We start from the raw sequence: 288358 nt of genomic DNA, 5'->3' as shown, positions 1-288358 counted from the left end.
ATTCATTGTTGAATTATTAGGCAAACGTGACAGTGAATTGCTAGATAAATGGATAGATTAAAAATTAAGCCATGACCCATTGACCATCATTAGTTAGATAAATATCGGCACATTTAACATTATAAAAGTGAAATCAACTATAAAACTAAAGCAACACTAATCTGCCCCATTAGTCACAAGTCTTGAACTCATATCAACAATGCCCGCAAAACCACTACAATATCTTCCATTTCTCCATTAGTATTAACATTAGCACCAGCAGCCATCATCTATAGAAGAAAAAAAGAAAGACATGTCACATTTCTCAACATTTTTAAAAGCATATTCAACCTGAAGAAAAATTAAAAATGGCACTATCGACGTTGCAGACATGAGTGACCAGAAATTAGTTTAGACGCTGATCACAAAACTACAAAGAATAAGCTTCAATACATGAAAGAAAAAAACTTGTTACCTCGGGAACTTGTAAAGACTCTCTGATTCAAAGTTTTGGAGTTTAAAAAAGCTAGGACAATAACTTATTGCATCCGCATATAAAAATTTTGTCTCTTCAATTGTACTTGTATCTGGATGATATAATAACAGTTGTCCTAGTTTATTTTTCATCAAAATACTTCCATCCTTCAAACTCCTCATTGAGCAAAACACAGTTTTAAGTGTACGATTTATAACCAGGCAAATACTTGTATTGATCGAAACTTGCTTTTGCCAAGTTCCTGATACCATATTCCTTCATCATCCATACTGAAACTTCGTGGGAAGTATGAAAATAACATGAAAAACATAAACAACCCTTTAAAACTCCCAACGCTAGATTTTGGTTCTTATATTCCTTTAATTTTACTGGAGGGGATTGAAATGATTGAAATGTCTCATTATCAATATCAAATGTGCAATTCATTTCAAGTGGATTTTCATAGTCAATAAGATGCCAATGAACATGGTTATTCAAGAAAGTTCCTCTACCCCCATATGTAGTATAAGTAACAAGACCAAGACTTCTCCATTGACCAGTGCCAAGAGTGTAAATCTCGGCTCGTGACATATGTAAGTATCCGAAATCTCGAAAAACACAGACAACTTTGTATTCCCCGGTTAACGAACTGACTCCAAAACTAAAATTATAAAGGATAGAAGAAGTGTGTATCTGCCTAGGACGAAGGATCATATATTCGCGAGCAATTAGATTACATATGTAAGTCTCATCGCCTCTGAAGTCACTACCAGACAAACATATCAAACCATTAACTGATCCCACTGCATATAGTGGATTTGGATCAAGACTCGTGAATGGGTCGTGGGGTAAACGACCGCGCTCCTGAATCTCTAGCAACCTTATAGATTTGGTTTTAGCTTTAGGGTCCTTGGTATACAGTTTAATTATAGAGGGGCAATGAAGAATGAAACATTCAGGTGATTTGGTGAGGTGAAGATTGATAAAATGAGAGTCGGTAATCAGATTTAGCCTGTCATGGCAAACACATTTGCAGTGGATGATTGTTTTAACAGGAAGTCTAATAAGAATCTCAAGGATTTCATTAGTGGAAATTGACCTAACACTTTACTACCAACAGCAATAACTACTAAAACCTAAATTTGAATCAAACGAAATCAAAAGGAAATTAGAATGAAAATAAACATGAAGTTGACATGTCTGGGAGAAGGATGGTTGTATGCAATGATTGGTACTTGATAGTCTTCATGTTGATCCTCCTTAAACACCAGCTGCAAGGCATTGTTTGCATTCTATCAACACAACTCTATAGGCCAAGGACAAAGCACTAGGCCGACTCGAACTTTATGACTTGTGCAGATCGAAGACTATCGTGTTTGGCCAATATGATTTAAATTTTACCCGAAGCCATTATGAACCAAACCCAATCCGACCCAATTTCAAGGTATAGTTATACCTGATAAATTATTCGGTTAGCCTTTTATTGAAAATCAAACGATAAATTCCAGATGTGAATATGGAAAGTTGCAAAAATCTTAAAGTATGCAAAAAAGAATACTCCTTACAATTAAGTGTATTGCCATTTAAGTGTGGCAACGGGTCGGGTTGGTTGAGACTCAAACGGATTTAAGTTAAAACAGGTCATGCGTCAAACGGGTCTCAAATTTTAAACGTGTTGAACGGGTCGGGTCTAAACAGGTCAGGTCGGTCGAATCCCATTTTCCTTATAAAATTTTAGAATGATATATTTTTTGTTTTTTTCCGTTTTTTATTTTTTTATTACTTTATTTTATATTACTTTTTTCAAGTTTTTCAAATTATTTTTTTATGTTTTTATTATATATATATATATATATATATATATATATATATATATATATATATATATATATATATATATATATATATATATATATATAGGGGCAGGATCAATGGGGAAGTAACCAAGCGGGGGAAGCAAAATATTTTTTTTTTTCGGTTTTTTTGAAATTTTTTTTTCCGGCATCAAGATCACACGAAAATATGAACATTTAGAAGAGACACTTCGTGATGAATGTTATTATTTAGGCGGGAAAACGATTGACAAAAATAACATTCAAGATAATATTGTTCGTGAAGAATATGAACTTTTTTTTCCATGTTTTGTGAAGTAAAATTTAGCCCGATTTGGAGTTTAGGGTTTAGGGTTTGGTGTTTTGGGTTTATTCCATAAACCCAAAACACCAAACCCTAAACCCTAAACCCTAAACTTTAAACCGTTCGTGTTAAAAACTCAATCTAAATCCTAAATCTAAACCCTAAATCTAAACTCTAAACCCTAAATTTCTAAACCCTAATATCTAAACCCTATAAACCCTAATATCTAAACCCTAATATCTAAACCCCAATAGCTAAAACCTCAAAATACGCTCGAAAAACACGATAATTGTTATATATTACTTCTTCGAGCGTTTTCCCGCCAAAATAAAAACATTTATCACAAAGTGTCTCTACTAAATGTTCATATTTTCATCTCATCTATAATGTTCGTGAACAAAGTTTTTTCAAAAAACGAAAAAAAAAAGTTTTTGCTTCCCCCCGCTTCCCCCCGAATGGTTACTTCCCTCTTGATCCTACCACTATATATATATATATATATATATATATATATATATATATATATATATATATATATATATATATATTGTATTTTTTTAACTTTTTATTTTTCTAATCTTTTAACATTATTCTTTTTTCAATTTATTAATTATTTTTTCATTATGAAATGAGTAGGAAATGTATTTCAATAGGTTTAAATGGATCATCTAATACATTAATGGACATGGCCGGTTCTGATAATTTAGATGCCCAGTGCGAGAATATTAATGTATGCCCTCTTTAAATTATAAACGATAAACTTTGAACTATACATTCATTATCGATTATTTAAAATGACATTTTTGTGCACTTCTAAGAAAAAGAGTAAATAAATAAACCTTAAACTTAATGTTTTAAATAAATTATTTATAATATGTTTATTGTGTTAACTTTTGAATATGAATTCACTTTGATTTTATTTATTTTTCATTAGTAAACTTAGAATATATATCTTGTAACTTATCTAATATCAATAAATATATTTGAAAGTTAAAATTGACTTACTAAATATTCAAAATGATCGATTCAAAAATAACTACAGAATATAACATATACAACTATAATATGTAGTAGTTAAAAAATGGCTTCAAAATAAAATTTATTAAAAAATATTAGGCAATGCAATGTTATACGGAGTGTATTAGATAGGGAGTTGATCCGTACACCACATTGTTTTTGCCATACACCACCAAAATAATTATTTGGATATTTCTACCCTTCCTTTGAGAAGTTAAGGGGAGTTGGTGGTGAATAAAAGGAAGGGTAAAAATGTCCAAATACGAGTAATTATTTTGGTGGTGTATGTCAAAAATAAGGTGGTGTACGGATCAACTCCCTATTAGATATTGACAAAACTTTTGAGAAAAATAAAAGCTTTCTACAGAGTATTATATACGTGGAACATGTGAATTTGTGGCCCACCTACATAGTCTCCGTAGCATTTCTAAATATCAAATGAAAAGGTAATTTGAGGGACTCACAATTGTGTCATCCCGTCACTTTCACTTTTCTTATAGCTTATCATCTTCCTTACCTTGACTTGCAACTTCCAATTATTAATTTTACTCTAAAATTTCAAAAAATTCGAAAACTGATTTTAAATTTGATGCCCCTGTTTTTGTGTTGCCCAGTGTGGTCGCACGTCCAGCCTACCCCAAATGCGGCCCTGTTAATGGACTAAAGATAAGTTCATATTTGATCCCTCCTCTTTATTTTCTCAAGACCCAATGAACCCAAATGATTGACCCGGACTCTAACTTTTAGATTGTGGATCTTGATTGTCAGTCATAGTGCCATCATTCATCGACCTATCTTTTTGGTATGAAAGTAAGCCCCCAAATATGATGATACAAAATGTGACATATGTTATATTCCGAAAGTGATGTATCGCATTATAAGAACATGGACTTATAAATTTCACAATAAATACCATCATTTCATAATGCCCCAAAATGTTACAATTAATATTATCTACAAGAACACTGTTTGACAGATGATCAACCTGCATTTCTTAATTATATACTAGAAAACAAAAGGCCCTTCAGAAATTGTTGGTGCAGGAAGAAAATAATTTAAGCTTATATGGTGTTCATTTGTATGTAGACATAATAATTCCAACAGGAAACAAAAAGCCAAATACTGGACAAATAATTCAGAAATTTTGATAAAACAAAGCCATGTTTTAGCTGGCATTCATGTACCCAAATTTTTGCATCACATTTTTGGTTGCAAGGGCTGCAGCCTCACTCGGGCCTATTGTTCCTTTGGCCCCAGTGGTGGAACCAGGAATTTTTTTCACCAGGAGATGGAAAAAAAATTAATAGCGTATCAACTTTTTTTGGCAAAATAGGCAAAATATGTAGGCTTTTGGGCAAAATATGGAGCCTTTAGATCAAAATACATAGACTTTTAGGCAAAATATGGAGCCTTTGGGGGCAAAATACGGAGACATTTGGGCAAAATACGAAGACTTTTGGGCAAAATACGGAGGCATTTGGGCAATATACGAAGACTTTTGGGCAAAATACGGAGGCTTTGGGAACAAAATTTGGAGACTTTGGAGAAAAAAATCCACTGGGGCTAAATGAAAGATCCAAAATTTTTGCATTGAAAATTACAAATTTATTGGGGGCGGGTGCCACCCCTGCCCCTTAGTAGTTTCGCATGTGTTTGTGTGATATCTTCTTGCACCAGGCTCCTAGCTTTTCCGAGAGGATAATCGAACAGTCGCATAATCTTAGCCTTAGGAGGTTGTCGTTGGCCTTTGCTGGTTCCTGATGACCCGTTTGCAAGCTGAACGTATTGTGGGACTTCGCCTTCCCTTTAATGTGGCCTATAGATTTTGAATCCTTGGCACTGTAAAATCGGGTTTGCAGGATTTAACCTGTTATATAAATTTGAATAGAATAGAATGTTGTGTTAGATACTACGCTAATGTATTTAAAGGTGGCTATTTAAACCCATTGGTTTATAAATTAGTCAACACGGCCATGTTTATCTCCAAGGTCAAATTGTTGTGGTTGAAAATAGCCCATAGTGTACATTGAATGTCTAAAACCTCCTTAAGTTCGTGTTGAGATTATTATTGAAATTATCCATAATGTAACTTCTGCAGTCATTCTTTGACATACTAAATGCTTAATAACTATAATTAAAATGTTAAAAACCAAGTGAACTTTAAAGTCACTCGATCCCGAATAATCCTGACCCGTTCCAATCAACATGACTTTGATATTAATACTGCACCTGTTGGGGGTGGAAAACGCACAATACGCATTTTGAAGATAAAGATATAACCTTAAACTTTTTTTATGTCACATCCAAATTTGATATGGTTTTTGTTTCACAACCCACACCGACAATTTTTGATTTGGAGTATGCATTATCACAGAAGTTAATATAGCAATTAAATTTTCAAATAGTTATACAGAGTCCACATCAAGTTGTACACAAATACTGACACATGACCTACAAACTCATATTGTCTCTTTTGTTCAAAAAGACATGCTGACATAGCAATAACTAAATAGATAAGAATTTTCACTCTTTCAAGCTACCCAGTTAAAGGAGTAATTTTTCATTAAATCCTTGTTTCGCCCCTAACATGCAAAGCAATTAAACACAAAAGAACCGTGACTCGTACCGGAAAATGATCAAACCGTAGTGATTAATGTTTGTAGATGGACAAGCCTTCAGGCTTCAGTCTTCATGTTCGGGTGAGACACAGTGGCGACTTTATATATGAGCCCGTGGGATCACGGTACACCACTAGTTTGAAAATTCTTAGTTGAGAATACCCTCTAAATTGTATAGGACACCACTAAATTAGTAAATTTAACTGTATGACCCCATATATTTTTTAAGTTATTATAGTTTTTCTTTTAATTTGTATAGTATACCACTAAATTACACTACTCGGACCCATAAATTTTTCGAATTCATAGTTTTTTTTTAAGTTAAATTATCATTAAAATAGCAATGAAATATAATTAGTGCTGGAAAAAATTTCGGGACCTCGTTGAGTTATAATCCTAGAATCGTCACTGGACTGAGACATGAATATAGTTTCTTAACTAAGCGTCACATACAGTGACAGTTAAAATAATATAGCTAATTATCTCTAACACAATCCTTAATTATTTGATTATCGTTAAAAAAATAGCCCTCTAAAACTTTATTTGGATACATTCATAGACACTTGGACCACATGACTTAAATGCATCAAAGGTTGAACAGTGTGTTAAAATACCTCTAATCCCTAAATGATAAGTTGGGAGGTTCAATTCATAAATTACTGTAATAAACTACTTTTAGGAGCTGAAATTTAGATTAATGTAAAGCATTTATTGAAGCATTTAAACATTTAAACTTTCTATGCATCAATTTCCATTTAATTTTTGTAGTCCGTTGTTTCATACAGTAAATAAATTAAATAAGTTAACAGGTAAATATTTAGTCATCCAATGTAATATCTTCAGAAATAGTTCTTGAAATTGCTAACTTTCTAAAGTTCTAGTTCTTTTATAGATTAATAAATCATTACTTAATTATTAATGGATGTTCTCTCATTTAACCTTTTTACAGGAATTTTAAAAACTTTTTGGAGCGTAAGAAATTAGTTGATTAAATTTTACTACGTACAAGTGATTGTCTTATTTTTTGTATTAAGAAGCTTATATGATTTTTGTATATTAGTAATACACGAGGTAAAAAGCACGTACATAACAGCGAAAAGTTTTTTATACAACAACAACAAAACTTAATTCCACAAAAATGAGGTATGAAAAGGTAATATATAGATAATCCTTCTCATATTCTAGAATAAAGAGAACTCATTTTTCCACTCAGATTGAAACGTACAAGCCAAGAGTATACAAAGTCCTCCCTCACAATGTTATATGAATAGAAAGATTGCTTCCGAAAAGACCCCCGACTAATAATTAGATTAAAAATATGAAAATAAAAATAAAAATAGAAAAAAAAGTAAGAGATGTCATGAAAAATAGTAAGAGTTTTTTTATGTGCTAAATTAATCGTCATAAAAATTAAATAATAAATAGCTTAAATACAACTGTATTTAAAAACAATTTTAAAAATCACCTTATTTGTATTACATTATTAAGCAAGTGTTTGTTAAATTTGATAGACAAAATGGAGAGGATAAATATGAGCAAATAATACATAAATAAAGGCAAATAATACATGTTCACTTTTGTTAAATAAAAGTGTTATTGTTTCACTTGCCTTAGACTACAAATAACCCTAGAGGTAACATGGTGGAGGCAAATGTTTTGAGTGATGTGACAATATCATAAAATAAAGGTAAACAGTGGTAAGTGAAATGAAGCGTTCATATCACTATAAACGCAGTACGTTATTCATTGGTCCCATAGCGAGGTATTTGACCTCTATATGATACGTTTTAGAAAATATTGCATTCGTTTCATAAAAAGCACACCATTATTATACATAATGCATGTTTTAAACAAGTGGGCGATTATTTAAGAAATAATTCCCATAATACATCGGTTTTCAAATACTACACACGTGACATAAAAGTCGAATATAATACATGACAAAGGTTTTATTGAATGCAACACTTCATTTAAACAAAAACATGAGACTCCATGCACAGCTTGCTCAGATAATGCAACAGCGGAAGACTTTCTTAAGGACCTGAGAATAAACATGCTTAAACAGTCAACACAAAGGTTGGTGAGATATATAGGTTTAGCATCGATATAAATATAGACCACAAGATTTTCATAGTTATAAATATATGTACACTCGCAAGTGTATAAAAGTATTCTATAAGTTGTTGAGCGCTTCGGTAACCATACTTAACCATTAATGTGGCATATTTCCTTTATTATGAAATCTCCCTACACTGTACCAAGTGTAGTAAAAACGAAGTACTGTGCAACCGTTTACGATATTAGAGCGACTAGCCCGGTTGGGGTTGTCAAACCCGATAGATCTATCAATAGGATTCGCGTATACATGTTCTTACAACATGTAAATATTAGTTACCAAGCTATTAGGGAAGATATGCAAAGTGGTACAACTCAACGTAGAATATATTTTAAGTACTTGTGTCTATGGCATAAAACATAAAATGCATGTATTCTCATCCCAAAATATTTGTAGAGTTTAAAAATGGGACTATATACTCACGGTAGTAAAAGTATATTAATAATAAGTTTTTAACTTATTAAAAATATGGCCGTCGTCCTTGGATTCACGAACCTATAATAATAATAACAACGATTCAGATAATAATACATGTGAACAAAATTAATATAGCAAGTTCATATCATATATTCAATCACATGTGATTGTTTAAGTTTATATTTTCAATCACATGTGATTATTTATATTTTCAATCACATGTGATTATTTAAGTTTATATTTTCAATCACATTTGATTATTTAAGTTGTCAAGTTTAGTAGTCCAAAATAGTCCGAAAAGTCCAACAGTCCAACAGTCCAATAATCGGTATATATATATATATATATATATATATATATATATATATATATATATATATATATATATATATATATAATCTTAGAATTACCCCACGGCGTATTGTGTACGTATTGTCTTGCATCAATCCAGAGACGTATTGTATACGTATTGTCTTAGAATTAACTAAGACGTATTGTGTACATATTGTCTTAGGATTTATCAAAACGTATTGTGCACGTATTGTCATGGAACGTACCAAGATTATTATATATATAAAATCTCGAAATTAATCAAGATTATAATATTTTGTTATACTAATGATAACATGTCCAAATATATATAGGATATAGGAAAAGTTAACAAGGATATGGTTAATATAGTTTTTATAATATAAATTTCGTCAATACCACGTTAATTTTAGCAGATTTTGTTTTGCTCGCCAAATATTCATTACAACTCCGTTTAAAGTGAATCAAATTGCTATGGATTCCTTAAGAAGTCAATTTTACAAAACTAATTCGAAAAGTTCATCCAAAGTAGTAATTTTTAAAGCTTTACCCTCTTTTTGTGTTGGTGGACAGATTTGGAAAAATCCCGGCATCCACCCAATATATGATTTTTGATAAAATACTTCCACTTTGTCTAAAATCATGAAAAAAATACTGGAAGTCTTATTTACATATATTAACAGATTTCCAAAGTCTTAGCCTCGAACTCAAAGTCAAAGATAGGTTTTTAATTCCCAACCCAAAACAGCCCGCTTTTTACTGAATGGAGATTAAAGGATATATGTTAAGTTTCAAGGTGTTCTTCATATGTACAAGTTATAAGTTCTTATATTAACTTAATATAACATCATAATACATATACATAAGTGTTATTAGAGTTAAGTTAGAAAGATTAGATTAGTTTTTTAAACAAGTTTAGAATCAACTAAACTATGTTCTAGTTTATAAACTCTTATATAGATAGCTATAAACATATGAATTGAACAAGAGTTGAAGTAGAGTTTTTACCTCAAGTTTAGAATGTAAAGTTGCTGGAAAGAAGTAGTAGAACAAAACTTGAGAGAGTTCTTGCAAGTGTGTGTGAAAATTGGAAGTAAAATTTGGAAAATGAATGTATAAAAATGAGTTAAAAATGGTGCTTATTTATAGGCTTGAAAATTTGGCTTTTAGTGAAAATATCTAAGATAAGTTAAAATGTATTAAGTCATGGATGACATATTAAATTGATTAGGTCATGTGACATATTACACAAATAATTGCAGATTTCTATTGGTATATACTAATAGTAAATACTTCTAGAAGCTGTGTAAAATACGGGTAAAAATACCGTATGAATGCGAGTAGAATTCTTGAGAAAATTGAACAGAAATACGAGTATAGCTATCCTTTATATGTATTGGTATATTATAAAGTGTATTCAATACTTGTAAGGATGTATTTACGCTCGTAATACATTATATGTAAATACATTTTAACATAAGTTAATTACATCGTTTAAATAGTAACATATATATTGTTCAAAAACTCTTTAAATTAGTAGTATGAAAATATATATACAATACTTTGTTAATATACTTAATGAGATATTTAATTATCATATTTTCAAGTTAAATATATATAAATCCATATATATACACAATAATTGTCATACCCCGTCCTAATCCATCTGGACGAAGTCACCAACATCTGGTTCCATTGCGATGATCGACTCCAAATAATGTCTCTAAAATGAGTAAATGCAAAGCGAAAGATTTCTTTCATACCTGAGAATAAACATGCTTTAAAGTGTCAACCAAAAGGTTGGTGAGTTCATAAGTTTATTGTAAACAATAAAATTCATTATTTTGATAGACCACAAGATTTAAATCCTGCATGGTATAAATGGGCCCGAATCCTACACCCACCTGTAATGTACATACGATATCTTTTAAATACAGTACACCTTTCTCGTGTACGAAATCATCTTTTATAAATCTTTGTAACCGTACACATATCTCGTGCACAAAAATACCATATACATAACCTGTGTATAAAAATCATTCTCTCGATACATAACATTCACTTCAATTGGTGGCAATTATCATGTCCACATAATTCAATGGTGGCAATTATCATGTCCACATAATTCAATGGTGGCAATTATCATGTCCACATAATTCAATGGTAGCAATTATCATGTCCACATAATTCAATGGTGTCAATTATCATGTCCACATAATTCAATAATAATCCGCAGAACTTCTGTCTGCATAATAATTCATTCGAGGAATGTTTTGCTTGTGTCTATCTCGTCAAACATTTATAAAAGCATTTCATGTATTCTGATGTGTTCTAGAGGGTGAGTATGAAACGGCTATCAGTTTTATATTTATTTACTACAGGAAATCACCTAAATTAAACTAAAACACAAAAGGCAAGTATACCTATCGTGTAATAATATAGCTAAGGTAAAGTTCGGGAGGTCGATCCGTGGACACTATTATTGGGTGTCTTACTAGGTCAAATTAGTTAATTAAGTAGTTAAACTAGATATAGTAATTATAGGTAACTTTGGGGGGATTTACCGTTTAATGACCGGTTTGTCGATTTTATATTTTAAGCGTACAGATAAATGACGATAATTAAAGTGCGTAAAATAAATAACAATATTAAAATGACAATAAATAAAATTGCGAGTAAATGAAAGTACGATGAGAAATACAATAAAAGAATTATGCTTATTTAAACTTCCGTAATCATGATGTTTGACGTTTTGATTTTAATTTATTATGCTGGGTTAAATGTCCTTTGTCCTGGATTTAGTTGATACCTATCTGGTTTTTGCCCATAATAGTTCATCGGTCATAATTATAAAATGATCGTCAAATTAACCTTATACCCGAAGTCAAATATTCCAACTAATTGGGGATTCGAACTGTAACAAGGTGTTATTACTTTGTTAATAATTACACCAGGTTATCGACTGTGTGTAATCCAAGGTCTTAATACTTTGTTAACAATTACACCAATTACCCTTGTATGTAATCCACCCCTGTTTTAATTAGTCCATGATTATTAATTTACCCACTTGGCCAGAATGAATAATAAATTACCCAACCCAATTGATTAATTAAATGATTGTAAAAGATGTCGTATAAACGTCACTAAATAGGACATGCATAATCATTTAATAATTATTAGATTAACTAATTTGAAGATAGGTTCGACAGACTCCAAAGAGTTGTCATTCGATTAGACAATACCCCCCATCTATTAATGGTCCATGGTCCAATGTCCACAAGTGTCGGTCTTTTGTCCATACCCTAATTATGGTACAAAATCCAATAACCCAATCTTTAATATTTAGTCCAACATCATGATTACTTCGGCTCAAATAAGCATAATAATAACTTAGTTACGAGACATTAATTTAAAAAGGAAGAACATAGTGGTGAATAATCGCGTAGCGTTACACGGACAGAGTTCCGACTTTAAAACCCGTAAAACATTTCTTACAATAACTCAATTATTATTAAACTTAAATTTATAATTATAAATATATATAAATTACATATATAGAGAAAGAAGATTGGAAAAAGGTGTGTCTTTCTTCATTCTCCGTAGTCTCGTTTTATAGGCAAATGTTGATTTGAAATTTTCACTTATGACCCCTTAACTATGCTCAATTAACAACTTTTTATTATTTATTATTATTCTTATTATGAATTATTTAAATATTATATTATATTCTTGTGCATAGTTGACTTGTACTTTCAGCTCCGTTGCGTCGAGCGTTGAAAGTTGGTTCATGTCTCGGTTCCGAATTTTCGAACGCCTTTTCGTATAATTTAATATCTTGTACTTTACGTTTTGCGGCTTGTACGTTTGTAATTTTTAGACGTTTCTCATCAATATATTGAACCACTTGGATTGTACTTTGTACTTTTTAGCTTTTTGGTCATTTGCGTCTTCAAATCGTCGAATCTGCCTTTTGTCTTCACCTTTTATTATTTAAACGAATATCACTTGTAAATAGAACAATTGCAACTAAAATCTTGTCTTTCTTGAGGGATAATGCTATGAAATATGTGTTCTCCCACACTTGAGCGTTGCTTGTCCTCAAGCAATATAGTCTTGAAATAAAAACATACTTGAATCACTTCTTTATTCTTCACACTTTGTACATCAGTGATTTTAATACGGCGGTAATGAACAGTGATAGTAACGATGTGGTTTACAGTCTCACATGACTATAAAAATTTAGATCCGTTAGGAAATTGGATCTTTATGAAAACATTTGATCTTTTGAAAATTCAATCTAGTTTTTATCCTAGATAAGTTTTCCGGAATAACCCTTCACCAGTGTTGCAAAATGTTATTGTGGGTTTTGTGGGTTTCGGATTTTAAAATTTTAGCTCAAAACTTTACGGTTTTGTGTCACCCACTTGCTAACCTTGTATTAGGAAAGCAACACGTCCAGTTTACTTGTCCCGTATATTACCTTTCGGTAAACTACCGTCCGGTTGTAAAGGAAAGCGATGAACAAGAAACTGTTAAGGCAATGTCTAATGACATGCATTTGTTCATGGTCTAAAACGTGTCGGATGCTATTACTATCCTTTGTAGGAGCAATAGTAAAGATCATCCTATAATTTTTCTGGTCTGGCACAAGGTCCTGTCTTCAACCATGCTATGCAACCACCGTTCTTACGGTTGACACCCGATTTGGTTCAGGTGACCTAATGAATTCTGATGAATTCTCAGGATTTTACGTTCAATGGTAATGAACGCATTGAAAATAGGTTTTCAGAAAACAAATTAGTTTGTAATTTGATCAAAATATTTTCTCGTTCAAGTTCGAGTTTAGATATCATCGAATTTCATGAGTTTGTAATTCTCAATCTTTAAAGTCAATCTCAAGGATTGAGTAATATCAGGCTTAAAAGCTGATTTTTAATCTTTAAGGAGATTATCCTTACTGGGGGTCTGATTCATTAGTCTTATCAAGCTAATTTGCACGGCGCCCTCCCTATTTTACGAGACAGATCCTCTCATGGTTAGGATAAGTCTGACCACATGGCGACCCTGTTTGATGCTAAGGTCCGTGGATTTCCTGCTGATTTTAGAGATGACTTTTCTAGATTTTTCGTCAACCTACAGTTGGTCTGGACGACAACTTCTTGACCTAAATCAAGAAGCGCGTGTCTTTTTCGGAAGACTTTACTTCCTTTTAATGATGGAATTGATTCATCGTGTAGATCCATCTTTCTTTCGAATATATTAAAGTAAATCGGGTAAAACTGATTAGTTTAGTCCAAAACAAAAGTACCTGCAATAAGCTTGTACAAATATGTGATATATGTTTTAAAGAACTTGGTGAATTCTTCCCACACTCAGCTTTTATTTATTTCTTTCTTTGCCTTTTTATTTCCCTCTATTCCATTTTAAATGAATTCAAGCGTTTTGGGTTGTTTCTCAATTTATGTCCTTTCCAAGGTAACAATAATTTCGGTAGTATCACCTAGTTTTATCGTTCATAAATATGTATAAACATGATTTTGAATTCATTTAGTTGAAATTTTTTCAAATTTTCACAAAATTTGGCAATTAAACCAAGTGTAAACCCAAGAGAATTTATAACCCTTTGTGATGACCCGGAAATTTCTAACCAAATTTAAACTTAATCTTTGTATGATTAACATTTCTGACACGATAAGCAAAGTCTGTAAAACTGAATCTCAAAATTTTTTGAACTACTTTCATATATTCAAATACCTTTCGGTTGTTCTTGACAATTCGCGAACAATTATATGTATGTATGTATATATATATATATATATATATACTATAACTTGAAAACGTAACAATGTATTAATTGTTTGATACCGTACATTAAACTTATTGGTTTAAATATTTATTTGAATATATATGTTAAGTTGGAATATTAATTGTATGAATAACTTACGACGTATATTTTAAAACGTGTTTAAAAATATTGAGAATAGATATTAACTTGGTTATGAAACGTTTGATAAATACTATTATATTAATAAATAACGAGACAATGATTTATAGAAGTAAATGACCAAAACACTAGAAAGATTAAGATATACTTTGAGTGATATAGTTTATGGATAATTTAAGGCTATATTTTGACAAAGGATCGTGTCACGAAACGTAAAATGCAAGTTTTCTAAGTGTACGAAAATGCGTTCGAGAAACCGAAACCGGGACATAAGTCGAGTAACAACGTACGAGTCATCTGAACGAAAATTACAGGTCAACTATGCACATGAATTTAATATAATATATAATTAATTATATAAATTAAATATATTATATATATATATATATATATATATATATATATATATATATATATATATATATATATATATATATATATATATATATATATATATATATATATATATATATATATATATATATATATATATATATATTTAAATAATATGTCGACAAACAAGAAAACAAAAGTTTGTGAGCTGGATCAGAGGGCCATGCGATCGCATGGCCTTGAAGCACAAATCTCATGCGATCGCATGGGGTGCTTTTTCAGAAAAAGTTCTATAAATTGCACGATTTCAGTTCTAACTTTCACACAATCTTAATATTACTCCGTAAGTATTTATTTATATTATTTATATTTATATTATTATTATTATTATTATTATTATTATTATTATTATTATTATTAAGATTAATATTATTATTATTATTAATCTTATTATTATTAGTATTATTAATTAGTATTATACATAAAATACTACGACGAGGTTATGAGCGTGTCACCTTCAAAATGGGTTTTCGAGCGGGATAGAGCTAAGGAAATTATGGGTAATGTTCGGAGGAATATTTATGAATCAAACCTAGTGTTTATCATCTCCGTTACATCTACGTACTTTTCTGAAATATTGAATCACAATATTGATATGTAAGCATTTATATTTTATCTTTTATATACTAATAGTGTATCCATGTCTAGTGCTCGAGTATATATATTTATACAAGCTTGTATGCTAAATTTCGTCGTTAAACAGTTTATAATGAATCACGAATTAAATACATATATTACTGGTAAAAGGTATATGATATACATGTTTTTGGAAAGCTGGCGAAAAATCAATAACTTTTCATTTAGAAATCGTGTAATTTCGATGAACAAGTCAAAAGTTATGGTCAACTGAATTATAATTGACGTTAATTGGAATTGCTTTTGAATCTGCAATTAGTATTTAAACAACTTGTTTGTAAGATTGATAAATTGGATTTTTGAATATTATCAACCGAGTAAAAGAATCCTTAAATAAGGTACGTCTCGTTTTGTTGAACTATTATCAAAATTGACTTTTTGAAACGACTTTGGATAACTTTTGTATGTCGATCTCGAGCATTAGGATTGTGATACACTATGACCTGACCTAGCTTGATAAACATTTATTGACCAACATATGTTCTCTAGGTTGAGATCTATGGTTATTTGGTAATCCGAGTTTCGGTCACATTTTGGTGAACGACTTTATATGCTGCTAAAGTGAGTTTCATTTGCTCCCTTTTTAATTGCTTTTGCAATCTATATTTTTGGGCTGAGAATACATGCACTTTATTTTAAACACAATGGATACAAGTACATACTAAATTCTACACCGAGTTTGAACCGAAAATCCCTTAGCTTTGGTAACTAGTAACTGCCGGTTATAAGAACTGGTGGGCGCAAGTAGTAGTATATGGATCCATAGGGCTTGATATCCCCGTCCGAGCTAGAGCACTAGCCTTTTAACGGACGTATGCTATTTGAGAAGCGTACACATTGGTTTGCGTGTATTATTAAGATGATTATACAAAGGGTATAAATTATAGATACGTTAAGTTTAGTTACCAGGGTGCTCAATCTTGTAGAATATTTTGATAAACGTTTCTGGATGAAACAACTGAAATCTTGTGATCCACTTTTATATACAGATTATGCGAAACACTAAAACTATGAACTCACCAACCTTTGTGTTGACACTTGTTAGCATGTTTATTCTCAGGTTTCCTAGAAGTCTTCCGCTGTTTGCTTATATGATAGACAAGCTATGTGCATGGAGTCTTACATGGCATATTTTTCAAGAAAACGTTGCATTCACCAAATCATCACCATGTATCTTATTTTGACTGCATTGTCAACGGAAGTACTGTTGTAAACTATTATTTACAGTGATTGTCTATATGTAGAAATCATCAGATGTCGAAAACCTTTGATTTAAATATTCATATTTGGTTTGCCTTTTCAAAAGAATGCAATGTTTATAAAACGTATCATATAGAGGTCAAATACCTCGCAATGAAATCGATGAATGACGTGTTCGTCCATATGGATTTGGAGCGATCGTCACTGTTGGTATCAGAGCGTTGGTCCTAGTGAACCAGGTCTTGCATGAGTGTGTCTAACTGATAGTTGTTAGGATGCATTAGTAAGTCTGGACTTCGACCGTGTCTGCATGTCTAAAGTTTTGCTTATCATTTCTTGTCAGAAATTACCTTCTTATCATTCCTAGTCTAGACATGTTTTACTGCATTGATTGCATGAATAGTGTATTGACAAAATTCATATCTTAGCGTATCTATTACTGTAAACTTTTCCTGACATCTTCCGAAAATTTCTCCGTGATTTATGGAATTTGGTATTATATATACATATGTAAATTATGTATTGAAGAATACCAAACTAAATTCTATAATCTAATTCATATCAAAAATCATCTCCCTAATTATACAAGATGGATTCCGTATCTAGTTCAAATTCCTTAAAATCTGACAGCTATTCCGATATGGATATTCACCTGAATTCCGAAGACAGTGTAACCGGAATGGATCAACCAATTAGCCATCATCTATTCTGGATGAATTGGGGATGGGTTCGTAGCCTACTTAATTATTGGAGACAAGAAGAAGGCGATCCCTTCCATCCACCACATTGCCCTCTTGGCGAAGAACCTGAAGCACTTACCGGCGAACCTGTTCGTAATACCATTTTTTCTCTCATCTCCAGAATATCTTGTCATGATCATATACTCTCTCAAATTCTGGATCTTATTCATCCGCTCGTCCGAACCGCCAATCATCCCGGTGTAATAGAAGAAGTCAACGAGCTTCGCGCTCGGGTAGTGGCTTTGGAGAATATGGTGTAAAGGTTACAAGCACCAGCAGAATCACCGGCATCAACAGTACCACCGACAACAACACCAACAGTACCATTACCACCACCAACAACATCCGCACCGCAAGCCTCAACATCACAATATGTACCTTGAACATCAACGTCATACGCATCGTAGTTACCAAGAAATACCAGCAACAATAACCGATGAAGTATTAACTCATTTTTTCCCTAAAGAAATTTTATGTATATTTAATATATATGAATTTTGAAATCAAAATAAATCTTTTCGTACTAAGCTATTACGTGTGAATCTTAACTTGTAGGTACTACTCGGTTAGTTCATATTACTAATATGCAATGATGTACATCCTTCCTTAACAATTTAACCATTGTTAACTACAATCTCTGTTTCAACCCAATGAATTCCATTTCATAATAAACCAAGTGTATTAATCAATTACATAATTGATTTTACATTTTCAATTTCGATATACTCGAAACTTTTCAGAAAACATCATCTGTGCCTTGTAAGGTTCACAAAAATTCCACGAGCACCAACATCCTTCACCGAGGAATATCAATAAGAATAAATAATGAAGTGTTGATTTCATTAGTGAAAAACTCCGCAAAGATTATGTAATCTTTAATGTTTTAGAGTTTAATCATTTCCAAGTCAAGCCGAAAATCAAATGAGCTTAATATGATATTAACTCATTAAATCTGTATTAGATCTGAAGAAAATATACATACATATATTTTCATAAAGACGGTAATAAAAATTCTTTTATACAAAGTATTAATTGTGAAATCTTTAACGGGTAGGTACTACTCGAGAATATTTAAGTTCACAATTAATATGTTACACTGTACATTCTTCAATTTTTATTCAAAAATCATTAACTATACTCACTATCTTCACAATGATACACAATCATTTCATACAAATTCAATCACATATTCTGATATCGACGTATCAGAATCCAAGCCATAACTCTGAACCGGTGACATCATTCTTAGATCTCTACATCTTTCAAAGCTATACTTTGACTTCAAAACTATGCAAGATCCTTTAGCATTGTTTTTACCGAAAATAACCTTGCAATTCCTTTTCAAAGTATCCAGTATTATCAACCATTCAACCAGTCAACGACGACCTTTCAGACTTGTAACTTTGGCATATACATTTTTGTTACTGGGGAACCTTTTATGTTCCACCACATTAACAGTAAATTACCAACAACTTCATTGATCCTTGACCTTCCGAAAAATCTCTATACTTATTGAAACCGTATCATGTACTCATCCACATCTTGTAACGGCAATTGCCATTACAACTACCGGGAATTAACAATCAGTATTTTGAACCTCGCAGCATTTTCTACGACAACAGTTATATATAGATAACATCTATCTTCTAGACTTACATACTTCGAATGTGAAGTTTCTGAAAAACACCCTAAACTACGAAACTAGTTCTCCGAATTTTGGAAAAAATGCTGATGAAGCAGCAAAAACTGTAAACGACCTTAACAGTCAAAAGTTTAATAATAAAGAATATTATGGTGGTAAAGCTGAGAAAAAGAGAAGGTTTGGAACTGGAAAACGGATTGAGCAGACCATGAAGGAGGCTGTGGACAAATCACAAAAACGAAATCTACCTTCAAAGAATACAAATGATTTAGTGTCTGCTGAAATCCTTAGCAAATACCTTGCTTCCGAATCTAAACCCTTGTGGACAATATTCTTCATCATCCTCTGATATAAGAAATTCTAAGATATCATCGTATCTTTCATTATAAATATCCTCCATATTTCTGAAGATATTTTCATAACTATTCTTATCTGAAATCATTTATCTCTTCACGCTATCTGTGTTACATCATAAAAGAAACTATTTTAGTTTCTAATTTCTGAAAATTTCGAAAAATGAATGTTTTTGAAGTAGTGTTGGGAATTGAAGCATGAGTTAGTATAATATAATGACACTTGATCAACGTGATTATATTACAGTAAGTCATGCTGAGTTTCTAATGGAACGTGATAAAGGTTCACAGATCATACCCTCATCATGAACCATGTTACATAACTCTTTCATTCTATTTAACCTCTAAACATATCAAGAAAATATTTTTCTTGATGATTCGGTCTTTTTCGGATATTCTGGTAATTTGACATGTCAGATTGTGCCATTACCATTTCTTTCTTAGAACATTAACTATGTTCATTTCAAAATCCATACCTACGAATTTTGGACCATTATTCGCATGACTTAAAATCAGGAAGAGAAAACGAAAGCATGAAGCTCCGAAATATAATGGAAAATATAAAGCCCGAAAACAACCCCGAAATTACAAACCGTGTATATCAATGCGTATAGCAATATAAAGACACGGGAGAATGAAAAACAATATAACTCCAAGGTAATAGTAGAAGAAAATAACTTCCTCTGGTGGTAGATGAAAAAGAAGAATGACAGATATGAAAGTTAAGAGTATATCAATAATCAGAACTGGATGAAGCATTTTACAATCTTTTGAAGTATGAAATGAGGAAGAAGATGTAGGAGTGGTGAAAATAATGAAACGGAAGTAGTTAGTTTATAGTGAAATATCAGACATAACAATCGAGGCAGATTACGCATTTAATCAAAGGAAATCGTAATTTCCTTAAATTTCGAAGAATCAAATCTTATTATGAAGATTTTCTATTCCTTAAATTTCGGAAACCAATCGTTACTACATCAAAAGATAAGACGAATCTCCATTTTACTCTATTATGATAACTTCTCTCATATGCTTCGAGTAATCGGATTGTTTTGTCTATATTATTCAACAGTGATAAAATTCTATTTATCAACTCATATTCGTCATGAAAACATTTTTATTGTTAGCCATGCGACCTCACTCAAATTTCGGGACGAAATTTCTTTAACGGGGAGGTACTGTGATGACCCGGAAATTTCTAACCAAATTTAAACTTAATCTTTGTATGATTAACATTTCTGACACGATAAGCAAAGTCTGTAAAACTGAATCTCAAAATTTTTGAACTACTTTCATATATTCAAATACCTTTCGGTTGTTCTTGACAATTCGCGAACAATTATATGTATATATATATATATATATATATATATATATATATATATATATATATATATATATATATATATATATATATATACTATAACTTGAAAACGTAACAATGTATTAATTGTTTGATACCGTACATTAAACTTATTGGTTTAAATATTTATTTGAATATATATGTTAAGTTGGAATATTAATTGTATGAATAACTTACGACGTATATTTTAAAACGTGTTTAAAAATATTGAGAATAGATATTAACTTGGTTATGAAACGTTTGATAAATACTATTATATTAATAAATAACGAGACAATGATTTATAGAAGTAAATGACCAAAATACTAGAAAGATTAAGATATACTTTGAGTGATATAGTTTATGGATAATTTAAGGCTATATTTTGACAAAGGATCTTGTCACGAAACGTAAAATGCAAGTTTTCTAAGTGTACAAAAATGCGTTCGAGAAACCGAAACCGGGACAAAAGTCGAGTAACAACGTACGAGTCATCTGAACGAAAATTACAGGTCAACTATGCACATGAATTTAATATAATATATAATTAATTATATAAATTAAATATATTATATATATATATATATATATATATATATATATATATATATATATATATATTTAAATAATATGTCGACAAACAAGAAAACAAAAGTTTGTGAGCTGGATCAGAGGGCCATGCGATCGCATGGCCTTGAAGCACAAATCTCATGCGATCGCATGGGGTGCTTTTTCAGAAAAGGTTCTATAAATTGCACGATTTCAGTTCTAACTTTCACACAATCTTAATATTACTCCGTAAGTATTTATTTATATTATTTATATTTATATTATTATTATTATTATTATTATTATTATTATTATTATTATTATTATTATTATTATTAAGATTAATATTATTATTATTATTAATCTTATTATTATTAGTATTATTAATTAGTATTATACATAAAATACTACGACGAGGTTATGAGCGTGTCACCTTCAAAATGGGTTTTCGAGCGGGATAGAGCTAAGGAAATTATGGGTAATGTTCGGGGGTATATTTATGAATCAAACCTAGTGTTTATCATCTCCGTTACATCTACGTACTTTTCTGAAATATTGAATCACAATATTGTTATGTAAGCATTTATATTTTATCTTTTATATACTAATAGTGTATCCATGTCTAGTGCTCGAGTATATATATTTATACAAGCTTGTATGCTAAATTTCGTCGTTAAACAGTTTATAATGAATCACGAATTAAATACATATATTACTGGTAAAAGGTATATGATATACATGTTTTTGGAAAGCTGGCGAAAAATCAATAACTTTTCATTTAGAAATCGTGTAATTTCGATGAACGAGTCAAAAGTTATGGTCAACTGAATTATAATTGACGTTAATTGGAATTGCTTTTGAATCTGCAATTAGTATTTAAACAACTTGTTTGTAAGATTGATAAATTGGATTTTTGAATATTATCAACCGAGTAAATGAATCCTTAAATAAGGTACGTCTCGTTTTGTTGAACTATTATCAAAATTGACTTTTTGAAACGACTTTGGATAACTTTTGTATGTCGATCTCGAGCATTACGATTGTGATACACTATGACCTAACCTAGCTTGATAAACATTTATTGACCAACATATGTTCTCTAGGTTGAGATCTATGGTTATTTGGTAATCTGAGTTTCGGTCACATTTTGGTGAACGACTTTATATGCTGCTAAAGTGAGTTTCATTTGCTCCCTTTTTAATTGCTTTTGCAATCTATATTTTTGGGCTGAGAATACATGCACTTTATTTTAAACACAATGGATACAAGTACATACTAAATTCTACACCGAGTTTGAACCGAAAATCCCTTAGCTTTGGTAACTAGTAACTGCAGGTTATAAGAACTGGTGGGCGCGAGTAGTAGTATATGGATCCATAGGGCTTGATATCCCCGTCCGAGCTAGAGCACTAGCCTTTTAACGGACGTATGCTATTTGAGAAGCGTACACATTGGTTTGCGTGTATTATTAAGATGATTATACAAAGGGTATAAATTATAGATACGTTAAGTTTAGTTACCAGGGTGCTCAATCTTGTAGAATATTTTGATAAATGTTTCTGGATGAAACAACTGAAATCTTGTGATCCACTTTTATATACAGATTATGCGAAACACTAAAACTATGAACTCACCAACCTTTGTGTTGACACTTGTTAGCATGTTTATTCTCAGGTTTCCTAGAAGTCTTCCGCTGTTTGCTTATATGATAGACAAGCTATGTGCATGGAGTCTTACATGGCATATTTTTCAAGAAAACGTTGCATTCACCAAATCATCACCATGTATCTTATTTTGACTGCATTGTCAACGGAAGTACTGTTGTAAACTATTATTTACAGTGATTGTCTATATGTAGAAATCATCAGATGTCGAAAACCTTTGATTTAAATATTCATATTTGGTTTGCCTTTTTAAAAGAATGCAATGTTTATAAAACGTATCATATAGAGGTCAAATACCTCGCAATGAAATTGATGAATGACGTGTTCGTCCATATGGATTTGGAGCGATCGTCACACCCTTCCCCACACTTGAGATCTTGCAATGCCATCATTTGCAAGAAATCAGTAAAAATTTAAATTCACTAGGGTGATTAGTGTAGAAAAATGATTAAAATTACCGAGTTTGCAAACATATTGTTGTTATTTCACATTTGATATTTTGCGTCTTGTCGTCAAAATTAGTAGCTGTGATGACCCGAAAATTTCGACTAAATTTAAACTTAATCTTTGTATGATTAACATTTCTGACACGATAAGCAAAGTCTGTAAAACTGAATCTCAAAATTTTTGAATTACTTTTATATATTTAAATACCCTTCGGTTGTTTTCGACGATTCGCGAACAATTATATGTAAATAGATACATATATACTATAACATGAAAAGGTAACAATGTATTAATTGTTTGATACCGTACATTAAACTTATTGGTTTAAATATCTATTTGAATGTATATGATAAGTTGAAATATTTATTATTAAAATTTATTTATAAATAACTTCCAATGTGTATTTAAAAACTGATTTATGTATATTAAAAAGATATATACATATATATAATAAACGATAGTAACATTCGTTTATTGATTCAATTGATATTTAGATAAGTTAACTAAAGCGTTTAAGATGAACCAGTTAAACACTAATTTGTTACAGTGTTTTCAAATTGCCACATTACTCAAAATGCTACAGTGTTTTCGAAAATCACTATTTGCTACAGTGAAATTGACTTTGCTACAGTGAATTGCTACAGTAAAATTTGACTTTGCTACAGTAACTTTGCTACAGTAAAACACTATTTTAAAATGTATTTTTAAATAACGAGACGATGATTTATAGAAGTAAATGACCAAAATACTCGAAAGTTTAAGATATACTATGAGTGGTATAGTTTATGGATAACTTAAGGCTATATCTTGACAAAGGTACGTGTCACGAAACGTAAAATGCAAGTTTTCTCAGCGTACGAAAGGACATTCGAAAAACCAGAACCGGGACATAAGTCGAGTGATGACGTACGACTTATCGGAACAAAAATTACAAGTCAACTATGCACGTGAATTTAATATAATATATAATTAATTATTTAAATTATATATATTATATTAATATTTAATTATGTCGACGAGCTAAATTACAAAGCATATGTGAGCTGTCCCTGGTCCTCATGCGAGTCGCATGGCCAGAAGGCCATTTCCATGCGAGTCGCATGACTCCAGATTCCAGGCCAGGTACTATAAATTCAGGTGTTTTGCTCGAATGAAAAATCAAATATATATTACTCCGTATAATATTTATTATTATTATTATTATTATTATTATTATTATTATTATTATTATTAAGATTATTATTAATCTTATTAATCTTATTATTAGTATTATTATTTTTGCGATACAAAAATAATAATGTACATCAAATATTACGACGGAGTGCTGTCCAAGTAATTTTCAAAATGAGTTTTCGAGCAAGCTAGAGCTAAGGAAATTATGGGTTATTGCCAAGGAGGTTATGGGTAATGTTCGGGGGTATTTTTTTTTTCTGAATCAAACCTCGTGTTTATCATCTCCGATGCGTCTACGTGCTTTCCTGCAATATTGTATATCAATATTAAACAGTGAGTTCATTTGATTCCCTTTTACTCTTTATATTTTTGGGACTGAGAATACATGCAAATGCTTTATTAACCGATATACAATATTTATATGCGTGAGTTTCATATGATCCCTTTTACTCTTTACATTTTTGGGCTGAGAATACATGCAATGCTTTTATATCTGTTTTACTAAATGGATACAAATACTAAAACTGATTTTGTGTGAGTTTCATTTGCTCCCTTTTTAATTGCTTTTGAAATCTATATTTTTGGGCTGAGAATACATGCACTTTATTTTAAACGCAATGGATACAAGTACATACTAAATTCTACACTGAGTTTGAACCGAAAATCCCTTAACTTTGGTAACTAGTAACTGCCAGTTATAAGAACTGGTGGGCGCGAGTAGTAGTATATGGATCCATAGGGCTTGACATCCCCGTTCGAGCTAGAGCGCTAGCCTTTTAACGGACGTATGCTATTTGAGAAGCGTACACATTGGTTTGCGTGTATTATTAAGATGATTATACAGAGGGTACAAATTATATAAACGTTAAAGTTTAGTTACCAGGGTGCTCAATTTTATAGAACCGATTGATAAACGTTTCGGATGAAACAACTGAAATCTTGTGGTCCACCTTTTATTTAAAACATAATGATAAACGTTTTGAATGAAACAACTGAACTTTTGTAATCCACATTGATATACGGATTATGTGTAATATTAAAACTATGAACTCACCAACCTTTGTGTTGACACTTGAAGCATGTTTATTCTCAGGTTTCTAGAAGTCTTCCGCTGTTTGCTTACATGATATACAAGCTATGTGCATGGAGTCTTGCATGCTTTATTCAAGAAAACGTTGCATTCACAAAACCATCATCATGTATCTATTTTGACTGCATTGTCAACGGAAGTATTATTATTGTAAACTATTATTTACGGTGATTGTCTATATGTAGAAATCATCAGATGTCGAAAACCTTGGAATTAAATATTCATTTATGGTATGCCTTTTCAAAAGAATGCAATGTTTACAAAACGTATCATATAGAGGTCAAATACCTCGCAATGAAATCAATGAATGACGTGTTCGTCCATATGGATTTGGAGCGATCGTCACAGTAGCTTTTGCTGAACTTAATGACAGTCTTTGAAAGTGCGTTGTTTTACCCTGTTTTGTACATAAGATAAACTACAAACATATATACATATTTTTGAAGTTTGGTATATTACCCCACTTTCAAAAATTTATAAAATCTAATATTTTTTTTGGCATACTTTAAATCAATAAAATTAAAAATAATGATACGGGTAAAGCAATTTCGGTTCAATGACCTAGTGTTTAACTCACGACGAATTTTAGAAATAATTTTTTTTAAACTTAATTAAATAAAGTAAATTTTTGTTTTTAAAATCACACAAAACTTAAATTTAAAAAGCATATTAATTTCATATAAAACCTACAAAACAAAAAAAAATTCAGAATGGGGGGAGAAAACTAGTTCTTTAGTGTCTGCTAGTGGAAAAGACCAATCGGATTCCATTCTCAGAACTACACGAGAACAGAACAACTAACTCTAGACAGCATTTTCTTTTTAGAACATTTTGAATCTCCCCACACTTAGGTAGATGTGGTGTCAAAATTGTGATTAACTTCATCGTCAATTTTTCTTGGACCATAATCAACTTGCATATCTGTGACTTTTGCTTTAAGCCATTGGTCGGATTCTTGTGTAATATCCACAAATTCAACTAATTTCGTCTTTTCTTTAGGCGACAGATTGGATACTAACCGGTTACATAACTTAAAGTTTCCCTTGGTTCTAGCATCGCGAATTCGTTTAATAAGTTTCTTCATTGAACTATTAATAACGGGATCATTTAATTTCGTATCAACAACGGGGTTCTTTGTTATCAGGTCATTATTAGGTGTTACTTCATTTTCCCCACACTTAGGCGTTTTATTATTGTTGAGCACTACCATTGAAGTTGGTAAAACAACATGGTTCTTACCAATCGTTTTTGCTGGTTCAACGGTTTTGGTTGGTGGAGATTTAGACTTTCGAATCATAAAGGTGATCGATTTCTCATCATTACTAAGTGTCATTCTACCCTTTCTTACATCAAATAATGCCCCGGTGGACGCTAAGAATGGTCGACCTAAAATTAGAGGAATGTTTGGGTCCTCTTCTATGTTAATGACAATGAATTCGACTAGAAAGGTTAAATTACCTACTTGAACGGGTAGGTTGTCAGCAATTCCAACTGGGTGCTTAATGGTTTGATCAAGGAGTCGAACACTCATATTCGTTGGACTTAACTCACCTACTCCTAATCTCTTATATAATGAAAGAGGCATAACACTCACACTTGCACCTAAATCTGCTAGTGCATCATACATGACACAGTCACTTAGTAGACAAGGAACAATAAATTCACCAGGATCACCTACCCTAGTTGGAGGTTTTGGTGGAACTGTCTTCACCGGGTTTACTTCTACGGTTTTTGTTTCTTGCACTTTCTTATTCTTCTTCTTCTTCTTTTTTCCAAAGGTATCACAAACTTTATTACTTATCACTTGCTCATACTCAACTCCTTTTCTTGGAAACGGGATGGGTGTTTTGTATGGTGCCACCACCGGCTTTACATACTCGGGTGGTGGTGGTGTTGTAACTTCTTCATTGTTACTCACATCTAAAACTTTCCCATCTTCTGGTGTTGGTTTTTCAGAATTTGTTGATACCATGTTAACATTTTCATTCCGAGAATTTACTTCATTATTACTCAGTAGCTTTCCTTGTTCCCTTTCTCTCATCAATCTAACAAGAGTACCTACTTGTTTTTCTAGATTCAAAATGGAAGCTTGTTGAGTTCTAAATGACTGATCAAACCTCTCATTCGTTTGGGTTTGAGTTTCAATAAATTGTGTTTGAGATTCAATTAGCTTAAATACCACTTCTTCCAGATTTGAATTTTTCTCTTCGGTTTGTTGTGGTAGTTTATACAAGCCAGGTCTTTGTTGATTGAAAGTGTTGTTTTGAGTTGGTTGGTTATTCGGACCTTGTTGGTTGTATGAGTTATTATTGGGTCCATTTGGATTGTAAAGAATGTTTTGATTTCGATTAAAGTTTGGCCTTGGCGGTTGATAATCATTTTGATAATTATTTCCCGGCCTTTGGTTTATGTAGGAAACATTCTCTCGTTGTTCCATCGTTTGCTCAACATTACAATCTTTCGTTAAGTGTGGTCCACCGCATTGCTCACAACTGATTCGTACTGCGTGAATATCTTTAGTCATCTTTTCCATTCGTCTCTTGAAAGCATCTATTTTTGCGGAAACGGAATCAAAGTTATGGCTAGAATCGGCTCTAGCCGCTTTAGATGAATGAAAAATATCTTTTTCCTGATGCCACTCATGAGAGTGGGATGCTGTGTTATCAATGATCTTGTGAGCTTCGGTTGTAGTTTTCTTCATAATGGAACCACCAGCTGCTGTGTCGATGTCTTTTCGTGTGGCGATGTCGATGCCTTTATAGAAAATTTGCACTATTTGAAAAGTATCTAAACCGTGTTGAGGACATTCTCTCAACATCCTTCCGAATCTTGTCCATGCCTCATATAACGTTTCATTTAGCTTTTGCATGAACGTGGCAATTTCTCCTTGAAGTCTCACGGCTTTAAATGCCGGAAAGAATCTTTGAAGAAATTTCTCAACTAAAATATCCCATGAGTCAATCGTTCCTTCAGGTAACGATTTTAACCAATCTTTGGCTTCTCCTTTTAAAGTCCATGGGAACAACATAAGATAAATAGTTTCATCCTCAACTTCTCGAATTTTAAATAGATTACAAATCCTATTAAAAGTTCGAAGATGTTCGTTTGGATATTCTTTTGTTGTACCACTAAATTGGCACTGATTGGTGATCATGTGTAGGATTTGTCCTTTGATTTCAAAATCTGATGCTCTAACATCTGGCTGATTAATGGCGTGACCTTGGCCCGTGCGTGTGGCTCTCATTCGGTCTTCCATACTTTGAGGTTCCGTTACTTCCATAATTAAATTTGTTGAATCCAAATCACTAGAAGATTCTGATATAACTATTTGTGGTTTAGGATGAATGATTAGTGGTTCAGGATCTTGGAATTGTCCTTGAATATCCTCCGGATTCTCAGTTGTGAAGTCGGGTTCAAAAAATGGATTATCCGAAATTTGAGTTGGAGAACTTGTTCGACTAGATGATGATTCTAAAGAAAAATCAACGGCAACAATATTGGCTAGATGCCTTGATCGAGTTACAGGTGGTGAACGTATAAAAGGTGGTGAACGTTTTGCTCGGTGCATTCACTGAATATCCTATTAGTTATATAAATAAAAATTATATAAGTTATCAAATTAATAGACTTTTCTGATTTTGCCCACATTTCGAATAGCCAATAGATGCAGCAGGTAGCCAGGACCCTTTAAATCGGAAGCCCATAACTCGCCACTAACAAATCCAACTATTACTACGAACCAGAAAATTTGGATGTCTATCAATTTAATCGCTTAAAATAATTTTTCATTTGAAATTTTATAGAAGAAATAGAAAATTCTATGTCCTAAAAACTAGAGCGTCGAGAAATAAGAAAGAAAAAGATTGCGTCGAAAAACGTCAAAAAAATAAAAGGTCGAAAAATAAGAAAGTATCGCGTCGAAACTTAAAAGGGATTCTAAACGAAAAACGGCAATTACTTAAAATGATACTAAAATTTTAACACGACGTCGCAAAATTTTAATCCACCTAAATCTTAGTCTAAAGAAAAAGCGCTTAAGAGATTTTACGGCAAAACCTAAAAATCTAAAAGTATAAAAATAACTATGGCAAAACTAAACTTAATACTAAAAGTTGTAACTAGAGTCTAAAAATCTAAAGGTAATAAAACTTAAAATAAATATATATATTTTTTTAATTTTATAGACAAAATCTTAAAAATATATATATATATTTTTTTAAATTTTTTTTTAAAAAATTTTATTTTTATATTTTATTTTTTAATTTTTTTAACAATTTTAATATTATTTTTTTAAGGATTTTAATTTTTTTTTCTTTTTTTCACGAAATTATTAATTTTTTTATTATTTTTTTAAAAAACTTTTTTTTAACTCATTTACTATTCATGAATAGTAAATGAAACGAAATTAATTAATTTACTATTCACATGAAAGCGACATGATAGAAATTATTAATTATAAGTTACATAATATACCCCTGAAGTATTTAATAAATACGACTTTTTAAAACTTTACGATTCAAATTTGATTCAAAATTATTATTATATTATTATATTTTATTTCAATATTATTATATTATTATATTTTATTTCAATATTATTATATTATTATATTTATTAAATTATTATATTTAAATTAATATATCTTTAATCAATCAAAAACTAAAAAAAACTTAAATACCCCGTGAAGACACAAAAATTGTCCCCGGCAGCGGCGCCAAAAACTTGATGTGTTCTAGAGGGTGTGTATGAAACGGCTATCAGTTTTATATTTATTTACTACAGGAAATCACCTAAATTAAACTAAAACACAAAAGGCAAGTATACCTATCGTGTAATAATATAGCTAAGGTAAAGTCCGGGAGGTCGATCCGTGGACACTATTATTGGGTGTCTTACTAGGTCAAATTAGTTAATTAAGTAGTTAAACTAGATATAGTAATTATAGGTAACTTTGGGGGGATTTACCGTTTAATGACCGGTTTGTCGATTTTATATTTTAAGCGTACAGATAAATGACGATAATTAAAGTGCGTAAAATAAATAACAATATTAAAATGACAATAAATAAAATTGCGAGTAAATGAAAGTACGATGAGAAATACAATAAAAGAATTATGCTTATTTAAACTTCCGTAATCATGATGTTTGACGTTTTGATTTTAATTTATTATGCTGGGTTAATTGTCCTTTGTCCTGGATTTATTTGATACCTATCTGGTTTTTGCCCATAATAGTTCATCGGTCATAATTATAAAATGATAGTCAAATTAACCTTATACCCGAAGTTAAATATTCCAACTAATTGGGGATTCGAACTGTAACAAGGTGTTAATACTTTGTTAATAATTACACCAGGTTATCGACTGTGTGTAATCCAAGGTCTTAATACTTTGTTAACAATTACACCAATTACCCTTGTATGTAATCCACCCCTGTTTTAATTAGTCCATGATTATTAATTTTCCCACTTGGCCAGAATGAATAATAAATTACCCAACCCAATTGATTAATTAAATGATTGTAAAAGATGTCATATAAACGTCACTAAATAGGACATGCATAATCATTTAATAATTATTAGATTAACTAATTTGAAGATAGGTTCGACAGACTCCAAAGAGTTGTCATTCGATTAGACAATACCCCCATCTATTAATGGTCCATGGTCCAATGTCTACAAGTGTCGGTCTTTTGTCCATACCCTAATTATGGTACAAAATCCAATAACCTAATCTTTAATATTTAGTCCAACATCATGATTACTGAAATGTCCCGTTCTTATTGATTAAAAACGTTCCATATTAATTGATTTCGTTGCGAGGTTTTGACCTCTATATGAGACATTTTTCAAAGACTGCATTCATTTTTAAAACAAACCATAACCTTTATTTCATAGATAAAGGTTTTAAAAAGCTTTACGTAGATTATCAAATAATGATAATCTAAAATATCCTGTTTACACACGACCATTACATAATGGTTTACAATACAAATATGTTACAACAAAATAAGTTTCTTGAATGCAGTTTTTACACAATATCATACAAGCATGGACTCCAAATCTCGTCCTTATTTAAGTATGCGACAGCGGAAGCTCTTAATAATCACCTGAGAATAAACATGCTTAAAACGTCAACAAAAATGTTGGTGAGTTATAGGTTTAACCTATATATATCAAATCGTAACAATAGACCACAAGATTTCATATTTCAATACACATCCCATACATAGAGATAAAAATCATTCATATGGTGAACACCTGGTAACCGACAATAACAAGATGCATATATAAGAATATCCCCATCATTCCGGGACACCCTTCGGATATGATATAAATTTCAAAGTACTAAAGCATCCGGTACTTTGGATGGGGTTTGTTAGGCCCAATAGATCTATCTTTAGGATTCGCGTCAATTAGGGTGTCTGTTCCCTAATTCTTAGATTACCAGACTTAATAAAAAGGGGCATATTCGATTTCGATAATTCAACCATAGAATGTAGTTTCACGTACTTGTGTCTATTTTGTAAATCATTTATAAAACCTGCATGTATTCTCATCCCAAAATATTAGATTTTAAAAGTGGGACTATAACTCACTTTCACAGATTTTTTTTTTTACTTCGTCGGGAAGTAAGACTTGGCCACTGGTTGATTCACGAACCTATAACAATATATACATATATATCAAAGTATGTTCAAAATATATTTACAACACTTTTAATATATTTTGATGTTTTAAGTTTATTAAGTCAGCTGTCCTCGTTAGTAACCTACAACTAGTTGTCCACAGTTAGATGTACAGAAATAAATCGATAAATATTATCTTGAATCAATCCACGACCCAGTGTATACGTATCTCAGTATTGATCACAACTCAAACTATATATATTTTGGAATCAACCTCAACCCTGTATAGCTAACTCCAACATTCACATATAGAGTGTCTATGGTTGTTCCGAAATATATATAGATGTGTCGACATGATAGGTCGAAACATTGTATACGTGTCTATGGTATCTCAAGATTACATAATATACAATACAAGTTGATTAAGTTATGGTTGGAATATATTTGTTACCAATTTTCACGTAGCTAAAATGAGAAAAATTATCCAATCTTGTTTTACCCATAACTTCTTCATTTTAAATCCGTTTTGAGTGAATCAAATTGCTATGGTTTCATATTGAACTCTATTTTATGAATCTAAACAGAAAAGTATAGGTTTATAGTCGGAAAAATAAGTTACAAGTCGTTTTTGTAAAGGTATTCATTTCAGTCGAAAGAACGACGTCTAGATGACCATTTTAGAAAACATACTTCCACTTTGAGTTTAATCATAATTTTTAGATATAGTTTCATGTTCATAATAAAAATCATTTTTCTCAGAATAACAACTTTTAAATCAAAGTTTATCATAGTTTTTAATTAACTAACCCAAAACAGCCCGTGGTGTTACTACGACGGCGTAAATCCGATTTTACGGTGTTTTTCGTGTTTCCAGGTTTTAAATCATTAAGTTAGCATATCATATAGATATAGAACATGTGTTTAGTTGATTTTAAAAGTCAAGTTAGAAGGATTAACTTTTGTTTGCGAACAAGTTTAGAATTAACTAAACTATGTTCTAGTGATTACAAGTTTAAACCTTCGAATAAGATAGCTTTATATGTATGAATCGAATGATGTTATGAACATCATTACTACCTTAATTTCCTTGGATAAACCTACTGGAAAAGAGAAAAATGGATCTATCTTCAATGGATCCTTGGATGGCTCGAAGTTCTTGAAGCAGAATCATGACACGAAAACAAGTTCAAGTAAGATCATCACTTGAAATAAGATTGTTATAGTTATAGAAATTGAACCAAAGTTTGAATATGATTATTACCTTGTATTAGAATGATAACCTACTGTAATAAACAAAGATTTCTTGAGGTTGGATGATCACCTTACAAGATTGGAAGTGAGCTAGCAAACTTGAAAGTATTCTTGATTTTATGAAACTAGAACTTTTGGAATTTATGAAGAACACTTAGAACTTGAAGATAGAACTTGAGAGAGATCAATTAGATGAATAAAATTGAAGAATGAAAGTGTTTGTAGGTGTTTTTGGTCGTTGGTGTATGGATTAGATATAAAGGATATGTAATTTTGTTTTCATGTAAATAAGTCATGAATGATTACTCATATTTTTGTAATTTTATGAGATATTTCATGCTAGTTGCCAAATTATGGTTCCCAAATGTGTTAGGTGACTCACATGGGCTGCTAAGAGCTGATCATTGGAGTGTATATACCAATAGTACATACATCTAAAAGCTGTGTATTGTACGAGTACGAATACGGGTGCATACGAGTAGAATTGTTGATGAAACTGAACGAGGATGTAATTGTAAGCATTTTTGTTAAGTAGAAGTATTTTGATAAGTGTATTGAAGTCTTTCAAAAGTGTATAAATACATATTAAAACACTACATGTATATACATTTTAACTGAGTCGTTAAGTCATCGTTAGTCGTTACATGTAAGTGTTGTTTTGAAACCTTTAGGTTAACGATCTTGTTAAATGTTGTTAACCCAATGTTTATAATATCAAATGAGATTTTAAATTATTATATTATCATGATATTATCATGTATGAATATCTCTTAATATGATATATATACATTAAATGTCTTTACAACGATAATCGTTACATATATGTCTCGTTTAAAAATCATTAAGTTAGTAGTCTTGTTTTTACATATGTAGTTCATTGTTAATATACTTTATGATATGTTTTCTTATCATAGTATCATGTTAACTATATATATATCCATTTATATGTCATCATATAGTTTTTTTACAAGTTTTAACGTTCGTGAATCACCGATCAACTTGGGTGGTCAATTGTCTATATGAAACATATTTCAATTAATCAAGTCTTAACAAGTTTGATTTCTTAACATGTTGGAAACATTTAATCATATAAATATCAATCTCAATTAATATATATAAATATGAAAAAGTTCGGGTCACTACAGTACCTACCGGTTAAATAAATTTCGTCCCGAAATTTTAAGCTGTTGAAGGTGTTGACGAATCTTCTGGAAATAGATGCGGGTATTTCTTCTTCATCTGATCTTCACGCTCCCAGGTGAACTCGGGTCCTCTACGAGCATTCCATCGAACCTTAACAATTGGTATCTTGTTTTGCTTAAGTCTTTTAGCCTCACGATCCATTATTTCGACGGGTTCTTCGATGAATTGAAGTTTTTCGTTGATTTGGATTTCATCTAACGGAATAGTGAGATCTTCTTTAGCAAAACATTTCTTTAAATTCGAGACGTGGAAAGTGTTATGTACAGCCGCGAGTTGTTGAGGTAACTCTATTCGGTAAGCTACTGGTCCGACACGATCAATAATCTTGAATGGTCCAATATACCTTGGATTTAATTTCCCTCGTTTACCAAATCGAACAACGCCTTTCCAAGGTGCAACTTTAAGCATGACCATCTCTCCAATTTCAAATTCTATATCTTTTCTTTTAATGTCAGCGTAGCTCTTTTGTCGACTTTGGGCGGTTTTCAACCGTTGTTGAATTTGGATGATCTTCTCGGTAGTTTCTTGTATAATCTCCGGACCCGTAATCTGTCTATCCCCCACTTCACTCCAACAAATCGGAGACCTGCACTTTCTACCATAAAGTGCTTCAAACGGCGCCATCTCAATGCTTGAATGGTAGCTGTTGTTGTAGGAAAATTCTGCTAACGGTAGATGTCGATCCCAACTGTTTCCGAAATCAATAACACATGCTCGTAGCATGTCTTCAAGCGTTTGTATCGTCCTTTCGCTCTGCCCATCAGTTTGTGGATGATAGGCAGTACTCATGTCTAGACGAGTTCCTAATGCTTGCTGTAATGTCTGCCAGAATCTTGAAATAAATCTGCCATCCCTATCAGAGATAATAGAGATTGGTATTCCATGTCTGGAGATGACTTCCTTCAAATACAGTCGTGCTAACTTCTCCATCTTGTCATCTTCTCTTATTGGCAAGAAGTGTGCTGATTTGGTGAGACGGTCAACTATTACCCAAATAGTATCAAAACCACTTGCAGTCCTTGGCAATTTAGTGATGAAATCCATGGTAATGTTTTCCCATTTCCATTCCGGAATTTCGGGTTGTTGAAGTAGACCTGATGGTTTCTGATGCTCAGCTTTGACCTTAGAACACGTCAAACATTCTCCTACGTATTTAGCAACATCGGCTTTCATACCCGGCCACCAAAAATGTTTCTTGAGATCCTTGTACATCTTCCCCGTTCCAGGATGTATTGAGTATCTGGTTTTATGAGCTTCTCTAAGTACCATTTCTCTCATATCTCCAAATTTTGGTACCCAAATCCTTTCAGCCCTATACCGGGTTCCGTCTTCCCGAATATTAAGATGCTTCTCCGATCCTTTGGGTATTTCATCCTTTAAATTTCCCTCTTTTAAAACTCTTTGTTGCGCCTCCTTTATTTGAGTAGTAATGTTATTATGAATCATTATATTCATAGATTTTACTCGAATGGGTTCTCTGTCCTTCCTGCTCAAGGCATCGGCTACCACATTTGCCTTCCCCGGGTGGTAACGAATCTCAAAGTCGTAATCATTCAATAATTCAATCCACCTACGCTGCCTCATATTCAGTTGTTTCTGATTAAATATGTGTTGAAGACTTTTGTGGTCGGTATATATAATACTTTTGACCCCATATAAGTAGTGCCTCCAAGTCTTTAATGCAAAAACAACCGCGCCTAATTCCAAATCATGCGTCGTATAATTTTGTTCGTGAATCTTCAATTGTCTAGACGCATAAGCAATCACCTTCGTTCGTTGCATTAATACACAACCGAGACCTTGCTTTGATGCATCACAATAAATCACAAAATCATCATTCCCTTCAGGCAATGACAATATAGGTGCCGTAGTTAGCTTTTTCTTCAATAACTGAAACGCTTTCTCTTGTTCATCATTCCATTCAAATTTCTTCCCTTTATGCGTTAATGCAGTCAAGGGTTTTGCTATTCTGGAAAAGTCTTGGATGAACCTTCTGTAGTAACCAGCTAGTCCTAAAAACTGGCGTATGTGTTTCGGAGTTTTCGGGGTTTCCCACTTTTCAACAGTTTCTATCTTTGCCGGATCCACCTTAATACCTTCTTTGTTCACTATGTGACCGAGGAATTGAACTTCTTCCAACCAAAATGCACACTTTGAAAACTTAGCGTACAATTCTTCCTTCCTCAATACTTCTAACACCTTTCTCAAATGTTCACCGTGTTCTTGGTCATTCTTTGAGTAAATAAGTATGTCATCAATGAAAACAATGACAAACTTGTCAAGGTATGGTCCACACACTCGGTTCATAAGGTCCATGAACACAGCTGGTGCATTAGTTAAACCAAATGGCATGACCATAAACTCGTAATGACCGTAACGTGTTCTGAAAGCAGTCTTTGGAATATCATCTTCTTTCACCCGCATTTGATGATACCCGGAACGTAAGTCAATCTTTGAATAAACAGACGAGCCTTGTAGTTGATCAAATAAGTCGTCGATTCTCGGTAGTGGGTAGCGGTTCTTGATGGTAAGTTTGTTCAACTCTCGGTAGTCGATACACAACCTGAATGTACCATCTTTCTTCTTGACAAACAAAACAGGAGCTCCCCACGGTGATGTGCTTGGTCGAATGAAACCACGCTCTAAAAGTTCTTGTAATTGGCTTTGTAGTTCTTTCATCTCGCTGGGTGCGAGTCTGTAAGGAGCACGAGCTATTGGTGCAGCTCCTGGTACAAGATCTATTTGAAATTCAACGGATCGATGTGGGGGTAATCCCGGTAATTCTTTCGGAAATACATCAGGAAATTCTTTTGCGACGGGAACATCATTGATGCTCTTTTCTTCAGTTTGTACTTTCTCGACGTGTGCTAGAACAGCATAGCAACCTTTTCTTATTAGTTTTTGTGCCTTCAAATTACTAATAAGATGTAGCTTCGTGTTGCCCTTTTCTCCATACACCATTAAGGGTTTTCCTTTTTCTCGTATAATGCGAATTGCATTTTTGTAACAAATGATCTCCGCTTTCACTTCTTTCAACCAGTCCATACCGATTATCACATCAAAACTCCCTAACTCTACTGGTATCAAATCAATCTTAAATGTTTCGCTAACCAGTTTAATTTCTCGATTCCGACATATATTATCTGCTGAAATTAATTTACCATTTGCTAATTCGAGTAAAAATTTACTATCCAAAGGCGTCAATGGACAACTTAATTTAGCACAAAAATCTCTACTCATATAGCTTCTATCCGCACCCGAATCAAATAAAACGTAAGCAGATTTATTGTCAATAAGAAACGTACCCGTAACAAGCTCCGGGTCTTCCTGTGCCTCTGCCGCATTAATATTGAAAACTCTTCCACGGCCTTGTCCATTCGTGTTCTCCTGGTTCGGGCAATTTCTAATAATGTGGCCCGGTTTTCCACATTTATAACAAACTACATTGGCATAACTTGCTCCGACACTACTTGCTCCGCCATTACTCGTTCCGACACCATTTGTTCCTTTCGTTCTATTAACCCCTGGTCCGTAGACCTCACACTTCGCCGCGCTATGACCATTTCTTTTACACTTGTTGCAAAATTTGGTGCAGAACCCCGAGTGATTCTTTTCACACCTTTGGCATAGCTGCTTCTGATTGTTGTTGTTGTTGCGGTTATTATTGTTGTTGGGATGATTGTTGTAGTTGCTGTTGTTGTTGCTGTTGGGCCGTTTGTTGTAGTTGCGATTTATGTTGCGATTGTTGGGATAATTGTTGCGATTATTGTTGTAATTGCTGTTGTTGTTGTATTGGTGATTCTTATCACCGTTTTCCTCCCACTTTCTTTTGACTTGCTTCACATTGGCCTCTTCAGCAGTCTGTTCTTTAATTCTTTCTTCAATTTGGTTCACGAGTTTGTGAGCCATTCTACATGCCTGTTGTATGGAGGCGGGCTCGTGTGAACTTATATCTTCTTGGATTCTTTCCGGTAATCCTTTCACAAACGCGTCGATCTTCTCTTCCTCATCTTCGAATGCTCCCGGACACAATAGGCACAATTCTGTGAATTGTCTTTCGTACGTGGTAATATCAAATCCTTGGGTTCGTAACCCTCTAAGTTCTGTCTTGAGCTTATTGACCTCGGTTCTGGGACGGTACTTCTCGTTCATCAAGTGCTTGAATGCTGACCACGGTAGTGCGTACGCATCGTCTTGTCCCACTTGCTCTAGATAGGTATTCCACCATGTTAACGCAGAACCTGTGAAGGTATGCGTAGCGTACTTCACTTTGTCCTCTTCAGTACACTTACTTATGGCAAACACCGATTCGACCTTCTCGGTCCACCGTTTCAATCCGATCGGTCCTTCGGTTCCATCAAATTCCAAAGGTTTGCAGGCAGTGAATTCTTTGTAGGTGCATCCTACACGATTTCCTGTACTGCTAGATCCAAGGTTATTGTTGGTATGTAGCGCAGCCTGTACTGCGGCTATGTTTGAAGCTAGAAAAGTACGGAATTCCTCTTCATTCATATTCACGGTGTGTCGAGTAGTCGGTGCCATTTCCTTCAAAATAGTCAAATGGAACAAGTTAATCATACAGAATATTAAGAGTAGTTAATAGTATTTCGTAGCATAATATGAACTCATTTATAAAAGCTTTTTCTTCATATTAGCGTTTTATAAGTTTAAATTCGGGTAGTACCTACCCGTTAAGTTCATACTTAGTAGCTAATATACAATTCAACTACTACAATTCTATATGAAAAACTGATTATAATAATATTTCGCGTTCAAACTTTTATACAATATTTTACAAACTTACAATACCGCTTATTTTACATAAAGCATGAAATATAGCACACAATAACTTTGATACAAGATAGTTGTGAAGACAATTCTAGCTAGTACACAAGTCGTTCAGCAAAGGCAATAAAGACACGTAATTCATACGTCCAGAAACAAGTCATGCATTCTGGTTTTACTAGGACTACTTCCCATCCTTGGTCTTGTGCAACATAACCGTTATGGCCGTTGATAAGACAGCGTGTTGTAACGTCATCAAAGGGACGAGGGTTACGTAATGTCCAACAGTCCCGTAATAATCTAAAAACCTCATTTCTTACCCCAATTACAGACTCCGTCACTTGTGGAAACGTTTTGTTTAATAGTTGTAGCCCGATGTTCTTGTTCTCACTTTGGTGAGAAGCGAACATTACTAATCCGTAAGCATAACATGCTTCTTTATGTTGCATGTTAGCCGCTTTTTCTAAATCACGAAGTCCAATATTCGGATATATTGAGTCAAAATAATTTCTTAACCCGTTGCGTAAAATAGCATTTGGGTTCCCCGCAATATATGCGTCAAAGTAAACACATCGTAACTTATGGGTTTCCCAATGTGATATCCCCCATCTTTCAAACGAAAGTCTCTTATAAACCAAGACATTCTTGGAACGTTCTTCGAATGTCTTACAAACTGATCTCGCCTTAAATAGTTGTGCCGAAGAATTCTGGCCGACTCTAGACAAGATTTCATCAATCATGTCTCCGGGTAGGTCTCTTAAAATATTGGGTTGTCTATCCATTTTGTGTTTTTAAACTATAAAATAGACAAGAGTTAGATTCATAAAAAAAATACTTATTAATACAAGCAATTTTTACATATATCATAAAGCATAAGAACACTATATTACATATATTACACCACACGAATACAACTATCTTATTTTGACTCGCTCGTTTCTTCTTCTTCAGTTTTGGTTCGTTTTGCCAAGTTTCTAGGGATATATGATGTTCCCCTAATACGAGCCGTAATTTTCCACATTGGTTTAGAAAAACCTGGTGGTTTAGAGGTTCCCGGGTCATTGTTACAACTTAAGGACTTCGGGGGTTGACGATACATATAAAGTTCATCGGGGTTGGAATTAGATTTCTCTATTTTTATGCCCTTTCCCTTATTATTTTCTTTTGCCTTTTTAAATTCAGTTGGGGTAATTTCTATAACATCATCGGAATTCTCGTCGGAATCTGATTCATCGGAGAATTGGTAATCCTCCCAATATTTTGCTTCCTTGGCGGAAACACCATTGACCATAATTAACCTTGGTCGGTTGGTTGAGGATTTTCTTTTACTTAACCGTTTTATTATTTCCCCCACCGATTCTATTTCTTCATCCGGTTCCGATTCTTCTTCCGGTTCCGATTCTTCTTCCGGTTCCGACTCTTCTTCCGGTTCCTCTTCGGGAACTTGTGAATCAGTCCACGAATCATTCCAATTTACATTTGACTCTTCATTATTATTAGGTGAGTCAATGGGACTTGTTCTAGAGGTAGACATCTATCACATAATATCAAACACGTTAAGAGATTAATATATCACATAATATTCATATGTTAAAAATATATAGTTTCCAACAAAAATGTTAAGCAATCATTTTTAAAGAAAACACGGTCGAAGTCCAGACTCACTAATGCATCCTAACAAACTCGATAAGACACACTAATGCAAATTTTCTGGTTCTCTAAGACCAACGCTCGGATACCAACTGAAATGTCCCGTTCTTATTGATTAAAAACGTTCCATATTAATTGATTTCGTTGCGAGGTTTTGACCTCTATATGAGACATTTTTCAAAGACTGCATTCATTTTTAAAACAAACCATAACCTTTATTTCATAGATAAAGGTTTTAAAAAGCTTTACGTAGATTATCAAATAATGATAATCTAAAATATCCTGTTTACACACGACCATTACATAATGGTTTACAATACAAATATGTTACAACAAAATAAGTTTCTTGAATGCAGTTTTTACACAATATCATACAAGCATGGACTCCAAATCTCGTCCTTATTTAAGTATGCGACAGCGGAAGCTCTTAATAATCACCTGAGAATAAACATGCTTAAAACGTCAACAAAAATGTTGGTGAGTTATAGGTTTAACCTATATATATCAAATCGTAACAATAGACCACAAGATTTCATATTTCAATACACATCCCATACATAGAGATAAAAATCATTCATATGGTGAACACCTGGTAACCGACAATAACAAGATGCATATATAAGAATATCCCCATCATTCCGGGACACCCTTCGGATATGATATAAATTTCGAAGTACTAAAGCATCCGGTACTTTGGATGGGGTTTGTTAGGCCCAATAGATCTATCTTTAGGATTCGCGTCAATTAGGGTGTCTGTTCCCTAATTCTTAGATTACCAGACTTAATAAAAAGGGGCATATTCGATTTTGATAATTCAACCATAGAATGTAGTTTCACGTACTTGTGTCTATTTTGTAAATCATTTATAAAACCTGCATGTATTCTCATCCCAAAATATTAGATTTTAAAAGTGGGACTATAACTCACTTTCACAGATTTTTTTTTTTACTTCGTCGGGAAGTAAGACTTGGCCACTGGTTGATTCACGAACCTATAACAATATATACATATATATCAAAGTATGTTCAAAATATATTTACAACACTTTTAATATATTTTGATGTTTTAAGTTTATTAAGTCAGCTGTCCTCGTTAGTAACCTACAACTAGTTGTCCACAGTTAGATGTACAGAAATAAATCGATAAATATTATCTTGAATCAATCCACGACCCAGTGTATACGTATCTCAGTATTGATCACAACTCAAACTATATATATTTTGGAATCAACCTCAACCCTGTATAGCTAACTCCAACATTCACATATAGAGTGTCTATGGTTGTTCCGAAATATATATAGATGTGTCGACATGATAGGTCGAAACATTGTATACGTGTCTATGGTATCTCAAGATTACATAATATACAATACAAGTTGATTAAGTTATGGTTGGAATATATTTGTTACCAATTTTCACGTAGCTAAAATGAGAAAAATTATCCAATCTTGTTTTACCCATAACTTCTTCATTTTAAATCCGTTTTGAGTGAATCAAATTGCTATGGTTTCATATTGAACTCTATTTTATGAATCTAAACAGAAAAGTATAGGTTTATAGTCGGAAAAATAAGTTACAAGTCGTTTTTGTAAAGGTATTCATTTCAGTCGAAAGAACGACGTCTAGATGACCATTTTAGAAAACATACTTCCACTTTGAGTTTAATCATAATTTTTGGATATAGTTTCATGTTCATAATAAAAATCATTTTTCTCAGAATAACAACTTTTAAATCAAAGTTTATCATAGTTTTTAATTAACTAACCCAAAACAGCCCGCGGTGTTACTACGACGGCGTAAATCCGATTTTACGGTGTTTTTCGTGTTTCCAGGTTTTAAATCATTAAGTTAGCATATCATATAGATATAGAACATGTGTTTAGTTGATTTTAAAAGTCAAGTTAGAAGGATTAACTTTTGTTTGCGAACAAGTTTAGAATTAACTAAACTATGTTCTAGTGATTACAAGTTTAAACCTTCGAATAAGATAGCTTTATATGTATGAATCGAATGATGTTATGAACATCATTACTACCTTAATTTCCTTGGATAAACCTACTGGAAAAGAGAAAAATGGATCTATCTTCAATGGATCCTTGGATGGCTCGAAGTTCTTGAAGCAGAATCATGACACGAAAACAAGTTCAAGTAAGATCATCACTTGAAATAAGATTGTTATAGTTATAGAAATTGAACCAAAGTTTGAATATGATTATTACCTTGTATTAGAATGATAACCTACTGTAAGAAACAAAGATTTCTTGAGGTTGGATGATCACCTTACAAGATTGGAAGTGAGCTAGCAAACTTGAAAGTATTCTTGATTTTATGAAACTAGAACTTTTGGAATTTATGAAGAACACTTAGAACTTGAAGATAGAACTTGAGAGAGATCAATTAGATGAATAAAATTGAAGAATGAAAGTGTTTGTAGGTGTTTTTGGTCGTTGGTGTATGGATTAGATATAAAGGATATGTAATTTTGTTTTCATGTAAATAAGTCATGAATGATTACTCATATTTTTGTAATTTTATGAGATATTTCATGCTAGTTGCCAAATGATGGTTCCCAAATGTGTTAGGTGACTCACATGGGCTGCTAAGAGCTGATCATTGGAGTGTATATACCAATAGTACATACATCTAAAAGCTGTGTATTGTACGAGTACGAATACGGGTGCATACGAGTAGAATTGTTGATGAAACTGAACGAGGATGTAATTGTAAGCATTTTTGTTAAGTAGAAGTATTTTGATAAGTGTATTGAAGTCTTTCAAAAGTGTATAAATACATATTAAAACACTACATGTATATACATTTTAACTGAGTCGTTAAGTCATCGTTAGTCGTTACATGTAAGTGTTGTTTTGAAACCTTTAGGTTAACGATCTTGTTAAATGTTGTTAACCCAATGTTTATAATATCAAATGAGATTTTAAATTATTATATTATCATGATATTATCATGTATGAATATCTCTTAATATGATATATATACATTAAATGTCTTTACAACGATAATCGTTACATATATGTCTCGTTTAAAAATCATTAAGTTAGTAGTCTTGTTTTTACATATGTAGTTCATTGTTAATATACTTTATGATATGTTTTCTTATCATAGTATCATGTTAACTATATATATATCCATTTATATGTCATCATATAGTTTTTTTACAAGTTTTAACGTTCGTGAATCACCGATCAACTTGGGTGGTCAATTGTCTATATGAAACATATTTCAATTAATCAAGTCTTAACAAGTTTGATTGCTTAACATGTTGGAAACATTTAATCATATAAATATCAATCTCAATTAATATATATAAATATGAAAAAGTTCGGGTCACTACAATTACTTCAGCTCAAATAAGCATAATAATAACTTAGTTACGAGACATTAATTTAAAAAGGAAGAACATAGCTTACAGTGGTGAATAATCGCGTAGCGTTACACGGACAGAGTTCCGACTTTAAAACCCGTAAAACATTTCTTACAATAACTCAATTATTATTAAACTTAAATTTTAATTATAAATATATATAAATTAAATATATAGAGAAAGAAGATTGGAAAAAAGTGTGTCTTTCTTCATTCTCCGTAGTCTCATTTTATAGGCAAATGTTGATTTGAAATTTTCACTTATGACCCCTTAACTATGCTCAATTAACAACTTTTTATTATTTATTATTATTCTTATTATGAATTATTTAAATATTATATTATATTCTTGTGCAAAGTTGACTTGTACTTTCAGCTCTGTTGCGTCGAGCGTTGAAAGTTGGTTCATGTCTCGGTTCCGGATTTTCGAACGCCTTTTCGTATAATTTAATATCTTGTACTTTGCGTTTTGCGGCTTGTACGTTTGTAATTTTTAGACGTTTCTCATCAATATATTGAACCACTTGGATTGTACTTTGTACTTTTTAGCTTTTTGATCGTTTGCGTCTTCAAATCGTAGAATCTGCCTTTTGTCTTCACCTTTTATTATTTAAATGAATATCACTTGTAAATAGAACAATTGCAACTAAAATCTTGTCTTTCTTGAGGGATAATGCTATGAAATATGTGTTCGTTTTTAGCATTATCATATTCGTAGTTCAAAATATATTTCAAAAGCATTTAATAAAGCAGTTGTAAAAACAGCGCATGTATTCTCAGTCCCAAAAATGTAATGAGTAAAAGGGAGCAAATGAACTCACCTATTGTATTTTGTAGTAAAAATACATATGACGACAATAAATAAGTGTAAGGTTGGCCTCGGATTCACGAACCTCTCCAAAGCTTTTCTAAAAACAAATGCCCCAAACCTGGCTCGAACCCATAACCTCCCGCTGACCAAATAACCCTTCCAACCACTCCTCTGCTTGTTACTTATCTTATTTATTTACTACCCTATTTTCTTTTATCCTGCATAATCTGTTTTTTCATCTTTTCTATTATTAACAACGTAGCATCATCATCATTTATTAATCCCTCTGCCCAATTAGTAAAACAAGCATACGGCCCATTCTAATTTAAGGAAACTTGATTAAATTTTGGAAGTCCAATGATACGGCCCATCAACTTCTATTTAATTAAAAAAAATCATCCAGCCGGCTAGGTTCGATCTCTGTACCTCTCGCTCACAATACCACCTACAAAACCATCAAGCTACAAGCTCACATCTAGTATTATATAAACCTTAAATATATTTAATTATAAGTGGCTGTTATCATCTTCTCTCTAGCATCACCACAATCATCATCATCATACTTTAACATCATCATCAATATCTTAACATCATAACCCTTTGTCACCGTAACCATCATCAAACATCATCAAATCATCACGGTCTTGTAACAGTGAACAAGAAAAGGAAGTCTAGTAGCAGCAGTCCTTTTCATCACTCATCATCATTCGGTTATCATATCATCTCGTCATCATCACTCAACGTCTTTTTCCTTCATAACCCATATCATCGTTTACCAATATCAACAATACTAGCAAATAACTATAGAAAGTGTAGTAGCGGCTGAAAAATATATATATATATTATGATGGTGTTTTGTTGGTGATTCGATGAGGTTAGTTCGGTGGTTCTCCGGTTGACCGAAATAGTAACAGAAAAGGTATCGACCAACAGTAGCAACTAGTTATCATTTTTAATCATCGTCGAGCCATTTTGAATAGAAAATAAAACAGGTAGTAGCGTAAATAAACAGATAATATGAGCAGCAGTAATTGAAAACAGGAAGGTGATGTGAAACAAGGTGGTTTGACGATGGGGTGGTGATGGTTTGTCCAACGGAACAGAAGGTGGTGTTTTTTTTTTTTCGTGAATGAAACAGAAAATGTATCGAGTATTTTATGGTGGATTGATGGTGGTGTTGGAGACGGTGGTGTAACCGGTGGAGGTGAGCTCAAGGGTGCTGATAAGTGGGTTTCTTTTTCGTGCTTGAGTAACGAGAACCGTATAGGTTCGGTTGTGGTTTATGGGTGTGGAAGATGGTGAAGGATATTAAACAAGTTTGTATATGTATTTATCTATATGCATATATATTATGTATATTATGTATATCTATCTAAAATAGAGATAGAGAAGATAAAGAGAAGAGAGTTTGAGATGGTCTTCATGGTGTTGTTGTTTAAAAAGTGGTGATGAAATGAATTGTACATATGTATCTGTAATATATGAATATGCATATAAAATAGGAAGTAATGAATCAAAACATTATGAGGTGTACTCCACAAAAACATATAATAATTAAATATTAAAAAATAAACAAAATATCTTAACATCAAAGAATATCCGGGAAATAGTTTAGCCGCCGGGTGGATTACTCTACCGACGATTTTCCCACTAAGTGCTATATCGTGTCCCTTGCTAAACAGTTAACGTATAAAAGTGTTCTTAAAAATCCCAAATTTTTAGATTAAATATATTTAATTATTTCACTCATTAACTGTTTGAAACCTGATAAAAAAGGTTCGATAATTATTTATTTTCTGTTCCAATTTATATGTACGGAGTACTAATATTTAATCTTAAAAAGGTAAAAATATATTTAACAAATCTAAAATCTTCGTAATCAATTTACAGTCTAACTTTTATTTCAATCCCTCATGAACATGTACTATATCTATATTAAAACTAACAAAACGTCAACCGAGTGTTACTGACGTTTACTAATTAAGCTCGAAATCATTCTTATTTCATTTTCTCTCTCTATATATATAATCAGTTTTTAAATAACAAGTTTTACCACATAAATATATGTTATAAAATTTTAAACAATAGATTTAATATAATTTTATATATTTACAAATAATATTTGTATACATATTTTTTTATATATATATCTATATATTTATAATAATGGTTTTCATTACATTGCATATTATTTTACATAATTAATTCTAATAATTAAATCATATATTATTTCAAATAATAATTCAAATTATATATATATATATATATATATATATATATATATATATATATATATATATATATATATATTTAATATATATATAACTATTTACAAATAGTTGTTCGTGAATCGTCGAGCATAGTCAAAGGGTGATTGATTACATGAATATAGTTCCAAACTTTTTGAGACTCAACATTACAGACTTTGCTTATCGTGTCGGAATCATATAAAGATTAAGTTTAAATTTGGTCGAAAATTTCCAGGTTGTCACAATAATTAGACAATTAAACAATTAAATCAAGTTATGACGTTCGTGAATCTTCGGAATAAAAGGGTGAACAAAAGCTTGTGTAAAACTCTTTCCGGAGGCTCAAGATTTATTAAAAATTCATTGCTTATTAAGTCAGAATTATATAATGATTAAGTTTAAATTTGGTCAGAAATTTCCGGGTCGTCACAGTACCTACCCGTTAAAGAAATTTCGTCCCGAAATTTAATCGAGGTCGTTATGGCTAACAATAAGAATGTTATTATGATGAATATAAGTTGATTCATAGGGTTTTATCATGATTGAGAAATATGGATAAAATAATTCGATTACTCGAAACGTATGAGTGAAGCTATCGTAAAAGAGTGAAATGAGAAAATAGGGATTCGTCTTATCTTTTGACGTCATCACGGTTGATCTCCGGATTAAAGAAAATCTTTGTAATCTATATAGGATTTGATTCTTCGGTGATTAAGGAAATTATGATCCTCTTCGATTTAATGCGATGATTCATCTCGATTTTTCTGTCGGATATTTCACTATAAATCCACCTCCTTCGTTTCCTTTTAATTCACACCTTCTATTCTTTCTTCCTCAATTCTTACTTTAAAATTATTCGTCAATAAGCTTCATCCAGTGCTGATTCTCGATATACACCTCACTTTCATATCTGTCGTTCTTCTTTTTCATCTACCTCTGGAAGAATCTATTTACTTCTACTATACTCTTGGTTTTATAGTATTTTTAGTTCTCCAGTGTCTTTATATTGATATATGCATCGATATATACGGTTTATAGTTTCTGGGTTGTTGTTGGGTTTTATATCTTCCCTTATATTTCGATGTCCCTGCTTCTGTCTTCTATAATCATTGTCATCCCCAATTAATGCTCTCTTTTATTTGCTGCGATTTATACCCCAATTTCTATTTCGGATTTTTTGTCCTTTCGTTTCTTCTTCTTGCGATTAAGCACCGCTTGTAATGGTCCAGAATTCGCATATATGAATTTCAGAATGAACATTGTTAATGTTCTAAGAAGAAAATTGTAATGGCACGATCTTGACTTGTCAAATTACTACAATACCTCGGAAAAGGCCGAATCATCAAGAAATATTTTCTTGATATTTTAGAGGTTAAAGAGAATACAAGAGTCGTGTAACATAGCAAATGATGACGTTATGATCTGTGAATCATCACGTTCCATTTAGAAACTCAGCATGACTTACTGTAATATAATCAAGTTGATCAAGTGTCATTATATTATACTAGTTCATGCTTCAGTTCCCGACACTACTTCAAAAATATTCCTATTTTAAATTCGAAAGTTTCAGAATTTAGAAACTAAAATAGTTTCTTTTATGATGTAATACAGACAGCGCGAAGAGGTAAATGATTTCAGATAAGAATAATTATGGAAATATCTTCAGAAATATGGAGGATATTTATAATGAAAGATACGATGATATCTTAGAATTTCTAATATCATAGGATGATGAAGAATATTGTCTGTAAGGGTTTAGTGTCAGGAGCAAGGTATTCGATAATGACTTCAGTAGAAATGGAATCATTTAGATTCTTTGAAGGTAGATTTCGTCCTTGTGATTTATCCACAGCCTTCTTCATGGTTTGCTTAATCCGTATTTTTCAGTACCAAATCTTCTCTTTTTCTGAGCTTTGCCAACTCACTACTCTTTATCATCAAACTTTTTATTGTTAAGGTCATTTATAGTTTTTGCTACTTCATCAGCATTTCGAGAACTAGTTCGCAGTTTAGGGTGTTTTTCAGAAACTTCACATTCAAAGTATATAAGTCCAGAAGATAGACACATATAATTGTTGGCGTAGACATGCTGCGAGATTTCAAAATACTGATTGCTAATTCCCGATGATTCGTATGGCAATTCTCGTTACAAGATGCAGATGAGTAAATGATGGGGTTTTGATAAATATAAAGATTTTTCGGAAAGTCAAAGATCAATGAAGTTGTTAATAAGTTTACTGCTAATGTGGTGAGATATGAAAGGTTCCCCGGTAATAATGATGAAGGGGTAATCATTATAATAAGGCTTATTCGAATGAACAATTGAAGTTGGTTTGCTGGAGCTGTGACAAAACCGTCTATTTTTAGAAGGGATTGAAAAGTTATTTTAGCTAGTAAATGCCAAAAGGTCTGACATGGATACGTGTTAAATTATGACTTTGGTTTCAAGAGTTTTTTAGGTACGTAACTGTGGATAACATGTGGTTCGATCATCATCTCGATTGTTCATTATTTGAAGTGTCTTCAGGTATTTCGAAGGGATTGAACACAGATTATAATCGTTAATATACATACGATGTTCTAATACAGTTTTGAAGTCAAAGTATAGCTTTGAAAGATGTAAGAATCTAAGAGTGATGATACCGGTTATATCTTAAATTGAATTCGGCGATTTCAAAATCAGAATATGTAATTAGATTTTTGAATGAGTATGGTTGTTTTGATTTCTATAAAAGAATGTATATTGTTGTGAAAGTAGGGAGTATAATGGATGATTTGCTGAATCAGATTAGAAGAATGTAACATATTAATTGTGAATTTATATATCTCTCGGGTATTACCTACCCGTTAAAAAATGTCACAATTAATATTTTGTACAAAAGAATTTTATTACAGTCTTTATGGAAATATATGTGTATATTTCTTCAGATGTAATATAGATTTAATGAGTTAATATTAAATTAAACTCATTTGATTTATGGTTAAGGCTAGGATAGATAATTTCTAAACTTTAGAAATTACATAATCGTCGTAGAATGTTTTCCCAAATGAAGTTATGAATCAATACTTCATCATTGTGGTATTCCTTAGTACCTACAGGGCGTATGACGTCGATGCTCATGGGACAGATTGTGAAGTTGAGGTTTGCAATGCGGTTGTTGTTGGTGGTGGTAATGGTACTGTTGATGTGGTTGATGGTGATACTGGTTATGTTGTTGGTGCTGCTGCTGGTGTTTGTAACCTTTGCACCATATTCTCCAAAGCCACTACCCGAGCGCGAAGCTCGTTGACTTCTTCTATTACACCGGGGTGATTGTCGGTTCGGACGAGCAGATAAATAAGATCTAGAATTTGGTGTAGTATATAATCATGACGAGATACTCTGGAAATGAGAGAGAAAATGGTGTTTCGGACAGGTTCGCCGGTAAGTGCTTCAGGTTCTTCGCCAAGAGGGCAATGTGGTGGATTGAAAGGATCGCCTTCTTCTTGTCTCCAATGATTAAGGAGGCTACGAACCCATCCCTAATTCATCCAGAATAGACGATGGCTGATTGGTTGATCCATTCCAGTCACACTGCTTTCGGAGCTTGAGTGGGATTCCATTTCGAAATCCGAGGAACTTGAACTGATGACGAATTCCATTTCGTACGATTTGATAAAGGATTTTTCGATACAAAATGATTTTCAGGCTATCGGGTGGTATTCTAACTACATAGTATATCTATATATATAGATCAAAATATTTCATAGATTACGGAGGAATTTACGGAATATGTCAGGCAAAGTTTACGGTAATAGATACGATAAAATATGATTTAGCAGATACGCTAAGATATGAATTTTGTCTATACACTATTCATGCAATCAATGCAGCAAGACGTGTCTAGACTAAGAATGATAAGCAGGTAATTTCCTAAGGATGATAAGTAGGTAATTTTCGATACAAATGATAAGCAAAACTTTTGACATGCAGACATGGTCGAAGTCCAGACTCACTAATGCATCCTAACGACTTATCAGTTAGACACACTAATGCAGACCTGGTTCGCTAAGACCACCGCTATGATACCAACTGAAATGAACCGTTCATATCACTATAAACGCAGTACATTATTCATTGGTCCCATAGCGAGGTATTTGACCTATATATGATACGTTTTAGAAAATATTGCATTCGTTTCATAAAAAGCACACCATTATTATACATAATGCATGTTTTAAACAAGTGGACGATTATTTAAGAAATAATTCCCATAATACATCGGTTTCCAAATACTACACACGTGACATAAAAGTCGAATATAATACATGACAAAGGTTTTATTGAATGCAACACTTCATTTAAACAAAAAACATGAGACTCCATGCACAGCTTGCTCAAATAATGCAACAGCGGAAGACTTTCTTAAAGACCTGAGAATAAACATGCTTAAACAGTCAACACAAAGGTTGGTGAGATATATAGGTTTAGCATCGATATAAATATAGACCACAAGATTTTCATAGTTATAAATATATGTACACTCGCAAGTGTATAAAAGTATTCTATAAGTTGTTGAGCGCTTCGGTAACCATACTTAACCATTAATGTGGCATATTTCCTTTATTATGAAATCTCCCTAAACTGTACCAAGTGTAGTAAAAACGAAGTACTATGCAACCGTTTACGATACTAGAGCGACTAGCCCGGTTGGGGTTGTCAAACCCGATAGATCTATCAATAGGATTCGCGTATACATGTTCTTACAACATGTAAATATTAGTTACCAAGCTATTAGGGAAGATATGCAAAGTGGTACAACTCAACGTAGAATATATTTTAAGTACTTGTGTCTATGGCGTAAAACATAAAATGCATGTATTCTCATCCCAAAATATTTGTAGAGTTTAAAAATGGGACTATATACTCACGGTAGTAAAAGTATATTTATAATAAGTTTTTAACTTATTAAAAATATGGCCGTCGTCCTTGGATTCACGAACCTATAATAATAATAACGATTTAGATAATAATACATGTGAACAAAATTAATATAGCAAGTTCATATCATATATTCAATCACATGTGATTGTTTAAGTTTATATTTTCAATCACATGTGATTATTTATATTTTCAATCACATGTGATTATTTAAGTTTATATTTTCAATCACATGTGATTATTTAAGTTGTCAAGTTTAGTAGTCCAAAATAGTCCGAAAAGTCCAACAGTCCAACAGTCCAATAATCGGTATATATATATATATATATATATATATATATATATATATATATATATATATATATATATATATATATATATATATATATATATATATATATATATATATATATATATAATCTTAGAATTACCCCACGGCGTATTGTGTACGTATTGTCTTGCATCAATCCAGAGACATATTGTATACGTATTGTCTTAGAATTAACTAAGACGTATTGTGTACATATTGTCTTAGGATTTATCAAAACGTATTGTGCACGTATTGTCATGGAACGTACCAAGATTATTATATATATACAATCTCGAAATTAATCAAGATTATAATATTTTGTTATACTAATGATAACATGTCCAAATATATATAGGATATAGGAAAAGTTAACAAGGATATGGTTAATATAGTTTTTATAATATAAATTTCGTCAATACCACGTTAATTTTAGCAGATTTTGTTTTGCTCGCCAAATATTCATTACAACTCCGTTTAAAGTGAATCAAATTGCTATGGATTCCTTAAGAAGTCAATTTTACAAAACCAATTCGAAAATTTCATCCTAAGTAGTAATTTTTAGAGCTTTACCCTCTTTTTGTGTTGGTGGACATATTTGGAAAAATCCCGGCATCCACCCAATATATGATTTTTGATAAAATACTTCCACTTTGTCTAAAATCATGAAAAAAATACTGGAAGTCTTATTTACATATACTAACAGATTTCCAAAGTCTTAGCCTCTAACTCAAAGTCTAAGATAGGTTTTTAATTCCCAACCCAAAACAGCCCGCTTTTTACTGAATGGAGATTAAAGGATATATGTTAAGTTTCAAGGTGTTCTTCATATGTACAAGTTATAAGTTCTTATATTAACTTAATATAACATCATAATACATATAAATAAGTGTTATTAGAGTTAAATTAGAAATATTAGATTAGTTTTTCAAACAAGTTTAGAATCAACTAAACTATGTTCTAGTTTATAAACTCTTATATAGATAGCTATAAACATATGAATTGAACAAGAGTTGAAGTAGAGTTTTTACCTCAAGTTTAGAATGTAAAGTTGCTGGAAAGAAGTAATAGAACAAAACTTGAGAGAGTTCTTGCAAGTGTGTGTGAAAATTGAAAGTAAAATTTGAAAAATGAATGTGTAAAAATGAGTTAGAAATGGTGCTTATTTATAGGCTTGAAAATTTGACTTTTAGTGAAAATATCTAAGATAAGTTAAAATGTATTAAGTCATGGATGACAGATTAAATTGATTAGGTCATAGATGACATATTACACAAATAATTGCAGATTTCTATTGATATATACCAATAGTAAATACTTCTAGAAGCTGTGTAAAATACGGGTAAAAATACCGTATGAATGCGAGTAGACTTCTTGAGAAAATTGAACAGAAATACGAGTATAGCTATCCTTTATATGTATTGGTATATTATAAAGTGTATTCAATACTTGTAAGGATGTATTTACACTTGTAATACATTATATGTAAATACATTTTAACATAAGTTAATTACGTCGTTTAAATAGTAACATATATATTGTTTAAAAACTCTTTAAATTAGTAGTATGAAAATATATATACAATACTTTGTCAATATACTTAATGAGATATTTAATTATCATATTTTCAAGTTAAATATATATAAATCCATATATATACACAATAATTAAACAATTAAACAATTAAATCAAGTTATGACGTTCGTGAATCGTCGGAATAAAAGGGTGAACAAAAGCTTGTTTAAAACTCTTTCCGGAGGTTCAAGATTTATTAAAAATTCATTGCTTATCAAGTCGAAATTATATAAAGATTAAGTTTAAATTTGGTCAGAAATTTCCGGGTCGTTACAGTAAGTGTCAAATTTTAATGTTAAATTTGAGTGGAAAGATTTTGAGTGATTGTTAAAATTTAATTGGAAGTTTGATACGGAAAAAAAAGAAATTAATAATGCATATAATAGGTGTCAAATTTTGATTGATTGAAAATTAATGAAACGCCAACTAAAATAGCGTCCCTCCGAGGTTAGGTCTGATGCCTCGTTAAGGGCATTAGAGAAAGTCAAATCCTTCCATATCATCTAACGTGTTAAAATTTGTAGAAAACTTCAATCAACCAACAATTAGAATCCCTCAACAATCACAACCCAGAAACTAAAGAATCTCTCACACTTAGATAGAAACAGACTAACTCCCAAACTGAAAGCTATATACTCAACAACAAATTTAGATCATCAAGATGATGAAATAAATTTTAAGAAACTAGAAAAATTGAGAGAATACAGATGAAATCAATCGACTGCACAGATGAATGAATGAACCCTAACAAGCCATTAGGGTTATTTATATGCAGACTTTTATTGGGCTCATTTTCTAAATGGACTTAATGAGCCCAAAAAAATTAAATCAAGTATTCAGCTACCCTTAGCTCATCCACTATGCCCATCAACTCTAGCCCAGCAACTAAGCCCAAGAGATTCCAAATCTTGTCACTTCCAGTCCTTGAACTTCAACAATAATTGCAGTAACACCTGAAATGTTCTAGATATACCACAAATGAGTCTTAAGTGAAATAAGTTAAAATTCCAAACTAAACTTGTATAATGATTTAACCTTTTTAACACCCCTCCTCAAGTTTAGTTTGGAACAAATTAACAAGTCCCAAACCATTGGACAACACTTGGTGTTGTCTAATGGGCAGTCCTTTAGTTAAAATGTCATTAAGGTTATTAAGTGATTGTATTTTCAAAACTCTAAACATACCAACTGAGATTTTTTATCTTAAAAAGTGTAAATCTATATCAAAATGTTTTGTTTTTTCATGAAAAACTGAATTGGCACTTATTTGAATTGCAGAACTGTTATCACACATTAACTCAATTGGTAAATCAACCTTTACATTAAAATCAGAAAGTAAATATCTAATCCACATTATTTCACAAATTGTAACAGCCATGGCTCTATATCTTACTTTCGCAGAAGATCTAGTAACCACGGACAGTTTTTTACTTTTCCAGGAAACCAAAGAACCACAAAAAATACTAGATAACCTGTAACAGATTTCCTATTCATTTTACATTTACCCCAATCTGAATCACAGTAAGCAAAAAGACTAAACTCATTACCTTTGACAAGATGAAGACCTTTACCTGTAGCTCCTTTCAAATATTTAAGAGTTCTAAAAGCTAGATTTAAATGGAAAGGGGCATGCATATACTGACTTAAAACATGAACAACAAAAGGTATATCTGGTCTTGTCAAAGTTAAATAAATTAGTCTTCCAACTAACTTTTTATATTCCGTAACATTAACTAACAAGTGATCTTTATCATTTTTTTCACAATTAACATTCAAATTAGGTTCAATAGGAGTACTTATAGGTTTGCAACCCAATAAGCCATAATCATTTAAAAGTTCCAAACAATATTTTCTTTGGGAAAACAAACACCTCTGTCAGTTTTAAAAACTTCAATTTCAAGGAAGTATTTTAACTAACCTAAATCTTTTATCAAAAACTTAGTTTTAAGAAAATATTTAAACTCCTCAATTTTAATTTATTCAGACTTACTCTGAATAAATTCAATTTTAATTAGAGCTCCATTAATTTTAGCATTTCATTGTCTTGGAGCTTGTTTAATCTCATACAGTGATTTAGTTAGTTTACACACCTTGTTATTGTTCAAAGAATCTGTATAATAACCTTTTGGTAAACTCATGTAGATATCTTCCTTTATATAACCATAAAGAAAAGTATTATTTATATCAAGTTGATACAAAGGCCAGCTGTTTTGAACTGCAAATGTTATGAAACATCTTATAGTAACATGTTTAACAACATGACTAAAGATTTCTTCATAGTCTATTCCTTCCTTTTGACTATAACATTTAGCCACAAGTCTAGCTTTATATCTTTCAACCTCACCATTTTCTTTATACTTTATTCTGTATACCCACTTACAACCAACATGTTTTCTGTCAATAGGTAAATCAGTAATTTCTAAAGTTTAATTTTTATTTAAAGCTTCAATTTCAAGATTCATAGCTTCAATCCAATTAGGATCTTTACAGGCATATTCATATGTTTTAGGCTCAAGTGTTTTATTAAAATTTGAAATAAAACCGATGTTCTCAGAGCTTAAATTTGAATAATTAACAACCCTTTCAACACCATACTTAACTTTACCATCAACAACAAAATCATCAATTTTTTTTTGGAAAAACAATGCTTCTGTAAGTTCTCCTTACTTCATTAGTGTTTTCAGTATTACTAACAAAAGATGAATCAGAATTGCCCTCAGGGATTGAAGATAAATCTTCATTATGTGTTGTTGTAGGACTATTCTCACTAACTAGAGAATTATCACCATTGCCATCACATGTCTTATTAGCTCTCCCTTCATCATTGGAACTTAAAGCGTTTTCACTATAATTTTTAAAAATAATCATTAAATAAATATGCAGAACTTAAATCATTTTCAGAAACATAAAATCATTTAAAAATGTTTACATAAAAATTGATTTGTAGCATACTTAGACTTTAAAGGAAACACTGTTTCATAAATTTTACATCTCTAGAATAAAAAACACTTTTGTCCTCAAGACTAAGTAGTTTATAACCTTTTTTAACACTTGAAAAACATATCAATACACACTTAATAGACCCGCTACTCAATTTATCTTTTGGATTTAAATCAACAGAAAAACATAGACACCCAAAACACTTTAAATGAGAGAGATTAGGTTCCCATTTTATACACCATTTCATAAGGAGACTTTTCATTTAGCACAGCAGTTGGAGTCCTATTAATCAAGTAACAAACTAGTTAAAATACAATCAGATCACATATTAAGAGGTAATCCCCCCTGAAACATAAGTGCTTTTGCTACATTTAGCAAGTCCCTATGTTTTCTCTCAACAACACCATTTTGTTGAGGTGTATAAGCACATGTGGTTTGATGTATTATTCCTTTACTGTTTGTGAAATCAGTAAGTTTATGATTTATAAACTCAGTTCCACTATCAGTCCTAAACATTTTAATTCCTTTTTGAAATTGTGTTTCAATAAGTTGAAAAAAAATATATATAATGTTATCAAACACTTCATCCTTTGATGTAATCAAGAAAACCCAAACATCTCTGGAAAAATTAGGGATGGCACCCGCGGATCGTGAGCGCAGATCCACTACATCCATCACCCGCACCCGCGAATTTTTTGAAGATCCATTAGCCTGCGGATCTTGGTTAACGGATTTAATTTTAGATCCATGCCCGTACCCACGGATATTCGCAGGTTGCGGGTTTACCTGGGAATCTTATTCATGAAGTATATGTAAATTAAAGTATTCAAAAATAAAAAATAAACAATATTATATAAGTTAAAGTGACATGAAAAATATCATCCAATCATATACCCATGTTTATGATATAATAAAATGAGAAAACATATATTAAGTATACTTTTTTACTAATATATGTAAAGCTACAATGTTTAAAATTAACAATCAAAATTTAGTTGCTAAACTTAATCATACAGTAGGTTGACGAATTACTTATGTGATAGGTAAAAATTTATTAAGTTAGTCTAATAAACGAAACAAACAACAACATTTTTTGATTATATAATACATGTAATGTGTAGTTGTGAGATGCTCTAGTTACTAAAAGGTTCAATACCAAAATGATATGAGGATTGTAGAAACTTACACAGAGTAAATTATTACCTATTGGCCATTTATTCAAGGTTGAGATTTTCACCCATTTAGAACGGGTATATCCATGGATTATTCAAACGGGTATTATGGATTTTCGGATCGAATTTTACCCGCAACGGATCTATTACATCCATCACACGCCCGCGACCTGTTAGCGGGTACAAGATTACATCCATCGCCCACCCGCAGGTAAAGATTTTTTATTTTATCCGCCCATCACGGACGCGGGTATCCGCGGATCTCGGATATTTTTAGATCCATTGCCATCCCTAGGAAAAATCATCAACCACAGTTAAAAAAAACTTGTAACCTTCCTTAGTTTGAACTTTAAATGAACCCCATAAGTCTAAGTGAACAACTTCGCCAAAACTTGATGTTTTATGATCACTTAAAGGCAAAGAACTTCTGCTTTGTTTAGCTTTGTGGCACACATCACAAGGCTCTGTTTCAATTTTTGTTTTAAGATTTAATTTATTTTTAAGAACATGTAAGACTTGGTCTAAAGGATGACCAAGTCTCATGTGCCACAAGTTTGAAGATGTAGCACAAGCAATATAAATCTTTTAAAATTTTCCTTACATTCATCTTCACAATTATTAAAAATGTATAATCCTCCTTCTTCTTTACCAATCCCTTTTATTTTCCCATCCCTCAAATCTTGGACAAAGCCTTTGGAGTTGTCAAAGCTCATAATTAATTTGTTATGTTTAGATAGTTTGTTGACAGACATGAGACTTACACAATATTTTGGAACAATAAGAACATCAAACAAGGTAATGAAATTGTTTAAAACAAGATTTTCAATTCCCTTAATTAAGGCTTGAGTGCCATTAGGATGTCCTATTATTAAATTAAGGTTAGATATCAATTACATTAAGTAAACTCTTACTGAATGTAGTCATGTGTTGATTAGCTCAAGAATCAATAATTTAACCATTATGAACATGCATGGATTGTGTAAGATTCGAATTAAAGAATTTATTAAAATTCATATTGAACTTTGAACTACCATTGTAAAAAATACCTTGCATATTAGACATAGAGCTTGTAAGAACATAGCTTGGTACATCACTGATTAGATTGAGAAGCTTGAGCATCTGCTCATTAGAGAAAGAAATAGGAAAAGTACCACTTGTGCTTGCTTCATTTGAAGCAGCATGGTTGTTAGGCATAGACTTAAAATTGTTTCGATTATTGTTGAAGTTTCTGTTTTAATTATTATTATTGTTAGAATTTCTTTTAAAGTTTGGAGGATAATCAACAATCTCAAAACACCATTCAATTGTATGATCAATTTTATTGCACTTTTTGCATTTTAAACTTGAATTGGGACCTTTGTTATTATTATTGAAATTAGACACAGTGTGGTTATTATTATTTGTTTTATTTGGAACTTGGGCTGCAAATGCAGATGTTTGAGTTTTGGTGTTAACATCTTTTAAGGAATTAAGTTTGTGTGACTCTTGTCTAGAGATTATAGCATATGCAGTTTTAACATCTGGGAGAGGATCTCTCAGTAATAGATTACTTCTTTGAGGCATATAACCATCATTTAAGCCCATTAAAAATTGCATTAGTTTCATCATTTTATTATTTTGAACCATATATACAGATGCTTCACAAGTACAAAGCATCTGCACCACATGTACAGGGTGGTAAGGTCACCATTGAATCATATTGTTTTCATAAACTATTGAGATTATGATAATATCCAGATAGAGGACTATTATTTTGTCTTAATGAGTTTATTTTACGATGTAAGTTGAAAATAACATACTCATCCTTTTTATCATAAGTTTTTTTTAAATCATTCCATACATTCAAAGCAAGAGTATTAAAAATTTGACCTGAATAAAGTTCTTCAGTCAATGTACACAAGATCTAAGATAATACAACTGTGTTACACCTATCCCATTGAGCACCCAAAACATCATCTGTTGTATTTTAAACACAAGTTCCATTAATAAACCCAAGTTTGTTTTTAGTACCCAATGTAAGAAGCATTGATCTACTCCAAATATTGTAGTTTTCTGTGCCTTTAGTTTTATAGAAATCAGAGGTGTACCAGAAGTTGTATCACTTGGATGCAAATATAAAGGATCACCAAAATCAAGTTTATTGATTAAGGTGAGAGCCGTAGATACAGAGATCACCCCCACTCATGATAACAGACAAATAAATATAACAAGAAGAAACCAAACAAGCCCTAACACAACAGGCGTGAATGAACCAAGATATCACAATTCTCAAAGGGAATTGTGACCAAGGCAAGATCATGGGGTTGTCTCTTCTACCAAAAAAAAACAAGAAAGGCAAAATTATATATAAAGAAGGGTAAGAAGTAACCAATCAATCACAAGTGATTGATGTTGCAGCGGAAGACGGATGAATAACAACAGAAGAAAGAAGAACACCAAACCCTAATTTGAGAAAAATTAAGGTTTTTAGTAACAATCAGCAGATCCAATGATTTATCACCCACACGATCACAATTGAACCCAAACAGACAAGAAACAATCACCGGGTCATCAAGAACCAAAGAAATCACACAGAAAACGAAGAAACCCTAATTTTCTTCTTCACCAAACGAAACACGAGTAGATCAATCAACACGAATCGAACCTTACAGCTCTGATACCATGTTAAAATTCGTAGAAAACTTCAATCACAGAAGCAAATAGCATTAATCAACAAACAATTATAATCTCTCAACAATCACAAATCTCTCACACTTAAACAGAAACAGAATAACTCCCAAACTGAAAGCTATATACTCAACAACAAATTTAGATCATCAAGATGATGAAATAAATTTTAAGAAACTAGAAAAATTGAGAGAATACAGATGAAATCAATCGACTGCAGAGATGAATGAATGAACCCTAACAAGCCATTAGGGTTATTTATATGCGGACTTTTATTGGGCTCATTTTCTAAATGGACTTGATGAGCCCAAATAAATTAAATCAAGTATCCAATTTTCCCCCTCAACTCTAGCCCAGCAACTAAGCCCAAGAGATTCCAAATCTTGTCACTTCCAGTCCTTGAACTTCAACAATAATTGTAGTAACACCTAAATGTTCTAGAAATATCCTAAATGAGTCTTAAGTAAGATAAGTTAAAATTCTAAACTAAACTTGTATAATGATATAACCTTTTAACATAACGCCTTAAATATATCGTTAGGATGTAAGCCTTCAATATAACGTTGGGATATAAGTGGTCTTAGAACCAACAGGAGCTTGCCAATAAATTCCATGCTTTAGTAAGGTTGATATTACACATATATTTATTATTTTATCAACCAAATTAACGATTCATGTTTATATATATTGCTACAAGCCGTTAAGAGTAAATAATGAAGCAATAAAAAATTAGAAAGACTTTCTGTAGGGTGTGTTTGTAGCCGATTAAAGTCTATATTATTTGTATTTTAGGCTTCAAACATCAATAAATCTTAATATTGTTTGTTAAGATATTAATTTTAAAATTTATTAAAGAACAGGTTATAGAAAAAAGTTAGTTGTACATCTCTAACCCCACCTTATACAGTACACGACTAACTATGATCTATATATGAAAATCGACAAGGCAGACTCAGGAGATGTCAATTGGTTGCCTTTGTCGATTTTCATATATTGATCATAGTTAGTCGTGAGAGACCCTAAACTAGAAAATATAATGAGAATGAATGCTTAATGTTTCTTTTTTAGGAGCAACAACGTTCAATATGCATCAACCGATTCCTGTTATGTTTTTTTATTCACAATAAGAAGATATACTTTTATCAATCAGGAAATATTTACAAGTACAATCCACCGAAAACGAAGATATGCAAGCTAGAAAGAAACCGAAAAAAATGCTAAAGCAGTATGCAAAATCCGAGACATACTACTTGATGAAGACAGCTATACTATGTGGCTATCACCAAAACTAGTTGTCAAGCTAAGAACAGACTTGATGAAGACATAAGCATGACCGGGATCGGCTCACAGTACTGAGCAATCTAGTTACAAAGTAGTCCGAACACGATCCATTTTGCCCCAAACTTAGCAACTCATAAGTTATTGATGTTATGCGAGGTGTATACGAAATACTATTAATTTTATTACGAAATACTATTAAAATACGATACAATTTACACAAGTTTTATTTATTTATATAGATGGCATATACTTAAACCTTGCTACAACACTTATAGGCAGTGTACCTAATCGTAGAGTAGTGTAGTTTTTAGTAAGTCTGGTTCGTTCCACAGGGAGCTAGCTGAGTTTAACGCTATATTTTTAACAACTATATTTATATAAAATATATATAATTATATATAGTAATATTATTATAAAAGGGGGTTTTTACCGTTTAATGACCGGTTTGTCGATTTTATATTTTAAGCGTAAAGATAAATGACGATAATATAAATGACAGAATTTAAATTGCGATAAAGTAAATTGCAGTAATTAAAGTGACAGTAAATAAAGGTACGATGAGAAATACAATAAAAGAATTATGTTTATTTAAATTTCCGTAATCATGATGTTTGACGTTTTGATTTTAATTAATTGTTACCCTGGTTAATTGTCCTTTGTCCTGGTTTATTTGATACCTATCAGGTTTTTGTCCATAATAGTCCATCGGTCATAATTATAAAATGCTCGTCAAATTAACCTTATTCCCGAAGTCAAATATTCCAACTAATTAGGGATTCGAACTGTAACAAGGTTTTAATACTTTGTTTAATAATTACACCAGGTTATCGACTGCGCGTAATCCAAGGTTTTAATACTTTGTTAACAATTACACCAATTATCCTTGTATGTAATCCAACCCTGTTTTAATGAGATATGAAAATTAATTTACCCACTTGATCAGAATGAATAATCAATTACCCAACCCGAATAATTAATTAAATGATCGTAAAAGATGTCGTATAAACGTCACTAAATAGAGCTTACATAATCATTTTAATAATTATTAGATTAACTAATTTGAATATAGGTTCGACAGGTTCCAATGAGTTGTCGCTCAATTAGACAATACCCCATATCTATTAATAGTCATAGTCCAATGTCCACAAGTGTCGGTCTTTTGTCCAAACCTTAATTATGGTACAAAATCTAATAACCCAATCTTAATTTTTAGTCCAACATCATTACTTCGGATTAAATAAGCATAATAATAATTTAGTTACAAGACATTAATTTAAAAAAGAAGAACATAGCTTACCGTGATTATTTATCGCGTAGCGTTACACGGGCAGAGTTCCGACTTTAAAACCCGTAAAATATTTCTTACAATAACCCAATTATTATTAATTTAAATTAAAATTATAATTAAAATATAAATAAAAATATAAATTGAGAGATAAGAGAAAGAAAATAGAAAAAGATGTATATAAAACTCGCAGAAAACTGGCGAATTTATAGGATGTGGCCTGCTACAGTAACTGATGCGGTCACATGAGATTTTAGTGCAAATCTCATGCACTCGCATGGGCTCATGCACTCGCATGAGTTTTATGCCTATTTCCCATGCGATCGCATGGCCGTCAGATCCAGCTCACATATTTTTTGTTTGCTAGTTTGTCGACGTTATTTAATATAATATATAATATATAAATAATTTATATAATTATTTAAATATTATATTATATTCTTGTGCATAGTTGACTTGTAATTTTAGCTCCGTTGCGTCGCGCGTTGATAGTTGGCTCAGGTCCCGGTTCCGGTTTTTCGAACGTCCTTTCGTATAATTTAATATCTTGTACTTTGCGTTTTGCGGCTCGTACTCTTGTAATTTTGAGACGTTTCTCATTAATAAATTGAACCACTTGAATTATATCTTGTACATTTGAGCTTTTTGGTCATTTGCGTCTTCAAATCGTCATTTTCTTCTTTTGTCTTCGCACTTATTTATTTAAACGAATATTACATAAAAATAGAACAATTGCAACTAATAGCTTTACATATTGGGATGATATTGTGCCTAAATATATGTTCATTTGGAGCACTATCAAATATCCCCACACTTGAGCGTTTCTTGTCCTCAAGCAATACAAAACTTGAAATTAAATCACACTTCACTCGAATCACTTTTTTATTCTCACACTTTATACATCAGTGATTTTGATACGGCGGTATAAACAATGATAGTAATAATATGGTTTACAGTTCCACATGACTATGAAAATTTAGATCCTTAAGGAAATTGGATCTTTATGAAAACATTTGATCTTTTGAAAATTTCAAGCTAGATTTTACCCTAGACAATTTTTTCGGAATAACCCTTCACCGGTGTTTGCAAAATATTTTTGTGGGTTGTGTGGGTTTCAGATTTCAAAATTTTAGCTCAAAACTTGAGGTTTTGTGTCACCCACTTGCTAACCTTGTATTAGGAAAGCACACGTCCAGTTTACTTGCTCCGTATATTACCTTTTGGTAAACTACCGTCCGGTTGTAAAGGAAAGCGATGAACAAGCAACTGTTAAGGCAATGTCTAATGACATGCAGATGTTCATGGTCCACAACGTATTGGATGTAATTACTATCCTTTGTAGGAGCAATAGTAAAGATCACCGTATAATTTTTCGGTCTGGCACAAGGTCCTGTCTTTGACCATGCTATGCAACCACTGTTCTTACGGTTGAGACCCGATTTGGTTCAGGTGACCTAATGAATTCCGGTGAATTCTTAGGATTTTACGTTCAATGGTAATGAACGCATTGAAAATAGGTTTTCAGAAAAACAAATCGGTTTTAATTTGATCAAAATATTTTCTCGTTCAAGTTCGAGTTTAGATATCATCGAATTCCATGAGTTTGTAATTCTCAATCTTTAAGGTCAATCTCAAGGATTGAGTAATATCAGGCTTAAAAGCTGATTTTTAAACTTTAAGGAGATTATCCTTTCTAGGGGTCTGATTCATTAGTCTTATCAAGCTAATTTGTACGGTGCCCTCTCCATTTTACTAGACAGATCCTCTCATGGTTAGGAATAGTCTGACCACTTGGCGACCCTGTTTGATGCTGAGGTCCGTGAATTTCCAGCTGATTTTCGAGAAAACTTTTCAAGGTTTTTCGTAGACTCTACAACTGGTCTGGACGACAACTTCCTGACCTAAATCAAGAAGCGCGTGTCTTTTTCGAAAGACTTTACTTCCTTTTAATGATGGAATTGATTCATCATGCAGATCCATCTTTCTTTCAAAGATATTATAATAAATCGGGTAAAACTGATTAGTTTAGTCCAAAACAAAAGTACCTGCAATAATCTGTACCAAATATGTGATATGTGTTTTAAACAAACTGGTAAATTCTTCCCACACTTACCTTTTGTTTATTTCTTTCTTTGCCTTTTTATTCTCCTCTATTCCATTTTAAATGAATTCTAACGTTTTGGGTTGTTTCTCCATTTATGTCCTCTCCGAGGTAACAATAATTTCGGCATTATCACCTAGATTCATCGTTCATAAATATGTATAAACATGATTTTGAATTCATTTAGTTGAAAATTTTTTAAATTTTCACAAAATTTGGCAATTAAACTAAGTGTAAACCCGAGAGAATTTATACCCCTTCCCCACACTTGAGATCATGTAATGCCCTCATTTGCATGAAATCAGACTATAATTATAAATTCATGAGGGTGATTAGTGTAGAAAAGTGATTAAAAATACCGAGTTTGCAAACATATTATTTTATATCACATTTGATATTTTGCATCTTGTCGTCAAAATTAGTAGCTTTTACTGAACTTAATGCCAGTCTTTTAATTAGCTTGATAAGACTAATAAATAATGGTCTTATTATTAATTTTTTTTATTTTTTTTAAAACCTTTATTTATTAAAATAATTTAAATGAGTAATTTTTTTTAAAAAATTTTGTTTCCTTTTACTTTAGGTAGTTTCGGTACTTTTACCTAGTCCGTCCCTCGACAAAATTTAAAATTTTTCATTTTTAAAGCGATTGTTTTAAAAGCAAAGATTTTTGGGTTTTTTAATTTTTTTGGTATACTTTAGTTTATTAAAATTAAAAATAATGATAACAAAATTTTTCGCCCCGCCCTCGGGTAAAGCAATTTCGGTTCCATGACCTAGTCTTCAACTTACGATGAATTTTAGAAATCATTTTTTAAACTTAATGAAATAAAGTAAATTTTGTTTTTAAATTCACACAAAACTTAAATTTAAAAAGCATATCAATTTCATACAAAACTTATAAAACAAAAATTCAGAATGGAGGGATAAAAACTAGTTCTTTAGTGTCTGCTAGCGGAAAAGACCAATCGGATTCCATTCTCGGAACTACATGAGAACAGAACAACGAACTCTAGACATCGATTTTTTTTCTTAAAATATTTGAATCTCCCCACACTTAGGTAATTGTGGTGTCGAAATTGTGGTTAACTTCATTGTTAATTTCTCTTGGACCATAATCAACTTGCATATCTTTGACTTTTGCTTTAAGCCAATGGTCGGATTCCTGTGTAACATCCACAAATTCAACTAGTTTCGCCTTTTCTTTAGGCGAAAGATTGGATACTAACCGGTTACATAACTTAAAGTTTCCCTTGGTTCTAGCATCGCGAATTCATTTAATAACGGGGTCATTTAATTTTACATCAACAATGGGTTCTTTGTTAACAGGTCATCATTAGGTGTTTCTTCATCTTCCCCACACTTAGGCGTTTTATTATTGTTAAGCACTACCGTTGGAGTTGGTAAAACAACATGGTTCTTACCAATCATTTTTGTTGGTTCAACGGTTTTGGTAGGTGGAGATTTAGACTTTCGAATCACAAAGGTGATCGATTTTTCATCATTACTAAGTGTCATTCTACCCTCTCTTACATCAAATAACGCCCCGGTGGAAGCTAAGAATGGTCGACCCAAAATTAGAGGAATGTTTAGGTCCTCTTCTATGTCAATGACAATAAATTCGACTAGAAAGGTTAAATTACCCACTTGAACGGGTAGGTTGTCAGCAATTCCAACTGGGTGCCTAATGGTTTGATCAAAGAGTCGAACACTCATTTCTGTTGGACTTAGCTCACCTACTCCTAATCTCTTATATAATGAAAGAGGCATAACACTCACACTCGCACCTAAATCTGCTAGTGCATCATACATGACACAATCACTAAGTAGACAAGGAACAATAAATTCACCTGGATCACCCACCCTGGGTGGAGGTTTTGGTGGAACTGTCTTCACCGGGTTTATCTTTACGGTTTTTGTTTCTTGTACTTTCTTATTCTTCTTCTTCTTTCCAGAGGTATCACAAACTTTATTTCCTATTACTTGCTCATACTCAACTCCTTTTCTTGGAAACGGGATGGGTGGTCTGTATGGTGCCACCACTGGCTTTACATACTCGGGTGGTGGTGGTGTTGTAACTTCTTCATTGTTACTCACATCTAAAACCTTCCCATCTTCTGATGATGGTTTTTCAGAATTTGTTAACACCATATTAACATTCTCATTCCGAGGATTTACTTCAGTATTACTCGGTAGCTTTCCTTATTCCCTCTCACTCATCATGCTAGCAGGAGTACCTACGTGTTTTTCTAGATTTAAAATGGAAGCTTGTTGAGTTCTTAATGATTGATCAAACCTCTCATTTGTTTGGGTTTGAGATGTAATAAATTGAGTTTGAGATTCCATTAGTTTTGCCATCATTTCTTCTAGATTTGACTTTTTCTCTTCGGTTTTTTGTGGTGGTTTATACAAGCCAGGTCTTTGTTGATTGAAAGTGTTGTTTTGAGTTGGTTGGTTATTCAGACATTATTGGTTGTACGAGTTATTGTTTGGCCCATTTGGATTGTAAAGAATGTTTTGATTTCGATTGAAGTTTGGCCTTGGCGGTTGATAATTATTTCCTGGCCTTTGGTTTATGTAGGAAACATTCTCACATTGTTCCATCGTTTGCTCAATGTGACACTCTTTCGTTAAGTGTGGTCCACCGCATTGCTCACAACTAATTCGTATTGCGTGAATATCTTTATTCATCATTTCCATTCGTCTTTCAAAAGCATCTATTTTTGCGAAAACGGAATCAAAGTCATGGCTAGAATCGGCTCTAGCCGCTTTAGATGATCGAAAAATATCTTTTTCTTGATGCCACTCATGTGAGTGGGAGACTGTGTTATCAATTATCTTGTGAGCTTCAGTTGCGGTTTTTTTCATAATGGAACCACCAGCTACTATGTCGATGTATTTTCGTGTAGTAATGTCGCATCCTTGGTAGAATATTTGTACTATTTGATAAGTATCTAAACCGTTCTGAGGACATCCTCTCAACAATTTTCCAAATCTTATCCATGCCTCATATAGAGTTTCATTTGGCTTTTGCGTGAATGTAACAATTTCTCCTCGAAGTCTCACAGCTTTGGATGCCGGAAAGAATTGTTTAAGAAATTTTTCAACTAAAACATCCCATGTATCAATCGCCCCTTCAGGTAACGATTCTAACCAATCTTTGGCTTCTCCCTTTAAAGTCCGGGGAAATAACATTAGATAGATCTGTTCATCCTCAACTTCTCTGATTTTGAATAGAGTACAGATCCTATTAAAGGTTCGAAGATGTTCGTTTGGATCTTCTTTTGGCGTACCACTATATTGGCATTGATTAGTTACCATGTGTAGGATTTGTCCTTTGATTTCATAATCTGTCGCATTAATGTCTGATTTAATAATGGCGTGACCTTGACCTGTGCGTGTGGCTCTCATTCGGTCTTCCATACTTAGAGGTTCTGTTACTTCCATAATTGAATTTGTTGAATACGAATCACTAGAGAATTCTGATTTAATGGTTTGTGGTTCAGGAGGAATGATTAGTGGTTCAGGATCTTGGAATTGTCCTTGAATATCCTCTAGGTTTTCAATTTTGAATTCGGGTTCAAAAAATAGATTATTGGAAATTTGAGTTGGAGTACTTGTTTGACTAGATGACGATTCTAAAGAAAAATCAACGACGACAATGTTGGCTAGATGTCTTGATCGAGTTATAGGTGGTGAACGTATGAAAGGTGGTGAACGTTTTGCTCGGTGCATTCACTGAATATCCTATTAGTTATAAAAGATAAAAAAATTATATAAGTTATCAAATTAATAGATTTTTCTGATTTTGCCCACGTTACGAATAGTCAATAGATGCAGCAGGTAGCCAGGACCCTTTAAATCGGAAGCCCACAACTAGCCACTATCAAATCCAACTATTACTACGAACCAGAAAATTTTGGATGTCTATCAATTTAACCGCTTAAAATAATATTTCGTTTTGAAATTTTAGAGAAGAAATAGAAAATTCTATGTCCTAAAAACTAGAGCGTCGAGAAATAAGAAAGAAAAAGAGTGCTTCGAAAAACGTCGAAAAATAAAAAGTCGAAAAACAAAAATAAGAAAGTAGAGCGTCGGAACTTAAAAGTCTAAAAACTAAATATAAAAAGTTGCGCCTAAAGGTATTAAAGCTTAAAAGGAAATCTATATCCAAAACGGCAATAATTTAAAAGGCACTAAAATATATAAACGGCGTCGCAAAATTCTAAAGCGCCTAAATCTTAATCTAAAGAAAAAGCACTTAAGGAATTTTACGGCAAAACCTAAAAATCTAGTAATATAAAATAACTACGGCAAAAACTAGACTTAAAACTAAATACGAACGAAAAATACAAATTACGAATAAAAAGATATAAAATATAAAAATAAAACTTAAAGTTGTAAAAAAAATACAATTTTTATAAAAATATTATTTTTATATTATTATTTTATAAAAGTATTGATTTTTATATAATTAATAAAACTAAATAAAACTTAAAATAAAAATTAAATAACAACTAAACTAAATTATTATTTAAAATAAACCCTAATTAGGTAATTAATAATAATAATAATTAATAATCTTAACCCTAATTCGGCTCTCCTAGGTTTCAGACGTGTCACCTTAGCTCATGTGATCGCATGAGTTGAGGGTTAATTTTCCATGCGGTCGCATGGATCCAGAAATCAGGCCAGATAGTTGGGCTGCTACAGTGTTCGGGCCCGAATACAATTATTATATTTTTTTCTATTTTAATATTTATATAAAATATTTATATAAATTAAATAAAAACTTATTTTTTTAAAAAAAAACTTCCTATTAGTTTTTGTAACTAAAAGAAAATACAAACTTTTTAATTTTTTTTATATTTTGAACAACTCTTAAAAATATATATATTTTGTTTTTTATTTTTATATTTTTGTATTTTTAATATTTAAAACGTATTTTTACAAAAGTAAATTAAAACTTATTAAAAATCTTTTTTTTATATATAGCGTTTCGCTTTAAGAGTTTAAGCAGTCCCCGGCAGCGGCGCCAAAAACTTGATGTTATGCGAGGTGTATACGAAATACTATTAATTTTATTACGAAATACTATTAAAATACGATACAATTTACACAAGTTTTATTTATTTATATAGATGAGATATACTTAAACCTTGCTACAACACTTATAGGCAGTGTACCTAATCGTAGAGTAGTGTAGTTTTTAGTAAGTCCGGTTCGTTCCACAGGGAGCTAGCTGAGTTTAACGCTATATTTTTAACAACTATATTTATATAAAATATATATGATTATATATAGTAATATTATTATAGAAGTGGGTTTTTACCGTTTAATGACCGGTTTGTCGAATTTATATTTTAAGCGTAAAGATAAATGAATATAATATAAATGACAGAATTTAAATTGCGATAAAGTAAAATGCAGTAATTAAAATGACAGTAAATAAAGGTACGATGAGAAATACAATAAAAGAATTATGCTTATTTAAACTTCCGTAATCATGATGTTTGACGTTTTGATTTTAATTAATTGTTACCCGGGTTAATTGTCCTTTGTCCTGGTTTATTTGATACCTATCTGGTTTTTGTCCATAATAGTCCATCGGTCATAATTATAAAATGCTCGTCAAATTAACCTTATTCTCGAAGTCAAATATTCCAACTAATTAGGGATTCGAACTGTAACAAGGTTTTAATACTTTGTTTAATAATTACACCAGGTTATTGACTGCGCGTAATCCAAGGTTTTAATACTTTGTTAACAATTACACCAATTATCCTTGTATGTAATCCACCCCTGCTTTAATGAGATATGAATATTAATTTACCCACTTGATCAGAATGAATAATCAATTACCCAACCCGAATAATTAATTAAATGATCGTAAAAGATGTCGTATAAACGTCACTAAATAGAGCATACATAATCATTTTAATAATTATTAGATTAACTAATTTGAAGATAGGTTCGACAGGTTCCAATGAGTTGTCGCTCAATTAGACAATACCCCCTATCTATTAATAGTCATAGTCCAATGTCCACAAGTGTCGGTCTTTTGTCCAAACCTTAATTATGGTACAAAATCTAATAACCCAATCTTAATTTATAGTCCAACATCACAATTACTTCGGCTTAAATAAGCATAATAATAACTTAGTTACAAGACAATAATTTAAAAAGGAAGAACATAGCTTACAGTGATTACTTATCGTGTAGCGTTACACGGGCAGAGTTCCGACTTTAAAACCCGTAAAATATTTCTTACAATAACCCAGTTATTATTAATTTAAATTAAAATTATAATTATAATATAAATAAAAATATAAATTGAGAGATAAGAGAAAGAAAATAGAAAAAGATGTATATAAAACTCGCAGAAAACTGGCGAATTTATAGGATGTGGCCTGCTACAGTAACTGATGCGGTCACATGAGATTTTAGTGCAAATCTCATGCACTCGCATGAGTTTTATGCCTATTTCCCATGCGATCGCATGGCCGTCAGATCCAGCTCACATATTTTTTGTTTGCTAGTTTGTCGACGTTATTTAATATAATATATAATATATAAATAATTTATATAATTATTTAAATATTATATTATATTCTTGTGCATAGTTGACTTGTAATTTTAGCTCCGTTGCGTCGTGCGTTGATAGTTGGCTCAGGTCCCGGTTCCGGTTTTTTGAACGTCCTTTCGTATAATTTAATATCTTGTACTTTGCATTTTGCGGCTCGTACTCTTGTAATTTTGAGACGTTTCTCATCAATAAATTGAACCACTTGAATTATATCTTGTACATTTGAGCTTTTTGGTCATTTGCGTCTTCAAATCGTCATTTTCTTCTTTTGTCTTCGCACTTATTTATTTAAACAAATATTACATAAAAATAGAACAATTGCAACTAATAGCTTTACATATTGGGATGATATTGTGCCTAAATATATGTTCATTTGGAGCACTATCAGTTATAAAGCACACAGAAACAAGAGATATTTATAAGAACTTGATATCACGCATAGCCAAATTGTTACGAGGTATTAGCCTATTTCGGACCTTTTGACGATATCTCCATCATGAATTAATGGGATCGAGATCCATTGGCACCATTCAAGGCGAATCTTTTTGTTCGTATTCGAAATACATCCAAAGCTTTTGAGTTGAATTTCATTAAGAACCATATAACTCGTTTGTTTCGATTTAGAGAAGGTAGCAGCATTCCCATTTTTCCAAATTAGATAACACGTAACCCACTCAATTGTTTGTCAAAGAAACTTACCCATTAATGATACGCATCACGAATACCTCAAGCCGTTAAACGTAATTTACACAAGTATACTACTTGTGACAGACGGAAGTTAGATGGGGTTTACGCAACGTCATCAACCGAGCCGTTTGTAAGACCAGAACTATCGACCATGGCCCGTCAATGGCCCTGAACGAAGGCGGTATACTGACGTAACCTCGCAAACCGGCAATAAGAACACGTAAGCCCGCCTATAGGCAGTGCGTACACATAAGACCAAGCATCTGGAAGTACGTATGCGTGAGCCGTCAACCGGTCGCGTACATACGTGAGACCCTCAATAGGCAACTTGTAAATTTCGGACCATCTTATGGCAATATACATGTGAAAGCCCATCACCCTGACAAAGTCTGTACACGTGTCAGTGCAAGGACACTGTTTATCCGGTACAAGGACACCGGCACGTACAGATCCAACTACACGACAGTGCGCACACAGGACACACGTGTGCCACATAAGCTCAAGACAAACAATAAGGCTTGGGCCCAACTCTCAATATTGGCCGAAGCCCAACAAGGAATGACATGTCAGCATAACAAGGCCCAAGAACAGCATAAACCCTAATGTTTGCCTATAAATATGCTACTGTTATTCCCCAAAATGAGAGGTTGAAACAAGTCAAGTCACATCACTATTAATGAGCCTAGATACTTTCTCTCTCTATAATCGAGTCGAGTATACTTATACATCGAATAGCTATCCGCCACCCCTTAGAGATCCTCATCTCCAACTGGGTTATTCACGGTATCCAAACTGGAGAGTGAACAGCTAGTCATCCCCAGCTTTACCCAAGTTATCTTTGCACTCAGGCTTATTGATGGCAACTTACTCTATTAATGGTTGGCGAAAATATGTTTAATCAAATGGCGTCATGCGCTACGAACTAGACTTTTCAAAATCGGCCCTCCGTTTGTAGAACTCCAGACCTACAGACGTAAAAAAACATATCGCACGATGGAGCCCATTGTAATACCCCTGCAGAATCCATCCGACGACGTAATAAATAACGGTCCCATAGTAACAGTTACACCCTATAAATGAGACGTTTTTCAAAAGTATTTGCAATTATTTTAATAAAACGTTTGACTTTAAAAGAAAGTCTCCAACAATGTAAAATACCAATGTTGACCGTAGTAAACAACCAACATAATTTAATAATGAACTAATTTTTAAATGAAAATAATAAATGAAGTCTTTAAGAAAGCATGCTGGCCTCTAACATGTAATGCCATGCAACCTCTAAGCTAACATCAGAAGCAAATCATCTAAGTACCTGAGATTAAACATGCAAAACAGGTCAAGATATTGTTGGTGAATCTACAGGTTTAAGTAAACAAATACCAGTATGTTTCAAAAATTGGTCAGAAATTAGTTATCAGAAATCGTTTATCAGTAATCGGTATCCGAAATCAGTATTCAAAAATCAGTTATTAGTAATCAGTATCCGAAATCAGTATTCAGAAATCAGTTATCAGTAATCAGTATCCGAAATCATTTATGATAAATTAGATAACATTAAATGTTCATCAGTGTTAGACCACGCGTTTTCGTAAAATTCGGTTGTATAGCATATACATTCTTATGAGCACTTGAATACAAAGCTTAACACCACAAGTAGTATAACACTACGCGATTTTCTTTACCCCATCTAAGTATACATTTTTTTCATGTGTACAGTTTACAAAGTAATAAGCACCACAGTATGTAGCGGTGAGGCTGTCAAACCCCACAGATTCGTCCTTATGATCCGTGCTTAAAAAAGTAACTATAGTATTCAAGCTAAGGGATTTTTGAACAGAACTCATATGTATAAGTTTTTAGTACTCGTGTATAACTTGTAAAACAGTTTGAAAGTTGTATGTATCTCATCCCAAAAGTAAAAGTGTAAATAGGACTGTAGACTCACCTTGTGTGATCGGTAAAGTAATGTGGTAAGCATAAGTAAAGAAGGCGATTACAACCGTATAAATAAACCTAGATACATGTTTAGGTTGTTACATAAGTCTATGTAAAATAGAAGTTGATCCATGGTGTGAATTGTCCTATAGCTCAGTCCGACTCAATTAGGTTGTAAAAGTCAACACATAGTCAACAAAGTTCATGCAAGTCAACTAAAGTCAAACTTGGTCAATGATGGTCAACCTAAGTCAAGCACATCAGTGGGCCATTTTATGAAAGTCATAAAGTAAAACCTAAGTCAACATGTAAGTTTCAGACCTTAGTTCATCGTTTCGGTATTTCTAGCACATTAGTCATGCAGTTTAATGGTAACGGTACGCAAACAAACGCACATAAGTCAAAATGTGTACAACCTGGAAATATGAAACTTGGTAGATGTTTAGGTTATTTAGTTACCTTTTCAAAAATGTAAGCCATCATGTCATATCATTTATAGATTTGTATATATAGTTCAAGTTGCACACTACAGGTCCAGGATGCGCGTCGGTTTTGTAAAATTTACCATTTATTCTAGAAAAATGAAAAACATATAGGGCCAGTGCTAGATGGTCACAAACATCCCAAATTATCTGTTATGAAAATAGTAGTTCATGTAGCTAATCCTTACAGGTTTAACATTCATGTCAGGTGTTCTGATTTGGACAGATTCTAAACTTAGCAAGTTTTGACGCATGTACCACATAATGCTTCAGGTTTCACAAATTCACATAAAAATACAATATGTTCCATAACATACATATATATTCAATTTCCATAAGTCAAAGTCCTTAGTATACATACAATTCACATTAGGTCATAATCTGTAAACCCGTGACAGATTCAGTCCCAATTCGGGTGGTCATTTTCGCATGCAATTATCTTTAGATGTATAAAGATTCAAGATACAAATCCTAGATGAAAAGTGAATAATTGATGGACATCCAAGCCTTGTAAGGAAAGTGACTTTTGATGATGATGGGAGCTGCTTGGACGTTCGTGGATGGGGGGGGGGGAGAGAGAGAGAGAGAGAGAGAGAGAGAGAGAGAGAGAGAGAGAGAGAGAGAGAGAGCAGAGGTGTTTTATTTTATTAGGGTTAAGTTTAAGCTTGTTATTTATACCTTGCAACTATTAACAAATGACACAACACCCCCCTTAAGAATGGAAGACCAAGAGGGATGGAAAAGGGGTCATTGGGCTCACAAAAGTTGCTAATTAAAACCCTATGGTGTTTCGTTATGTGTCATTAACCAAAACCAAAAAATCGGAACGTTAACGAGCGTTTTAGCGAATTCTACGCGTTTTTAAATTATAAAACTTCTAATAAATTAAAAGTATTTTAAAAATTAATAATTATATAAAATAATTAATAAAAAAGAATTATTATTCGTTTCATTGCCTTAAAAGACATTTTTCCGGTTTTCACTAACCGCACGTTTTTCTTCCGTTTTCTAAGTTTCATGCATACTTCTAAATCAAAGTATGAAATCAATTAATATGTAGCACATATTAAAAATAGTATTTTCAAAAAAAACAAGTTCTGGAGTATAAATTTATTAGAATTTAATTAACGGTCGTTAAGTATTTAATGGAAAGTTAACGAAAGTTAACGAAAAAAGTCGGGTTGTTACACCCACAGCTGAGCAGTTGCAGATAACTCTATCGGTGCCACCAGTGGTAAATCTAACTCCTGCAGTATAGCAGGCAATCACACCACCAACAACGATGTGAAATGCGAATCCCACCGTAGATGCAAGCACACCTCCAGCGACGCAGAGGTCCTTAGAGAACAAGGTACCCGCTACTCACAGGTACAAGACACCCCCCAGACACCAGCTCTGATGGCCCTGTCTTGATCAAAAATATCGATGAAGAGGGACTCACAAACCTAGAAAGAGTGCCAGCACCTAGCCATGAAGCTCAACGTCAACAAAGCACAAGCTCACTAGTTAGAAGAGAATGCTTAAACTTTAACAACACATCAGTCAACAGTCAACAAACACCGACTGATAACAACCGTGTGTATGAACAAGCAGACGTTGTATTACTAGACGTAGCCAACGTCTTGCTCGCAAGATTTGGAGTACGTGTACCAGGCGGCACAATGAACAACTTCAGCTTTCAAGAAGTAAACAAAGGGGGCGCAACAAAGCTAAACCCACCAAACGTGCAAACAATACTTCAAGAGCCAAACATGTTAGCAGAGCTACTAATATATACAATGCACCAGCAGTATAGAAATACTCGTTGTCACAACAAGAGGTCAGAACGACAGCAGTCGAAAACCTCTATGCATTGATAACTAGTGAAAAGGCAAAGAAGCCCGTGGTGCTTTCAGCCACCATGGAAAGATTCACACGAGCATTGCAGACCACCCACTACCAGCAAACCTATTGGTATCATTGACGCTAGGTACGTACAACAGCACTTCAGATCCCGAAGATTTTCTCTAGTTATTCGAAGGGGAAATGAAAACTTGACATTGGAGTGACCATGAAATGTGTAATATGTTTCCTATGGTGCTCCAAAAAGTAGCAAGAGAATAGTTCACAATGTTTCCACTAGGAAGCGTAACCGGATTCCATCGTAGATCAAAATTTCTTATGCAATAACAGAACCTCAAAAGACACCGCTTGACGCATTTAGATGCACACCAAATTTACCAAAATCAGAAGGAACCATTGGCCGACTTCCTCAACAGATACATGCTTCATATGATCTCAGGCTTTATCACGTGTGTTGACTAAACCCAACACGTAGGATATGACGACTCGGAAAATTTCGACTTATTTTCAAATTAAAACTCTATATGATTGAACATTCCCGACACGATAAGCAAAACCTGTTATGTTGAGTCTCAATTTTTTTTATTTTATGCATATTCATTAACCTTTGTCTATTCCTGACAATTCACGAACAATTTTTTGTAAATAGATATGTATACATAATAACTTGCAATAGAAAATATTATATGATTTTCGTCATTAGAACCATCAAAATGATTTTCTTTTTAATCGATACTAAAACCAAACCATGTGGACTTTGTTTCCATTATAACTACTACATAATATATATATACATGCATCTTCACCAAAAACCTCACCATCTTTATAAAACCACTTCTTCTGCTACGAACAAACCTTTACCACTTGATCAACTACTACTACTAACCAGCTCTCGGTTGCTGTTCGGTTTTGACCCATTCAACAAAGAAACCCATACACCACATGAACGGCTACTGTTCAAAAACCAACCCATCTTCATCACCTTCATCAAACAAAAATAGTGAATCTAATTCTTCTTCGGTTCAAAGAACATCACTTCACCACAATCATCGATCATCTTTTCTTCAAGAACACCCTCAATATTTGCTTGATCGTTAAATTGATCGCATATCTATGTTCCACTCGACGAGCCCCACGTATCTATACCATTAATTCCTCGCTTAGGGTAAGATTTAGAAACTATATTTTTCCAAATTTAATTGTTAATCATAAGATTTAGATGTTCTATTGCTCAATTGATCGCATTTGTACATGTAATTAGTCGTTATATTGTCCGAATTGCGAGTTATGGTTTAATCATGAATTGTATTGCTATGCTACTAGTTTTTGTGACTTTATTTTCTGTAATTGAAAAGTGCTTAGATGAATATCTATCAAAAAATTATCGAGTTTGCTCACTTGAATCGCATGATTTCGTTTTATATAGCTTAAGTTATGCTCGTTTGAAGTTTCGGTATGTAATTATGCTATATTTTGAAAACTATAATTTGTGTGATTTGAATTGACTTATGAACTGATGCTAGATGGATAGATAATTGAAAAGTACATAAAATGGTCTAGGATGCCATAGTAATTAGATTTGTGAAAGTCATTTTATGACTACTTGAATGTTTATGGTAAAATGTGTTGACTAGAAATTTGTTCATGAACCAAACGATTATTTAACATGCTTTTTGCTAACCAAGTTTTTGTATTCTGTAAAGTTCATGATTAGTACTTGATGTTTCATGTAGACTTCACATGCTAATTGTTTCTAGATGTTTGTATATTCAACCCCGAAAATGACTACTTAAATTGGATCGAATCTGTCTAGTTTTCACAAATAATTGTCTAGCATGAACTAGAAGTGGAACTGGACCTTGTGCTTATGGTATGATGTTAAATATATGTTGCTTAGCATATATTGTTTGTATCTTTAGCCCTGAATGCTTTGTTTGCTATGTCTTGTATGCGTGCCGAAACTGAAGGTGTGAATTCTGTCTAAATCAAAAAAAATCCAATTTCTGGTCAAAACTGTACAAATTGGCTAGATGGTTTTATTTGATCTATTTACCACTGATAATTTGAGGTCTTAAGAACCATCTCCAATAGGCCGTTTATTAATTACTATTTTCTAGATTAAATGAGAATTAAAATGAAACTGATGCGCAAACATAAAATGAACTTGAATGTTTTGCATGTTACGTGAGTTCTAGGAATCGTATGATAGCGTGCTTGGTATTTTTAGAAAGCTTATGACATGAACTTATGATCTGGAGCTTCTCATAATTGTTTGATATGTCATTTGTAAACTATGCTTGTCCGATTGCATGACCATTGCGAAAACATACGATAGCTAAACTAGTAAACGTTAATTGGCTAAACGAATATGTGAAACTCATGAGTTGACCTTGCTTTGAATTTGTGACATTATTGACATGATCTACTGATGTAGTTGACTTAGGTTGAACAAATTGACCAAGTTGGACTTTTGTTGACTTGCTTGACTAGTTGACTTCTGTGTTGACTTTTACTATACAATGGCGTCGGTCTGAGCAATAGGAACACTGTACTGTGAGTCTGTCTTTTGAAACATAAGTGTGTAACTATATAATTGTATATTTAGGTTCCATTACTCGGTCGTTGTAATTCGACTACTCTTTGCTTGTGAATTGTCAAGTGCACTCAAGGTGAGTTTATAGATTTCCTTTTTAATGCTTTAAATATTTTTGGGCTGAGAATACATGCACTTTATTTTATACGCAACGGACACAAGTACATAATTAATTCTACACTGAGTTTGAACCAAAAATCCCTTAGCTTTGGTAACTAGTAACTGCTGGTTATTAGAACTGGTGGGCGCGAGTAGTTGTATACGGATCTATAGGGTTTGACACCCCCGTCTGTTCCAGATATAGAGACCCTAGCCTGAACTATAAAGCAGACGTACGCTATTTGAGTTTATTACAAGTTGGTTTGCGTGTATTGTACATGTTGGTTGCGTGTGTATTAAAACAGGGATACTTATTATATATACGTTAAGTTTAGTTACCATGGTGCTCAATTTCGTAGAATATTTTGATAAACGTTTTGATGAAACAACTAAAATCTTGTGGTCCACCTTTATATATAGATTATGTGAAATATTTAAACTATGAACTCACCATCCTTGTGTTGACACTTTTTAGCATGTTTATTCTCATGTCCCTAGAAGTCTTCCGCTGTATGCTTATACGTTATACAAGTTATGTGCATGGATTCATACATGCTTTATTCGAGAAAACTTTGCATTCACAAAATCACCACCATGTATCTTATTTTGACTGTATTATCAACGGATGTATTATTGTAAACTTTTATTTGTGGTGATTGTCTATACGTAGAAATCATCAGATGTCGAAAACCTTGTATTTATATATTCATTTATGGTATGCCTTTTCAAAAGAATGCAATGTTTACAAAACGTATCATATAGAGGTCAATACCTCGCAATGAAACCGGTTATTAACGTACTGCGCCAATAGCGATTTTGGCGGGTCGTTACAGTTGGTATCAGAGCGTTGGTCTTAGCGAACCAAAATTTGCATTAGTGTGTCTAACCGGCAGTTGTTAGGATGCATTAGTGAGTCTGGACTTCGACCGTATCTGTTTATTATACGTTTTACTTATCATTTCTTGTTAGAAAATACATGCTTATCATTTTTAGTCTAGACAAGTCTTACTGCAATTATTGTATAGATGGTGTATAGACAAATCATATCTCATCATATTTATCACAGCAGACTTTGTCTGACACTTTTCCTTAATTTCCTCCGTAAATTACAGAATCTTTTTGCTATATATACGTATTCGAGGAGACGAATATATCATTCAGTATTCAACACCCATTTCATATCGAAAAACCCTTTATCTGATCATATAATATGGATTTCTCACTTGATTCCTCGAGTTCCTCGAGCTCCAATGGCAGCGTAATCGGAATGAACCAACCAATTAGTCATCATATTTTCTGGATGAATTGGGGATGTGTTCGTACTATACTTAATAAATGGAGACGAGAAGAAGGTTATCCCTTCCACCCACCAAATTGCCCTATTGTCGAAGAACCTGAAGCACTTACCGGTGAACCAGTCCGAAATACCATTTTCTCTCTCCTTTCCAGGATATGTCGCCATGAGTATAATATTATCCGTATTATTGAGGCTATCCGACCCCTACTCCGCATCAATAATCAACCAAATCTGGTAGATGAAGTTAATCAAATTCGTGCTCGAGTAGTGGCACTAGAGAATACGGTGCATAATTTAGAAGCACCGCATACACCACCGCAGGTACCACTGGCATCACCAGCAACACCAGTAGCACCGCAAGCACCACAAGCACCGTAAGCACCGCATCACCCAAGGGGTAACATTAATAATGAGTTATGAAGTAATAACTGATTATTTTATTTTATGTTTGAAAGATATTTCGTGACGGTTATGTAATCTCTAAAGATCTAGAGATTATATATCCCCTAATTCTGATTACAAACTCAAAGGGATTAATAAAAGATTAACTCATTATAACTCTTTTGCACGCTTGGAGGTTATGTATATATTTATACATATATATAGGAATCGTTATAGTGAATTCTTTTCGTACTAGCTATGAAGTGTGAAATTTTTTAACGGGTAGGTACTATCCGAGAAAAATAAAAGGCTTTTATCATATTTAATTCGCATATGCAGCAAGGAACATTTTCATCAACGACTACATTTTTCATCGACGACCTAACAACCGTTATTCTCTACTTTCGACACGCTATGAACCATTTCACAAAAATCAAAACTATTATGAGCCTGATTATCTACAACCACTTTGAAGAATCCAAACATTTTTAGAAAAAAACCTCGATTAATGAACAATCGAGAGGATGAACCGGCCACACGTTATCTACAGAAAGAAAGATTTATGCATATAGTTATGCACCTGAAAAACTCTCAGAACCTAAGTAAAAGTTTAACACGTATTTGTGCTAGATCCTTTGGCATAGTTATTACCGAAAATAACCTTGCAATCTCTTTTTAAAGTATCCAATTTTACCACACTTCTAACAAGTCAACTTCGACTTTTCATTCGGATTAGCTTTATTATAACTTTGATATATACGTTTGCCCTTTTTGTCATTGTTATTGGGGAACCTTTTATATTCCACAATATTGACAGAAGACATACCAGCGACTTCGTTGCACTTTGGCTTAAATCTCATCGAAAAATCACTATATTTATTTATTGAAACCCTATCATGTACTCATTTTCATCTTGTAACAATAATTGCCATTACAAATACCGGGAAGCATCATTCATTACTTTCGAATTTCGTAGCGGTTCTACGTCAACAGTTATATATATACATATAACGTCTATCTCCTGCGCTTATGTATTTCAATTCCGAATTTCTGAAAAACACCCTAGTCTGCTAACCAGTCCCATGAGTTTTAAAAAAGCTCGAAGTAGCAAAAACTGTAGATGGCCTTAACAGTCAAAAGTTTGACGATAAAGTGTTCCAAGATGGAAAAGCTCAGGAAAGGACTGAAAGGAAATTGGAAGTCAAAAACAGATTGAACAAACGATGAAGGAGTCTATCGAAAAATCACAAGAGCTAAACTTGTACATAAAGAACTTAAATGAAGCAGTTTCAGATAAAAACCTTAGAAAACATTTTACTCCTTTTCGGACAAAAATTTCTGGCAAAAGAAATTTCTTTGTCATTCTTAATTATAAATATCTTCAATATTTCTAAAAATATACTTATATTATTCTTTATTATAAATATCCTCAGTAGTTCTGGGATATCTTTATAATGATTCTCATCCATAATCAATTCTGCCTTCTGCTATCCTTAGAACAACGTGTAGGAAATTTTTTTGATTTCTAGGTTCTGGTGAACGAAATTTGAATCTTAAATTCATTGATATTTTGAAGTAATGTTGGAATGAAGGCATGAGTTAGTGCAACATAATGACACTTGATCGACGTGATTATATTACAGTAAGTCATGCTAAATCCTAATGGATCGTGATGATGATAATGCTTAATCAACCTTACCGTCACCACGAACCATATTACTTGACTCGTATTCATCATGTAATCGAACACAACACGAGAAGAGCATTCATAAAAACTATCCGTGTATCAATTTCAGGGAAACAGTTAATCATATCATTTTCTTTGATGAAATGTGTGGACAATCAAATTCTTTCATTTAAGAATCCGAACTTACATCAGATCTAATGATAAGAAACTATTCTTGTTTTAAATTTCAACTGCCATCAGCCAAATTTCGGGACGAAATTTATTTTAACGGGGAGGTACTGTGATGATTCGAAAAAATTTCGACTTATTTTCAAGTCAAAACTCTATATGATTGAACATTCCCGACACGATAAGCAAAACCTGTTATGTTGAGTCTCAAATTTTTTTTATTTTATGCATATTCATTAACCTTTGTCTATACCCGACGATTCACGAACAATTGTTTGTAAATAGATATGTATATATAAATACTTGAAATATGTTAATAAAATATTATATGATTTTCGTCGTTAGAACTAATTGTGTAAAATAACACGATATAATAAAACTTATTAGTAAAATGTATATATATATATATATATATATATATATATATATATATATATATATAATGTATTTAAAAGTTCTAGGTACATTAGCAAATTATAACATTTGTTTTCTTTGCGTTTTAATAAATAATATTATTGGATAGTATATATATATATATATATATATATATATATATATATATATATATATATATATATATATATCTATGTATGTGTGTGTAATATAAGTTGGAAAAATGGTTACTAAATTTGTATGATCTTGTGATAGATTTATTTTAGCATCTAGTGGATAAATATTCAACATACTACCTCAATTATAAAGGAAATGAAACCACATGCCAATAATAAATTAAGTAAATTGATAACAGTGTAGGCTACTTTTGAATCACGGGTTTTTGTTTGTTGTATAGCCAATTCACATATGGAAAAGTAACTTGCTTCAATCTCCATTAATATCCCCTATATTTATATATATCTGGCCACCACCACTTCAGTTATATAAATCCATCTTCCTACTACTGTACTCATATTATTGTTTCAAGACCATCGAATTATTGTTGTTGTTTATCTAAAACCATCTTCAATTAACCACCTTTAACTATCACTAATTGAGGTCCTTTACTTTCTATTGTTGCACACGACATGAATTACAATAAAGCAATATACAACTTGCTTTCTTTAACATGTGGAATTTAATAATTTAACTTCTATTACTATTTTGGCTACTGTAGTATTTTTTATTTATTTTTATATAATGCATCACTCTCTTCACTTATCACAACCATCAAAATGGTTTTCTTTTTGATCGACACTAAAACCAAACCATGTGGACTTTATTTCCATTATAACTAATATATATATATATATATATATATATATATATATATATATATATATATATATATATATATATATGCAAGTAACATACATGCATCTTCACCAAAAACCTCACCATCTTTGTAAAACCACTTATTTTGCTACGAACAAACCTTCACCACTTGATCAACTACTAATACTAACCAGCTCCCGGTTGCTGTTCGGTTTCGACCCACTCAACAAAGAAACCCGTATACCACATGAACTGCTACTGTTCGAAAACCAACCCATCTTCATCACCATCATCAAATAAAACTAGTGTATCTAATTCTTCTTTGGTTCAAACAACATCACTTCACCACCATCATCGATCTTCTTTTCTTCAAGAACACCCGCAATATTTGTTTGATCGTTAAATATATGGCATATCTGTGTTCCTCTCGACGAGCCCTACGTATCTATACCACTAATTCCTCACTTAGGGTAAGATTTAAAAACTCTATTTTTCCATATTTAATTGTTAATCATAAGATTTAGATGTTCTATTGCTCAATCGGTCGCGTTTGTACGTGTAATTAGTCGTTATATTGTCCGAATTGTGAGTTATGGTTTAATCACGAATTGTATTGCTATGCTACTGGTTTTTGTGACTTTGTTTTCTATAATTGAAAAGTGTTTAGATGTATATCGAAAAACTATTGAGTTTACTCGTGATATCGGGCAAAAAGTCACATTTTTACCCCCAATATTAAGCCTAGACAATAAACATTCAAACTTTGTCAGCAAAATTATCGCTTTTTGGTTGATTTTGTCGATTAAGTAACTACGAAGGTGATGCAAAAAGAATCAAGTAAAACGGAGCTAAAACGAAGATTCTAGAGTGAAAACGGTGAAAGACAAGAAATCAAGTTACGATCCAGTGAAATCAGCTGACCAGGCAGACCAAACGGCTTGCCAAACAGCTTGCCAAACGGCTTGCCTCGCTCACAAATGGCCTGCCAAACGGCCAGAGCAAACGAGCACCTTAAACGGCTTGACTTGCCAAACGGCCCCTGCAAACGGCCTGCCAAACGGCCTGCCAAACGGCTTGCCAAACGGCCTGCCAGCCGTTTACAGGCAAAAATCAAGTCTATTTAAAGGGTTTTCTCCATACATTTCAACACACACTCAATTTGTAATTCATTTTATATTTTTAAGCTTTTAGTTAGTTTTTAGTAGTAGTTAGATTAGCTTTTATTTTCCGGAGGATATCCCGGTGAGTCCCTGCGATCTCGGGCAGATTTCTTCGGCCTTTTCAGGTTTTTATCCGAAACGCTTGTCTTTTGTATTAAACATGTGTTCTTACTTTTTATGTTTAATAATGCGTTCCGATATTACCATGATAGCTTAATTAATCAGTATGTTGCCATGATAGAAGTTTGAGTTAGCGTAATTATGTTAATTTAATACGATTACTGTTATAATACTGAATTTGGAAGTCTGATAGATTTGTATGCTAGCATCTTAAGGATTGACCAACCTAGGTTGTGATCAGGACTTGTCCACCTATATGAAATTAGCTACTTCATAGGATTAAGACCCCTGGTTATACTGTATCTGAAGATTCTATGAACTCGGTATGGCCAGAGTTCCCGAGAGGCATTTAATGCACTTTTAGGACATGGAACTTAGGAATTGAGACATGAATGACCTAGTATGCCTATTGACTATTCCGAAGAGACTTTTTAAGAGCTGTTAAGATCTAGTTAGTGCCTTCACTGTGTGACCCAAGCCTATTGCATGTTCTTGTTTGATTGTTGCCTTAGGACTTTGTCATTCAACTGTTTAGGTATTCATTAGGTTTCTATCTGCTTTACTATCAGTATCTCAACTGTAATGCTGTATAATGTTTGAATTGATATGATCTCATTAGTATGATGGAATGGTTGTTAGTTTTCACTTAAGGTTTTGCCAACTTAAACCGACGGATTCCTTCAGTTTGTGGTCAGTGTTCAATCAACACGGCACGTTGTTATTCAGTTAACTAAACTGATAATGAGGTTAGGATTAGAGCTTAAATTACTAATAAACCTAGTACTTTACTGAGGATAACCTCCAAGGTATAGCTACCTTTCAATTATACGACCAAGTGACATACCTCTCACTGCTCAAAGAGAACTCCGAGAGTTCAGAGACAAGTAGGTCTGTATAATTGGCTCATCCAACCAGATCTACATCATTCCAAGCATAGTCTTAACATAAGCATAATTACCTTTCCCTAACCCAACACTGATATCTTGGTCAACATTTCCCTGATATGCATACTCCGGATATCCTTCTACTTATTTACTTTTCTGCACTTAGGACTTTTAGCTAAAACTAACTACTATCTTTTATCTAGGTAATTTAACTAAAAGACAATTGTTCACTTGATCTTCAATTCGTTAATCCATAAAAAACACGACAGTAGGTTAACTTACACCTTCTACACCTTAGAAAGTAAAAGTAAATTTAGGCCCCGCACAATATAAATAAACAAAACGACTGTATGCTACCTTGATCAACTGAATCAGATGTCCTGCGACCTAATAACACCGCATGAATAAAACCGTCCGGTTCGGCCATATCATATTAGTAACAAGTTTTTCTGGCGCCGCTGCCGGGGAACGAATATTTTGATTGAGAAAGATTTTAAACAGACAAAAGTATTGTTTGGTGGTGTCTAAGAAAGACAATTATACATAGACTTGGTTGTTGGATTTTCCGAACAGTCTCCAATTATATTGGAACCAAAAGGATACTGCCTCTCCGTAGTCGGCCTGGCCACCTCGACACAAGAAATCTGTAAGAAATCCTATCAGTTAAGATATCCGATTTGGTTAGCAACCAAATTTCAAAAATAAGTATTTTTATTAAATTATCGGTCCTTTTAGTAAATTTTCTAAAAGTTACTTTTAAGTCTTTTTAAACAGAAAATCTAAAAAATGGAACAACAAGATACCCTTGCTTCTATGCATAAGTCATGCTTAGAGGAAAGAGGAGGACCAATCACCTTAGGGACCGAAGGAATTTCCAAAATTAGTTCACATATGATTAAACTAGTCAGTATGATCTGTAAATTTCAAGGATTACTAACTGACGATCCAAACTTTCACTTAAACAAATTTATCAGTCTAGTTGACTCTTTTAAGAAGGAAGAAAACGAGAAAAACATTTTGAAATAGCTGAAGATGTCCTAGTTAGAGTGGATAAGTTCGCATTTCCAGTTGATTTCATCATTATGGATATTGAGGAAGACACGAAGGTCCCACTCATTCTTAGCAGACCATTCCTGAATACTGCCAAGGCCGTAATTGATGTACACGAGAAATCATTGAAATTAAGGGTTGAATGAGAAGAAATCACAATAAATATTGATCGTCTAATGAACCATCCTCGCGAAGAAGATGTGAATCTCGCTGATTCTTTTCAAGAACTCATCAACGAATACCTGGAAGAGACCATGGCTATATGTAGTCAAGATAAAATTTCTAAGGATATGTTTTTTACACCTCCTGAAGGAAATCTCGACAACCATTCAGCCATAAACCTTAGTCAATATAAATCTCCCCTCTCTGAAAGTAATTTTCATGGCAAGACTATCCAAATAGCACCGCTAGGATAAGGCATTCCTTTACCTCTATTAAGGAGAAGACCGAATGAAGAAACAGAATTCATTCCAGTATATCAGGAACCCCAGTCAAAAGAGGACTGTGAGGAGATTCCCGAACCTACCTTCGAAACGAAAGAAGACGTTTCTGAAGAGGAAGCATTAAGAAGGACAATTTCCAGAAATGAAGAACGGATAGCATCAGTGACCGCTACTGAAGAATCAGAATTCCAGGAGAAGTATGACTCGTTAGACCAAAAGGAGATAGCTAGGATGAAGCCATCTATCGAGGAACCTCCGGAATTAGAATTAAAGAAGTTACCCGATAATCTGGAGTATGCATTCTTAGAAGGAGAATCGCAACTCCCCGTAATCATCTCGAAAGACCTTACGCCACAAGAGAAGGATAAATCGATTCAAGTTTTGAAATCACATAAGAAGGCAATTGCTTGGAAGATCTCCGACATAAAAGGAATCAGCCCCAACTATTGCACCCACAAAATTTTCATGGAAGATGATTTCAAACCTTCAGTTCGAGGAAAAGAAGGGTCAACCCTATGATTCAAGAAGTCGTCAAGAAAGAAGTAATCATACTTCTGGATGCTGGTCTGATCTATCCCATCTTTGATTCGCCATGGGTTAGTCCTGTTCAAGTGGTACCCAAAAAGGGAGGGACAACCGTAATTCAAAATCAGAATAATGAGCTTATTCCAACTCGGGAAGTCACCGGTTGGAGGGTTTGCATAGATTATCGTAAATTAAACGATGCAACCCAAAAGGATCATTTTTCATTACCTTTCATTGATCAAATGTTGGAACGTCTATCAGGAAATGAATACTATTGTTTCCTTGACGGTTTTTCGGCTACTTTCAAATTCCCCTCGATCCAAAGGACCAAGAAAAGACAATCTTTACCTGTCCTTATGGAACATTTGCTTATCGACGCATGCCCTTTAGGCTATGCAATGCACCAGCTACATTCCAGTTATGCATGGTAGCAATATTCCACGACATGATTGAACGTTGTATGGAAGTCTTCATGGACGACTTCTCAGTCTTTCGTAGTACCTTTGATTCGTGCCTTTCAAACCTTGACAAGATGCTCACCCAGTGTGAAGATTCAAATTTAGTTCTGAATTGGGAAAAATGTCACTTCATGGTTAAAGAAGGGATAGTTTTAGGACATAAGATTTGAAAAGCAGGAATAGAAGTTGATAAGGCTAAGATTGAGACCATTACTAAACTTTCAGAACCTACCACAGTAAAAGTGGTAAGGAGTTTCCTTGGACACGCCGGTATCTACCGACTCTTCATTAAGGATTTTTCAAAGGTCACACGACCTCTCACTCATCTCCTAGAAAAGGAAGTCCCGTTTGTCTTCAATAAAGAATGTCGAAAAGCATTCAACTATCTGAAGGAACAGCTAACACATGCGCCCATCATGATAGCTCCTGATTGGAGTTTACCATTTGAAATCATGTGTGATGTGAGTGACTTCGCAGTTGGATCCGTATCAAAACCTTAACCGGAGCTTAAGAGAATTACACTACCATGGAAAAGGAGCTGCTAGCTGTAGTATTCACCTTCGACAGATTCCGTTCCTATCTCATCCTGTCCAAAACTATGGTATATACAGATCATTCAGCCTTCAAATATCTATTCACTAAGCAAGATGCGAAACCAAGACTCCTATGATGGATCTTACTCCTTCAGGAATTCGATATTGAAATTAAAGATAAGAAAGGAGCAGAGAACGTCGCAGCAGGCCATCTTAGTCGTTTGGAGAACCCAGCAATGGAACAACTTGCTGAACAAGATATCAGAGATAAATTTCCAGAAAAATATCTTATGAGTTTAGGACAAACTCACATAGGATCACAATTCACTAACACTCCTTGGTATGCCGACAAGGCCAACTACCTAGTTTCCAGAGTAGTACAAAAGGGAATGAGCACCTCTCGAAGAAGGAAGTTCTTCAGGGATGCCAAGTACTACTACTGGGAAGATCCTTACCTGTTTAGAATTTACCCTGATCAGATAATCAGGAGGTGCATAGATGAAAAACAAGCAGCAGGGATTCTTCACCAATGTCACTATGGACCAACTGGAGGTCATCATGGAGCAAACTTAACCGCAAGAAAAGTCTACGAATCAGGATTTTATTGGCCATCTATATTCCGAGATGTGCAAGAGCTTGTAAAGTGTTGCAATGCATGCCAAAGGCATGGTATTATCTCTATGAAGAATGATATGCCTCGGACTAATATCCAAGCTTGCGAGATCTTCGATATATGGGGATTAGAATTCATGGGGCCATTCCCAAAGTCTAATGGGAAAGAATATGTCCTCATAGCAGTAGATTACGTCTCCAGATGGGTCGAAGCCCAAGCATTTCCAACCAATGATGCCAAAGTCATCACCAACTTCCTGAAGAGACTCTTCTGCCGATTTGGAGCTCCCCGCGCTATAATAAGTGATAGAGGCACACACTTCTGCAATACTCAATTTATGAAGGTGATGCCACAATACGGAGTTACCCACAAAATGTCCACTGCCTATCATCCGCAGACTAACAGACAAGCAGAGGTCACGAACAGAGTACTCAAAAGAATCCTAGAACGAACTGTCGGCCATCATGGAAATAAATGGGCCGAGAAACTAGACGATGCTCTCTGGGCTTTCCGGACTGCTTACAAGAATCCTCTAGGGACTACACCCTACCGCATGATTTATGAAAAAGCCTGTCACCTTCCACTGGAATTTGAATATAAAGCTCTCTGGGCGCTGAAGACCTGCAACCTCGATCCCTCAGTTACCGCTAAGCATCGGAAGATGCAGATGAACGAACTCGCCGAATTAAGAGACCAAGCATATGAAACGTCATACATCTGCAAGGAACGAACGAAGCTTACACATGATGCAAAATTGATTCCTACAAAGTTCGCTTCTGGAGATAAAGTTATGCTCTTTAATTCTTGATTCAAGGAGTTCGCTGGAAAATTTAGATCAAGATGGAGTGGCCCATACAAAGTTGTACATGCTTTTCCACACGGAGCCATGGAATTAGAAGGACCTACTGGCAACTTCAAAGTCAACGGCCAGCGGCTAAAAGCTTATCTAGAAGACCACGATAAGGAGGAACACCTCTTCTCCTTTGATCCATTCTGAAGATCTGGCAAAGAAAAGTCGAGCTGTAATGACTTGATAAACAAAGTGCTCTTGGGAGGCACCCCTTGCTTATCCTTTTTATTTTTATTTATTTTTATTTCAATTATTTTCAGTCTAAAAATATTATCTCTGTGTACTAACAACTAAGCGTCATACTTGCGCTTAGTGCTTACAAGTTTGTTGAATGTGTTCAGGCAAAAATGCCAAGTTCAGGAGCTTCAGTTTACATCTCAGTTCGTAGGAGGAGGACTCCTAGAGTTTACTCATTCGGAAGCAGTGCTGATCAGAACAGGCCATCAACAGGGCAATTAGGTCCAAGGCGATTGATATTGGAGAGTGTTGAGGAGGATATTGGCACAGCACCGCCAGCTCCTCCCATTCGACGATCTAGACATTTAGCTAGGAGACCTGCTGAGCATACACAGCTACTAGAGATACATGAGCCACAGACGGTGATACACTATGGAGCCACCTTAAATGACCCTGATGTTACATGGGCATTACTCAGAGACCAGCAGAGGCTCTACCGAGCCCTTAGAGCATACCTTCAGTGCCAGGGGATGTCGCACAGTACTATGGGTCCGTTATCATTTAGGCTAGCGCGCCGTGTTCAGCCGACACGACAAGCTACCCCCAGACGTTCCACACCAGCTTCAGTTCACTTAGTTGCTTCAGCTGCCATGCCTGTACATGCTACTCCTACTCCCATCATGCCGCCTACTCCAGTCACCGAGCCAGTCCCAGTCACTGAGCTACCTGAGGGTTATCACCTAGTCACTATTCCCATATCAGTTGAGCCACCCACGGCCCAGGCATTCGAGATCACCGGGAACATACCTGACGAGGAGCCTTTCCCAAGCCTATCACATCTGGAGTTGCTGTCAGACCTCTGTCTGGATTCACTACTAGGCCCTGAGTTAGATATAGTGCAACCACTTGCGTATTTGCCGAGACTAGAGGATGATGATGATCTCTTTGGATACTTCGTAGTGCCAACTCAGCACATTGACCAGGATAGTATTCCATAGACTACTTTACTTTATTTTACTTTTAGTTTTATCTTTTTGAACCATTATACTAAAAAAGTTATATATAGTGGAAATGTTGCCTTTCTATTTTTGTTCTTCTTGCAGAAATTTTATCAAAAGAGACTGGTCCTTTCCAGCAATTAGGAGACTGACCCTAGGAAGGCCCAGCATAGGAAAGTAACATGACCATAGGGAAGTAATCCTTCCTCAAACCTATTTCAATTATTACATACTAAAATCTCTAAGTGTGGGGTAACCCCCACAATTAACTTGGAAATTTTAGAAGTCAATGTCCTTAATTTATAAAGTATTAAAATATTCTTTTTCAGAGAACATTAGGGATAATGTTCTTCTAAGTGCGGGTTAATGGTTTAAAGGACAAGTAACCGTAAAATGCCAAGTTTTGAAAAGTTCGTTTGTCTAAAAAGTAATTAAGCAATGGATATTGGGTGATTTCGAAAAATTCTTACCTTGTTTTTGCCCAAAAGATCTAATAAAATTGCTAGAAATCGGTTTTTGTAACATTCACTATTACGGAACGATTAAGCTGAAACTTATGTTTCGTGTCAAAAGATTTCTTTTAAGAAAATATGTAAAAGGCTACGCATGATCAAGCACGACCCTTACTCCCAAAAAGGTGAGGAATCTTGGACCCAAAGTATCTGTATGACCCATTAAATCTACAGTACTTTGTCATTTCAATTGATGAGCGTGCCGGTGTACGGTTCAAGTTAGAACTTGGTTCTGACATACGTTTCAAGACCAATGGTTAGTAAGCACCATACATGGTGCAGGTGCGATACTCCTTCCGAAATCATTCTGAATATAGAAGACAAAAAGCCATCCGTTTCCGTTTCCACTCCACACAATTTAAACCGACCGACTCATATAAAGAGTTGATAAATCAAAAATATTCACCCCAAATTCACTCCCAAAAAATACACCATTCACCTTCACTCCCTTTCCATTCATCAAAAGATCCAGAGATTAATAAAGAGATAGATCGATCAAATTCGCTTCAAAAGCACTTGTTGAAAGATTCCGAACCCTGATTGTTTTTGATAGGTCAAAGACCTATTTTCAATGGATTATCACTTCCCCTCAGGGCACCAGGAACGAAAGACAAAAGTTATGAAGAAAGGGTATGCCGATAAAAAAAATATTTGAAAAAAGAGCAAAGTCTCAATGAATAAAGGCAAAGAAAAACCCGAGAAGTTGCCCTGAAGAAGGATACCGGAGGAGCTAAAGAAAATTCTAGACAAATCCTTAGTAAAATCCGCCTCTTCCGAAGAAAACGTTTACGGATTCCAAGCCGCTCTCTATCCAAAAATGGATACTCTGAAGAATCAAAGTATATCAATTCTCTCAAAATCAAAAGATCTGGATACCTTTCACCAATCCATAAATTTCCTGACCAAACCTTACAACCTGGCTTCCTCTTGAAAGAATGCCTAGGAAGATGATCAGTGTCGTCCTTACTTAACCAGTGGAGATATCGATGCTTTATCAAGCCTATGATGAGAACTGTTCCACGACTAGCTTCTGAGCGACAATACAATTATAATAGGACTCCCTAAACACTTGAGTGATATGAGTGATCCGCTAGTGAGGAGCCTGATCATGTATACTCTACATCTGAGAGTTGAGAAGTACGCCTTTTTCACTATGGACGCAATTGAAATCTAGCGACCAAATCATCGAAGCTCGAAACTTTTTCTAATACTTTCGAAAGATGTGACGACTTCTGATAAAAGCATAATAAAAAGATCTACGGGTGGGGCAAGGGAGAATCTATTAGGAAGATCCTTATATTTCCGCTTTTTGCTTGAGGACAAGCAAAGCCAAGTGTGGGGTATTTGATATCGGCCAAAAAGTCACATTTTTACCCCCAATATTAAGCCATAGAACAATAAAGATTCAAACTTTATCGGCAAAATTATCGCTTTTTCGGTTGATTTTGTAGATTAAGTAATTACGAAGGCGATACAAAAAGAATCAAGTAAAACGGAGCTAAAACGAAGATTCTAGAGCGAAAACGGTGAAAGACAAGAAATCAAGTTATGATCCAGTGAAATCAGCTGACTAGGCAGACTAAACGGCTTGCCAAACGGCCTACCTGGCTCACAAACGACCTGCCAAATGGCCAGAGCAAACGGTCACCTTAAACGGCTTGACTTTCCAAACGGCCCCTGCAAACGGCCTGCCAAAAGGCTTGCCAAACGGCCTGCCAGCCGTTTGCAGGCAAAAATCAAGTCTATTTAAAGGGCTTTCTCCATCTATTTCAACACACACTCAATTTGTAATTCATTTTATATTTTCAAGCTTTTAGTTAGTTTTTAGTAGTAGTTAGCTTAGCTTTTATTTTCCAGAGGATATCCTGGCGAGTCCCTGCGATCTCGGGCAGATTTCTTAGGCCTTTTCAGGTTTTTATCCGAAACGCTTGTCTTTTGTATTAAACATGTGTTCTTACTTTTTATGTTTAATAATGCGTTCCGATATTACCATGATAGCTTAATTAATCTGTATGTTGCCATGATAGAACTTTGGGTTAGCGTAATTATGTTATTTTAGTACGATTACTGTTATAATACTGAACTAGGAAGTCTGATAGATTTGTATGCTAGCATCTTAAGGATTGACCAACCTAGGTTGTGATCAGGACTTGTCCACCTATATGAAAGTAGCTACTTCATAGGATTAAGACCCCTGGTTATACTGTATCTGAAGATTCTATGAACTCGGTATGGCCGGAGTTTCCGAGAGGCATTTAATGCACTTTTAGGACACGGAACTTAGGAATTGAGTCATGAATGACGTAGTATGCCTATTGACTATTCTAAAGAGACTTTTCAGGAGCTGTTAAGATCTAGTTAGTGCCTTCACTGTGTGACCCAAGCCTATAGCATGTTCTTGTTTGATTGTTGCCTTAGGACTTAGTCATATCAACTGTTTAGGTATTCATTAGGTTTCTATCTGCTTTACTATCAGTATCTCAACTGTAATGCTGTATAATGTTTAAATTGATATGATCTCATTAGTATGATGGAATGGTTGTTAGTTTTCACTTAAGATTTTGCCAACTTAAACCGACGGATTCCTTCCTTTTGTGATCAGTGTTCAATCAACACGGCACGTTGTTATTCAGTTAACTAAACTGATAACGAGGGTTTGGATTAGAGCTCAACTCACTAATAAACCTAGTACTTTACTAAGGATAACCTCAGAGGTATAGCTACCTTTCAATTATATGACCAAGTGACATACTTCTCACTGCTCAAAGAGAACTCCGAGAGTTCAGAGACAAGTAGGTCTGTGTAATTGGCTCATCCAACCAGGTCTACATCATTCCAAGCATAGTCTTAACATAAGCATAATTACCTTTCCCTAACCCAACACTGATATCTTGGTCAACATTTCCCTGATCTGCATACTCCGGATATCCTTCCACTTATTTACTTTTCTGCACTTAGAACTGTTAGCTAAAACCAACTACTATCTTTTATCTAGGTAATTTAACTAAAATACAATTATCTACTTGATCTTCAATTCGTTAATCCATAAAAAACACGACACTAGATTAACTTACACCTTCTACACCTTAGAAAGTAAAAGTAAATTTAGGTCCCGCACAATATAAATAAACAAAACTACTGTGTGCTACCTTGATCAACTGAATCAAACGTCCTGCGGCCTAATGACACCGCGCAAATTAAACCTTCCGTTTCAGCCATATCAGCTCGCTTGAATAGCATGATTTTGTTTTGTATTGCTTAATTTATGCTCGCTTGATGTTTCGGTATGTAATTATGTTATATTTCAAAAACTGCAATTTGTGTGATTTGAATTGGCTTATGAACTGTTGCTAGATGGATAGATAATTGAAAAACACATAAAATGGACTAGGAAATCATAGTAATTGGATTTGTGAAAGTCATTTTATGACTACTTGAATGTTTGCGGTAAAACGTGTTGACTAGAAATTTGTTCATGAACCAAACAATCATTTAACTTGCTTGTTGCTAACCAAGCTTTTATATTCTGTAAAGTTCATGATTATTAATTGATGTTTCGTGTAGACTTCACATGCTAATTGTTTCTAGATGTTTGTATATCCGACCCCGAATATGACTACTTAAATTGGATCGAATCTGTCTAGTTTTCATAAATTATTGTCTAGCTTGAAGTAGAAGTGGAATTGGATCTTGTGCGTCTGGTATGATGTTAAATATATGTTTCTTAACATATCTTGTTTGTATGTCTAGCCCTGAATGCTTTGTTTTCTATGTGTTGTATGCGTGCCGAAACAGAAGGTCTAAATTCTGTCTAAATCAAAAAAATCTAACTTGTTGGTCAAAACTGTACAAATTGGCTACATTGTTTTATTTGATCTTTTTAACACTGATAATTTGAGGTGTTAAGAAACATCTCCAATAGGCTGTTTGTTAATTGCTATTTTCTAGATTAAATGAGAATTAAAATGAAACTGGCAAAAGAAACTAAACTTGAATGTTTTGCATGCTACGTGAGTTCTAGGAATTGTATGATAGCGTGCTTGGTCTTTTTAGAAATCTTAAGACATGAACTTATGATCTGGAGTTTCTCATAATTGTTTGATGTGTCATTTGTAAACTATGCTTGTCCGATTGCATGAACCTTGTGAAAACGCACGATAGCTAAACTAGTAAACGTTAATTGGCTAAACGAATGTGTGAAACTCATGAGTTGACCTTTGTTTGACTTTGTGACATCATTGACATGACCTACTAATGTAGTTGACTTAGGTTGACCAAATTGACCAAGTTTAAATTTTATTGACTTTCTTGACTAATTGACTTCTGTGTTGACTTTTACTATACAATGGCGTCGGTCTGAGCAATAGGACAACTGTACTCTGAGTCTGTCTTTTGAAACATAAGTGTGTAACTATATAATGGTACATTTAGGTTCCATTAATTGGTCGTTGTAATTCGACTACTCTTTACTTGTAAATTGTCAAGTGCACTCAAGGTGAGTTTATAAATATCCTTTTTAAATGCTTTAAATATATTTGGGCTGAGAATACATGCACTTTATATTATACCCAATAAACACAAGTACTTACTTAATTCTACACTAAGGTTGAACCGAAAATCCCTTAGCTTTAGTAACTACTAACTGCCGTTTATAAGAACTGGTGGGCGCGATTAGTTGTATATGGATCCATAGGACTTGACATCCCCGTCCGTTAAAGGTATAGAGACCCTAGCCTGAACTATAAAGCGGACGTATGCTATTTGAGTTTAGTACACGTTGGTTTGCGTGTATTGTACATGTTGATTGCATGTATGTTAAAACAGGGGTACTTATTATATATACATTAAGTTTAGTTACCAGGGTGCTCAATTTCGTAGAATATTTTGATAAACATTTTGGATGAAACAACTGAAATCTTGTGGTCCACCTTTATATACAGATTATGTGAAATATTAAAACTATGAACTCACCAACCTTGTGTTGACACTTTTTAGCATATTTATTCTCATGTCCCTATAAGTCTTCGGCTGTATGCTTATACGTTATACAAGCTACGTGCATAGAGTCATACATGCTTTATTCGAGAAAACTTTGCATTCACCAAATCACCACCATGTATCTTATTTTGACTGTATTGTCAACGGATGTATTATTGTAAACTATTATTTACGGTGATTGTCTATACGTAGAAATCATCAGATGTCGAAAACCTTGGATTTATATATTCATTTATGATGTGCCTTTTTAAAAAAATGCAATGTTTACAAAATGTATCATATAGAGGTCAATACCTCGAAATGAAACCGGTTATTAACGTGTTGCGTCAATAGCGATTTTAGCAGGTCGTTATAGTGGGTATCAGAGCATTGGTCTTAACGAACCAGAATTTGCCTGGAATAGACCCTATATGGATGACAACCAGCCACAACCAGGGATCAGAATCAAGACAGCAACAGCAGGCGAAGATGCGACAACAAAGAGCAGGTACGCGCAGCGGTGTCCGACAACTTGAGCAAGTAAAAGACCAAGAACGAAGCAACGCTTACACGCGTTAGAGAAACCTTTAATAATTAAGAATGTATGTAATTAATTACCGAACTCACTGTGGTCTGATCACCCATATATGAGTAACCAAGTAGTATGTTTATGTAAGATCTTACTATCCAAAAGGCATAATAAAGTCTCTTTTTATAGGTTCGAAAGCCATTTGTTTTGCCTTGCATTTTCTAGTCGGCAATACAAAAGGCCACTTCACGTCGCCTCATAAATATCATACACACGGAAGCCTGCCATGCCTGCCCCATAAGGGATGATTTCCAGCTCTCGTTGGCAGTGGTCCTCCCTAAAAGTCACAACATGAGCAAGTAGGAGTTGAAACCGGGATAAGTGGTTAGGCCTAACATTTATTCTGCTGGATTTACCTCAAACGTTCAACGTAGTCTGGATTTCTACGAGCCTGTAGACATTAAAATAAACATTCAAAAAACAAAGAACTAGTTCTCAACAGGTCACGTTACCCAACGGACCGCCAATAGACGCTTTGCCCAAAATTCATGTAAAGCCATACATTCACACATATACATGCAAGAACACAAGCTACCAAGATTCAAAGAGAACGTAAGCTCTCAACTGACTGTAACGCAAGCACAAGATCTAGCATTACTCAACAAATACTTAACAAATGTACAGCTTGAACAATAGCAGTGCACGAAGACATGGCGTGCCTATAACACATGTGCATCACCATTCACATAAGCGGATGGAGTTTCAAATAATCAAACATTACACATCAAACAACCACGAACAAGCATAAAGGAATAAGCAATCACGAGCAGTGATCGCGCGCAAGCACATGCATGAGGTAATACAAATATAAACACAAGTGCAAATGCAGTTTATAAACATAAAAAGTTATCAAGTTCTTTTTCATTAACAAACGAAATAATTACATACGGATAAGCCAATGAGCCCTAATAACCTATGGCTTTAGCGCTAATATACTAATATACTATCAACGGACGTATCATTATCCTTACAAGCCTCCTCCAAAACGAAAAAACTAAGGTTACCGAGAGCTACACCAAGCAACATAACCTTCTCCTTGTCACCAGGAATCAGGTTACTGGAAAGGCCGACGGGGACATAAATGTTGGGATCTTTTTTAAGAAACTCTCAAACAACCTCCTCCCGCTCCACAGCCTTGCAAAGCAAGACATAATTGCTGAAGGGCTGGCCAACGCGTTCAAAGCCAAGTATATTCTTGACAACTGTCGGGATATGTGACACCGCTAAATTTTTTTTATTTTTTTTTATGCGTGGCGGAAGCATTCTATTAAACAAATACGATATAAATGGTAATCAACGTTTGTACAAACCGATGTCACGTGTCATTAAAACAAATTACATATTTAACTGGAAAGGACGCATTTACATTCTGTTTTCAAAAGTACACGGTTCAAATTATAAAAGACCACATCAAAGTTAACCCTGTCAAACATAACACCATCATGCCCGTCTTCTCCTAAAAAGCACTATCTACAAAAGCTATCAACCTACAGGGAGGAGGTGGAGGGGAATTAGCACGAAGCTAAGTGAGTACAACTAACCACAGACAATAGTATACAGGAACCGTCATACTAATCATGTCACAAAATCTAACACACAAACATCACCCAAGTTCCGTCTACAGAGACTCTGTCGGCTCGGCCAAACCATTAACCACCAGTTGATCGGACTGGGGCTTACCAGAAGTTCCTCCACCACCATATGTATATATAGAATCCACACGCGACGGACGCGTCATTCACATAAATATACACCACGATTTTCTAGGCAACCACATGAGGAACCCAACCCGCAGGTAGATCTCTCCTACCGAGGCAACCACACAATAGGGACGCACTGGGCTCCAACAGACAAGCATCAACTAATATGCAATCATCACAACATACTAACTAACTGTATCAGTAAGTATAACTAACAAATATGGTAATCGTAATATAACATGCTATTCTATACTATATACTCTAGTTAGTCTCACTCACCAAATACCAGCAACCAGCTCAGATAATCTACTACTGAGTGACTTCCTTTTCCTTATCATCTGAACATTAGGCAAATCAAGTTATTTGCTATCCGTTAACACCAAACAACACAGTACAGAAATTTTTGTATCAAAAAAAGCGCTCGCTAAAAATTTCTACTTAACACTTGTGCATTTTCAAAATTTACATCCTGATCATCAATATACAAACGGGCAGCATAACGGCTAAAAATCAACACTTAGTAAAATATTTTACTGCCAACAGTCTGCCGACTGTCTACACTCACTCGGCCGAGTGTCTGGTCACTCGGTCGATGGTCTCTCACAGACACACTTGGCCGTGGGTCATACACACTCGGTCGATGGTCTATTCGGTCGGTCGAGTGTCAGGAGACACTCGGCCGACTGTGTTTATCTGCAGAAGCTGAAGAACAAAGTTACGAGTTTCACCCAAAATCGACCAATTCTTGCTCTAGAGCTCGATTATGACCTCAAAACTGACCAAATCGAAGACACTAACATGTAGAAACATAAACCCACAAGATTTGGACACAAACAACATCAAATCTAACCACTTTGACCCAAATTACTCACTTTGTAAAACTTTACACAAAAACCCAAATTTCTCAAAGATTAAAGCATGAAATGTTTTGATTCTTACCTTGATAGACTCAATAAATCACAATGAACAAGATAGTAAGAAAGATTTGAGCTCAAGAACAAGGATTCAAGATTAGGGTTTTGGTAGTTGGAAGAGATGAAGAACAAAGTGTTTTAGTGTGTGTAGGGAAATCTGGAAACAAATGAGGAGAGAAGCAGCACTAGTGATGATATTTGGGTTTAATTCCCACACTGTGCAACACAGGGGTATTTATCAGTTATCTGATATCTTTCGTACATCATTTGGCATCACAAACAAAGTCCAAATTAAATAAACAAACCTGTTATGTGATCCTTATCACAAACTGGTCCTAATCACATCATCAGATAATCATAAATATAAAATAAAAATTAAAACATAAATTAACTCAACACAAGCTTAAGGGTAAATTAGTAATCTTACAGCTAGGCTCAGCTGAAGATGTTATAGGATATTGTAGCTCCCCGACCAAATCCATATGGACGAGAACATTACATATGATTACATCGCGAGGTATTTGACCTCTATAAGATACATTTTACAAACATTGCATTCGTTTTAAATGACAAACTTTCATTTACATCGAAAGTTGACAGGTATTCATACCATTTCATAATATCCAACTATAAATGACCTAATCCGTCATTTTCTTAATAATAATCTCTAATGAACTTCAACGACTCGAATGCAACGTCTTTTGAAATATGTCATTAATGACTCCAAGTAATATCCTTAAAATGAACTAGTGCACAGCGGAAGATTTCTTTCAAACCTGAGAATAAACATGCTTTAAAGTGTCAACCAAAAGGTTGGTGAGTTCATTAGTTTATAGTAATCATTTCATTTTCATCATTTTAATAAACCACAAGATTTTAAGTATTATAAAACGTGCAGAAGTCCCATTCCAACTGCACAAACAAAATATCATTCATATGAAGAACACCTGGTGAGGATTCCAAAATATAATAGTAACCATCTGTGCCGGTCTTTCACCCCACGGCTGAATACATGTGCCTTCAAAATATAGAACCTCTGTGCCGGTCTTTACTCCCCCACGGCTGAACACATGTATATAAAATATAGGACAACCGGTGCCAAAATACAAAACCATTCATTCAACTTGGGAGCTCATTCGCTCTAACCGAAATAAACCAGTGATAATACGTGCCATAATAATCAATCCCAACCCCAGATAATTCTATCATAGAATGCAGTTCGATTACTTGTGTCTATTTCGTAAAACAGTTATAAAAGTTGTGCATGTATTCTCAGCCCAAAAATGTAAAGGGTAAAAAGGAAAATGAAACTCACGCATATAAAAATTGTAAAACAGTTAATAAAGCATTTGCATGTATTCTCAGCCCAAAAATGTAAAGAGTAAAAGGGAGCAAATAAACTCACCTAATGTATTTTGTAGTAAAAATACATAGAACGACATTGAACAATTATAGGGTTGGCCTCGGATTCACGAACCTATATCATTTGTGTATATATATTAATACACATAATCGTAATCGAATAAGTTTATATATATATAACCTGTTAATGATATTATTTTTATATTAATAATATATATTTATTTTCTCATATATTCCTTTTATAAAATAAAATATTTTGTTATGTTATATGTGTTAAATATATATATTTATGTATTTCATTTATTTATCAAAACAGGAGTTCTAATTATTCTAAGTTAATATTAGAAAAAATAATGATAATAACATCAATAATATACTTATGTTAATAATAACAGTTCTATTATTTATAAAAAGATGCTAATAATAATATTTATGAAACTGATAATAATTTGTATTATAAACCTATCCATGAATATAATATTATATTTTTGAATTTAATAATAATATCATAATTAATTCTTATAATAATAATAAGAATAGATATAATACTTATAATTATAATGTTAACAACAATTATGATACTTATAATAATAATTATAATACTAGTTATAATACTAATTCTAACAATAATAATAATCATAATAATAATAATAATAATAATAATAATAATAATAATAATAATAATAATAATAATAATAATAATAATAATAATAATATAGTAACAATAATAATTATAATAACAATAATGATAATAATTATAATTATAATGATTCAAAAAAAAATGGAAGACTACCTTAGAAGCTTTTTATAAAAAGAATGCCCCGAACCGGGCTCGAACCCGCGACGTCCCGCTAACCCGATAACATCCTTAACCATATTTATTATTATCGTTAGTTCTCATATCACTATCCATCATCTTGATTATCTCAGTCGAACACAAGTATCATCATCTATCATATAACCTCATCATCGTAATACACCGTATATCATTGTAATCATTATTCAAGTCATCATATAATTATTTGTTTGATGAGTTTGATATACAGAAACACAATATATTGGTGAGGGTTTGTGATTGTTATACAGCAAAACAGATGGTTGGCTAGCAGTGGTGATCAAATGGTTGTATGTTTTTGGGTTGCTGATCTCTTTAAACGTCCACTAATCTACATGTGCCAAAGGTTACGGTCCATTACAGTTTCACAGGCCCAATGTGATAGAAATCCCACGGCCCACAGAATAAATGAACGTCCCTAATGGTTTTTGATTTGTTAATTGTCTCATAAATTAAACAGCTGGAAGGGTAACATTCTATGTGGGGTCTTCTTCGGTTTTTAATAGAACAGACAAATCGATTGCAAGAGAAAGATATAGAAAGAGTGATTGTGATAGAACAGATAAATAGTAGGAACGATATCGTGAACCTCTTAATCATTCTCCTTCTAAATTATTAGTGTATCATTTTCAAGAAAACCAAATTCTTTGTCTGCCACTTTCCAACCAACCCATTAATCAATTCGAAGTGCTTTTAATTTGTTTATTATAACCAAAAGTTTATCCATAATTACTTTATCACCTAGGGTGAACAAGATAGCGAGCACAGTTATAGCATTCATTGGGTGTTTATGTTCACGGTTTATAGCAAACGAATTGGCAGTAGTCGTTGGGTTTCATTCGGGCAGAAACAACAATAAAAGTTGTGGTAATGGTGGTGTTGTTCGAATGAAACGAAAGAAAGTAATATGGGAACGAAGGTGGTGGGTGATCAAAATGTAGCAGAAATACTAGCTGCAGTTGTAGCTCAAACACAAGACAGAACGTTAACAATCATGTAGGTTATGTTAGTCCTTCATAGCATACAATCATGGCGGTTTGGGGTTTTAAGGTGAAAATGGGGTGGCGTCCGAAAAGAAACAAGAAACAGAAAAAGAAAAAAAACAAGACTTACGCGTAGCAGTAGCAGTTTGGTCGGCTTGGTGATTTGTGCGGTTTAGGATCGAACAAAAATGATGGAAGGTGATAAGTGGTGATAAAGATCCAATGGCGGCGGTAGGAAACATAATGAAAAGAAGAAAAATAAAGTGGGTTTTATATCGAACCAGTGTCGAGTATAGTGGTTTGGTGATGGTGGTCGGATGATGGAGGGTTTCTGATGGTTGTACCTGGTGATCGAAGATGGCGAGTAGGTTGATCAAGACTGATCGATCACAATTAAAAAGAAAACATAGGGAGACAAAGTTAATGGGGATAGTTTATCTACTATGAATGTATCATATATTTATAAATCATATGATGATTAGAAAGGTAAAACAGTGAGCATGATTCACAACTTCGCATTCACTGGTACAATTATTAAAGGAAACAAGTGGGGTTTTAACAAGAAAAGAAAGTTGGTTCACGATGGGATTGAAAACAGAAAATTAGAATCTATATCAATTTGTATATATATATATATATATATATATATATATATATATATATATATATATATATATATATATATATATATATATATATATATATAACATATGTGAGTGGTTTAATGGTTAATGTTTATCAATTATATATCCATGTTTGATAAACACAAAAGTCACAAAAGTCAGATTATGTAGATAAATTAACTTTAAGAATTAAAACTAGAGAAAAGAATAGGGAGTAACAACTTGTATCGTTGGATCCATGTATTAATTTGGTTTTATAAATAAAAGAAACAATCTTTGATGTAAATGATAAGAATATAGTAGACAATGAATAGAAAAAAAAATCGTACAAGTAGAAGATATAATATAAAGAGAGTGTTCAAAGTGGGTTTTGATTGGAGTAGGTATGATCAAGATATTAAACACAAAGTTAAATGGTATGGGTGGTAATGGTTTTCATATGTGGTTGATTTATTTGTGAAGTTGACAGAAAACATAATGTTAGGTACTATTTTCAATTTCTATAATCATGTGTATGCAATGTATACATGTTATATATATATATATTCTATCTATATGTTTTATCTATATGTATATATATATATATATATATATATATATATATATATATATATATATATATATATATATATACATAAAAGCTAAGATAGTGGAAATAATCAAACAAAAGCAATGACATGTTAATTTAATCACGGATGTCATAAATGTTTCTCTACCGATACTTTTAACACGGGATGCTCAATCTTTTACTATTATATTTGTTATGTTTTAATGGCAATCTAATTATTTCGTAGATTATAATTAGTTCAATTCATCAATTTATACAATACTTTATTTAATATTTTTAATTATTATTTATATACTTATATATACATATATACCTATTTATTTACAATTAGTTGTTTGTGAATCGTTGAGAACAGTCGAAGGGTAAATGAATACAGGAACACAATTCAAAAATTTTAAGACTCAACATTACAGACTTTGCTTATCATGTCGAGTTTATATTAAGATTAAGTTTAAATTTGATCGGAAATTTCCGGGTCATCACAGTACCTACCCGTTAAAGAAATTTCGTCCCCGAAATTTCATAGAGGTCGTCATGGCTAACAGTAAGAATGTTATTATGATGAATATAAGCTGATACATAGAGTTTTATCATGATTAAGAAATACGGATAAAATAATTCGATTTCTCGAAGCGTATGAGTGAAGCTATCGTAAAAGAGTGAAATGAGACAATAGAGATTCGTCAAATCTTTTGACGTAGATAGGGTTGATTTCCGGAGTTCAAGAGATTTAGAGAAAATCTTCGTAATAAGATTTGATTCTTCGGTAATCAAGGAAATTAGGATCCGCTTTAAATGCGATCATCTGTTTTGATTGTTCTGACGGATATTTTACTATAAATCCATCCCCTTCGCTTTCTTATTTCCATATCTCATATCTTTTATTCCATCTCCTCACTTCATACTTTATAGCATTCGTTAATATGCTCCATCCCATCCTGATCCTTGATATCCTCTTAACTTTCATATCTGTCATTCTTCCCTTTCATCTACCACCGAAGGATTTTATTTACTTCTACTATTTTCTTGGGATTATAGTGTTATTAATTTTCCCGTACCTTTACGTGGCAATAAGTGTTGATATGCACGGTTTGTAATTTATGTGTTGTTGTCGAGCTCTATATTTTCTTTTATATTCAAGGGTTCTATACTTTTGTCTCCTCTTCCCGACTTCAAGTCAAGCGAATAATGGTCCAGAATTTGTAAGTATGGATTTTGAAATGAACATAGTTAATATTCTAAGAAGGGAATCATAATTGTACGATCTGGATTTGTCAAATTACCATAATATTCGGAAAATTAGAACTATTAAGAAGATATATTCTTAATATATTTGGAGATTAGGTAGAATGTAAGAGTCGTGTAAATGGCACATGATGACGGTATGTTATGTGAATCATCACGTTCCATTAGAAACTCAACATGAATTACTGTAATATAATGACGTTGATCAAGTGTCATTATATTATACTAACTCATGCATCAGTTTCCAACACTACTTCAAAAACATTCACAATTTAAACTCGAATTTTAAAGAAATTAGGAACTAAAGTAGTTTCCTTTATGATGTAATATAGACAGCACGAAGAGATAGATAATTTCGAACGAGAATATTTATGAAAATATCTTCAGAAATATCGAAGATATTTATGATGATATTTTGGAATTTCTAAGTTCGATGGCTGATGAAGAAAGATTTTCTGTAAGATTTTAACATGAGTACGGAGCTAGATATTCGCTGAAGGTTACACTGGATCCAGAATTACCTGGTTTCTTTGAATATATAGTATGGTCCTTGTATTTAGCCTTGGTCTCCTTTGTGGTTTGCTCAATCTATTTTTCAGTACTCAATTTTCTATCGAGCGTTCCTAATACTCCTTTCTTTATCATCAAACTTTTGGCCGTTTAGACCATCTATAATTTTTCCGTTTCCTCTGCATTTAATGCTACGATATCTGAATCATCGGTTATCAATCCGAGGTGGTTTTAGGCGGATTGTGTTTTTAGATGATTAAACGCTGATGGTAATATGGTGAAATATAAAAGGTTCCCCGGTAACAATAAAAGAGCACGCAGTTATATCAAGATTATAATAATGTTGTTTCGAACGACAAGTCGAAGTTGGCTTGCTGAAGCTGTTACAAAATTGGCTACTTTGAAAAGGGGTTGCAAAGTGATTTTCGATAATAACATTGCCAAAGGAGCTAGCACAGACACGTGTTGAACGTTTACTCAGGTTCCGAGTGTTTTTCAGGTGCATAACTATATGCATCAATCTTTTCTTCCGTAGATGAAGTGCTGTTGGTTCATCCTCCAGATTGAGATGTTTTCAAGAATTACGAAAGGTTTGAACGCAGATTGTAATCGTCAATATACAAATGAGGTTTAAGATGAAATCAAGTGGCAAACTTGAAGAATTGTTTAGTTTCATATGTTATAATCAATATTTTAATTCATTTTAATTGTCTACTGCTGGTAGTCCTCAATTGATTAGTTCACAGTTAGCTAGGAATAGTTAGCTAGGATTTTGTTACCGTGGATTCTTAACAAAATTTCTCATAGTTAATTTGTTTGTTTCTAACAAATTTTATTCCGTCAAATATTTTCTTCATTATGCCACTTGTCAAATCTTGACTTGGATTCTGATCGGTCAAAATCCGAATATGAAATTGAACTTGGATGAAAATAGTTGTTCTTTGATGAACGGATACGTATATGTGTGGATGTAAGTAGGATAGGAAATGATTGTTGAATCAGATTTGAAGAATGTACAGTGTAACTCATTAATGTGAAATCTTAAATATTCCTCGCGTATTACCTACCCGTTAAATATTTTCATCATTAACAGTTTGTACGAAAGGATTTTTTTTTTAATCACAATCTTTATGAAAATATATATATACATATATATTTTCTTCAGATGTAATCATGGATTTAATAAGTCAATATAATATTAGACTCATTTGATTTTCGTTTTGAGCTAGAATAAGTAATCTCTAAAACTATTAGAGTCCACATATTCTTCGCAGAATATTAATGAAGTTATGGTTCAATACTTCATTATTAATTGCTGTTGATACTCCTTGGTATCTATGGTGCGTATGATGTTGATGTTCGTGGGACAGATTGTGAAATTGAGGCCTGAGATACGGGTGTTGTTGTTGGTGGTACTGTTGGTGTCGGTAATGTTGCTGAAGCTGGTACATTTTGCACCATATTTTTCAAAATCATTTCTCAGGTGCGAAGCTCATTGACTTCTTCGATTACTCCGGAATGATTGTCGGTCGGAACGAGCAGATGAATAAGGTTCAGAATTTGAGATAGTATATAATCATAGCGAGATATTCGTAAAAAAATGAGGGTGTAAATAGTGTTTTGGATTGGTTCGTCGGTGAGTGCTTCAGGTTCATCGCCAAAAGGTGAATTCGGTTGGTGGAAGGAATCGCCTTCTTCGCGTCTCCAATGATTGAGTAGACTACGAACCCATCAGATGAATTGGGGATGGCTGATTGATTGATTCATTCTGGTGACGCTGCTTTCGGAGCTGGAGTGGGAATCCATATCGAAATTCGAGGAACTTGAACTAGTTCTGAGTTCTATTGCGTACGATTGAATATAGGATTTTTTGATATAAAATGATTTTCGGATATCGGATGATATTCTAATTACACAGAATACCTATACATAGTACAGAAGATCCCGTAAATTACGGAAGGAATTTAGGAAACGTGTCAAATAAAGGCTACAGTAACAGATACGTTAAGATATGGATTAGCAGATACGCTAAGATATGAATTTGTCTATACACTATTCATGCAATCAATGCAGTAAGATGTGTCTAGACTAAAGATGGTAAGCAGATAATTTTTGACAAGAACGATAAGCAATGCGGACCAGGTTCAAGTCCAGACTCATTAATATAACCTAACAACTACTAGGACGAAGTCCAGACTTCACTAATGCATCCTAACAACTCCTAGTTAGACACACTAATGTCGACCTGGTTCGCTACGACCACCGCTCTGATACCACCTGTAGCGCCCCGACCAAATCCATATGGACGAGAACATTACATTTGATTACATTGCGAGGTATTTGACCTCTATAAGATACATTTTACAAACATTGCATTCGTTTTAAATGACAAACTTTCATTTACATCGAAAGTTGACAGGTATTCATACCATTTCATAATATCCAACTATAAATGACCTAATCCGTCATTTTCTTAATAATAATCTCTAATGAACTTCAACGACTCGAATGCAACGTCTTTTGAAATATGTCATGAATGACTCCAAGTAATATCCTTAAAATGAACTAGTGCACAGCGGAAGATTTCTTTCAAACCTGAGAATAAACATGCTTTAAAGTGTCAACCAAAAGGTTGGTGAGTTCATTAGTTTATAGTAATCATTTCATTTTCATCATTTTAATAAACCACAAGATTTTAAGTATTATAAAACGTGCAGAAGTCCCATTCCAACTGCACAAACAAAATATCATTCATATGAAGAACACCTGGTGAGGATTCCAAAATATAATAGTAACCATCTGTGCCGGTCTTTCACCCCACGGCTGAATACATGTGCCTTCAAAATATAGAACCTCTGTGCCGATCTTTACTCCCCCACGGCTGAACACATGTATATAAAATATAGGACAACCGGTGCCAAAATACAAAACCATTCATTCAACTTGGGAGCTCATTCGCTCTAACCGAAATAAACCAGTGATAATACGTGCCATAATAATCAATCCCAACCCCAGATAATTCTATCATAGAATGCAGTTCGATTACTTGTGTCTATTTCGTAAAACAGTTATAAAAGTTGTGCATGTATTCTCAGCCCAAAAATGTAAAGGGTAAAAAGGAAAATGAAACTCACGCATATAAATATTGTAAAATAGTTAATAAAGCATTTGCATGTATTCTCAGCCCAAAAATATAAAGAGTAAAAGGGAGCAAATAAACTCACCTAATGTATTTTGTAGTAAAAATACATAGAACGACATTGGACAATTATAGGGTTGGCCTCGGATTCACGAACCTATATCATTTGTGTATATATATTAATACACATAATCGTAATCGAATAAGTTTATATATATATATAACCTGTTAATGATATTATTTTTATATATAAATATATATTTATTTTCTCATATATTCCTTTTATAAAATAAAATATTTTGTTATGTTATATGTGTTAAATATATATATTTATGTATTTCATTTATTTATCAAAACAGGAGTTCTAATTATTCTAAGTTAATATTAGAAAAAATAATGATAATAACATCAATAATATACTTATGTTAATAATAACAGTTCTATTATTTATAAAAAGATGCTAATAATAATATTTATGAAACTGATAATAATTTGTATTATAAACCTATCCATGAATATAATATTATAGTTTTGAATTTAATAATAATATCATAATTAATTATTATTATAATAATAAGAATAGATATAATACTTATAATTATAATGTTAACAACAATTATGATACTTATAATAATAATTATAATACTAGTTATAATACTAATTCTAACAATAATAATAATCATAATAATTAATAATAATAATAATAATAATAATAATAATAATAATAATAATAATAATAATAATAATAATAATAATAATAATAATAATAATAATAATAATAATAATAATATAGTAACAATAATAATTATAATAACAATAATGATAATAATTATAATTATAATGATTCAAAAAAAAATGGAAGACTACCTTAGAAGCTTTTTATAAAAAGAATGCCCCGAACCGGGCTCGAACCCGCGACGTCCCGCTAACCCGATAACATCCTTAACCATATTTATTATTATCGTTAGTTCTCATATCACTATCCATCATCTTGATTATCTCAGTCGAACACAAGTATCATCATCTATCATATAACCTCATCATCGTAATACACCGTATATCATTGTAATCATTATTCAAGTCATCATATAATTATTTGTTTGATGAGTTTGATATACAGAAACACAATATATTGGTGAGGGTTTGTGATTGTTATACAGCAAAACAGATGGTTGGCTAGCAGTGGTGATCAAATGGTTGTATGTTTTTGGGTTGCTGATCTCTTTAAACGTCCACTAATCTACATGTGCCAAAGGTTACAGTCCATTACAGTTTCACAGGCCCAATGTGATAGAAATCCCACGGCCTACAGAATAAATGAACGTCCCTAATGGTTTTTGATTTGTTAATTGTCTCATAAATTAAACAGCTGGAAGGGTAACATTCTATGTGGGGTCTTCTTCGGTTTTTAATAGAACAGACAAATCGATTGCAAGAGAAAGATATAGAAAGAGTGATTGTGATAGAACAGATAAATAGTAGGAACGATATCGTGAACCTCTTAATCATTCTCCTTCTAAATTATTAGTGTATCATTTTCAAGAAAACCAAATTCTTTGTCTGCCACTTTCCAACCAACCCATTAATCAATTCGAAGTGCTTTTAATTTGTTTATTATAACCAAAAGTTTATCCATAATTACTTTATCACCTAGGGTGAACAAGATAGCGAGCACAGTTATAGCATTCATTGGGTGTTTATGTTCACGGTTTATAGCAAACGAATTGGCAGTAGTCGTTGGGTTTCATTCGGGCAGAAACAACAATAAAAGTTGTGGTAATGGTGGTGTTGTTCGAATGAAACGAAAGAAAGTAATATGGGAACGAAGGTGGTAGTTGATCGAAATGTAGTAGAAATACTAGCTGCAGTTGTAGCTCAAACACAAGACAGAACGTTAACAATCATGTAGGTTATGTTAGTTCTTCATAGCGTACAATCATGGCGGTTTGGGGTTTTAAGGTGAAAATGGGGTGGCGTCCGAAAAGAAACAAGAAACTGAAAAAGAAAAAAAAAACAAGACTTACGCGTAGCAGTAGCAGTTTGGTCGTCTTGGTGATTTGTGCGGTTTAGGATCGAACAAAAATGATGGAAGGTGATAAAGATCCAATGGCAGCGATAGGAAACATAATGAAAAGAAGAAAAATAAAGTGGGTTTTATATCGAACCAGTGTCGAGTATAGTGGTTTGGTGATGGTGGTCGGACGATGGAGGGTTTCTGATGGTTGTACCTGGTGATCGAAGATGGCGAGTAGGTTGATCAAGACTGATCGATCACAATTAAAAAGAAAACATAGGGAGACAAAGTTGATGGGGATAGTTTATCTACTATGAATGTATCATATATTTATAAATCATATGATGATTAGAAAGGTAAAACAGTGAGCATGATTCACAACTTCGCATTCACGGGTACAATTATTAAAGGAAACAAGTGGGGTTTTAACAAGAAAAGAAAGTTGGTTCACGATGGGATTGAAAACAGAAAATTAGAATCTATATCAATTTGTATATATATATATATATATATATATATATATATATATATATATATATATATATATATATATATATATATATAACATATGTGAGTGGTTTAATGGTTAATGTTTATCAATTATATATCCATGTTTGATAAACACAAAAGTCACAAAAGTCAGATTATGTAGATAAATTAACTTTAAGAATTAAAACTAGAGAAAAGAATAGGGAGTAACAACTTGTATCGTTGGATCCATGTATTAATTTGGTTTTATAAATAAAAGAAACAATCTTTGATGTAAAAGATAAGAATATAGTAGACAATGAATAGAAAAAAAAAATCGTACAAGTAGAAGATATAATATAAAGAGAGTGTTCAAAGTGGGTTTTGATTGGAGTAGGTATGATCAAGATATTAAACACAAAGTTAAATGGTATGGGTGGTAATGGTTGTCATATGTGGTTGATTTATTTGTGAAGTTGACAGAAAACATAATGTTAGGTACTATTTTCAATTTCTATAATCATGTGTATGCAATGTATACATGTTATATATATATATATATATATATATATATATATATATATATATATATATATATATATATATATATATATATATTCTATCTATATGTTTTATCTATATGTATATATATATATATACATAAAAGCTAAGATAGTGGAAATAATCAAACAAAAGCAATGACATGTTAATTTAATCACGGATGTGATAAATGTTTCTCTACCGATATTTTAACACGGGATGCTCAATCTTTTACTATTATATTTGTTACGTTTTAATAGCAATCTAATTATTTCGTAGATTATAATTAGTTCAATTCATCAATTTATACAATACTTTATTTAATATTTTTAATTATTATTTATATACTTATATATACATATATACCTATTTATTTACAATTAGTTGTTTGTGAATCGTTGAGAACAGTCGAAGGGTAAATGAATACAGGAACACAATTCAAAAATTTTAAGACTCAACATTACAGACTTTGCTTATCATGTCGTGTTTATATTAAGATTAAGTTTAAATTTGATCAGAAATTTCCGGCTCATCACAGATATCAGCCTTCAACTTCACAAAATCGACAGTTTTGGCGGCAAGGGCTTCCTCGCATTCGGGACAACCGCATGTGCTCGGATGCGTTGCGCATCCGAATCAGTAAGGCTCAACAATTCAGCATCCAGAGAAGAAACAAGGAGGCCATCCAACAAAAGCCTATAACCAGTAAACCTCGGCTTAGAAATAGTCAAAGTTGAAAGCAGCTCTGAAAGATGAAGTTCTAGTTGAGGAATACGGGAGCCGCTCGGAGAAGACTCATGGGACGGTTGACGTTCCTCCCCATCTGCGTCAGCATATGCAAAACATAATATAGAAAAAATGAGTAAAAAAAACCCAACATAATGATAATAACACAAATAAACTTACCCGCGTCATCACGTGGACGCTTCAAAGACCATCACCAGTAGAACTACCGCCTTCATTGACAACAAGACCACCACCAGCAGAAGTGCCCACAGCTTCAAGCACGGGCTTTAAAACGGCAGTAACATTAGCCGTAGTCTCAGGAACTACCTCCGGAGCGGTCACAGGAGGAGTAGTAAAGTCATAAATCAAATCTAAAACAACACACCTAAGCACATTCATAACTACAGAAAGAAATAAACGTCAAAAATACAGGAGTAAGAATGAATCAGAAACCAAATAAAGATTGAATAAAGCGACGAACACAACAAAGAAAGTTTGAACAAGTAAGAAGGCGGTATAATTAACGATGATCAGTAAAAGGAACTCACCTATAACCGCAAAAGAGACGATGAAAAGATGCAGAAGCAGTTGAAGATGAAAAAGAAGAAAAGAAAACACAAAAGGTAAATGCAAAGCCTGTCATAGGCATTTATAGGAGAAGAATACGGGCCAAGATAATGGGTTTCAAATCTCGAACGAACATGTGTACGGTAAAGATAAGGGCAATAAAGGATACAAGCTTAAAGGGGGAACTGATTTGACAGAATACACGCTAATCGTATCATTGCAACGATACCGGTCAAATCAAAAGTTAGAACAATAAATGTACGTCCAATCTGGAGTTGCAAATTGCAGACCTAGGGGCTAGAGCAAAGATTTCTTAGTTCGACAACCCTACTTTTTTTCAAACCAACGCAACCGAACTGGGGGGACTTAATGAGCCGTTCGTAAGACCAGAACTACTTACGGCAGACGTTAGTTAGATGGCATTTACGCAACGTCATCAACTGAGCCGTTCGTAAGACCAGAACTATCGACCATGGCCAGTCAACGGCCTTGGATGAAGGCAGTATACTGACATAAGCCCGCAAACTGGTAGTAATACACGTAAGCCTACCTATAGGCAGTGCGTACACATAAGACCAAGCATCCGGCAGTACGTATGCGTGAGCCGTCAATCGGCTGCGTGCGTACATGAGATCGTCAATAGGAAACTTGTACATGTCGGACCATATTATGGCAATGTACATGTGTAAGCCTATCACCCGAAAAAGTTTGTACACAAGTCAGTGCAAGGACACTGACTGTTTGGTACAAGAACACTGGCATGTACAGATCTAGCTACATGACAGTACGAACACAGGACACGCGTGTGCCACATAAGCTCAACACAAACAATAAGTCTTGGACCCAACTCCCAATGTTGGCCGAAGCCCAACAAGGAATGACATGTCAGCATAACAAGGCCCAAGAACATCATAAAACCTAATGTTTGCTATAAATATGCTACTGTTATTCCCCTAAACGAGAGGTTGGAACAAGTCAAGCCACATCACTATTAGTGAACCTAGATACTTTCTCTCTCTATAAGTATCCTCTCATTACTCACTTATCAACTCAGCACTCGATCCAAATCGAGTTGAGTACCGTTATACATCGACTAGCTGTCCGCCACCCCTTAGAGATACTCATCTCTGTAGTGACCCGAACTTTTCCATGTTTATATATATTAATTGAGATTGATATTTACATGATTAAATGTTTCCAACATGGTAAGCAATCAAACTTGTTAAGACTTGATTAATTGAAATATGTTTCATATAGACAATTGACCACCCAAGTTGACCGGTGATTCACGAACGTTAAAACTTGTAAAAACTATATGATGACATATATATGGATATATATATAGTTAACATGATACTATGATAAGTAAACATATCATTAAGTATATTAACAATGAACTACATATGTAAAAACAAGACTACTAACTTAATGATTTTTAAACGAGACATATATGTAACGATTATCGTTGTAAAGACATTTAATGTATATATATCATATTAAGAGATATTCATACATGATAATATCATGATAATATAATAATTTAAAATCTCATTTGATATTATAAACATTGGGTTAACAACATTTAACAAGATCGTTAACCTAAAGGTTTCAAAACAACACTTACATGTAACGACTAACGATGACTTAACGACTCAGTTAAAATGTATATACATGTAGTGTTTTAATATGTATTTATACACTTTTGAAAGACTTCAATACACTTATCAAAATACTTCTACTTAACAAAAATTCTTACAATTACATTCTCGTTCAGTTTCATCAACAATTCTACTCGTATGCACCCGTATTCGTACTCGTACAATACACAGCTTTTAGATGTATGTACTATTGGTATATACACTCCAATGATCAGCTCTTAGTAGCCCATGTGAGTCACCTAACACATGTGGGAACCATTATTTGGCAACTAGCATGAAATATCTCATAAAATTACAAAAATATGAGTAATCATTCATGACTTATTTACATGAAAACAAAATTACATATCCTTTATATCTAATCCATACACCAACGACCAAAAACACCTACAAACACTTTCATTCTTCAATTTTCTTCATCTAATTGATCTCTCTCAAGTTCTATCTTCAAGTTCTAAGTGTTCTTCATATATTCTACAAGTTCTAGTTACATAAAATCAAGAATACTTTCAAGTTTGCTAGCTCACTTCCAATCTTGTAAGGTGATCATCCAACCTCAAGAAATCTTTGTTTCTTATATTAGGTTATCATTCTAATACAAGATAATAATCATATTCAAACTTTGGTTCAATTTCTATAACTATAACAATCTTATTTCAAGTGATGATCTTACTTGAACTTGTTTTCGTGTCATGATTCTGCTTCAAGAACTTCGAGCCATCCAAGGATCCGTTGAAGCTAGATCCATTTTTCTCTTTTCCAGTAGGTTTATCCAAGGAACTTAAGGTAGTAATTATGTTCATAACATCATTCGATTCATATATATAAAGCTATCTTATTTGAAGGTTTAAACTTGTAATCACTAGAACATAGTTTAGTTAATTCTAAACTTGTTCGCAAACGAAAGTTAATCCTTCTAACTTGACTTTTAAAATCAACTAAACACATGTTATATATCTATATTATATGCTAACTTAATGATTTAAAACCTGAAAACACGAAAAACACCGTAAAACCGGATTTACGCCGTCGTAGTAACACCGCGGGCTGTTTTGGGTTAGTTAATTAAAAACTATGATAAACTTTGATTTAAAAGTTGTTATTCTGAGAAAATGATTTTTATTATTAACATGAAACTATATCCAAAAATTATGGTTAAACTCAAAGTGGAAGTATGTTTTCTAAAATGGTCATCTAGACGTCGTTCTTTCGACAGAAATGACTACCTTTACAAAAACAACTTGTAACTTATTTTTCTGACAATAAACCTATAATTTTTCTGTTTAGATTCATAAAATAGAGTTCAATATGAAACCATAGCAATTTGATTCACTCAAAACGGATTTAAAATGAAGAAGTTATGGGTAAAACAAGATTGGATAATTTTTCTCATTTTAGCTACGTGAAAATTGGTAACAAATCTATTCCAACCATAACTTAATCAACTTGTATTGTATATTATGTAATCTTGAGATACCATAGACACGTATACAATGTTTCGACCTATCATGTTGACACATCTATATATATTTCGGAACAACCATAGACACTCTATATGTGAATGTTGGAGTTAGCTATACAGGGTTGAGGTTGATTCCAAAATATATATAGTTTGAGTTGTGATCAATACTGAGATACGTATACACTGGGTCGTGGATTGATTCAAGATAATATTTATCGATTTATTTCTATACATCTAACTGTGGACAACTAGTTGTAGGTTACTAACGAGGACAGCTGACTTAATAAACTTAAAACATCAAAATATATTAAAAGTGTTGTAAATATATTTGAACATACTTTGATATATATGTATATATTGTTATAGGTTCGTGAATCAACCAGTGGCCAAGTCTTACTTCCCGACGAAGTAAAAATCTGTGAAAGTGAGTTATAGTCCCACTTTTAAAATCTAATATTTTTGGGATGAGAATACATGCAGGTTTTATAAATGATTTACAAAATAGACACAAGTACGTGAAACTACATTCTATGGTTGAATTATCGAAATCGAATATGCCCCTTTTTATTAAGTCTGGTAATCTAAGAATTAGGGAACAGACACCCTAATTGACGCGAATCCTAAAGATAGATCTATTGGGCCTAATAAACCCCATCCAAAGTACCGGATGCTTTAGTACTTCGAAATTTATATCATATCCGAAGGGTGTCCCGGAATGATGGGGATATTCTTATATATGCATCTTGTTAATGTCGGTTACCAGGTGTTCACCATATGAATGATTTTTATCTCTATGTATGGGATGTGTATTGAAATATGAAATATTGTGGTCTATTATTATGATTTGATATATATAGGTTAAACCTATAACTCACCAACATTTTTGTTGACGTTTTAAGCATGTTTATTCTCAGGTGATTATTAAGAGCTTCAGCTATCGCATACTTAAATAAGGACGAGATTTGGAGTCCATGCTTGTATGATATTGTGTAAAAACTGCATTCAAGAAACTTATTTTGTTGTAACATATTTGTATTGTAAACCATTATGTAATGGTCGTGTGTAAACAGGATATTTTAGATTATCATTATTTGATAATCTACGTAAAGCTTTTTAAACCTTTATTGATGAAATAAAGGTTATGGTTTATTTTAAAATGAATGCAGTCTTTGAAAAACGTCTCATATAGAGGTTAAAACCTCGCAACGAAATCAATTAATATGGAACGTTTTTAATCAATAAGAACGGGACATTTCAGTTGGTATCCGAGCGTTGGTCTTAGAGAACCAGAATTTTGCATTAGTGTGTTTTATCGAGTTTGTTAGGATGCATTAATGAGTCTGGACTTCGACCGTGTTTACTTGAAAAATGATTGCTTAACAAATTTTGTTGGAAACTATATATTTTTAACATGTGAATATTATGTGATATATTAATCTCTTAACGCGTTTGATATTATGTGATAGATGTCTACCTCTAGAACAAGTCCCATTGACTCACCTAATAATAATGAAGAGTCAAATGTAAATTGGAATGATTCGTGGACTGATTCACAAGTTCCCGAAGAGGAACCGGAAGAAGAGTCGGAACCGGAAGAAGAATCGGAAACGGAAGAAGAATCGGAACCGGATGAAGAAATAGAACCGGTGGGGAAAATAATAAAACGGTTAAGTAAAAGAAAATCCTCAACCAACTGACCAAGGTTAATTATGGTCAATGGTGTTTCCGCCAAGGAAGCAAAATATTGGGAGGATTACCAATTCTCCGATGAATCGGATTCCGAAGAGAATTACGATGATGTTATAGAAATTACCCCAACTGAATTTAAAAAGGCAAAAGAAAATAATAAGGGAAAGGGCATAAAAATAGAGAAATCTAATTCTAACCCCGATGAACTGTATATGTATCGTCAACTCCGAAGTCCTTAAGTTGTAACAATGACCCGGGAACCTCTAAACCACCAGGTTTTTCTAAACCAATGTGGAAAACGACGGCTCGTATTAAGGGAACATCATATATCCCTAGAAACTTGGCAAAACGAACCAAAACCGAAGAAGAAGAAACAAGCGAGTCGGAATAAGATAGTTGTATTCGTGTGGTGTAATATATGTAATATAGTGTGCTTATGCTTTATGATATATGTAAAAATTACTTGTATTAATAAGTATTTTTTTTTATGAATCTAACTCTTGTCTATTTTACAGTATAAAAACACAAAATGGATAGACAACCCAATATTTTAAGAGACCTACCCGGAGACATGATTGATGAAATCTTGTCTAGAGTCGGTCAGAATTCTTCGGCACAACTATTTAAGGCGAGATCAGTTTGTAAGACATTCGAAGAATGTTCCAAGAATGCCTTGGTTTATAAAAGGCTTTCGTTCGAAAGATGGGGGATATCACATTGGGAAATCCATAAGTTACGATGTGTTTACTTTGACGCATATATTGCGGGGAACCCAAATGCTATTTTACGCAATGGGTTAAGAAATTATTTTGACTCAATATATCCGAATATTGGACTTCGTGATTTAGAAAAAGCGGCTAACATGCAACATAAAAAAGCATGTTATGCTTACGGATTAGTAATGTTCGCTTCTCACCAAAGTGAGAACAAGAACATCGGGCTACAACTATTAAACAAAACGTTCCCACAAGTGACGGAGTCGGTAATTGGGGTAAGAAATGAGGTTTTTAGATTGTTACGGGACTGTTGGACATTACGTAACCCTCGTCCCTTTGACGACGTTACAACACGCCGTCTTATCAACGGCCATAACGATTATGTACCACAAGACCAAGGATGGGAAGTAATCCTAGTAAAACCAGAATGCATGACTTGTTTCTGGACGTATGAATTACGTGTCTTTATTGCCTTTGCTGAACGACTTGTGTACTAGCTAGAATTATCTTCACAACCATCTTGTATCAAATTTATTGTGTGCTATATTTCATGCTATATGTAAAATAAGCAGTATTGTAAGTTTGTAAAATATTGTGTAAAAGTTTGAACGCGAAATATTATTATAATCAGTTTTTCATATAGAATTGTAGTATTTGAATTGTATATTAGCTACTAAGTATGAACTTAATGGGTAGGTACTACCCGAATTTAAACTTATAAAACGCTAATATGAAGAAAAAGCTTTTATAAATGAGTTCATATTATGCTACGAAATACTATTAACTACTCTTAATATTCTGTATGATTAACTTGTTCCATTTGACTATTTTGAAGGAAATGGCACCGACTACTCGACACACCGTGAATATGAATGAAGAGGAATTTCGTACTTTTATAGCTTCAAACATAGCCGCAGTACAGGCTGCGCTACATACCAACAATAACCTTGGATCTAGCAGTACAGGAAATCGTGTAGGATGCACCTACAAAGAATTCACTGCCTGCAAACCTTTGGAATTTGATGGAACCGAAGTACCGATCGGATTGAAACGGTGGACCGAGAAGGTCGAATCGGTATTTGCCATAAGTAAGTGTACTGAAGAGGACAAAGTGAAGTACGCTACGCATACCTTCACAGGTTCTGCGTTAACATGGTGGAATACCTATCTAGAGCAAGTGGGACAAGACGATGCGTACGCACTACCGTGGTCAGCATTCAAGCACTTGATGAACGAGAAGTACCATCCCAGAACCGAGGTCAATAAGCTCAAGACAGAACTTAGAGGGTTACGAACCCAAGGATTTGATATTACCACGTACGAAAGACGATTCATAGAATTGTGCCTATTGTGTCCGGGAGCATTCGAAGATGAGGAAGAGAAGATCGACGCGTTTGTGAAAGGATTACCGGAAAGAATCCAAGAAGATATAAGTTCACACGAGCCCGCATCCATACAACAGGCATGTAGAATGGCTCACAAACTAGTGAACCAGATTGAAGAAAGAATTAAAGAACAGACTGCTGAAGAGGCCAATGTGAAGCAAGTCAAAAGAAAGTGGGAGGAAAACGGTGATAAGAATCACCAATACAACAACAGCAATTACAACAATAATCGCAACAATTATCCCAACAATCGCAACATCAATCGCAACTACAACAAACGGCCCAACAACAACAACAACAACAACAACAACAACAACAACAGCAACTACAACAATCATCCCAACAACAATAATAACCGCAACAATAACAACAATCAGAAGCAGCTATGCTAAAGGTGTGAAAAGTATCACTCGGGGTTCTACACCAAATTTTGAAACAAGTGTAAAAGAAATGGTCATAGCGCGGCGAAGTGTGAGGTCTACGGACCAGGGGTTAATAGAACAAAAGGAACAAATGGTGTCGGAACGAGTAATGGCGGAGCAAGTAGTGTCAGAGCAAGTTATGCCAATGTAGTTTGTTATAAATGTGGAAAACCGGGCCACATTATTAGAAATTGCTCGAACCAGGAGAACACGAATGGATAAGGCCGCGGAAGAGTTTTCAATATTAATGCGGCAGAGGCACAGGAAGACCCGGAGCTTGTTACGGGTACGTTTCTTATTGACAATAAATCTGCTTACGTTTTATTTGATTCGGGTGCGGATAGAAGCTATATGAGTAGAGATTCTTGTGCTAAATTAAGTTGTCCATTGACGCCTTTGGATAGTAAATTTTTACTCGAATTAGCAAATGGTAAATTAATTTCAGCAGATAATATATGTCGGAATCGAGAAATTAAACTGGTTAGCGAAACATTTAAGATTGATTTGATACCAGTAGAGTTAGGGAGTTTTGATGTGATAATCGGTATGGACTGGTTGAAAGAAGTGAAAGCAGAGATCGTTTGTTACAAAAATGCAATTCGCATTATACGAGAAAAAGGAAAACCCTTAATGGTGTACGGAGAAAAGGGCAACACGAAGCTACATCTTATTAGTAATTTGAAGGCACAAAAACTAATAAGAAAAGGTTGCTATGCTGTTCTAGCACACGTCGAGAAAGTACAAACTGAAGAAAAGAGCATCAATGATGTTCCCATTGCAAAAGAATTTCCCGATGTATTTCCGAAAGAATTACCGGGATTACCCCCACATCGATCCGTTGAATTTCAAATAGATCTTGTACCAGGAGCTGCACCAATAGCTCGTGCTCCTTACAGACTCGCACCCAGCGAGATGAAAGAACTGCAAAGCCAATTACAAGACCTTTTAGAGCGTGGTTTCATTCGACCAAGCACATCACCGTGGGGAGCTCCTGTTTTGTTTGTCAAGAAGAAAGATGGTACATTCAGGTTGTGTATCGACTACCGAGAGTTGAACAAACTTACCATCAAGAACCGCTACCCACTACCGAGAATCGACGACTTATTTGATCAACTACAAGGCTCGTCTGTTTATTCAAAGATTGACTTACGTTCCGGGTATCATCAAATGCGGGTGAAAGAAGATGATATTCCAAAAACTGCTTTCAGAACACGTTACGGTCATTACGAGTTTATGGTCATGCCATTTGGTTTAACTAATGCACCAGCTATGTTCATGGACCTTATGAACCGAGTGTGTGGATCATACCTTGACAAGTTTGTCATTGTTTTCATTGATGACATACTTATTTACTCAAAGAATGACCAAGAACACGGTGAACATTTGAGAAAGGTGTTAGAAGTATTGAGGAAGGAAGAATTGTACGCTAAGTTTTCAAAGTGTGCATTTTGGTTGGAAGAAGTTCAATTCCTCGGTCACATAGTGAACAAAGAAGGTATTAAGGTGGATCCGGCAAAGATAGAAACTGTTGAAAAGTGGGAAACCCCGAAAACTCCGAAACACATAAGCCAGTTTTTAGGACTAGCTGGTTACTACAGAAGGTTCATCCAAGACTTTTCCAGAATAGCAAAACCCTTGACTGCATTAACGCATAAAGGGAAGAAATTTGAATGGAATGATGAACAAGAGAAAGCGTTTCAGTTATTGAAGAAAAAGCTAACTACGGCACCTATATTGTCATTGCCTGAAGGGAATGATGATTTTGTGATTTATTGTGACGCATCAAAGCAAGGTCTCGGTTGTGTATTAATGCAACGAACGAAGGTGATTGCTTATCCGTCTAGACAATTGAAGATTCACGAATAAAATTATACGACGCATGATTTGGAATTAGGCGCGGTTGTTTTTGCATTAAAGACTTGGAGGCACTACTTATATGGGGTCAAAAGTATTATATATACCGACCACAAAAGTCTTCAACACATATTTAATCAGAAACAACTGAATATGAGGCAGCGTAGGTGGATTGAATTATTGAATGATTACGACTTTGAGATTCGTTACCACCCGGGGAAGGCAAATGTGGTAGCCGATGCCTTGAGCAGGAAGGACAGAGAACCCATTCGAGTAAAATCTATGAATATAATGATTCATAATAACCTTACTACTCAAATAAAGGAGGCGCAACAAGGAGTTTTAAAAGAGGGAAATTTAAAGGATGAAATACCCAAAGGATCGGAGAAGCATCTTAATATTCGGGAAGACGGAACCCGGTATAGGGCTGAAAGGATTTGGGTACCAAAATTTGGAGATATGAGAGAAATGATACTTAGAGAAGCTCATAAAACCAGATACTCAATACATCCTGGAACGGGGAAGATGTACAAGGATCTCAAGAAACATTTTTGGTGGCCGGGTATGAAAGCCGATGTTGCTAAATATGTAGGAGAATGTTTGACGTGTTCTAAGGTCAAAGCTGAGCATCAGAAACCATCAGGTCTACTTCAACAACCCGAAATCCCGGAATGGAAATGGGAAAACATTACCATGGATTTCATCACTAAATTGCCAAGGACTGCAAGTGGTTTTGATACTATTTGGGTAATAGTTGATCGTCTCACCAAGTCAGCACACTTCCTGCCAATAAGAGAAGATGACAAGATGGAGAAGTTAGCACGACTGTATTTGAAGGAAGTCGTCTCCAGACATGGAATACCAATCTCTATTATCTCTGATAGGGATGGCAGATTTATTTCAAGATTCTGACAGACATTACAGCAAGCATTAGGAACTCGTCTAGACATGAGTACTGCCTATCATCCACAAACTGATGGGCAGAGTGAAAGGACGATACAAATGCTTGAAGACATGCTACGAGCATGTGTTATTGATTTCGGAAACAGTTGGGATCGACATCTACCGTTAGCAGAATTTTCTTACAACAACAGCTACCATTCAAGCATTGAGATGGCGCCGTTTGAAGCACTTTATGGTAGAAAGTGCAGGTCTCCGATTTGTTGGAGTGAAGTGGGGGATAGACAGATTACGGGTCCGGAGATTATACAAGAAACTACCGAGAAGATCATCCAAATTCAACAACGGTTGAAAACCGCCCAAAGTAGACAAAAGAGCTACGCTGACATTAAAAGAAAAGATATAGAATTTGAAATTGGAGATATGGTCATGCTTAAAGTTGCACCTTGGAAAGGCGTTGTTCGATTTGGTAAACGAGGGAAATTAAATCCAAGGAATATTGGACCATTCAAGATTATTGATCGTGTCGGACCAGTAGCTTACCGACTTGAGTTACCTCAACAACTCGCAGCTGTACATAACACTTTCCACGTCTCGAATTTGAAGAAATGTTTTGCTAAAGAAGATCTCACTATTCCGTTAGATGAAATCCAAATCAATGAAAAACTTCAATTCATCGAACAACCCGTCGAAATAATGGATCGTGAGGTTAAAAGACTTAAGCAAAACAAGATACCAATTGTTAAGGTTCGATGGAATGCTAGTAGAGGACCCGAGTTCACCTGGGAGCGTGAAGATCAGATGAAGAAGAAATACCCGCATCTATTTCCAGAAGATTCGTCAACACCTTCAACAGCTTAAAATTTCGGTACGAAATTTATTTAACGGGTAGGTACTGTAGTGACCCGAACTTTTCCATGTTTATATATATTAATTGAGATTGATATTTACATGATTAAATGTTTCCAACATATTAAGCAATCAAACTTGTTAAGACTTGATTAATTGAAATATGTTTCATATAGACAATTGACCACCCAAGTTGACCGATGATTCACGAACGTTAAAACTTGTAAAAACTATATGATGACATATATATGGATATATATATAGTTAACATGATACTATGATAAGTAAACACATCATTAAGTATATTAACAATGAACTACATATGTAAAAACAAGACTACTAACTTAATGATTTTTAAACGAGACATATATGTAACGATTATCGTTGTAAAGACATTTAATGTATATATATCATATTAAGAGATATTCATACATGATAATATCATGATAATATAATAATTTAAAATCTCATTTGATATTATAAACATTGGGTTAACAACATTTAACAAGATCGTTAACCTAAAGGTTTCAAAACAACACTTACACGTAACGACTAACGATGACTTAACGACTCAGTTAAAATGTATATACATGTAGTGTTTTAATATGTATTTATACACTTTTGAAAGACTTCAATACACTTATCAAAATACTTCTACTTAACAAAAATTCTTACAATTACATTCTCGTTCAGTTTCATCAACAATTCTACTCGTATGCACCCGTATTCGTACTCGTACAATACACAGCTTTTAGATGTATGTACTATTGGTATATACACTCTAATGATCAGCTCTTAGCAGCCCATGTGAGTCACCTAACACATGTGGGAACCATCATTTGGCAACTAGCATGAAATATCTCATAAAATTACAAAAATATGAGTAATCATTCATGACTTATTTACATGAAAACAAAATTACATATCCTTTATATCTAATCCATACACCAACGACCAAAAACACCTAAAAACACTTTCATTCTTCAATTTTCTTCATCTAATTGATCTCTCTCAAGTTCTATCTTCAAGTTCTAAGTGTTCTTCATATATTCTACAAGTTCTAGTTACATAAAATCAAGAATACTTTCAAGTTTGCTAGCTCACTTCCAATCTTGTAAGGTGATCATCCAACCTCAAGAAATCTTTGTTTCTTACAGTAGGTTATCATTCTAATACAAGGTAATAATCATATTCAAACTTTGGTTCAATTTCTATAACTATAACAATCTTATTTCAAGTGATGATCTTACTTGAACTTGTTTTCATGTCATGATTCTGCTTCAAGAACTTCGAGCCATCCAAGGATCCATTGAAGCTAGATCTATTTTTTTCTTTTCCAGTAGGTTTATCCAAGGAATTTAAGGTAGTAATGATGTTCATAACATCATTCGATTCATATATATAAAGCTATCTTATTCGAAGGTTTAAACTTGTAATCACTAGAACATAGTTTAGTTAATTCTAAACTTGTTCGCAAACGAAAGTTAATCCTTCTAAATTGACTTTTAAAATCAACTAAACACATGTTCTATATCTATATGATATGCTAACTTAATGATTTAAAACCTGAAAACACGAAAAACACCGTAAAATCGGATTTACGCCGTCATAGTAACACCGCGGGCTGTTTTGGGTTAGTTAATTAAAAACTATGATAAACTTTGATTTAAAAGTTGTTATTCTGAGAAAATGATTTTTATTATGAACATGAAACTATATCCAAAAATTATGGTTAAACTCAAAGTGGAAGTATGTTTTCTAAAATGGTCATCTAGACGTCGTTCTTTCGACTGAAATGACTACCTTTACAAAAACGACTTGTAACTTATTTTTCTGACTATAAACCTATACTTTTTCTGTTTAGATTCATAAAATAGAGTTCAATATGAAACCATAGCAATTTGATTCACTCAAAACGGATTTAAAATAAAGAAGTTATGGGTAAAACAAGATTGGATAATTTTTCTCATTTTAGCTACGTGAAAATTGGTAACAAATCTATTCCAACCATAACTTAATCAACTTGTATTGTATATTATGTAATCTTGAGATACCATAGACACGTATACAATGTTTCGACCTATCATGTTGACACATCTATATATATTTCGGAACAACCATAGACACTCTATATGTGAATGTTGGAGTTAGCTATACAGGGTTGAGGTTGATTCCAAAATATATATAGTTTAAGTTGTGATCAATACTGAGATACGTATACACTGGGTCATGGATTGATTCAAGATAATATTTATCGATTTATTTCTGTACATCTAACTGTGGACAACTAGTTGTAGGTTACTAACGAGGACAGCTGACTTAATAAACTTAAAACATCAAAATATATTAAAAGTGTTGCAAATATATTTGAACATACTTTGATATATATGTATATATTGTTATAGGTTCGTGAATCAACCAGTGGCCAAGTCTTACTTCCCGACGAAGTAAAAATCTGTGAAAGTGAGTTATAGTCCCACTTTTAAAATCTAATATTTTTGGGATGAGAATACATGCAGGTTTTATAAATGATTTACAAAATAGACACAAGTATGTGAAACTACATTCTATGGTTGAATTATCGAAATCGAATATGCCCCTTTTTATTAAGTCTGGTAATCTAAGAATTAGGGAACAGACACCCTAATTGACGCGAATCCTAAAGATAGATCTATTGGGCCTAACAAACCTCATCCAAAGTACCGGATGCTTTAGTACTTCGAAATTTATATCATATCCGAAGGGTGTCCCGGAATGATGGGGATATTCTTATATATGCAACTTGTTAATGTCGGTTACCAGGTGTTCACCATATGAATGATTTTTATCTCTATGTATGGGATGTGTATTGAAATATGAAATCTTGTGGTCTATTATTATGATTTGATATATATATAGGTTAAACCTATAACTCACCAACATTTTTGTTGACGTTTTAAGCATGTTTATTCTCAGGTGATTATTAAGAGCTTCCGCTGTCGCATACTTAAATAAGGACGAGATTTGGAGTCCATGCTTGTATGATATTGTGTAAAAACTGCATTCAAGAAACTTATTTTGTTGTAACATATTTGTATTGTAAACCATTATGTAATGGTCGTGTGTAAACAGGATATTTTAGATTATCATTATTTGATAATCTACGTAAAGCTTTTTAAACCTTTATTGATGAAATAAAGGTTATGGTTTATTTTAAAATGAATGCAGTCTTTGAAAAACGTCTCATATAGAGGTCAAAACCTCGCAACGAAATCAATTAATATGGAACGTTTTTAATCAATAAGAACGGGACATTTCATTCTCCAACTGGGTTATTCACGGTATCTGGACCTTAGAGTGAACATCTAGTCATCATCAGCTTTACCCAAGTTATCTTTGTACTCAAGCATATTGACGACAACCTACTCTATTAACGGTTGGCGAAAATATGTTTGATCACCCATCAAAAGATAAGGGATAGGTAATCCATTGCTGCAACTCGAGATTTTTCTTTTTCAATCTATTGAAGATCCACTCAAAACTTCTTAGTGGAATTTTATTTAGAACCATGGCACAACTTAGTTTTGCTAAATATGGCCGCATTTCTTCTTTTTTTTTTCTTTCAAATCATGTAACTCGTTGTTCATTCTACCGTTTCTCAAATAATTACCAATATGTGTATAGAAGTTATATCCATTTTCCAAGAATGATTCGGCTATACTAAGAATTGAAGGTGAACCCATTTATATATTTGATCCCAAAAATCAAAAGTCTTTTTGCATAGAAAAATTGCATGATCAACACTTTTCATGCCATCGTCGTTAATTGGACACCTTATAGATCCTAGGTCCAAACCTCGCTTGTTCAATTTAACTCGGGTCGAGATTCTTTTTCCTGCTAGCCCGTTGCGACCATCTCCCATTTCGACTATGCTGATGCAGCGATAATAACCCCATCTCTGCCCGGGAGGAAACCTTGAAACCGATCCAAGGGCACGGTCAATTAAAACCCCCTCCCCTTTACCCCCCAAACAATATGGGAAAGGTGACATGGGTGGATACTTCATGGCAGTGATGAAATTGTGTTTTTAATATGTAGCCAACGGGGATTGAACTCATGACCTCCCCTAAAGGAGGCAGGTCACCAACCGCTGGACCACATCACAACTTCTCATACTTTGTGTGTGGAGCTTGGAATTTAGGTCATTGTCTAATGACCCGTCCTAATCCATCTGGACGAATACATTACATTTGGTTACATCGCGAGGTACTTGACCTCTATATGATACATTTTACAAACATTGCATTCGTTTTTATGAAGACAAACTTTCATTTCATCGAAAATTGACGGCATGCATACCATTTCATAATATATCCAACTATAATTGACTTAATAATAATCTTGATGAACTCAACGACTCGAATGCAACGTCTTTTGAAATATGTATGAATGACTCCAAGTAATGTCTCTAAAATGAGCAAATGCACAGCGGAAGATTTCTTTAATACCTGAGAATAAACATGCTTTAAAGTGTCAACCAAAAGGTTGGTGAGTTCAGAGGTTTATCATAAACAATAAAATTCATCATTTTGATAGACCACAAGATACTCATAATTAGAAAACAATCTGTGCAGGTCTATTCCTGCTGTAAAATCATTCATATGAAGAACACTGGAACCTTTCAAACAACTCACCAAATGTAGCTAATGCGTAGTGCAATGACAAAATCATCTCACTGTGGTAGTTAATACAATATAATTCTTACAACGGGGGCTAATGCGTACGTAATGCAAAAACATCCCTCCGAGGGTAGCTGAAACGGGGGCTAATGCGTACGCAATGCAAAATCATCCCTCCGTTACCAACTACAAAGTCGACTATAATACAATACAATACATCGGGGGCTAGTGCGTGCAATGCAAAATCATCCCGCCGATGGTAGTTAAAACGGGAGCTAATGCGTACGCAATGCAAAATCATCTCTTCGTTAACTAGTAAATCGAACCTCTGAATCCAAATAATTCTATCATAGAATGTAGTTTTGAATATTTGTGTCTATTTCGTCAATCATTTATAAAAGCAGTTCATGTATTCTCAGTTCAAAAAATATATCTCAAAAGCATTTAGGAAACAGTTATAAAAAAAACAGCGCATGTATTCTCCGTCCCAAAAATATAAAGAGTAAAAGAGAATCAAATGAACTCACAATACGATATTTTGTAGTAAAAATATGCATACGACTGAACTGAACAATGCAGGGTTAGCCTCGGATTCATGAACCTATATCAAGTATTTATATTAACACACATAATAACAATTAACAAGTTTATATATTAATATTTATTAATAAATAGCTTAATTACATCCAATTATATATTTTAAATAAATACTTAATATTTATATATTAAATGTATATTAAAGTGTTTTAATTAAAATATATATAATGTATCAAAGTTTATATATATGATTATATACTATAATGTATTAGAATTAATGTTTTCATACATAATTATTTTATTATCTATAATATATATTTTCATAAAAAATGTTTACTTGTTATAGTAATAATGATATTAATAATAATAATAATAATAATAATAATAATAATAATAATAATAATAATAATAATAATAATAATAATAATAATAATAATAATAATTTTAATGATAATAATAATAATAATAATAATAATAATAATAATAATAATAATAATAATAATAATAATAATAATAATAATAATAATAATAATAATAATAATAATAATAATAATAATAATAATAATAATAATAATGATAGTAAAAGTAATACTACCTTAAAGAGTTTTCTCAAAAAAAAAAAAAAAAAAGAGCCTCAGACCGGGCTCGAACCCGCGACCTCCCGTTCACCCGTAACACACTTAACCATTGAGCTGCTATTTACTTTTCTGTTTTAAATTCCCGGATTATATCTATTTAACCTACTAAATCTATCTGTCTTCTTTTTCTTCTTAATCAATTCACCATCATATAATTCGAATCTTCATCATTGTTATTGTCATTATCGTCTAATTATCATCTAATAATCATCATCTTCTTTATCATATCATGTATCACCATTACCATAAATTATCATCATTTGTTTCTACTTACATCATCATCACGGTCGACGTCTATATATCAATATTACATAATAACTCCTAACAAAAAAATCATAACTCTTCATCATCATATCATCATCTTCTCACGACATCATCACTCTTACCCATGGTACCTCATTCTTCACGTATCATCTACGAAAACTTATAATATAAATAGGCTCCAACCCACTTAATCAATTGATCTCAAAAAGAAAGTCGAATATTCTGGCCCAATAACAAGACATAGTTGTGTGGGTCTTTTAAATAAATAAAAAATGATAGTCGCCTTAGTAAATAAATGGACAAATTGCACAAGTGGGTTATAAAATGTGTCGGCCATCTAATTCTAATCTCACGTTCAAGATTACTTTGGCATATCCCCACTCATTATCTCTATCTTTACAGCTCCTCATCATTCCTCATAAAATATCCACTATTCTAGCATCCTTATCTCATATTTTCGCTTACAATATCATCCCTCTTATTGTTATATATTACTGGAACAGAAGGGACAACAATAGCAGCAACAAGATATTAGTAGCATGGCAGCAGCAGGTGATTGAAGAAACATCAGAAACTAAACGCAGGTGAGGGGGTATATATATATATATATATATATATATATATATATATATATATATATATATATATATATTATGGTGATGGAGGCTGTTAACAGAAAGGTTAAGCATTCATAGCAGCAACAGCGTAGCACTAGCAGCTTATAGTTTAAATGATGGGGTGTTCTAATGGTGTTTGGACAGAAAAAAATATATAATAACGGCAGCAGCAAAATTTATAATGGTTGCTTACGGTTGTTTGGTATGGAGGTTGTGAAGGAATAAGGAGGTGAGCGGTGTTGATCTTGGTGGTTTGTTCGACGGTTTACAACAGAAACGATCATAGGGGCTGCACAGTAGCAATTGGATGGGTTACGATGGTATTTTATGTACGACTGTTGAGATGATTGTTTGCAGGTTTCGAAAGTGTGTAAGAGTAGTAGTAACCAAACATGAATCAGAAAAACCAGCAGTAGTTCAAGTAATTTTAAGGGATTTTGAATATATAACAACATGTTAATGATGGTGCTCAATCGAGTACTAGAAGAAGTAGAAAAAAATAGCAACAATAGGGTTTTTGATGGTGGTTTATGGGTTTGTGAAGGTGAAGGTGTGGTTGTGTTCTTCGAACAGAAAACAAGAAACATGTGGTGTTATGGGTTGTATTATGATGGTCTCGATGGTTGTGTTGATTGGAATAGGAACATGAAGCAAAACAGTAACCATTGCATGTTGGTGATGGTTATAGATGGTGGTGATGATCTGTTGTTGTGGGTTCACGTGGGTTACATCATAAACAGACAATTCGAGCAGCACAATTATGAAGATGGAAGGTTTCGTTATTCGTGGTGGGTTGTGTTGGTTCTCTACACCCAACAAACCAAGTAGTAGTGGGTTGTTCTTGGGTGATATACAAATAGCAGAAGTTAGCCGATAGTGTTTCTTGTGGTGGTCTCGTATAGAAGTTGAAGATGGGTTATTGAAACAAATAGAAAGATAGATGGTTTATTCATGGTAGATGATAATACATATATGAGTATATATTCTTGTAAAGTTTAGATTGATGGGGAGCAGAAACAAAAGCAACACTGTAACATAATTAAATATCTTAAAGTTTGGTTCACGGATATATTTTCAACAGAAGTATATAATATATTAATAATTTTAATTAACTAATATAAATTCTAATATCACAAATTAATGATACTGAAAAGTAACCGCACAAACAATGAATTTAATTTAAATATTATGCAGCCGGAGGCTTTGGCTTATTATCAAATCACGGAGTGTTATATCGTGGTTCATTGCTAAACAGTTACATATAAAGTATTCAGATAATTCTTCAATTTTTTTACATTAAGTCCATTTATTTATTCTAGTCATTAATTGTATGAAACCTGACGAAAGGATTCATCTAATAATTATTTTTAGTTTCAAGTAATATATACGTAGTACTAGAATTAAAAAATATATATTTTTGTCAAATCTAATCGATTACTATCGAAATGTCAACCGTGTATTACAATTAATTAATAAATATATTCAATAAAATTTTATATCTATATATATAGATTCATTTTAATTTTTATTATATCTTATATTATCTTATTTTACAAAATTAATTCTAATAACTAAATAATATAATATTTTAAATTATATTTTGAATTAATATATATATTTATATTTTTAAATATATATGTATCTATTTACAAATAGTTGTTCGTGAATCATCGAGAACAGTCGAAGGTCAATTGATTTCATGAAACAGTTCAAAAATTTTGAGACTTAATATTATAGACTTTGCTTATCGTGTCGAAATCTTATAAAGATCAAGTTTAAATTTGGTCGTAAATTTTCGGGTCGTCACAGTACCTACCCGTTAAAGAAATTTCGTCCCGAAATTTGATTGGGATGGTCATGGTTGACAATAAGTATGTTTTTATGACGCATAGGAGCTAGAAATTTGAGTTTTATCATCATCGAGAAATTTAGATAAAACAATTCATTTATGTGAAGAGTACGAGTGAAGTTATCACAAAAGAGTGAAATGAATAAATGAAAATTCATCTTAACCGGTGGCGTAGTCACGGTTGATTTTCTGAATTTTCGGGATTTAGAGGAAATCTTCGTAATCTATATAAGATTTGATTCTTCGGTAATTAAGGAAATCAGAATATTCCTGGATTAATTGCGAGGATCTATTTCGATTGCTTTGTCGGATATTTCACTATAGATCCACTCCCTTCGCTTTATATTTTGGAGATCCATACTTTTATTTCATCTTCCCGACTTCAAATCAAGCGAATAATGATCCAGAATTCATAGATATGAAGTTCCGAATGAACATGATTGATGTTCTAATAGAGAGATTGTAATAGCACGATCTTGATTGGTTGAATTACTAGAATTCAAGAGAAAAGATAGAACTTATCAAGAAAATATGTTCTTGATTTGACTATAGATTAGATAGAATGTGAGAGTCGTGTAACATGTCACGTGATGACGTTATGATCTATGAATCATCACGTTCCATTTAAAAACTCAGCATGACTTACTATAATATAATCACGTTGATCAAGTGTCATTATATTATACTAACTCATGCATCAGTTCCCAACACTACTTCAAAAGCATTCATATTTTAAACCCGAAGGTTTGCAGAATATAGAAACTAAAATAGTTTCCTTTTATGATGTAACACAGATAGCGCGGAGAGATAATTAATATTGGACGAGAATATTTATGAAGATATCTTCAGAAATATTGAGGATATTTACAATGAAGGATACGATGATATCTTAGAATTTCTAATATTGATGGATGATGAATAAGATTTGTTCATAAAATTTAGAGTCAGGAGCAAGGTATTTGCTAAAGATTTCGTCAGGTACTGAATCATAGACTGGGTGCTTTTCAGAATTTCATAATTGAAGATCATAATTCTAGGAGATAAATGTTAAATGTATACATATAACTGTTGATGTAGAAACTCTGCAAGATTCGAAATACTTATTGCTGATTCTCGGTAATTGGTATGGCAATTATCGTTACACGATGCAGATGAGTAGATAATGGGGTTTTCAATGAGTACGTCTAATGATTTTTCGGAGAGGTTTACGCCAAAGAGTAACAAAGTTGTTGGTACATCTGCTGATAATGTGATGGAATATAAAAGGTTCCCTGATAACGATGATGAAAAACAGACTTATATATCAAGGTTATAATAAGGCTAATCTAAATGAAAAGTTGAAGTTGATTTGCTGGAGCTGTGACAAAATTGGCTAATTTGGAAAGAGATTGCAAAGTTATTTTTGGTAATAACAATGCCAAAGGAGCTAGGACAGATACGTGTTAAACGTTTACTCAGGTTCTGAGTGTTTTCAGGTGTATAACTATATGTATCAATCTTTTCTTCCATAGATGAAGTGCGGTTGGTTCATCTTCTCGATTGAGGTGTTTTCAAGAATCATGAAAGGTTTGAACGCAGATTGTAATCGTCAAGATACAAATGAGGTTTAAGATGAAATCAAGTGGCAACTTGAAGAATTGTTTAGTTTCATATGTAATAATCAATATTTTAATTCATTTTAATTGTCCAATGTTGGCAGTCCACAGTTAGCAGTCCACAATTAGTAACTCAATAATTCATATATAGTTTAATATATAATATTCAAATTAATTAATACGTATCGTGACCCGTACACATGTCTAAGACTCGATCACAACTCAAAGTATATATATTATTGTAGAATCAACCTCAACCCTGTATAGCTAACTCAAGCATTACTATTTATAGAGTGTCTATGGTTATTCCAAATAATATATATAGATGCGTCGATATGATATATCAAAACCTTGTATACGTGTCCCGATATTTAAAGTGCGTAAAATAAATACAGAAATTAAATGACAATAAATAAAATTGCGAGAATTAAATTACGATAAAATAAATTGCGATAATTAAAATGTAATAAGGAATTAACAGGTAGCTAGGAACAGTTAGCTAGGATTTTGTTAGCGTGGATTCTTAACAAAATTTCTCATAGTTAATTTGTTTGTTTCTAACAAATTTTATTTTGTCCAATGTTTTCTTCATTATGCCACTTATTGGATTCTAATAAGTCAAAATCCAAATATGAAATTGAATGAAAATGGTTATTCTGTGGTGAACGGATACATATATCTGTGGATGTAAGTAGGATAGTAAATGACTGTTGAATCAGATTCGAAGAATGTACAGTGTAACTTATTAATGTGAAATCTAAATATTCTTCGGGTATTACCTACCCATTAAAATATTTTCACCATTAACAGTTTGTACAAAAAAAAAATTTAATTACAATCTTTGTGAAAATATACTTACATATATATTTTCTTCAGATGTAATCATGGATTTAATGAGTTAATATAGTATTAAACTCATTTGGTTTACCGTCAAAACTAGAATACATAATCTCTATAACATTAGAGTTTACATAATCGCCATGAAGAATGAAGATAATTGATGTAGAACGATACGTAGAACGATACGTAGAATGATGATTATACTCGAGATACAGAATGAGATGTTGAGGCATGGATTGTTGATGGTACTGGTGCTGTTACTTGTAACATCCCGTTTTTCCTGTACGTATCGAAAGGTACCTACTTAATCATTTGTACATTTATAACTCGTTAGCTTATGCGTAAATGTATGAATATATATATATATATATATATATATATATATATATATATATATATATATATATATATATATATATATATATATATATATATATATATATATATATATATATACATATATGTGCACTTGATAATGTGTGCATGTGTAAGTTTAATCATAGGTTTGGTTAGCGTTAAGTCTTGTGAGACTCTTGTGGAAGGCTAGGTGAACATAGGAAGCGGGTTTGGATTGTGCAATATAAATAAAATCGAAAAGTGTATAAGTTGGCCGAGCTGTCCAGTTCTAGCCTTAGGCCGTGCCGCGACAATTGGATCCGCACCGCGGCATAACAAGCAAATTGGGATCAGAAGTTGGCTTAAGAAGGGTATATTTTCCCTTTATGTGTCGCGCCGCGACGATTAAGGTCGCGCCGCGACAGTTCTGCAGTTCTGATTCCGGTTTTAGCTTAAATTAAATGACTTTGAGGGACAAAATGGTAATTTGACATGTAAATCTGATGGGAGCATTAACTCTCCACCACACATCCATTTATTTCATTTTTATTTCCATTTTCTTTCCTATTTCTCTCCCAAAACACAAAACCCACCTAGCTTGATCTTGAGATTTGAAGTTGGAGATTTGTGAATCAAACTAGGAGCGAGATTTAAAGTTGTTCTTCTTGTCTCTAGCTACGCGTTGATAGTCTCGGTAAGTTCTAACACTAAGTTTGAGTTTTTATTGGTTAATGACTAGGGTTTTGGGTGCTAGTGATTTGTATGACCCATTTGAGGGTAAAATGGGTGAGTTTGGGTTATGTTGTGGTAATTAAACCCTAATAGCCATAATCTAGGATTTTGGCCTTGTGATTTGAGGTTGTAAGTGTCAATTGGTGTTGTTAGTCACTAATGCACTTTAAGATTTATGAAAGAAGGATTAATGGGTAAGTTTGACTTGATTGTGAGTTTAAGTGAGTTAAAATGGGTCAAAATGTACTAGTTGACCTAATGGGATGGAATAATGGGATGGAATGGGTATGGATTACCCTAAGTTTTGTGTTAATTGAAGATTAATAGACTTTAATTCACTAGTCTTAGTGATTAAAGTCGAGTCTTGGCCATTTATGGGTGGTTGTGAGTAGTGGAGTCATTTAATGCAAATTGGGACATTAAATGCTCAAGTGGGAGTATTGTGTTTAATCCCACTAGTTGTGAAATTGAATGCGCACTTAATGATTTAGGTACATTGCGTTGAAGCTCGGAAGTGCTAAATCATCATCCTTGTGACAAAGTGAGTGGAATAATTATGCGTTCATGTATATGGCGTGTTTATTTGTGAATGTTATGGTATGAACCACGTGCCGGTAGTGCCATAACATGTGTGGGATAAGATGTGAACCACGAGCCGGTAGCATCGAGTGTGAACCACGAGCCGGTAGCACTATAAACTAAGATGTGAACCACGAGCCGGTAGCATCGAGTGTGAACCACGAGCCGGTAGCACTATAAGCTAAGATGTGAACCACGAGCCGGTAGCATCGAGTGTGAACCACGAGCCGGTAGCACTATAAACGAGTATGACTCAAATGCGTATGGTGTGAACCACGAGTCGGTAGCACATAGTGTTATTGGTTAACCATATTGAGATTGTTGTTTGTTTAGCATATAAAATATATTGCGTTGAGTATATGCTAATGAAGTGGTGTGATAATGTACGACTTGTTAGTGTTACGGGTATGTTGACATGCTATTTGAGTTACAAATTCGTATGAGGTATTTGGTATTGTGATTGCAAATGGATAGGTTATATATATGTATGTATAATTGTTGCACTCACTAAGAATTGCTTACCCTCTCGTTGTTTACCATTTTATAGGTTCCGGCTTGGACAAGGGTAAGGGCATACGGTTGGATTAGTTGTCTCCCGTTTGTGTTGACAGGGGATGCTTTTGGGATAGCTTTTGAAGTGGCCGAACATTTTGGGTAGTTTAGCCCCAATCCATGCTCGAGTGTCGTTTGGATTATAAACTATCATTTGTTGTTGGTCAAACTAGTATCACATTCGTTAATGGCCTTTGTGCCTTTTTGTAGACATTAAACTCGTAGTGTGTTTTGACGAATCATGTGGAATGGGTTATATATTTAATTGGCGCGTAAATGTGTATTATATTTTAAAAAAAAAAAATTATCGTACGGAGTACGGGTTGAGTTGTTTCAAGTGGTATCAGAGCATGGTCTAAGGGATTTAGGTGACTTGAGATAGGTGCCTAGACTTAGACTTTATTGTGTGAGCGTTTTATGCGGGACTTGTAGGACTTTGGGTCTAATCGGGAATTGTTAGTGCCTTGGTTTATATGAACTAACCTTGTGCTAATTGTTTTGTATTGTGTTTAGCAATCATCAAGCAAGACGGACGTTGTACTAGTGAGTTAATGCGACTTGCTCGCGTAACAACGATTAGCTACCGTTGTTACGAGTGCAAATCGTGTCAAACGAGTAATGTACGACGATTGTTGAGCAAGATGGGGTAGTGTGGTGTACATGTATATACTTACGTGTTATGTCTTTCGTTGCATGGTTTAACCTACTTCGTTTTATAGAATGAAGACGAGAAACAGACCCGATCATGATAACGGAAGTACAAGCGAGGACGTCGAGTTTTCGGCAAAGGTTGAGGCCGTCTTTAAAAAGTTAAAAGCGGATTTTCTTACGAACGTCCGAAAGGTCTTCCAAGATTCGGTCGATGGGCAAGTGACCGATTTGATAAATGAACGAATGAAGGCCACTATCGAAGAGGCCCTTGATGCTAGAAACATTTATCCTCGCGGTGAAGGAGGTGAAGGAAGGCGGGACTTCCACTACAAGAATTTCAAGGATACTCAACCTCCGATGTTTAATGGGGTGAGGGATCCATTGAAAAGCACTTGTTGGATTTCTGATATCGAGGGAGCGTTCCGTACCACGGAGTGTCCTCCCGAGAAGAAGACGAGATATGGGTCTAGCATGTTACGTGAAGAAGGCAAGTTGTGGTGGGACGATAAAATCAATTTATATGGTGAAGAGCAATGCATGAGCTTGACATGGGAGGAGTTTAAGAAGGAATTCTTCCAAGAATACCGAACTTCTTCCGACCTTGATAGAATACGGGACGAGTTACATCATTTGCAACAAGGTTCGATGGACTTGGTTACTCTCAAGTCTACCTTTTTGGCAAAGACTCGTTTTTGCCCAGAATATGTTGGTGACGACCACAAGCTAATGAAAGATTTCTACCGTACCTTGAACGATGAGTTAAAGGGTAAGATTAGTCGGGGAATGGCTAAGACTTTTGAAGAGCTATTCGAGTTGGCTCGGGTTTTGAGCCGGAGGTTCCAAGGAAGAGTGATTTCACTTTTTCTAAAAGAAAGTTTGAAGGTTCGAGTCATTCGAACTTTTCCAATAAAAATAATAAGAAAGGCTTCGAAAACGTTAATAGTGTGAAGAAGGGTGCTTCTGGGGGTTTCGGGCCCACGTGTTATAATTGTAATCAAAGAGGACACATGGCCCGTGATTGCACCAAGGCGTCAACCAAAGTCACTTGCTTTAATTGTGGTAAAGAGGGGCACAAGAGACAGGAATGCCCCGATTTGAATAATGATAACGTTAAGCGGTTGGAGAAAGCGGGGGTACGGCTAGGGGTCGAAACTATTTGATGACTAACGACGAAGCCAAGCAATCCAACGAAGTTGTCTCAGGTACTTTTATGGTTAACTCTAATCTGGCAAGGATTTTATTTGATAGCGGTGCAAATTTGTCGTTTGTGTCTTCAAAATTTGTGCCTAAACTTAATAGACCGTTAGCTAAGTTAAGTCGTCTGGTAGAAGTCGAAATAGCGGACGGCAAGACGGTGCTAGTGGTCGATGTGTGCAAACATTATGATGTTGTGTTTGGTGCTGAAAACTTTAAGATAGATCTCATTTCGATGACCTTGGGCGACTTTGATATCGTTGTTGGTATGGATTGGTTCGATCGAAATAGAGCCGATATTGCATGCCATGAAAAGTTTATCCGCGTGAAGACCCCAAGTGGGGGAGAGCTAGTTATTCACAGCGATAAGCAAAGAAGACTTGTGCCGATATGTTCTTTCGCACGGGCACGTCGTTTTCTTGTTAGTGGTGGCATGGCTTTTCTTGCCCATGTTGTTGATACTCGTGACAAGCCACCACCCATTCGTGAAATTACGGTGGTTAGTGAATTCGAAGACGTTTTTCCGGATGAGTTACCGGGTGTTCCGGCGGAAAGACAAGTTGAATTTCGCATTGAGTTGGTTCCGGGAGCTACTCCCATTGCTAAAACTCCTTATCGTTTAGCACCGACGGAAATGCAAGAGTTGTTTAATCAAACCCAAGAGTTGCTTGAGAAGGGTTTTATTCGACCGAGTGCTTCGCCGTGGGGCGCTTCGGTTTTATTCGTGAAAAAGAAGGATGGTAGTATGCGGATGTGCATCGATTATCGGGAGTTGAATAAAGTGACGATCAAGAATCGTTATCCGTTGCCTCGGATTGATGATTTGTTTGACCAACTCCAAGGTGCGACGTATTTCTCTAAGATCGACCTACGGTCCGGCTATCACCAAATGCGGGTCTGTGAGGAAGATATCGAGAAAACGGCTTTTCGAACGCGTTATGGGCATTTTGAGTTCGTAGTTATGCCTTTTGGTCTTACGAATGCACCGGCGGCATTCATGGATCTTATGAACCGGGTGTGCCAACCCATGTTGGACAAGTCGGTGATTGTGTTCATTGACGACATACTAGTCTACTCGAAAAGTATGAACGAGCATGAACGTCATTTGCGTGAAGTATTGAAGACGTTACGAAAGGAGAAGTTGTATGCTAAGTTCTCCAAATGTGAATTTTGGCTAAGGGAGGTTCAATTCCTTGGCCACATTGTGAACAAGGACGGTATCCAAGTGGATCCGGGGAAGATAGAGATGGTGAAGAGTTGGAGACAACCGACTACGCCTACGGAAGTCCGAAGTTTTCTCGGATTGGCCGGTTATTATCGTCGGTTTATCCAAGACTTTTCTAAGATCGCTTCTTCATTGACGAAATTGATAAGGAAGAACGTGAGGTTTGTTTGGGAGAACGAGCAAGAAATTGCTTTTCAAGTGTTAAAGGAGAAGTTGTGTCAAGCTCTGGTGTTAGTTTTGCCGGAAGGGGTGGAAGACATGACTATTTATTGTGATGCTTCGTTAAATGGACTCGGGTGTGTTCTAATGCAAGGAGGTAAAGTCATAGCTTATGCCTCTCGACAATTAAAGGAACACGAGATGAGATATCCGACTCATGATCTTGAGTTGGCGGCGGTTGTGCATGCGTTGAAAATTTGGCGCCATTACTTGTATGGTGTCAAGTGTACGATTTATTCGGATCATAAGAGTTTGAAACATCTCTTTAATCAACGAGATTTGAATTATCGTCAACGTAGGTGGATGGATGTGGTAAAAGACTATGATTGTGAGATACTTTATCATCCGGGCAAGGCGAATGTGGTCGCGGATGCGTTAAGTCGAAAGAGTCATCACCCGGCGTTACGATTGGGATTGTTACGTATGATTATTACTAACGATTTTCTTGAAAAACTCAGAGTGATTCAAATAGAGGCTTACGTTCACAACTGTAGCGACCCCAACAAATCGTCAAGTGACGGCGTCGGCTACGTGGGTCCCATTACCTGATTATAAGTCTTTAAGATAACGTTTGACCAAAATATGTCGCCTTCATTTCAAAATAAAGATTGTTTCAAAGTTTACAAGAATTGTTCAACCAAAAGTTAAGTTACAACGTTATAGATACGATTGAAATCTAGGCGACACGGTTTAAAGTAAAGTCAAAAGACGCTCCATGAAATGCATGTATACTCGACATCGGATGCAAGTATCAAATAGTAAGCGGAAGCATGTTTCACATATCGTGCAAGACCTGAGAAAAACATAGAAATCTGTCAACGAAAACGTTGGTGAAATCATAGGTTTAAGTAAGTAAGTACAAGTGAACCACAAGATTTGCATCAATGAAATAATAGTAATACATTCCAAAAGTTTATTTCACGAGCACCCAATTATCAAAGCTTAACATTCCTTCCATTGTATACCCCATCACTTAGTGCTAGAACAAACACTGATTCTCGAAAATATATTTCATCCGTAGACGGTAGCGAACCGTCAAGGATGAGGGTTGTCAACCCATATGGCCATATAACATAAGTTCTCGCTTACACCCGGCAAGTGTAACTAATGATAATCGAATTGAGGATTTTGTTCTAAACTCGTATGTAGAATGTTTGTTTTCCCGTTCTTGTGTTCACTTAGTTCAAAAGAATCGTTTATGTTTTCTCATCCCAAATATAAGTTCAAAAAGAGTAAAAGTGGGACTATGATCTCACCTTTGATTGCAAGTGTAAATAGGTACTTCAACAAGTAATGTGCGCAAAGGACAACGCTAGTCTCAACCTAAACAAAGGTTGTATCAATAACGATAGTCACGAAGGGTCAAAGTTGTTCAATTAGTCATATGGCTCGACACGACTCGATTATGTAGCATGTGAAGCAAATTGTCAAGTTTCATGCAAGATACAAGTATAAAAGCATGTTAGGAAGATTGCATAAAAGTTTGGTTAAGTTTGACTAAAAGTCAAACTTGGTCAAAGTCAACGAAAAAGTCAACACGTTCGGGTCGGGTCTCGGACAAATTTTCTATGCTAGTTATTCATGTATAAGCATGTTAAAACAAGTTGCATGTGAATTGGAGGTCTAGAACATGGCAAACATTTTTGATAAAATGGAAAAGTTGGACAGAATCTGGACAAGGCAAATGTCGCGCCGCGGCAAGGGGTGTCGCGCCGCGACATAACACATGGTCTGGTGTCAGGTCGTTTTCAAGGTTCAAGTCTTGGTCAAAACTTCAAACAAACGCAAAACGCAAACCGCAAACAATTAGAAGACGTATCTTATACCGTTGGAAAGCTCTTTTGACAAGGAACACAACTAAACACAAATCCTCAAACAAAAACATCATTTACAACAATCGAATTCTCGTCATGTGATCAATAAACGCTCATTTCAAAGCCTCAAGTTCATCAATATGCATTTTAAGTTCCGGGAATCCAATTTACACATATGATATGCCGTTTTGAAGGTAATGAAGCATACATTACAACTAATCACTAACAATTAACGTTCCATGGCATTCAAGCATCCAAAAATTCATTTCAAGAACTAGCAAACCCTAGTCAAGCAACACCAAAATCAATAATCACGTTTTTGAAGTTTCTTTGATCAATCTATATATCAACATGAAGCTAATGATGCTAGTAACACTTTTAAAACATGAACTTTAACAATCTAACAACCTTTAATCATCCAAATCAAAGATTAAGCATACAATTTTCATTTTCAAGCTAGTTACACTAAAATCAACAAATCAAGCAAACAAATCATATATTCATGTTATACACGAGCCATAGTCACTAACTAACAACATTTCAAGTAATTAAAACGAATTTAGAGAAATTTAGTGTTTTAGAAATGTTACCCAAAATCAATGAGGTTGGTATCAAATCGAAGAGGATGAAACGAGGATTCCAAAAGTACAATTTGTTTTGATGTTTGATTCCTTGCTTGAATTTGGATGATGATTGAAGATGATGAAGAATTTAAGGTTTGAGTTTTTGGTTGAGAGAAAAGAAGAAAGAAAAGAAATTAAAAATGTGGGGAATGGTGGAGAAGTAGTTGACTTAGTCAACTACTAGTGATTAGTTTGGCCATATGGCAAAAATGGTCCCTCGAGTTTGTAGTCGGGTGCGGGAATTAACCAAACGAATATTTTAAAAACGCTCGAGTAAACGGGTGACGTTATATTTAAATAACGAGGATATTATGAACGTTAGTTAATGAAGATACAAATTTAAATCGCGAAAGATATTATTTAAAAAAAAAGACGGTGTTAAAATAAATTTAACGGAAAAACGCGGGATGTTACATTATCCACACCTCAAAAGAAATTTCGTCCCGAAATTTAGTTGGAAGTAGTATTTGTTGAATCTTCCTCCAGATCTCGTGTTGCCAATTCTACGAATAAGTGAAGGTACGTCCTTGGACATTTCAGCGAACTTGACGGTCGGGATCATATGTTGTTTTAAGATTTGGTTTCACGATCCCTGGTTTTAACTGGTTTTCCCATGAAGAGAAGTTTGTCATCAATAGTTGGTGTATCTGGCAGGATTGCACGTTCCTGTTCCGCAGGACACGTTTCCAAATTTGTTACACGAAATGTAGGGTAAACGGAAACTTAATTGAGTCGAAAGTTCTAAGCGGTAGGAAGCGGTCCCAATACGCCCCAAGGTTTCAAAAGGTTCGATATTGCGGCTAGCCTTTCTCGATTTCCCCAAAATGAATTACACCTTTCCAAGGTGCGGTTTCTCAACATTATGCGGCTACACACTGGGATTTGTGAGGTTTTCATCTAAGTTTGGTATAACTCTTCTGGCGACCATGGGTTGTCTCGAGCCCTTCTCGGACTTGAAAGATCTCAATTGTTGTTTCTTGATGGAGTTCAGATTCGGTGATTTGCTTTGATTGAATGAACAGGGGTATGACGTTAGCAGTCATATGGGGTTTCGGAAAGTGCGTGCGAACACACGAGTGGTAACTACTGTTGTAAGAGTGATCTACTAAAGGTGACAATACGAGTTCGTGACATGTCTTTTCAAGACGTAAATCGTTCGTTTGCTTGGTTCATCGGTTTGTGGGTGGTACGCGGTACTCATGTCTAAGCGGGTCTCCAAGGTTTCTTGTAAAACTAGAAGTGAAACGAGTATTTCGATACGGGATAATTGACAAGGATACACCGTGTTGGAATAGAATCTCTTAAGATATGTTTGAACAAGTCAGTTAGGGTTCGAAAAATGTTCGTTAGGACTATTCACCCTCGTGGCGAATACTAATGTAATATGAGGAGTTTCTCTATCCATGGAGAAATGTTACAAGGAGTTTCCTTAAACGGAAATGTGAGCGATAAAGATAGGAGTGAAATGAGGACTTAGAATAGGATGAGCTTACATCTCGAGGTTGCCATATCGTGCCTCTAGTTGTCAAAAGTTGAAGTCTGAAAGAGAAACGAGATCGTACACGTAGTTGTATAGTTCGGGGTTGAATAATAGTTGGCCGATTATCAGGAACACAATGACATTAAGTCAAAGAAGAGTGAAGTATCGTTGGATTGTGTGTTATCTTAATTTCCAGTAATATCAGACGGTAACGGTGAAATAACAGAGGTATGTAGTGTGGTACGTGATGACAAGAATATTGATCGGATCCACAATTTAGTATTCGAATTCTTCGTGCAAAATAACGAATTTCCGTCCCGTTGATTTCGAGTCGAGGGAGTATGCCTTTCGGCGTCCAAGTAGAAATATTTCCATATTTGAGTCCCATCTGGTGTTGTACGAATTTAGCTAGAAATGTTGGTGTGAAGAATCACGCTCAAGGTTCGATCGCGGAGAGATTAAAGTCGTGTAATACGAGAAAAGTCAGAAATGAATCTTTGGTAACAACCGGTGAGATCTAAGATTTTTACGAATACAAGTCTGAGTTGGGAGAGTTTCCTGATTACATGTGGCTTGATTTCGAGATTGATTGTAACGCTTTGACCATTAACTTCATGGTCTAGAAAATTGGACTTCGTTCAACAGAAATTCCCACTCGGAGAATTTGGTATAAAGTTGCTCTTTTCTCAAAAGTTCGAGCGTAAGATGGTGATGTTGTTCGTTTTCCTTCTTTACTTGAATAAGTTAAGATGTCATCTATAAATGTGATAACAGATTTGTCTAGATAAGTTGCATACGTGGTTTAGGAGGTTCATGAATACGGACGAGCCTTGGATAAATCGAATGGTACTAAGAGGGATTTACAACTAACGTTGCGAGTTCGGAAAAGACTCAGGAGACATCGTCTCACTTAACCCCCAATTGATGATAACCGGAACGGAGGTCGATTTGGAACATACGGGATTCGTGCAAATAATCATGAGGTCATGGATGCGAGGGAGAGGGTATCGGTTTCCAACCGAAAATTACTCAGTTCACGATAATCTATACAAGATGATGGGGAAACTTTTTTTTTTTTTTTTTTTTTAACGAAAAGGTTCCGAGCTCCCTAGTTCTATAGGTGTCAAGTCAAAAGTCTTAACGTATATCCTCCAATAAAATTTATCGATACGCAATGGTTTTCCGTTGGTCACTTGAATGGCGTAAGTAATATCTAGGGGGAGGGGTGGAGTGCAAAGAGTAGGCTCCAAAGCCTTGGATACAAAACATTTATCGATACCCGAATCGGATAAACATGAAACATAAGAGTCGTTGAGAAGAAACGTACCCGTAACTAATTGTCGTTCCGGGAATCCTATGTGTTAAGGTTGAAAGCTCATTCGCGTACATTAGGGTGGGCGTTCTTCTTGGGACATGCATTCTTAAAATGACCCAGTTGTCCACATTCAAAACAAGCACCCCTTCTGCGTGCACTGGGCACCTTTTTAGCGACGGGGGCGACACCCTTACAACTATGGGCCACATGGCCACTTCTTTGACACTTGATGCAAAATGGTCCGCCACATTTTCCATAATGATGTTTGTGGCACGTGTTGCAAAAAGGTCGTGTTCCAGCATAATTTTTCCTGCCGCCGGGGGTGAAAGGCTTCTTGGTGGAGTCGTTGTGGTTGTGGTTGCTTGATGGAGAGGCTTCCTGTTTTCTTTTGTTGTTAACTGGTTGGGCCTCGGCCGTTGGTGCCAGCGCTTCAATTTCATCCACCGTTTTTATAAATCGGCGGGCTATCATCACAGCCTCTTGTAGGTCGGCGGGTCTTAATGGCATTACCCCGTGTGGAATGCTCTTAGGGAGGCCATCCATGTAAAACTCAACTCCTTGGGGCCCGGGAGCCCGGAGGTTTGGACAAATTGAGGTTAGTTCGGCAAACCGTTGATTATAAGCTTCGAGGTCATCTCGGGCTATTTTTAAATTTCTTGGCCCCTGTTCGAGCCTTCGAGTCTCTTCGCGCGGGAAGTATTCGGTGGTCATTCTTTCTCTTAATTCGGTCCAAGAGAGTGTAAGGGCTTCATCGATACCCACCGATTGTACATACGTGTTCCACCATGAGAGAGCAATACCGGTGTGAGTGGGGGTGGAAAACTTGACCTTATCTTGGTCCCGACAACCGCTTATGCTAAAAACGGCTTCTGTTTGTTCGAACCATCGGGTGAGAGCAACCGGTCCTTCGGTTCCATTGAAAGTGGGAGGATTGTACTTCATGAAGTTCTTGTAGGAGCAACCTTCGCTTGAATTACCGGCTCCATGATTGTTGTTGTTAGAAAAGTGATCGGCCACGGCCGTACCCACGGCGGTGGTTATCATTCGTTGAAGAGCTTGTTCAAGAGTTTCGAGAGGAGTGTTGTGTTGACCTTGGTGAGCCATTGTTCCTTCATGACACAAGAATATCGTTGGTTAGTATTTTCAACAATACTAACCACAGTATGGAATAAGGATAGAGAGAAAAAAAAAAATTTTTCCTTGACTCGCCTTAAATTCTTTACGTCATAATGTCGGAACGTCCATGTGAATCACCGTAATATAATCCCGGAAATTATATTACCCTGATTCTCATGTGCATTTAACATTACTTCATAAAGTCAAGGTGGCGCATCAACAAAATTTATCAACGTAAGATCAAGATCGAATACGAGTTAGATATGATAGAAGAGTTCGAGTATAAATGCACAATTTGTCAAATAATTCCTACTTCAGTCTATATGCCGGTTGTAGTCTAGATTCACCTATGTACCCTATGACTCGGGGTGGACACAAATGAACTCTAAATCCCTACAACCAAGGCTCTGATACCAACTGTAGCGACCCCAACAAATCGTCAAGTGACGGCGTCGGCTACGTGGGTCCCATTACCTGATTATAAGTCTTTAAGATAACGTTTGACCAAAATATGTCGCCTTCATTTCAAAATAAAGATTGTTTCAAAGTTTACAAGAATTGTTCAACCAAAAGTTAAGTTACAACGTTATAGATACGATTGAAATCTAGGCGACACGGTTTAAAGTAAAGTCAAAAGACGCTCCATGAAATGCATGTATACTCGACATCGGATGCAAGTATCAAATAGTAAGCGGAAGCATGTTTCACATATCGTGCAAGACCTGAGAAAAACATAGAAATCTGTCAACGAAAACGTTGGTGAAATCATAGGTTTAAGTAAGTAAGTACAAGTGAACCACAAGATTTGCATCAATGAAATAATAGTAATACATTCCAAAAGTTTGTTTCACGAGCACCCAATTATCAAAGCTTAACATTCCTTCCATTGTATACCCCATCACTTAGTGCTAGAACAAACACTGATTCTCGAAAATATATTTCATCCGTAGACGGTAGCGAACCGTCAAGGATGAGGGTTGTCAACCCATATGGCCATATAACATAAGTTCTCGCTTACACCCGGCAAGTGTAACTAATGATAATCGAATTGAGGATTTTGTTCTAAACTCGTATGTAGAATGTTTGTTTTCCCGTTCTTGTGTTCACTTAGTTCAAAAGAATCGTTTATGTTTTCTCATCCCAAATATAAGTTCAAAAAGAGTAAAAGTGGGACTATGATCTCACCTTTGAATGCAAGTGTAAATAGGTACTTCAACAAGTAATGTGCGCAAAGGACAACGCTAGTCTCGACCTAAACAAAGGTTGTATCAATAACGATAGTCACGAAGGGTCAAAGTTGTTCAATTAGTCATATGGCTCGACACGACTCGATTATGTAGCATGTGAAGCAAATTGTCAAGTTTCATGCAAGATACAAGTATAAAAGCATGTTAGGAAGATTGCATAAAAGTTTGGTTAAGTTTGACTAAAAGTCAAACTTGGTCAAAGTCAACGAAAAAGTCAACACGTTCGGGTCGGGTCTCGGACAAATTTTCTATGCTAGTTATTCATGTATAAGCATGTTAAAACAAGTTGCATGTGAATTGGAGGTCTAGAACATGGCAAACATTTTTGATAAAATGGAAAAGTTGGACAGAATCTGGACAAGGCAAATGTCGCGCCGCGGCAAGGGGTGTCGCGCCGCGACATAACACATGGTCTGGTGTCAGGTCGTTTTCAAGGTTCAAGTCTTGGTCAAAACTTCAAACAAACGCAAAACGCAAACCGCAAACAATTAGAAGACGTATCTTATACCGTTGGAAAGCTCTTTTGACAAGGAACACAACTAAACACAAATCCTCAAACAAAAACATCATTTACAACAATCGAATTCTCGTCATGTGATCAATAAACGCTCATTTCAAAGCCTCAAGTTCATCAATATGCATTTTAAGTTCCGGGAATCCAATTTACACATATGATATGCCGTTTTGAAGGTAATGAAGCATACATTACAACTAATTACTAACAATTAACGTTCCATGACATTCAAGCATCCAAAAATTCATTTCAAGAACTAGCAAACCCTAGTCAAGCAACACCAAAATCAATAATCACGTTTTTGAAGTTTCTTTGATCAATCTATATATCAACATGAAGCTAATGATGCTAGTAACACTTTTAAAACATGAACTTTAACAATCTAACAACCTTTAATCATCCAAATCAAAGATTAAGCATACAATTTTCATTTTCAAGCTAGTTACACTAAAATCAACAAATCAAGCAAACAAATCATATATTCATGTTATACACGAGCCATAGTCACTAACTAACAACATTTCAAGTAATTAAAACGAATTTAGAGAAATTTAGTGTTTTAGAAATGTTACCCAAAATCAATGAGGTTGGTATCAAATCGAAGAGGATGAAACGAGGATTCCAAAAGTACAATTTGTTTTGATGTTTGATTCCTTGCTTGAATTTGGATGATGATTGAAGATGATGAAGAATTTAAGGTTTGAGTTTTTGGTTGAGAGAAAAGAAGAAAGAAAAGAAATTAAAAATGTGGGGAATGGTGGAGAAGTAGTTGACTTAGTCAACTACTAGTGATTAGTTTGGCCATATGGCAAAAATGGTCCCTCGAGTTTGTAGTCGGGTGCGGGAATTAACCAAACGAATATTTTAAAAACGCTCGATTAAACGGGTGACGTTATATTTAAATAACGAGGATATTATGAACGTTAGTTAATGAAGATACAAATTTAAATCGCGAAAGATATTATTTAAAAAAAAAAGACGGTGTTAAAATAAATTTAACGGAAAAACGCGGGATGTTACAACAACAAGCATGCAGAGCGAATTGTGGGACAATCAGAGTTCATTACTATGGGCTCGCGGGGTTTGTTGTCTTTTCAAGGAAGAGTGTGGGTGCCTAAGATGGGTGATTACCGACAAGTGCTACTCGATGAAGCACATAAGTCAAAGTATTCCATTCATCCGGGCGCGACGAAAATGTATCTTGATTTAAGGAAAGATTATTGGTGGCCGGGCATGAAACGTGATGTTGTGAAGTATGTTGAGCAATGCGTCACGTGTTTGCAAGTTAAAGCCGAGTACCAAAAGCCGTATGGTAAGTTACAACCATTAGAAGTCCCGAAATGGAAATGGGAGCACATTACCATGGATTTCATCACAAAGTTACCTAAAACGGCGAGAACCCAGTTTGATTCGATTTGGGTTATAGTTGATCGACTGACGAAGAGTGCTTTTTTTCTTCCCATTCGGGAAGCGATATCGTCGGAGACCTTGGCTAAGTTGTTTATCAGGGAAATCATCTCTCGACACGGTGTTCCTATATCGATTGTTTCGGATCGAGATACTCGTTTTACATCTCGATTTTGGGAAAAGTTTCATGAGGATATGGGTACACAATTGAAATTGAGCACGGCATATCATCCTCAAATGGACGGTCAAACCGAACGTACGAATTAAACGTTAAAGGATATGTTACGGGCGTGCATTATCGATTTTGGTGGTAGTTGGGACGAGCACTTACCTTTGGTGGAATTCTCATACAATAATAGTTATCATACTAGTATCGGGATGCCACCTTATGAGATGCTTTATGGGCGTAGATGTCGAACCCCGATTTGTTGGCGTGAAGTGGGACAAAAGGAAATCGGGAGTACCGATTTGGTTTTAGAGACGAATAGCAAGATTGATGTGATTCGAGAGCATTTGAAGAAGCCTCAAGATAGGCAAAAGTCGTATGCTGACAAACGTAGACGAACTATCGAATTTCAATAAGGTGACATGGTGATGCTTAAGGTTTCGCCATGGAAGGGTATTATTCGATTCCGGAAACGAGGAAAGTTAGCTCCTCGGTTTATTGGACCATTTAAGGTTTTAGCTCGTGTTGATGAAGTCGCGTATCGTTTGGAATTACCCGAAGAGCTTGCGGGGATCCATAATACATTTCATGTTTCCCATTTCCAGAAGTGTCTTGCTGATGATTCGTCTTGGGTGCCATTAGACGAGATTGAGCTAAATAATAAGTTAGAGTATATCGAGGAACCGATTGCCATACTTGATGAGAAGGTCAAAAGGTTGAGACATAAAGAGGTTAGGACTTTTAAAGTTCAATGGCGCCGTAGTAAGGGTTCCGAGTTTACTTGGGAGCCCGAAGAGTTTGTGTTGGTTTATCTCCCTTCTTCTCATGCGGCTTGGATCGCGAGGACGTGCTCCGATTCAAGTGGGGGAGAGTTGTAACATCCCATTTTTCCCGTACGTATCGAAAGGTACCTACTTAATCATTTGTACGTTTATAACTCGTTAGCTTATGCGTAAATGTATGAATATATATATATATATATATATATATACATATATGTGCACTTGATAATGTGTGCATGTGTAAGTTTAATCATGGGTTTGGTTAGCGTTAAGTCTTGTGAGACTCTTGTGGAAGGCTAGGTGAATATAGGAAGCGGGTTTGGATTGTGCAATGTAAATAAAATCGAAAAGTGTATAAGTTGGCCGAGCTGTCCAGTTCTAGCCTTAGGCCGCGCCGCGACAATTGGGTCCGCGCCGCGGCATAACAAGCAAATTGGGATCAGAATTTGGCTTAAGAAGGGTATATTTTCCCTTTATGTGTCGCGCCGCGACGATTAAGGTCGCTCCGCGACAGTTCTGCAGTTCCGATTCCGGTTTTAGCTTATATTAAATGACTTTGAGGGACAAAATGGTAATTTGACATGTAAATCTGATGGGAGCATTAACTCTCCACCACACATCCATTTATTTCATTTTTATTTCCATTTTCTTTCCTATTTCTCTCCCAAAACACAAAACCCACCTAGCTTGATCTTGAGATTTGAAGTTGGAGATTTGTGAATCAAACCTAGGAGCGAGATTTAAAGTTGTTCTCCTTGTCTCTAGCTACGCGTTGATAGTCTCGGTAAGTTCTAACTCTAAGTTTGAGTTTTTATTGGTTAATGACTAGGGTTTTGGGTACTAGTGATTTGTATGACCCATTTGAGGGTAAAATGGGTGAATTTGGGTTATGTTGTGGTAATTAAACCCTAATAGCCATAATCTAGGGTTTTGGCCTTGTGATTTGAGGTTGTAAGTGTCAATTGGTGTTGTTAGTCACTAATGCACTTTAAGATTTATGAAAGAAGGATTAATGGGTAAGTTTGACTTGATTGTGAGTTTAAGTGAGTTAAAATGGGTCAAAATGTACTAGTTGACCTAATGGGATGGAATGGGTATGGATTACCCTAAGTTTTGTTTTAATTGAAGATTAATAGACTTTAATTCACTAGTTTTAGTGATTAAAGTCGAGTCTTGGCCATTTATGGGCGGTTGTGAGTAGTGGAGTCATTTAATGCAAATTGGGACATTAAATGCTCAAGTGAGAGTATTGTGGTTAATCCCACTAGTTGTGAAATTGAATGCGCACTTAATGATTTAGGTACATTGCGTTGAAGCTCGGAAGTGCTAAATCATCATCCTTGTGACAAAGTGAGTGGAATAATTATGCGTTCATGTATATGACGTGTTTATTTGTGAATGTTATGGTATGAACCACGTGCCGGTAGTGCCATAACATGTGTGGGATAAGATGTGAACCACGAGCCGGTAGCATCGAGTGTGGACCACGAGTCGGTAGCACTATAAACTAAGATGTGAACCACGAGCCGGTAGCATCGAGTGTGAACCACGAGCCGGTAGCACTATAAACTAAGATGTGAACCACGAGCCGATAGCATCGAGTGTGAACCACGAGCCGGTAGCACTATAAATGAGTATGACTCAAATGCGTATGGTGTGAACCACGAGTCGGTAGCACATAGCGTTATTGGTTAACCATATTGAGATTGTTGTTTGTTTAGCATATAAAATATATTGCGTTGAGTATATGCTAATGAAGTGGTGTGATAATGTACGACTTGTTAGTGTTACGGGAATGTTGGCATGCTATTTGAGTTACAAGTTCGTATGAGGTATTTGGTATTGTGATTGCAAATGGATAGGTTATATATATGTATGTATAATTGTTGCGCTCACTAAGCATTGCTTACCCTCTCGTTGTTTACCATTTTATAGGTTCCGGCTTGGACAAGGGTAAGGGCATACGGTTGGATTAGTTGTCTCCGGTTTGTGTTGACAGGGGATGCTTTTGGGATAGCTTTTGAAGTTAAAACGACCCGACCCACTCCATAGGGACGAATACAATAACATATGATTACATCGCGAGGCATTTGACCTCTATATGATACATTTTATAAACGTTGCATTCTTTTGAAAAGATATACCATAAATGAATATTTAAAATTCAATGTTTTCGACATCTGATGATTTCTACATATAGACAATCACCGTAAATAACAGTTTACAAGAATACTTCCGTTGACAATGCAGTCAAAATAAATACACGGTGATGATTTTGTGAATGCAATGCTTCCTCGAATAAAACATGTATGACTCCATGCACATGGTTTCTCTAACATATATTCAAACAGCGGAAGACTTCTAGGAACCTGAGAATAAACATGCTTTAAACGTCAACATAAAGTTGGTGAGATATAGGTTTAATGCTAGCAGCGTTATAAATATAGACCACAAGATTTCATATACATAAACGTTTTAATAAAAATATTCTAAGTGGTTGAGCACTTGATAACCATACTTAACATTTAATCAACGTCGCATATTCCCTTTATTATGAAATCTCACTACACTGTACCAAGTGTAGTCACCGAAACGAAGTACTGTGCAACCGTTGAATACTGGTCGTCCAGTCCGGTTGGGGTTGTCAGGCCCGATAGATCTATCAACAGGATTCGCGTTTACAATACCACATGTAAATAGTAGTTACCAAGCTACAGGGAAGTATGCCAGTGGTACAACTCAACGTAGAATATATTTTTTTATCACTTGTGTCCATAACGTAAATCATAAAATGCATGTATTCTCATCCCGAAATATTTAGAGTTTAAAAGTGGGACTATATACTCACTTTTGCCTTGAAGGTATTTATCTCGACTTGATCTCCGATAGATATCACGAACCTAACCATATATATATAATATATCAACATCTTTTCTTTTCAAGTAATTGTTACATATATATATATATATATATATATATATATATATATATATATATATATATATATATATATATATATATATATATATATATATATACTTATAATACTTTTAATATTTTCTTAGTCCGTAGTTAGCAGTCCGATGTTAGTGGTCCACAATTAGTTGCTCTATAAAATAAATAAAGACCCCATCGTATTCGTATTGATCAAAATTAATCTCGACCCATGGTACCATGTTGTCAAATGACGTGTTGCATACATAAAGTACCGTGTTGTCAAATGACGTGTTGCGTACAATCATGAGGTCTTATGATTAATCTTCTCGTGTTGTTTACGGGTGGTCCTGAAATATATAAAATCAAATCATAAGTAATTATATATAAAATATCATATTAATTAGAAAATATATGATTAATTTACTTTATCTCCAAATATTTTCGTAGCTAAACTAGCTTCGGATACCCAATCTTGTTTTAGTCGTAGTTTCTTCATTACAACTCCGTTTTTGTTGGTTCAACTTTCCACTTCCTTGGATCGAGTCAAATTTTAAGAATATGAACTGAAAATACCTTAGTTTGTATTCAAAATCACAGGTTATAGGTCAAACTTTGATAAAACTTATGAAAGTGATCATTTTCCATCATAAAAACAACATTTAATGATCATTTTTCTAAAAATACTTACACTTTGAGTTAAACCATGAAATTTTTATGTGTTAACATACTCATAAGAAATATCATTTTTCCAGAACATGAACTTCCAATTCAAATTTCAAGATGGTTTTTAATTATCCAACCCAAAACAGCCCCTGGTTGCACTCCGACGATGTAGATTTAGTTTTTAAGGTGTTCTTTGTAAAACCAAGTTATATCTTGTTAAGTTAGCATATCATTATGATATATTACAGGTCTTGAAGTGTTTTAAAAGTTAAGTTATAAGGATCTATTTAGTTTTCAAACAAGTTTGAAATCATTCAAACTATGTTCTTGTTGTTAAAATTTTACAACATAAAATAAGATAGCTATATAATTATGAATCGAACAAGATTATGAACAAGGTTACTACCTCAAGTTACTTGGACAAAGTTACTATAAGAGATAAGAAAAAATCTTGGAATCAAAGAGTGGTGGAGTTAGATCAAAAGGTTGGAAGTATACTTCTTCAAATGGGTGGTTATTTTGATATGTTCTTGAAAGAGTTTTCATATGGTGTTTAAGGCTTGTAATTGAAGCTAAATGATGGGGAAAATGCTTGGAGATGATCAAGTATGAAGTTAGGAGTATTTTGAGAGAGAAATGAGGGTGTAGGTATGAGAAAATGGAGTGAAGAAATGGTGTTCATTCATAAAAACGTTTTTAGTTTATAAAGAAAGAAAAGGATTCCTAATTTTGTTTTCTTACTAATAATTCATGCTACTTGACAAATCCTAGTTACCTCATATCTAGGGCAGTAATAATGTTGATTAGGATGTTGATTTGATGTGTATATACCAATAGTAAATACATATAGAAGCTGGGTATGATACGGGTACATATACCCTAGATATACGTATAGAAATCTTGAGGAAACGGAATGAGAATTTAAATATAGCTATCTTTTGGGAATATACTTATATTGTTTTATGTATTTAAGTCCTTAAAAAGTGATTAAATACATATATATATGATACATGTATAAGCATTATAGGTTATAAGTATATATATCAAAGAATGTTACGTATAGTTATCTTTTTGAAAACTTAAGTTAGTAGTTTCAAAATATACTTATAACTCATTGTCATTAGTACATAATGAGATGTTAAACCATCCTTAGATCATGTTAAATATATATAAATACATATATATACTCAAACGTATAATTATCGTATGTTATATAGTTCGTGATATCATCGGTCAAATTGGACGGTCAAACGTTGTGTAAAACTCTTTTTAAAAACACAAGTCTCAACAATTTGGATTGCTTATTATGTTGGTAAGGTTTAATTTATGTAAATATTAATCTCATAAGTATAAAACGATTGGAAAAATCCGGGTCGTTACAGAAGTGGCCGAACGTTTTGGGTAGTTTAGCCCCAAACCATGCTCGAGTGTCGTTTGGATTATAAACTATCATTTGTTGTTGGTCAAACTAGTATCACATTCGTTAATGGCCTTTGTGCCTTTTTGTAGACATTAAACTCGTAGTGTGTTTTGACTAATCGTGTGGAATGGGTTATATATTTAATTGGCGCGTAAATGTGTATTATATTTAAAAAAAAATTATCATACGGAGTACGGGTTGGGTTGTTTCATTACTAATGGTACTATTGGTGCCGATGATGTTGTTGAAGCTGGTAAATTTTGCACCATATTCTCCAAAAATCATTACTCAGGCGCGAAGCTCGTTGACTTCTTTGATTACTCCGGGATTGTAGTGACCCGAACTTTTCCATGTTTATATATATTAAATGAAATTGTTATTTACATGATTAAGTGTTTCCAACATGTTAAGCAATCAAACTTATTAAGACTTGATTAATTGAAATAGGTTTCATATAGACAATTGACCACCCAAGTTGACCGGTGATTCACGAACGTTAAAACTAGTAAAAACTATATGATGTCATATATATATATATATATATATATATATATATATATATATATATATATATATATATATATATATATATATATATATATATATATATATATATATATATAGTTAACATGGTATTATGATAAGTAAACATATCATTAAGTATATTAACAATGAACTACATATGTAAAAACAAGACTACTAACTTAAGGATTTCGAAACGAGGCATATATGTAACGATTATCGTTGTAACGACATTTAAATGTATATATATCATATTAAGATATATTAATATATCATAATATCATGATAATGTAATAATTTAACATTTCTTTAGATATAATAAACAATGGGTTAACAACATTTAACAAGATCGTTAACCTAAAGGTTTCAAAACAACACTTACATGTAACGATTAACGATGACTTAACGACCCAGTTAAAACGTATATACATGTAGTGTTTTAATATGTATTTATACACTTTTGGAAGACTTCAAGACACTTATCAAAATACTTCTACTTAACAAAAATGCTTGCAATTACATCCTCGTTCAGTTTCATCAACAATTCTACTCGTATGCACCCGTATTCGTTCTCGTACAATACACAGCTTTTAGATGTATGTACTATTGGTATATACATTCCAATGATCAGCTCTTAGCCGCCCATGTGAGTCACCTAACATATGTGGGAACCATCATTTGGCAACTAGCATGAAATATCTCATAAAATTACAAAAATATTAGTAATCATTCATGACTTATTTACAAGTAAACAAAATTACACATCCTTTATATCTAATCCATATACCAACGACCAAAAACACCTACAAGATTATGAACAAGGTTACTACCTAAAGTTACTTGGACAAAGTTACTGTAAGAGATAAGAAAAAATCTTGGAATCAAAGAGTGGTGGAGTTAGATCAAAAGGTTGGAAGTATACTTCTTCAAATGGGTGGTTATTTTGATATGTTCTTGAAAGAGTTTTCTTATGGTGTTTAAGGCTTGTAATTGAAGCTAAATGATGGGGAAAATGCTTGAAGATGATCAAGTATGAAGTTAGGAGTATTTTGAGAGAGAAATGAGGGTGTAGGTATGAGAAAATGGAGTGAAGAAATGGTGTTCATTCATAAAAACGTTTTTAGTTTATAAAGAAAGAAAAGGATTCCTAATTTTGTTTTCTTACTAATAATTCATGCTACTTGATAAATCCTAGTTACCTCATATCTAGGGCAGTAATAATGTTGATTAGGATGTTGATTTGATGTGTATATACCAATAGTAAATACATATAGAAGCTGGGTATGATACGGGTACATATACCCTAGATATACGTATAGAAATCTTGAGGAAACGGAATGAGAATTTAAATATAGCTATCTTTTGTGAATATACTTATATTATTTTATGTATTTAAGTCCTTAAAAAGTGATTAAATACATTATATATACGATACATGTATAAGCATTATAGGTTATAAGTATATATATCAAAGAATGTTACGTATAGTTATCTTTTTGAAAACTTAAGTTAGTAGTTTCAAAATATACTTATAACTCATTGTCATTAGTACACAATTAGATGTTAAACCATCCTTAGATCATGTTAAATATATATAAATACATATATATACACAAACGTATAATTATCGTATGTTATATAGTTCGTGATATCATCGGTCAAATTGGACGGTCAAACGTTGTGTAAAACTCTTTTTAAAAACACAAGTCTCAACAATTTGGATTGCTTATTATGTTGGTAAGGTTTAATTTATGTAAATATTAATCTCATAAGTATAAAACGATTGGAAAAATCTGGGTCGTTACAGTACCTACCCGTTAAATAAATTTCGTCCCGAAATTTGAATGGGATGGTCATGGCTGACAATAAGTATGTTTTCATGACGTATACGAGTTGGAAATTAGAGTTTTATTATCATCAAATAATATTGATAATTTGATTTTTTTGAAGAGTACGAGTGAGGCTATCACCAAAGGGTGAAATGAGTAGGTATAGATTCGTCATATCTTTTGACGTAAATAGGATTGATTTCCAAGTTCAAGAGATATGGAGTAAAATCTTCATAATGAGATTTGATTCTTCGATAATCAAGGAAATTAGAATCCGCTTTAAATGCGATCATCTATTTTGATTGCTCTGTCGGATCTTTTACTATAAATCCACCTCCCTTCATTTCCTTACAACTCATACCTTCTATTCTTCCTCCCTCAATTCATACTTTAAAACATTTATCAGTATGCTTCATCAGGTACTGATCCTGGATATACTCTTAACTTTCATCTCTGTCATTCTTCTTTTTCATCTACCTCCAGAAGATTTTATTTATTTCTACTATTACCTTAGGGTTATAGTATTGTTAATTCTCCCGTGCCTTTACGTTGCAATACGTATTGATATACACATTTTGTAATTTATTTGTTGTTGTCGAGCTTTATGTTTTCTTTTATATTCAACAGTTCCATACTTCTGTTTCCTCTTCCCGACTTTGAGTCAAGCGAATAATGGTCTGGAATTCGTAGGTATGGATTTTGAAATAAACATAGTTAATGTTCTAAGAAGGAAATAGTAATTGCACGATCTTGATTTGGTAAGTTACCAGAATGTCCGAAAAGATAGAATTATCAAGGAGATATGTTCTTAATATGTTTGGAGATTGGGTAGAATGTAAGAGTTGTGTAACATGGCACATGATGACGTTATGATCTGTGAATCATTATGTTCCATTTAGAAACTCAGCATGAATTACTGTAATATAATCACGTTGATCAAGTGTCATTATATTATACTAATTCATGCTTCAGTTTCCAACACTACTTCAAAACATTCATATTTTAAACTCGAATTTTTCAGAATTTAGAAACTAACACAGCTTCTTTTATGTTGTAACGCAAATATTGTGAAGAGATAAATGATTTTTGATGAGGATAGTTGGGAATATATCTTCAGGAATATCGGAGATATTTATAATGAAAAATACGATGATATCTTAGAATATCTAAGATCAGGGAATGACGCAGAAAATCTGTCTGTGAAGGTTTAGAATAAGGAGTAAGGTTCTTACTAACGGTTTCAGCAGACACTGAATCATTTGAATCCTTTGAAGGTAGATTTCGTTATTGTGATTTGTCCACGACCTCCTTTATACTTTGGTCAATCCGTTTTCCAGTACCAAATTTTTCGTTCGAACTTTTCCAATCAATTATTCTTTATTGTCAAACTTCTGACCGTAATTGTTGTCTACTGTCTTTACCACTTTATCAGTCTTTTCCAAAACTTAATAGCACTAATTCGTAGACTGGAGCATTTTTCAGAAACTTCACATTTGAAATATGTAATTCTTGGGGATAGACGTTGTATATATATATAACTGCCGAAATAGAAATGCTGCGAGATTTCAAAATACCAATTGTTGATTCTGCCAAAGGGGTAACAAGTTGCTGGTACATCTGCAGATAATGTCGTGGAATATAAAAGGTTCCCTGGTAACAAAAGGGTAATCGTATGTATTACAGGCTATAATAACGCTACTTCGAATGGAAAGTCGAGGTTAACTTGCTGAAACTGTGACAAAATTTGCTATTTTGGGAAAGGAATCGCAAAGTTATTTTTGCTAATAAATGCTAAAAGATTTAACGCGGATACGTGTTAAATTATGTCCTTAGTTTCGAGAGCTTTTCAGATGCAAGACTGCGGGTAATGTGTGGTTGGATCATCATCTCGATTGTCCATTATTTGAAGTGTCTTCAGGAATTTCGAAGGGTTTGATCATAGATTGTAATTGTTAATATACATATGATGTTTTAGGACTTCGAATGATACAAATATTTTTTCTGGGTTCCAAGAATCGAATGATGTTCTAGCATAGTTTTGAAGTCAAAGTATAGTTTTGAAAGATGTAAGAGTCCTAAGAGTGATGTCTTCTGTTAAGTCTTAACTTGGATTTCGTTTTGTCGTAATAAAATTTGGATGAGAATGGTTGTTTTGATTTCTATGAAAGAATGTATATTATTGTGAAGGTAGTGAGTATAGTTGATGATTGTTGAATCAGAGTCGAAGAATATAATCATATTAATTGTGAATTTATATATCTCTCGGGTATTACCTACCCGTTAAAAAAAATTTCACAAGTAATGTTTTGTAACAGAGAATTTTATTACAATCTTTATGAAAATATATGTACATATATATCTTCTTCAGATGTAATCATGAATTTAATAAGTCAATATAATATTAGACTCATTTGATTTTCGGTTTGAGCTAGAATAAGTAATCTCTAAAATGATTAGGAACCACATATTCTTCATAGAATATTAATGAAGTTATGGATCAATACTTCATTATTTATTCTTATATATATTTCCTTAGTGAATCATGCTGATACTCATTGAACTCTTGCTAACTTCGCAAGATATGAATGTTGTTTCCCAGTAAGCTTCGAGTACATTGAAGATGAAAGTGTAAAATCAAACATATTATTGAATAATACACTTGGTTTATTATAAAACGAAATTCATTGAATTGAAACAGGGATTGTAGTTAACGATGATTAAGTTGCTGACCAAGGACGTACATCATTGCATATTTGTAGTATGAATTTAAACGAGTAGTATCTACCCTTTTTCAATTCATACTTAATAGCTTAGTACGAAAGATTTATTTTGGTTTCCGAATTCATATATATATAATATTTATATAAATTCTTCAGAAGAATGAGTTAATACTTCATAACTCGTTGATGCAATATACGCGTTATTGATGATGTCTACGGTGATTCTTGAACTGGTGGAGCTTGTGATGTTAAAGCTGCTGACGATTCTAACGATGTTGACATCACTGACTGTGTTGGTGAGGCTAAGGGTACTGCTGATGCTGTTGGTAAAACAAGTCTAGCTTGTACCTTACGCATCATTCTTGTCGGGGTTTCTACTCTTCCTTTTATCATTTCTGTCCACTCATCTGATTTATGGTTAAGGCAGAAATAGGTAATCTCTATGTCTTTAGAGATTACATAATCACCATAGAATGTTTCTCCGATGAAGTTATGAATCAATACTTCATCGTTTGTTGTTGTTGGTACTTCTTGGTATCTATGGTGCGTGTGATGTTCATATCCGAGGTACGGATGGTGATATTGAGGCGTGTGATGCGGATGTGATTGTTGGTGGTGGTAATGATCCTGTTGATGTTGATGATGGTGATAACGTTGATGCTGGTGATGCTGCTGGTGCTTAGGGTATTGAGGCTTGCGATGTTGATGTTATTGACGGTACTGGTTATGCTGCTGATGCTGCTGATGGTGTTTATAACCTTCGTACCGTATTCTCCAAAGCCACTACCCGAGTGCGAAGCTCGTTGACTTCTTCTATTACACCGGGGTGATTGTCGGTTCGGACGAGCGGATAAATAAAATCTAGAATTTGATGTAGTATATAATCGTGACGAGATACTCTGGAAATGAGAGAGAAAATGGTTTCTCGAACAGGTTCGCCGGTAAGTGCTTCAGGTTCATCGTCAAGAGGGCAATTTGGTGGATGGAAGGGATCACCTTCTTCTTGTCTCCAATGATTGAGGAGGCTACGAACCCATCCCTAATCCATCCAAAATAGATGATGACTAATTGGTTGATCCATTCCGGTCACACTGCTTTCGGAGCTTGAGTGGTATTCCATATCGGAATCCGAGGGACTTCAACTAGTGATGAGTTCCATTTCGTATGATTGAATAAAGAATTTTTCGATATGAAATGATTTTCTGGCTATCGGGTGGTATTCTAATTATATAGAATATCCACATATATAGAACAAAAGATCTCATAGATTACGGAGGGATTTACGGAATATGTCAGACAAAGTTTACAGTAACATATACGCGTAGATATGAATTAGCAAATACGCTAAGATATGAATTTTGTCTATACACCATTCATGCAATGAATGCAGTAAGATGCGTTTAGACTTAAGATGATAAGCAGGTAATTTCCTACAGATGATAAATAGATGATTTTCGACACAAAATGATAAGCAAAATTTTGACATGCTGATACGGTCGAAGTCCAGACTCACTAATGCAACCTAACGACTTATCAGTTAGACACACTAATGTAGACCTGGTTCGCTAAGACCACCGCTCTGATACCACATGAAACGACACGACCCAATCCATAGGGATGAATACAATAACATATGATTACATCGCGAGGCATTTGACCTCTATATGATACGTTTTATAAACATTGTATTCTTTTGAAAAGATATACCATAAATGAATATTTAAAATTCAATGTTTTCGACATCTGATGATTTCTACATATAGACAATCACCGTAAATAACAGTTTACAAGAATACTTCCGTTGACAATGCAGTCAAAATAAATACACGGTGATGATTTTGTGAATGCAATGCTTCCTTGAATAAAACATGTATGACTCCATGCACATGGTTTCTCTAACATATATTCAAACAGCAGAAGACTTCTAGGAACCTGAGAATAAACATGCTTTAAACGTCAACATAAAGTTGGTGAGATATAGGTTTAATACTAGCAGCGTTATAAATATAGACCACAAGATTTCATATACATAAACGTTTTAATAAAAATATTCTAAGTGGTTGAGCACTTGATAACCATACTTAACATTTAATCAACGTCGCATATTCCCTTTATTATGAAATCTCACTACACTGTACCAAGTTTAGTCACCGAAACGAAGTACTGTGCAACCGTTGAATACTGGTCGTCCAGTCCGGTTGGGGTTGTCAGGCCCGATAGATCTATCAACACGATTCGTGTTTACAATACCACATGTAAATAGTAGTTACCAAGCTACAGGGAAGTATGCCAGTGGTACAACTCAACGTAGAATATATTTTTTTATCACTTGTGTCCATAACGTAAATCATAAAATGCATGTATTCTCATCCCGAAATATTTAGAGTTTAAAAGTGGGACTATATACTCACTTTTTCCTTGAAGGTATTTAACTCGACTTGGTCTCCGATAGATATCACGAACCTAACCATATATATATAATATATCAACATATTTTCTTTTCAAGTAATCGTTATATATATATATATATATATATATATATATATATATATATATATATATATATATATATATATATATATATATATATATATATATATATATATATATATATATATATATATACTTATAATACTTTTAATATTTTCTTAGTCTGTAGTTAGCAGTTCGATGTTAGTGGTCCACAATTAGTTGCTCAATAAAATAAATAAAGACCCCATCGTATTCGTATTGATCAAAATTAATCTCGACCCATGGTACCATGTTGTCAAATGACGTGTTGCGTACATAAAGTACCGTGTTGTCAAATGACGTGTTGCGTACAATCATGAGGTCTTATGATTAATCTTCTCGTGTTGTTTACGGGTGGTCCTGAAATATATAAAATCAAATCATAAGTAATTATATATAAAATATCATATTAATTAGAAAATATATGATTAATTTACTTTATCTCCAATTATTTTCGTAGCTAAACTAGCTTCGGATACCCAATCTTGTTTTAGTCGTAGTTTCTTCATTACAACTCCGTTTTTGTTGGTTCAACTTGCCACTTCCTTGGATCGAGTCAAATTTTAAGAATATGAACTGAAAATACCTTAGTTTGTATTTGAAATCATAGGTTATAGGTCAAACTTTGGTAAAACTTATGAAAGTGATCATTTTCCATCATAATAACAACATTTAATGATCATTTTTCTAAAAATACTTACACTTTGAGTTAAACCATGAAATTTTTATGTGTTAACATATTCATAAGAAATATCATTTTTCCAGAACATGAACTTCCAATTCAAAGTTCAAGATGGTTTTTAATTATCCAACCCAAAACAGCCCCCGGTTGCACTCCGACGATGTAGATTCAGTTTTTAAGGTGTTCTTTGTAAAACCAAGTTATATCTTGTTAAGTTAGCATATCATTATGATATATTACAGGTCTTGAAGTGTTTTAAAAGTTAAGTTATAAGGATCTATTTAGTTTGCAAACAAGTTTGAAATCATTCAAACTATGTTCTTGTTGTTAAAATTTTACAACATAAAATAAGATAGCTATATAATTATGAATCGAACAAGATTATGAACAAGGTTACTACCTCAAGTTACTTGGACAAAGTTACTATAAGAGATAATAAAAAATCTTGGAATCAAAGAGTGGTGGAGTTAGATCAAAAGGTTGGAAGTATACTTCTTCAAATGGGTGGTTATTTTGATATGTTCTTGAAAGAGTTTTCATATGGTGTTTAAGGCTTGTAATTGAAGCTAAATGATGGGGAAAATGCTTGGAGATGATCAAGTATGAAGTTAGGAGTATTTTGAGAGAGAAATGAGGGTGTAGGTATGAGAAAATGGAGTGAAGAAATGGTGTTCATTCATAAAAACGTTTTTAGTTTATAAAGAAAGAAAAGGATTCCTAATTTTGTTTTCTTACTAATAATTCATGCTACTTGACAAATCCTAGTTACCTCATATCTAGGGCAGTAATAATGTTGATTAGGATGTTGATTTGATGTGTATATACCAATAGTAAATACATATAGAAGCTGGGTATGATACGGGTACATATACCCTAGATATACGTATAGAAATCTTGAGGAAACGGAATGAGAATTTAAATATAGCTATCTTTTGTGAATATACTTATATTGTTTTATGTATTTAAGTCCTTAAAAAGTGATTAAATACATTATATATATGATACATGTATAAGCATTATAGGTTATAAGTATATATATCAAAGAATGTTACGTATAGTTATCTTTTTGAAAACTTAAGTTAGTAGTTTCAAAATATACTTATAACTCATTGTCATTAGTACATAATGAGATGTTAAACCATCCTTAGATCATGTTAAATATATATAAATACATATATATACACAAACGTATAATTATCGTATGTTATATAGTTCGTGATATCATCGGTCAAATTGGACGGTCAAACGTTGTGTAAAACTCTTTTTAAAAACACAAGTCTCAACAATTTGGATTGCTTATTATGTTGGTAAGGTTTAATTTATGTAAATATTAATCTCATAAGTATAAAACGATTGGAAAAATCCGGGTCGTTACAGAAGTGGCCGAACGTTTTGGGTAGTTTAGCCCCAAACCATGCTCGAGTGTCGTTTGGATTATAAACTATCATTTGTTGTTGGTCAAACTAGTATCACATTCGTTAATGGCCTTTGTGCCTTTTTGTAGACATTAAACTCGTAGTGTGTTTTGACTAATCGTGTGGAATGGGTTATATATTTAATTGGCGCGTAAATGTGTATTATATTTTTTAAAAAAAAAATTATCATACGGAGTACGGGTTGGGTTGTTTCATTACTAATGGTACTATTGGTGCCGATGATGTTATTGAAGCTGGTAAATTTTGCACCATATTCTCCAAAAATCATTACTCAGGCGCGAAGCTCGTTGACTTCTTTGATTACTCCGGGATTGTAGTGACCCGAACTTTTCCATGTTTATATATATTAAATGAAATTGTTATTTACATGATTAAGTGTTTCCAACATGTTAAGCAATCAAACTTATTAAGACTTGATTAATTGAAATAGGTTTCATATAGACAATTGACCACCCAAGTTGACCGGTGATTCACGAACGTTAAAACTAGTAAAAACTATATGATGTCATATATATGGATATATATATATATATATATATATATATATATATATATATATATATATATATATATATATATATATATATATATATATATATATATATATAGTTAACATGGTATTATGATAAGTAAACATATCATTAAGTATATTAACAATGAACTACATATGTAAAAACAAGACTACTAACTTAAGGATTTCGAAACGAGGCATATATGTAACGATTATCGTTGTAACGACATTTAAATGTATATATATCATATTAAGATATATTAATACATCATAATATCATGATAATGTAATAATTTAACATTTCTTTAGATATAATAAACAATGGGTTAACAACATTTAACAAGATCGTTAACCTAAAGGTTTCAAAACAACACTTACATGTAACGATTAACGATGACTTAACGACCCAGTTAAAATGTATATACATGTAGTGTTTTAATATGTATTTATACACTTTTGGAAGACTTCAAGACACTTATCAAAATACTTCTACTTAACAAAAATGCTTGCAATTACATCCTCGTTCAGTTTCATCAACAATTCTACTCGTATGCACCCGTATTCGTACTCGTACATTACACAGCTTTTAGATGTATGTACTATTGGTATATACATTCCAATGATCAGCTCTTAGCAGCCCATGTGAGTCACCTAACATATGTGAGAACCATCATTTGGCAACTAGCATGAAATATCTCATAAAATTACAAAAATATTAGTAATCATTCATGACTTATTTACAAGTAAACAAAATTACACATCCTATATATCTAATCCATATACCAACGACCAAAAACACCTACAAGATTATGAACAAGGTTACTACCTAAAGTTACTTGGACAAAGTTACTGTAAGAGATAAGAAAAAATCTTGGAATCAAAGAGTGGTGGAGTTAGATCAAAAGGTTGGAAGTATACTTCTTCAAATGGGTGGTTATTTTGATATGTTCTTGAAAGAGTTTTCTTATGGTGTTTAAGGCTTGTAATTGAAGCTAAATGATGGGGAAAATGCTTGAAGATAATCAAGTATGAAGTTAGGAGTATTTTGAGAGAGAAATGAGGGTGTAGGTATGAGAAAATGGAGTGAAGAAATGGTGTTCATTCATAAAAACGTTTTTAGTTTATAAAGAAAGAAAAGGATTCCTAATTTTGTTTTCTTACTAATAATTCATGCTACTTGATAAATCCTAGTTACCTCATATCTAGGGCAGTAATAATGTTGATTAGGATGTTGATTTGATGTGTATATACCAATAGTAAATACATATAGAAGCTGGGTATGATACGGGTATATATACCCTAGATATACGTACTCGTACAATACACAGCTTTTAGATGTATGTACTATTGGTATATACATTCCAATGATCAGCTCTTAGCAGCCCATATGAGTCACCTAACATATGTGGGAACCATCATTTGGAAACTAGCATGAAATATCTCATAAAATTACAAAAATATTAGTAATCATTCATGACTTATTTACAAGTAAACAAAATTACACATCCTTTATATCTAATCCATATACCAACGACCAAAAACACCTACAAATACTTTAATTCTTCACTTTTCTTCATCTAATTGATCTCTCTCAAGTTATATCTTCAAGTTCTAAGTGTTCTTCATAAATTCTATAAGTTATAGTTTCATAAAATCAAGAATACTTCCAAGTTTGCTAGCTTACTTCCAATCTTGTAAAGTGATCATCCAACCTCAAGAAATCTTTCTTATTTACAGTAATATATCTTTCTAATACAAGGTAATACTCATATTCAAACTTTGATTTAATTTCTATAACTATAACAATCTTATTTCGAGTGGAAATCTTACTTGAACTTGTTTTCGTGTCATGATTCTGCTTCAAGAACTTTCAAGCCATCCAAGGATTCTTTGAAGCTAGATCTATTTTTCTCATTTTTAATAGGTTTACCTACTAAAATTAAGGTTGTAATGATGTTCATAACATCATTCGATTCATATATATAAAACTACCTTATTCGAAGGTTTAAACTTGTAATCACTAGAACATAGTTTAGTTAATTCTAAACTTGTTCGCAAACAAAAGTTAATCCTTCTAACTTTACTTTTAAAATCAACTAGACACATGTTCTATATCTATATGATATGCTAACTTAATGATTTAAAACCTGGAAACACGAAAAACACCGTAAAACCGGATATACGCCGTCGTAGTAACACCACGGGCTGTTTTGGGTTAGTCAATTAAAAACTATGATAAACTTTGATTTAAAATTTGTTATTCTGAGAAAATGATTTTTCTTATGAACATGAAACTATATCCAAAAATCATGGTAAAACTCAAAGTGGAAGTATGTTTTCCAAAATGGTCATCTAGACGTCGTTCTTTCGACTGAAATGACTACCTTTACAAAAAAGACTTTTAACCTGTATTTCTAACTATAAACCTATACTTTTTATTTTTAGATTCATAAAATAGAGTTCAATATGAAACCATAGCAATTTTATTCACTCAAAATGGATTTAAAACGAAGAAGTTATGGGTAAAACAAGATTGGATATTTTTTGATTGTTGTAGCTACGGGAAATATTGTAACAATTCTATACAAATCATATCCTAGCTAACTTATATTGTATTATACATGTATTCTAATATATTATGTAATCTTGGGATACCATAGACACGTATGCAAATGTTTTGACATATCATATCGACCCATGTATATATATTATTTGGAACAACCATAGACACTCTATATGCAGTAATGTTGGAGTTAGCTATACAGGGTTAAGGTTGATTCCCAAAATATATATACTTTGATTTGTGATCTAGTCTAAGACGTGCATACACTGGGTCATGGATTGATCCAAGATAATATATATCGATTTATTTCTGTACATCTAACTATGGACAACTAGTTGTAGGTTACTAAAGAGGACAGCTGACTTAATAAACTTAAAACATTAAAACGTATTAAAAATGTTGTAAATATATTTTGAACATACTTTGATATATATGTACATATTTGTTATAGGTTCGTGAATCGACCAGTGGCCAAGTCTTACTTCCCGACGAAGTAAAAATCTGTGAAAGTGAGTTATAGTCCCACTTTTAAAAATCTAATATTTTGGGATGAGAATACATGCAATTTTATAAATGATTTACGAAATAGACACAAGTAAATGAAACTACTTTATATGGGTGAATGATCGAAGCCGAATATGCCCCTTTTTAGCTTGGTAGCCTAAGAATTTGGGAACAAACCCCCAAATTGACGTGAATCCTAAAGATAGATCTATCGAGCCCAACAAGCCTCATTCTGGAATTTGGAATGCTTTAGTACTTCGAATTTATCATGTCCGATGGGTGTCCCGGAATGATGGGGATATTCTATATGCATCTTGTTAATGTCGGTTACCAGGTGTTCACCGTATGAATGATTTTTATCTCTATGTATGGGATGTATTGAAATATGAAATCGTGTGGTCTATTATTATGATTTCATAATATATAGGTTAAACCAATATCTCACCAACATTTTTGTTGAAGTTTTAAGCATGTTTATTCTCAGGTGATTATTAAGAGCTTTCGCTGTTGCATACTAAAATAAGGATAAGATTTGGAGTCCATGCTTGTATGATATTGTGTAAAAACTGCATTCAAGAAACTTATTTTTGATGTAATATATTCTTAATGTGAACCATTATGTAATGGTCGTGTGTAAACGGTATATTTTAGATTATCATTATTTGATTATCTATGTAATGCTTTTTAAACCTTTATCGATAATATAAAGGTTATAGTTGTTTTAAAAATGAATGCAGTCTTTGAAAAACGTCTCATATAGAGGTCGAAACCTCGCGACGAAATTAATTAATATGGAACGTTTATAATCAATATGAACTGGACATTTCAGTTGGTATCCGAGCGTTGGTCTTAGAGAACCAGAAATTTGCATTAGTGTGTCTTATCGAGTTTGTTAGGATACATTAGTGAGTCTGGACTTCGACCGTGTTTTCTTTAAAAACGATTGCTTAACACTTTTGTTGGAAACTATATATTATTAACATGTAAATATTATGTGATATATTAACCTCTTAATGTGTTTGATATTGTGTGATAGATGTCTACCACTAGTTCAAATCCCATCGACTCACCTAAAAATAATAAAGAGTCGAACATAATTTGGGAAGATTCACAAATTCCAGAAGAGGAACCGGAAGAAGAGGAACCGGAAGAAGAGGAACCGGAAGAAGAGGAACCGGAAGAAGAGGAACCAGAAGAAGAGGAATCAGAAGAGGAGGAACCGGAAGAGGAGGAACCGGAAGAAGAAGAGGTTCCGGAGGAAGAAATATTGATACCTACAGTAGATCGATTAAATAAAAGAAAATCATCAACCAACGGACCAAAATTAAAAATGGTCAATGGTGTTTCCGCCGAGGAAGCAAAATATTGGGAAGATTACCAATTTTTTGATGAATCGGATCCCGATGAGGATTCCGATGATGTTATAGAAATTACCTCGACCCAATTTAATATGGCAAGAGAAAATAATAAGGGAAAAGGTATAAAAATAGAGAAACCTGATTCCAACCCCGATGAACTTTATATGTATCGGCAACGTCCGTATTTCCTAAATTGTAACAATAACCCGAGAACCTCTAAACCACCAGGTTTTTCTAAACCATTGTGGAAAATGACGGCTCGTATTAGAGGAACACCATATGTCCCTAGAAAATTAGGAAAATGAACCAAGTCCGAAGAAGAAGAAACCAATGATTCAGATTAGAGGGTTGTAATCATGTTGTGTATTATATGTATTGTAGTGTGCATGTACTTTTATGTTCTATGTAAAGATTGCTTGTATTGTTTGTTAATTATCTTTTACGAATCTAATCCTTGTCTATTTTATAGTATAAAACACAAAATGGACGTTAAGGATAGACAACCAAAAATTTTAGAAGACCTACCAGGAGATATGATTGATGAAATCTTGTCTAGAGTTGGGCAGAATTCATCAGTACAATTAGTTACGAAAAAATTAGTTTGTCAAACGTTTGAAAGACATTCCAGGCATGCCTTAGTATATAAAAGACTTTCCTTTGAATGATGGGGTATATTACATTGGGGAAACTTTAAGTTACGCCAAGTTTTCTTTAACGCATTTAGTGCGGGAAACCCAGATGCAATTTTACGCTACGGATTACGAACCTATTTTGACTCAACATATCCCAACATAGGACTCCGTTCTTTAGAAAGAGCTTCTAACATGCAATATAAAGAAGCATGTTATGCTTACGGGTTAATAATGTTTGCTTCTCATCAAATTGAGAAAAAGAACATTGGGTTGCAACTTTTAAATAAAACATTCTCACAAATGACGGACTCAGTAGTTGGGTAAGAAACAAGGTTTTTAGATTGCTACGGGACTGTTGGGCATTATGAAACCCTCGTCCTTTTGACGACATTACAACATGCTGCCTAGCCACTGGTCATAACGGTTACTTTCCACAAGATCAAGGATGGGAAGTCGTCTTAGTAAAACCAGAATGCATGACTTGTTTCTGGACTTATGAATTACGTGTCTTTATTTCTTTTGCTGAACAACTTGTGTATTAACTAGAATTGCCTTTATAGCTGCTGAGTAGCAAAGATATTATGTGCTATAATTCATCCTATATGTATAATAGTGGTATTATAAGTTTGTAAAATATTGTATAAAGGTTTGTACGCGAAATATTATTGTAATAAGTTTTTCATATAGAAGCGTAGTAGTTGAGTTGTATAGTAGCTAGTAAGTATGAACTTAATGGGTAGGTACTACCCGAATTAAAACAATAAAATGCTAATATGAAGAAAAAGCTTTTATAAATAAGTTCATATAATGCTACGTGATACTATTGACTACTCTTAAAATTCTATATGATTAACTCAATTCTTTTGGCTATTTTTGAAGGAAATGGCGCCAGTGACTCATCAGAATTTGAACATGAGCGAGGAAGACTTCCGTGTTTTCCTTGCAGCAAACATAGCCGCAGTACAAGCTGCGATGCAAAATAACAATAACTCTGGATTTAGCAGTGGAACTAGTTCCACAAGAAATCGTGTAGGATGTTCTTACAAAGAATTCACTGCCTGGAAACCTTTGGAATTTGATGGAACTGAAGGACCAATTGGATTGAAACGGTGGACTGAGAAAGTCGAATCGGTGTTTGCCATAAGTAAGTGTACTGAAGAGGACAAAGTTAAGTACGCTACGCATACCTTCACAGGTACTGCGTTAACATGGTGAAACACCTATCTTGAACAGGTAGGACAAAATGCTGCTTACGCACTACCGTGGTCGGCATTCGAGCAATTGATGAACGAGCAGTACCGTCCTAGAAATGAAGTCAATAAACTCAAGGTAGAACTTAGGGAGTTACGAACACAAGGGTTCGACATTACCACATATGAACGACGATTCACAGAGTTGTGCCTATTGTGTCCGGGAGCATTTGAAGATGAAGAAGAGAAGATCGACGCGTTTGTAAAAGGGTTACCAGTAAGGATTCAAGAAGATGTGAGTTCACACGAGCCCGCTTCCATACAAAAGGCAAGTAGAATGGCTCATAAACTCATAAATTAGATTGAGGGAAGAATTAAAGAGCAGGCGACCGAAGAAGCCAACACGAAACAACTCAAGAGAAAGTGCGAAGAAACCAGTGACAAGGGTCACCAATACAACAACAACAACAACAACAACAACAACAACAACAACAACAACAACAACAACAACAACAACAACAACAACAACAATAACAACCACAACCGCAACAACAATCGCAACAATAACCGAAATCCTAACAATAACTACAACAAACGTCCCAATAACAACAACAACTACAATAACCGTTCCAACAACAATAACAATCTCACAAAAACAACCTCAATAACAACAACGGCAACAAAACCAAAAATGCCAAAGGTGTGAAGAGTACCACCAGAATGGGTTCTGCACTACATTTTGCACCAAGTGTAAAAGAACTGACCATGGTGCGAAAAAGTGTGAGGTCTACAGACCAAAGTTTAACATAACTAAAGGAAAAAATAGTGGCAAAACAAGTAATGCCGCCTTTGTTTCTTATGGATGTAGAAAACCGGGCCACATTAGAAGTAATTGCCCAAATCAGGGGAATACTAATGGGCAAGGCCGCGAAAGATTTTTCAATATTAATACGGCAGAATCGCAGGAAGACCCGAAGCTTGTTACGGGTACGTTTCTTATTGATAATAAAGCTGCTTTTGTTTTATTTGATTCGGGTGCGGATAGAAGCTATATGAGTAGAGATTTTTGTGCTAAGTTAAGTTGCCCATTGACGCCTTTGGATAGTAACTTTTTACTCGAATTAGCAAACGGTAAATTAATTTCAGCAGATAATATATGTCGGGATAGAGAAATTAAACTGGGGAATGAAACGTTTAAAATTGATTTAATACCAGTCGAGTTAGGGAGTTTTGATGTAATAATTGGTATGGACTGGTTGAAAAAGGTGAGAGCAGAGGTCGTTTGTTACAAAAATGCGATTCGCATTATGCGTGAAAAAGGAAAACCTTTAATGGTGTACGGAGAAAAGAACAATGCGAAATTAAATCTTATTAGTAGTTTGAAGGTGCAAAAACTAATAATAAAAGGTTGTTACGTCATTCTAGCACACATCAAGGAAGTTAAACCTGAAGAAAAGAACATCAATGATATTCCCGTTGCAAAAGAATTTCCCGATGTATTTCTGAAAGAATTACCAGAATTACCCCCACATCGATCCGTTGAATTTCAAATAGACCTTGTACCAGGAGCTGCACCAATAGCTCGTGCTCCATACAGACTCGCACCCAGCGAAATGATAGAATTACAAAGTCAGTTACAGGAACTTTTAGAGCGAGGTTTCATTCGACCAAGCACATCACCGTATGCATTTGAGAAAAGTGCTAGAGTTGTTAAGAAAAGAAAAATTGTACGCTAAGTTTTCAAAGTGTGCATTTTGGCTGGAAGAAGTTCAATTCCTCGGTCATATAGTGAACAAAAAAGGTATGATTGAAACCGTTGAAAAGTGGGAAACTTCAAAAACTCCAAAACACATACGCTAATTTTTAGGGCTAGCTGGTTATTACAGGAGATTCATCCAAGATTTTTCCAAAATAGCAAAACCCTTGACTGCATTAACGCATAAAGGGAGGAAATTTGAATGGAAGGATGAACAAAAAAAAGCGTTTCAATTATTGAAGAAAAAGTTAACTACGGCACCTATATTGTCATTACCTGAAGGGAATGATGAATTTGTGATATATTGTGACGCCTCAAAGCAAGGTCTCGGTTGTGTATTAATGCAACGAACGAAGGTAATTGCTTATGCGTCTAGACAATTGAAGATTCACGAGCAGAATTATACGACGCATGATTTGGAATTAGGCGCAGTTGTTTTTGCATTAAAGACTTGGAGGCACTACTTATATGGGGTCAAAAGTATTATATATACCGACCACAAAAGTCTTCAACACATATTTAATCAAAAACAACTGAATATGAGACAGCGTAGGTGGATTGAATTGTTGAATGATTACGACTTTAAGATTCGTTACCACCCAGGGAAGGCAAATGTGGTAGCCGACGCCTTGAGCAGAAAGGACAGAGAACCCATTCGAGTAAAAGCTATGAATATAATGATTCACACTAACCTTACTACTCAAATAAAGGAGGCGCAACAAGGAGTTTTAAAAGAGGAAAATTTAAAGGATGAAATACCCAAAGGATCGGAGAAGCATCTTAATATTCGAGAAGACGGAACCCGGTATAGGGCTGAAAGAATTTGGGTACCAAAATATGGAGATATGAGAGAAATGGTACTTAGAAAAGCTCATAAAACCAGATACTCAATACATCCGGGAACGGGGAAGATGTACAAGGATCTCAAGAAACATTTTTGGTGGCCGGGTATGAAAGCTGATATTGCTAAATACGTAGGAGAATGTTTGACGTGTTCTAAGGTCAAAGCTAAGCATCGGAAACCATCATGTCTACTTCAACAACTCGAAATCCCAGAATGGAAATGGGAAAACATTACCATGGATTTCATCACTAAATTGCCAAGGACTGCAAGTGGTTTTGGTACTATTTGGGTAATAGTTGATCGTCTCACCAAATCAGCACACTTCCTGCCAATAAGAGAAGATGACAAGATGGAGAAGTTAGCACGACTGTATTTGAAGGAAGTCGTCTCCAGACATGGAATACCGATCTCTATTATCTCTGATAGGGATGGAAGATTTATTTCAAGATTCTGGTAGACATTACAGCAAGCATTAGGAACTCATCTAGATATGAGTACTGCCTATCATCCACAAACTGATGGGCAGAGTGAAAGGACAATACAAACGCTTGAAGACATGCTACGAGCATGTGTTATTGATTTCGGAAATAGTTGGGATCGACACCTTCCGTTAGCAGAATTTTCCTACAACAACAGCTACCATTCAAGCATTGAGATGGCACTGTTTGAAGCACTTTATGGTAGAAAGTGCAGGTCTTCGATTTGTTGGAGTGAAGTGGGGGATAGACAGATTACGGGTCCGGAGATAATACAAGAAACTACAGAGAAGATCATCCAAATTCAACAACGGTTGAAAACCGCCCAAAGTCGACAAAAGAGCTACGCTGACATTAAAAGAAAAGATATAGAATTTGAAATTGGAGAGATGGTCATGCTTAAATTTGCACCTTGGAAAGGCGTTGTTCGATTTGGTAAACGAGGGAAATTAAATCCAAGGTATATTGGACCATTCAAGATTATTGATCGTGTCGGACCAGTAGCTTACCGAATTGAGTTACCTCAACAACTCGTGGTTGTACATAACACTTTCCACGTCTCGAATTTGAAGAAATGTTTTGCTAAAGAAGATCTCACTGTTCCATTAGACGAAATCCAAATCAACAAAAAACTTCAATTCATCGAAGAACCCGTCGAAATAATGGATCATGAGGTTAAAAGACTTAAGCAAAACAAGATACCAATTGTTAAGGTTCGATGGAATGCTCGTAGAGGACCCGAGTTCACCTGGGAATGAGAAGATCAGATGAAGAAGAAATACCCGCACTTATTTCCAGAAGATACGTCAACACCTCCAACTGCTTAAAATTTCGGGACGAAATTTATTTAACGGGTAGGTACTGTAGTGACCCGAAATTTTCCATGTTTATATATATTAAATGAAATTATTATTTACATGATTAAGTGTTTCCAACATGTTAAGCAATCAAACTTGTTAAGACTTGATTAATTGATATAGGTTTCATATAGACAATTGACCACCGAAGTTGACCGGTGATTCACGAACGTTAAAACTTGTAAAAACTATATGATGTCATATATATGGATATATATATAGTTAACATGTTATTATGATAAGTAAACATATTATTAAGTATATTAACAATGAACTACATATGTAAAAACAAGACTACTAACTTAAGGATTTCGAAACGAGGCATATATGTAACGATTATCGTTGTAACGACATTTAAATGTATATATATCATATTAAGATATATTAATACATCATAATATTATGATAATGTAATAATTTAACATCTCTTTAGATATAATAAACAATGGGTTAACAACATTTAACAAGATCGTTAACCTAAAGGTTTCAAAACAACACTTACATGTAACGACTAACGATGACTTAACGACCCAGTTAAAATGTATATACATGTAGTGTTTCAATATGTATTCATACACTTTTGGAAAACTTCATGACACTTATCAAAATACTTCTACTTAACAAAAATGCTTACAATTACATCCTCGTTCAGTTTCATCAACAATTCTACTCGTATGCACCCGTATTCGTACTCGTACAATACACAGCTTTTAGATGTATGTACTATTGGTATATACACTCCAATGATCAGCTCTTAGCAGCCCATGTGAGTCACCTAACACATGTGGGAACCATCATTTGGCAACTAGCATGAAATATCTCATAAAATTACAAAAATATTAGTAATCATTCATGACTTATTTACAAGTAAACAAAATTACACATCCTTTATATCTAATCCATATACCAACGACCAAAAACACCTACAAACACTTTCATTCTTCAATTTTCTTCATCTAATTAATCTCTCTCAAGTTCTATCTTCAAGTTCTAAGTGTTCTTCATAAATTCTATAAGTTATAGTTTCATAAAATCAAGAATACTTCCAAGTGTGCTAGCTTACTTCCAATCTTGTAAAGTGATCATCCAACCTTAAAAAATCATTCTTATTTACAGTAAGATATCTTTCTAATACAAGGTAATACTCATATTCAAACTTTGATTCAATTTCTATAACTATAACAATCTTATTTCGAGTGGAAATCTTACTTGAACTTGTTTTCGTGTCATGATTCTGCTTTAAGAACTTTCAAGCCATCCAAGGATCCTTTGAAGCTAGATCTATTTTTCTCATTTCCAGTAGGTTTACCTACTAAAATTAAGGTAGTGATGATGTTCATAACATCATTCGATTCATATATATAAAGCTACCTTATTCGAAGGTTTAAACTTGTAATCACTAGAACATAGTTTAGTTAATTCTAAACTTGTTCGCAAAAAAAAGTTAATCCTTCTAACTTGACTTTTAAAATCAACTAGACACATGTTCTATATCTATATTATATGCTAACTTAATGATTTAAAACCTGGAAACAAGAAAAACACCGTAAAACTGGATATACGCCGTCGTAGTAACACCACGGGCTGTTTTGGGTTAGTTAATTAAAAACTATGATAAACTTTGATTTAAAAGATGTTATTCTGGGAAAATGATTTTTCTTATAAACATGAAACTATATCCAAAAATCATGGTTTAACTCAAAGTGGAAGTATGTTTTCCAAAATGGTCATCTAGACGTCGTTCTTTCGACTGAAATGACTACCTTTACAAAAATGACTTGTAACTTATATTTCACACTATAAACCTATACTTTTTCTTTTTAGATTCATAAAATAGAGTTCAATATGAAACCATAGCAATTTGATTAATTCAAAACGGATTTAAAACGAAGAAGTTATGGGTAAAACAAGATTGGATATTTTTTTATTGTTGTAGCTACGGAAAATATTGTAACAATTCTATACAAATCATATCCTAGCTAACTTATATTGTATTATACATGTATTCTAATATATTATGTAATCTTGGGATACCATAGACACGTATGCAAATGTTTTGACATATCATATCGACCCATGTATATATATTATTTGGAACAACCATAGACACTCTATATGCAGTAATGTTGGAGTTAGCTATACAGGGTTGAGGTTGATTCCAAAAATATATATACTTTGAGTTGTGATCTAGCCTGAGACGTGTATACACTGGGTCGTAGATTGATCCAAGATAATATATATCGATTTATTTCTGTATATCTAACTATGGACAATTAGTTGTAGGTTACTAACGAGGACAGCTGACTTAATAAACTTAAAACATTAAAATGTATTAAAAATGTTGTAAATATATTTTGAACATACTTTGATATATATGTACATATTTGTTATAGGTTCTTGAATCGACCAGTGGCCAAGTCTTACTTCCCGACGAAGTAAAAATCTGTGAAAGTGAGTTATAGTCCCACTTTTAAAAATCTAATATTTTGGGATGAGAATACATGCAATTTTATAAATGATTTACGAAATAGACACAAGTAAATGAAACTACTTTATATGGGTGAATGATCGAAGCCGAATATGCCCCTTTTTAGCTTGGTAGCTGATGTTATGCGAGGTGTATACAAAATAGTTGTATTTTTACTACAAAATACTATTAAATACAATACAATTTTATACAAGATATTTATTTATTTATAGAATGGATATACCTAAACCTTGCTACAACACTTATAGGCAGTGTACCTAATCGTACAGTAATGTAGTTTTTAGTAAGTCCGGTTCGTCCACAGGGAACTCGCCAAGTTTAACGCTATATTTTTAAAACTATATTTGTATAGATATAAATATAAATATAAGTAGTATTATTATTATAAAAGGGGGTTTTTACCGTTTAATGACCGGTTTGTCGATTTTAAAACTTTGGTCGCAGTTAAAACCTAATGTAAAATATTAAAAATAAAAATAACTTAATTTAAAGCGTAAAGTAAATGACAATAATTAAAGTGCGATAAATAAAATGACAATAAATAAAATTGCGATAATTAAAAAGTACGATAATTAAAATGACAATAAATTAAAGTGCGATAATTAAAAGTGCAATTAAATATGAAATAAAGAAATTATGCTTATTTAAACTTCCGTAATCATGATGTTTGACGTGTTGATTTTAGTTTATTACCATGGGTTAATTGTCCTTTGTCCTAGATTATTCAATATGTCCGTCTGGTTTTTGTCCATAACAGTCCATCAGTCATAAATATAAAGTACGAGTGTCCTCATCAAATTATCCTTATATTCGAAGTCAAATATTCCAACTAATTGGGGACTTAAACTATAATTACACCAAGTGTCCTTGTATATAATTCACCCCTGTTTTAATAAGTCCATTAACTATTAATCCATTCCCGTGTCCGGTTAAATGAACGATTATTAGTAATTATAAATATCTCGCCCATCGTGTCCGATCGAGTGTATATGGTTATTTATAGGTACGTCCAATTGTAAATCTTTATATTAAATTAACAAACTATCATTTAATTAAACAAATATAAAGCCCATTAATAGCCTATAGTCTAATTTCCACAAGTGTCGTTCTTTTGTCCAAACCCCAATTATGGTACAAAGCCCAATTACCTAATTTTAATATTTAGCCCAACATTACGATTACTTCGGCTTAAATAAGCATAATAAAAACTTAGCTACGAGACATTAATTTAAAAAGGTTGAACATAACTTACAATGATTTATAATAGCGTAGCGTTACACTGACAGAATTTCGACTTACACCCTTACAACATTCGCTAACATACCCTTATTATTATTAAAATTAAAATTAAAATTAAAATTATAATATATATATATATATATATATATATATATATATATATATATATATATATATATATATATATATATATATATATATATATACGTGAGAGTGAGAAGAGAAAAAGATGTGTTAATTTCAACCAAAAACTGCGAAATTTATAGGATGTCACGAGATACTGTTCACCATGCGATCGCATGGGTTTTTCACTTCCAGGCCATGCGATCGCATGGCCTCTTTTTCCAGCTCAGGTACTCTTGGCTCCTAGCTTGCCGACACTTATAAATATAAATATAATATATATAATTTTTATATAATTATATTTATATTATATTATATTTATATGCATAGTTGACTTGTAATTTTAGCTCCGTTGCGTCGCGCGTTGAGAGTTGACTCTGGTCCTGGTTCCAGATTTTCGAACGTCCTTTCGTACAATTTAATATCTTGTATTTTGTGTTTCGCGGCTCGTACTTTTATAACTTTTAGACGTTTCTCATCAATAATTTGGACCTCTTGGATTGTACTTTGTACTTTTGAGCTTTTTGGTCGTTTGCATCTTCAATTCGTCGAATCTGTCTTTTGTCTTCACCTTTAATTATTTAAACGAATATCACTTGTAAATAGAACAATTGCAACCAAAAGCTTGTCTTTCTTGAGGGATAATGCTATGAAATATATGTTCGTTTTTAGCATTATCAAATATTCCCACACTTGAGCGTTGCTTGTCCTCAAGCAATATAGTCTTGAAAATAAAAATACTAGAATCACTTCTTTTATTCTTCACACTTTGTACATCAGTGATTTCTATACGGCGGTATAAACAATGATAGTAACGTTGTGGTTTACAGTCCCACATGACTATAAAAATTTAGATTCTTTAGGAAATTGGATCTTTATGAAAACATTTGATCTTTTGAAAATTCAATCTAGCTTTTACCCTAGATAAGTTTTCCTGAATAACCCTTCACCGGTGTTTGCAAATTGTTTTTGTGGGTTTTGTGGGTTTTAGATTTTAAAATTTTAGCTCAAAATTTGCGGTTTTGTGTCACCCACTTGCTAACCTTGTATTGGGAAAGCAACACGTCCAGTATACTTGCTCCGTATATTACCTTTCGGTAAACTACCATCCGATTGTAAAGGAAAGCGTTGAACAAGCAACTATTAAGGTAATGTCCCGTGACATGCTTTTAATTATGGTCTATAACGTGTCGGATGCAATTACTATCCTTGGTAGGAGCAATAGTAAAGATCACCCTATAGTTTTTTGGTCTGGCACAAGGTCCTTTCTTCGGCCATGCTATGCAACCACCGTTCTTACAGTTGACACCCAATTTGGTTCAGGTGACCTAATGAATTCCAGGTGAATTCCTAGGATTTTACGTTCAATGGTAATGAACGCATTGAAAATAGGTTTTCAGAAAACAAATCGGTTTGTAATTTTGATCAAAATATTTTCTCGTTCAAGCTCGAGTTTAGATATCATCGAATTCCATGAGTTTGTAATACTCAATCTTTAATAGTCAATCTCAAGGATTGAGTAATATCAGTCTTAAAAGCTGATTTTTGATCTTTAAGGAGATTATCCTTTCTGGGAATCTGATTCATTAGTCTTATCAAGCTAATTTGCACGGCGCCCTCCCCATTTTACGAGATAGATCCTCTCATGGTTAGGATAAGTCTGACCACTTGGCGACCCTGTTTGATACTGAGGTCCGTGGATTTCCAGCTGATTTTTGAGAAAACTTTTCAAGGTTTTTCGTAGACTCTACAACTGGTCTGGACGACAACTTCCTGACCTAAATCAAGAAGCGCGTGTCTTTTTCGGAAGACTTTACTTCCTTTTAATGATGGAATTGATTCATCGTGTAGATCCATCTTTTTTTCAAATATATTATAAGAAATTGGGTAAAACTGATAAAATTGTCCAAAACAAAAGTATCTTCAGTTATTTGTACAAAAATATGTGTTATATGTTTCAAATAACTTGGTAAATTTTCCCACGCTCGGCTTTTATTTTCCTTTCTTTGCCTTTTTATTGTCCTCTATTCCATTTTAAATGAATTCTAACATTTTAGGTTGTTTCTCAATTTATGTCCTTTTCGAGGTAACAATAATTTCGGTGTTAACACCTAGTTTTACCATTCATAAATATGTATAAACATGATTTTGAATTCATTTATTTGAAAATTTTGAAAAATTTTACTAGAATTGGGTAGTCAGTATATAAGACTAGGGCTGTTCTTTATTATCAGAGAGCACTAGATTCTAATACAACTACTGCGTTACTAGTATTTTTAATGGTAACCAAGTGTATAAGTTAAAATTTTAAAAATTCGAAAGAATTTAACCCCTTCCCACACTTAAGATCTTGCAATGCCCTCATTTGCAAGAAATCAGTAACAATTTAAATTATTGAGGGTGATTAGCGTAGAAAAATGATTAAATTTTACCAAAGTTTCCAAACATATTGGCGTTTGTTTGCTGAATGATAAATGGTGCACATCATTTGTTCATTCCGTCTTGTTGTTACATCACAATTGTTTTTTATTTTGTCGTCAAAATTAGTAGCTTTTGCTGAACTTAATGCCAGTCTTTGAAATGCGTTGTTTTACCCTGTTGTGTACAATTGACAATATACATACATACAAATAATAAAATGCATGGTAATTTGAAATGGGACTTAACATCCCACTTTCAAATCAAATATGAAATATTAGTACAACATAATAAAAATATTAAACATAACAATAAAAGTATCACAATATTATATGTTTAAACATAAATAAATAGAAATAATAATAAAAAAATAAAAATCATAGAAATCACCAACGGGAACTATATCAATCTGGATAGGGGTTCCAGTTCATGTCATCGGTTGGGTTCCATGGTTGGTGATAGGTGTACTGGTAGGCCTGGTTAGGGTCGTAGAGAGTAAATGGTGGTCTCATCTCGGGCTGGTGTGGAGGATAGTAAGCGGGTCGGGTCGGTACGTAGTGATCCTGAGGTGATAGCCGACTCATGATCTGACGCTGATGATAGTCCCATCTATCATGCTGTCATTGCCTAGAATGCTCGTACTCATTCCGAGCTTGCCACTGCTCTAACCGACTAAATCTATCCTCGTTTGTCATTTCTACCTCATCTATACGCTGGTAGATGTCAGTCATAGCCTCCCTAATGACATCCCTAATGTCATCCGCTTCCTCCATTTCCTCATCTGAACCTCTCTCTACCTTTGGATGACGACCAACATATGGTACTGCCTGATTGCGTCTGCTCTTCAATACCTTAGCACCCTGATAGACCTTTAATCCTAAGGTATCATCCTGTTCCCTACATACTATAAGTGGACCCCCTTGATCCCTTTCTACACCCAAATACTCTCCAATGAGAGTAACAAAAATACCTCCTCCTATTATTCCCCCTTCCTGTATTTCTTCCACTATCTTAGACAAATAAAAACTAACACAGTAGGAGATATTAACAAAGTCTCTTGGGTCTCGAATACACTTAAGGTAAAATAAATCATGTAAGGTCATTTTCTCCTTTTGTAACCTCTCTGTGTAATCGAGTTAGCCAGAAATCTATGAATTATACGAAGCTCGGCTCTGTAAATATGTAAGTAGGAGTGTGTTCCTGCCCGCCCAAAAACATTATAATCTGACATACGCCTCCAGATGGCGTTAGCATCAAAATTCCTATCTACCCTTTCACCATGATAAATCAAATTCATACAATCGAGTAGTAGTAATTCAGCGGGCGTATATATCTGTAAATCCCTGGCCATGTCCAGCATGGACATCCTGTACATCCTACGGCCAAGTATAAATCTAAGAAAACTTCTATCATCTAACCTAACTACATCCGCATTAAGTGAAAGAGTAATCATAAGCTCAACGCACCATTCCTTATATACAGGCCTACGAATGGTGAATAAACGTTCCCAATCGGGAAAAGAAGAGCTGCCATACCTTTGGATCAAATGCTGTCTAACTGAGTTAGCTAGTTGGACCCTTTCCAAAGGCTCCCAATCGATTACCCTCGGCACTTCTACATTTTTCGTTACCAATTTGAATTTGTTACTTTGATATGTCGGGTAATCTCTCCAACTCCGATCAAATCTCAAATTGGGATGCAACTGTTCTTCATGAATCGTTGGGTGTTGTACTATCGGATGCATCGGAAATACTACGTAGGCATCAATATATTCTTGTTGCAGATCATAATAAGGTACGTGTTGATCAGGTTGTTGTTGTTGTTCCTGTTGTTGCTCCTGTTCAGGTTCATATTGCATTTCTGGTTCAGGTTCTGGAGCAGGTTGTCTAGATGATGATGATGCACCACCAGTATTAGTAAATCTCTGCAAAACACATTAAACACAAATTTTGTGCATCCAAATATGCATTAGTGTTAGCAAAATAACAACTTGAAACAATTACAATAACATGTTTAATCAAAATTAAACTTATACACATTTTCACAATTTTAACAATTCTATACTTTTTTAAATAAGCATATATGAAAATGTTTACAAAGTTCATAAGTATTCAACTCAAATAACATGTTAAAATAACTATTACTAGCAATTAAACAAGTTTCAAATGGCATTTACATCAATTTAATCAAGTTCATGAATTTTATACCTAAAAAGTCCACTTTAATTTTCAAAAATCATGTTTAGGATCAAAGTTTGGATCATTTAGCTATCTAAACATGTTATACTACTTAATTTAGCAATAATTCATGACAAAAATCGGCCATAACCTGTTTATATCAAAAAGCCCCAAATTGCTCAAGAATACAAACCCTATATTCCTAAAAATTTTGAAGTTTTTGGCTTCAAATCATGTTAAATAGCATCAATCTAGGTTATACATGCATAATATATTAACAATTTAACTCTAATTACACTAGAAATTAACAAAATCAAATTAGGTAAATTATAGCTCAAGAACACTAAAAATCAAATTTAAAGAGGTTTAGAGGTGTAATTGTTACCCTTCTTGATAAACTTCTTATAAAATTCATGATTAGAGTGGATTATAGCAAGAAATTTGGTTGATTTTGGTGAAAAATTGATGAAAATTGAGAGGATTTTGGAGAGTGTTCGTGTTTTGTGTGTGTGTTGTGTGGACAGAAGAAGACTCGCTGGGACTTTTGTTCCTAACCTGTTTTCGGTCACCATGCGATCGCATGGAAATACAGGCCAAACCCCATGCGATCGCATGGGGTCCTGGTATTTTTTTTTTTTTTTAAACTTTTACTAATAAAACATATAATTAATTGAAAATTAAAATTTTGTTTCTTTTTAGGATGAGGGCGTTTCGGATCGTTGTCCTAGTCCGTCTCTCAACAAAATTTTAAAATTTGTCACGTTTTAAGCGCGGTTTTAAAAGTAAAGATTTTTGGGCTTTTTAATGTTTTTGGCTTACTTTAATTCAATAAGATTAAAAATAATGATAATAAAAGTTCTCGTCCCTCCCTTGGGTAAAGCAATTTCGGTTCAACGACCTAGTTTTCAACTCACGACGAATTTTTAGAAATCACATTTTTAACTTAATGAAATAAAGTAAATTTTTGTTTTTAAATTCACACCAAACTTAAATTTAAAATAAATAAAATTAAAAATTCATATAATTAAAATTAAAAATTCACACCAAATTTATATTATATTTTTGTTTTTATACATACAAACTTATATTAAAAATATTAATTTTTCAAATATTTACAAACTTAAATATATTGATTTTAAAAAGTTTACAATATTAATTTAATATGTATATATTAATTTTAAAAACAAGGTAAAAATTAAAAATTAAAAATCTTTTTGGTCTTTTATCCCACTTTAATCAATCAAATATTATCAAAAATATACGCCCCTCTTTTCGGTAAAGTAATTTCGGTTCCATATCCTAGTTTTACTCCTGACGAATTTTTGAAATATTTTTGGTTGATTGATTAAAGATATTTATACCTTAAGAATAAATGGTAAATTTCACAGTGATGTAATAAATTTTTGTATGATATCAATAATTTCGGTTACGCATACCTAATTTTATTGAATACCAATTTAATACTTTATAGCGAACGATTCAGCGTTTATTATCAAAAGGTTAAAAGCAATAAAAATAAAAATAAAAACTGTACATACTTACCTGTGAGAAAGAATTCTCAGAGACCTGCTTTAGCCAACTCATATGAGAGTCGTGTGATTTAGTTTTCCATAGCTACATAAGCATAACCTCGAATCTTCAATATCTTTTCTTCTAATCATATGAATGGTCCTTCTCTGCATAGAGTAACAAATTCGGTATTTGAATATGTTTGATTATTTAAACATTTACCTTCGTGTGACTATTTTCCGCATTTATAACATCTTTCAAGGTGTTGTGCTCTTCTTTTTGTTGCGGATTTTGATTTTCCTTTACCAAAATGTATCTTATGATGATCTTTTCTGAGTCCTTTTCTTACTCCGTCCATTTTGCCTCTTATGAATGATACCAGTTCACTCGGAAGTGTGTCATTATTACGTTTAGTAATCATAGCATGTAGCATTAGACCATGGTTCAGATCAAAGGAATTCTTCATCTCGTAAAACCTAAAAAAAATAAAAATTCAGAATGGAGGGAGATGACTAGTTCTTTAGGGTCTGTTAGGGAAAGACCATTTGGATTCCATTCTCGAGAACTACACGAAAACAGAATATCTAACTCTAACAGAAATAACTATTACCCTAAAAAGATTCAGACCTTCCCACACTTAGTTAGTTGTGGTGTCGAAATTGTGATTAATTTCATCTTCAACTTCCATTGGATTATCTATGTAATGTTTAACTCTGTGACCATTAACTTTAAATTCAACTCCATTTGAATTTATTAATTCTATTGTTCCGTACGAGAAAACTCTTTTGACTATGAATGGTCCAGACCATCTTGATTTCAATTTTCCAGGAAATAGCTTGAATCGTGAATTGAAAAGAAGAACTCTGTCTCCTTCTTTAAATTCTTTTGAACTTCTGATTCTTTTATCATGCCATTTCTTCGTTCTTTCTTTATATATTAACGAATTTTCATATGCTTCATGTCTTAATTCTTCTAATTCGTTTAGTTGACTTAACCGTAGACGTCCAGCTTCATGTAAATCAAGATTACATGTCTTCAAAGCCCAAAATGCTTTATGTTCAATTTCTACTGGAAGATGACATGCTTTTCCATAAACGAGTCTAAAAGGTGTGGTTCCAATTGGAGTTTTGTAGGCTGTTCTAAAAGCCCAGAGTGCATCCTCCAATTTCATGGACCATTCCTTCGGATTTGATCCTACGGTTTTCTCTAGAATACGTTTTAAAGCTCGGTTGGTATTTTCAACTTGTCCACTTGTTTGTAGGTGATAAGCAGTGGAGATTTTATGAGTTACTCCATATCTTTTGAGAACTTTTTCAAGTTGATTATTACAAAAATGAGTACCCCGATCACTTATTAAAGCTTTCGGTGTTCCAAACCTAGCAAAAAGATACTTTAAGAAGTTGACTACAACTCGTGCATCGTTAGTCAGGAGAGCTTGTGCTTCCGCCCATTTAGATACATAATCAATGACAACGAGAATGTAGAGATTATTATGAGATTTTGGAAATGGACCCATAAAGTCAATACCCCAAATGTCAAATACTTCACATACTTGAATGACATTTTGTGGCATTTCATCACGTTGACTTATTTTTCCGGCCCTTTGACATGCATCACAGGATTTGCAAAGAAGGTGTGCGTCTTTGAATATTGTAGGCCAATAGAATCCAGCATCGTAAACTTTTCTTGCTGTAAGTTGAGGCCCATAATGCCCTCCTGTTAGTCCTGTGTGACAATGGTTTAAGATTTGACTAGCTTCATCCCCGAATACACATCGGCGTATTATTCCATCGGGACAACTTTTAAAGAACTGTGGATCTTCCCAGAAATAGTGTTTTATATCACTAAAGAATTTATTTCGTTTTTGGTACGACAACCCTTTTTCAAGGAATCCACATACTAAGTATTTTGCATAGTCTGCAAACCATGGAATTTCACTATAATCTATCTTCAATAGATATTCATCAGGAAAGTTATCTTGTATGGCCGATTCATTGAGAACTTCTAATTCAGGATTTTCAAGACGAGAAAGATGATCAGCGGCGAGATTTTCTACTCACTTTTTATCTCTGATTTCAATATCAAACTCTTGTAAGAGTAAGATCCAACGGATTAATCTTGGTTTGGCATCTTGTTTTGAAAATAGGTATCTAAGAGCAGAATGGTCGGTATAGACCACCGTTTTAGCTAGAACGAGATATGAACGAAATTTGTCAAAAGCAAAGATAATAGCAATGAGTTCTTTTTAAGTAGTTGTGTAATTCGTTTGTGCTCCTTGTAATGTCTTACTAGCATAATAAATAGGTTGAAATCGTTTTTCAATCCTTTGTCCTAAAACGGCTCCCATTGCAAAATCACTTGCATCGCACATAAGTTCAAATGGTAGATTCCAATTTGGAGTTATCATGATCGGCCCATTAGTGAGTTTTTCTTTAAGAATATTAAAAGATTTGATGCATTCATCCGAAAAGATGAATGGAGCATCCTTTTCTAGGAGTTTATTCATAGGAGTGGCAATTTTAGAAAAATCTTTTATGAAACGTCGGTAAAAACCGGCATGCCCTAGAAAACTCCTAACTCTAACATTGATGGGATCTGGAAGTTTAGTAATTACATCTACTTTAGCTCTATCCACTTCAATTCCTTCCTTTGAAATTTTATGACCAAGAATGATGCCTTCTTTAACCATGAAATGGCATTTCTCCTAATTAAGTACTAGATTTGATTGTTCGCATCTAATAAGCATTCGTTCAAGATTAACTAGACATTATTCAAATGTATCACCGAAGACTGAAAAGTCATCCATGAAAACTTCCATGCATTCTTCTATCATGTCGTGAAAAATCGCCATCATGCACCTTTGAAAGGTTGCAGGGGCGTTGCAAAGTCCAAATGGCATGCGTTTGTAAGCAAAAGTACCATAAGGGCACGTGAACATGGTTTTCTCTTGGTCCTCGGGTGCTATTGGAATTTGAAAATATCCGGAGAAACCATCAAGAAAACAATAGTAACTATTTCCAGCTAATCTTTCCAACATTTGATCAATGAAAGGTAAGGGAAAGTGATCTTTTCTGGTGGCGTCATTTAATTTTCTATAATCAATACAAACACGCCATCCTATTACAGTTCTAGTAGAAATAAGCTCATTTTTATCATTTGTGATGACAGTCATGCCACCCTTCTTAGGTACGCATTGAACTGGGCTTACCCATAGACTATCAGAGATTGGATAAATTAAACCTGCATCTAGCAGTTTAATTATTTCTTTCTTAACAACATCTTGCATATTAGGATTTAGTCTTCGTTGGCGTTGCACATACGTTTTATGACCTTCTTCCATAAGGATTTTATGTGTGCAATACGAAGGACTTATGCCTTTAATGTCATGAATCTTCCATGCAATAGCTGGTTTATGAGCTTTTAGCACAGAAATGAGTTGAGATTTTTCATTTTACGTAAGAGAAGACGATATTATTACAGGTAATTCAGATTCACCATGTAAATAAGCGTATTCCAAATGGTATGGAAGTGGCTTTAACTCTAATTTCGGTGGTTCTTCTATCGATGATTTATATCGATATCTGTCTTCTTCTTTTAGCATTTGAATTTCTTCTGTTGTAGGTTCATATCCATTAGCCATAAGTGTAGCTAACATTTCAGCTTCATCAATTGGTTCAGTTCCTTTTCCTAAAGAACATTCTCCTGTTCCTTGTAATTCTGGAAATTCTTCTAACAATTCTGCATGTGAATCTATAGTTTGAATATAATAACATGTATCATCTGCAGATTGCAGTTGTTGCATGGCTCTATCAACTGAAAAGGTAACACTCTCGTCCTCGTAACACTCTCGTCCTCTGTACTTAGGGTCAGTTTCTTACCAAACACGTCTATTATTGCTTTAGCCGTGTTTAAGAATGGTCTTCCTAATATGAGAGGAACTCGAGAATCTTCTTCCATGTCCAGAATAACAAAATCTACTGGAAATACTAAAGTACCAACTTTAACTAGCATGTTCTCCATTATCCCTCTAGGATATTTTACTGATCGATAGGCTAGTTGTATGCTTATTCGTGTTGGTTTCAATTCTCCAAGGTCTAGTTTAGCGTATAGTGAATACGGCATTAAATTTATACTAGCACCTAAATCTGCCAATGCTTCTATTGAACTAAGACTACCCAGAAAACATGGAATTATGAAACTTCTTGGATCAGAGAGTTTTTCTGGTATCTTATTCAATAGCACTGCAGAATAATTAGCATTCATAGTAACAGCCAAGAGTTCTTCCATTTTCTTTCTATTTGTGATTAGATCTTTCAAGAATTTAGCATATCTAGGCATTCTGAAATCACATCAATGAAAGGAAGATTAACATTTATTTGTTTAAACATATCCAAGAATTTGGATTGCTCGGCTTCAAGTCTTTCTTTTCTCATTTTACTCGGGTAAGGAAGTGGTGGTTGGTATGGTTTAACATAAGGTTTAGCCTTAACTGTGTTATCTTCATTAACCTTTTCAACTACTGGTTTTGTTTCCTTATCTTGCTCAGGTTGTGGTTCTTGTGGAGTAGGAATAGAATCATCAGAAATTACAGGTATTTCAGGTGGTTTAAGTGTAATACCACTTCTTGTGGTAATGGCTTTAGCTGTTTCATTCCGGGGGTTAGCATTTGTATCACTAGGTAGACTTCCCGGTTTTCTTTCACCTATCAACCTTGCTAGGTTACTTACTTCTTGTTTCAGATTTTGAATAGAAGCTTGTTGATTTCTAAATGCTTGAGCATTTTGTTCATTCGTTTGTTTCTGAGATGTGAAAAACTGCGTTTAAGATTCAACTAGCTTCGACATCATATCTTCTAAATTTGGCTTTTTATCATCGGTTTGTGGTGGTTTGTTTTGAAAAATAGGCCTTTGCTGATTGTAAGTATTATTGGATACTTGTTGATTGCTAGGACCTTGTTGGTTGTTGTATGGAACATTTCGGTTATAATTCTGATTTTAATTGTAAATTGGTCTTGGCGGTTGATAATTATTTTGATAATTATTTCCAGGTCTTTGGTTCATGTATGAAACATTCTCTCTTTGTTCCATTGTTTGTTCAATACTGAGACAATCTTTTGTTAAATGTGGTCCTCCACACTGCTTACAACTAATTCGTATTGAGTGAATATCTTTAGTCATCTTTTCCATTCGTCTCTCGACAGCATCTATCTTTGTGGAAATGGAATCGAAGTCATGGCTAGAATCGGCTCTAGCCGCTTTAGATGATCTAACAATATCTTTTTCTTGATGCCACTCATGTGAGTGGGAAGCAGCGTTATCAATAATTTTGTAAGCTTCAGTTGCGGTTTTCTTCATAATGGAACCACCAGCTGCTATATCTATGTCTTTTCGTGTAGTGATGTCGCATCCTTGGTAGAATATTTGTACTATTTGATAAGTGTCTAAACCATGTTGCGGACATCCTCTCAATAACTTTCCAAATCTTGTCCACGCTTCATATAGAGTTTCGTTTGGCTTTTGTGTGAACGTAACAATTTCTCCTTGAAGTCTTACGGCTTTAGATGCCGGAAAGAATTGTTTAAGGAATTTTTCAACTAAAACGTCCCATGTATCAATCGCCCCTTCAGGTAACGATTCTAACCAATCTTTGGCTTCTCCCTTTAAAGTCCAGGGAAATATCATGAGATATATCTGTTCATCCTCTAATTCTCGGAATTTGAATAAAGTACAGATCCTATTAAAGGTACGGAGATGTTCGTTTGGATCTTCCTTCGGCGCACCACTAAATTGGCATTGATTAGTTACCATGTGTAAGATTTGTCCTTTGATTTCATAATTTGGCGCATTAATGTCAGGTTGAGTAATTGCGTGACCTTGGCCAGTGCGTTTAGCTCTCATTCGGTCTTCCATACTTAGAGGTTCCAGATTCTCCATGATTGAATTTGTTGAATCTGAATCACTAGAGGATTCTGATTTAATGGTTTGTACCTCAACAATCTCTGTTTGAATGATTGGTGGTTCCGGAGGAAAGATTAATGGTTCAGGATCTCTGAATTGTCCCTGAATATCCTCCGGATTCACAAATGTGAGGTCGGGTTCAAAAAATGGATTATCAGAAATTTGAATTGGAGTACTTGGTCGACTTGATGACGATTCTAAAGAAAAATCAACGGTGACAATATTGGCTAGATGTCTTGATCGAGTTACAGGTGGTGAACGTATAAAAGGTGATGAACGTTTTGCTCGGTGCATTCACTGAATATCCTATTAGTTATAAAAGATAAAAATTATATAAGTTATCAAATTAATAGACTTTTCTGATTTTGCCCACGTTTTGAATAGCCAATAGATGCAGTAGGTAGCCAGGATCCTTTAAATCGGAAGCCCACAACTCGCCACTAACAGATCCAACTATTACTACGAACCAGAAAATTTTGGATGTCTATCAATTTAACTACTTAAAATAATTTTTCGTCGAAATTTAAAGAAATTTTAGAGAAGAAATAGAAAATTCTATGTCCTAAAAACTAGAGCTGCGAAAAATAAGAAAGAAAAAGAGTGCGTCGAAAAACGTCGAAAAATAAAAATAAGAAAATAAGCGTCGAAAAATAATAAAAAGAAAATAAAGCGTCGAAACTTAAAAGTCTAAAAACTAAATATAAAAACTTGGGTCTAAAGGTATTAAAGCTTAAAAGTAATTCTATATCCAAAACGGCAATAACTTAAATAGTACTAAAATTTATAAAACGGCTTCGCAAAATTCTAAAGCACCTAAATCTTAGTCTAAAGAAAAAGTACTTAAGGGATTTTACGGCAAAGCCTAAAAATCTAGAAATAAAAATAACTATGGCAAAAACTATGACTTAAAACTAAATACGAACGAAAAATACAAATATTACGCTAAAATAAATAAAAAGATACAAAATATAAAAATAAACTTAAAGATGTAAAAAGTACAATTTTTATAAAAATATTATTTTTATATTATTTATTTTATAAAAGTATTAATTTTATAATTTATTAAAACTAATTAAAACTAAAAATACAAATTAAATAAATAACTAAAACTAAATAATTAAATAAGTAACCCTAATTAGGGTTTTAATTAATAATAATAATAATAATAATTACTCCATAATTAATGCAGAAGTGGGTCAACTCTGGCGTGTCAGATCAGGCCATGCGATCGCATGGTCTTTGCGTTATAAATCCATGCGGTCGCATGGAGTAGGGTTTCGGGCCAGAATCTGGGTTGCTACAGTGTAGCCCGATTACTTATATTTTTTTTCTGTTTTATATTTAATTTTCTGTTTTTATAAAATATATATATAAATAAAAACTTATATTTTAAGAACTAAAATAAAAATAAAGAAACTTTATAATTTTATATATATTTAACAAACTATTAAAAATATATAATTTTTTGTTTTTCTTTTTATATTTTTGTATTTTTAATAATTAAAACGTATATTTACAAAAGCGTATTTTTACAAAAGTAAACTAAGAATCTTTTTTTTTATTTTTATATATAGCATTTCGCTTTCGGCGTTGTTTTTCCCCGGCAGCGGCGCCAAAAGTACTTGATGTTATGCGAGGTGTATACAAAATAGTAGTATTTTTACTACAAAATACTATTAAATACAATACAATTTTACACAAGATATTTATTTATTTATAGAATGGATATACCTAAACCTTGCTACAACATTTATAGGCAGTGTACCTAATCGTACAGTAGTGTAGTTTTTAGTAAGTCCGGTTCGTCCACAGGAAACTCGCCAAGTATAACGCTATATTTTTAAAACTATATTTGTATAGATATAAATATAAATATAAGTAGTATTATTATTATAAAAGGGGATTTTTACCGTTTAATGACCGGTTTGTCGATTTTAAAACTTTGGTCGCAGTTAAAACCTAATGAAAAATATTAAAAATAAAAATAACTTAATTTAAAGCGTAAAGTAAATGACAATAATTAAAGTGCGATAAATTAAAGTGCGATAAATAAAATGACAATAAATAAAATTGCGATAATTAAAAAGTACGATAATTAAAATGACAATAAATTAAAGTGCGATAATTAAAAGTGCAATTAAATATGAAATAAAGGAATTATGCTTATTTAAACTTCTTTAATCATGATGTTTGACGTGTTGATTTTAGTTTATTACCATGGGTTAATTGTCCGTTGTCCTAGATTATTCAATATGTTCGTCTGGTTTTGTCCATAATAGTCCATCAGTCATAAATATAAAGTGCGAGTGTCCTCGTCAAATTATCCTTATATCCGAAGTCAAATATTCCAACTAATTGGGGACTTAAACTATAATTACACCAAGTGTCCTTGTATATAATTCAACCCTGTTTTAATAAGTCCATTAACTATTAATCCATTCCCGTGTCCGGTTAAATGAACGATTATTAGTACTTATAAATATCCAGCCCATCTTGTCCGATCGAGTGTATATGGTTATTTATAGGTACATCCAATTGTAAATCTTTATATTAAATTAACAAACTATCATTTAATTAAACAAATATAAAGCCCATTAATAGCCCATAGTCTAATTTTCACAAGTGTCGTTCTTTTGTCCAAACCCCAATTATGGTACAAAGCCCAATTACCCAATTTTAATATTTAGCCCAACATCACGATTACTTCGACTAAAATAAGCATAATAATAACTTAGCTACGAGACATTAATTTAAAAAGGTTGAACATAACTTACAATGATTAATAATAGCGTAGCGTTACAAGGACAGAATTTCGACTTACACCCTTACAACATTCGCTAACATACCCTTATTATTATTAAAATTAAAATTAAAATTAAAATTATAATATATATATATATATATATATATATATATATATATATATATATATATATATATATATATATATACGTGAGAGTGAGAAGAGAAAAAGATGTGTTAATTTCAACCAAAAACTGCGAAATTTATAGGATGTCACGTGATACTGTTCACCATGCGATCGCATGGGTTTTTCACTTCCAGGCCATGCGATCGCATGGCCTCTTTTTCCAGCTCAGGTACTCTTGGCTCCTAGCTTGCCGACACTTATAAATATAAATATAATATATATAATTTTTATATAATTATATTTATATTATATTATATTTATATGCATAGTTGACTTGTAATTTTAGCTCCGTTTCATCGCGCGTTGAGAGTTGACTCTGGTCCTGGTTCCGGATTTTCGAACGTCCTTTCGTACAATTTAATATCTTGTATTTTTGTGTTTCGCGGCTCGTACTTTTGTAACTTTTAGACGTTTCTCATCAATAATTTGGACCTCTTGGATTGTACTTTGTACTTTTGAGCTTTTTGGTCATTTGCGTCTTCAATTCGTCGAATCTGTCTTTTGTCTTCACATTTTATTATTTAAACGAATATCACTTGTAAATAGAACAATTGCAACCAAAAGCTTGTCTTTCTTGAGGGATAATGCTATGAATTATATGTTCGTTTTTAGCATTATCAGTAGCCTAAGAATTTGGGAACAGACCCCCAAATTGACACGAATCCTAAAGATAGATCTATCGGGCCCAACAAGCCTCATTCTGGAATTTGGAATGCTTTAGTACTTCGAATTTATCATGTCCGATGGGTGTCCCGGAATGATGGGGATATTCTATATGCATCTTGTTAATGTCGGTTACCAGGTGTTCATCGTATGAATGATTTTTATCTCTATGTATGGGATGTATTGAAATATGAAATCTTATGGTCTATCATTATGATTTGATAATATATAGGTTAAACCTATATCTCACCAACATTTTTGTTGACGTTTTAAGCATGTTTATTCTCAGGTGATTATTAAGAGCTTCCGCTGTTGCATACTAAAATAAGGACAAGATTTGGAGTCCATGCTTGTATGATATTGTGTAAAAACTGCATCCAAGAAACTTATTTTTGATGTAATATATTCTTAATGTGAACCATTATGTAATGGTCGTGTGTAAACGGTATATTTTAGATTATCATTATTTGATAATCTATGTAATGCTTTTTAAACCTTTATCGATAAAATAAAGGTTATGGTTGTTTTAAAAATGAATGCAGTCTTTGTAAAACGACTCATATAGAGGTCAAAACCTCGCGACGAAATTAATTAATATGGAACGTTTATAATCAATATGAACGGGACATTTTAGGGATGATTGTCGGTAAGAACGGGCGAGTGAATAAGGTTTTGAATTTGAGATAGTATATAATCATGGCGAGATATTCGGGAAATGAGGGTGAAAATAGTATTTCGGACTGGTTCACCGGTAAGTGCTTCAGGTTCTTTGCCAAAAGATGATTTTGGTTGATGAAAAGGGTCACCTTCTTTTTGTCTCCAATGATTAAGTAGGCTATGAACCCATCAGAAGAATTGGTTGATTCATTCTGGTAACACTGCTTTCGGAGCTTAGGTGAAACTCCATATCGGAATAGCTGTCGGAATCCGAGGAATTTGAACTGGTTGAGGGATTCATCTCGTACGATCAGATGAAGGATTTTCGAAAAGAAATAGATTATAGGATGTAGGTTAGTACCCTGCAATACATAATTTACATATGCATATATAATACTAAAATCTCATAAGTTACAGAGGAATCTACGGAAGCTGTCAGGCAAAGGTAACAATAACAGATACGCTAAGATATGAATTTATCTATACACTGTCTATGCAATAGAGGAAGTAAGACGTGTCTAGACTTTAAGGATGATAAGCAAATAATTTTCGACACTAAATGATAAGCAAAACTTTTGACATGCAGACACGGTCGAAGTCCAGACCCACTAATGCATCTAAACAACTATCAGTTAGACACACTAATGCAAGACCTGGTTCGCTAAGACCACCGCTCTGATACCACCTCTAATGACCCGTCCTAATCCATCTGGACGAATACATTACATTTGATTACATCGCGAGGTACTTGACCTTTATATGATACATTTTACAAACATTGCATTCGTTTTTATGAAGATAGACTTTCATTTCATCAAAAATTGACGGCATGCATACCATTTCATAATATATCCAACTATAATTGACTTAATAATAATCTTGATGAAATCAATGACTCGAATGCAACGTCTTTTGAAATATGTCATGAATGACTCTAAGTAATGTCTCTAAAATGAGCAAATGCACAGCGGAAGATTTCTTTAATACCTGAGAATAAACATGCTTTAAAGTGTCAACCAAAAGGTTGGTGAGTTCATAGGTTTATCGTAAACAATAAAATTCATCATTTTGATAGACCACAAGATACTCATAATTAGAAAACAATCTGTGCAGGTCTATTCCTGCTGTAAAATCATTCATATGAAGAACACCGGAACCTTTCAAACAACTCACCAACGGTAGCTAATGCGTAGTGCAATGACAAAATCATCTCACTGTGGTAGTTAATACAATATAATTCTTACAACGGGGGCTAATGCGTACGCAATGCAAAATCATCCCTCCGAGGGTAGCTGAAACGGGGGCTAATGCGTACGCAATGCAAAATCAACTCTCCGTTACCAACTACAAAGTCGACTATAATACAATACAATACATCAGGGGCTAGTGCGTGCGTTCAATGCAAAATCATCCCGCCGATGGTAGTTAAAACGGGAGCTAATGCATACGCAATGCAAAATCATCTCTCCGTTAACTACTAAATCGAACCTCTGAATCCAAATAATTCTATCATAGAATGTAGTTTTGAATATTTGTGTCTATTTCGTCAATCATTTATAAAAGCAGTTCATGTATTCTCAGTTCAAAAAATATATCTCAAAAGCATTTAGGAAACAGTTATAAAAAAACAGCGCATGTATTCTCAGTCCCAAAAATGTAAAGAGTAAAAGGAAATCAAATTAACTCACGGTACGATATTTTGTAGTAAAAATATGCATACGACTGAACTGAACAATGCAGAGTTGGCCTCGGATTCACGAACCTATATCAAGTATTTATATTAACACACATAATAACAATTAACAAGTTTATATATTAATATTTATTAATAAATAGCTTAATTACATCCAATTATATATTTTAAATAAATACTTAATATTTATATATTAAATGTATATTAAAGTGTTTTAATTAAAATATATATAATGTATCAAAGTTTATATATATGATTATATACTATAATGTATTAGAATTAATGTTTTCATACATAATTATTTTATTATCTATAATATATATTTTCATAAAAAAATGTTTACTTGTTATAGTAATAATGATATTAATAATAATAATAATAATAATTTTAATGATAATAATAATAATAATAATAATAATAATAATAATAATGATAGTAAAAGCAATACTACCTTAAAGAGTTTTCTAAAAAAAAAAAAATGCCTCAGACCGGGCTCGAACCCGCGACCTCCCGTTCACTCGTAACACACTTAACCATTGAGCTGCTATTTACTTTTCTGTTTTAAATTCCCGGATTATATCTATTTAACCTACTAAATCTATATGTCTTCTTTTTCTTCTTAATCAATTCACCATCATATAATTCGAATCTTCATCATTGTTATTGTCATTATCGTCTAATTATCATCTAATAATCATCATCGTCTTTATCATATCATGTATCACCATTACCATAAATTATCATCATTCATTTTTACTTACATCATCATCACGGTCGACGTCTATATATCAATATTACATAATAACTCCTAACAAAAAAATCATAACTCTTCATCATCATATCATCATCTTCTCACGACATCATCACTCTTACCCATGGTACCTCATTCTTCACGTATCATCTACGAAAACTTATAATATAAATAGGCTCCAACCCACTTAATCAATTGATCTCAAAAAGAAAGTCGAATATTTTGGCACAATGACAAGACATAGTTGTGTGGGTTCTTTAAATAAATAAAAAATGATAGTCGCCTTAGTAAATAAATGGACAAATTGCACAAGTGGGTTATAAAATGTGTCGGCCATCTAATTCTAATCTCACGTTCAAGATTACTTTGGCATATCCCCACTCATTATCTCTATCTTTAAAGCTCCTCATCATTCCTCATAAAATATCCGCTATTCTAGCATCCTTATCTCATCTTTTCGCTTACGATATCATCACTCTTATTGTTATATATTACTGGAATAGAAGGGACAACAATAGCAGCAACAAGATATTAGTAGCATGGCAGCAGCAGGTGATTGAAGAAACATCAGAAACTAAACGCAGGTGGGGTATATATATATATATATATATTATGGTGATGGAGGCTGTTAACAGAAAGGTTAAGCATTCATAGCAGCAACAGCGTAGCACTAGCAGCGTATAGTTTAAATGATGGGGTGTTCTAATGGTGTTTGGACAGAAAAAAAATATAATAACGGCAGCAGCAAAATTTATAATGGGTGCTTACGGTTGTTTGGTGTAGTGACCCGAACTTTTCCATGTTTATATATATTAATTGAGATTGATATTTACATGATTAAATGTTTCCAACATGTTAAGCAATCAAACTTGTTAAGACTTGATTAATTGAAATATGTTTCATATAGACAATTGACCACCCAAGTTGACCGGTGATTCACGAACGTTAAAACTTGTAAAAACTATACAATGACATATATATGGTTATATATATAGTTAACATGTTTTTATTATAAGTATGTATCTCATTAGGTATTTTAACAATGAGTTATATACATAAAAATGAGACTTTTAATTTAAGAAACTCGAAAACGGTATACATAACGATTATCGTTATAACAACGTCTTACTAGGTACATATGAATCATATTAAGATATTGATACACTTGGTTAATTATGTTAAATGATAAGTAAATATATTATTAAGTGTATTAACAATGAAATACATATGTAAAAATAAGACTACTAACTTAATGATTTCGAAACGAGACATATATGTAATGATTATCGTTGTAACGACATTTAACTGTATATACATCATACTAAGATATATTATATATCATAATATCATGATAATATAATAATTTAACATCTCATTTGTTATAATAAACAATGGGTTAACAACATTCAACAAGATCGTTAACCTAAAGGTTTCAAAACAACATTTACATGTAACGACTAACGATGACTTAACGACTCAGTTAAAATGTATATACATGTAGTGTTTTAATATGTATTCATACACTTTTGAAAGACTTCAATACACTTATCAAAATACTTCTACTTAACAAAAATGCTTACAATTACATCCTCGTTCAGTTTCATCAACAATTCTACTCGTATGCACCCGTATTCGTACTCGTACAATACACAGCTTTTAGATGTATGTAATATTGGTATATACACTCCAATGATCAGCTCTTAGCAGCCCATGTGAGTCACCTAACACATGTGGGAACCATCATTTGGCAACTAGCATGAAATATCTCATAAAATTACAAAAATATGAGTAATCATTCATGACTTATTTACATGAAAACAAAATTACATATCCTTTATATCTAATCCATACACCAACGACCAAAAACACCTACAAACACTTTCATTATTCAATTTTCTTCATCTAATTGATCTCTCTCAAGTTCTATCTTCAAGTTCTAAGTGTTCTTCATAAATTCCAAAAGTTCTAGTTTCATAAAATCAAGAATACGTTCAAGTTTGCTAGCTCACTTCCAATCTTGTAAGGTGATCATCCAACCTCAAGAAATCTTTGTTTCTTACAGTAGGTTATCATTCTAATACAAGGTAATAATCATATTCAAACTTTGGTTCAATTTCTATAACTATAACAATCTTATTTCAAGTGATGATCTTACTTGAACTTGTTTTCGTGTCATGATTCTGCTTCAAGAACTTCGAGCCATCCAAGGATCCATTGAAGCTAGATCCATTTTTCTCTTTTCCAGTAGGTTTATCAAAGGAAATTAAGGTAGTAGTGATGTTCATAACATCATTCGATTCATACATATAAAGCTATCTTATTCGAAGGTTTAAACTTGTAATCACTAGAACATAGTTTAGTTAATTCTAAACTTGTTCGCAAACAAAAGTTAATCCTTCTAACTTGACTTTTAAAATCAACTAAACACATGTTATATATCTATATGATATGCTAACTTAATTATTTAAAACCTGGAAACACGAAAAACACCGTAAAACCGGATTTACGCCGTCGTAGTAACACCGCGGGCTGTTTTGGGTTAGTTAATTAAAAACTATGATAAACTTTGATTTAAAAGTTGTTATTCTGAGAAAATGATTTTTATTATGAACATGAAACTATATCCAAAAATTATGGTTAAACTCAAAGTGGAAGTATGTTTTCTAAAATGGTCATCTAGACGTCGTTCTTTCGACTGAAATGACTACCTTTACAAAAACGACTTGTAACTTATTTTTCAGACTATAAACCTATACTTTTTCTGTTTAGATTCATAAAATAGAGTTCAATATGAAACCATAGCAATTTGATTCACTCAAAACGGATTTAAAATGAAGAAGTTATGGGTAAAACAAGATTGGATAATTTTTCTCATTTTAGCTACGTGAAAATTGGTAACAAATCTATTCCAACCATAACTTAATCAACTTGTATTGTATATTATGTAATCTTGAGATACCATAGACACGTATACAATGTTTCGACCTATCATGTCGACACATCTATATATATTTCGGAACAACCATAGACACTCTATATGTGAATGTTGGAGTTAGCTATACAGGGTTGAGGTTGATTCCAAAATATATATAGTTTGAGTTGTGATCAATACTGAGATACGTATACACTGGGTCGTGGATTGATTCAAGATAATATTTATCGATTTATTTCTGTACATCTAACTGTGGACAACTAGTTATAGGTTACTAACGAGGACAGCTGACTTAATAAACTTAAAACATCAAAATATATTAAAAGTGTTGTAAATATATTTTGAACATACTTTAATATATATGTATATATTGTTATAGGTTCGTGAATCAACAGTGGCCAAGTCTTACTTCCCGACGAAGTAAAAATCTGTGAAAGTGAGTTATAGTCCCACTTTTAAAATCTAATAATTTTGGGATGAGAATACATGCAGGTTTTATAAATGATTTACAAAATAGACACAAGTACGTGAAACTACATTCTATGGTTGAATTATCGAAATCGAATATGCCCCTTTTTATTAAGTCTGGTAATCTAAGAATTAGGGAATAGACACCCTAATTGACGCGAATCCTAAAGATAGATCTATTGGGCCTAACAAACCCCATCCAAAGTACCGGATGCTTTAGTACTTCGAAATTTATATCATATCCGAAGGGTGTCCCGGAATGATGGGGATATTCTTATATATGCATCTTGTTATTGTCGGTTACCAGGTGTTCACCATATGAATGATTTTTATCTCTATGTATGGGATGTGTATTGAAATATGAAATCTTGTGGTCTATTGTTACGATTTGATATATATAGGTTAAACCTATAACTCACCAACATTTTTGTTGACGTTTAAAGCATGTTTATTCTCAGGTGAATATTAAGAGCTTCCGCTGTTGCATACTAAAATAAGGACAAGATTTGGAGTCCATGTTTGTATGATATTGTGTAAAAACTGCATTCAAGAAACTGATTTCGATGTAACATATTTGTATTGTAAACCATTATGTAATGGTCGTGTGTAAACAGGATATTTTAGATTATCATTATTTGATAATCTATGTAAAGCTTTTTAAACCTTTATTTATGAAATAAAGGTTATGGTTTGTTTTAAAAATGAATGCAGTCTTTGAAAAACGTCTCATATAGAGGTCAAAACCTCGCAACGAAATCAATTAATATGGAACGTTTTTAATCAATAAGAACGGGACATTTCAGTTGGTATCCGAGCATTGGTCTTAGAGAACCAGAAAATTTGCATTAGTGTGTCTTATCGAGTTTGTTAGGATGCATTAGTGAGTCTGGACTTCGACCGTGTTTTCTTTAAAAATGATTGCTTAACATTTTTGTTGGAAACTATATATTTTTAACATATGAATATTATGTGATATATTAATCTCTTAACGTGTTTGATATTATGTGATAGATGTCTACCTCTAGAACAAGTCCCATTGACTCACCTAATAGTAATGAAGAGTCAAATATAAATTGGAATGATTTGTGGACTGATTCACAAGTTCCCGAAGAGGAACCGGAAGAAGAGTCGGAACCGGAAGAAGAATCGGAACCGGAAGAAGAATCGGAACCGGATGAAGAAATAGAACCGGTGGGGGAAATAATAAAACGGTTAAGTAAAAGAAAATCCTCAACCAACCGACCAAAGTTAATTATGGTCAATGGTGTTTCCGCCAAGGAAGCAAAATATTGGGAGGATTACCAATTCTCCGATGAATCGGATTCCGACGAGAATTCCGATGATGTTATAGAAATTACCCCAACTAAATTTAAAAAGGCAAAAGAAAATAATAAGGGAAAGGGCATAAAAATAGAGAAATCTAATTCCAACCCCGATGAACTTTATATGTATCGTCAACCCCCGAAGTCCTTAAGTTGTAACAATGACCCGGGAACCTCTAAACCACCAGGTTTTTCTAAACCAATGTGGACAACGACGGCTCGTATTAGGGGAACATCATATATCCCTAGAAACTTGGCAAAATGAACCAAAACCGAAGAAGAAGAAACGAGCGAGTCGGAATAAGATAGTTGTATTCGTGTGGTGTAATATATGTAATATAGTGTTCTTATGCTTTATGATATATGTAAAAATTGCTTGTATTAATAAGTATTTTTTTTATGAATCTAACTCTTGTCTATTTTACAGTTTAAAAACACAAAATGGATAGACAACCCAATATTTTAAGAGACCTACCCGGAGACATGATTGATGAAATCTTGTCTAGAGTCGGCCAGAATTCTTCGGCACAACTATTTAAGGCGAGATCAGTTTGTAAGACATTCGAAGAACGTTCCAAGAATGTCTTGGTTTATAAGAGACTTTCGTTTGAAAGATGGGGGATATCACATTGGGAAACCCATAAGTTACGATGTGTTTACTTTGACGCATATATTGCGGGGAACCCAAATGCTATTTTACGCAACGGGTTAAGAAATTATTTTGACTCAATATATCCGAATATTGGACTTCGTGATTTAGAAAAAGTGGCTAACATGCAACATAAAGAAGCATGTTATGCTTACGGATTAGTAATGTTCGCTTCTCACCAAAGTGAGAACAAGAACATCGGGCTACAACTATTAAACAAAACGTTTCCACAAGTGACGGAGTCGGTAATTGGGGTAAGAAATGAGGTTTTTAGATTATTACGGGACTGTTGGACATTACGTAACCCTCGTCCCTTTGATGACGTTACAACACGCTGTCTTATCAACGGCCATAACGGTTATGTTGCACAAGACCAAGGATGGGAAGTAGTCCTAGTAAAACCAGAATGCATGACTTGTTTCTGGACGTATGAATTACGTGTCTTTATTGCCTTTGCTGAACGACTTGTGTACTAGCTAGAATTGTCTTCACAACTATCTTGTATCAAAGTTATTGTGTGCTATATTTCATGCTTTATGTAAAATAAGCGGTATTGTAAGTTTATAAAATATTGTATAAAAGTTTGAACGCGAAATATTATTATAATCAGTTTTTCATATAGAATTGTAGTAGTTGAATTGTATATTAGCTACTAAGTATGAACTTAACGGGTAGGTACTACCCGAATTTAAACTTATAAAACGCTAATATGAAGAAAAAGCTTTTATAAATGAGTTCATATTATGCTACGAAATACTATTAACTACTCTTAATATTCTGTATGATTAACTTATTCCATTTAACTATTTTGAAGGAAATGGCACCAACTACTCGACACACCGTGAATATGAATGAAGAGGAATTCCGTACTTTTCTAGCTTCAAACATAGCCGCAGTACAGGCTACGCTACATACCAACAATAACCTTGGATCTAGCAGTACAGGAAATCGTGTAGGATGCACCTACAAAGAATTCACTGCCTGCAAACCTTTGGAATTTGATGGAACCGAAGGACCGATCGGATTGAAACGGTGGACCGAGAAGGTTGAATCGGTGTTTGCCATAAGTAAGTGTACTGAAGAGGACAAAGTAAAGTACGCTACGCATACCTTCACAGGTTCTGCGTTAACATGGTGGAATACCTATCTAGAGCAAGTGGGACAAGATGATGCGTACGCACTACCGTGGTCAGCATTCAAGCACTTGATGAACGAGAAGTACCGTCCCAGAACCGAGGTCAATAAGCTCAAGACAGAACTTAGAGGGTTACGAACCCAAGGATTTGATATTACCACGTACGAAAGACGATTCACAGAATTGTGCCTATTGTGTCCGGGAGCATTCGAAGATGAGGAAGAGAAGATCGACGCGTTTGTGAAAGGATTACCGAAAAGAATCCAAGAAGATATAAGTTCACACGAGCCCGCCTCCATACAACAGGCATGTAGAATGGCTCACAAACTAGTGAACCAGATTGAAGAAAGAATTAAAGAACAAACTGCTGAAGAGGCCAATGTGAAGCAAGTCAAAAGAAAGTGGGAGGAAAACGGTGATAAGAATCACCAATACAACAACAACAGCAATTACAACAATAATCGCAACAATTATCCCAACAATCGCAACATCAATCGCAACTACAACAAACGGCCCAACAACAACAACAACAACAACAACAACAACAACAACAACAACAACAACAACAACAACAACAGCAACTACAACAATCATCCCAACAACAATAATAACCGCAACAACAACAACAATCAGAAGCAGCTATGCCAAAGGTGTGAAAAGAATCACCCGGGGTTCTGCACCAAATTTTGCAACAAGTGTAAAAGAAATGGTCATAGCGCGGCGAAGTGTGAGGTCTACGGACCAGGGGTTAATAGAACGAAAGGAACAAATGGTGTCGGAACGAGTAATGGCAGAGCAAGTAGTGTCGGAGCAAATTATGCCAATGTAGTTTGTTATAAATGTGAAAAACCAGGCCACATTATTAGAAATTGCCCGAACCAGGAGAACACGAATGGACAAGGCCGTGGAAGAGTTTTCAATATTAATGCGGTAGAGGCACAGGAAGACCCGGAGCTTGTTACGGGTACGTTTCTTATTGACAATAAATCTGCTTACGTTTTATTTGATTCGGGTGCGGATAGAAGCTATATGAGTAGAGATTTTTGTGCTAAATTAAGTTGTCCATTGACGCCTTTGGATAGTAAATTTTTACTCGAATTAGCAAATGGTAAATTAATTTCAGCAGATAATATATGTCGGAATCGAGAAATTAAACTGGTTAGCGAAACATTTAAGATTGATTTGACACCAGTAGAGTTAGGGAGTTTTGATGTGATAATCGGTATGGACTGGTTGAAAGAAGTGAAAGCGGAGATCGTTTGTTACAAAAATGCAATTCGCATTATACGAGAAAAAGGAAAACCCTTAATGGTGTACGGAGAAAAGGGCAACACGAAGCTACATCTTATTAGTAATTTGAAGGCACAAAAACTAATAAGAAAAGGTTGCTATGCTGTTCTAGCACACGTCGAGAAAGTACAAACTGAAGAAAAGAGCATCAATGATGTTCCCATTGCAAAAGAATTTCCCGATGTATTTCCGAAAGAATTACCGGGATTACCCCCACATCGATCCGTTGAATTTCAAATAGATCTTGTACCAGGAGCTGCACCAATAGCTCGTGCTCCTTATAGACTCGCACCCAGTGAGATGAAAGAACTACAAAGCCAATTACAAGAACTTTTAGAGCGTGGTTTCATTCGACCAAGCACATCACCGTGGGGAGCTCCTGTTTTGTTTGTCAAGAAGAAAGATGGTACATTCAGGTTGTGTATCGACTACCGAGAGTTGAACAAACTTACCATCAAGAACCGCTACCCACTACCGAGAATCGACGACTTATTTAATCAACTACACGGCTCGTCTGTTTATTCAAAGATTGACTTACGTTCCGGGTATCATCAAATGCGGGTGAAAGAAGATGATATTCCAAAGACTGCTTTCAGAACACGTTACGGTCATTACGAGTTTATGGTCATGCCGTTTGGTTTAACTAATGCACCAGCTGTGTTCATGGACCTTATGAACCGAGTGTGTGGACCATACCTTGACAAGTTTGTCATTGTTTTCATTGATGACATACTTATTTACTCAAAGAATGACCAAGAACACGGTGAACATTTGAGAAAGGTGTTAGAAGTATTGAGGAAGGAAGAATTGTACGCTAAGTTTTCAAAGTGTGCATTTTGGTTGGAAGAAGTTCAATTCCTCGGTCACATAGTGAACAAAGAAGGTATTAAGGTGGATCCGGCAAAGATAGAAACTGTTGAAAAGTGGGAAACCCCGAAAACTCCGAAACACATACGCCAGTTTTTAGGACTAGCTGGTTACTACAGAAGGTTCATCCAAGACTTTTCCAGAATAGCAAAACCCTTGACTGCATTAACGCATAAAGGGAAGAAATTTGAATGGAATGATGAATAAGAGAAAGCGTTTCAGTTATTGAAGAAAAAGCTAACTACGGCACCTATATTGTCATTGCCTGAAGGGAATGATGATTTTGTAATTTATTGTGATGCATCAAAGCAAGGTCTCGGTTGTGTATTAATGCAACGAACGAAGGTGATTGCTTATGCGTCTAGACAATTGAAGATTCACGAACAAAATTATACGACGCATGATTTGGAATTAGGCGCGGTTGTTTTTGCATTAAAGACTTGGAGGCACTACTTATATGGGGTCAAAAGTATTATATATACCGACCACAAAAGTCTTCAACACATATTTAATCAGAAACAACTGAATATGAGGCAGCGTAGGTGGATTGAATTATTGAATGATTACGACTTTGAGATTCGTTACCACCCGGGGAAGGCAAATGTGGTAGCCGATGCCTTGAGCAGGAAGGACAGAGAACCCATTCGAGTAAAATCTATGAATATAATGATTCATAATAACATTACTACTCAAATAAAGGAGGCGCAACAAGGAGTTTTAAAAGAGGGAAATTTAAAGGATGAAATACCCAAAGGATCGGAGAAGCATCTTAATATTCGGGAAGACGGAACCCGGTATAGGGCTGAAAGGATTTGGGTACCAAAATTTGGAGATATGAGAGAAATGGTACTTAGAGAAGCTCATAAAACCAGATACTCAATACATCCTGGAACGGGGAAGATGTACAAGGATCTCAAGAAACATTTTTGGTGGCCGGGTATGAAAGCCGATGTTGCTAAATACGTAGGAGAATGTTTGACGTGTTCTAAGGCCAAAGCTGAGCATCAGAAACCATCAGGTCTACTTCAACAACCCGAAATCCAGGAATGGAAATGGGAAAACATTACCATGGATTTCATCACTAAATTGCCAAGGACTGCAAGTAGTTTTGATACTATTTGGGTAATAGTTGATCGTCTCACCAAATCAGCACATTTCCTACCAATAAGAGAAGATGACAAGATGGAGAAGTTAGCACGACTGTATTTGAAGGAAGTCGTCTCCAGACATGGAATACCAATCTCTATTATCTCTGATAGGGATGGCAGATTTATTTCAAGATTCTGGCAGACATTACAGCAAGCATTAGGAACTCGTCTAGACATGAGTACTGCCTATCATCCACAAACTGATGGGCAGAGCGAAAGGACGATACAAACGCTTGAAGACATGCTACGAGCATGTGTTATTGATTTCGGAAACAGTTGGGATCGACATCTACCGTTAGTAGAATTTTCCTACAACAACAGCTACCATTCAAGCATTGAGATGGCACCGTTTGAAGCACTTTATGGTAGAAAGTGCAGGTCTCCGATTTGTTGGAGTGAAGTGGGGGATAGACAGATTACGGGTCCGGAGATTATACAAGAAACTACCGAGAAGATCATCCAAATTCAACAACGGTTGAAAACCGCCCAAAGTCGACAAAAGAGCTACGCTGACATTAAAAGAAAAGATATAGAATTTGAAATTGGAGAGATGGTCATGCTTAAAGTTGCACCTTGGAAAGGCGTTGTTCGATTTGGTAAACGAGGGAAATTAAATCCAAGGTATATTGGACCATTCAAGATTATTGATCGTGTCGGACCAGTAGCTTACCGACTAGAGTTACCTCAACAACTCGCGGCTGTACATAACACTTTCCACGTCTCGAATTTAAAGAAATGTTTTGCTAAAGAAGATCTCACTATTCCGTTAGATGAAATCCAAATCAACGAAAAACTTCAATTCATCGAAGAACCCGTCGAAATAATGGATCGTGAGGTTAAAAGACTTAAGTAAAACAAGATACCAATTGTTAAGGTTCGATGGAATGCTCGTAGAGGACCCGAGTTCACCTGGGAGCGTGAAGATCAGATGAAGAAGAAATACCCGCATCTATTTCCAGAAGATTCGTCAACACCTTCAACAGCTTAAAATTTCGGGACGAAATTTATTTAACGGGTAGGTACTGTAGTGACCCGAACTTTTCCATGTTTATATATATTAATTGAGATTGATATTTACATGATTAAATGTTTCCAACATGTTAAGCAATCAAACTTGTTAAGACTTGATTAATTGAAATATGTTTCATATAGACAATTGACCACCCAAGTTGACCGGTGATTCACGAACGTTAAAACTTGTAAAAACTATACAATGACATATATATGGTTATATATATAGTTAACATGTTTTTATTATAAGTATGTATCTCATTAGGTATTTTAACAATGAGTTATATACATAAAAATGAGACTATTAATTTAAGAAACTCGAAAACGGTATATATAACGATTATCGTTATAACAACGTCTTACTAGGTACATATGAATCATATTAAGATATTGATACACTTGGTTAATTATGTTAAATGATAAGTAAATATATTATTAAGTGTATTAACAATGAAATACATATGTAAAAATAAGACTACTAACTTAATGATTTCGAAACGAGACATATATGTAATGATTATCGTTGTAACGACATTTAACTGTATATACATCATACTAAGATATATTATATATCATAATATCATGATAATATAATAATTTAACATCTCATTTGTTATAATAAACAATGGGTTAACAACATTCAACAAGATCGTTAACCTAAAGGTTTCAAAACAACATTTACATGTAACGACTAACGATGACTTAACGACTCAGTTAAAATGTATATACATGTAGTGTTTTAATATGTATTCATACACTTTTGAAAGACTTCAATACACTTATCAAAATACTTCTACTTAACAAAAATGCTTACAATTACATCCTCGTTCAGTTTCATCAACAATTCTACTCGTATGCACCCGTATTCGTACTCGTACAATACACAGCTTTTAGATGTATGTACTATTGGTATATACACTCCAATGATCAGCTCTTAGCAGCCCATGTGAGTCACCTAACACATGTGGGAACCATCATTTGGCAACTAGCATGAAATATCTCATAAAATTACAAAAATATGAGTAATCATTCATGACTTATTTACATGAAAATAAAATTACATATCCTTTATATCTAATCCATACACCAACGACCAAAAACACCTACAAACACTTTCATTCTTCAATTTTCTTCATCTAATTGATCTCTCTCAAGTTCTATCTTCAAGTTCTAAGTGTTCTTCATAAATTCCAAAAGTTCTAGTTTCATAAAATCAAGAATACGTTCAAGTTTGCTAGCTCACTTCCAATCTTGTAAGGTGATCATCCAACCTCAAGAAATCTTTGTTTCTTACAGTAGGTTATCATTCTAATACAAGGTAATAATCATATTCAAACTTTGGTTCAATTTCTATAACTATAACAATCTTATTTCAAGTGATGATCTTACTTGAACTTGTTTTCGTGTCATGATTCTGCTTCAAGAACTTCGAGCCATCCAAGGATCCATTGAAGCTAGATCCATTTTTCTCTTTTCCAGTAGGTTTATCCAAGGAAATTAAGGTAGTAATTATGTTCATAACATCATTCGATTCATACATATAAAGCTATCTTATTCGAAGGTTTAAACTTGTAATCACTAGAACATAGTTTAGTTAATTCTAAACTTGTTCGCAAACAAAAGTTAATCCTTCTAACTTGACTTTTAAAATCAACTAAACACATGTTCTATATCTATATGATATGCTAACTTAATTATTTAAAACCTGGAAACACGAAAAACACCGTAAAACCGGATTTACGCCGTCGTAGTAACACCGCGGGCTGTTTTGGGTTAGTTAATTAAAAACTATGATAAACTTTGATTTAAAAGTTGTTATTCTGAGAAAATGATTTTTATTATGAACATGAAACTATATCCAAAAATTATGGTTAAACTCAAAGTTGAAGTATGTTTTCTAAAATGGTCATCTAGACGTCGTTCTTTCGACTGAAATGACTACCTTTACAAAAACGACTTGTAACTTATTTTTCCGACTATAAACCTATACTTTTTCTGTTTAGATTCATAAAATAGAGTTCAATATGAAACCATAGCAATTTGATTCACTCAAAACGGATTTAAAATGAAGAAGTTATGGGTAAAACAAGATTGGATAATTTTTCTCATTTTAGCTACGTGAAAATTGGTAACAAATCTATTCCAACCATAACTTAATCAACTTGTATTGTATATTATGTAATCTTGAGATACCATAGACACGTATACAATGTTTCGACCTATCATGTCGACACATCTATATATATTTCGGAACAACCATAGACACTCTATATGTGAATGTTGGAGTTAGCTATACAGGGTTGAGGTTGATTCCAAAATATATATAGTTTGAGTTATGATCAATACTGAGATACGTATACACTGGGTCGTGGATTGATTCAAGATAATATTTATCGATTTATTTCTGTACATCTAACTGTGGACAACTAGTTATAGGTTACTAACGAGGACAGCTGACTTAATAAACTTAAAACATCAAAATATATTAAAAGTGTTGTAAATATATTTTGAACATACTTTAATATATATGTATATATTGTTATAGGTTCGTGAATCAACAGTGGCCAAGTCTTACTTCCCGACGAAGTAAAAATCTGTGAAAGTGAGTTATAGTCCCACTTTTAAAATCTAATAATTTTGGGATGAGAATACATGCAGGTTTTATAAATGATTTACAAAATAGACACAAGTACGTGAAACTACATTCTATGGTTGAATTATCGAAATCGAATATGCCCCTTTTTATTAAGTCTGGTAATCTAAGAATTAGGGAACAGACACCCTAATTGACGCGAATCCTAAAGATAGATCTATTGGGCCTAACAAACCCCATCCAAAGTACCGGATGCTTTAGTACTTCGAAATTTATATCATATCCGAAGGGTGTCCCGGAATGATGGGGATATTCTTATATATGCATCTTGTTATTGTCGGTTACCAGGTGTTCACCATATGAATGATTTTTATCTCTATGTATGGGATGTGTATTGAAATATGAAATCTTGTGGTCTATTGTTACGATTTGATATATATAGGTTAAACCTATAACTCACCAACATTTTTGTTGACGTTTAAAGCATGTTTATTCTCAGGTGAATATTAAGAGCTTCCGCTGTTGCATACTAAAATAAGGACAAGATTTGGAGTCCATGTTTGTATGATATTGTGTAAAAACTGCATTCAAGAAACTGATTTCGATGTAACATATTTGTATTGTAAACCATTATGTAATGGTCGTGTGTAAACAGGATATTTTAGATTATCATTATTTGATAATCTATGTAAAGCTTTTTAAACCTTTATTTATGAAATAAAGGTTATGGTTTGTTTTAAAAATGAATGCAGTCTTTGAAAAACGTCTCATATAGAGGTCAAAACCTCGCAACGAAATCAATTAATATGGAACGTTTTTAATCAATAAGAACGGGACATTTCATTTGGTATGGAGGCCGTGAAGGAATAAGGAGGTAAGCAGTGTTGATCTTGGTGGTTTGTTCGACGGTTTACAACAGAAACGATCATAGGGGCTGCACAGTAGCAATTGGATGGGTTACGATGGTATTTTATGTACGACTGTTGAGATGATTGTTTGCAGGTTTCGAAATTGTGTAAGAGCAGTAGTAACCGAACATGAATCAAAAAAACTAGCAGTAGTTCGAGTAATTTTAAGGGAGTTTGAATATATAACAACATGTTAATGATGGTGCTCAATCGAGTACTAGAAGAAGTAGAAAAAAAATAGCAATAGTAGGGTTTTCGATGGTGGTTTATGGGTTTGTGAAGGTGAAGGTGTGGTTGTGTTCTTCGAACAGAAAACAAGAAACATGTGGTGTTATGGGTTGTATTATGATGGTCTCGATGGTTGTGTTGATCGGAATAGGAACATGAAGCAAAACAGTAACCATTGCATGTTGGTGATGGTTATAGATGGTGGTGGTGATCTGTTGTTGTGGGTTCACGTGGGTTACATCATAAACAGACAATTCGAGCAGCACAATTATGAAGATGGAAGGTTTCGTTATTCGTGGTGGGTTGTGTTGGTTCTCTACACCCAACAAACCAAGTAGTAGTGGGTTGTTCTTGGGTGATATACAAATAGCAGAAGTTAGCCGATAGTGTTTCTTGTGGTGGTCTCGTATAGAGGTTGAAGATGGGTTATTGAAACAAATAGAAAGATAGATGGTTTATTCATGGTAGATAATAATACATATATGAGTATATATTCTTGTAAAGTTTAGATTGATGGGGAGCAGAAACAAAAGCAACACTGTAACACAATTAAATATCCTAAAGTTTGGTTCACGGATATATTTTCAACAGAAGTATAAATATATTAATAATTTTAATTAATTAATATAAATTCTAATATCACAAATTAATGATACTGAAAAGTAACCGCACAAACAATGAATTCAATTTAAATATTATGCAGCCGGAGGCTTTGGCTTATTATCAAATCACGGAGTGTTATATCGTGGTTCATTGCTAAACAGTTACATATAAAGTATTCGGATAATTCTTCAATTTTTTTACATTAAGTCCATTTATTTATTCTAGTCATTAATTGTATGAAACCTGACGAAAAGATTCGTCTAATAATTATTTTTAGTTTCAAGTAATATATACGGAGTACTAGAATTAAAAAAAAAAAAATTTTGTCGAATCTATAATCTTCGTAATCGATTACAATCGAAATGTCAACCGTGTATTACAATTAATTAATAAATATATTCAATAAAATTTTATATCTATATATATATAGATTCATTTTAATTTTCATTATATATTATATTATCTTATTTTACAAAATTAATTCTAATAACTAATTAATATAATATTTCAAATTATATTTCGAATTAATATATATATTTATATTTTTAAATATACATGTATCTATTTACAAATAGTTGTTCGTGAATCGTCGAGAACAGTCGAAGGTCAATTGATTTCATGAAACAGTTCAAAAATTTTGAGACTTAATATTACAGACTTTGCTTATCGTGTCGAAATCTTATAAAGATCAAGTTTAAATTTGGTCGTAAATTTCCGGGTCGTCACACATTGGTTCGAGTCTCGCCCTGCCCATCCAATTATTCAATCTGCTTAAAAGATGAGCTCCAGATTGACCCTTGAGGAGTTTTCTCCCGGATCCATTCAAGATTCAAAATCGATCTACCTGCCCCTCGAGATGGTTTAAGGATCGGGTTTTTGCAATGTGATTCGAGTTTTCTTCCAAAAGCGTGTGCGTGCATGAAAAATGAGAATATTCGAAGCGACTACTTGTCTTTCAAAATAAAATATAAATAAAGATTTACAATAAAAGTAAAATGGCCATTAATATAAGAAAATTGTAGCGGGAAGCGAATTTTATAAGATTCGCTTGCATCGGTTTTAAGGAGATGCTTCTACCAATGAAATGTTAGCGGCAACCACGAGTAATGCTTTCTTAAATTACCATATTACCCTTTATGGATAAACTCTTTATTTGGACGTTTATTGCATATGCAAATTGAAATAATTTTTTATTAAAAAAAAAACTATTACTAGAATTTATGATTTTTTTTCCTAACGTATTTAGAGCGCAAGAAATTTTTATTACATACTCCGTATATCAATATTAATAGCTATATCTACAACCACATTAAATAAAGCTGATGTATGTGACATGATCATCAACAAAACTTTCTTTTTACTCGTAGATTATAACTGCAAATACATTTATAATAGTTTGCATACCATATTTGGTTCACCTCTTTTTTCGGATGTAATACCTTGGGTCATATTACTTTAAGTATTTGATTGCAAGATAGAAAACGATTAGGAATTGTTTTTTTTTACGACTTTCCAATTATATGTACAGTATATATATTCGTTTTATTTGGTATTTAACTAGGTATCCTTAAGTAGTAGCATCATCATACGAGCAACAATTATCTTCATAACTGGGTTATAATAACTTCATATATCCGATTTTAAAACGACCAATATTATACTTATTGTTTCTAAAGAGGTACGATGTATAAATCAGGTTTACAAATGAATGACAAAATTATTGTTGTTTGTGCACGTAAAGCCAAGAGGGAATAATCATGTACGGAAAAGGCCGGAATTTAGGGAATAAAAAGATGAATTAGTGACAATAATATATGACTAACCGTTTAACCCTACAACTCTAGCTAGACGCTATATAAGTTACCTAAACATGCATGTTACGGAGTATTAATTTGTTTTTATTATGTATGTAATGTAATGGTATTTTATAAGACGATTAGATTTTATTGGTATATGATACAAAACTGTACGACGTATACTAATATACTATGGAAGGGGGAAACACAAAAGAGTAAGCAAAGTCGACGATTAAGAAGTTTTTCTAACAGGGCAAATTGTTTTTTAAACAAATAAGCCCTTTACGAAGGAGCTAGAAAAATAATTGTATGAGTTTTAATAGCCATAAGTTTCAATTAGAAATTATGTTACTGCTATTTTTAACCAACAAAAAAAAATACAACTTTACATGATTAAATAAATTAAGTACCGTTTCTAATTGACTTATCGTTAAAAACGATACAAATCTTAAACCGCCAAAGCATCCAAAGAACCAAAGCGGCGATCGACTGAAACATATCCATACCTGAGCATACAAAAGGAGAACTGCAAGATATTCATCAACAATGAGCCAAGCCCGTGTTTGACACGGTGCCGGACTTAAACTACGTGCCTGGAAATCTTCTCATAGTCGTTTTCCATAAGTTAAGCCATATGTTTATCCTAGCTAGACCAAATCTTTAGGTCTCAATGAGACTAGAATCAAACTTTTAAGCTTATTAAATTTATTTAAGAAATGTGTGTGATTTCGTTTTGAGCCAATGTTCCATCATATTCTCCATCTCTGAAAGATAAGTTCTCTCCAATAAGTTCTCTAATATATATTAATCATGAAAGGATTGAAAAGTTTTGACAATAGGACAAATAAATGACACTTGAATTATATGTTATGAAAAGGTGAAGGTTTATATTAACTTGCAAATAAAAACACATTTAATTGCGACAAAAACTTATTTAGTGTCAATCAAATTTATTTTATTCAAATTTGATAATATTAATATATTAATATATTAATAATTTCCAACAGTTTGGTAGGTTTTGACATTAATAATCTGCTTCCTAGTAAGCATTTTGTTTTGAGTTTGTTTTCTTTACCCAAAAAAAAATGTTCTTTGTGACGATTAAATGGAGGTGGATAAAATCGTTGTAGTCCTCTCCGCCTTAATGTTGCAGTCTACAAATTTTACTTTTTCGTGAAAAATTGTATTATATATTTTTTTTAACGGCAAGTGCAGTGTTGTAAAAGTCGGCCAAGTCGTCCGATGCGACGGCCGACGCGTCGTTTTTTAGGCATGACCGACGCGTCGTTGCTAAAAAGTCGGTCAAAGGTAAAAAGTCGGTCAAAGTCGGAAAAGGTCGGTCTAATTCGGAAAAAGTCGGTCAAAGTCGGTCAGAGTCGGTCAAAGTCAGTCAAAGTCGGTCAAATGTTTTATCTTTTTTTATATATTGTTAATAATTGTTAATTGTTCATGTTTATTGTAAATATAGTTTATATTTAAAGATTTGATCCATATAATATTATATATAAATATATATTTAATAAAATTATTTTAAAAAGTCAACGTTAGTCAACGCCCGTTGCGTTGCCGTTGCGTCACCGTTGCGTCCGACGCGTCATTTTTTAGGCATGGCCGATGCGTCCCCGACTCGCGTCTTTTACAACCTTGGGCAAGTGTGACGACCCGGAAATTTCCGAACAAATTTAAACTCTATCTTTACATTATTCTTACACGATAAGCAAAAGTTGTTAAGATTGAATCTCAAAGAATTTTAAACTATGTTCATACATTCATTTAACCTCGACCAAATTCCAATGATTCACAAACCATTATATGAACTGATATGATTATATATGTATATGTGTATATATTATAACTTGAAAAGGTTAACAAGGTATTAGACGTATAATGCTTTACATGAACGTATTTGTTTCAATATGATTAGCGATGGAATTAGAAGATAATATCAAATGATTGAATTATCAGATACATTGAATTATGATTACGAGTCTCTGTTGAGAGGTCCACTTTGATTTAGAAAACCTTTCCTTTTTAACGATATTCGGAATAAATGGTAAAGTGATCTTCGAGTAAGGACAAAGTGTCAAGTAGCGAGAGCTAGTCAGATTGGTAGAAATTCCTACTTAACTTTCAATACATGCCCTACAATAATTGCCCCGTGACTTTGATAAGATAAAATTAATTAACCTACATATTATGTATTGTGAAAGTGAAATTTAGGGAATATAGGTAAATTAGAAATTAGATATTGACAAGTTAAATAGATCGACATTTTACATTAAGATGATTCCTTACGTTTGATTTTTCCTTTAGATTTAATCATACGAGTCATGATTAAACTGGAAGTTAAAAACTTTGAAACCTGATATGATTCATATGTGATTTTACATTCATAAACGAAAACGTCTTTTCGATATAATAGACTTTTTAAGAACGTCTTATGACATAACAACTTCTACTATTATAACCTTTGTAATAAAATGATTTGGAATATAAAGTAATTGGAATATTAAAATGTCTTTGTAAACGTTTTTATATAAATAAAGTATATCAATTTTAAACTTTAAAAATACAAATGTTACGAAATAATATTTCTTAAACGATTTCAAGATATATAAATTTGAATATTATTAGTTTTGAAAAACTATATATTATATATTGTCCCAAATTTATATTTTGAAATAAAAATATAAAAATATATATATATTTTAACTTAGTCATAAAACGTCTTGATTTAAAATAATATATTTTGACGAACAACGAGCCACTGATTTATAGAAGCAAATGATCACAACACTCAATTATATAAGTTACATTTTTTATAAGGTAATTTATTGATGAGAAAGTCAAATTATTAATAAGGGTACACGTCGCGTAACGTAAAGGGCTAATTTTCTAAACGTACGAAAGTGCGTTCGAAAAACCGAAAGTGGCAAATGAGTCGAGTTTCAACGTACAAGTCATTGAAACAAAAATTACAAGTCAACTATGCACGTAAATATTATATAATATATAATTAATTACATAAATTAAATATATTATATATTAAATAATATATAAAACGTCGGCAAGACTTTTGGTGCATAAGTGAGCTGCATTTGGGACTCATGCACTTGCATGAGATCCCTCTCACAAACTCATGCAAGTGCATGAGGGGTAGGTGAGACAAACTTCAATATATAAGTCGAACGATTGCACTATGGTTCATTCATTCAGTTTACATACTCCGTAGTTAATTTAATTATTTATTTATTATTATTATTATTAAAGATTATTATTATTATTAATATTATTAGTATTATTATTATTATTAGTATTATTATTATTATTAGTATTATTATTATTATTATTATTTTTATTATTTTTATTATTATTATTATTATTATTATTAGTATTATTATACATAAAATACTACGGCGAGGTTATGAGCGAGTTATTTCAAACGGATTTTTTGAGCGGGATAGAGCTAAGGAAATTATGGGTTATAGCTATGGAGATTATGGGTATTGTTCGGGGGTATAGCTCGTGAGGTCAACCTAGTGTTTATCATCTCTGTTGCGTCTACGTGCCTTTCCTGCAATATTGAATCTCAATATTGATACGTGAGCACTCATAACTTAACTTTTATATATTAATAGTGTATCACTGACTATTGCTCGAGTAAATAGGATTATTCATGCTTGTATATTTGATATTGTCGTTAGATAGGATATGTTGAATCCTGAATTAGTTACATATGCGGTTGAGATAAGGTATAAGATACACATGTCGTTGGAAAGCCAGCGAAAAATTAAGAACTTTTCATTTAGATATCGAATGGTTTCGATGAACGGATTTGAAGTTATAGTCGATTGAATTTTTGTATTATTAATAAAAATGATTATTATTATCGTCGTTATTATCGTTGTTATTGCGTCTACGTGCCTTTCCTGCAATATTGAATCTCAATATTGATACGTGAGCACTCATAACTTAACTTTTATATATTAATAGTGTATCACTGACTAGTGCTCGAGTAAATAGGATTATTCATGCTTGTATCTTTGATATTGTCGTTAGATAGGATATGTTGAATCCTGAATTAGTTACATATGCGGTTGAGATAAGGTATAAGATACACATGTCGTTGGAAAGCTAGCGAAAAATTAAGAACTTTTCATTTAGATACCGAATGGTTTCGATGAACGGATTTGAAGTTATAGTCGATTGAATTTTTGTATTATTAATAAAAATGATTATTATTATCGTCGTTATTATCGTTGTTATAGTTTTTATCTAATTATTATTATTATTATCATTATTATTATTATTATTATTATTATTATTATTATTATTATTATTATTATTATTATTATTATCATCAATAAGTAGTATTATCATTAAAATTTGTTATTTTTATTATTATCGTTATTATCGTTAAAGTTATAATTAATATTATCATTAATATTATTATAATATTTATTATCATTATTATTATTATAATTAAAAACTAATATTAGTAACACCTAATTAATATGATTACTATTATTATCATTAACATGAACGCGATATAAAAGACGATTAAAAGCTATTAAATGAATCGATTATGGAATAATGAGTATGGGTATCCTAATGAAAATTAAAATATTGTAAGATATTGATTTAGATAAAATTATCGTTCTTATTATTTTTATTATTAATATTATTATTAAAAGTATCGTTAGTATTAAAACTATCATTTTAACAAAAATTATCATTTTAAATGAAATGTCATTGTTATTATAAAATATCATTATTATTATCATTTTAAATAAAATTATTATTTAAAGTTAATATTAAAAAGTATCGTAAATATTAAAGTTATTATAATTAGAATTATCATTTTATCATAATATCATTTTTTTAGTGAATATAAATATTGATATTTTTATTAATAGAATAATAATAATTATTATTACAAAATAATACAACTTTTATTTATTATCAATGTTATTTTATCAAATAAATATGTAATACAAATAATATATTTACCTTAATAAAACCTATCATAATATTTTTTATGATATTAATGAACTTTATTACTTAAAATATATAAAAGTATATTTTTATATAAAGTTTTATTTATTAATAAATGAATAATATTATTTACTCTAATATATCTTTTAAAAATATTTAAAAATATAAAACGACGATATTTAAACTATATAATAATGATGTATAAATTTTGGGAATCATTTTGAGTCAAATTGACTTTTGTTAACTTTTGCATATTAGTCTCGAGCATTAGGATTGTGGTACACTATGACATAACCTAATTTGTTAGACAAATATTGACCAACATATAAATATATATACTTAATTTAGGTTCGTGAATCCGAGGCCAACCTTGCACTTGTTCAATGACGTTATATGTATTTTTACTACGAAATACAGTATGGTGAGTTTCATTTGCTCCATTTTTAAATGCTTTTGCAATATATATTTTTGGGACTGAGAATACATGCGCTTTTATAAATGTTTTACGAAATAGACACAAGTAATCGAAACTACATTATATGGTTGAATGATCGAAGCCGAATATGCCCCTTTTGCTTGGTAGCCTAAGAATTAGTAAACCAGTCTACTAATTGACGTGAATCCTAAAGATAGATCTATTGGGCCTAACAAACCCCATCCGTTATAGCGGATGCTTTAGTACTTCGATGTTGTTTTATCATGTCCGATGGATGTCCCGGAATGATAGGGGATATTCTTATATGCATCTTTTTAATGTCGGTTATCAGGTGTTCAATCCATATGAATGATTTTTGTCTCTATGCATGGGACGTATATTTATGAGAAATGGAAATGAAATTCTTGTGGTCTATTAAAATGATGGAAATGAATGATTATGATAAACTAATGAACTCACCAACCTTTTGGTTGACACTTTAAAGCATGTTTATTCTCAGGTATTAAAGAAATCTTCCGCTGTGAATTAGTTCATTTTAAAGATATTACTTGGAATCATTCATGGCATATTTCAAAAGACGTTGCATTCAAGTCGTTGAGTTCAGTAAATATTATGATTAAGTAAATGACAGATTAGATCATTTATAGATGGATATTACGAAATGGTATGCATGCCTGTCAACTTTCGATGTAATGAAAGTTTGTCTTTTAAAACGAATGCAATGTTTGTAAAATGTATCATATAGAGGTCAAATACCTCGCGATGTAATCATATGTTATTGTATTCGTTCTTATAGATTAGGACGGGTCTTTACATGTGGTATCAGAGCGGTGGTCTTAGCTAACCAGGTCTGCATTAGTGTGTCTAACTGATAAGTTGTTAGGATGCATTAGTGAGTCTGGACTTCGACCATGTCTGCATGTTAAAAGTTTTGCTTATCATTTTGTGTTAAAAATTACCTACTATCACCCTTAGGAAATTACCTGCATATCATTCTTAGTCTAGACACGTCTTGCTGCATTGATTGCATGAATAGTGTATAGACAAAATTCATATCTTAGCGTATCTGCTAAATCATATCTTATCGTATCTATTACTGTAAACTTTGCCTGATATATTTCGTAAATTCCTCCGTAATCTACGAAACCTTTTGCTCTATATATATAGAGATATTCTATGTAGTTAGAATACCATCCAATATTCAAAAAATCAATTCATATCGAAAAATCCTTTATCCAATCGTACAAAATGGAATTCGTCATCAGTTCAAGTCACTCGGATTCCGAAATGGAATCCCATTCAAGCTCCGAAAGTAGTGTGACCGGAATGGATCAACCAATCATCCATCATCTATTTTGAATGAATTGGGGATGGTCTTGTAGCCTCCTCAATCATTGGAGACAAGAAGAAGGTGATCCCTTCCATCCACCACATTGCCCTCTTGACGAAGAACCTGAAGCACTTACGGGCGAACCAATCCGAAACACCATTTTCTCTCTCATTTCCAGAGTATATCATCACGATTATATACTACATCAAATTCTAGATTTTATTTATCCGCTCGTCCGAACCGACAATCACCCCAATGTAATAGAAGAAGTCAACGAGCTTCGCGCTCGGGTAGTGGCTTTAGAGAATATGGTGCAAAGATTACAAACACCAGCAGCAGCACCAGCAGCATAACCAGTACCACCAGCATCAACGCCAATAGTACCATTACCACTTCCAACCACAACCGCGTCGTAAACCTCAACTTCACAATCTGTTCCACGAGCATCAACGTCATACACACCATGGATACCAAGGAGTACCAACAACAATAATTGACGAAGTATTAATTCATAACTTCATTGGAGAAACATTCCGCGGTGATTATGTAATCTCTAAAGTCTTAGAGATTATCTAATCTAGCCCTAACCATAAATCAGTTAAGCGAACCAAAATGATAGAAGCAAGAGTAGAAACCCTGACAAAAATGGTGTGTGGTTAACAAGCTAAACTTGTTTTACCAACAGCATCATCAGTACCGTCAGCATCACCAGCATCGTCAGTGCAGTCAGCATCAGAATCAACAACACTATAATATCACAAACTCCGTCAGTTCAAGAATCACCGCGGACATCATTACGAATCAACAATGAGTATATTGTATCAACGAGTTATGATGAATTAACTCATTTCCACTGAAGGATTTATATGTATATCTTATATATATAAATATTTAAACCATAATAAATTTTTCCGTACTAAGCTATTAGGTGTGAATCTTAACTACTCGGTTAATTCATATTACAAATATGCAATGATGTACGTCCTTTGTCAGCAACTTAACCATCGTTAATTTCAACCTTTGTCTCAATTCAATAAATTCCAATTCATAATAAATAAAGAGTATTATTCAAATATATGTTTGATTTTACACTTTCAATATCGATGTACTCGAAAATTTTCCGATAACATCATTTGTACCTTGCGAAGTTCACAAGAATTCCACAAACACCAACATCATGCATCAACAAATAACAAAATATTGATTCATAATTCCAATTTCATTGAATAAATACTTCGTAATTTCTAAAGTCTTTAAGGATTATTCAATTATAGTTTCAACCGTAAATCAAATGAGTTTAATATTAACTCATTAAATCTATGTTACATCTGAAGAAAATATACACATATATATTTTCATAAAGACTGTAATAAAATTCTTTTGTACAAAAATATTAATTGTGAAAAAATTTTTACGGGTAGGTAATACCCGAGAGATATATAAATTCACAATTAATATGTTACATTCTTCGATTCTGATTCAGCAAATCATCCACTATACTCCTACTTTCACAACTATATACATTTGTTTATAAAAATCAAAACAACCATACTCATTCAAATTCAATTACATAATTCTGATTCTGAAATCTCAAAATTCAATTCGAGATATAATCGGTATCATCACTCTTAGATTCCTACATCTTTCTAAGCTATACTTTGACTTCAAAACTGTGTTAGAACATCATAGGTATATTAACGATTACAATATGTGTTCAAACCCTCCAAAATTCCTGAAGACACTTCAAATAATGAGCAATCGAGATGATGATCCAACCACATATTACCCACAGTTATATACCTGAAAAGCTCTCGAAACTAAAGTCATAATTTAACACGTATCCGTGTCAAATCCTTTGGCATTTATTAGCAAAAATGACTTTTTAATTCCTTTTCAATGTAGCCAGTTTTGTCACAGCTCCAGCAAGCCCTTTCGCCATCGTTACTGGGGAACCTTTCATATTCTACCACATTAGCAGTAAAGTTACCAACAACTTCATTACTCAATGGCTTAGGTCTCTCCGAAAAACCATTATATTTGTTCGTTAAAACCCGACCGTATACTCACCCGCATCTTGTAACAAAAACAGACGTACCAATTACCAGGAATTAGCAATCAGTATTTTGAATTCTGTAGCTTTTCTATGCCAACAGTTATATATACATATAATGTCTGCCTCCAAGACTTACATACTGCGAATGTAAAGTTTCTGGAAAACACCCTGAACTGCGAACTAGTTCTCGAAATGCTGATGAAGCAGCAAAAACTATAAACGACCTTAACAGTAAAAAGTTTGATGATAATGAATAGTGTGCTGGCAAAGCGCAGAAAAAGAGAAGTTTTGGAACTGGAAAACAGATTGAGCAAAGTATGAAGGAGGTTGTGGACAAATCACAAAGACTGAACCTGTCTTTAAAGAATCCAAATGATTCAGTATCTGCTGAAGTCATTAACGAATACCTTGCTCCTGATACTAAACCTTTACGAACAATATTCTTCATCATCATCTGATATTAGAAATTCTAAGATATCATCGTATCTTTCATTATAAATATCCTCCATATTTCTGAAGATATTTCCATAATTATTCTTATCTGAAATCATTTATCTTTTCGCACTATCTGTATTGCATCATAAAAGAAACTATTTTTTCGTTTCTAAATTCTGAAACATTCGAGTTTAAAATATGAATACTTTTGAAGTAGTGTTGGGAGCTGAAGCATGAATTAGTATAATATAATGACACTTGATCAACGTGATTATATTACAGTAATTCATGCTGAGTTTTTAAATAGAACGTGATGATTCACAGATCATAACGTTATCATGTGCTATGTCACACGACTCTTGTATTCTATTTAACCTTTAAAATATCAAGAAAATATTTTCTTGATGATTCGGTATTTCCCAGGGTATTCTGGTAATTTAACAAATCAAAATCGCGCCATTACAATTTCCTTCTTAGAACATTAAAAATGTTCATTCCGAAATTTATATCTGTGAATTCTGCACCATTACAAGCAGTGCTTAATCGCTAGAAGAAGAAACGAAAGGACAAAGCTTCAAAATAGAAATTTGAGTTTAAATCACAGCAAATAGAAGAGAGCATTAACTGTGGATGACAATGATTATAGAAGACAGAAGCAGGGACTTTAAAATATAAGGGAAGATATAAAGCTCAACAACAACCTGGAAATTACAACCCATATATATCGATGCATATGGCAATATAAAGACACGGGAGAACTAAAAACACTATAAACCCAAGGGTATAGTGAAAGTAAATAGATTCTTCCGGCGGCAGATGAAAAAGAAGAACGACAGATATGAAAGTGAGGAGTATATCAAGAATTAGAACTGGATGAAGTATATTGACGAACACTTTAAAATATGAGTTAAGGGAGAAAGTATAGAAGGTGTGAGTTGTAAGGAAACAAAGGAGGTAAATTTATAGTGAAATATCCGACGGAGAAATCGAGATGGATTATCGCATTAAATCGAAGGGGATCATAATTTCCTTAATCACCGAAGAATCAAATCTTATTACGAAGATTTTCTCCAAATCTCTTGAACTTGGAAATCAATCCTATCTGCATCAAAAGATATGACGAATCTATACCTACTCATTTCACTCTTTTGATAATAGCTTCACTCGTACTCTTCAGAAAATCAAATGGTTTTATCCATATTACTCAATGATGATAAAACCCTAATTTTCAGCTTATATGCGTCATGAAAACATACTTATTGTCAGCCATGACCATCCGAGTCAAATTTCGGGACGAAATTTCTTTAACGGTTAGGTACTGTGATGACCCGGAAATTTCCGAACAAATTTAAACTCTATCTTTACATTATTCTTACACGATAAGCAAAAGTTGTTAAGATTGAATCTCAAAGAATTTTAAACTATGTTCATACATTCATTTAACCTCGACCAAATTCCAATGATTCACGAACCATTATATGAACTGATATGATTATATATGTATATGTGTATATATTATAACTTGAAAAGGTTAAGAAGGTATTAGACGTATAATTCTTTACATGAACGTATTTGTTTCAATATGATTAGCGATGGAATTAGAAGATAATATCAAATGATTGAATTATCAGATACATTGAATTATGATTACGAGTCTCTGTTGAGAGGTCCACTTTGATATAGAAAACCTTTCCTTTTTAACGATATTCAGAATAAATGGTAAAGTGATCTTCGAGTAAGGACAAAGTGTCAAGTAGCGAGAGCTAGTCAGATTGGTAGAAATTCCTACTTAACTTTCAATACATGCCCTACAATAATTGCCCCGTGACTTTGATAAGATAAAATTAATTAACCTACATATTATGTATTGTGAAAGTGAAATTTAGGGAATATAGGTAAATTAGATATTAGATATTGACAAGTTAAATAGATCGACATTTTACATTAAGATGATTCCTTACGTTTGATTTTTCCTTTAGATTTAATCCTACGAGTCATGATTAAACTGGAAGTTAAAAACTTTGAAACCTGATATGATTCATATGTGATTTTACGTTCATAAACAAAAACGTCTTTTCGATATAATAGACTTTTTAAGAACGTCTTATGACATAACAACTTCTACTATTATAACCTTTGTAATAAAATGATTTGGAATATAAAGTAATTGGAATATTAAAATGTCTTTGTAAACGTTTTTATATAAATAAAATATATCAATTTTAAACTTTATTAAAAATACAAATGTTATGAAATAATATTTCTTAAACGATTTCAAGATATATAAATTTGAATATTATTAGTTTTGAAAAACTATATATTATATATTGTCCCAAATTTATATTTCGAAATAAAAATATAAAAATATATATTTTTTAACTTAGTCATAAAATGTCTTAATTTAAAATAATATATTTTGACGAACAACGTTTAACAACCCGTCCTAATCCTCCTGGACGATGTCATCAACATTTGGTCCCATTGCGATGATCGACTCCAAGTAATGTCCTTAACATGAGCAAATGCACAGCGGAAGACTTAATTTGTACCTGAGAATAACATGCTTTAAAATGTCAACATAAAGTTGGTGAGATATATAGGTTTTGTTGCTAGCAGCGTTATAACTATGGACCACAAGATTTCATATACACAAACGTTTTAATAAAAATATTCTAAGTGGTTGAGCACTTGATAACCATACTTAACATTTAATCAACGTCGCATATTCCCTTTATTATGAAATCTCACTACACCGTACCAAGTATAGTCACCAAAACGAAGTACTGTGCAACCGTTGAATACTGGTCGTCCAGTCCGGTTGGGTTTGTCAGGCCCGATAGATCTATCAACAGGATTCGCGTTTACAATACCGCATGTAAATAGTAGTTACCAAGTTACAGGGAAGTATGCCAGTGGTACAACTCAACGTAGAATATATATTTTTTATCACTTGTGTCCATAACGTAAATCATAAAATGCATGTATTCTCATCCCGAAATATTTAGAGTTTAAAAGTGGGACTATATACTCACCATACTGTATTTTGTAGTAAAAATACATATAACATCACTGAACAATGCAAGGTTGGCCTTGGATTCACGAACCTATATCATTCGTATATATATATATATATATATATATTAAAATATATACTCGTAATCGAACAATTTCACATCTTATATCCTTATATATTATATATTTAGTTTGTATATATATATATGAAAATGATTATTATTTATATTGTTATATTAATAGATCTATATCTGAAAAAAAATACCTAATTTGTTGTATACAAGTTTTTGTATAAGTAAAATTAGTATGCTTTATATATAGTTATATGGCTTATTAATATAATTGTAATATATGTGATAAGTATGTTTTTTTTTTATTTAAAATTTTTATTTGTTAATAAAAATGATGATTTTAATATTAATGTTTTACTAAGAATAATAATAATACCAATAATAACTTTATAAAAAAAATGATAATTTTAATATTAATAATGATATTGTTAATACTGATGCTTTTATCTAATTATAACATTAATAATACTAATAGTTTCAAAAGTGTTACTAATATTATTATTAATCATAATCACATTAATAATAACGCTAAAATGGCAAGAGTTATACTAATCATACTTATAAGAATACTAGTGATAACTAATGTTTCTAATACTTATGAAGATACTTATAATGTTTGTAATAATATTATTAAAACCTTTATATTCCTAATCATGATGAGAATAATAATATTAGTTACTTTTAAAGATAATAACATCCTTTATATTGGTTAATAGTAATAACATTACATTTCTAATAATAATAGCATAATTATTAATAGTAATAATAATAATAATAATAATAATAATAATAATAATAATGAAGATATTAATAATAATAATAATAATAATAATAATAATAATAATAATAATAATAATAATAATAATAAAAGTGTTCTACCTTTGAAGCCCTCCTAAAAAAAACAACTGGTCAGTACAGGACTCGAACCCGTGACCTCCTGGATAACCGTTAACGCATCAAACCAGTTGGGCTACTGCCCATTATCCGAAATTACACAAAATTAATTTATAATTAACCTATCTTTCTGTGTATCCTTTCTTCTTCATCTTCTTAAAACGAATTTGACTAAAATCAACCCAAATCATTATACTTTTGCTAATATTTATAAAAATGACTTTAGGGCTAAATATTCAATACAGAAAATAATTAGTTGTGATTAATTAAATTGAAAAAAAAAATATGAGTACATCTGCACTGCTGCTGCTCGTCGCAGCTTTGAATAAAAAAAAAATGTTTTCGACTTCTATTGGGTTTTGAGAAATTTTTATAACATGAATTTGTTTGCAAATCGTTTATTGAAACTAACGGAATCTTCAATTTGAATTAAAACATCAAAACAATTTCGAATTTCACTATGAACAGATTATTTGACTTTTTATTTTGTAAACATTGACTTCGAAATTCAACTTCAATTTGAGAAATTAAGAGTTCATATTTTACAGCTAGTTTGCTCAAGGAATCCCTAACAAGATCGCGTTTATGGATTTTGAAATATAACACGAAAATCAGGGTTTTGATTTAAAGTGTTATGACAGAGGTGTCGGAGAAAAAAAAGAAGAGAAAAAAAAATATCTGTTTCAGTATTTCCTTTTTCTTCTCTTTTAATTCGCGAATCATACCCGATATTTTATAATGTAAATGTTTGATCGATGCTATGTCATAAATTGACTGATTTTGTTTGTATCCTGAATCAATTCAACAAAGTCTCACGGGTAAACAGAAAACAGCAGATAGATAATATATCTGATAAAGATAAATAATAATTTAGTATGCGTTTATATATTTGCTATTATCTGAATTTTTTTTTATTTATATATTATTTATATATGTATTTATATATTTGTATTTATATTGTTATATTATAATTAATCTTAAAAGAAATATATTAATAATATTATTACTAAAAAATATAATAATAATAAAAATAACAATAATCTAATAGTAATAAAATAATAATGTTATTAAGAATGATGATAATAATAATAATAAATGACAATTTAATTACTATTAATATTTAAATCATAAATAGATTATAATTTTAATCATACTTCTATTTTTAGCTTTTGTTTTGATAAATATACCTTACAATTATTAGAATTTTTGATTATAACAGTAATAATAATATTAGGATTAAGAATACTAATATTGATATTAACAAAAATATTGAAAGCAACTATAACAATTATATTTAACTATATTTTTAACCAGCAATCAAATTTAACATTACATATTTTTAATTATGACATATATAATAACATATATATAACCCTTAATATATACATATATCATTAAACATGTAAAGAAATCACATATATTTATTTCCATCACAATCTTATTATTCTATATATTACTTTACTTATTCAATTAAATGATTAAATTGTTTTATATCTTTTCAATTTATTATATATACTTATATTTATATAAATATACATATATATTTATATATTTATTTACACACAATAGTTCGTGAATCGTCGGAACTAGTCAAAGGTTAAACGAGTATATGAACATCATTTCAAAATTTTCTAGACTCAACATTACATACTTTGCTTGTCGTGTCGAAGTCATATAAAGATTTAAGTTTAAATTTGGTCGGAAATTTCTGGGTCGTCACAGTACCTACCCGTTAAAGAAATTTCGTCCCCGAAATTTGATAGAGGTCGTCATGGATAACAATTAGAATGTTTTCATGACGAAAATGAGGTGATAATAGAGTTTTATCGTTATTGAGTAATATAGATAAAACAATTTGATAACGCGAAGAGTATAAACGAAGCTATCGCAAAAGAGTGAATTGAGTAAACATGAAATTGTTTTAACCGATGTCGTAGTTATGATTGATTTTCGGAATTCATGGGATTTAAAGAAAATCTTCGTAATAAGATTTGGTTTTTCAACGATTAAGGAAATCAGGATCTTCTTTGATTAAATGCAATAATCTGTTCCGATTTCTTTGCCGGATATATTACTATAAATCCACTCCCTTCACTTCCTTATTTCCATATCTCACATCTTTTATTCTTTCTCCATCAATTCATACCTTAAAGTATTCTTCAAAATGCTCCATCCCGTTCTGATTCTTGTTATACTTCTAACTTTCATATCTTTCATTCTTCTCTTTCATCTGCCGTCAGAAGAATCTATTTACTTATACCATTTCCTTGGAATTATAATGTTTTTAATTCTCCCGTGTCTTTACGTTGCAATACGTATTGATATACACGGTTTGTAATTTATGTGTTATTTTCGATCTCTATATTTTCTTTTATGTTCAAGAGTTATATACTTTTGTCTCCTCTTCCCGACTTCGAGTCAAGCGAATAATGGTCCAAAATTCGTAGGTAAGGATTTTGAATTGAACATAGTTAATGTTCTAAGGAGGGAACCATAATGGCACGATCTTGATTTGTCAAATTACCAGTATATCCGGAAAGATGGAACTATCCAAATGATATGTTCTTAATATGTTTGGAGATTGTGGAGAATGTAAGAGTCGTGTAATATGGCACATGATGATGGTACTGTGAATCATCACATTCCATTAGAAACTCAACATGACTCACTGTAATATAATGACATTGATCAAGTGTCATTATATTATACTAACTCATGCTTCAGTTCCCAACACTACTTCAAAACATTCATATTTTAAACTCGAAGGTTTCAGAATTTAGAAACTAACACAGTTTCTTTTCATGTTGTAACGCAGATATTACGGAGAGATAAATGATCTCAGATAAGAATAGTTGTGAAAATATCTCCAGTAATTTGAAGAATATGTATAACGGAAGATATGAAGATATCTTATAATATCTAAGATAAGGTGATGATGAAGAATATCATCTGGAAAGGTTTAGAATAAAAAAATAGGGTTCTTACTAATGGTTTCAGCAGGCACTGAATCATTTGGATTATTTGATGGTAGGTTCAGTCCTTGTATTTGTTCTTTGTTTCCTTCACGGTTAGCTTAATCCGTTTTTCAGTACCAAATTTTCTATCGAGCGTTCCCAACACTCTATTCTTTTATCATCACTTTTGGCCATTAAGACCATTTACTACATGCTGCTTCGTCAGCATTTTCAAAGTTAACGGATCTGGATCATCAAATCAAGGTGTTTTCAGGAGAATTGTGTTTTGAGATGATTAAACGCTGATGGTAGTATGGTGGAATATAAAAGGTTCTTTGGTAACAATAAATAAACACGTATATATTCCGAGGTTATAACAAGGTTGTTTTGAACGAGAAATCGAAATCAAATTGCTGGAGCTGTGATGAAATTTGGCTAATTTGGAAAGGAATTGCAAAGTTATTTTGGTTAATAATAATGCCAAAGGAGCTAGCACAGATACGGGTTAGTCATTTACTCAGGTTCCGAGTGTTTTCTGGTGCATAACTATATGCATAATCTTTTCTTCTGTAAATGAAGTGCGGTTGGTTCAACTTCTCGATTGAGGTGTTTTCAAGAGTCATGAAAGGTTTGAACGTGGATTGTAATTGTTGAGATACAAATGAGGTTTAGGATGAAATCAAGTGGCAAGCTTGAAGAATTGTTTAGTTTCATATGTTATAATCAATATTTTAATTCATTTTAGTTGTCCAAAGTTAGCAGTCCAATAGTCCAATTGTCCAATGGTCCAATAGTCCAATGATTCATATATAGTTTAATATATAATATTCGAATTAATTAATACGTATCGTGACCCGTGTACCGGTCTCAGTATTGATCACAACTCAAACCATATATATATTTTGGAATCAACTCCAACCCTGTATAGCCAACTCCAACATTCACATATAGAGTGTCTACGGTTGTTCCGAAATACAAATATAGATGGGTCGATATGATAGATCGAAACCTTGTATATGTGTCCCGTTATTTATAGTGCGTAAAATAAATAAATATATATATCATGACCCGTGTACAACATATTGTCTCTGAATTAATCCGACGTATTGTGTACATGTGTCCCGATTTAAAGTGCGTAAAAGTAAATAACAGAAATTAAATGACGATAAATAAAATTGCGAGAATGTAAATTGCGAGAAATTAAATGTTAATCAGTTAGCTAGGAACAGTTAGCTAGGAACAGTTATAGTGGATTCCTAACAAAATTCATCATAGTTAATTTGTTTGTTTCTAACACTTTTTATTTTGTCCAGTGTTTTCTTCGTTATGCCACTTGTTGGATTCTGTTAGGTCAAATCCAAATATGAAATTGAATGAAATTGGTTATTCTTGGGTGAATGGATTTGTATATCGGTGGTTGTAAATAGGATAGTAAATGACCGTTAAATCAGATTCAAAGAATGTAAAGTGTAACTTATTAATGTGGAATCTAAATATTCCTCGGGTACTACCTACCCGTTAAAATATTTTCATCATTAATAGTTTGTACGAAAGATTTTTTTTTTTTATTGCAATCTTTATGAAAATATACTTGCATATATATTTTCTTCGAATGTAATTATGAATTTAATGAGTCAATAGGATATTAAACTCATTTGATTTATCGTTATTACTAGATTACATGATCTCTAAAACATTAGAGATTACATAATCGTCATGTCGAACGAAGATAAATGAGGTAGAACGATATGTAAAGCGAAGATAATCGATGTAGAACGATATGTAGAACGAAGATCATACTCGAAGTACAGATGGGATTATTGAGGCGTGTGAGATTGATATCCGAGGTACAGATTGTGATGTTGAGGTTTACGACACGGTTGTGGTTGGGGTGATAAGGGTACTGTTGGCGTTGATGATGGTGGTGCTGATTATGCTGCTGGTGCTACTGCTGGTGGTTGTAACCTTCGCACCATGTTCTCCACAGACACTACCCGAGCGCGAAGCTCGTTGACTTCTTCTAGTATACCAGGATGATTGGCGGTTAGAGCGAGCGAATGAATAAGATTCAAAATATGGGATAGTATATAATCGTGACGAGATACTCTAGAGATGAGAGAGAAAATGGTTTCTCGAACAGGTTCGCCGGTAAGTGCTTCAGGTTCATCGCCAAGAGGGCAATTTGGTGGATGAAATGGATCACCTTCTTCTTGTCTCCCGTGATTTAGTATATTACGAACCCATCCCCAATTCATCCAGAATAGATGATGGGAGATTAATTGATCCATTCCGGTGACGCTGCCTTCGGAGCTTGAATGAAAATCCATATCGGCATAGCTGTCGTAATCTGAGGAATTCGAACTAGATGCAGAATCCATCTTGTATAATCGGAGAAATGAATTTTTGAGTACGGAATAGATTATAGGAGTTAGATTTGGTACTCTTCAATACATAATTTACATATGTATATATAATACCAAAAGCCCGTGAATTGCGGAGAATCTTTGAAAAGATGACAGCCAAAGTTAGCAATAACAGATACGCTAAGATACGAGTTTTGTCTATACACTATCAATGCAGTAAGTGCAGTAAGATGTGTCTAGACTTAAGAATGATAAGCAATCAATTTTCTAAAGATGATAAGCAGATAATTTCTGACAAGGATATGATAAGCAAAACTTTTTGACTTGTAAACACGGTCGAAGTCCAGACTCACTAATGTATCCTAACAGCTACTAGTTAGACACACTAATGCAAGACCTGGTTCGCTAAGACCACCGCTCTGATACCAACTTTAACAACCCGTCCTAATCCTCCTGGACGATGTCATCAACATTTGGTCCCATTGCGATGATCGACTCCAAGTAATGTCCTTAACATGAGCAAATGCACAGCGGAAGACTTAATTTGTACCTGAGAATAACATGCTTTAAAATGTCAACATAAAGTTGGTGAGATATATAGGTTTTGTTGCTAGCAGCGTTATAACTATGGACCACAAGATTTCATATACACAAACGTTTTAATAAAAATATTCTAAGTGGTTGAGCACTTGATAACCATACTTAACATTTAATCAACGTCGCATATTCCCTTTATTATGAAATCTCACTACACCGTACCAAGTATAGTTACCGAAACGAAGTACTGTGCAACCGTTGAATACTGGTCGTCCAGTCCGGTTGGGGTTGTTAGGCCCGATAGATCTATCAACAGGATTCGCGTTTATAATACCGCATGTAAATAGTAGTTACCAAGTTACAGGGAAGTATGCCAGTGGTACAACTCAACATAGAATATATATTTTTTATCACTTGTGTCCATAACGTAAATCATAAAATGCATGTATTCTCATCCCGAAATATTTAGAGTTTAAAAGTGGGACTATATACTCACCATACTGTATTTTGTAGTAAAAATACATATAACATCACTGAACAATGCAAGGTTGGCCTTGGATTCACGAACCTATATCATTCGTATATATATATATATATATATATATATATATATATATATATATATATATATATATATATATATATATATATATTAAAATATATACTCGTAATCGAACAATTTCACATCTTATATCCTTATATATTATATATTTAGTTTATATATATATATGAAAATTATTATTATTTATATTGTTATATTAATAGATCTATATCTGAAAAAAATACCTAATTTGTTGTATACAAGTTTTTGTACAAGTAAAATTAGTATGCTTTATATATAGTTATATGGCTTATTAATATAATTGTAATATATATGATAAGTATGTTTTTTTTTATTTAAAATTTTTATTTGTTAATAAAAATGATGATTTTAATATTAATGTTTTACTAAGAATAATAATAATACCAATAATAACTTTATAAAAAAAATGATAATTTTAATATTAATAATGATATTGTTAATACTGATGCTTCTATCTAATTATAAGATTAATAATACTAATAGTTTCAAAAGTGTTACTAATATTATTATTAATCATAATCACATTAATAATAACGCTAAAATGGCAAGAGTTATACTAATCTTACTTATAAGAATACTAGTGATAACTAATGTTTCTAATACTTATGAAGATACTTATAATGTTTGTAATAATATTATTAAAACCTTTATATTCCTAATCATGATGAGAATAATAATATTAGTTACTTTTAAAGATAATAACATCCTTTATATTGGTTAATAGTAATAACATTACATTTCTAATAATAATAGCATAATTATTAATAGTAATAATAATAATAATAATAATAATAATAATAATAATAATAATAATAATAATAATAATAATGAAGATATTAATAATAATAATAATAATAAAAGTGTTCTACCTTTGAAGCCCTCCTAAAAAAAAACAACTGGTCAGTACAGGACTCGAACCCGTGACCTCCTGGATAACCGTTAACGCATCAAACCAGTTGGGCTACTGCCCATTATCCGAAATTATACAAAATTAATTTATAATTAACCTATCTTTCTGTGTATCCTTTCTTCTTCATCTTCTTAAAACGAATTTGACTAAAATCAACCCAAATCATTATACTTTTGCTAATATTTATAAAAATGACTTTAGGGCTAAATATTCAATATAGAAAATAATTAGTTGTGATTAATTAAATTGAAAAAAAAAATATGAGTGCATCTGCACTGCTGCTGCTCGTCGCAGCTTAGAACAAAAAAAAAATGTTTTCGACTTCTATTGGGTTTTGAGAAATTTTTATAACATGAATTTGTTTGCAAATCGTTTATTGAAACTAACGGAATCGTCAATTTGAATTAAAACATCAAAACAATTTCGAATCTCACTATGAACAGATTATTTGACTTTTTATTTTGTAAACATTGACTTCGAAATTCAACTTCAATTTGAGAAATTAAGAGTTCATATTTTACAGCTAGTTTGCTCAAGGAATCCCTAACAAGATCGCGCTTATGGATTTTGAAATATAACACGAAAATCAGGGTTTTGATTTAAAGTGTTATGACAGAGGTGTCGGAGAAAAAAAGAAGAGAAAAAAAAATATCTGTTTCAGTATTTCCTTTTTCTTCTCTTTTAATTCGCGAATCATACCCGATATTTTATAATGTAAATGTTTGATCGATGCTATGTCATAAATTGACTGATTTTGTTTGTATCCTGAATCAATTCAACAAAGTCTCACGGGTAAACAGAAAACAGCAGATAGATAATATATCTGATAAAGATAAATAATAATTTAGTATGCGTTTATATATTTGCTATTATCTGAATTTTTTTATTAATATATTATTTATATATGTATTTATATATTTATATTTATATTGTTATATTATAATTAATCTTAAAAGAAATATATTAATAATATTAATACTAAAAAATATAATAATAATAAAAATAACAATAATCTAATAGTAATAAAATAATAATATTATTAAGAATGATGATAATAATAATAATAAATGACAATCTAATTACTATTAATATTTAAATCATAAATAGATTATAATTTTAATCATACTTCTATTTTTAGCTTTTGTTTTGATAAATATACCTTACAATTATTAGAATTTTTGATTATAACAGTAATAATAATATTAGGATTAAGAATACTAATATTGATATTAACAAAAATATTGAAAGCAACTATAACAATTATATTTAACTATATTTTTAACCAGCAATCAAATTTAACATTACCTATTTTTAATTATGACATATATAATAACATATATATAACCCTTAATATATACATATATCATTAAACATGTAAAGAAATCACATATATTTATTTCAATCACAATCTTATTATTCTATATATTACTTTACTTATTCAATTAAATGATTAAATTGTTTTATATCTTTTTAATTTATTATATATACTTATATTTATATAAATATACATATATATTTATATATTTATTTACACACAATAGTTCTTGAATCGTCGGAACTAGTCAAAGGTTAAACGAGTATATGAACATCATTTCAAAATTTTCTAGACTCAACATTACATACTTTACTTGTCGTGTCGAAGTCATATAAAGATTTAAGTTTAAATTTGGTCGGAAATTTTCGGGTCGTCACACAACGAGCCACTGATTTATAGAAGCAAATGACCACAACACTCAATTATATAAGTTACATTTTTTATATGGTAATTTATTGATGAGAAAGTCAAATTATTAATAAGGGTACACGTCGCGTAACGTAAAGGGCTAGTTTTCTAAACGTACGTGTGATGCCCCGTACAAAACCATCGTGTACGATTCGTCAACAACAGGATCTTTACACGGTCAAGTACTACATGCTGTTTGAAAACCAGTTTGCATTCATAAAAATATAGTGTTTACAAAAGATAACGTGACACAGAGGTCATTACAAAACCATTATTCAAATAACATAAATTACGAATGCAAAAGAAAAGTTCCATAATTGAGACATCTCTAAGTTATGCAACGGATATCTAACACAGCAGGTCCTTAACAGCAAGTCTAAACAGCATGACAGCAAGTCTAACAGCGGAAGCAACAAACCTCTAAGCACCTGAGAAAACATGCTTAAAAACGTCAACAATAATGTTGGTGAGCTATAGTTTAAATTGTAACAGTAATATAAGATTGACCACGAGATTTCAATGTTTCAAAACAGTATGAAAAGTATATGTATAACCGTGGGCACATGGTAACTAGACTTAACGTAAATATAAATATCACCGCCTAAAAGTACACATGGCGAGTGCGTATGTCCTCAAAGTATTAAACACCCGTTAAATGCTAGCGCGACTAGCCCGAGTGGGGATGTCAAACTCTATGGATCCATATCTAAGATTCGCGTCTACCGGTTCAAAAACTAATAGTTAAATGTTACCGTGCTAAGGGGAAAGTTTATGCCGTTATATAACCCACGCATATGTAAAGTTTAAGTACTCGTGTCAAATAAGTAAAATGTAAAAAGCGCATGTATTCTCAGTCCCAAAAATAGTATAAGTAAAAAGGGAAGCTATAACTCACAGTGATAAAAGCGGTAAAGTCGGTAATGAAAGTATGCAAGTAGTAAGTCGGTTCGAAAGGTCGTCAACCTAAATCAAAGGTTACTAGGTTAGTAGGTTGTCTTTATAAGTTTTAATAGTGCATAAAATAAGTTTAAATGTCATCATCATCATCATTCATCATCATAAAAGCTAAGTAAGTTTGACAAGAATAGAGAATCGAAACAATAGGCTGACTTCGGTCAGATGTTACGACCTCTACGTAAATCGAAAAGATGCGTAATTAGTGGCTATGTCTCCGTATATGAGTCCCCTAACCTCTAAACAATTTTCAGAACCTAACTCGTCTTCGTTTGACCATGGCGATGGTTTAAGTGCGAGTAGGTCAGAAATTTCAGCACAACGTCATAACGGCGTAGTGACTTTCGGAGGGCCGTAAATCCTAAACCGCAGCTCGGATTAAGACGAGGTCTAAATGGAAAATCATCTAATCGAACCGAAATAACTGAAAATCAACTTTAAAGTAGCCCATTTTACAGATCAGATCCCGAAAAACAGCAAACAAATGCTTCGGTGGGGTTCTTAGTACTTGATGCTCATCACGGTTCTCATCCTTGATGCTTGTAGCTTCAAGTGTACAACTCGTTGATGGGTTAGCATCACCTTGACCAATATTATACCATCAACACACAATATGTTAAGACCAAATAAGAACACAACTCATTTAAGAGTCTTAGATGGATGATGAACCAAGGTTACATCATATCATTAGTCTTAACACAATTACAAGTTCTATTTACAAACAAAGTTACAAACTTTACATCAATCAAACAAGTATGAAAAAAATCTAAGTCAAATGAGGTGATGGAACCCTAAGCTAGAGAGCTTGGATCCTTTTCACACAAGTTGCAAGGTTACAAAGCTAGAAAGCTTGAACCTTTAGTGTTCTTGAAGATCTTGAAGCATAAAGCTTGGATCTTTAAGTTATATGAAGACCATAAACACAAGTTTTGATCTTTATAACAAAATAATGAGATCATAAGTTAGAAAACTTAGATCCATCAAAAGATATGAAGATTCAAGCTAGAAAGTTTGCATCTTGATTGTTCTTGAAGATCTTTAAGCATAAAGCTTGGATCTTTAAGCTACATGAAGATTACAAACACAAGTTTAAATCTTTATAACAAAATAGCAAGATTAAAGTTAAAAAAAATATAAATCTACAAAGTGGGTGAAGATTCAAAGCTAGAAAGCTTGAATCTTCCATGTTCTTGAAGGATTCAAATTCATGTTTGAATCTACAAGATATAATCAAGATCAAAAGCTAAAAAGCAAGACCCTTTGATGATGATGATGATGGTCACGTGAAAGATGAAGGAAGAAGAAGAAGAAGAAAAGCAAAAACTTATAAGTTTTAGAGTGAGAAAGACTAGAAAGGAAATAAGAGAGTAAGTGTGTGTGAAATACAAATGAGAGCAAGTGTAAAATGAGAGGAATAAGGCTTGTATTTATAGTGAAATGAGGGTGAGGGTGGTGATGGTGGCCGAAAATTTGGAGGGGGGACAAGGGGGACAAAAGTTTGCTTTTTGGTTAATGGTTGTCTAAAGTTGGTGCTATGTTGGGATCCCATGCAACATTAAGAATAATACTTGACATAAATGATAGCATGTTCCCTCTAATAAATGGGAATTTGTCTTACTTATTATTGGGTCACTAGTAATTAATAAGTGAGCTAAATAAATGAGATACTAGCTAGAGTAGGGTGGGCCTAAGTCCAATAAGGTAGAAAGTCCAACAAGACTAACTAGTAAGCATAATTAAATTACTACGCATAATTAAGCATCCATAAACCCAAGTAATTATTATTATAAAATAATAATTAATATTTCGTAGTCATAATATTCCGATTACAATAAAAGTTAAACGTGTACGCAGTTCGCGGTTTATTCGATACGTTAAGTGACACTAACGGTCAATAAGGCTTCCGGTGAACAAGTTAGGCATCCTACGTACTCTAAGGCACATTTTAATATATAAATTAAAGTAAACCATGTATATAAAGATTCCAGAGTATAAAGTAGCACAGTACACACAAATACGCAGTTTCGTGAAAACACAAAGCACAAAAGCAAGTCGAAAAAGTCGGGTCGTTACATTACCCACCTGTTAATGGAAATTTCGTCCCGAAATTTAAGTTGAGGCAGGTGTTTGATTCAGGAAAAGGTGAGGATATTTCTGCATCATTTGATCCTCTCGTTCCCAAATAAACTCAGGTCCTCGTTTGGCATTCCATCGAACTCGGACGATCGGAATCTTGTTGCGTTTCAAAGTTTTGACCTCACGGTCCATAATTTCGACAGGTTCTTTCACGAAGTGGAGTTTGTCATCAATCGTAAGTTCCTCTAGGGGTATGATAAGTTCCGGTGGAGCAAGACACTTCTTCAAATTTGACACGTGAAAGGTAGGATGAACAACACTCAACTGAGTCGGAAGATCTAAACGGTAAGCAACTGTTCCGACACGCTCCAAGATTTCAAAAGGACCAATATATCGTGGGTTTAACTTTCCACGCTTTTCAAAGCGGATTACACCTTTCCAAGGTGCGACTTTCAACATTACACGGTCACCCACGTTGAATTCGAAGTCGTTACGTTTAAGATCAGCATAACTCTTTTGGCGATCACGGGCCGTCTTAACTCTCGCTTGAATCTGGGCAATCTTCTCCGTCGTTTCATGGACTATCTCGGGTCCGGTGATTTGCACTTCGCCTAACTCGGCCCAACAAATAGGAGAACGGCACTTGCGGCCATACAATGCTTCAAAAGGTGCGGCATTAATACTCGAGTGATAACTGTTGTTGTAAGAGAATTCGGCTAACGGCAAATGCCTTTCCCAAGACTTTTCAAAGTCAATAACACAGGCACGCAACATGTCCTCTAAAGTCTGAATCGTTCGTTCGCTCTGACCGTCGGTCTGCGGGTGATTACAGTGCTCATGTCGAGACGAGTTCCCAAGGCTTCTTGCAAAGAACGCCAGAATCTGGAAGCAAAACGGGGATCGCGATCTGAGATAATTGATAGAGGCACACCATGACGAGATACAACCTCCTTTATGTACAGTTGAGCAAGCCTCTCCATCGTATCTGTTTCCTTCATCGCTAGGAAATGAACAGATTTGGTAAGACGGTCAACGATAACCCAGATTGTATCGTATCCGCCCACCGTCTTTGTTAGCTTCATGATGAAGTCCATCGTAATTGCTCCCCATTTCCATTGTGGGATTTCCGGTTGTTGAAGTAATCCAGATGGCCTCTGATGTTTAGCCTTAACCTTCGAGCAAGTCAAACACTTACCAACATAAGTTGCTGGAGGCTTTTGTGATCGGTGAATATGGTACTCTTTGTCCCATAAAGATAGTGTCTCCACAACTTCAAAGCAAAGACAACGGCTCCAAGTTCGAGATCATGGGTAGTGTAGTTTTGCTCGTGTATCTTCAGTTGACGAGAAGCATAAGCAATGACCTTCGTTCTTTGCATCAATACGCAACCAAAACCATTTTTCGAAGCATCGCAGTACACAATGAAGTCGTCACTGCCTTCAGGAAGCGACAAGATAGGTGCGGTGGTTAACTTCTGCTTTAAGGTTTGAAATGCTGATTCTTGTTCGTTCTCCCAAACGAACTTCTTCCCTTTGTGAGTCAGTGCGGTCAAAGGACGCGCAATCAATGAAAAACCTTCAATAAATCTCCGGTAATAACCGGAAAGGACTAGAAATTGGCGGATGTGAGTTGGAGTAGTGGGTGTCTCTCACTTGCTGATAGCCTCGATCTTTGCAGGATCAACTTTGATACCTTGATCACTCACAATATGACCCAGAAATTGGACTTCTTTCAACCAAAATTCACACTTGGAGAATTTGGCATAAAGTTGCTCTTGTCTCAAGAGTTCAAGCACTAGTCGGAGATGTTGCTCATGTTCTTCTTCGCTCTTGGAGTATATGAGGATATCATCTATGAAGACGATAACGAACTTATCCAGGTATGGCTTGCATACACGATTCATGAGGTCCATGAATACAGTGGGTGCGTTGGTTAAATCGAATGGCATCACAAGAAACTCATAATGACCATAGCGGGTTCTGAACACAGTCTTCATCACATCACTCTCCTTCACCCTCAACTGGTGATAACCGGATCACAAATCGATCTTAGAGTAAACGCTTGATCCCTGCAGCTGATCAAAAAGATCGTCAATTCGGGGAAGAGGATATCGGTTCTTGATCATCAGTTTGTTGAGTTTGCGATAGTCGATACACATGCGAAAGGATCCATTCTTCTTCTTCACGAATAAAACAGGTGCGCCCCAAGGCGACGAGCTCGGTTGGATAAACCCTCGGTCGAGCAATTCCTGCAGTTGACTCTGCAACTCTTGCAGTTCGGAAGGTGCTAGTTGATAAGGTGCGCGAGCTACGGGTGCAGCTCCCAGCACTAGATTGATCTGGAACTCCACGGCTCTCGGTGGCGGTAATCCAGGCAGTTTTCCGGAAAGACGTCGGGGAATTCATTCACGATTCGCACATCATTCACGCTCTTCTCTTCTATTTCTAAAGCCTTCACGTGTGCTAAAACAGCAAGACGTCCTTTTTTCATGATCTGCGCTTTCATACAACTAATGAGGTTCAGCTCCGAGTTACATCTCTCTCCGTATATAACCAGTGGCTTACCATCTCCTTGTGGTATACGAAGAGTTTTATCTCCACAGATAATGTCGTCCCTCACTTTGGTCAACCAGTCCATGCCGACAATCACGTCAAAGCTTCCCAATATGATGCGTATCAAGTCAATTGCGAAATCTACACCAGCTATGTTGATAATAGCTCCCTGCCAATTTGGTCGACTTTCTCAAGTTTCCCATTGGCTACCTCAACTTGCATACTCTCCTCTAAAGGCACAATCGACCAATCTATCTTAGAGCAAAAGTATCTACAAACATAGCTCCTATCGGCACCAGTATTAAATAGGACAGAAGCTAATAGATTGTTGATAGTGAATATACCTGTAACCAACTCGGGGTTCTCACGGGCATCCCTTGCGTTTACATTGAAAGCTCTTCCACACGGGGGTCCGCCGTCCTTTCGCTTGTTGGGACACTCATTCCTGAAGTGGCCCTGTTGTCCACACTCATAACACTTTCTTGGTCTATTGGGGTTGGTCCTCACAGCTGGGATAGGAATCTTGTAGTCCTTGCCAATATACCCGGTCGTTTTGCACTTTTCACATACCACATTACAGTACCCGGTATGGTGCTTGTAGCACCTCTTGCACTGCGGTAGACTACCCTTGTAGTTGGGGTTCGAGCTAGGGGTCGGGTTGGGGTTCCTTCCATCGTTATGCCTCTTAGCGGGGGTTTGATCATAGACTCTCCCCTTGTTGTTGTCCCACTTACGCTTCTCACCACTGGCTCCCGATTCGGATTTTGCCTTTTCCGATTCCTTGCTGATAATTTGGTTCATAAGGGTTTGCGCCATGCGCATAGCTGCCGGGACATTGGGTGGATTAGAAGAGGTGACATTTCCTTGAATGGACTTGGGAAGTCCCCACAAGTATCGCTCCATTCTCTTAAATTCCGGGGTAACCATCGTGGGACACATCAGCGCTAATTCCAGATACCTACGGTTGTAACCATCAAGATCATTTCCCACAACCTTTAACTCCCAGAACTCAGCCTCCATTTTCTGTATCTCTGCTCTGGGGCAGTATTCTTCGATCAGGGCTCCCTTAAATTCTTCCCACGGAGTGGCATAAGCCTCGTCAATACCCTTAGCTTGAGCCAGTGTGTTCCACCAGGTTAGGGCGCCGTCCGACAGCGTACAGGAGGCATACTTGGTTTTGTTCATCTCTGAGCAGTTGCTCACACGGAACACGGCTTCTAGTTTCTCAAACCATCTAGTCAATCCAACCGGCCCCTCGGTACCACTAAAGTTATGGGGCTTGCAGCTTTGAAACTCTTTGTATGTACACCCGTCACGAATGGGCTGGTTAACTGGTGGAGCTTGTGGGTTGATTTCCGTAATAGCTGCGGCTACTCTTTCCGCAATCATTTCCTCGATTTGGGCTGTTGTGGGTGCTGCTCGTCCGTTTGCCATTGCTCTTCTAAACAGAAATTTTGACTTAAGTCAAAATCCAGCATTTAATAAATAATAATATAGTATATAGCAACCAACATGGAACCAACGCAACACATGTTAACTAAGCAATGCAACAAGATACAGATACCACAGAAACATTATACAGTAACGTAATTAGAACACCGTACAAAAAGTAAACAACACTAAGTTCCATTCATTAATAATAAGTTGCATACATCCGCATAAGTTCGTACAGTACATGAGTAAAACATGAAACCACAAACGAGATTACATAATGAAATCTACTACAATGCCCTATGGTGACAGTGGGTAAAGGATGTCCATTACGTGGGACATCTGGTCCTCGAGCTAAGTTACCCGAGCATGGAGGATCTCCACTTCCCTCGTCAATTCCTCAACGGAGGGAGATGGTGGGGGCAGGCGGTACAGTCGGTACAGGTGGTGCAGGTGGTGCAGATGGTCCAACGCCAGAAGTAGATGGTGTGCAACGGTAAGCCTTATGCACGAATGGATCGGCAGGATACGGCACAACCCGCTTGCGGGCGGTGACCCTAGTCCTCAGTCCATGTGCGCTAACGAACGACCTACCTCCGTTAACCCCTGGAATAATGGTACCATCGAAACAATACCGCTTCTTCGGCAGGGTAGAGGGTGGCTGCACGGGCGCCTCCTTAGGGTCCTCATCGGAATCCTCGTCACTGGAGTCATCAGGGGATGAGTCGTCGGATGATGAGTCGTCAAAAATAGCTGGAGGTGGCTCTGCTTGGTCGGTAGTCATAATCAGGTATCTAAAAGGTGGGATCGGTATTACACGTCCATCAGGAAGGCGTCGGCACCAATGGTTATGCTCATTACGGAACGGAACGTCCCCGTATTCCCCGGGAATCACAGCACCACCGGGATGGGGCTGTGGCTCCAGAGGTACTGGGATGAGTGGAGCTGGAATCTCCAGTGGAACCTCATGTCCGTCTGTGGTGATCACTGGGTCGGGTGCATGGCCACTGGCTCCAGAGGACGAAGCGCCAGAGTCGCTGGAGTGTGTCGACGACGGGATCTGTGAATCGGCAACAATGGCAGGCGAGGTGGAGGGTGAGTCTGAGTCGCTCTCCAAAATGACAACGGGCGAGATATCCGACATATGAACAAGGAAAAATAACTTTTTCCGTGTCAGCAAGTCATAAAGCAAGCACGTATTTGGCACTACAGCAACCTAGGTTGTCTAAAACATTATACAGCATGGCAATAATAACAATGCTAAACAGAAATAACATGTGAAAACAGATAGTAATCATGCAATAGCGGAAATAAGTATACAGCAAGTTCGCATGGCAGTAAAGATAAGCAATAGCATGCAGTAATATCACATAGCAGTAAAAGTAATCAGTAGCATGCAGTAAGTTTCGCAGAAACATGTAAACTAGCAAGTTGTTAATTAGTCCTATTAGTGAATCCTACTTGGTCCAGTCTAGACTCACTAATGCAACCTAATTCCCTACAACCAATGCTCTGATACCAAATGTGATGCCCCGTACAAAACCATCGTATACGATTCGTCAACAACAGGATCTTTACACGGTCAAGTACTACATGCTGTTTGAAAACCAGTTTGCATTCATAAAAACATAGTGTTTACAAAAGATAACGTGACACAGAGGTCATTACAAAACTATTATTCAAATAACATAAATTACGAATACAAAAGAAAAGTTCCATAATTTAGACAACTCTAAGTTATGCAGCAGATATCTAACACAGCAGGTCCTTAACAGCAAGTCTAAACAGCATGACAGAAAGTCTAACAGCGGAAGCAACAAACCTCTAAGCACCTGAGAAAGCATGCTTAAAAACGTCAACAATAATGTTGGTGAGCTATAGTTTAAATTGTAACAGTAATATAAGATTGACCACGAGATTTCAATGTTTCAAAATAGTATGAAAAGTATATGTATAACCATGGGCACATGGTAACTAGACTTAACGTAAATATAAATATCACCCCCTAAAAGTACACATGGCGAGTGCGTATGTCCTCGAAGTATTAAACACCCGTTAAATGCTAGCGCGACTATCCCGAGTGGGGATGTCAAACCCTATGGATCCATATCTAAGATTCGCGTCTACCGGTTCAAAAACCAATAGTTAAACGTTACCGTGCTAAGAGGAAAGTTTATGCCGTTATATAACCCACACATATGTAAAGTTTAAGTACTCGTGTCAAATAAGTAAAACGTAAAAAGCGCATGTATTCTCAGTCCCAAAAATAGTATAAGTAAAAAGGGAAGCTATAACTCACAGTGATAAAAGCGGTAAAGTCGGTAATGAAAGTATGCAAGAGTAAGTCGGTCCGAAAGGTCGTCAACCTAAATCAAAGGTTACTAGGTCAGTAGGTTGTCTTTATAAGTTCTAATAGTGCATAAAATAAGTTTAAGTGTCATCATCATCATCATTCATCATCATAAAAGCTAAGTAAGTTTGACAAGAATAGAGAATCGAAACAATAGGCTGAATTCGGTCAGCTGTTACGACCTCTACGTAAATCGAAAAGACGCGTAATCAGTGGCTATGGCTCCGTATATGAGTCCCCTAACCTCTGACCAATTTTCAGAACCTAAATTGTCTTCGTTTGACCGTGGCGATGGTTTAAGTGCGAGTAGGTCAGAAATTTCAGCACAACCTCACAACGGCGTAGTGACTTTCGGAGGGCCGTAAATCCTAAACCGCGGCTCGGATTAAGACGAGGCCTAAACGGAAAATCATCTACTCGAACCGAACTAACTGAAAATCAACATTAGAGTAGCCTAGGTTGCTGATCAGATCCCGAAAAACAGTAAACAAGTGCTCCGGTGGGGTTCTTAGTACTTGATGCTCATCACGGTTCTCATCCTTGATGCTTGTAGCTTCAAGTGTACAACTCGTTGATGGGTTAGCATCACCTTGACCAAGATTCTACCATAAACACACAATATATTAAGACCAAGTAAGAACACAACTCATTTAAGAGTCTTAGATGGATGATGAACAAATGTTACATCATATCCTTAGTCTTAACACAATTACAAGTCCTATTTACAAGCAAAGTTACAAACTTTACATCAATCAAACAAGTATGAACATAATCTAAGTCAAATGAGGTGATGGAACCCTAAGCTAGAGAGCTTGGATCCTTTTCACACAATTTGCAAGGTTACAAAGCTAGAAAGCTTGAACCTTTAGTGTTCTTGAAGATCTTGAAGCATAAAGCTTGGATCTTTAAGTTATATGAAGATCATAAACACAACTTTTGATCTTTATAACAAAATAATGAGATCATAAGTTAGAAAACTTAGATTCATCAAAAGATATGAAGATTCAAGCTAGAAAGCTTGCATCTTGATTGTTCTTGAAGATCTTGAAGCATAAAGCTTGGATCTTTAAGTTACATGAAGATTACAAACACAAGTTTGAATCTTTATAATAAAATAGTAAGATTAAAGTTAAAAAAAATATAGATCTACAAAGTGGGTGAAGATTCAAAGCTAGAAAGCTTGAATCTTCCATGTTCTTGAAGGATTCAAATCCATGTTTGAATCTACAAGATATAATCAAGATCAAAAGCTAAAAAGCAAGACCCTTTGATGATGATGATGGTCATGTGAAAGATGAAGGAAGAAGAAGAAGAAAAGCAAAAACTTACAAGTTTTAGAGTGAGAAAGACTAGAAAGGAAATAAGAGAGTAAGTGTGTGTGAAATACAAATGAGAGCAAGCGTAAAATGAGAGGAATAAGGCTTGTATTTATAGTGAAATTAGGGTGAGGGTGGTGATGGTGGCCGAAAATTTGGAGGGGGACAAGGGGGACAAAAGTTTGCTTTTTGGTTAATGGTTGTCTAAAGTTGGTGCTTATGTTGGGATCCCATGCAACATTAAGGATAATACTTGACATAAATGCTAGCATGTTCCCTCTAATAAATGGGCATTTGTCTTACTTATTATTGGGTCCTAGTAATTAATAAGTGGGCTAAATAAATGGGCTACTAGCTAGAGTAGGGTGGGCCTAAGTTCAACAAGGTAGAAAGTCCAACAAGACTAACTAGTAAGCATAATTAAGCATCCATAAACCCAAGTAATTATTATTATAAAATAATAATTAATATTTTGTAGTCATAATATTCCGATTACGACAAAAGTTAAACGTGTACGCAGTTCGCGGTTTATTCGAAACGTTAAGTGACACTAACAGTCAATAAGGCTTCCGGTGAACAAGTTTAGTATCCTACGTACTCTAAGGCACGTTTTAATATATAAATGAAAGTAAACCATGTATATAAAGATTCCAGAGTATAAAGTGGCACAGTACGCACAAATACGCAGTTTCGTGAAAACACAAAGCACAAAAGCAAGTCGAAAAAGTCGGGTCGTTACAGTACGAAAGTGCGTTCGAAAAACCGAAAGTGGCACATGAGTCGAGTTTCAACGTACAAGTCATTGGAACAAAAATTACAAGTCAACTATGCACGTAAATATTATATAATATATAATTAATTATATAAATTAAATATATTATATATTAAATGATATATAAAACGTCGGCAAGACTTTTGGTGCATAAGTGAGCTGCATTTGGGACTCATGCACTTGCATGAGATCCCTCTCACAAACTCATGCAAGTGCATGAGGGGTAGGTGAGACAAACTTCAATATATAAGTCAAACGATTGCACTCTGGTTCATTCATTCAGTTTACATACTCCGTAGTTAATTTAATTATTTATTTATTTATTTATTATTATTATTATTATTATTATTATTATTAAAGATTATTATTATTATTAATATTATTAGTATTATTATTATTATTATTATTATTAGTATTATTATTATTATTATTACTATTATTATACATAAAATACTACGACGAGGTTATGAGCGAGTTATTTCAAACGGATTTTTCGAGCGGGATAGAGCTAAGGAAATTATGGGTTATAGCTTTGGAGATTATGGGTATTGTTCGGGGGTATAGCTCGTGAGGTCAACCTAGTGTTTATCATCTCCGTTGCGTCTACGTGCCTTTCCTGCAATATTGAATCTCAATATTGATACGTGAGCACTCATAACTTAACTTTTATATATTAATAGTGTATCCCTGACTAGTGCTCGAGTAAATAGGATTATGCATGCTTGTATCTTTGATATTGTCATTAGATAGGATATGTTGAATCCTGAATTAGTTACATATGCGGTTGAGATAAGGTATAAGATATGCATGTCGTTGGAAAGCTAGCGAAAAATTAAGAACTTTTCATTTAGATATCGAATGGTTTCGATGAACGGATTTGAAGTTATAGTCGATTGAATTTTTGTATTATTAATAAAAATGATTATTATTATCGTCGTTATTATCGTTGTTATAGTTTTTATCTAATTATTATTATTATTATTATCATTATTATTATTATTATTATTATCAATAAGTAGTATTATCATTAAAAATTATTATTTTTATTATTATCGTTAAAGTTATAATTAGTATTATCATTAATATTATTATAATATTTATTATCATTAGTATTATTATAATTAAAAACTAATATTAGTAACACCTAATTAATATGATTACTATTATTATCATTAACATGAACACGATATAAAAGACGATTAAAAGCTATTAAATGAATCGATTAGGGAATAATGAGTATGGGTATCCTAATGAAAATTAAAATATTGTAAGATATTAATTTAGATAAAATTATCGTTCTTATTATTTTTATTATTAATATTATTATTAAAAGTATCGTTAGTATTAAAACTATCATTTTAACAAAAATTATCATTTTAAATGAAATGTCATTGTTATTATAAAATATCATTATTATTATCATTTTAAATAAAATTATTATTTAAAGTTAATATTAAAAAGTATCGTAAATATTAAAGTTATTATAATTAGAATTATCATTTTATCATAATATCATTTTTTTAGTGAATATAAATATTGATATTTTTATTAATAGAATAATAATAATTATTATTACAAAATAATACAACTTTTATTTATTATCAATGTTATTTTATCAAATAAATATGTAATACAAATAATATATTTACCTTAATAAAACCTATCATAATATTTTTTATGATATTAATGAACTTTATTACTTAAAATATATAAAAGTATATTTTTATATAAAGTTTTATTTATTAATAAATGAATAATATTATTTACTCTAATAAATCTTTTAAAAATATTTAAAAATATAAAACGACGATATTTAAACTATATAATAATCATGTATAAATTATGGGAATAATTTTGAGTCAAATTGACTTTTGTTAACTTTTGCATATTAGTCTCGAGCAATAGGATTGTGGTACACTATGACATAACCTAATTTGTTAGACAAATATTGACCAACATATAAATATATATACTTAATTTAGGTTCGTGAATCTGAGGCCAACCTTGCACTTGTTCAATGACGTTATATGTATTTTTACTACGAAATACAGTATGGTGAGTTTCATTTGCTCCATTTTTAAATGCTTTTGCAATATATATTTTTGGGACTGAGAATACATGCGCTTTTATAAATGTTTTACGAAATAGACACAAGTAATCGAAACTACATTATATGGTTGAATGATCGAAGCCGAATATGCCCCTTTTGCTTGGTAGCCTAAGAATTAGTAAACCAGTCTACTAATTGACGTGAATCCTAAAGATAGATCTATTGGGCCTAACAAACCCCATCCGTTATAGCGGATGCTTTAGTACTTCGATGTTGTTTTATCATGTCCGATGGATGTCCCGGAATGATAGGGGATATTCTTATATGCATCTTGTTAATGTCGGTTACCAGGTGTTCAATCCATATGAATGATTTTTGTCTCTAGTATGGGACGTATATTTATGAGAAATGGAAATGAAATTCTTGTGGTCTATTAAAATGATGGAAATGAATGATTATGATAAACTAATGAACTCACCAACCTTTTGGTTGACACTTTAAAGCATGTTTATTCTCAAGTATTAAAGAAATCTTCTGTTGTGCATTATGTAGTGACCCGAACTTTTCCATGTTTATATATATATATATATATATATATATATATATATATATATATATATATATATATATATATATATATATATATATATATATTAAATGAAATTGTTATTTACATGATTAAGTGTTTCTAACATGTTGAGCAATCAAACTTGTTAAGACTTGATTAATTGAAATAGGTTTCATATAGACAATTGACCACCCAAGTTGACCGGTGATTCACGAACGTTAAAACTTGTAAAAACTATATGATGACATATATATGGATATATATATAGTTAACATGATATTATGATAAGTAAACATATCATTAAGTATATTAATAATGAACTACATATGTAAAAACAAGACTACTAACTTAATGATTTTGAAACGAGACATATATGTAACGATTATCGTTGTAACGACATTTAATGTATATATATCATATTAAGAGATATTCATACATCATAATATCATTGTAATATAATAATTTAAAATCTCATTTGATATTATAAACATTAGGTTAACAACATTTAACAAGATCGTTAACCTAAAGGTTTCAAAACAACACTTACATGTAACGACTAACGATGACTTAACGACTCAGTTAAAATGTATATACATGTAGTGTTTTAATATGTATTCATACACTTTTGAAAGACTTCAAGACACTTATCAAAATACTTCTACTTAACAAAAATGCTTACAATTACATCCTCGTTCAGTTTCATCAACAATTCTACTCGTATGCACCCGTATTCGTACTTGTACAATACACAACTTTTAGATGTATGTACTATTGGTATATACACTCCAATGATCAGCTCTTAGCAGCCCATGTGAGTCACCTAACACATGTGGGAACCATCATTTGGCAACTAGCATGAAATATCTCATAAAATTACAAAAATATGAGTAATCATTCATGACTTATTTACATGAAAACAAAATTACATATCCTTTATATCTAATCCATACACCAACGACCAAAAACACCTACAAACACTTTCATTCTTCAATTTTCTCCATCTAATTGATCTCCCTCAAGTTCTATCTTCAAGTTCTAAGTGTTCTTCATAAATTCTACAAGTTCTAGTTTCATAAAATCAAGAATACTTCCAAGTTTGCTAGCTTACTTCCAATCTTGTAGAGTGATCATCCAACCTCAAGAAATCTTTCTTATTTACAGTAAGATATCTTTCTAATACAAGGTAATACTCATATTCAAACTTTGATTCAATTTCTATAACTATAACAATCTTATTTCGAGTGGAAATCTTACTTGAACTTGTTTTCGTGTCATGATTCTACTTCAAGAACTTTCAAGCCATCCAAGATCCTTTGAAGCTAGATCCATTTATCTCTTTTCCAGTAGGTTTATCCACAAAACTTGAGGTAGTAATGATGTTCTTAACATCATTCGATTCATACATATAAAGCTATCTTATTCGAAGGTTTAAACTTGAAATTACTAGAACATAGTTTAGTTAATTCTAAACTTGTTCACAAACAAAAGTTAATCCTTCTAACTTGACTTTTAAAATCAACTAAACACATGTTCTATATCTATATGATATGCTAACTTAATGATTTAAAACCTGGAAACACGAAAAACACAGTAAAACTGGACAAACGCCGTCGTAGTAACACCGCGGGCTGTTTTGGGTTTGATAATTAAAAACTATGATAAACTTTCGTTTAAAAGTTGTTCTTCTGGGAAAATGATTTTTCTTATGAACATGAAACTATATCCAAAAATCATGGTTAAACTCAAAGTGGAAGTATGTTTTTCAAAATGGTCATCAAAACGTCGTTCTTTCGACTGAAATGACTACCTCTTACAAAAATGACTTGTAACTTATATTTCTGACAATAAATCTATACTTTTTATGTTTAGATTCATAAAATAGAGTTCAATATGAAACCATATCAATTTGATTCACTCAAAACGGATTTAAAATGAAGAAGTTATGGGTAAAACAAGATTGGATATTTTTTGATTTTTGTAGCTACGGGAAATATTAACAATTCTATACAAATCATATCCTAGCTAACTTATATTGTATTATGCATGTATTCTAATATATTATGTAATCTTGGGATACCATAGACACGTATGCAAATGTTTTGACATATCATATCGACCCATGTATATATATTATTTGGAACAACCATAGACACTCTATATGCAGTAATGTTGGAGTTAGCTATACAGGGTTGAGGTTGATTCCAAAAATATATATACTTTGAGTTGTGATCTAGCCTGAGACGTGTATACACTGGGTCGTGGATTGATTCAAGATAATATATATCGATTTATTTCTGTACATCTAACTGTGGACAACTAGTTGTAGGTTATTAACGAGGACAGCTGACTTAATAAACTTAAAACATCAAAATGTATTAAAAGTGTTGTAAATATATTTTGAACATACTTTGATATATATGTACATATTTGTTATAGGTTCGTGAATCGACCAGTGGCCAAGTCTTACTTCCCGACGAAGTAAAAATCTGTGAAAGTGAGTTATAGTCCCACTTTTAAAATCTAATATTTTGGGATGAGAATACATGCAGTTTTATAAATGTTTTACGAAATAGACACAAGTAATTGAAACTACATTATACGGGTGAATGATCGAAGCCGAATATGCCCCTTTTGCTTGGTAGCCTAAGAATTAGTAAACCGATCTACTAATTGACGCGAATCCTAAAGATAGATCTATTGGGCCTAACGAACCCCATCCAAAGTACATGATGCTTTAGTACTTCGAATTCGTTTTTATCATGTCCGAAGGATTTCCCGGAATGATAGGGGATATTCTTATATGCATCTTGTTAATTTCGGTTACCAGGTGTTCACCATATGAATGAATTTTATCTCTATGTATGGGATGTATATTGAAATATGAAATCTTGTGGTCTATTATTATGATTTGATAATATATAGGTTAAACCTATAACTCACCAACATTTTTATTGACGTTTAAAGCATGTTTATTCTCAGGTGATTATTAAGAGCTTCCGATGTTGCATACTAAAATAAGGACAAGATTTGGAGTCCATGCTTGTATGATATTATGTAAAAACTGCATTCAAGAAACTTATTTTTGATGTAATATATTCTTATTATAAACCATTATGTAATGGTCGTGTGTAAACGGTATATTTTAGATTATCATTATTTGATAATCTACGTAATGCTTTTTAAACCTTTATCGATAAAATAAAGGTTATGGTTGTTTTAAAAATGAATGCAGTCTTTGAAAAATGTCTCATATAGAGGTCAAAACCTCGCGACGAAATCAATTAATATGGAACGTTTATAATCAATATGAACGGGACATTTCAGTTGGTATCCGAGCGTTGGTCTTAGAGAACCAGAAAATTTGCATTAGTGTGTCTTATCGAGTTTGTTAGGATGCATTAGTGAGTCTGGACTTCGACCGTATTTTCTTTAAAAATGATTGCTTAACATTTTTGTTGGAAACTATATATTATTAACATGTAAATATTATGTGATATATTAATCTCTTAACATATTTGATATTGGGTGATAGATGTCTACCTCTAGCACAAATCTCATTGACTCACCTAATAATAACGAAGAGTTGAATATATATTGACAAGATTCACAAGTTCTCGAAGAACCGGAAGAAGAGGAAACGGAACCGGAAGAAGAGGAACCGGAAGAAGAGGAACCAGAAGAAGAGGAACCGGAAAAAGAAGAGGTTCCGGAGGGGGGAATAGTAGGAACCACAGAAAACCGGTCAAATAAAAGAAAATCCTCAACCAATGGACCAAAGTTAATAATGGTCAATGGTGTTTCCTCTAAGGAAGCAAAATATTGGGAAAATTATCAATTTTCCGATGAATCGGATCCTGATGAGGATTTTGATGATGTTATAGAAATTACCCCGACCCAATTTAATGAGGCAAAAGAAAATAATAAGGGAAAAGGCATCAAAATAGAGAAATCTGATTCCGACCCCGATGAACTTTATATGTACCGTCAACACCCGTATTTTCAATATCGTGACAATAACCCGGGAACCTCTAAACCACTAGGTTTTTCCAAACCAATGTGGAAAACGACGACTCGTATTAGAGGAACATCATATATCCCTAGAAGATTAGGAAAAAGAACCAAGTCCGAAGAAGAAGAAACCAGTGATTCAGATTAAAGAGGTGTGAGCATGTTGTGTAATAAATGTATTGTAGTGTGCTTGTTCTTTTATGTTCTATGTAAAAATTGCTTGTATTGTTTGTTATTACGAATCTAATCCTTGTCTATTTTACAGTATAAAAACAAAATGGATGTTAAGGGTAGACAACCGAATATTTTAGAAGACCTACCAGAGGATATGATTGAGGAAATCTTGTCTAGAGTCAGTCAGAATTCACCAGCACATTTAGTTATGGCGAAATTAACTTGTCAAACATTTGAAAGACTTTCCGGAAATGCCTTAGTTTATAAAAGGCTTTCCTTTGATAGGTGGGGTATATCACATTGGGGAGACCATAAGTTACGCCGTGTTTTCTTTAAAGCATTAAATGCGGGGAACCCAAATGCAATTTTACGCTACGGGTTAAGAACCTATTTTGACTCAACATATCCCAACATAGGATTTCGTGAATTAGAAAGAGCTTCTAACATGCAACATAAAGAAGCATGTTATGCTTACGGGTTAGTGATGTTCGCTTCTTACCAAAGTGAGAAAAAGAATACCGGATTGCAACTTTTAAATAAAACCTTCCCACAAGTGACGGATTCAGTAGTTGGGGTGAGAAACAAGGTTTTTAGATTATTACGGGGCTGTTGGACATTACGAAACCCTCATCCTTTTGACGACGTTACAACATGCTGCCTAGCCAATGGTCATAACGGTTCTTTTCCACAAGACCAAGGATGGGAAGTCGTCTTAGTAAAACCAGAATGCATGACTTGTTTCTGGACTTATGAATTACGTGTCTTTTTTTTCTTTGCTGAACAACTTGCGTATTAACTAGATTTATCTTCAAAACTGTCCTGTATCATAGTGTACTATATTTCATGTTATATGTAATATAGCGAAGTTGTAAGTTTGAAGAATATTTGTATGTGATATATTATTATAATCAGTTTTTCATATGGAATTGTAGTAGTTGAATTGTATATTAGCTAATAAGTATGAACTTAACGGGTAGGTAGTACCCGAATTTAAACTTATAAAATACTAATATGAAGAAAAAGCTTTTATAAATGAGTTCATATTATGCTACGAAATACTATTGACTACTCTTAATATTCTGTATGATTAACTCGATTCAGTTGTCTATTTTGAAGGAAATGGCACCGACTACTCAACACACCATGAATATGAACGAAGAGGAATTTAGTACCTTTCTTGCTGCAAACATAGCCGCAGTACAGGCTGCGCTACATACCAACAATAACGCTGAATCTAGCAATACAGCTAATGGCGCAAGAAATCGTGTAGGATGCACCTACAAAGAATTCACTGCCTGCAAACCTTTGGAATTTGATGGAACCGAAGGACCAATTGGATTGAAACGGTGGACCGAGAAAGTTGAATCGGTGTTTTCCATAAGTAAGTGTACTGAAGAGGACAAAGTTAAGTACGCTACGCATACCTTCACAGGTACTGCGTTAACGTGGTGGAATACCTATCTTGAACAGGTAGCACAAAATGCTGCTTACGCACTACCGTGGTCGGCATTCAAGCAATTGATGAACGAGCAGTACCGTCCTAGAAACGAAGTCAATAAACTCAAGGCAGAACTTAGAAAGTTACGAACACAAGGGTTCGGCGTTACCACATATGAAAGATGATTCACAGAGTTGTGCCTATTGTGCCCGGGAGCATTCGAAGATGAAGAAGAGAAGATCGACGCGTTTGTAAAAGGGTTACCAGTAAGGATTCAAGAAGATGTAAGTTCACACGAGCCCGCTTCTATACAGAAGGCAAGTCGAATGGCTTATAAACTCATAAATCAGATTGAGGGAAGAATTAAAGAGCAGGCATCCGAAGAAGCCAACACGAAACAACTCAAGAGGAGGTAGGAGGAAAATGGTGACAAGAGTCACCAGTACAACAACAATAACAATTACAACCACAATCGCAACAACTATCCCAACAACCACAACAACAATCGCAACAATAACCGCAATCCTAACAATAACTACAACAAACATCCCAACAACAACAACAACTACAATAACCGTTTCAACAACAATAACAATCCCAACAACAACCTCAATAACAACAACGGCAACAAAAACCAAAAACAGCCATGTCATAGGTGTGAAGAAAATCACCAGGGGTTTTGCACGACATTTTACAACGGGTGTAAAAGAAATAGTCATAGCGCGACAAAGTGTGAGGTCTATGGACCAAAGTTTAACAGAACTAAGGGAGCAAATAATGCCGGAACAAGTAATGCCGAAACGAATAGTGTCGGAGCAAGTAATACCAACGCTGTTTGTTATAAATGTGGAAAACCGGGCCACATTATTAGAAATTTCCCGAATCAGGGGACTACTAATGGGCAGGGCCGAGGAAGAGTTTTCAATATTAATGCGGCAGAAGCACAGGAAGACCCGGAGCTTGTTACGGGTACGTTTCTTATTGACGATAAATCTGCTTATGTTTTATTTGATTCGGGTGCGGATAGAAGCTATATGAGTAGAGAATTTTGTGCTAAATTAAGTTGCCCATTGACGCCTTTGGATAGTAAATTTTTACTCGAATTAGCAAATGGTAAATTAATTTCAGCAGATAATATATGTCGGAATCGAGAAATTAAACTGGTTAGCAAAACATTTAAGATTGACTTGATACCAGTAGAGTTAGGGAGTTTTGATGTGATAATCGGTATGGACTGGTTGAAAGAAGTGAAAGCAGAGATCGTTTGTTACAAAAATGCAATTCGCATTATACGAGAAAAAGGAAAACCCTTAATGGTGTACGGAGAAAAGAGCAACGCAAAGTTAAATCTTATTAGTAACCTGAAGGCACAAAAACTAATAAGAAAAGGTTGCTATGCTGTGCTAGCACACGTCGAGAAAGTCAATTCCGAAGAAAAGAACATCAATGATATTCCTGTTGCAAAAGAATTTCCCGATGTATTTCCGAAAGAAATACCGGGACTACCTCCACACCGATCCGTTGAATTTCAAATAGACCTTGTACCGGGAGCTGCACCAATAGCTCGTGCTCCATACAGACTCGCACCTAGCGAAATGAAGGAACTTCAGAGCCAATTACAAGAACTTTTAGAGCGTGGTTTCATTCGACCAAGCACATCACCGTGGGGAGCTCCTGTTTTGTTTGTCAAGAAGAAAGATGGTACATTCAGGTTGTGTATCGACTACCGAGAGTTGAACAAACTTACCATCAAGAACCGCTACCCACTACCGAGAATCAACTACTTATTTGATCAACTACAAGGCTCGTATGTTTATTCGAAGATCGATTTACGTTCTGGATATCATCAAATGCGGGTGAAGGAGGATGATATTCTAAAGACTGCTTTTAGGACGCGTTACGGTCATTACGAGTTTACGGTTATGCCATTTGGATTGACTAACGCACCAGCTGTGTTCATGGACCTCATGAACCGAGTGTGTGGGCCATATCTTGACAAGTTTGTCATTGTTTTCATCGATGACATACTTATTTACTCAAAGAATGATCAAGAGCACGAAGAACACTTGAGAAAAGTGCTAGAGTTGTTAAGGAAAGAAAAATTGTATGCTAAGTTTTCAAAGTATGCATTTTGGTTGGAAGAAGTTCAATTCCTCAGTCACATAGTGAACAAATAAGGTATTCAGGTGGATCCAGCAAAAATTGAAACCGTTGAAAAGTGGGAAACTCCGAAAACTCCGAAACACATACGCCAGTTTTTAGGACTAGCTGGTTACTACAGAAGGTTCATCCAAGACTTTTTCAGAATAGCAAAACCCTTGACTGCATTAACGTATAAAGGGAAGAAATTTGAATGGAAGGATGAACAAGAGAAAGCGTTTCAGTTATTGAAGAAAAAGTTAACTACGGCACCTATATTGTCATTACCTGAAGGGAATGATGATTTTGTGATATATTGTGACGCCTCAAAGCAAGGTCTCGGTTATGTATTAATGCAACGGACGAAAGTAATTGCTTATGCGTCTAGACAATTGAAGATTCATGAACAAAATTATACGACGCATGATTTGGAATTAGGCGCGGTTGTTTTTTCATTAAAGACTTGGAGGCACTACTTATATGGGGTCAAAAGTATTATATATACCAACCACAAAAGTCTTCAACACATATTTAATCAGAAACAACTGAATATGAGGCAGCGTAGGTGGATTGAATTGTTGAATGATTACGACTTTGAGATTCGTTACCACCCGGGGAAGGCAAATGTGGTAGCCGACGCCTTGAGCAGGAAGGACAGAGAACCCATTCGAGTAAAATCTATGAATATAATGATTCACAATAACCTTACTACTCAAATAAACGAGGCGCAACAAGGAGTTTTAAAAGAGGAAAATTTAAAGGATGAAATACCCAAAGGATCGGAGAAGCATCTTAATATTCGGGAAGACGGAACCCGGTATAGGGCTGAAAGGATTTGGGTACCAAAATTTAGAGATATGAGAGAAATGGTACTTAGAGAAGCTCATAAAACCAGATACTCAATACATCCTGGAACGGGGAAGATGTACAAGGATCTCAAGAAACATTTTTGGTGGCCGGGTATGAAAGCCGATGTTGCTAAATACGTAAGAGAATGTTTAACGTGTTCTAAGGTCAAAGCTGAGCATCAGAAACCATCAGGTCTACTTCAACAACCCGAAATCCCGGAATGGAAATGGGAAAACATTACCATGAATTTCATCACTAAATTGCCAAGGACTGCAAGTGGTTTTGATACTATTTGGGTAATAGTTGATCGTCTCACCAAATCAGCACACTTCCTGCCAATAAGAGAAGATGACAAGATGGAGAAGTTATCACGACTGTATTTGAAGGAAGTCATCTCCAGACATGGAATATCAATCTCCATTATCTCTGATAGGGATGGCAGATTTATTTCAAGATTCTGGCAGACATTACAGCAAGCATTAGGAACTCGTCTAGACATAAGTACTGCCTATCATCCACAAACTGATGGTCAGAGCAAAAGGACGATACAAACGCTTGAAGACATGCTACGAGCATGTGTTATTGATTTCGGAAACAGTTGGGATCGACATCTACCATTAGCAGAATTTTCCTACAACAACAGCTACCATTCAAGCATTGAGATGGCGCCGTTTGAAGCACTTTATGGTAGAAAGTGCAGGTCTCCGATTTGTTGGAGTGAAGTGGGGGATAGACAGATTACGGGTCCGGAGATAATACAAGAAACTACCGAGAAGATCATCCAAATTCAACAACGGTTGAAAACCGCCCAAAGTCGACAAAAGAGCTACGCTGACATTAAAAGAAAAGATATAGAATTTAAAATTGGAGAGATGGTCATGCTTAAATTTGCACCTTGGAAAGGCATTGTTCGATTTGGTAAACGAGGGAAATTAAATCCAAGGTATATTGGACCATTCAAGATTATTGATCGTGTCGGACCAGTAGCTTACCGACTTGAGTTACCTCAACAACTCGCGGCTGTACATAACACTTTCCACGTCTCGAATTTGAAAAAATGTTTTGCTAAAGAAGATCTCACTATTCCGTTAGATGAAATCCAAATCAACGAAAAACTTCAATTCATCGAAGAACCCGTCGAAATAATGGATCATGAGGTTAAAAGACTTAAGCAAAACAAGATACCAATTGTTAAGGTTCGATGGAATGCTCGTAGAGGACCCGAGTTCACCTGGGAACGAGAAGATCAGATGAAGAAGAAATACCCGCATTTATTTCCAGAAGATACGTTAACACCTCCAACTGCTTAAAATTTCGGGACGAAATTTATTTAACGGGTAGGTACTGTAGTGACCCGAACTTTTCCATGTTTATATATATATTAAATGAAATTGTTATTTACATGATTAAGTGTTTCCAACATGTTAAGCAATCAAACTTGTTAAGACTTGATTAATTGAAATAGGTTTCATATAGACAATTGACCACCCAAGTTGACCGGTGATTCACGAACGTTAAAACTTGTAAAAACTATATGATGACATATATATGGATATATATATATAGTTAACATGATATTATGATAAGTAAACATATCATTAAGTATATTAATAATGAACTACATATGTAAAAACAAGACTACTAACTTAATGATTTTGAAACGAGACATATATGTAACGATTATCGTTGTAACGACATTTAATGTATATATATCATATTAAGAGATATTCATACATCATAATATCATTGTAATATAATAATTTAAAATCTCATTTGATATTATAAACATTAGGTTAACAACATTTAACAAGATCGTTAACCTAAAGGTTTCAAAACAACACTTACATGTAACGACTAACGATGACTTAACGACTCAGTTAAAATGTATATACATGTAGTGTTTTAATATATATTCATACACTTTTGAAAGACTTCAAGACACTTATCAAAATACTTCTACTTAACAAAAATGCTTACAATTACATCCTCGTTCAGTTTCATCAACAATTCTACTCGTATGCACCCGTATTCGTACTCGTACAATACACAACTTTTAGATGTATGTACTATTGGTATATACACTCCAATGATCAGCTCTTAGCAGCCCATGTGAGTCACCTAACACATGTGAGAATCATCATTTGGCAACTAGCATGAAATATCTCATAAAATTACAAAAATATGAGTAATCATTCATGACTTATTTACATGAAAACAAAATTACATATCCTTTATATCTAATCCATACACCAACGACCAAAAACACCTACAAACACTTTCATTCTTCAATTTTCTTCATCTAATTGATCTCCCTCAAGTTCTATCTTCAAGTTCTAAGTGTTCTTCATAAATTCTACAAGTTCTAGTTTCATAAAATCAAGAATACTTCCAAGTTTACTAGCTTACTTCCAATCTTGTAGAGTGATCACCCAACCTCAAGAAATCTTTCTTATTTACAGTAAGATATCTTTCTAATACAAGGTAATACTCATATTCAAACTTTGATTCAATTTATATAACTATAACAATCTTATTTCGAGTGGAAATCTTACTTGAACTTGTTTTCGTGTCATGATTCTACTTCAAGAACTTTCAAGCCATCCAAGATCCTTTAAAGCTAGATCCATTTATCTCTTTTCCAGTAGGTTTATCCACAAAACTTGAGGTAGTAATGATGTTCTTAACATCATTCGATTCATACATATAAAGCTATCTTATTCGAAGGTTTAAACTTGAAATCACTAGAACATAGTTTAGTTAATTCTAAACTTGTTCACAAACAAAAGTTAATCCTTCTAACTTGACTTTTAAAATCAACTAAAAACATGTTCTATATCTATATGATATGCTAACTTAATGATTTAAAACCTGGAAACACGAAAAACACAGTAAAACTGGACAAACGCCGTCGTAGTAACACCGCGGGCTGTTTTGGGTTTGATAATTAAAAACTATGATAAACTTTCATTTAAAAGTTGTTCTTTTGGGAAAATGATTTTTCTTATGAACATGAAACTATATCCAAAAATCATGGTTAAACTCAAAGTGGAAGTATGTTTTTCAAAATGGTCATCAAAACGTCGTTCTTTCGACTGAAATGACTACCTCTTACAAAAACGACTTGTAACTTATATTTCTGACAATAAACCTATACTTTTTCTGTTTAGATTCATAAAATAGAGTTCAATATGAAACCATATCAATTTGATTCACTCAAAACGGATTTAAAATGAAGAAGTTATGGGTAAAACAAGATTGGATATTTTTTGATTTTTGTAGCTACGGGAAATATTAACAATTCTATACAAATCATATCCTAGCTAACTTATATTGTATTATGCATGTATTCTAATATATTATGTAATCTTGGGATACCATAGACACGTATGCAAATGTTTTGACATATCATATCGACCCATGTATATATATTATTTGGAACAACCATAGACACTCTATATGCAGTAATGTTGGAGTTAGCTATACAGGGTTGAGGTTGATTCCAAAAATATATATACTTTGAGTTGTGATCTAGCCTGAGACGTGTATACACTGGGTCGTGGATTGATTCAAGATAATATATATCGATTTATTTCTGTACATCTAACTGTGGACAACTAGTTGTAGGTTACTAACGAGGACAGCTGACTTAATAAACTTAAAACATCAAAATGTATTAAAAGTGTTGTAAATATATTTTGAACATACTTTGATATATATGTACATATTTGTTATAGGTTCGTGAATCGACCAGTGGCCAAGTCTTACTTCCCGACGAAGTAAAAATCTGTGAAAGTGAGTTATAGTCCCACTTTTAAAATCTAATATTTTGGGATGAGAATACATGCAGTTTTATAAATGTTTTATGAAATAGACACAAGTAATTGAAACTACATTATACGGGTGAATGATCGAAGCCGAATATGCCCCTTTTGCTTGGTAGCCTAAGAATTAGTAAACCGATCTACTAATTGACGCGAATCCTAAAGATAGATCTATTGGGCCTAACGAACCCATCCAAAGTACCGGATGCTTTAGTACTTCGAATTCGTTTTTATCATGTCCGAAGGATTTCCCGGAATGATAGGGGATATTCTTATATGCATCTTGTTAATGTCGGTTACCAGGTGTTCACCATATGAATGAATTTTATCTCTATGTATGGGATGTATATTGAAATATGAAATCTTGTGGTCTATTATTATGATTTGATAATATATAGGTTAAACCTATAACTCACCAATATTTTTGTTGACGTTTAAAGCATGTTTATTCTCAGGTGATTATTAAGAGTTTCCGATGTTGCATACTAAAATAAGGACAAGATTTGGAGTCCATGCTTGTATGATATTATGTAAAAACTGCATTCAAGAAACTTATTTTTGATGTAATATATTCTTATTATAAACCATTATGTAATGGTCGTGTGTAAACGGTATATTTTAGATTATCATTATTTGATAATCTACGTAATGCTTTTTAAACCTTTATCGATAAAATAAAGGTTATGGTTGTTTTAAAAATGAATGCAGTCTTTGAAAAACGTCTCATATAGAGGTCAAAACCTCGCGACGAAATCAATTAATATGGAACGTTTATAATCAATATGAACGGGACATTTCACATTAGTTCATTTTAAAGATATTACTTGGAATCATTCATGACATATTTCAAAAGACGTTGCATTCAAGTCGTTGAGTTCAGTAAAGATTATGATTAAGTAAATGACAGATTAGATCATTTATAGATGGATATTACGAAATGGTATGCATGCCTGTCAACTTTCGATGTAATGAAAGTTTGTTTTTTAAAACGAATGCAATGTTTGTAAAATGTATCATATAGAGGTCAAATACCTCGCGATGTAATTATATGTTATTGTATTCGTTCTTATGGATTAGGACGGGTCTTTACAGCAAGCTTGCATCAGTCCGGATCGAAGCCTAGTCATCATTTGCACACACACACGCGTTCGGGCAGGAAACCCGAACCACACTCAGGGGATCCGACCCTTAAACCATCCCATACGGGGCATGCGGGCCGGACCTTAGTCCCGGAGCGGGTCGGTAAAACCTTCCCTTTGGGCCACCCTCAAGGAATTTCTTTCAAATAATATCCTTTGTAGGTGACGAAGCTCGAACCTGAGACCTCTAGCCCGGCGGGGGTGCTAGGCACCACCAAAATTGTATTATATTTGATTTCATGGTTTTTGAAAGAAAAAAAGAGATTAAATATTACATTAAATTAAATACATATTTAAATAAAAAAAACTTTCATGTTCATTAAATGTATTTTTACTTGAGTTTCTAGCATATGCCTTATAATATAATAATTGTATTTAAAAAACCATAAATTTTCTTAAATAATCAAAATCATAACTAATATTGATGTATAATTGAAAATAAATGAGTATAATTAATGACTTTTGAGTTATAATTTAAAATTTCGAGTGCATTTAATTGTCTTTATCTTGCACCCATATCACACAAGATAGCCACACGCTTTATACTCCTAAACCTATTAAGGTATACTCCTAAACCTATTAAGGTATATGGTAAGTTATTAAATTCCAAATTTTCGATCAACGATAAGGAAGAAAAAGAGACTTTTGGGAATTTTTTGGAGGGTATGTTCGATAGTAGCGAACGCCCGAAGAAAGCCAAGCAATGAAGATTGCTATTTGTTCCACATAAAGGGTCTTGGGAATAATTTTAAAGGAAGGCGTATTTCAATTTTTCAAATGTAAAGGAATAAACCTTGGAGTTGTTCAAGGTTAAAAAATCTTACTCTTTTTGATTAAATGGTGGAGCAAAATCAATTCCAATCAAAATGATATATGGAAGACTTGTATCATGGAGCAGTTTGGTGCTTACCCTCCTGGAAACTTGCTTTCTAATATTTCAAATGTCAACAAAAGGAAGCCTTAAGGTGTATGGCGCGATATCTTAAAGCTTCAAGATACCGGCAAATTATATGATTTTCTTAGTCCGTAAAATTGGCAATGGAGAGTTTGATTGGGTAAAAGTCGTGTGGATTTAGCAAGTGCCTTCAAAAATCGCCTTTTCCATTGGTTAGCGATCCAAGGCGGTTCCGGTTAAGGAAGTTTTGAGCTATAGGCAAGTAAAGGGTCAGATGACAAATGTGCTTGGTGTGTGGTTCTAATTGAGTCGATCGACCATCTTTTGCTTCTTTGTTTGTGTTCCCGCAATATTTGATCGGCTTCGTTCGAACGTGTCATGGGTTATGCCTTCTTCCCTTATCGATTTTTCCCTCGATCGCTTTCTTGGATGGGATGTAATGCTAAAATTCTTGGAGATTGACCGGTCCGGTTACTTATTGGTTCTTTTGGCTAGCGAGAAATGTTTTGGTGTTTATTGTTGTTCGTAAAGCTTGGCCCATAGTAGTTGTTCAAGTGAAGTTTGAGGTCTTTCAAAGGTTGGCTAATGCATTTTAAGTGGAAAGCCTTCAAATTTATAGTTGGAAGATCCAGCCGTGGGCTCTTGTGTGTTCAGAATATTTGAAGTGCTAGAGATGTGATCTGCCATTTTCATTTTTCTTGTCTTATAGTTGGCATATTTATTGTAAAGGGTTGCACATGGGTTTTGCCCATAAGTCCTTGTGTTTTTATTGTGTATTGGACTAGTCTCTTAAGCCTTTTTTCATGTTGTAACTCTATTCTTTCACATTTTGTGAAAACTTTATAATACAATCATCTTTTTTGCCAAAAAAAAAAAAAAAAAAAAAAAGAAACACTCACTCTAATAAATTGTTCCATTTTTCAAGAAAAAATATTCCTAACTTTTGTCATGGAAACACATTATAACAAAACCGTTTTAAGTATAAGATAAAATTAGAAATCGTTCAACGTATTTTTTTTTTTTTTTTTTGAAAGGCAATATCGTTCAACATATTTTGAATGTAATAAAATTATTTGAAGTGTTGTTTCGTTGAAGTTGTCATCGAGTCTCATGTATGATTGTTTTGAGTTAATTTGTCGTGTGTTGTTAGTGTTGAATTCGTGTCGTGTAGATTTTTGTTAGGTCATTTTTCTTAAGTTGTATTCGTATATTTTCTAATTTCTCGTTAATTGTTTTATACATAAAATTCTTGCATTTTAAAAAAATTTATTTTTGAAGATAATTAATAGAGGGAGAAAGTGTCTAATTATTTATCTTGATTCTTGATACTAAACTTTTTAATCATGGAAGCTTATTTTTGTGCTCAAGTAAACAATACAAAATACAACAAAATTGCCGTTCTTCTTTATACCTACCAACTCTTATTTTCATACAAACAAATATTTCCCTCTCATTTTCCCCCTTTTCTCTCTCTCTCCAAAACCCAAAACCTTCACTTCAAACATTTCATTCTAAATTCCATAAACTCTAATTCCCTAAAATCAAATTAAATTACATCTTCAAATTGAGCATATATGGGGAAATACATGAGGAAATCAAAATTAACCGGAGACGTCGTAGCACTTATGGACGTCTCACAATCCTCTCTGGGCGTTCGAACGCGAGCCAAAACCCTAGCCTTACAAAAATCACAAGCTTCAAAAATCAACAACACCTCCGCCGTACCGCCGCCGGAGCAACAACATGAGCTGTCGTACCTCCAGCTTCGCAGCCGTAAACTGGAAAAGCCACCGCTGCAACAATTAACATGCTGTAAGCAACGAAACCCTAACCCTAGCTTAACTAAATCCCAAATTAAATCGAAGGATGAAGAAGAAACAGAGGCTTATTGTGATTTTGGTACCGATCAGGCTTCTTTTGGAGAAAATAATTTTGACTTTGATGGCAGAGAAAGGTATAATTTTTTTTTTCCACAGATTTTTGTAATTTATTTTACATATGTATTTACACCAATGCTCTTTTCTTTTTTTTTTTTTTTTTTTTTTCGTTTTAAAAAAATGTTTTTTTCATTTTATGAAATGGGTTATTTTTTACAGGTACTTTAAAGTTTTGATACTGCTAAAAAATTTCCTTTTCTTTTTCACTTGTGCTTTTATTTTATATTTATAATATTTATATTTATATTTATAATTATATTTTATACTAATATACTAATTCGTGCGTTATAACTTGATCAGGTGGAATTTGGGCACTTTTTAGTCAATATTGGTTGATTGTTTTGTGATTATTTATAGGGCTCTTTATTGTCTTTATCTTTGGTGGGTGTCAATTTAGTATAGTAGTTTTTTTTTTTTTTTTTTACGAGGAACCCCTAGCGACAAGCCATAATGGCTCCCCTCTAGTTGGTAAACCCCGGGTAAACGGCAAGCCAGGCCTCCACCGCTACCAGGCAAAGCATCCTCTAGTCAATCAGTCACTAAATGGACTAAATGGAGCTCGCCTCAAGGTATTTGCCTTGAAGGGAATCGAACCCGTGACTTCTTGCTTCATTGGAAGTCCTGGTGGCTACCAGATTGTTGATAATGCTTTCTTGTTTTCATATGCTAAAGTCTATTCATTTACATTTCATTACATCATCATGAGGGGTACCATCTTAAACTGAGCTATAAGATTTTGAAATTGTTGAGTTTTTGCTGCAAACAGAAATCAAAATGACAAAAACAATATAAATAAAGTCTTTATATTAGATAATGAGCACATTTTAATGTAAAAAATAAAGACATTCGTTATATTTGTATATACACGTTTAGCCAAAGGATGGGTTGTGCAAAATAAGTACAAGTATTTTACTTTGTAACAATAAACCAACTACAATAGTACAATCTGATTTGTCAGTTTATTATTTGTCATATATCTTGGTTTCTATTTTTCCATGATTGTCCATTAAGATTTTTTTTTTTGTGTCACACACTCATTCTTTCACATAAGTGCATGTTAATAATATTAGAGTTATATGTGCGCTAGTTCTATTATTTGTTTGTGTGACTCATGGTTGTGCTAGATTCCGCTATGATATGTTTTAGTGTGCTTGTTAACTGTTAATGACTTATCTTTTAAAGTTTTCCATTTGTAATGTGATTTGTCAATTTATCTTAAATGATTTAATCATGGTAGTTTTTTTTGTCAAACGGTGTAGCAGAATTTTTATTTGCATACTGACTGACCAAATAAGTGGTACACTCTTGAACAATTATTGCTGACATGACACAAGTTTTATTATACGGTTCAAGGTATAGTGACTTGATTTTTACTGTAAAATTTAAAAAACTATATTGACCAAAGTGTTCTAGTTGGTCCATTTTAATTGTTTATCATGCTTACTAAAACTTGCGAGACATGGGTGGTGAGATTTTGCTGTAGTTGAAACCAACATTGTTACTATTGGTCTGAATTAGCATGTTTTGCTATATCAAGGCAACAACTTTAAATATATGCACTGTTAAAAAGTTGAAATTTTGTAGCATCCTAGTTTGAATTTGCTGGTGAACTTTAAAAAAAATTTATAAATCCACTTCTGTGCACATCACATGTTGACCATTTGTGCTTCCTAGTTTAGATTTTATCAATATTTGCTGGCCACATAAATTGATCAATAATTTGCTGACTGTCTTTTTTAGCATCTGCCAATGAATATCACTCAAACAATTGAGCATCACTCAAACAATTGAGCAAGAAAAGGATTGAAAGCTTTCACTTCCACTATCATTATTTTAAAAAGTTATTTTTTTATTGGGTCTGATATTGTTTGTTTTTATCCTGCTAACTATACATACATATCCAAGGCATCTTTTTAGTGGGGTCCCTGGCTTAGATAAGTTTGTTTTTGAATTCTAAGCAAGTCACTTTACAATTTTCTTTGTACCTAAAGAATTACTTTTCAAAAGATATATATTTAAAAATGTATTTAATCACGTTTATGATGCTTTCTTCTTTTTCTAAGTAATTGTATAATTGTATGCTAATTACATCAATGATATAGGAGCACCAGGGAAAGCACACCTTGTAGCTTTATTAAGGACTCGAATGCTAGCAGCACCCCTGGTTCTTGTACGAGGCCTACAAACCGACATGCTTCTAACCAGAATATTCAGAATTCAATGCAGAGAATTATGCCTTCGGCACAGGAGATCGAGGGGTTTTTTGCTCGTCATGCACTCGAGCAGCAACGACGTTTTACTAAAAAGTACGTTACCCTAAGCCCCTAACTTTCATTCTTCTAAGCATGTTTGACTTTGGATTCCGACCTATTTGACCAATCATCGGATACCGTGGTTACCATAATAATACGAGTATGTTTCTTTTGGATACTCATTTGTGATAATTGATGCAGGTACAACTTCGATATCGTCAGTGAAAAGCCTCTTCAAGGGCGTTACGAATGGGTGATGGTACAACCCTAGATGGCATTGAATATACATCATTGCAGGATAGCATCAACTTCTCAACTTGAAGATAAGAAAGTAGGATTAATGAACTTTGTCAGAGTGTAAAGTGCAAACAAATAGTTGTGTAATCTACTGATCTCATTAAGATAACAGAGCTAATGAATTACACACTTACATATTTAGGGTAGAATAGGAAGGGAAAAAATGCTTTTACCTTTCTTTAGATCTGCAAGTCATAAATAATTACTAAAATTCATGTTAACTAGTCCGGATCCGGCCCGCGCGATGCGGCGGGGGCTTTCGGCTTATGTATTCATATTTAACGTAGCGTTGTGTATTTACAGATGCGAAAACGGCTCATGTCTTAAGCGCCGTTTTAGATGTCGTTGTCTTAAGCGTTTTTAAAAAGTGTCCGTTTCGAACGTAGTTAGTTTCGTTTTGTTAAAAAAAAAATTTCGAGTGTAACGGTGCTGTCGGAAAAATTTAACTTGCGACGAACAGAAAGATACGGGCTGTCGTTGTGTTAAGCGTTTTTTAAAAAGTGTCTGTTTCGCGTATAGTTAGTCCCGTTGGGTTCGTGAGACTTTTTCGAGTTTAACGGTAGTCTCGAAAAAATTTAACTCGCACCGAGCGAGAAGATAGGGTCCGTTATAAATTCGGGGGAATTAGTTTCTTTTATTTTAATAAAATTATATGTTTACACTTTCTACCCTTGAAAAAGTGTAAACTTTAGGGGTTATTGTGTAAATTGAGCTGAAGTTGAGGGATCTATTGTAGTGTGAACGCAAAGACAAAACTACAACTGAAAATAATTAAAACTACACATTTGGCCATGTGTTTTAAAACTACACATTTGGCTATGTGTTTTAGTTTGTAAGGGTTAATAATTATTGAAAAGCGGCATGCTTCATATTTTTGTTATCTTCACTCATATCAAGTATAAGCTCATAATGGGTTTTGCCTTATAAAACCAGTACCTTAGGACTTGTTTACTTTCTACTTAATTATCTGTTTCTATACAAACTCTTAATTCTATAAGTAAAATTGCGGTTTGTATGTCAGTTAATTTGAAAATTTCTCTGTTAGTAAACATTGAATCAGACACTCATTCGGTTGATAGTGATTATTTGATCCTAGTGTTTACGAGTCATCAATGACCAGCTTTTGGTTACTACATATCAAACGATCTAAAAACTGATTCAGATTATGTTGTTGAGAAAACATACGTGTTGTTAACAGTGAGTAAATGATAAGGTACAACAAAATATACCCATTAATTAATATTTCTGTTTATTGTTGTTGCGCCTATCTATCTATATTACGGAATATCACGATTAAGGGGTGTACCTGGCAAATATTTAAGGTCCCGTTTGACTCACGGAATTCAATAAAATTCTGGCGAAATTGATATTGAATTCAGACACGACGCGTGCTTAAATTCTTTTGGCCGTTCTTGCTGTCTTAAATCGTCATCTTTTCTTTAGAAGCTATTAATTGATTTCACGTCTGCCCTTAGATTGAGTCGGGTTTCTTCCTGAGCAGTAGTTGGGGCGGGTTATGCAACTGCGTAAGATGAATGTGTGGTGGTTTAGTTCCCCTGGTGATCCCAAACTGCTATTAAAAATATATATACATATATAAATTGCTGTAAAAATATCAGAGTAATATTTTGTGTATATAAATGAAACGCTCATTTAGGCTCGCAAGCTTGTTCGAGCTCAAGATATCAAGCTCAAGCTCGTTCACTGAACGAACTTTAAATTGAGTTCAAGTTCGGACTTAAGCTCGTTTAGGCTCGGATCAAATCGTGCTTTTAACGAGTCGAGCTCAAATAGCTCGCCAGTAAATAGCTCGCGAGTAGCTCGGTTTATTTACAGCCGTACCTGAAAATGAAAACGGTAAAAAGCAACACACGTGATTTCAAACAGTCGGTCAGTATTGAGTAATGTTGATGCGTTGAAAGTTTTTTTTTTTTTTTTACCAAGATTCTTTAACATTTTCAGCATTAACTATGAAGCCTCCTAGTCAATCTGAGTACAGCATCTAACAAAAAACGTTAAGTCTCAACATCATGGTCAGATCACTAGATTAGGTAACAGTAGTAGTAGGCCTTTTATGAAAATGTGCACTAACTGCATGCATACCAATTATCAAGTGCAAGAAAACTTTCAATATAAAATTCTGGTCCCTGATATAGTGATTTACACACTTTTGTCAACATATATGTTCTCTCATCAACATGTTCATGAGGTCTCCATATACGGCATGGGCCATACTGGGAAAAATGATATTTTTTGTTGGACATCAATTTGGAATCATTTAAAAGGACTAAATCATCTACGCGTCCATCATCCGTAGTTGCATAACTCACCCTCAACTAATGCCCTGTAGAAAAGCCGGACCAACCCCAACTAATGTTCACGTTTAGTGGATATATGATTTTTATGATTAACCCTTTATTCATGTCATTCTCAAAATGTTTATACAAAGAAATTCAAAATATGAGACTTATTTTGAACTTTTAGAACGCGATCTTCATCAAAAAGTGAAGATCAAAACTGAGGTTACAAAGGAAGATAATAAAGCGGGCTCGAAACTAATAAGTGTCACAAACCGACACTAACTCCAACCGAGCCACACCATATGCTCCAAAACAGAATCATCGAAACAAAGTTTAAGAACACAACATACAACTATGCTAACGACAAAGAAAACATCAAAGAAACTAAACTAAATAAACGAGATTAGCCCAACTTGTTACCATTTCTTTCGTCCGGCCGATTTGTGAAACCATCAATGGTGTCGATGCGGACCGCTTTACCACCACGAGAAAGTAAAATGCTAAAATTATACGAAATAACTTTCGACAGGCCACTTTTTCATTAAGTATATCATCATCACTAATAGTTAAATTGTTACAATTTATTAAATATTTGATAAAATACAGAGTAAAAGATAAGATATTTAGGAAACTAGAGTGAGGTCCGTTGTCGCGCTTCGCTGCTAGTTTCGAAGATTTGCGAGCGATTACGGTTAACAGCGCCTTTAGTTGCCTGTTCCTATTACAAAAGGTTACATATTTATAGCTGAAGTATCGTTTTTTGATAACCTGAATACCATATAGCATACTACTAAGTAATATACTAATGTGTTTCTGTTACAAAAGGTGTTACAAAAGGTTCTGATTACGGTTGTAGTAGTTGAAATGTCCCGTTCATATTGATTATAAACGTTCCATATTAATTGATTTCGTTGCGAGGTTTTGACCTCTATATGAGACGTTTTTCAAAGACTGCATTCGTTTTTAAAACAAACCATAACCTTTATTTTATCGACAAGGTTAAAAAGACACCACCTAGATTATCCAGAAATGATAATCTAAAAATATCACACTTACACACTACCAATACATATTGGTTTACAATATTAATATGTTACAACAAAGTAAATCTCGAATGCAGCTTTAAACAATATTATACAAGTATGTTGACACCAAATCTTGTCCATATATTAGCATGCTGTAGTGACCCGAACTTTTCCATGTTTATATATATTAAATATATTAATTGAGATTGATATTTACATGATTAAATATTTTCAACATGTTAAGCAATCAAACTTGTTAAGACTTGATTAATTGAAATATGTTTCATATAGACAATTGACCACCCAAGTTGACCGGTGATTCACGAACGTTAAAACTTGTAAAAACTATATGATGACATATATATGGATATATATATATAGTAAACATGATACTATGATAAGTAAACAAATCATTAAGTATATTAACAATGAACTACATATGTAAAAACAAGACTACTAACTTAATGATTTTTAAACGAGACATATATGTAACGATTATCGTTGTAAAGACATTTAATGTATATATATCATATTAAGAGATATTCATACATGATAATATCATGATAATATAATAATTTAAAATCTCATTTGATATTATAAACATTGGGTTAACAACATTTAACAAGATCGTTAACCTAAAGGTTTCAAAACAACACTTACATGTAACGACTAACGATGACTTAACGACTCAGTTAAAATGTATATACATGTAGTGTTTTAATATGTATTTATACACTTTTGAAAGACTTCAATACACTTATCAAAATACTTCTACTTAACAAAAATTCTTACAATTACATCCTCGTTCAGTTTCATCAACAATTCTACTCGTATGCACCCGTATTCGTACTCGTACAATACACAGCTTTTAGATGTATGTACTATTGGTATATACACTCCAATGATCAGCTCTTAGCAGCCCATGTGAGTCACCTAACACATGTGGGAACCATCATTTGGCAACTAGCATGAAATATCTCATAAAATTACAAAAATATGAGTAATCATTCATGACTTATTTACATGAAAACAAAATTACATATCCTTTATATCTAATCCATACACCAACGACCAAAAACACCTACAAACACTTTCATTCTTCAATTTTCTCCATCTAATTGATCTCTCTCAAGTTCTATCTTCAAGTTCTAAGTGTTCTTCATATATTCTACAAGTTCTAGTTACATAAAATCAAGAATACTTTCAAGTTTGCTAGCTCACTTCCAATCTTGTAAGGTGATCATCCAACCTCAAGAAATCTTTGTTTCTTACAGTAGGTTATCATTCTAATACAAGGTAATAATCATATTCAAACTTTGGTTCAATTTCTATAACTATAACAATCTTATTTCAAGTGATGATCTTACTTGAACTTGTTTTCGTGTCATGATTCTGCTTCAAGAACTTCGAGCCATCCAAGGATCCGTTGAAGCTAGATCCATTTTTCTCTTTTCCAGTAGGTTTATCCAAGGAACTTAAGGTAGTATTGATGTTCATAACATCATTCGATTCATACATATAAAGCTATCTTATTCGAAGGTTTAAACTTGTAATCACTAGAACATAGTTTAGTTAATTCTAAACTTGTTCGCAAACAAAAGTTAATCCTTCTAACTTGACTTTTAAAATTAACTAAACACATGTTCTATATCTATATGATATGCTAACTTAATGATTTAAAACCTGGAAACACGAAAAACACCGTAAAACCGGATTTACGCCGTCGTAGTAACACCGCGGGCTGTTTTGGGTTAGTTAATTAAAAACTATGATAAACTTTGATTTAAAAGTTTTTATTCTGAGAAAATGATTTTTATTATGAACATGAAACTATATCCAAAAATTATGGTTAAACTCAAAGTGGAAGTATGTTTTCTAAAATGGTCATCTAGACGTCGCTCTTTCGACTGAAATGACTACCTTTACAAAAAACAACTTGTAACTTATTTTTCCGATTATAAACCTATACTTTTTATGTTTATATTCATAAAATAGAGTTCAATATGAAACCATAGCAATTTGATTCACTCAAAACGGATTTAAAATGAAGAAGTTATGGGTAAAACAAGATTGGATAATTTTTCTCATTTTAGCTACGTGAAAATTGGTAACAAATCTATTCCAACCATAACTTAATCAACTTGTATTGTATATTATGTAATCTTGAGATACCATAGACACGTATACAATGTTTCGACCTATCATGTCGACACATCTATATATATTTCGGAACAACCATAGACACTATATATGTGAATGTTGGAGTTAGCTATACAGGGTTGAGGTTGATTCCAAAATATATATAGTTTGAGTTGTGATCAATACTGAGATACGTATATACTGGGTCGTGGATTGATTCAAGATAATATTTATCAATTTATTTCTGTACATCTAACTGTGGACAACTAGTTGTAGGTTACTAACGAGGAGAGCTGACTTAATAAACTTAAAACATCAAAATATATTAAAAGTGTTGTAAATATATTTTGAACATACTTTGATATATATGTATATATTGTTATAGGTTCGTGAACCAACCAGTGGCCAAGTCTTACTTCCCGACGAAGTAAAAATCTGTGAAAGTGAGTTATAGTCCCACTTTTAAAATCTAATATTTTTGGGATGAGAATACATGCAGGTTTTATAAATGATTTACAAAATAGACACAAGTACGTGAAACTACATTCTATGGTTGAATTATCGAAATCGAATATGCCCCTTTTTATTAAGTCTGGTAATCTAAGAATTAGGGAACAGACACCCTAATTGACGCGAATCCTAAAGATAGGTCTATTGGGCCTAACAAACCCCATCCAAAGTACCGGATGCTTTAGTACTTCAAAATTTATATCATATCCGAAGGGTGTCCCGGAATGATGGGGATATTCTTATATATGCATCTTGTTAATGTCGGTTACCAGGTGTTCACCATATGAATGATTTTTATCTCTATGTATGGGATGTGTATTGAAATATGAAATCTTGTGGTCTATTATTATGATTTGATATATATAGTTTAAACCTATAACTCACCAACATTTTTTGTTGACGTTTTAAGCATGTTTATTCTCAGGTGATTATTAAGAGCTTCCGCTATCGCATATTTAAATAAGGACGAGATTTGGAGTCCATGCTTGTATGATATTGTGTAAAAAATGCATTCAAGAAACTTATTTTGTTGTAACATATTTGTATTGTAAACCATTATGTAATGGTCGCTTGTAAACAGGATATTTTAGATTATCATTATTTGATAATCTACGTAAAGCTTTTTAAAACCTTTATCTATGAAATAAATGTTATGGTTTGTTTTAAAAATGAATGCAGTCTTTGAAAAACGTCTCATACAGAGGTCAAAACCTCGCAACGAAATCTATTAATATGGAACGTTTTTAATCAATAAGAACGGGACATTTCAGTTGGTATCCGAGCGTTGGTCTTAGAGAACCAGAAAATTTGCATTAGTGTGTCTTATCGAGTTTGTTAGGATGCATTAGTGAGTCTGAACTTCGACCGTGTTTACTTGAAAAATGATTGCTTAACAAATTTTGTTGGAAACTATATATTTTTAACATGTGAATATTATGTGATATATTAATCTCTTAACGCGTTTGATATTATGTGATAGATGTCTACCTCTAGAACAAGTCCCATTGACTCACCTAATAATAATGAAGAGTCAAATGTAAATTGGAATGATTCGTGGACTGATTCACAAGTTCCCGAAGAGGAACCGGAAGAAGAGTCGGAACCGGAAGAAGAATCGGAACCGGACGAAGAATCGGAACCGGACGAAGAATCGGAACCGGTGGGGGAAATAATAAAATGGTTAAGTAAAAGAAAATCCTCAACCAAGCGACCAAGGTTAATTATGGTCAATGGTGTTTCCGCCAAGGAAGCAAAATATTGGGAGGATTACCAATTCTCCGATGAATCGGATTCTGACGAGAATTTCGATGATGTTATAGAAATTACCCCAACTGAATTTAAAAAGGAAAAAGAAAATAATAAGGGAAAGGGCATAAAAATAGAGAAATCTAATTCCAACCCCGATGAACTTTATATGTATCGTCAACCCCCGAAGTCCTTAAGTTGTAACAATGACCCGGGAACCTCTAAACCACCAGGTTTTTCTAAACCAATGTGGAAAATGACGGCTCGTATTAGGGGAACATCATATATCCCTAGAAACTTGGCAAAACGAACCAAAGCCGAAGAAGAAGAAACAAGCGAGTCGGAATAAGATAGTTGTATTCGTGTGGTGTAATATATGTAATATAGTGTGCTTCTGCTTTATGATATATGTAAAAATTGCTTGTATTAATAAGTATTTTTTTTTATGAATCTAACTCTTGTCTATTTTACAGTATAAAAACACAAAATGGATAGACAACCCAATATTTTAAGAGACCTACCCGGAGACATGATTGATGAAATCTTGTCTAGAGTCGGTCAGAATTCTTCGGCACAACTATTTAAGGCGAGATCAGTTTGTAAGACATTCGAAGAACGTTCCAAGAATGCCTTGGTTTATAAAAGGCTTTCGTTCGAAAGATGGGGGATATCACATTGGGAAATCCATAAGTTACGATGTGTTTACTTTGACGCATATATTGCGGGGAACCCAAATGCTATTTTACGCAATGGGTTAAGAAATTATTTTGACTCAATATATCTGAATATTGGACTTCGTGATTTAGAAAAAGCGGCTAACATGCAACATAAAGAAGCATGTTATGCTTACGGATTAGTAATGTTCGCTTCTCACCAAAGTGAGAACAAGAACATCGGGCTACAACTATTAAACAAAACGTTTCCAAAAGTGACGGAGTCGGTAATTGGGGTAAGAAATGAGGTTTTTAGATTGTTACGGGACTGTTGGACATTACGTAACCCTCGTCCCTTTGACGACGTTACAACACGCTGTCTTATCAACGGCCATAACGGTTATGTTCCACAAGACCAAGGATGGGAAGTAATCCTAGTAAAACCAGAATGCATGACTTGTTTCTGGACGTATGAATTACGTGTCTTTATTGCCTTTGCTGAATGACTTGTATACTAGCTAGAATTATCTTCACAACCATCTTGTATCAAATTTATTGTGTGCTATATTTCATGCTATATGTAAAATAAGCGGTATCGTAAGTTTGTAAAATATTGTGTAAAAGTTTGAACGCGAAATATTATTATAATCAGTTTTTCATATAGAATTGTAGTAGTTGAATTGTATATTAGCTACTAAGTATGAACTTAACGGGTAGGTACTACCCGAATTTAAACTTATAAAACGCTAATATGAAGAAAAAGCTTTTATAAATGAGTTCATATTATGCTACGAAATACTATTAACTACTCTTAATATTCTGTATGATTAACTTGTTCCATTTGACTATTTTGAAGGAAATGGCACCGACTACTCGACACACCGTGAATATGAATGAAGAGGAATTCCGTACTTTTCTAGCTTCAAACATAGCCGCAGTACAGGCTGCGCTACATACCAACAATAACCTTGGATCTAGCAGTACAGGAAATCGTGTAGGATGCACCTACAAAGAATTCACTGCCTGCAAACCTTTGAAATTTGATGGAACCGAAGGACCGATCGGATTGAAACGGTGGACCGAGAAGGTCGAATCGGTGTTTGCCATAAGTAAGTGTACTGAAGAGGACAAAGTGAAGTACGCTACGCATACCTTCACAGGTTCTGCGTTAACATGGTGGAATACCTATCTAGAGCAAGTGGGACAAGACGATGCGTACGCACTACCGTGGTCAGCATTCAAGCACTTGATGAACGAGAAGTACCGTCCCAGAACCGAGGTCAATAAGCTCAAGACAGAACTTAGAGGGTTACGAACCCAAGGATTTGATATTACCACGTACGAAAGACGATTCACAGAATTGTGCCTATTGTGTCCGGGAGCGTTCGAAGATGAGGAAGAGAAGATCGACGCGTTTGTGAAAGGATTACCGGAAAGAATCCAAGAAGATATAAGTTCACACGAGCCCACCTCCATACAACAGGCATGTAGAATGGCTCACAAACTAGTGAACCAGATTGAAGAAAGAATTAAAGAACAGACTGCTGAAGAGGCCAATGTGAAGCAAGTCAAAAGAAAGTGGGAGGAAAATGGTGATAAGAATCACCAATACAACAACAACAGCAATTACAACAATAATCGCAACAATTATCCCAACAATCGCAACATCAATCGCAACTACAACAAACGGCCCAACAACAACAACAACAACAACAACAACAACAACAACAACTACAACAATCATCCCAACAACAATAATAACCGCAACAACAACAACAATCAGAAGCAGCTATGCCAAAGGTGTGAAAAGTATCACTCGGGGTTCTGCACCAAATTTTGCAACAAGTGTAAAAGAAATGGTCATAGTGCGGTAAAGTGTGAGGTCTACGGACCAGGGGTTAATAGAACGAAAGGAACAAATGGTGTCGGAACGAGTAATGGCGGAGCAAGTAGTGTCGGAGCAAGTTATGCCAATGTAGTTTGTTATAAATGTGGAAAACCGGGCCACATTATTAGAAATTGCTCGAACCAGGAGAACACGAATGGACAAGGCCGCGGAAGAGTTTTCAATATTAATGCGGCAGAGGCACAGGAAGACCCGGAGCTTGTTACGGGTACGTTTCTTATTGACAATAAATCTGCTTACGTTTTATTTGATTCGGGTGCGGATAGAAGCTATATGAGTAGAGATTTTTTTGCTAAATTAAGTTGTCCATTGACGCCTTTGGATAGTAAATTTTTACTCGAATTAGCAAATGGTAAATTAATTTCAGCAGATAATATATCTCGGAATCGAGAAATTAAACTGGTTAGCGAAACATTTAAGATTGATTTGATACCAGTAGAGTTAGGGAGTTTTGATGTGATAATCGGCATGGACTGGTTGAAAGAAGTGAAAGCAGAGATTTTTTGTTATAAAAATGCAATTCGCATTATACGAGAAAAAGGAAAACCCTTAATGGTGTACGGAGAAAAGGGCAACACGAAGCTACATCTTATTAGTAATTTTGAAGGCACAAAAACTAATAAGAAAAGGTTGCTATGCTGTTCTAGCACACGTCGAGAAAGTACAAACTGAAGAAAAGAGCATCAATGATGTTCCAATTGCAAAAGAATTTCCCGATGTATTTCCGAAAGAATTACCGGGATTACCCCCACATCGATCCGTTGAATTTCAAATAGATCTTGTACCAGAAGCTGCACCAATAGCTCGTGCTCCTTACAGACTCGCACCCAGCGAGATGAAACAACTGCAAAGCCAATTACAAGAACTTTTAGAGCGTGGTTTCATTCGACCAAGCACATCACCGTGGGAGCTCCTGTTTTGTTTGTCAAGAAGAAAGATGGTACATTCAGGTTATGTATCGACTACCGAGAGTTGAACAAACTTACCATCAAGAACCGCTACCCACTACCGAGAATCGGCGACTTATTTGATCAACTACAAGGCTCGTCTGTTTATTCAAAGATTGACTTACGTTCCGGGTAGCATCAAATGCGGGTGAAAGAAGATGATATTCCAAAGACTGCTTTCAGAACACGTTACGGTCATTACGAGTTTATGGTCATGCCGTTTGGTTTAACTAATGCACCAACTGTGTTCATGGACCTTATGAACCGAGTGTGTGGACCATACCTTTACAAGTTTGTCATTGTTTTCATTGATGACATACTTATTTACTCAAAGAATGACCAAGAACACGGTGAACATTTGAGAAAGGTGTTAGAAGTATTGAGGAAGGAAGAATTGTACGCTAAGTTTTCAAAGTGTGCATTTTGGTTGGAATAAGTTCAATTCCTCGGTCACATAGTGAACAAATAAGGTATTAAGGTGGATCCGGCAAAGGTAGAAACTGTTGAAAAGTGGGAAACCCCGAAAACTCCGAAACACATACGCCAGTTTTTAGGACTAGCTGGTTACTACAGAAGGTTCATCCAAGACTTTTCTAGAATAGCAAAACCCTTGACTGCATTAACGCATAAAGGGAAGAAATTTGAATGGAATGATGAACAAGAGAAAGCGTTTCAGTTATTGAAGAAAAAGCTAACTACGGCACCTATATTGTCATTGCCTGAAGGGAATGATGATTTTGTGATTTATTGTGACGCATCAAAGCAAGGTCTCGGTTGTGTATTAATGCAACGAACGAAGGTGATTGCTTATGCGTCTAAACAATTGAAGATTCACGAACAAAATTACACGACGCATGATTTGGAATTAGGCGCGGTTGTTTTTGCATTAAAGACTTGGAGGCACTACTTATATGGGGTCAAAAGTATTATATATACCGACCACAAAAGTCTTCAACACATATTTAATCAGAAACAACTGAATATGAGGCAGCGTAGGTGGATTGAATTATTGAATGATTACGACTTTGAGATTCGTTACCACCCGAGAAAGGCAAATGTGGTAGCCGATGCCTTGAGCAGGAAGGACGGAGAACCCATTCGAGTAAAATCTATGAATATAATGATTCATAATAACCTTACTACTCAAATAAAGGAGGCGCAATAAGGAGTTATAAAAAAGGGAAATTTAAAGAATGAAATACCCAAAGGATCGGAGAAGCATCTTAATATTCGGGAAGATGGAACCCGGTATAGGGCTGAAAGGATTTGGGTACCAAAATTTGGAGATATGAGAGAAATGGTACTTAGAGAAGCTCATAAAACCAGATACTCAATACATCCTGGAACGGGGAAGATGTACAAGGATCTCAAGAAACATTTTTGGTGGCCGGGTATGAAAGCCGATGTTGCTAAATACGTAGGAGAATGTTTGACGTGTTCTAAGGTCAAAGCTGAGCATCAGAAACCATCAGGTCTACTTCAACAACCCGAAATCCCGGAATGGAAATGGGAAAACATTACCATGGATTTCATCACTAAATTGCCAAGGACTGCAAGTGGTTTTGATACTATTTGGGTAATAGTTGATCGTCTCACCAAATCAGCACACTTCCTGCCAATAAAAGAAGATGACAAGATGGAGAAGTTAGCACGACTGTATTTGAAGGAAGTCATCTCCAGACATGGAATACCAATCTCTATTATCTCTGATAGGGATGGCAGATTTATTTCAAGATTCTGGCAGACATTACAGCAAGCATTAGGAACTCGTCTAAACATGAGTACTGCCTATCATCCACAAACTGATGGGCAGAGCGAAAGGACGATACAAATGTTTGAAGACATGCTACGAGCATGTGTTATTGATTTCGGAAACAGTTGGGATCGACATCTACCGTAGCAGAATTTTCCTACAACAACAGCTACCATTCAAGCATTGAGATGGCGCCGTTTGAAGCACTTTATGATAGAAAGTGCAGGTCTCCGATTTTTTGGAGTGAAGTGGGGGATAGACAGATTACGGGTCCGGAGATAATACAAGAAACTACCAAGAAAATCATCCAAATTCAACAAAGATTGAAAACCGCCCAGAGTCGACAAAAGAGCTACGCGGACAGTAAAAGAAAAGATATAGAGTTTGAAATTGGACAAATGGTCATGCTTAAGGTTTCACCTTGGAAAGGCGTTGTTCAATTTGGTAAACGGGGGTAACTAAATCCAAGGTACATTGGACCATTCAAGATTATAGATCGTGTCGGACCAGTAGCTTACCAACTGGAGCTACCTCAACAACTCGCGGCTGTACATAACACTTTCCACGTCTCAAATTTGAAGAAATGTTTTGCTAAAGAAGATCTCACTATTCCGTTGGACGAAATCCAAATCAATGAAAAACTTCAATTCATTGAAGAACCCGTCGAAATAATGGATCGTCAGGTTAAGAGACTTAAACAAAACAAGATACCTATTGTTAAGGTTCGATGGAATGCTCATAGAGGACCCGAATTCACCTGGGAGCGTGAAGATCAGATGAAGAAGAAATACCCGCATCTATTTCCAGAAGATTCGTCAACACCTTCAACAGCTTAAAATTTCGGGACGAAATTTATTTAACGGGTAGATACTGTAGTGACCCGAACTTTTCCATGTTTATATATATTAATTGAGATTGATATTTACATGATTAAATGTTTCCAACATGTTAAGAAATCAAACTTGTTAAGACTTGATTAATTGAAATATGTTTCATATAGACAATTGACCACCCAAGTTGACCGGTGATTCACGAACGTTAAAACTTGTAAAAACTATATGATGACATATATATGGATATATATATATAGTTAACATGATACTATGATAAGTAAACAAATCATTAAGTATATTAACAATGAACTACATATGTAAAAACAAGACTACTAACTTAATGATTTTTAAACGAGACATATATGTAACGATTATCGTTGTAAAGACATTTAATATATATATATCATATTAAGAGATATTCATACATGATAATATCATGATAATATAATAATTTAAAATCTCATTTGATATTATAAACATTGGGTTACAACATTTAACAAGATCGTTAACCTAAAGGTTTCAAAACAACACTTACATGTAACGACTAACGATGACTTAACGACTCAGTTAAAATGTATATACATGTAGTGTTTTAATATGTATTTATACACTTTTGAAAGACTTCAATACACTTATCAAAATACTTTTACTTAACAAAAATTCTTACAATTACATCCTCGTTCAGTTTCATCAATAATTCTACTCGTATGCACCCGTATTCGTACTCGTACAATACACAGCTTTTAGATGTATGTACTATTGGTATATACACTCCAATGATCAGCTCTTAGCAGCCCATGTGAGTCACCTAACACATGTGGGAACCATAATTTGGAAACTAGCATGAAATATCTCATAAAATTACAAAAATATGAGTAATCATTCATGACTTATTTACATGAAAACAAAATTACATATCCTTTATATCTAATCCATACACCAATGACCAAAAACACCTACAAACACTTTCATTCTTCAATTTTCTTCATCTAATTGATCTCTCTCAAGTTCTATCTTCAAGTTCTAAGTGTTCTTCATATATTCTACAAGTTCTAGTTACATAAAATCAAGAATACTTTCAAGTTTGCTAGCTCACTTCCAATCTTGTAAGGTGATCATCCAACCTCAAGAAATCTTTGTTTCTTACAGTAGGTTATCATTCTAATACAAGGTAATAATCATATTCAAACTTTGGTTCAATTTCTATAACTATAACAATCTTATTTCAAGTGATGATCTTACTTGAACTTGTTTTCGTGTCATGATTCTGCTTCAAGAACTTCGAGCCATCCAAGGATCCGTTGAAGCTAGATCTATTTTTCTATTTTCCAGTAGGTTTATCCAAGGAACTTAAGGTAGTAATGATTTTCATAACATCATTCGATTCAT

General features: G+C 33.6%; 1 protein-coding gene and 1 non-coding gene across 2 annotated transcripts; both read left to right on the top strand.

Moving 5' to 3' along the window:
• The first annotated feature begins 29029 nt into the window (after positions 1-29029).
• Positions 29030-29136, top strand: LOC139886804 (small nucleolar RNA R71). The gene has a single exon (XR_011772668.1). It is a non-coding gene; the product is annotated as a small nucleolar RNA R71 (small nucleolar RNA).
• A 241491-nt stretch (positions 29137-270627) lies between these two features.
• Positions 270628-274000, top strand: LOC139879941 (cyclin-dependent kinase inhibitor 4). Its single transcript, XM_071865454.1, has 3 exons — positions 270628-271126; positions 273212-273415; positions 273563-274000. The coding sequence occupies exons 1-3, from the start codon at positions 270747-270749 to the stop codon at positions 273630-273632; spliced, it is 654 nt and encodes a 217-aa protein (XP_071721555.1). The 5' UTR covers positions 270628-270746; the 3' UTR covers positions 273633-274000.
• Positions 274001-288358: the final 14358 nt, after the last annotated feature.

The sequence above is a fragment of the Rutidosis leptorrhynchoides genome, chromosome 1, assembly GCF_046630445.1.
Source record: "Rutidosis leptorrhynchoides isolate AG116_Rl617_1_P2 chromosome 1, CSIRO_AGI_Rlap_v1, whole genome shotgun sequence".
Lineage (NCBI taxonomy): Eukaryota > Viridiplantae > Streptophyta > Magnoliopsida > Asterales > Asteraceae > Rutidosis > Rutidosis leptorrhynchoides.
The sequence above is the reverse complement of the archived record's forward strand: the minus strand, read 5'-3'. Positions and strand labels throughout refer to the sequence as shown.

Bases quoted from the DNA above. Each gene is read 5' to 3' on its own strand.
- LOC139879941 (XM_071865454.1), top strand. From the start codon at position 270,747: ATGGGGAAATACATGAGGAAATCAAAATTAACCGGAGACGTCGTAGCA. The intron at 271,127-273,211 runs GTATAATTTTTT...TCAATGATATAG, and splicing joins GACTTTGATGGCAGAGAAAG to GAGCACCAGGGAAAGCACAC. The intron at 273,416-273,562 runs GTACGTTACCCT...TAATTGATGCAG, and splicing joins CAACGACGTTTTACTAAAAA to GTACAACTTCGATATCGTCA.